This window comes from Ciona robusta, chromosome 5 (assembly GCF_009617815.1).
Source record: "Ciona robusta chromosome 5, ASM961781v2".
Classification (NCBI taxonomy): domain Eukaryota; kingdom Metazoa; phylum Chordata; class Ascidiacea; order Phlebobranchia; family Cionidae; genus Ciona; species Ciona robusta.
Genome location: NC_143239.1, coordinates 6,651,381 through 6,874,471, shown reverse-complemented (window position 1 = coordinate 6,874,471; position 223,091 = coordinate 6,651,381). Strand labels below are relative to the sequence as shown.

Here is a 223,091-nt window from a genome sequence, read left to right as displayed (position 1 = left end):
TACGGTTGCTAGGGAAAAATACGGTTGCTAGGGACAAAATATGGTTGCTAGGGACAAAATATGGTTGCTAGGGACAAAATATGGTTGCTACAAAATACGGTTGCTAGGGACAAATATGCAAAATACGGTTGCTAGGGACAAAATATGGTTGCTAGGGACAAAATATGGTTGCTAGGGAAAAAAATGGTTGCTAGGGACAAAATAGGTTGCTAGGACAAAATATGGTTGCTAGGGACAAAATGGAAAAATACGGTTGCTAGGGACAAAATATGGTTGCTAGGGACAAAATATGGTTGCTAGGAAAAAATACGGTTGCTAGGGACAAAATATGGACAAAATATGGTTGCTAGGGAAAAATATGGTTGCTAGGAAAAAAAAATACGGTTGCTAGGGACAAAATATGGTTGCTAGGGACAAAATATGGTTGCTAGGGACAAAATATGGACAAAATACGGTTGCTAGGGACAAATACGGTTGCTAGGACAAAATATGGTTGCTAGGAAAAATATGGTTGCTAGGGACAAAATATGGACAAAATGGTTGCTAGGACAAAATATGGTTGCTAGGGAAAAAATACGGTTGCTAGGGACAAAATATGGTTGCTAGGGACAAAATATGGTTGCTAGGGAAAAATATGGACAAATATGGTTGCTAGGGACAAAATATGGTTGCTAGGGACAAAATACGGTTGCTAGGGAAAAAAATACGGTTGCTAGGGACAAAAAATACGGTTGCTAGGGAAAAAATATGGTTGCTAGGGACAAAATATGGTTGCTAGGGACAAAATATGGCAAAATACGGTTGCTAGGGACAAAATATGGTTGCTAGGGACAAAATATGATAAAAATACGGTTGCTAGGGAAAAAAAATACGGTTGCTAGGGACAAAATATGGTTGCTAGGGACAAAATATGGTTGCTAGGGGATACGGTTGCTAGGGACAAAATATGGTTGCTAGGGACAAAATATGGACAAATACGGTTGCTAGGGACAAAATATGGTTGCTAGGGAAGGTTGCTAGGGAAAAAATATGGTTGCTAGGGAAAAAATACGGTTGCTAGGACAAAAATGGACAAAAAACGGTTGCTAGGGAAAAATAGGGTTGCTAGCTAGGGACAAAATATGGTTGCTAGGAAAAAAAATACGGTTGCTAGGGACAAATATGGTTGCTAGGGACAAAATATGGAAAAATACGGTTGCTAGGGACAAAATATGGTTGCTAGGGAAAAAATAGGTTGCTAGGGACAAAATAGGTTGCTAGGGACAAAATATGGACAAAATACGGTTGCTAGGGACAAAATATGGTTGCTAGGGAAAAAAAAATGGTTGCTAGGGACAAAATATGGTTGCTAGGAAAAAATATGGTTGCTAGGGACAAAATATGGACAAAATATGGTTGCTAGGGACAAAATATGGTTGCTAGGGAAAAAAAATACGGTTGCTAGGACAAAATATGGTTGCTAGGGACAAAATATGGTTGCTAGGGACAAAATATGGACAAAATACGGTTGCTAGGGACAAAATATGGTTGCTAGGGACAAAATATGGTTGCTAGGAAAAAATACGGTTGCTAGGGACAAAATATGGACAAAATGGTTGCTAGGGACAAAATATGGTTGCTAGGGAAAAAATACGGTTGCTAGGACAAAATATGGTTGCTAGGGACAAAATATGGTTGCTAGGGACAAAAATATGGTTGCTAGGGACAAAAATAGGTTGCTAGGGACAAAATATGGTTGCTATGGAAAAAATACGGTTGCTAGGGACAAAATATGGACAAAATATGGTTGCTAGGGACAAAATATGGTTGCTAGGGAAAAAAATACGGTTGCTAGGGACAAAATATGGTTGCTAGGGACAAAATATGGACAAAATATGGTTGCTAGGGACAAAATATGGTTGCTAGGGAAAAAAATACGGTTGCTAGGGAAAAAAATACGGTTGCTAGGGACAAAAATACGGTTGCTAGGGAAAAAAATACGGTTGCTAGGGACAAAATATGGTTGCTAGGGACAAAAAAATATGTAAAATATGGACAAAAAATACGGTTGCTAGGGACAAAATATGGTTGCTAGGGAAAAAAATCGGTTGCTAGGGACAAAATACGGTTGCTAGGGAAAAAAATCCGGTTGCTAGGGACAAAATATGGTTGCTAGGGAAAAATATGGACAAAATAGGGCAAAAAATATGGACAAAAATACGGTTGCTAGGGACAAAATATGGTTGCTATGGACAAAATACGGTTGCTAGGGACAAAATACGGTTGCTAGGGACAAAATATGGTTGCTAGGGAAAAAATACGGTTGCTAGGGACAAAATATGGACAAAAATGGTTGCTAGGGACAAAAATACGGTTGCTAGGGACAAAATATGGTTGCTAGGGAAAAAAAATGGTTGCTAGGGACAAAATATGGTTGCAGGGAAAAAAATGGTTGCTAGGGACAAAATATGGTTGCTAGGGACAAAATATGGTTGCTAGGGACAAAATAGGACAAAATACGGTTGCTAGGGACAAAATATGGTTGCTAGGGAAAAAAAGGTTGCTAGGGACAAAATATGGTTGCTAGGGACAAAATACGGTTGCTAGGGACAAAATATGGTTGCTAGGGAAAAAAATACGGTTGCTAGGACAAAATATGGACAAAATACGGTTGCTAGGGACAAAATACGGTTGCTAGGGACAAAATATGGTTGCTAGGGACAAAAATACGGTTGCTAGGGACAAAATATGGTTGCTAGGGAAAAAATGGTTGCTAGGGACAAAATATGGTTGCTAGGGAAAAAATGGTTGCTAGGACAAAATACGGTTGCTAGGGACAAAATATGGACAAAATACGGTTGCTAGGACAAAATACGGTTGCTAGGGACAAAATATGGTTGCTAGGGACAAAATCGGTTGCTAGGGACAAAATACGGTTGCTAGGGAAAAAAATGGTTGCTAGGGACAAAATATGGTTGCTAGGGAAAAAAACGGTTGCTAGGACAAAAATGGACAAAAAAACATGGTTGCTAGGAAAAAATAGGTTGCTAGGGACAAAATATGGTTGCTAGGAAAAAAATGGTTGCTAGGAAAAATACGGTTGCTAGGGACAAAAATACGGTTGCTAGGGACAAAATACGGTTGCTAGGGACAAAATATGGTTGCTAGGGAAAAAATACGGTTGCTAGGGACAAAATATGGACAAAATACGGTTGCTAGGGACAAAATATGGTTGCTAGGAAAAAATATTGCTAGGAAAATACGGTTGCTAGGGACAAAATATGGACAAAATATGGTTGCTAGGGACAAAATATGGACAAAATATGGTTGCTAGGGACAAAAATACGGTTGCTAGGGACAAAATATGGTTGCTAGGGACAAAATATGGTTGCTAGGACAAAAATAGGAAAAATACGGTTGCTAGGGACAAAATATGGTTGCTAGGGACAAAATACGGTTGCTAGGGACAAAATATGCAAAATATGGACAAAATACGGTTGCTAGGGACAAAATATGGTTGCTAGGGAAAAAAAATACGGTTGCTAGGGACAAAATATGGTTGCTAGGGACAAAATATGGACAAAATACGGTTGCTAGGGACAAAATATGGTTGCTAGGGAAAAAATGGTTGCTAGGACAAAATATGGTTGCTAGGGACAAAATATGGACAAAATATGGTTGCTAGGGAAAAAAATGGTTGCTAGGGACAAAATATGGTTGCTAGGGACAAAATATGGACAAAATACGGTTGCTAGGGACAAAATATGGTTGCTAGGAAAAATACGGTTGCTAGGGACAAAATATGGTTGCTAGGGACAAAATATGGACGGTTGCTAGGGACAAAATATGGTTGCTAGGGAAAAATACGGTTGCTAGGACAAAATGGACAAAAATGGTTGCTAGGGAAAAAAATAGGTTGCTAGGGACAAAATATGGTTGCTAGGACAAAATATGGACAAAATACGGTTGCTAGGGACAAAATATGGTTGCTAGGAAAAAAAATACGGTTGCTAGGGACAAAAATAGGTTGCTAGGGACAAAATATGGACAAAATACGGTTGCTAGGGACAAAATATGGTTGCTAGGAAAAAAAAATCCGGTTGCTAGGGTCAAAATACGGTTGCTAGGGAAAAAAATCCGGTTGCTAGGGACAAAATATGGTTGCTAGGGACAAATATGGACAAAATACGGTTGCTAGGGACAAAAATGGTTGCTAGGGAAAAAATACGGTTGCTAGGGACAAAATATGGTTGCTAGGGACAAAATATGGTTGCTAGGGACAAAATATGGACAAAATACGGTTGCTAGGGACAAAATATGGTTGCTAGGGACAAAATATGGTTGCTAGGAAAAATACGGTTGCTAGGGACAAAATATGGACAAAATATGGTTGCTAGGGACAAAATATGGTTGCTAGGGAAAAAAATACGGTTGCTAGGGACAAAATATGGTTGCTAGGGACAAAATATGGTTGCTAGGGACAAAATACGGTTGCTAGGGACAAAATATGGTTGCTATGGAAAAAATACGGTTGCTAGGGACAAAATATGGACAAAATATGGTTGCTAAGGACAAAATATGGTTGCTAGGGACAAAATATGGTTGCTAGGGACAAAATATGGACAAAATACGGTTGCTAGGGACAAAATATGGTTGCTATGGAAAAAATATGGTTGCTAGGCTCAAAATACGGTTGCTAGGGACAAAATATGGACAAAATATAGTTGCTAGGGACAAAATATGGACAAAATATGGTTGCTAGGGACAAAAATACGGTTGCTAGGGACAAAATATGGTTGCTAGGGACAAAATATGGTTGCTAGAGACAAAATATGGTTGCCATGGAAAAAATACGGCTGCTAGGGTCAAAATACGGTTGCTAGGGACAAAATACGGTTGCTAGGGACAAAATATGACAAAATATGGACAAAATACGGTTGCTAGGGACAAAATATGGTTGCTAGGGAAAAAAATACGGTTGCTAGGGACAAAATATGGTTGCTAGGGACAAAAAAAATATGGACAAAATACGGTTGCTAGGGACAAAATATGATTGCTAGGGAAAAAAAATCCGGTTGCTAGGGTCAAAATACGGTTGCTAGGGAAACAAATCCGGTTGCTAGGGACAAAATATGGTTGCTAGGGATAAAATATGGACAAAATATGATAAAATATGGACAAAATATGGTTGCTATGGAAAAAATACGGTTGCTAGGGACAAAATATGGTTGCTAGGGACAAAATATGGACAAAATACGGTTGCTAGGGACAAAATATGGACAAAATACGGTTGCTAGGGACAAAATATGGTTGCTAGAGAAAAAAATACGGTTGCTAGGGACAAAATATGGTTGCTAGGGAAAAAATACGGTTGCTAGGGACAAAATATGAACAAAATACGGTTGCTAGGGACAAAAAACAAAATACGGTTGCTAGGGACAAAATATGGTTGCTAGGGAAAAAAATCCGGTTGCTAGGGAAAAAATATGGTTGCTAGGGACAAAATACGGTTGCTAGAGACAAAAAATGGACAAAAAAACATGGTTGCTAGGGAAAAAATAGGGTTGCTAGGGACAAAATATGGTTGCTATGGAAAAAAATCCGGTTGCTAGGGACAAAATATGGTTGCTAGGGACAAAATATGGATAAAATACGGTTGCTAGGGACAAAATATGGTTGCTATGGAAAAAAATACGGTTGCTAGGGAAAAATACGGTTGCTAGGGACAAAATATAGACAAAATACGGTTGCTAGGGACAAAATATGGTTGCTATGGAAAAAATACGGTTGCTAGGGACAAAATATGATTGCTAGGGAAAAAAAATCCGGTTGCTAGGGTCAAAATACGGTTGCTAGGGAAACAAATCCGGTTGCTAGGGACAAAATATGGTTGCTAGGGATAAAATATGGACAAAATATGATAAAATATGGACAAAATATGGTTGCTAGGGACAAAATATGGACAAAATACGGTTGCTAGGGACAAAATATGGTTGCTAGGGAAAAAAATACGGTTGCTAGGGACAAAATATGAACAAAATACGGTTGCTAGGGACAAAATATGGACAAAATACGGTTGCTAGGGACAAAATATGGTTGCTAGGGAAAAAAATCCGGTTGCTAGGGAAAAAATATGGTTGCTAGGGACAAAATACGGTTGCTAGAGACAAAAAATGGACAAAAAAACATGGTTGCTAGGGAAAAAATAGGGTTGCTAGGGACAAAATATTGTTGCTATGGAAAAAAATACGGTTGCTAGGGACAAAATATGGTTGCTAGGGACAAAATATGGATAAAATACGGTTGCTAGGGACAAAATATGGTTGCTAGGGAAAAAAATACGGTTGCTAGGGACAAAATATGGTTGCTAGGGACAAAATACGGTTGCTAGGGACAAAATATGGACAAAATATGGATAAAATACGGTTGCTAGGGACAAAATATGGTTGCTAGGGAAAAAAATACGGTTGCTAGGGACAAAATAGGGTTGCTAGGGACAAAATATGGACAAAATACGGTTGCTAGGGACAAAATATGGTTGCTAGGAAAAAAAATGGTTGCTAGGGTCAAAATACGGTTGCTAGGGAAAAAAATCCGGTTGCTAGGGACAAAATATGGACAAAATATGGTTGCTAGGGACAAAATATGGTTGCTAGGGACAAAATATGGACAAAATATGGTTGCTAGGGACAAAATATGGTTGCTAGGGAAAAAAATACGGTTGCTAGGGACAAAATATGGTTGCTAGGGACAAAATACGTTTGCTAGGGACAAAATATGGTTGCTAGGGACAAAATATGACAAAATATGGACAAAATACGGTTGCTAGGGACAAAATATGGTTGCTAGGGAAAAAAATACGGTTGCTAGGGTCAAAATATGGTTGCTAGGGACAAAATATGGTTGCTAGGGACAAAATATGGACAAAATACGGTTGCTAGGGACAAAATATGACAAAATATGGACAAAATACGGTTGCTAGGGACAAAATATGGTTGCTAGGGAAAAAAATACGGTTGCTAGGGACAAAATAGGGTTGCTAGGGACAAAATATGGTTGCTATGGAAAAAAATACGGTTGTTAGGGACAAAATATGGTTGCTAGGGACAAAATATGGATAAAATACGGTTGCTAGGAACAAAATATGATTGCTAGGGAAAAAAATACGGTTGCTAGGGACAAAATATGGTCAAAATATGATAAAATATGGACAAAATATGGTTGCTAGGGACACAATATGGACAAAATATGGTTGCTAGGGACAAAATATGGTTGCTAGGGAAAAATACGGTTGCTAGGGACAAAATATAGACAAAATACGGTTGCTAGGGACAAAATATGGTTGCTATGGAAAAAATACGGTTGCTAGGGACAAAATATGGTTGCTAGGGACAAAATATGGACAAAATACGGTTGCTAGGGACAAAATATGGTTGCTAGAGAAAAAATTCGGTTGCTAGGGACAAAATATGGTTGCTAGGGACAAAATATGGACAAAATACGGTTGCTAGGGACAAAATATGGTTGCTAGAGAAAAAAATACGGTTGCTAGGGACAAAATATGGTTGCTAGGGAAAAAAATACGGTTGCTAGGGACAAAATATGGTTGCTAGGGACAAAATACGGTTGCTAGGGACAAAATATGGTTGCTAGGAAAAAAAATCCGGTTGCTAGGGTCAAAATACGGTTGCTAGGGAAAAAAATCCGGTTGCTAGGGACAAAATATGGTTGCTAGGGACAAAATATGGACAAAATACGGTTGCTAGGGACAAAATATGGTTGCTATTGAAAAAATACGGTTGCTAGGGACAAAATATGGACAAAATATGGTTGCTAGGGACAAAATATGGTTGCTAGGGAAAAAAATACGGTTGCTAGGGACAAAATAGGTTGCTAGGGACAAAATATGGACAAAATACGGTTGCTAGGGACAAAATATGGTTGCTAGGGAAAAAAATACGGTTGCTAGGGAAAAAATATGGTTGCTAGGGACAAAATACGGTTGCTAGAGACAAAAAATGGACAAAAAAACATGGTTGCTAGGGAAAAAATATGGTTGCTAGGGACAAAATATGGTTGCTAGGGACAAAATATGGTTGCTAGGGACAAAATATGGTTGCTAGGGACAAAATATGGTTGCTAGGGAAAAAAATACGGTTGCTAGGGACAAAATATGGTTGCTAGGGACAAAAATACGGTTGCTAGGGACAAAATATGGTTGCTAGGGACAAAATATGGTTGCTAGGAAAAATATGGTTGCCATGGAAAAAATACGGCTGCTAGGGTCAAAATACGGTTGCTAGGGACAAAATACGGTTGCTAGGGACAAAATATGACAAAATATGGACAAAATACGGTTGCTAGGGACAAAATATGGTTGCTAGGGAAAAAAATACGGTTGCTAGGGACAAAATATGGTTGCTAGGGACAAAATATGGACAAAATACGGTTGCTAGGGACAAAATATGTTGCTAGGGAAAAAAATCCGGTTGCTAGGGTCAAAATACGGTTGCTAGGGAAACAAATCCGGTTGCTAGGGACAAAATATGGTTGCTAGGGATAAAATATGGACAAAATATGATAAAATATGGACAAAATATGGTTGCTATGGAAAAAATACGGTTGCTAGGGACAAAATATGGTTGCTAGGGACAAAATATGGACAAAATACGGTTGCTAGGGACAAAATATGGACAAAATACGGTTGCTAGGGACAAAATATGGTTGCTAGAGAAAAAAATACGGTTGCTAGGGACAAAATATGGTTGCTAGGGAAAAATACGGTTGCTAGGGACAAAATATGGTTGCTAGGGACAAAAAACAAAATACGGTTGCTAGGGACAAAATATGGTTGCTAGGGAAAAAAATCCGGTTGCTAGGGAAAAAATATGGTTGCTAGGGACAAAATACGGTTGCTAGAGACAAAAAATGGACAAAAAAACATGGTTGCTAGGGAAAAAATAGGGTTGCTAGGGACAAAATATGGTTGCTATGGAAAAAAATCCGGTTGCTAGGGACAAAATATGGTTGCTAGGGACAAAATATGGATAAAATACGGTTGCTAGGGACAAAATATGGTTGCTAGGGAAAAAAATACGGTTGCTAGGGAAAAATACGGTTGCTAGGGACAAAATATAGACAAAATACGGTTGCTAGGGACAAAATATGGTTGCTATGGAAAAAATACGGTTGCTAGGGACAAAATATGATTGCTAGGGAAAAAAAATGGTTGCTAGGGACAAAATACGGTTGCTAGGGAAACAAATCCGGTTGCTAGGGACAAAATATGGTTGCTAGGGATAAAATATGGACAAAATATGATAAAATATGGACAAAATATGGTTGCTAGGGACAAAATATGGACAAAATACGGTTGCTAGGGACAAAATATGGTTGCTAGGGAAAAAAATACGGTTGCTAGGGACAAAATATGAACAAAATACGGTTGCTAGGGACAAAATATGGACAAAATACGGTTGCTAGGGACAAAATATGGTTGCTAGGGAAAAAAATCCGGTTGCTAGGGAAAAAATATGGTTGCTAGGGACAAAATACGGTTGCTAGAGACAAAAAATGGACAAAAAAACATGGTTGCTAGGGAAAAAATAGGGTTGCTAGGGAAAAAATAGGGTTGCTAGGGACAAAATATTGTTGCTATGGAAAAAAATACGGTTGCTAGGGACAAAATATGGTTGCTAGGGACAAAATATGGATAAAATACGGTTGCTAGGGACAAAATATGGTTGCTAGGGAAAAAATACGGTTGCTAGGGACAAAATATGGTTGCTAGGGACAAAATACGGTTGCTAGGGACAAAATATGGTTGCTAGGAAAAAATCGGTTGCTAGGGTCAAAATACGGTTGCTAGGGAAAAAAATCCGGTTGCTAGGGACAAAATATGGTTGCTAGGGACAAAATATGGACAAAATACGGTTGCTAGGGACAAAATATGGTTGCTATGGAAAAAATACGGTTGCTAGGGACAAAATATGGACAAAATATGGACAAAATATGGTTGCTAGGGAAAAAAATACGGTTGCTAGGGACAAAATATGGTTGCTAGGGACAAAATATGGACAAAATATGGTTGCTAGGGACAAAATATGGTTGCTAGGTAAAAAAATACGGTTGCTAGGGAAAAAAAATACGGTTGCTAGGGACAAAAATACGGTTGCTAGGGAAAAAATATGGTTGCTAGGGACAAAATATGGTTGCTAGGGACAAAATATGGACAAAATACGGTTGCTAGGGACAAAATACGGTTGCTAGGGAAAAAAATCCGGTTGCTAGGGACAAAATATGGTTGCTAGGGACAAAATACGGTTGCTAGAGACAAAAAATGGACAAAAAACACATGGTTGCTAGGGAAAAAATAGGGTTGCTAGGGACAAAATATGGTTGCTATGGAAAAAAATACGGTTGCTAGGGACAAAATATGGTTGCTAGGGACAAAATATGGATAAAATACGGTTGCTAGGGAAAAAAATACGGTTGCTAGGGACAAAATATGGTTGCTAGGGACAAAATATGGTTGCTAGGGACAAAATATGGACAAAATACGAAAAAAATATGGTTGCTAGGGACAAAATATGGACAAAATACGGTTGCTAGGGACAAAATATGGTTGCTAGGGAATAAAATCCGGTTGCTAGGGAAAAAATCCGGTTGCTAGGGAAAAAATACGGTTGCTAGAGACAAAAAATGGACAAAAAAACACGGTTGCTAGGGAAAAAATAGGGTTGCTAGGGACAAAATATGGTTGCTATGGAAAAAAATACGGTTGCTAGGGACAAAATATGGTTGCTAGGGACAAAATATGGATAAAATACGGTTGCTAGGGACAAAATATGGTTGCTAGGGAAAAAAATACGGTTGCTAGGGACAAAATAGGGTTGCTAGGGACAAAATATGGACAAAATACGGTTGCTAGGGACAAAATATGGTTGCTAGGAAAAAAAAAATCCGGTTGCTAGGGTCAAAATACGGTTGCTAGGGAAAAAAATCCGGTTGCTAGGGACAAAATATGGACAAAATATGGTTGCTAGGGACAAAATATGGTTGCTAGGGAAAAAAATACGGTTGCTAGGGACAAAAATGGTTGCTAGGGACAAAATATGGTTGCTAGGGACAAAATATGGACAAAATACGGTTGCTAGGGACAAAATATGGTTGCTAGGGACAAAATATGGTTGCTATGGAAAAAATACGGTTGCTAGGGACAAAATATGGACAAAATATGGTTGCTAGGGTCAAAATATGGTTGCTAGGGAAAAAAATACGGTTGCTAGGGACAAAATATGGTTGCTAGGGACAAAATATGGTTGCTAGGGACAAAATATGGACAAAATACGGTTGCTAGGGACAAAATACGGTTGCTAGGGACAAAATATGGTTGCTATGGAAAAAATACGGTTGCTAGGGACAAAATATGGACAAAATATGGTTGCTAAGGACAAAATATGGTTGCTAGGGAAAAAAATACGGTTGCTAGGGACAAAATATGGTTGCTAGGGACAAAATATGGTTGCTAGGGACAAAATATGGACAAAATATGGTTGCTAGGGACAAAATATGGTTGCTAGGTAAAAAAATACGGTTGCTAGGGACAAAATATGGACAAAATATGGTTGCTAGGGTCAAAATACGGTTGCTAGGGACAAAATACGGTTGCTAGGGAAAAAAATCCGGTTGCTAGGGACAAAATATGGTTGCTAGGGACAAAATACGGTTGCTAGAGACAAAAAATGGACAAAAAACACATGGTTGCTAGGGAAAAAATAGGGTTGCTAGGGACAAAATATGGTTGCTATGGAAAAAAATACATTTGCTAGGGACAAAATATGGTTGCTAGGGACAAAATATGGATAAAATACGGTTGCTAGGGAAAAAAATACGGTTGCTAGGGACAAAATATGGTTGCTAGGGACAAAATATGGTTGCTAGGGACAAAATATGGACAAAATACGGTTGCTAGGGACAAAATATGGACAAAATACGGTTGCTAGGGACAAAATATGGTTGCTAGGGACAAAATATGGTTGCTAGGGAAAAAATCCGGTTGCTAGGGACAAAATATGGTTGCTAGGGACAAAATATGGTTGCTAGGGACAAAATATGGACAAAATACGGTTGCTAGGGACAAAATATGGTTGCTAGGGACAAAATATGGTTGCTATGGAAAAAATACGGTTGCTAGGGACAAAATATGGACAAAATATGGTTGCTAGGGTCAAAATATGGTTGCTAGGGAAAAAAATACGGTTGCTAGGGACAAAATATGGTTGCTAGGGACAAAATATGGTTGCTAGGGACAAAATATGGACAAAATACGGTTGCTAGGGACAAAATACGGTTGCTAGGGACAAAATATGGTTGCTATGGAAAAAATACGGTTGCTAGGGACAAAATATGGACAAAATATGGTTGCTAAGGACAAAATATGGTTGCTAGGGAAAAAAATACGGTTGCTAGGGACAAAATATGGTTGCTAGGGACAAAATATGGTTGCTAGGGACAAAATATGGACAAAATATGGTTGTTAGGGACAAAATATGGTTGCTAGGTAAAAAAATACGGTTGCTAGGGAAAAAAATACGGTTGCTAGGGACAAAAATACGGTTGCTAGGGAAAAAAATATGGTTGCTAGGGACAAAATATGGTTGCTAGGGACAAAATATGGACAAAATACGGTTGCTAGGGACAAAATATGGTTGCTAGGGACAAAATATGGATAAAATACGGTTGCTAGGGAAAAAAATACGGTTGCTAGGGACAAAATATGGTTGCTAGGGACAAAATATGGTTGCTAGGGACAAAATATGGACAAAATACGGTTGCTAGGGACAAAATATGGTTGCTAGGGACAAAATATGGACAAAATACGGTTGCTAGGGACAAAATATGGTTGCTAGGGAATAAAATCCGGTTGCTAGGGAAAAAATCCGGTTGCTAGGGAAAAAATACGGTTGCTAGAGACAAAAAATGGACAAAAAAACATGGTTGCTAGGGAAAAAATAGGGTTGCTAGGGACAAAATATGGTTGCTATGGAAAAAAATACGGTTGCTAGGGACAAAATATGGTTGCTAGGGACAAAATATGGATAAAATACGGTTGCTAGGGACAAAATATGGTTGCTAGGGAAAAAAATACGGTTGCTAGGGACAAAATAGGGTTGCTAGGGACAAAATATGGACAAAATACGGTTGCTAGGGACAAAATATGGTTGCTAGGAAAAAAAAATCCGGTTGCTAGGGTCAAAATACGGTTGCTAGGGAAAAAAATCCGGTTGCTAGGGACAAAATATGGACAAAATATGGTTGCTAGGGACAAAATATGGTTGCTAGGGAAAAAAATACGGTTGCTAGGGACAAAATATGGTTGCTAGGGACAAAATATGGTTGCTAGGGACAAAATATGGACAAAATACGGTTGCTAGGGACAAAATATGGTTGCTAGGGACAAAATATTGTTGCTATGGAAAAAATACGGTTGCTAGGGACAAAATATGGACAAAATATGGTTGCTAGGGACAAAATATGGTTGCTAGGGAAAAAAATACGGTTTTTACGGACAAAATATGGTTGCTAGGGACAAAATATGGTTGCTAGGGACAAAATACGGTTGCTAGGGACAAAATACGGTTGCTAGGGACAAAATATGGTTGCTATGGAAAAAATACGGTTGCTAGGGACAAAATATGGACAAAATATGGTTGCTAAGGACAAAATATGGTTGCTAGGGAAAAAAATACGGTTGCTAGGGACAAAATATGGTTGCTAGGGACAAAATATGGACAAAATATGGTTGCTAGGGACAAAATATGGTTGCTAGGTAAAAAAATACGGTTGCTAGGGAAAAAAATACGGTTGCTAGGGACAAAAATACGGTTGCTAGGGAAAAAAATACGGTTGCTAGGGACAAAATATGGTTGCTAGGGACAAAAAAAATATGGACAAAATACGGTTGCTAGGGACAAAATATGATTGCTAGGGAAAAAAAATCCGGTTGCTAGGGTCAAAATACGGTTGCTAGGGAAACAAATCCGGTTGCTAGGGACAAAATATGGTTGCTAGGGATAAAATATGGACAAAATAGGGACAAAAATATGGACAAAATACGGTTGCTAGGGACAAAATATGGTTGCAAAATATGGACAAAATACGGTTGCTAGGGACAAAATACGGTTGCTAGGGACAAAATATGGTTGCTATGGAAAAAATACGGTTGCTAGGGACAAAATATGGACAAAATATGGTTGCTAAGGACAAAATATGGTTGCTAGGGACAAAATATGGTTACTAGGGAAAAAAATCCGGTTGCTAGGGACAAAATATACGGTTTCAAGGGAAAAAAATCCCGGTTGCTAAGGACAAAATATGGTTGCTAGGGACAAAATATGGTTGCTAGGGACAAAATATGGTTGCTAGGGACAAAATTAGGACAAAATACGGTTGCTAGGGACAAAATATGGTTGCTAGGGAAAAAAATCCGGTTGCTAGGGACAAAATATGGTTGCTAGGGACAAAATACGGTTGCTAGGGTCAAAATACGGTTGCTAGGGAAAAAATACGGTTGCTGGGGACAAAATATGGACAAAATACGGTTGCTAGGGACAAAATACGGTTGCTGGGGACAAAATATGGTTGCTAGGGACAAAATACGGTTGCTAGGGTCAAAATACGGTTGCTAGGGAAAAAAATCCGGTTGCTAGGGACAAAATATGGTTGCTAGGGAAAAAAATCCGGTTGCTAGGGACAAAATACGGTTGCTAGGGACAAAATATGGACAAAATACGGTTGCTAGGGACAAAATACGGTTGCTGGGGACAAAATATGGTTGCTAGGGACAAAATCGGTTGCTAGGGTCAAAATACGGTTACTAGGGAAAAAAATCCGGTTGCTAGGGACAAAATATGGTTGCTAGGGAAAAAAATCCGGTTGCTAGAGACAAAAATGGACAAAAAACATGGTTGCTATGGAAAAAATAGGGTTGCTAGGGACAAAATATGGTTGCTATGGAAAAAATACGGTTGCTAGTGTCAAAATACGGTTGCTAGGGACAAAATACGGTTGCTAGGGACAAAATACGGTTGCTAGGGACAAAATATGGTTGCTAGGGAAAAAAATACGGTTGCTAGGGACAAAATATGGACAAAATACGGTTGCTAGGGACAAAATATGGTTGCTATGGAAAAAATACGTTTGCTAGGCTCAAAATACGGTTGCTAGGGACAAAATATGGACAAAATATGGTTGCTAGGGACAAAATATGGACAAAATATGGTTGCTAGGGACAAAAATACGGTTGCTAGGGACAAAATATGGTTGCTAGGGACAAAATATGGTTGCTAGAGACAAAATATGGTTGCCATGGATAAAATACGGCTGCTAGGGTCAAAATACGGTTGCTAGGGACAAAATACGGTTGCTAGGGACAAAATATGACAAAATATGGACAAAATACGGTTGCTAGGGACAAAATATGGTTGCTAGGGAAAAAAATACGGTTGCTAGGGACAAAATATGGTTGCTAGGGACAAAATATGGACAAAATACGGTTGCTAGGGACAAAATATGGTTGCCAGGGAAAAAAATTCGGTTGCTAGGGACAAAATATGGTTGCTAGGGACAAAATATGGACAAAATATGGTTGCTAGGGAAAAAAATCCGGTTGCTAGGGACAAAATATGGTTGCTAGGGACAAAATATGGACAAAATACGGTTGCTAGGGACAAAATATGGTTGCTAGGGAAAAATACGGTTGCTAGGGACAAAATATGGTTGCTAGGGACAAAATATGGACAAAATACGGTTGCTAGGGACAAAATATGGTTGCTAGGGAAAAATACGGTTGCTAGGGACAAAATACGGTTGCTGGGGACAAAAAAATATGGTTGCTAGGGAAAATATACGGTTGCTAGGGACAAAATACGGTTGCTAGGGACAAAATATGGCCAAAAAAACATGGTTGCTAGGGAAAAATACGGTTGCTAGGGAAAAATACGGTTGCTAGGGACAAAATACGGTTGCTGGGGACAAAAAAATATGGTTGCTAGGGACAAAATACGGTTGCTAGGGACAAAATATGGCCAAAAAAACATGGTTGCTAGGGAAAAAATACGGTTGCTAGGGACAAAATATGGTTGCTATGGAAAAAATACGGTTGCTAGGTACAAAATATGGTTGCTAGGGAAAAAATACGGTTGCTAGGGACAAAATATGGACAAAATATGGTTGCTAGGGACAAAATATGGACAAAATACGGTTGCTAGGAACAAAATATGACAAAATATGGTTGCTATGGAAAAAATACGGTTGCTAGGGTCCAAATACGGTTGCTAGGGACAAAATACGGTTGCTAGGGACAAAATATGGTCAAAATATAATAAAATATGGACAAAATATGGTTGCTAGGGACAAAATATGGACAAAATACGGTTGCTAGTGACTAAATATGATAAAAAATACGGTTGCTAGGGGAAAAATACGGTTGCTAGGCCAAAATGTGGTTGCTAGGGAGAAAATACGGTTGCTATTTTTTTCAGTTTTGGTATAAACACATGATCATGCCTTTGGGACCCAATCTTGTCCCAATCTAACATTCAAACTAAAGTTTCTAACTTATCAATTTTAACTAAACTACCCAACTTACAAAAATTGAACTAAATCTCCTAACTTACAAACTCAGTAAGACACATTCAACAATTGTCGTTTTATTTTATTGCATGGATTTATTATAACAATGTAACAATGCACAAAACGAACACCAGGATTAAACAAAGTGAAACAACAGTCGTGTGGTGGTTGTGATGTAATAAGTACGATTGTTATCATCTTGTGAATCATCTGTGACATCATCAACTATGACATCATCGATGACATCATCATGCTTAATTAGACCAATGAAGGGGAATTCCCGGCTCCAACATGCACTGCTTGTATTCTAGAACAAAAACAATTCATTACTATGATGTCATAATAACAATCACAATTCATTACTATGATGTCATAATAACAATCACAGTTCATTACTATGATGTCATAATAACAATCACAATTCATTACTATGATGTCATAATGACAATCACAATTCATTACTATGATGTCAAAATGACAATCACAATTCATTACTATGATGTCATAATAACAATCACAATTCATTACTATGATGTCATAATGACAATCACAATTCATTACTATGATGTCATAATAACAATCACAATTCATTACTATGATGTCATAATGACAATCATAACTCATTATGTAGCGGTTGATGTGCTCTAGCCCAGATTTAATGATATAAAGATAGCTAAAAAATGGAATGCAGTTTCGCTGCTTACGCAACATCTACTTTCCCGTCATTCTAATCGTGATAATAAAACAATTACCCAGTTGTGTGTATGCCAGGCGAGGCAATTGCCCAATGCCAATGACGCGTTTTATTGTTTTGCTACACGTGTTTTTCGTTATATAAACCTTTCACTTTCCTGTACTGTGATGCAGTACAGTGCTAGTAATACCCTGCTGTCTCAATTTGTCGTCTAAGCTCAATGTTGTTCTTTCACCGCGTAATAAACTGAGCTGTGACCTACAATGCCTTAAACGCAATTACTTCGTGCAGTCGGATAGCGTGTGCGCTGGGGCAGGACCGGCGTCTCGAGGCTGCGGAGCGTGAACGCAATATCTTCACAATATGAGCCGCCCTCCACAATTACTATGATGTCATAACAATCACAATTCATTACTATGATGTCATAATGACATCACAATTCATTACAATGATGTGTAAATTTATAAATGTTTGTCCAAATTATCAAGTTTAAATTTTTCTCCAACCCAGTAGTCACTAACATGGCATCAAATTTATCAGCTGCTCTGAAAAACAATCACCCACAAAGTTACATACATAGTAACTTGTAAGCGGGCACGAGGTGTATGAAACAGAACACCCGTATTATAACGACTGTCGTTGCCCCGCCATGCGAGGATAAATAAGTTACATACGTGGTAACTTGTAAGGAGACATGAGGTGTATGAAACAGAACACCCGTGTTATAACGACTGTCGTTGCCCCGCCATGCGAGGATAAATAAGTTACATACGTGGTAACTTGTAAGGAGACATGAGGTGTATGAAACAGAACACCCGTGTTATAACGACTGTCGTTGCCCCGCCATGCGAGGATAAATAAGTTACATACGTGGTAACTTGTAAGCAGGCACGAGGTGAATGAAACAGAACACCCGTGTTATAACGACTGTCGTTGCCCCACCATGCGAGAATAAATAAGTAAATATTTCATTTCAACGACATAGAAACCTCACCTTCCCGTTTATGTTCGTTCCCGTGCAGCAAACTCTCCACAAGGAGGGAGTAGAGCACTCCAACAAACCTTTAACGTCACCCAACGAGACATTCAACGAGAATAATTTGCTGGAATCAAAATCTTCCGTGGTGTATGAACTCAACGCTGATCTAGGGGGTTATAATGGTATTATTTAAACAAAAGATAATAAAACCTGGACAAAACATTGACAAAAAATGGACAGAACATAAAAAAAAAGTTGAATACAAATATGAACAAAATGGTCAAAACAAAATACACCTCACAACTTTGTTAATCTTCTCCATCGGGAGCATTAGGTTTGAGGAACAATGTGATGCCAGCTCAGTTATGTGATGTAGCTTCTTTAGGCCAATCAACTTGTTTTGTAACCTAATGACATCATCATCGATGACATCATCAGGTGACATGTATTTCTCTAGTTTTTCCCTCGTAGCAAAACGATGCGAGAGAAAGAACTGCGCAAAGTCTTGCCCAAGTTTTTCGATTCCAATTTCAATCAGGACTTGGATCGGCAACGTTGAGCCAAATTTTGGGGCCGTAATTTTACCCTGGGGGTAATATGGGGTTAGTTGGGTAAAAGGGTGGAGCTGGTGGTAGCTATTTACAATGGGCGAAATTTAGCCATAGGCGCCAAACCTGGGGTGGCAGGGTGGGCAGGCCAACCCCAGAAATTTTTGCATTGCATTAATCAGTAAACATTACAACCAATAAGTTACATTTGTTTCATAGCATTGTGTCTAACTATTCGTGCGCTTAAGTTTGGCGCTTATGGTGGGTTAACATTGGTTACTAAAAGTAGTTAAAAGATAAAATAACCTAAATATAGTCTAATCTTAGAAAATAAAACATTGCCTGTAAAAAATTACGAAATACTGCGTCATATTTCATCATTTAGTTAAACGCTTCGATTGAACATTTTTAGATAAAATCGTGTTTTGCAGTTTTTTGTAAATATTCATTTTGTTAAGAAAAATGAGTAAGTGGTAAACACCTGGTAAGATTGCCGGATAATATTCGCGAGATACGATCGATTGTTTTCATGCAGCCAGAAACAAACTCCTTTTCCATCTTCTAATCCTTTCATTATTAATCCAAGACATTTGATAAGTTCTTGGTAAGTCTGGACGTTCTGAGGGAATAAGATTATGGGAATATTATGATATGAGATGGTATATTACAATTAATTAGAACCCCCAGTTTGACAAGCGATGGTTTATATCCATATACAATTTATTATGTTTACAGTTCATTTATAATATGTATATAAACATTTTATTTCACAATTTATTATACAAAATTTTCGTTACTTCTGCTAGCAGGCATAATGTTAATAACCTTTTAACAGCTAATCTGGTAGAAAATCGTAGTCTATTTTGAACATTTTGTCACATTTTTTATAAAGTCTTGCTAATGGCGGATGAAACGTTAGAAATACAGAATGTTTTTAGATGAACCATTAAAAGTTTATTTACATTATAAAAAGTTACGTAAAAAGTAATTTGAGGTAAAGCTTGGACAAATTTAAAGGTTTGAAAGTCTAAAACACATCGATAATTTTTTTTTGTTGCACATTTTCTGATAATGTCTTGCTAATAGCAGACAAAAGTCAGAAATACAAAGTGTTTTTATACCAGATGAACTGTTGAAAGGTTATTTACATTATGCCTGCTAGCAGAAGTAAAAGTAACAGAATTTTTGTATAGTAAATTGTGAAATAAAATGTTCATATAGATACTATAACTAACCTGTATACATAATAAATTGTATAGATAACAAATACATGGTGTTAAACCGCCACTTCCCAAACACAGGGTCTTGTAACGAACTTGTATACATGAGAAACACGCTTACATGAACACACAAGCTAACACAACCATAGTAACATTAAACTCACTTTCAAAACTTCCCAAACGCACTCGGTGAAATCGAATTCTTGTCTTGGAGCAAATAAGGAAGAAATCAATTCATCGTCGTTGGTTTTATCTGGAAAAAATAAAACAATGACCACTGGGTGGGGGCATTTATTGAAGGTATGTTCGCCTATAGTCATTATAACACAGGTGTTCTGTTTCATACACCTCGTGCCCGCTTACAAGTTACCGCATATGTAACTTTGTTGGTGATTTTTTTATTTATGACTGACAATTAAGACAACCCACTAGTGACCACTGGGTTGGAGCATTTGTAATTAAGAGTCTTGCCCAAGGATACATACGCCAACAACAGAAACATAATCCACAATGCCAGTATCAAACTCGGACCCACTTCACTTACCATCTGTTTTTGCTTCGTTCTTGGTCGGTTTATAAAAAGACTTTAAAACTTTGTCTATTTTATCCACGATTGATATTTCAACGCTTTCCTCCTGTTTGCATGGATTGTAATTTACCACTTTGTGCATTGTGTGATGGGTCTATATATTTTATTTATACTTTCATGGCAGGGCAACAACAGTCGTTATAACCACTGGCGTAAAGTTACGGGGTTGCAGGGTTGCCTGGCAACCCTTTGATTTTCTCCATACTAATAATGTGTAAGGAATTACGTTCGACCAAACGAAGACGCCATTATTACTGCGAACAAACTTCGTTTACGTTCGTTAAATTATGTCAATACCGATGCGTCATTCACGACACAAATGCATTCAACTGGTATTTAAACTCCTGTTTGCTAAATAAATCACGTGTGAATCGCTATTGTGACGTCAGTAATCAACGTGTGAATCGCTATTATGTCGTAATCAATTGCCAGGTTCAAACAACCGCTATTATGATGCAATGAATTCACATGTAAATCCCTACTATTTCGTAATAAATATGCTGCTTGGCTGAGGAAAACATTGTATATAAATATAAAGCAGTGTTGGAAACGTTTTAGGCAGTTTATTTCCGCGATATTTCGTTCTGGAAACCTACTGTTTCCGACGGACGGGTCTTGGTTTGTAAGATAACCACACACTCGTGCGGGCTTGACGAAAGGCGCATGCGACATAGCTACTGTGACGTCACTCGCCAGGCAATCGGATTCGACCGTTTCTCATTACACGGACTCGCCGAACGCGCGTATTTTTAATTTGTCTCATCCCTACGTAATTCTGAATACGTTTACGTTTGTATGAGCTTTTACAAAGCACATATTTAAAGGGTTGCAAACCGAAAACAAAGGGTTGCAAACCGTTTTTTTTTTCGCGCCTACCGGCGCGAGGACTTCCTTTTTTTCTGGTTTTTGCAACCCTAACGTTTAGTAAAACTTTACGCCTATGGTTATAACACGGGTGTTCTGTTTCATACACCACGTGCCAACTTACAAGTTACCACGTATGTAACTTATTTATCCTCGCATAGTGGGCAACGGCAGTCGTTATAACACGGGTGTTCTGTTTCATACACCTCGTGCCAGCTAACAAGTTACCACGTATGTAACTTATTTATCCTAGCATGGCGGGGCAACGAGAGTCGTTATAACACGGGTGTTCTGTTTCATACACCTCGTGCCAGCTTACAAGTTACCACATATGTAACTTATTTATCCTCGCATGGTGGGCAACGGCAGTCGTTATAACACGGGTGTTCTGTTTCATACACCTCGTGCCAGCTTACAAGTTACCACGTATGTAACTTATTTATCCTCGCATGGCGGGGCAACGAGAGTCGTTATAACTCGGGTGTTCTGTTTCATACACCTCGTGTAAGTTACCACAGAGTGATTGTTTTTAAACATGATTGGCAAGTAGGACAACTCACTAGTAGCCACTGGGATGGAAACTAACGTTTGAGTGTCTTGCCCAAGGACACATACGCATATATGCAAAAGAAAGAAGTTAATATTAATATTCGTATTCACCTCATCTGTAATATCGGCCCACACGACTTCCTGCTTCGGACTCAAAGCCTCCATCAAACCTGAAGCAAACAAGTTGAATTTAAATAATAAATATAATAGCAGGGTGGGGAAGGACAAGAGCTTTAGCACATAATATCCAAATATCTTGATCATGTTTTAAACAACTAACAACGGGAGGGAGTTGAGGATACAGTTTTTATAATTCTTTAAATGTTCTACTACTAAATGGGACGAGTAAAGCGAATGAAAAGGTGTCCCATATCACCCCATCCCACTATATTATATTAAACCAGTTAGGATGATTTGTAGTTAAAGAAAAGACTAGTTTCGCAATTCCCAGCAATGCAAGATATAGAATTCATATAAAAAACTGTAGGAAAATGGTTAAATTTGTTAAAAATGTTCAAAACTGAATATAATTGGTGAAAATTGTTAAAGTTTGTGATGCACCCTTGTATACACTTTTGTACTGGTGCACCCCTGGCATATTTTGGGGCATCCTAGGGTACACTGGTTGAAAAGCACTGGATTAAACCACACGCACCCTCATACACAACTTTTAACAAACATCCCACACCTACCTTCCAATATCTTAATATCCTGATGAAGAAAATAAACCAAACTTCGCGGATCACCGGGCACGGGTCGAAGGTTTACTGCCACCGTGTGGATCTTCTGGTGGGGAGTTTCGAGGACGTTAACCACCTGGTATAAAATTTCTATGAGAAAATATACCAATAAAATGTTTCGTTGTACATAATGTTAAAATGGCTCAAAACTTTACTTAACAGATTGTTTTTCTTTAATGTCGTTTACATCAGTTATGAGTTTTAATTTGGTATTTTTATGAGACGTACTATAATTTTTTATTTCTAAGAGAGAGTTTCTTGGCACACGCATAAAGTTAGGTAAGCACTGTCCCTAGGGTAATGTATACTTAACTTTTGACACGAAGTGACGTCACACATTTTAGTATGTTTGACAACTATAAGTGTAACTGTATTTTAACAATGTCAACCCAGAGTCAAAAACTCATTATATAAACATATTTTATTTAATTCACCACTTTGCAACAATTTGCTTATAAAAAGTAGGTCACAAGAAACTTAATAACCTATTCTAGTCAATGGTTTAAAATAGTCATAAAACACGCCAAGAACGATCAACTTCAAACCAACTAACCTCGTCTGCCGATACATCGATTGAAACATGAGACGCATTCTCTTTAATAGCTTTAATTATCCGATCACTTTCGCTGAACAACTCAAACCTTGAAAATGACTCCATCGCCAAACTGCCTTGAACTAATTCCCCCCCAACACCCAACATATGCGGCTGGAACGTCAGACTGGAACAAATCTTTGACAAACTTGTGGTTTTCAGGTTTTGAGCATCGTTATCCCAATTGCTCCTCGGAAAAGGGCCAACACACGAGATGTTTTTCACTTCAAGAGTTTCACTTTTACCATCATCTAAGCACAAGGACACAACCATGAAATAAACTTTCTTTGGGTTATTTTTTCCATCACATACAAGTACCAGGGGCAGAATCTCAGGGCCAATTAGTTTGTTACATATACAATAAGTCAAGTTTGATAAAAACTTCTTTGCTTTCCTGAACGACAGCAACAAACTTGAATGTAAACACTCTTCCTCACACTCAAGGTCAAGAGCTGGCATTTCAATTTCTTCTAAACCAAGAGGTTGCCCAAAACCCGGTGAAAACGGAGTGTTAACGTCCTTATATGGAGCGTGAACGAATGTCTTTATATCCGGAGCAGTTCCAGTGATAAGTTGGTAGATTTCCCTGAAATTTGAAACCAGCTTCGAGTCTATTCTACCAGGACCTGGGGGAATATGTAATGTTAGGTCCAGGGGTCATTCTAACTTTTTAAACATAATGACACCTTATATATTTGCACCCTAGATTTTACCAACTGTTAGGTGTCTATACAAACAAGCAGAACTGAAATATATGACATATGTGTAACATTCAGGGTGTCAGGGGGAGTATAACTTTAAAACTTCATTTGACCTCCTATACAAGTCATCTTCAAACGTCAGTAAGCAAATAAATACCAGAAAAATTATTTTAGAAAATAAGAAATAATATCACATGAAAAAAACTTAAACACTTGTGAAACATGAACATATATAAACCTGTAGAGTTTGAAGTAGCAACATAATCTCCATCATCATTATAACCATGCTTGTTAAACATTGATATGAAAGATTGAAACGACTCCATTTTAAACTGAAATAAATTTAAATTGTCTGAAAGAATAAGTTCAGCAAAAGTTACAAATACGTTAATAAGTATGTTTTTGAAATCAATACCACCATATAAAACCCATGGTACAATAAATTAGTTAGAATAAATGCCATTCGGTAATCCTTGCAGATTTTCAAAGTTAATTTTGGTCACAAACGCACAAGTTTTTTTTCAAATCAGTGAGACCTAGGAACATTTTTAGACCCAAAATTTTACTGACCACCAGCTAAAGAATTATAATGTTATTCAAAGTACAGCTGAAGCTATAGGGGTGGAGTGGAACATTGATCAGGTTATAAGCTGTCATAATTTAAAATAATATATTAGTGGCTCATCTGGTATAAAAACGTCTGCCATATGACAAGACTTCATCTTCCCATCCAGTAATGAAGGCTCGCCGTATGGCAGACGAAACGTTGGAAATACACTACGTTTTTACACCAGATAAGCCACTAAAGCATTATTTATACGATGCCTGGTAGCGGAGGTAACAGAATGTCATAATCCAATTACAGTTTCTACATATTTAGACGTTTAAAAGACAAATTATGCTTGCTAAATAAAGCTATTACACCCTTGTATATTTTTATATGTAGATCATTGAAAACTTTAGCATTCAAAAGTTCAAAACTACATTGTAAGTCGTATCACTATAGTCCTGCGAAACTGTCGATTCATGGAATAAAACTTCAATAAAATACGTCTATCCTTGTGCATGTGACTGAGTACTGAACTATATCAACTGTACTACAAGCAGTCTGTTCCTTTTAAATTGTTATACTTAAAAATAATTATGAAAAAAAAACAAAAAAAACTTTACTTTGTCATATCAGCTGATCAGTTCCCGCCAAAATTTGTAAACAATAATTTTTGATTTCTATTTGAAGAATTTTATTTACACACCCCTGCCGTTTTATTTCAAATATAATATCACATGATCGTTAAAAATACTGCAAATTCGTGGGAAAAAAAACATTTAAAATTGCTAAAACAAAGCTAATATAACATTATAAAAAGTTTCTCGGGATAAACTTATTAGGAATATGGGTAAAATATTGCTATTTTAAAATCATTTATTACCAGCCATAACAGGAACTGATGTTCTTGTTCTTCGGCGTATTCTGTATCCTACGCATAGTTTTAAACGGTAGATACAATACATAACAGAGTGGCAAAGTACTGGCGCAATTAAAATCATTGCAACGGTCACTAAACTCGTACGAATTGGGTTTTGTTTATAATCTATAGCAGGGTAAACCGCAGAGTTGGCGCCCGTAAGGTGCAAAGTTACCAGCGTAGCTGCGTACGTTGCAGAAGTTATAACAGAAATAAAAAATTGTTGAAATTTAACATTAATTCCATTAACACATAAATCAATTAACATTAAAATAAAGTTAAGTATGTGAATATTGATGCTTAGAAAAGATGCATTGTGGTATGTGACGTCATCGAGTATGGGATAGAGTATTGTGACGGTAATAGACACGTTGAACGACGCAATAAAAAGGATTGTTGTCAAATAATGAAACCATTTTAACTTTAAAGAACGGTTTTTCAAATTGTCTGCAAAAACATAAACATTTGTTACAGTTATAGTAGGCTGGGGTAAGATGAGACATGTTTTCATACCTTTGTTTGTCCCTTTTAGTAGTAAACAAAGAATATTTACGGAATTATACTCACGACTCTAAAAGGGTGGTGTTAATTGTTAAACACACGATTAGGAAATATGGGGTGTTGTGTGTTAGCGCTATCCCATCTTGCCCCAGATAAAAACACTAAAAATAGCAAAATTTCAAACCTGTTTCGTTTTCTTTAATCTCCTCTCTAGAATAAAGAGCAATTTTCAAAATACTTGAAATTTTTTCTCTTTCTCTTCTGGTTTGCAAATAACCACATATTGACGTGCACAAAGCAGTGAAGAAATACAGCAGGACAAGGCTTTCGCCCCAGTGTGACAAATATATGAAGAACCAACCGCCGTCTAAGTTATTGCAAAGATCAACGATGAATGCCACACACCAGTAACAGAACACAAGACTTCTGTAGGCGAGGTAACGAGGCGCGGATTTACCCCACTGAAAATTATAAATATAAAAATAAAATTTTGTTTAAAAAAACGAAAAATTCCCCAAACCGGTAAAATGACAGTCGTTAAAAACATGCTTTTATTATTTGAATAAAGGTTTAACTTTTACATTTATATTCATTGTGTTTTATGAACCACCGTAGTGGGCGACCCAACCTAGTCAAATGGGATTCATTTTAGGTTTCCCAGGTTTACGGTTTGACGTCATGCCTGTTATTTGCAAAGCGCAAAGTGCAAAACACGTTTACCAAATACGCAGATTTTGCTTGAAATTTAAACCAGGGTAAACATATTATGAGACGAATTTTTAACAGAGCAGAAACGTAGCCATAAATCTGCTGATTCGGAGTTATTACCTTGTTTTCGCCGTGACGTTTACCCCACTTACACCCAATAAAGACACAAAAGCTGTTGCGGTTGTTAAAATAGCGCGGTCATAAAACTTTATACAGTAGGGTGGGAGGAGGTGGGACATTTTTATTCTATTTTCTCGTCCTATTTGGTGGTAAACAGAAATTTCAAAGAATTATAAAAACCGTATTCTCACGACTCCCATAGACCGTTGTTAATTGTTTAAAACACGATCAGGATATTTAGATATTATGTGCTAAAGCTGTCCCATCTCCCCCACCTTTGAGTGTGCTAAAGATGTCCCATCTTTCCCCACCCTATTATATCTTAGCCATCAGCACAGTTTAATTTATTCTTATTCACGCCAAGATTCACTCAATAAGAGTTCTTAACCTTTTATTACAACTTGGATCTTGCAGATATATCTTGATGCATCGTAACACTAGCGACGACAGTCGTTATAGCACGGGTGTTCCGTTTACCATACACTTTTTATTGGAATTTTTTTGCGAGTTAATAGACATTTCAATTTTTCCGCTAGTACATAAAAGTTTTTTAGTTTAATATACCAGTATTGATTACAAACGACCTGTGCGTGGATTTTCGGGTAAGATTCAAAATTGTGCTCCGAGAATAAGGCCTTTCTTTCGGACCCAGTGCACGAGTATCATAATCATATCCATAAATTACATTATATTACCTTAGAAAGGTAGAAATCCGTCGCCGAAGATTTTGGGTCCAACACAAAATCTCGTATTTTCATTTTAACTGAACCAACTAACACTTAACCTAATATCTTCTAAAATCGGTGAAAATCAGTAAACAAACATATTGTAGCATATTACGCATTAGACGACGTTTCATTATATAGTGTTCCGTATATACCTTATAATTACATATAGTAGGGTGGGGTAAGATGGTACATGTTTCATTCTCTTTTATCGTCCCATTTAATAGTAAATAATAAATATTTAAAGAAGTATGTAACCGTATTCTCACGGCTTAGCGTTGTTAATTGTTAATTGTTAATTGTTATAAACAAGATGAAGAAAATGAAATATTATGTGCTAACGGTATACCCATCTTACCCCACAGTACTATACCTTTGTTTCGTCACACATCAACTTAAAGTACGTCAACACAAAATCGGTCACGCCCACTTTTATAATGAAGTCATATTGCTATTTATCTTACTTATTCTAAACCAAGCACGTTCTAGAAACTGCAACAGACACCTATTATGACATCACAACTAGCCTGACAGAGCGGTTGTGTTTAAATTCCAGAATGCCGCTCGTTTTTGTAGTCTTATGACGTCATAACGAGTTCCGCCTTAGAGGCTTTAACGCTTGAGTAGACACGCGTATTGTTACTGTAAGCGTAAGGCCAATGCAGATCGGCAACTAGGTTTAAATATGACATAACTAACCACCTATGCGCCTAACCACAGTCTAATTATATTCTTGTTGTACCCTATAACACACATTGTCTACGAGTGTTTCCCTAATGAATTAATATACATTTTAAAGATTGTAAAGTAGGGTGGGGAAATATGGGACACACTTTCCTTCTATTTTCTTGTCCCGTTTGTTAGTAAACTAAAAACATTCAAAGAATTATAAAAGCGTATCCTCACGATTCCCATGGGGCGTTGTTTATTACTTAAAACACGATCAGGATATTTGGATATTATGTGCTAAAGGTGTCCCATCTTACCCCACCCTACTATACCGTGCTAACACTTAACCTGGCCAAATTAGTAAAACAAAACACGAAGCATTCTTGGCTGTGACAACCAAATCTAAACAGGAAAGATACGTCAGTTTGAATGATTACCAACACGTATATTGAGTGCTATCAATACGAAACGACCGATTCAAAACAGAAATTCGTATTGTAATTTGGTTACCCGTTAGTGACCACTGGGTTGAAAAATTACTGTTAAGTATCTCGCCCAAGGGCCCATACGCCCACAATGGTAGGCGAATTAAGCCTAAAATGTCTGGTTAAAAACAGGCGCTCTAACCATACCGTCACTGCGCCAAACTTTTCCCATATCTATACTTTATTGGCTTGCGTACCAGGGTAAAACTAGTTCTGCTGCGTAACTTTACGCCTAATGCTTTATAAAGTAGGGCGGGGGAAGACGGTACACCTTTAGCGTAATGTTCAAATATTCTGATTGTGTTTTAAGCGATTAACAACGGTGGGAGTCGTGGGAATACGGTTTTATAATTATTTAAATGTTCGTTGTTTACTACCAAAATAGAATACAAAGGTGTTCCATCTTCCCCCACCCTACTATATGTTACGTAACTGTAATTCGTTGAAATCGTTAAATCCTCGATATAACTTATAGAACCGATATCGCTCTTCAATACTAACTGCAACTGCTGCGACGGACAACGTACCAAATATACAACCGACCCCAACAAAATTACCAATTTCCGCCAAATTATATCTGATAGCGTGTGAACTGCATCGTTGATATGCTTTATCTGCAAAAAAACTATACCATGCGTTTACACAATTACACATAAGCCCACAATGGTCAAGGCTCGACGCTGCTACCATTGTGGGCGTATGTGTCCTTGGGCAAGACACTTAACAGCAATTGCTCCAACCCAGTGGTCACTAATAGGTTGTCTAAATTATCAGCCATACATAAAAAAATGAAAAAATCCAAAAAAATAATTACCCACAAAGTAACATACTTGGTAACTCGTACCTGGCACGAGGTGTTAAACCCGTGTTATAACGACTGTCGTTTTCCGGCTACGTGAGGATAAAGTAAGTTACATAACATTTGTGAGGCAAGCTATGCACACAACAGCAGTCACGCTTATTTTCTTCTAATTAAATATAAATATGTTTTTAACTGTAAGCGTGTTTTACCAACTGTTGTTTTGTCGCTATATCCTGTCTTTTCGTTTAAAATATTTCTAAATCTTCACTACCGTAATCAAAGGGACAAATAAAAGTTACTATTGTACCATTATACCAACAACACAAACCTTTTATCCAATACCAGCAACTGGACCAAGCTGTTTCTTGCCGCAGGTCCACGTTCGACTTTCAACTACTATAGTAATGTAACGTCTCTAACGCACGCTATGCATCACTGTAGGCACACTGTTCGATATAAATACTGTCTGTCACACGACTGTATACGATTAACGTTACACACCAGCAAAACCATAAACTTCGAAACAGTATAGCAACGAAAATAAAATGAAAAGGTTTCCCATTCACTATTATACAAACCGCTAACAATGTAGCAACGCATCTATATCTGAAGTACATTATACTGTCAACTACTTATAGTAACGTCTGTAATGAATAACATCGTCGGCGCGCTACTATCTGCCACACCCAAACGCTTTGTTTGCTTGTATACCATACCAAGCTTAATATATATAAGTTCACTATGTTGTATACCAACCGCTGAACTGTAGCAATCTACATATATAACGTGCACTACAACATCATAGACACATTATTAGCGACAAATGCTCTTTACCGGAGGACTATAGGCTTCCAGCTCTAACCTGTAAAACCACCAACCGCTGTTTGGTGAAATATTCAATCTAAAGAAACAACAACCGCCATTACACAACACTAAACCGACACCGATCTCTACATTTTACAATGCAGATCCTGACACTACGTTTCCGTTCCGATAGTGACGTCACAATCAACCAATTTGAGAATTGCCTTTTTCTCACGTTCAAGATTCCATTGTTTATTTACAGTAAAATATTCGAATATTTGATTAGGACGTAATAAAGAGGTAATTCACGGTAAGGTTCTGGAACTTATTGTTAAGTTAAGTATATACAAGTATTGTTCATTGAGATAAAAAAAAAGTAAATAAAGTTATTGAAATGATGGATTGACTTTTCCAGCTTCAACAGATCTGTATTGTGGCGTCATAATAACATGTTGTGACGTCATATTTGACGTAGTTGGGTTTACTTTATCACCGAGGTAGTTTCTTAACAGGTAGACACACCAAAACAATGTCTGAACAAGGGGAGTAGCAACGAATGTTATTCCAATGCAGATACCAGCGGATAACCCAGGATTCGTTGCCCAGTTAAGGAACGAATATACATGAGATGTGTAGCCAGCGCCGTGCAAAATCGCCGTAAAGATACAATAAATAGCAGAAAGTAACGCCATGTACACAAAGTGTAACAGCCGTGTAGGAATCGCTATTATGATGAAGTCAAGCATCATTATGACGAAATTAATGGCATGACTGTTGTAATCATATACGCTGAATTTAGGATTGAATAGAGTCCAGTACAGGACTGTGACTATAAACGATAAACCCATTGCTACGAGTTGTAGCTGCCATATCAACATATGGAACCAACGAAGAGGCAACACTGTAAAATATGACGGCAAATGTTATAGTGGGGTGGGGGAAGATATGACACCTTTAACACATAATATCCAAATATTCTGATCGTGTTTTAAACAATTAACAACGGTCTATAAGAGTCGTGAGAATATAGTTTTTTAAATCTTTGAATGTTTCTTGTTTACTATTAAATGGGATGAGAAAATGGAGTCAAAAGGTGTCCCATCTTACCCCACCCTACTGTATAATGTAAAACAGCCCTTTACGAAAGTTACATAGGTGGAAACTTGTAAGGTGGCACGAGGTGTATGAAACAGAACACCCATGGTATAACAACTGTCGTTTTCACAAAGGTTTGAAAATATAAAAATAAGTAGTTACAAAACTAAAAGGTCCAGCCAAGGACAGTTGCTTTTAACAGACGAGCAATAACGTAACACGAATCTACTATGACGTAACAAACCTGGTGTTGTAATCGTTTTGTCCTCTCGCGGATCAACAACGCCTGAAACTGTCCTTACACCAGTGTCGGTCGGTTGGATCCATCGTTCTTTTGTCACAATGCCATACACTGTGACAGTAAAGCTACCAACGAGGTACATAAGGATAACCAACACGTCCCAATTGGTGAGGTAAACCCAGTACGTTATGTTAGCCTCCCCGACCAAGGTGGCCACCCACATCGCGACCCAATACAGCATTGCAAACAACTTCCATGCGAATAAGAGCCATGGACATTTGTGCCACTGTAATATATACAGCGTTAGTTTCTATGATGTTATAAAGAATGCGACTGAGTGGATAGATTGTTTGTTTCTATCCTTTGTTTATAAATATATAGGTTTTTGTTTCTATTCTATGCATATGCTATGTGTATTATATGAAACACATGACATAAAGAATAATGACGTATTATAACATGACGTCACGATGAATGACGTAATACATACCTGGGTAGTGTAGAAACGTTCTGGTGGGCAATCCGAAAACCCGAAACGTTTCAGCTGGAACTCGTCTTCACAAACATTTCCCATCTTATGTTAAAGCATTTACTGTGGGGTAAGATGGCACAGTTAGCACATAATACTGTGGGGTAAGATGGATACCGTTAGCACATAATATCTCATATTTTCTGGTCGTGTTTTTAACAGTTAACAACGCTCTTTTTAGAGTCATAAGGGTGCGGATATATATTTCTTTGAATGTTCTTTGTCTACAACCAAATGCGGGACGGCAAAAGAGAACGAAGACGTGGACCATCTTACCCCGGCACAATGTAGTAGGATAGAATAAGATATGACACCTTTTTATTCTATTTTCTTGTCCCATTTAGTAGTAAACAAACATCATTCAATAAATTATAAAACCACATCCCTATTACGACTCCCACTGCACAGGCCGTTGTTAATTGCTTAAAACACGACTTTTGATATTATGTGCTAAAGGTGTCCCGTCTTCCCCACCCTGTTGTCCCGTCTTCCCCACCCTACTATATACTTTGTTAAACTCGCGCAATAACTTTCAACACATTTCTACGAACTTGTTTGTCAAAGATACTAAAACTAAAGCTACGTCGTAGTGTTTACAAACAAACGTTGTTGGTTTTCATGACGAATCATGTTGCAAATGTAAGCAGACTATTAATACTGATATTGCAAACGGGGCGACCAAAGACAGGCGATATTGGTCTGTGTCTGGCTTATAATAAACTAAAATATTATAGTTTGGCTTAATAATAAAATCAGTTATAACACACGCAACAACAGCATAACTTTTCTGTTTGTAAATCTTTACTGCGTATATCAGCACATAACAACGGATCTGATACACCATATCTTTAACAATATCTACCCCTACTATACGTGGAAGTATTATTAAAAATAGACAACGCACAGACGCAACTTTAACAAAAACGTCGCCTAACTTTGCTAAATCAATGCAAAAAGATACGTTGCTATGGACTTAGCTTGGAGAACAACCTCTCGGTCGCCACCTATCGATTTTTTTTGTGGCAAGTGGTCTATTCGTGACAGAAAGCTCACCAATAGAACGTTAACGTTTAAGGTACTATTCCAACTGCTATATCTGTTTTAATACTTCTAAATAAATAAGATCTAAATGATCAAAATGCTAACTCAGGGTGACGCTAAAATTATATTGCATAAAATGTTGTTATAACTATAATTGATATGTCTCGCCATTGATCGCAAATTATTATACACTCTATCCCTTTTCTAAATCAATCTAATCTTACATTTCCCCAATCTACTACTTCTGCATTGCTAAAGCTCAAATAAAACCACAGCCTTAAAATTCGTGCGTGAAATGTAGCTTCATCTTACAGTGCCACGTTATATGCTTTGTTAGTCTACCGTGACAACGAACAACAATACAAGTTTTTAGGACTATTGGCCATTGAAGGGTTTTCTTTAAATTACTGACCAACAAACGAGACACGCTTGAAATATCTCCCAGTGTTCTCAAATTACGCGCTACGCCTATGTAACTACAGTAGGGTAGAGGGTTATTTAAAGCGAACCCGCTGGGCTACGTCAAAAGGGAATGTTATAATATGGGCGAACGGATGTCAGTTATTTATCCTCGCGTGTGGGAAAACCCATAAGTTATAACACGGATGTTCCGCTTCATATACAAGCGTTAAAGTTGCCGCTTATAGCATAAGGTGGGGTAAGATGGGACATCTTTTATTCTATTTTTTCGTCCCATTTTTTAGTAGGCAAAGAACATTCAAAGAATTATAAAGGTAAATTTTTACGACTTTCATAAACCGTTGTTAATTGTCTAAAATACGATCAGAATGTTTAAACATTATGTGCTAAAGGTGTCCCGTCTTTCCCACCCTACTATGTTACAAAAGCGAAAAATCAAAACAAGAAAATTAAACCAGCAGAACAACTACAGTCGTTAAAAAACATGATGCGACTTACTAGAATATCAGTTACCGCGCTTGCAACTTTGTAAACGCATATTCTATATGGCTGACACGCACAAACAAAAGTAGCAGTACCGAGCTTCGAACCCTAAATATTTGGCTGCGCGTCTAACCGCTATGCTACGACGAGGGTGCGTTTTGTACACCAAATACACACGGTGTATTTATACACCTCATGCTCTCTGTCAAGTTATAACATGGGTGTCTTCTTATACACCAGACACACATGGTGTATTCATACACCTCATGCTCACTGTCGAGTTATAACATGGGTGTCTTCTTATACACCAGACACACATGGTGTATTCATACACCTCATGCTCACTGTCCAGTTATAACATGGGTGTTTTCTTATACACCAGACACACATGGTGTATTCATACACCTCATGCTCTCTGTCAAGTTATAACATGGGTGTCTTCTTATACACCAGACACACATGGTGTATTTATACACCTTATGCTCACTGTCAAGTTATAACATGGGTGTCTTCTTATACACCAGACACACATGGTGTATTTATACACCTTATGCTCACTGTCAAGTTATAACATGGGTGTTTTCTTATACACCAGACACACATGGTGTATTCATACACCTCATGCTTACTGTCGAGTTATAACATGGGTGTCTTCTTATACACCAGACACACATGGTGTATTCATACACCTCACGCTCACTGTCGAGTTATAACATGGGAGTCTTCTTATACACCAGACACACATGGTGTATTCATACACCTCATGCTTACTGTCGAGTTATAACATGGGTGTCTTCTTATACACCAGACACACATGGTGTATTCATACACCTCATGCTCACTGTCGAGTTATAACATGGGTGTCTTCTTATACACCAGCATATTATACCGAAGATTTTTTATTTATAAAACTAAAAACAAAAAAAATTGACATCATTATTACATCATTTAGTCATCCAATCATCCAGTGGCATCCTCAGTGATTATGATGTCATACTAGTGATGTCATAACAGATGACAATGTATCAATTATTACAAAACTACAAACACAGTGGTTAGATAAGTGCTGTGAGTGCTTCTACTGATCCTAGTAAAAAAAACTACAAAAAAAAGTAAAAAAAGTTCTAAAAAAAGAAAAAAGTTATGAAAAAACTACAAAATGAACTTTCATGGCCGTTATAAATATTTTGCATGACGATGGACATTATCTTTTACTCTTCAAAATTGGAAGGTTCTGCAAAAGTTGTATGAACTTTTAGTTTATCTGTATATATGTTTTAATTTGGTCTAGATGGTATCCACCAACAAAGTTACAAACGCATGGTAACTCGTAAGCGGGTATGAGGTGTATGAAACAGAACACTCGTGTTATAATGACTGTTGTTACCCCCGCCATGCGAGGATAAATAAGTTACATACGTGCCTACGTGGTAACTCGTAAGCGGGCAAGTTACATTCATCACATAATGAATAAAACAAGTTGAACCGTCTTACTTTCATCAGGATGAAGAGAGTAAGCTTGTGGTCTCTTCTTAACGTACCAAACCAACACAAGTACGATCAATGCCCCTCCAATTACACCACCAGTTACACCAAGGCCGATCTTTAATGCCTCCGAATTATCTGGAAAAACAAAAAAGTATTTATCTACTCGTCTATTGTAGCGAAAAGTGAGGAATTTTTAAATCCAAAATAGAGAATATAACGGCAAGTGAAAGTAATTTAAAACATGCTTAAAATAAAGTGTATCTGCAGCTCTGTAGAGCAGGGTTCAAGGCTTAATGCTGCTACTCATGTAGGAGTGTGTGTTCTTGGGCAAAATACTTAATAGCATACCCTGGTAATGTCTCGCTGTATGGAAAACCTAATGATTGCTCTTTAAAGTTGAAAAAAATAAAAAATTTCCCAATATCTATTTCAGAATTATAATATAACAAGACTATATATAAAAAGATAAAAGATAAACACATAAATAAAAAAATGCCAATATATATCTTCTTACCTTTAGCCTCGCATAATATCCCTGTGTAACCAGACGGACACCTGGAATACAAAGCATTATTTACTCATATTCAAAATACTTGGTTAAACAAGGATCAACCATACAAACGCTTATTTTCTCAACCAGTTGAAATATTTACTTCAAGTTAATTAATTACTTGATGATGCCTTGACCTTGGCGGACAAAAAATAGAGCAAAAAGTTAAAGTTTTTAACAACAAAATATTGTGTTATGCCTGGTAGCAACAATAGCACCAAGCCGTAGTAAATATGTAAAAAGTTAAGTCACAACTAATTTCAACAATCCATCTCGATTCAACTTACACCAACATCAGAATATTTAAAAATTTGAATCAACAATGTTTTAAGAAAAAGTTAAAAAAACATTTTTTTTTATTTATACATACAAACTTAAATATTTAAATAAACTTACAAACAGCCAACGAGGGTCCCGTCTTCTGAACACAATCCTCCGTTAAAGCAAGGGTTAACACCGCACAAACCTAAAGTGGATAAAGTTAAGGTCACTGTTTCAGGCTTAAATAAAGTCTGAAAAATTTCACAAAAAAATATACCTTTTTAAATAAAAAATGTTCAAAAATATATTTACTCACAAAGTTAAATAAGTTGTAACTTATAAGCAGGCACAAGGTTTATGAGACAGAACACACTTTCTTTGCCCTATCACCCAAGGACAAATAAGTTACAAATATGAAAAATTGCCGGTCATACAATAAGTAAGTTACATTCATTCATTGAATTTGGGGATAAATAAGTTACATCAACTCACCACTTGTAGTGAACGTAAGAGTTGCAGGCGCGCTTGAGTGAAGGTTGCCATCGACGTCTAAAGCAACTGCTACAACTGTATATGTATAAGTTGTACTTTTAACCAACCCCCCTACGCTCAAACTTAAATTCCCAGAAACAACTTGTGATTGGGTGAGGTTATTAGAGCCAGCAGCTGATTGGACGGTGTAGTACACGCCCCTTGTTACGGAGTTGAATGAAATCACGGCACTCGTTTCTGTGATGGAAGTTGCTTGGAGACCAAGAACCGCAGGTACTGTGGGGAAAAACACACAATTAGTTCTTACTACAATGTATATTGCAAATATAGTAGGCTGGGGTAAGATAAGACATAGTTTTATTCTGTTTTCTAGTTCCTCGCGACACAATTTAAAAAAAAAATCAAACTAAAGTTAAAAAATAAAACATTATTTTAAACGCCCTCTTCTTTTTTGTGCTGGCCCACCGTATATATATATATACTACATACATTCAATATCTACTAAACAAATAATTACCGGTTGTAGTTTCAATAGAGTCGGAATAATCCGATCTTGCAGCTGCTGCCCCTAGTGCCACGAGGACGCGAACTTGTACGGAACATATTGTGTTTGATGGCAGGTCCGGTATTGTGTGGGTGGTGGAAGTAGTCACCAGGTTCACGCTTGTGGTCGTGCAAGTTACTGGGAAAAGATAGGCTTAAATGAATAAAATTTATTTTTTCTTTTCGGTCTTGATAACGAAGAACAAGAGAGTTGACAAAAGCGAAAAGAGGAGTAGTAACGGTAAAACAACAGTTGTTAAAACACGCTTATTGATAAAAAAGAAAGAAATAATGTTTTGGATAAAAGGCGTGACCGTTACACCCTACGGACAATACAATGTAAAAAAACATTCGATCAAACAACATTAAAGCAACAGTATATATACAACTTAAACATATATAACTATACATATGCATATATGAAACTTACAAATGTATATATGTGTATATAGAATGGTATACACATATATATGCAACTATAAATACAACTTACACTGTATTTCATAATGAATAGCTGAAGTAACTTCATCATATCTCACAGTAATCGTTGAATCAGTGACTTCAGATATCACAAGGTTGGCAGGGGGGTCGGGAAAGTCTGTAACTGTGGAGGGAAAGATATATTAATAAACTTAAATATGGAATGCCAATAATTAGAGTTACAATAAAAACATAACAGTCCATAATATAACACGAATGTCTTCATTTCAAACGTTTTGGTTTAAGCAAAACCTTAGTTTTAATAAAACAACAGTCCATATATATATGATACAAATGTCATTTCAACCTCCAACATCACTCAATATGGTTTAGTTTGAAATCAAAACACTGAAAATAATGACAATTGTGTCAAATATATTAAAATAAATGTACAAATGCAAACAGTGAAGTATTGTAATTGGTCTAAAGTGTATTAACATTTTGTGGTAAAAAGCCAACTCTGGTATAAATTCAAGATTTCAATTAAAAAAAAACTGAAATTTAATTAAAAAAACTAAAACCAAACTAAATTGTCGAATTAAATAATTGTTAAAAATAATGATGTCATAATTATTTACTTGTCATAACGTCGGCATAAACTGCTGAGTCGAGGTTAGTACCAGCCGCTGTTGCTGATGAGTCAGCCATATTTTGCGAGGTGAGTAACGCTTCCGAGTCTGCTCGGACACTACCAGCTCTGTGGGTGAAATTGGGGGTCAATAATAACGATATAAGGGGGTTAAAATTGTGGTGGGTAAGATGGGTTATTGATGGTGACCTATTGTCTTTAAATCAAATACTTCGTCTCTATACTCGCTGTCCAGTTAAGATACTTTCATGTTTATTCTCGGGGCCGGAAACCAAGGGTTTAATACACGAGTGTTGCACACCATACATAGTGGCTTCATACACTTTGTGCCCACTTTCAGTTAAAATAATTGTTTAACTTTATTTCCACTCCGACAACTCGACAGCGAGCATGAGGTGTATGAACCCACGTATAATAGTGTTTAGTTATGAAACATCACACGTACACATAACCATAGACATGAAGTGAATGAAGCCACCATGTATGTTACACACCCAAATACCCATAAAGCGCCACCAACACCTAACTACACACAACTCACGAAAGCCGGATAAACACAAGAACCGATGACGTCAATGTGTTTCCACCATTAGTGAAAACCAGTCCATTATTAAGTGTTGATTCATGTCTTCCCCTGAAAGCCACAGCAGAAGCCGATGCAATGTTTGACATTTCAGTCACGAATGTTTCCGATAAAACACGAAGCGACAATCGGATTTTAAGCGCATCTGTGGAATATGATTTCCATGTTAAATACCTATGTTGGTGCTTGCTATAAGTTAATACCAATGTAACTTTGAAGATAATTATCGTTTTAATTTACAGCTCACAATTATGCTTGACAAACAGTGATCACTGGGTTGGAACTTGATCAAGAACACATATACCCACAATGGTTATCGGAAGTGAGCTTTGAACCCAGTATTTTAAAGTTAGGAGGCTATCACCACAACTACTGTTCCCCCCATAATGTAGAACTGATTTCAAAATCTACCTGTCTTACAATAGTAGCAGCGATGACCCTTGAACCCATATTATTTTTGCTTTAACCCGGTGTTAACCCTAGGTCCTAAAAGACCTCACCCATATAGAATACTTTAACCACAATACCACCACCGTGTAAAATCCAATATCTCCAAATACCTGTCTTTGCCGCAGTAATGGCACTGAACTCGGTTGTGGTGAAAAGTTGGTTCGAACCTTTCAACGCAAGAACTCTCACACTTATATTATACTGGGTGTTTGGACTTAAACCACATATTTTTGTCTTTATTGCTGATGAGTTCACCAAGAAGTTGTTTTGGTTTGAAACTGCTTTTACCTGTAATATATGTACGTATAATATGACAACTTGGACAAGCTATAATGGACCACTACATATAGGTTTATAATAGTAAAGTACTGTGGGAGAAATGGGTAGTGTTAGCACATGATATCTTGAATTTCCTGGCTGTGTTTTAAACAATTAATAATGCTCTTTTAGAGTCGTGAGAATATGGTTATATAATTCTGTAAATACTCTTTGTGGGACGAGAAAATGAAAATGAAAACATGTCCCATCGAGTGACGAAAAAAAAGGGAATGAAATCATGTCCCATCGAGTGACGAAAAAAAAAAGGGAATGAAATCATGTCCCATCCAGTGACGAAAAAAAAGGGAACGAAATCATGTCCCATCGAGTGACGAAAAAAAGGGAACGAAATCATGTCCCATCGAGTGACGAAAAAAAAGAAAATGAAATCATGTCCCATCCAGTGACAAAAAAAAGGGAATGAAATCATGTCCCATCGAGTGACGAAAAAAAGAGAATGAAAACATGTCCCATCCAGTGACGAAAAAAAGGGAATGAAATCATGTCCCATCGAGTGACGAAAAAAAAGAAAATGAAATCATGTCCCATTCTACCCCGGCCTACAATAAGACTCTCCACTCACCTCATACAACCCATATAATGATCCATCATCAATTAAAACAGTAACGCACGATTGTGATTTGCTCAGTACAGTAACCGGGTTCACGAATGGGTTAACTGTGGAAAAAACAATTATATATAAATATGGAATAAAATAATTAAAAAAATAGAATTAAGTGGTATGTATGTGCAAAACAAGGGGAATAATAATTTAAGAAAATAAATAATGGTATATGGACATATTGCTGGCTTTAAAAAATTCCGAATTATATAAAAAAAAAACAATAATAATACTTTCAGTCTGGCAATAACAACCTATGTATTAAGATATAAACATAATAGGGTGGGGGAAGACGGGACATCTTTAGCACATAATATCCAAATATCCTGACAATGTTTTAAACAATTAACAACGGTCTGTGGGAGTCGTGAGGATACGGTTTTATAATTCATTGAATGTTCTTTGTTTACTACCAAATTAGACGAGAAAATAGAATAAAAAGGTGTCTCATCTTATCCCACCCTACTATAAACGATATAACAAGAATGTACATACCAGGGCATACATAGTTGGGATCGCATCTGCAAGTATATCCACCATCTCTGTTCACACAATTCGTATTCACCGGGCAAATGTCGCTTGTTAAGCATTCATTGATATCCTCGCATACCTGGGTCAAAAATGAAGGTAAAATATAAAAAAAAGTTAGGATTAATACTTTGTTCAATACTGTGGCTCAGTGTATGGCGTGCCTGCCTCCAGTACAGAGATTACTGGGTTCAAAGCTCAATGCTGCTAGTTGCTACTATTGTGGGCAAATGTGTTCTTGGACAAGACAACTAACAGCAATTGCTCCAACCCAGTGGTCACTAATGGGTTGTCGAAAGTGTCAGAAAAACAATCAACCACAAAGTTCATACGTGATAACTTGTAAGCTGGCATGTGGTGTATGAAACAGAACACCCGTGTTATAGTGACTGTCGTTGCCCCGCCACGCAAGGATAAATAAGTTACATTCATTCATTCATTTATTATCACAACACAAGCCACTAACCTGCCCATTAAGTTGGTATCCAGGCAAGCAAGCACATGAGAAGCCTGGTTCTTGTTCAATACATTGCATATGTGGGGATGAACAATTGTTTAGTTGTGAGTTCTGGCATTCCCGTATATCATCACATACACCGTTCATAAGGTGGAATCCTGGTCTGCATGTTGGAATTGTTAAATAGATTTAACTAGAATCTGACATTGTAGGCGTGTGTTTTTTTTGCGCAAGACACTTAACAGCAATTGCTCCACCCAGTGGTCACTAATGGGTTGCTAAATTACAGCCATGCAAGAAAATCAACAAAGTTGCATGTGTGGTAACTTGTAAGCGGGCTCGAAGTGTATGAAACAGAACACCCGTGTTATAACGACTGTAGTTGCCCCGCCATGCGAAGATAAATAAGTTACAACCACCCATACGAACAACAACACAACTCACCTACAATCGCAAGCAAACGAAGGCTCAACGTTTCTACAAACTTCAGTTACAACATTACACGTGTGTTGGTTCAACGCGCATTCATCGGTGTCCGTGCATTCTGATTGTTCGTCTACTTCTGCAGCTCTGTATACAATATTGTGTGTTAGATTGATCATACAATAACATTATGTATACAACATGGGTGAAAACTTATAGTGAACTGTTACAGTGGGGTAATGGGTTAACGGAACTCACCCATATAGACTAGAATGTGCATATACAATGTTGGGGTAATGTAATGGGCCAACTCTGGTTTAAATCCCATGACCCCTGCCATGCCTCACTGCAGGAACTTACTCATATAGAAAAGAGGTCACCACCAAGCATTACTTAATAACAACCCCCACCTTGAATATCCAGCATTACACGAACAACCATACGTTCCAAGTTTATTGAAGCAGTCTGTAGCAGTTGATGGACAGGTGAATGCGTTCGTCGTGCATTCATCTATGTCGTCGCATCTGTTGTTGCCTTCGGTGAACCCGGCAGGACAATAACAACTGGAACATAAGATACATCATGAACTAAATAACAACAACACGAGTAAAACAAAAAAGACAATGGAATTAGCAGTGGCTAAACCTAACTCGTGCGCGGGCACGAGGTGTATGAATCAGAAGACCCATGTTATAACGACTGTCATTGTCCCGCCATGCGAGAATAAATAAGTTACATGCGTGGTAACTGGTAAGCAGGCGCGAGGTGTATGAAACAGAACACTCGTGTTATAACGACTGTCATTGTCCCGCCATGCGAGAATAAATAAGGTACAAACGTGGTAACTGGTAAGCAGGCGCGAGGTGTATGGAACAATAAGTTCCATTCATTCATTCAATCACCTGTAGTTTCCAATGGTATTATTACACACAGAGTTAGGCATCACGTTACATGGAGTTCCCTCCATGCATTCATTGATATCAACACAAGTTGTATTGTCCGTTGCATTTAACCGATATCCGTCGTTACATGAGCATTGGAAGTCGTTATATAAAGTCTCACATAAGTGCTGGCATGGGTTGGATTCGCAAAGGTCGATGTTGGTACAGTTCTTCCCATCTCCTATTATGGTGGGAAGGGTTATGTATATAGTTTTGTAAGGTTTTAGAATTTAGTGTATAGACCCGACTGAGGTAGTTTATGGACACTCAATAATATAGATTCTATTCTATAAGGGTGAGGTCTTCAGTGAGGCACACTTGAGACCTGGGATGTAGGTCTATTACCCCAACACCCAGGGTGCTACCATCTAGACCCCACTGAGGCAGTTTATAAACACTCAATAATAGAGATTCTATACTTTCATGTTAAAACTGAGCATATAAGCTCTATAAACTGTGTCTAGATGATAGCGCCCTGGGTGTTGGGGTAATAGACCAGTTGACTTACATTCCAGATCTTACCCTTATACAACAACCCAATAAATTACCTGTTGTTCCTTCAGGACAAGGTCCACAAGTCTCCCCAGTTTCAGGAGCTGGGTTATCCGTGCAGTTAACCCCAGCGTAACACGCAGATAGTAAACATCCGTTCCTGTCCTCTGAACAATCATCACCTGAGTAAGCTTCGTTGCATGAACATCTCACGATCTGCGAGTATTTGGTGTAATGTATTAATGCTGTGTGTGGGGCAACGACAGTCGTTATAACATGGGTGTTCTGTCTCATACACATTGTGCCCGCTTACGAGTTTCCAAGTATATAACTTATTTATCCTTGCATGGCAGGGCAACAACAGTCGTTTTAACACTGGTGTTCTGTCTCATACACCTCGTGTCTGCTTACGAGTTACCACGTATGCAACTTATTTATCCTCGTGTGACAGGGGCAACGACAGTCGTTTTAACACAGGTGTTCTGTTTCATACACCTCGTGCCCACTTACGAGTTACCACGTATATAACTTATTTATCCTCGCATGGCGGGGCAACAACAATTGTTATAACATGGATGTTCTGTTTCATACACCGCGTGCCAATTTACAAGTTACCATGTATGTAACTTCGTGCAAATAGTAATCATACACTTCAAAGCATCACAAAAACTTATTTTTAAAGAAGCTTTACAACCACACATACTAACCTCATAATTTTCCACACCAAGTAAAGTCTCATTATACAAGCACACACCACTGTTGTGGCAAACACATAGCTTTATATTCACTGTCAACAAAGTTTCTCCCCCATTAGAATCAATGGCTTGAATTACAAGAGTTTGGTTGGTGGTTCCTTGGATTCGGTTTGCTTCAGTTGGTGTCCATGATACAACGCCAGAATCTGTGCAGCATGGTTATAAAGCCATATAAATGTAATTGGAGGAAAAATGAGTGAAACGACACAATTTTTCTCATGTGAATAAACCATCCTCGCATGGCGGGGCAACAACAGTTATAACACGGGTGTTCCGTTTCATACACCTCGTGCCTGCTTACGAGTTACCACGAATGTAACTTATTTATTTCGCATGACTGGATAACGACAGTCATTATAACACGGGTGTTCCGTTTCATACACCTCGTGCCCGCTTACAAGTTACCATGTATGTAACTTTGTGGGTGATTGGTTTTCTGAATGACTGATAATTTAGACAACCCATTAACGACCACTGGGTTGCAGTAATTGCCCTTAAGTGTCTTGCCCAAGGACATTGCTTATTTTATGGGTTCCTAAAATTAAATTACCAAATAATATACAATAAAACGACAAACTCGAATTCATTTATCCCGAGCCCCTTCTTACATTATTACTTAACTATATTTTATTGACCGGCTGTATTTAATAAAGATATAGTTAGAAATAAATATCATAACATACTTTCATCCACAGTGATGCCAGCCACAGAATTATTGGGGAAAATATGGAAGGTAACACTGTCACCATCTGGGTCTATAGCGCTAACAATCATCGTGGATGAAGCGTTCAGTTTTGCGAGGAAAGTGTTCCCGTTTTCCACATGAATGCCATCGGATATTGTTGCATTGGGTGGGGTGTTGGCTGTAATAAGTTAGGTGTTAGTTGGTTTGTATTAAGTATTATATAAGTTTTGGGGGAATACATAACAGAAGTTTTTATCTATAACTTTAATAAGAGCCCCTATTTAACAATCGGAATACATTACGCACAGTTCTAAAAAAATGAATCACCCACAAAGTTACATAAGTGGTAACTCGTAAGTGGGCACGAGGTGTATGAAACAGAACACCCGTGTTATAACGAGTAAAGTTTTATCGTTACTTACCGTTTTTTTTATAATGTTGTATACTACTCCAAGAGACAACACTAAGTCATTTATTTATTCAAGTAACCCCTTAACCCTTAGTTCAAAGCCCAAAGTAACCCAATATAATCCCACCCACCATTAGCACTAGCAACAGCTGATGAAGTTGCTGCATCTGATAAAGTAGTTTGACCAATCTCTGTTCTGTTGGTGACCAGCACGTCATACAAACAAGTGGTAGATACAACCCCATTAGTCGTACAGTTGGCCTTCACAGATTCAAAATGACTTTGCCCCGCTTGTTCCTTCACCAGAACCTCCAAAAATGGGGGGTCAGAGGTTGGGGTTGGGTTGTGTAACGCGTATGTGTCGTTGCCACCAGTGTAGTTGAAGATACTTTCACCCTCCATGATTTTCCCTGGGAATTAAATAATTAATAAATCAGTATAATGTTTAATTACTTCAATGAAATGAATTTACACTGAAACATAGTAGTTTATCATTTTGAAAATTAATATACTTTCTTTTTTATATGGGTGAGGTCCTACAGTGAGGCATGCCATGGGACCTGAGATTTAGACCAGAGTTGGCCCATTACCCCAACACCCAGTTCTTACATGAGAGTCCGAATGGATAAAGTTTTTGTTCCGAAAGTGTTCCGTTCAAAATATCCGAGTTCTCGGTTACTTCTATGTCCGATAGTTTAAGAACCGTTCCGTTTCTAAACTCAAAGTCATCGGATTTGTTGCCATTCCATGCGCCTGTGTTAGTATTATAAATACATTTATGCGGGGTAAGATGGACAGTGTTAGCACATAACCACATATTTCATAATTGTGTTTCTATATATAGTAGGGTAAGGTAAGATAGATACCGTAAGCACATATGTGTCCTTTGGCAAGACACTCACCCGGCGCCGTGGCGTAGTGGTTAGCTCGCCTGCCTGTAACCATTAGGTAATGGGTTCAAGGCTCGTCACTGCTACCATTGTGGGCGTATGTGTCTTTGGGCAAGACACTTAACGGCAATTGCTCCAACCCAGTGGCCACTAATGGGTTGTCCAAATTATCAGCCATACATAAAAAAAATGAACAAATCCAAAAAAAAATAATCACCCACAAAGTAACATACATGGTAACTCGTAAGCTGGCACGAGGTGTTAAACCCGTGTGTTAACGACTGTCGTTTTCCGGCCACGCGAGGATAAAGTAAGTTACATTCATTACATTACATACATTCATACTTAACGGCAATTGCTTCAACAAAGTGGTCACTAATGGGTTGTCCAAATTATCAGCCATACATTAAAAATTAAATAAGTCACACACTTGTTAATTCGTAAGCTGACACGGATGTATGAAACAGAACACCTGTGTTAACGACTGTCGTTTTTCCGGCCATGCGAAGGTAAATAAGTTACATTTATTCACGCAACCAACATACTTACCAAGCAAACCCTTTGAAATATTCATCAAGCTGTTGGTGTCTCCAGTAAATTCCATTGATAACATAAAATCTGGGACAAATATCAAATCATTATTAAAAGAAGTATTAAACCCCTTGGTTTCCTACCCCAAGGATAAACATGAAAGTATAAACTAACACATGATATCTGTTGTGGACACGCCTCCGGGCACACACCCCGACAAGGGCGCACTTGCATGCCGTAGCCACGTGATCTGCGCAATGTGCCGCAATCAGCGTGGTTCGCACTTGCATGCCTTAGTCACGTGATTTGCCCTGCGCAATGTGCCGCAGTCAGCGTGATTCATTATTAATTGTGTAGCTGTGTAGTTATTTGTGTCGCTATGTCGCAATTAAGTGCCCTATATATACGTGTGTGCTCGCCTTAGTTTTCATTCGCTATTCGAGCGTTTCATTCGCTATTCCAGCGTTTCACTTTACAATTTGGCGTCTCAATACAAACCCAAGAACACAACAGAGCTATTGGCGACGAGGATGGGATCTTCAACCAACTGACCGAGGAACACGCAGTTTGGTATTGAAGACATTTCAGTTTGCCTAAAGATGGAACAAGTTACGAAGCCGATTCCAGAACGGTTGAAACAACAACAAAGGTGTCATGGTGTACTGCTGCCTTTGAGTTCATCCATCACATGGAATTTGGGCAAGAACGAAGAGGCCGAGAGGCCGGCTAAATATCAACGTGTCAAAATGACGACGCGAGCGAGAGGCAAACTTCTCAAATTATCAACGTGTCAAAATGTCTGACGCGGAGGCCGGGAGGCCAATTATCAAGGTGTCAAAATGACTGACAACCAGCCAGCGCAACTACAGCCAAGTCCAGAAAGAGGCTATTTCTATAATCTTCGCGCTGAAGAAATTTTATCAATACAAGATTGAACATTACCGGTTGGGGATGATGCAGACTTTGACGAGGAGGAAAGTGCACAAGTCACTTACAGTTTGTGCAATTACCAGTCGAAGCGTTACGCAAGTTCAACCCACCGATTCGACATACTGATTCGAGCATTTCGGCTACCCACACACTTGTTTTGGACAATGCTCAGGCTTTTATGCCTGCCGAGTTTCAGCACAGAGGGGGAAGTCTCCCGAGCACAGAGGGGCATCGTTCACTTGACGGGAGCACCACATTTCCCTGCAACAAATGGCGCTGCGGAGAGATTGGTCAATGAAGTCTCCCGAGCACAGAGGGGCATCGTTCACTTGACGGGAGCACCACATTTCCTGCAACAAATGGCGCTGCGGAGAGATTGGTCAATGAAGTCTCCCGAGCACAGAGGGGCATCGTTCACTTGACGGGAGCACCACATTTCCTGCAACAAATGGCGCTGCGGAGAGATTGGTCAATGAAGTCTCCCGAGCACAGAGGGGCATCGTTCACTTGACGGGAGCACCACATTTCCCTGCAACAAATGGCGCTGCGGAGAGATTGGTCAATGAAGTCTCCCAAACCCCCTTGCAGACGCATTATCAAGAGTTTCTCCTTCAATACAGGCGTATTCCCAACGCTAGTGGATTTTCACCGAGTGAACTTCTATACGGCAGACAACTCCGAACAAAAATTGATACTCTGTTGCCTTCACCAGCACACGTGATGCAAGGTAGCCAAACGAAGCCGATTCAAAAGTCCCAAGGATACCACCTCAATTTAAAGTTGGCGATCCAGGTTATGCGTTATACCTGGTCCAAAGAGCGAAAACCGAGGGTCGCTGGGTTCCTGAAACAAGTTTTTCCCCGAGGTCCAATCTGGCGCCGTTACATCGACCAACTACGCGTTCGATACGGCTCCAAGCGATGATTTACAACCGGTGGAAGAAGAGCATTTTCTGCAGGCTCCGTCTCCAGAAGTGCACGTTCCAGACAGTCCGAACACTACAGCGACGAACTACCCACGAGAGATTTTATCTTCGGTTAAGAGGTGTTGTGGACACGCCTCCGGGCACACACCCCGACAAGGGCGCACTTGCATGCCGTAGCCACGTGATCTGCGCAATGTGCCGCAATCAGCGTGGTTCGCACTTGCATGCCTTAGTCACGTGATTTGCCCTGCGCAATGTGCCGCAGTCAGCGTGATTCATTATTAATTGTGTAGCTGTGTAGTTATTTGTGTCGCTATGTCGCAATTAAGTGCCCTATATATACGTGTGTGCTCGCCTTAGTTTTCATTCGCTATTCGAGCGTTTCATTCGCTATTCCAGCGTTTCACTTTACAATTTGGCGTCTCAATACAAACCCAAGAACACAACAGAGCTATTGGGAATACGCCTGTATTGAAGGAGAAACTCTTGATAATGCGTCTGCAAGGGGGTTTGGGAGACTTCATTGACCAATCTCTCCGCAGCGCCATTTGTTGCAGGGAAATGTGGTGCTCCCGTCAAGTGAACGATGCCCCTCTGTGCTCGGGAGACTTCATTGACCAATCAGTGAAAATCCACTAGCGTTGGGAATACGCCTGTATTGAAGGAGAAACTCTTGATAATGCGTCTGCAAGGGGGTTTGGGAGACTTCATTGACCAATCTCTCCGCAGCGCCATTTGTTGCAGGGAAATGTGGTGCTCCCGTCAAGTGAACGATGCCCCTCTGTGCTCGGGAGACTTCATTGACCAATCTCTCCGCAGCGCCATTTGTTGCAGGAAATGTGGTGCTCCCGTCAAGTGAACGATGCCCCTCTGTGCTCGGGAGACTTCATTGACCAATCTCTCCGCAGCGCCATTTGTTGCAGGAAATGTGGTGCTCCCGTCAAGTGAACGATGCCCCTCTGTGCTCGGGAGACTTCATTGACCAATCTCTCCGCAGCGCCATTTGTTGCAGGGAATGTGGTGCTCCCGTCAAGTGAACGATGCCCCTCTGTGCTCGGGAGACTTCATTGACCAATCTCTCCGCAGCGCCATTTGTTGCAGGAAATGTGGTGCTCCCGTCAAGTGAACGATGCCCCTCTGTGCTCGGGAGACTTCATTGACCAATCTCTCCGCAGCGCCATTTGTTGCAGGAAATGTGGTGCTCCCGTCAAGTGAACGATGCCCCTCTGTGCTCGGGAGACTTCATTGACCAATCTCTCCGCAGCGCCATTTGTTGCAGGGAAATGTGGTGCTCCCGTCAAGTGAACGACAGCAATATCAATCCCGATCGTGTTTTAAACAATTAATAACGGTCTATATGGGAGTCGTGGGGATACGGTTTTATAATTCTTTAAATGTTTTTTTGATAACTACCAAATGGGACGAGATAATAGAATGAAAAGGTGTCTCATTTTTCCCCACCCCACCATCAGTGTAAAATAGGACACACCCGTTAAATTAACCATACAATAAACAACCAGCCCAACACATAGTTAACAACATACAGTTATAAAACCTGAAGCATAAAATCAAACAATTAAACAAATATACAGTTGCTGTAAACAATAGTTAAGCTATTGCGTATTTATCACTGTAAAGCGAGGTGACTAGAATATTTATAACCTATTGAAACGTAGTATTTATAACTTATTCATAACCGTAGAACTAAAAGTTGTCTTATTACGCATAGTTAAAAATATCTAACCTGAAGCCGACACAGAAGCTGATGAACCAGATGGGAAAGCAGCTTCAACAGCCCCGCTACTCGTTGAAAGCGATACTTGGTTAACATCCATAGCAGCTGTGTTAATATTCAATGGTTAGTTTGGCTGTTTTGGTATTTTAGGTATCGGTTTTTTCCATTTTGGCTTTGGCTGTTTTGGTAATTGTGTTTTGGCTTTTTCGGTTTTTCTATTTTGGCTTTGGTGTTTTGGTAATTGTATTTTGGCTTTTTAGGCAAAAAAACAAGTGGACAACAATAAAAATGCTTCCTGAAAATGCATAGCAAAAATTTTTGCCCGAAAAGTCAAAATCGAGTACAATATGCCTGACAGCAATATTAATAAAACTTACTTTGTATATATTATGTGCATTGGTATAGAAGGTTATAACATGTGGAATCTACACTGCATATAACAGTAAACATTACAACTAATAAGTTAGATTTGTTTGACAGGATTGTGTGTCTAACTATCCCTGCCTCCCCTGTGTTAATAAATGTATAGTGCTTATAATTTTAAACCATTTTTTATAAATATAATCCATCTCTGACTAATCTGCCTCCCCTGTGTTTTAAATAGTTTGGCACTAAAATAAACAAAATAACAAGCCTGCTTGTAGGACTCCAAAAACCCTATATGAAGGACTTCTATATATTACCATATTTGCCCCATTAAACTTACTTTCTGTAATATTGTTTTGCAGAACTCCATTCACACGAACCAGGATTCCGGTTCCATTCACATGGTTGGGGTCGACATCAAACTGGACCTGGGAGTACAACACATATATATGTTGGAAGTTTTTTATTAGTTTTTAATTAATTCTACATCAAATTGAACAGTTGTTATAACACGGGTGTTCTGTTTTATACACCTCAAACCCGCATACAAGTTTAATGTGTAACTTTGTTGGTGATTATTCTTTTGTTTAAGTTTAAACATATGACTCCTCAATGCTTAGCTAAGCCGATAAACTTACAATTCCTGAGGTATTAAAGGTGAAGTCTCGGATCGCAAACGAGACAAATATAGTTCCCCCTGCTTCTGTGCCGTCTTCTTTCGTTGCTTTCTTGATTCTTCCTTGCACAGATAACACATCAGGTGCGTAAAGATAATGATATTCACCGATGCCATTGAAGGTGTAGGAGTTGCCATCCGTTGTTGTGATGTGCGGGTCGCCCCAGTTCCAAGCTGTTTAAATACAAGGTGTTAGTTTGTGTGGGTTATCATTGCAGTGTGTTGATAAGCAGACATGACCTTTGGTTGGTTTGGTCATTTATATCCTCGTGGGTGGGAACTCGAGTGACTTATCCATGGTTGCCACTCCCATGCTCACAGTCGAGTTGCTGAAGCTATTGTAGTGTGTGGATAAGCAGACATGACTTAGTTATCACTAACAAAACACTCACATGGTCGCCTTCGAACATGTCAGTTGGTTTAGTCATTTATATCCTCATGGGTGGGAACTTGAGTGACTTATCCATGGTTGCCACTCCCATTTACTCCAATAGTTATCACTAACAAAACACTCACATGGCCACCTCTGCACATATCCCTCACAAGTAGCAGTCGGTCGATTCTGTTTATAAAGGCCACAGTAGAAGTTAGATTCACTTTCAATACAGCAATGTCGGCGAGGCTTCAAATCATTATCTGTACAAACATATGTTAAAGCAATGGTTGTATTTTTTAATTCGTACATAATATGAATGTGAACTGTACTAATTTTAAAATATTGAAAATAAACAAATTTTACTAGGTTTGAGACTGCTACCATTGTGGCCGCTTGTGTTCTTGGGAAAGACAATTCATTGCTCCAACCCGGTGATCACTAATGGGTGGTCCAAATTATCAGTCATACAGAAAAACAATCACCCACAAAGTTACATGACATGTAAAAACGGCCGTCGTTTTCCCGCCACGCAAGGATAAAACAAGTTATGCTTGCGGTTACGAATACGTCTATTCATTTATTCACTATACTAACACATGCATTCAACAGACAGAAATATATCTGCTTAAACAGAACACCCCTGATATAAGGACTGTCGTTGGCCGGCCATGCGAGGATAAATAAGTTACATACATGGTAACTTGTAAGCGGGCACGGTATGTATGCAACAGAACACCCGTGTTATAACGACTGCCGTTGCCTTGCGAGAATAAATAAGTTACATTTATTCATATACCCTTTGCATTTAAACCCACCCATTGCAAGTTGATATTGTCGGTCAAGAACAGATTGTTCCCTATACCATATAGAGCTCCACCACCACCACCGTGAAGTTGATCTCTCAACGATAGGTATCTGGTGTCTCTCATATCGGCTACCACGTGGCCCCTCGATGATTGGCCCCCCAAGCCACCAACCCCACCATCTATTGAAGTTTCTCTCCCGGCTGCCATAGCAACAACGAGGACCAGTGCCGACTCTCATCTGGTAGCATCGGAATATTTCGGCTGGAAAGAGAAAGATAGAGATAAAATTCATATTAAACAGATAACAGTCATTTTGTAGTTGCGACACTAAATTCCATATTCTCAATCAGCTTTGGCGCGCACTTTATTTTTAATTTGTTTTTTATCAAATAGAAAGTCGGAAAAAGAGTGTCCCATATCACCCCATGTCCCACTTTACCCCACCCTCAAAACAGAGTCATACCATCTTACCCTCATCGTAATTCCACTCAGTAGTTGTAAAGTTACTTCCATCTGGATAACCCCAATATGACCACCACCAGTACTCAGAATATATTTTTATCCAATGTAGGTATAACTCAATTGAGATGGAGAATCTTCTATCCGACCTTGCTTGTATAGCAGTACATGGGCAAGGCTCTCTCTCAGGTTCCCATGGATCTAGAGAATCCCGAATAAACCAGCTCAAACACGATTTTCTGGCGTTTGAGATCACAGTTTTCGAAGTATCAGGCGTCAGTTGGAAGACGTATTGCCCATTCTTTGTTCCTGGGAGAAAAAAATGGAATATTTTTCTATGTAAGTGCTGAAGTAATGGGGAAATACATTAATTGTAGCACCCTGGGTAATGGGGTAATAAACCTACATCCCAAGTCTCAGGTGCGCCTCACTGAAAACCTCACCCTTATAGAATAGAATCTCTATTATTGAGTGTCTATAAACTGCCTCAGAGGGGTCTAGATGGTAGCACCCTGGTTGTTGGGGTAATAAACCTACATCCCAAGTCTCAGGTGTGCCTCACTGAAGACCTCACCCTTATAGAATAGAATCTCTATTATTGAGTGTCTATAAACTGCCTCAGTGGGGTCTAGATGGTAGCACCCTGGGTGTTGGGGTAATAAACCTACATCCCAAGTCTCAGGTGTGCCTCACTGAAGACCTCACCCTTATAGAATAGAATCTCTATTATTGAGTGTCTATAAACTGCCTCAGTGGGGTCTAGATGGTAGCACCCTGGGTGTTGGGGTAATAAACCTACATCCCAAGTCTCAGGTGTGTCTCACTGAAGACCTCACCCTTATAGAATAGAATCTCTATTATTGAGTGTCTATAAACTGCCTCAGTGGGGTCTAGATGGTAGCACCCTGGTTGTTGGGGTAATAAACCTACATCCCAAGTCTCAGGTGTGTCTCACTGAAAACCTCACCCTTACAGAATAGAATCTCTATTATTGAGTGTCTATAAACTGCCTCAGTGGGGTCTAGATGGTACCACCCTGGGTGTTGGGGTAATAAACCTACATCCCAAGTCTCAGGTGTGTCTCACTGAAGACCTCACCCTTATAGAATAGAATCTCTATTATTGAGTGTCTATAAACTGCCTCAGAGGGGTCTAGATGGTAGCACCCTGGGTGTTGGGGTAATAAACCTACATCCCAAGTCTCAGGTGTGTCTCACTGAAGACCTCACCCTTATAGAATAGAATCTCTATTATTGAGTGTCTATAAACTGCCTCAGTGGGGTCTAGATGGTAGCACCCTGGTTGTTGGGGTAATAAACCTACATCCCAAGTCTCAGGTGTGTCTCACTGAAAACCTCACCCTTACAGAATAGAATCTCTATTATTGAGTGTCTATAAACTGCCTCAGTGGGGTCTAGATGGTACCACCCTGGGTGTTGGGGTAATAAACCTACATCCCAAGTCTCAGGTGTGTCTCACTGAAGACCTCACCCTTATAGAATAGAATCTCTATTATTGAGTGTCTATAAACTGCCTCAGAGGGGTCTAGATGGTAGCACCCTGGGTGTTGGGGTAATAAACCTACATCCCAGGTCTCAGGTGTGCCTCACTGAAGACCTCACCCTTATAGAATATAATCTCTATTATTGGGTGTCTATAAACTGCCTCAGTGGGGTCTAGATGGTAGCACCCTGGGTGTTGGGGTAATAAACTCTCCCCATACGATATGAAAATATTTTTTACCCATAAAAAAAGACAATTTTTTTATCAAAAAACACAAGAAAAAAGTCATATACAACAACCCTACAGAGCAAAAAAACTACTCCAAAAAAAACTAAATTTACCATTCACAGCTTGTGGGCGTTGGTCTGGTTTATATTCCCCTTGTGTTTCAATGTATTCAAGTTCCTCTGCATTGGTATACCCGATCAAAGCCCTGTTCCCACCCCACCATCTCTTCCTTGTGTTCCATAGCATACCATCCTCCATGTAGTTATACAACACGAACGTATCTTCACCATCTGTCGCCACGACAGCTTGAAATGTGTTCGGCTATAAACGGAATTAAAAATTTTGTTAAAAAAACAAAAATTAAAAAATTGGTTTTAAAAAAATGATAATTCAAAAACTTGGCGGCCAATACAGTTTCAAATTGTAACCTAAAGGTTATGGGTTCAAGGCTCGTCGCTGCTACCATTTTGCGCGACGTGCAAGTTACTTAACAGAAATTTCACTAACTCAGTGTATTAGTTTTACCCGACCATCTAGATCTACCATCTAGATCCCACTGAGGTAGTTTATAGACACTCAATAATACAGATTCTATATTATCCCAACACCCAGAGTGCTACCATTAACAACATAGCACCGTACTTACATAATCTCTGTTGTAATATTCCCAATACATGACAACTTTATGCCAGGTAGCTTTCAACACATAAAGCGACTTGAAGTTGTTGTTCCCCGTGTAATCGGCGATCCTTTGATCCACTTTATCAACGAGTGCGCTTGCTGCTGTACCCAATGTTGTGTCCATTTTATTATACACCTGAAAAGATCGGGCCATTTCAACAAGTTCAAACTTGACATATCCCAGTTTGCAGCGTTAATATTATTAAAAAAAACCTTCTTTACTGCTTTTTCTCGCTGATTTATTCTTATTACTTGATGTTTGCTGGGTGTGGAATAGTCCGCTAATAAGTAATAATTGGTAAAAATACGATTCGGAAACATGAGATTTAGTTGAGAATAGTAACCATCTTACCCCACAGTAATATACAACCATCTTACTTGATAATAGACCCTTCCTTCATTCCTTCTGTGTGGATGGAAATCCTCCCAAAATGGGGCGATGAGAGGCACCCTGTACACCCCGAACCCCTCCTGGTATGGCCTCCATAGATATCTCACCCACCAGGATTCGCGACCCAATGTTATGAGCCCGTTGGAGGTTACGAACATAACGTCGAACGATCTTCTTCCAAAGGGAAGTTGAATTGGAATCCTGCGATAAAGACCTCGTGCTCACTGTCAGGATATAACAAAAACCTCATGCTCACTGTCAGGTTATAACAAAAACCTCATGCTTACTGTCAGGATATAACAAAAACCTCATGCTCACTGTCAGGTTATAACAAAAACCTCATGCTCACTGTCAGGTTATAACATGTGTCAATGCATGCCCATATGTAACTTTGTAGGTAAATACTATTTTCTTTTTTCGGGCCTTTTTTCTACTGCTGACAATTACAGAATCCATTAGTTAACACTGGATTGGGCCAGTTGTCTTGCCCAAGAACAAACTCACAATCTGGAGTTATGTATCTGGTATCCCTTGATTTAAACAGCTATAAAACCCTTAGCATGGTGGAGACTTTAAATTCAGCACGTCAGCAGCATTTGGGAAATCCACAAATCACAGTACAGGTTATAGGTTAAACGTAAGACACAAAAGATATAGTAGGATGGGGAAAGATGGGACACCTTTAACATACAATATCCAAATATCATGATCATGTTTTAAACAAACAACTGTCTAAGGAAGTCGTGAGGATACCGTTTAATAATTCTTTGGATGTTCTGTGTTTACTACCAAATGGGACGAGAAATAGAATGAAAAGATGTCCCATCTTCCCCCACCCTACTATATATCTTTTTACTTAAGTGTTCGGTAAGACACTGCGTCAAGCTTTGAACCTGGTATCTTTTAGTTACAATTAAGACACAACAAAATATCTCTTACTCAAGTGCTGGGGAAGACACTCCGTCTCGTATCGGTGTCAACAGAACATCAGTGTCTGGCCCGTAATCCAACAACCTGATCTCGTTGCACTTTACGAACCCATCACCTGTGTATCCTTCATTGCATGTACATGCATGGCTGCCCACAGTGTTCGAACACATAGAGTTAGCAACGCACTTGTCGGTGCCATCCTGGCATTCATCAGCGTCTGTCTCGCATATAGAACCTGGGATGTACGTTGTGGTAGTTATACAAGTTATGTATATACAAGTTATGTATATACAAGTTATGTATATACAAGTTATAGGTTATTATAACTACTATGTAAAAGATGGTAGCACCCTGGGTGTTGGGGTAATAGACCTACATCCCAGGTCTCAGGTGTGCCTCACTGAAGACCTCACCCTCATAGAATAGAATCTCTATTATTGAGTGTCTATAAACTGCCTCAGTTGGCTCTAGATGGTAGCACCCTGGGTGTTGGGGTAATAGACCTACATCCCAGGTCTCAGGTGTGCCTCACTGAAGACCTCACCCTCATAGAATAGAATCTCTATTATTGAGTGTCTATAAACTGCCTCAGTTGGCTCTAGATGGTAGCACCCTGGGTGTTGGGGTAATAGACCTACATCCCAGGTCTCAGGTGTGCCTCACTGAAGACCTCACCCTCATAGAATAGAATCTCTATTATTGAGTGTCTATAAACTGCCTCAGTTGGCTCTAGATGGTAGCACCCTGGGTGTTGGGGTAATAGACCTACATCCCAGGTCTCAGGTGTGCCTCACTGAAGACCTCACCCTTATATAACAGAATCTATATTATTGAGTGTCTATAAACTGCTTTGGTGGGGTCTAGATGGTAGCACCCTGGGTGTAAATGTATCTACAAATAGTAGTAGCGACGATCTTTGCACCCAAAACCTCTGGGTTACAAGCAGATGTGTAAACCATTGCGCCACAGCACCGGCAATTGAGCAATACACCTACATCCCAGGCCTTAAACCTTGCTCAAAAGATACTTTCTACATGGTTACCTTTATAAGCCACAGTGCAGCTGCAGTTAAAGGATCCAGACAAATCATTGCAGGTCCCGAGGTTCTTACATGGCCCTGATATGCATGGGGATGTGTAACTCTGGCATGACTTTCCACTGTAATACTGCGGGCAATCACATTTATAATCGTTGGGGAGAGGGGAACAGCTGCCTCCATTCATACATAGTGTGCTTGTCTCACAGAGGTTGATCACTGCAATGGAAGTAGAAGTTAAAGGAATACTTGGGGTCATTTATATCCTCGTGAGTGGAAACTTAAGTAACTTATTCATGGTTGCCACTCCCATGCCTACAATGGAATTTAAAATACTGTAGTCTATTGAATGCATGTAACTTATTTATCCATGGCGGTGAACGACAGTCATTATAACATGGGTGTTCTGTTCCATACACCTCATGTTGGCTTACTAGTTACCATGTATGTAACTTATTTATCCCGGCATGGTGGGGCAATGACAGTAGTTATAACACGGGTGTTCTGTTCCATACACCTCGTGCCAGCTTACGAGTTACCACGTATGTAACTTATTTATCCCCGCATGGCAGGGCAACCACAGTCGTTATAACACGGGTGTTCTGTTTCATACACCTCGTGCCCGCTTACAAGTTACCACGTATGTAACTTATTTATCCTCGCATAGCAGGGCAACCACAGTCATTATAACACGGGTGTTCTGTTTCATACACCTCGTGCCAGCTTACGAGTTACCATGTATGTAACTTATTCATCCTCGTATGGCGGGGCAACAACAGTAGTTATAACACGGGTGTTTTGTTTCATACACCTTGTGCCAGCTTACGAGTTACCGCGTATGTAACTTATTTATCCTCGCTTGGCGGGGCAACAACAGTAGTTATAACACGGGTGTTCTGTTTCATACACCTCGTGCCCGCTTACGAGTTACCACGTATGTAACTTATTTATCCTCGCTTGGCGGGGCAACAACAGTAGTTATAACACGGGTGTTCTGTTTCATACACCTCGTGCCCGCTTACAAGTTACCACGAATGTAACTTATTTATCCTTGCATGGTGGGCAACGACAGTAGTTATAACCAGGTGTTCTGTTTCATACACCTCGTGCCAGCTTAAGAGTTACCATGTATGTAACTTATTTATCCCCGCATGGCGGGGCAACGACAGTAGTTATAACACGGGTGTTCTGTTTCATACACCTCGTGCCCGCTTACAAGTTACCACGTATGTAACTTATTTATCCTCGCTTGGCGGGGCAACAACAGTAGTTATAACACGGGTGTTCTGTTTCATACACCTCGTGCCCGCTTACAAGTTACCACGTATGTAACTTATTTATCCTCGCATAGCAGGGCAACCACAGTCATTATAACACGGGTGTTCTGTTTCATACACCTCGTGCCAGCTTACGAGTTACCATGTATGTAACTTATTTATCCCCGCATGACAAGGCAACAACAGTTGCATACATGCTAACCACTAAGCTACAGCTCCAAATCTACTATATTCATTGTTTTACGTAAATTATAAATATGACAAACACAATACCTTCACAGATCCCATCTACCAGTGTGTAACCCGACACACATCGGCAAACAAAGGAACCAACGGTGTTCGAACAAACAGAATTCACAGGGCAGTCAATCCCTGGCATACCACATTCATGGATGTCAACACATGCTGTTGAATCGTTCATGTTCTCTGTGTATCCTGGTTTACATTTACAAACAGGGAGAACGCCATTCTCCAAGGCACATACAGAGTTGGTGCAGCTGGTGGTGCAGAAAGACGCTGCGTTGGGGTAAAGTTTTGTATTAAATAAATTAATCATAACACAAGTTTTTATATATGAATTAATTAAAACAGCAAAATGAGATTAATCAAAACATCGAAATATGATTCGTATTAAACCTAGCTTTGTAAAAGACCAACTGGTTTAGAGTTAAAAGCACGAAAGCATGCTGGCGCAGAAAGACGCTGCCTTGTGGTAAAGGTTTAAAGGGGTAACAGTTTTTACATGTCTCTTAGATTGATGCTGTGTGATAGGGGGGTAAGATTAAAAAGGATCAAATAAATTGTTTATAACATAAATTTGTATATGTCTCTTATATAATAGTTATCCATCAGATCAGATTCACTAAAACAATGAAGAGAAGGCAATTATTTTAAAAGAAAGACGTTGTGTGTTGAGGGGGGTGGTTAAAGACGGTGAACCAAAGTTACTTACATGTTTTAACTTCTAAAGTAAATGTTTCCACTATCACCCCACCATCCTTAACAATGACCTCGATTTCATACGATTGATCATTCACAAGCCCTTCTATGATGTAAGAATCGGCATTCATGACCTCAGTATTAATTGCATTGAATGTGATCGTGTAGTTGAAGTAAGATGAATGAAGGTCAATGTGGATGAGTTCGTTACCGCCACTTCCAGTTACTGAGAACATACATAACAATAGCAATGCCATGGTGTAATCATACACCCCATGCTTACTGGCGAGTTAAAACATGGCCGTGTCTTCTTATACACCAGACACACATGGTGTATTCATACACCTCATGCTCACTGTCAAGTTATAACATGGTTGTCTTCTTATACACCAGACACACATGGTGTACACCTCATGGTCACCGTCGAGTTATAATATGGGTGTCTTCTTATACACCAGACACACATGGTGTACACCTCATGCTCACTCTCCAGTTATAACATGGGTGTCTTCTTATACACCAGACACACGATGTATTCATACACCTTATGCTCACTGTCGAGTTATAATATGGGTGTCTTCTTATACACCAGACACACATGGTGTATTCATACACCTCATGCTCACTGTCAAGTTATAACATGTGTGTCTTCTTATACACCAGACACATATTGTGTACACCTCATGCTCACTGTCGAGTTATAACATGGCTGTCTTCTTATACACCAGACACACATGGTGTACACCTCATGGTCACCGTCCAGTTATAATATGGGTGTCTTCTTATACACCAGACACACATGGTGTATACCTCATGCTCACTCTCCAGTTATAACATGTGTGTCTTCCTATACACCAGACACACATGGTGTATTCATACACCTCATGCTCACTGTCAAGTTATAACATGGCCGTGTCTTCTTATACACCAGACACACATGGTGTATTCATACACCTCATGCTCACTGTCAAGTTATAACATGTGTGTCTTCTTATACACCAGACACATATTGTGTACACCTCATGCTCACTGTCGAGTTATAACATGGCTGTCTTCTTATACACCAGACACACATGGTGTACACCTCATGGTCACCGTCCAGTTATAATATGGGTGTCTTCTTATACACCAGACACACATGGTGTATACCTCATGCTCACTCTCCAGTTATAACATGGGTGTCTTCTTATACACCAGACACACGATGTATTCATACACCTTATGCTCACTGTCGAGTTATAATATGGGTGTCTTCTTATACACCAGACACACATGGTGTACACCTCATGCTCACTCTCGAGTTATAACATGGGTGTCTTCTTATACACCAGACACACGATGTATTCATACACCTTATGCTCACTCTCGAGTTATAACATGGGTGTCTTCTTATACACCAGACAAACATGGTGCATAGACCTCATACTACCTCCTATATACATACACCCACCTTGTGGTGTAGGTTTAACAAATGGCGCAGCCGTTGTAGGTTCAGGATCTGGCCCTCCTATAGAAATAACGTTCACTTTGTTACATTGAGGAAAAGTCAATGCTTTGTTATGGTTTGACTCTATCAGTAACTTCAGTGGACATGACTTGAATGAACGTAACTTGTTTATCCTCACATGGCGGGGCAACGACAGTCGTTATAACACGGGTGTTCTGTTTCATACACCTCGTGCCTGCTTACGAGTTACCACGTATGTAACTTATTTATCCTCGCATGGCGGGGCAACGACAGTCGCTATAACACAGGTTTTCTGTTTCATACACCTCGTGCCAACTTACAAGTTACCATGTGTGTAATTACTATTAGGATAACTTAGAAATATTTATATTTCACCTGTTTGTATGTAGGTGATCCTGAATCCTTTCTTATTCACTGAAGCGTCAGAGGCAAAGTAGATTAAGACATTTGAACTGTTTGAGGTCGCTATTTTAGGTTCTGTCACATTTCCAATTATCCAAAACAGCGGCATGAACTGTAAAACATAAGATAGCTACCGCTGTACATATGTGTCTTTGGGCAAGACACTTAACGGTAATTGCTGTAACCCAGTCGTCACTAGTGGGTTGTCCAAATTATCAGCCATAAAGAAATCAATCACCTACAAAGTTACATACACGGTAACTCGTAAGCGGGCACGAGCTGTATGAAACAGAACACCCGTGTTATAACGACTGTCGTTGCCCCGCCATGCAAGAAATAAGTTACATACGTCGTAACTTGTAAGCGAGCACGAGGTGTATGAAACAGAACACCCGTGTTATAACGACTGTCGTTGCCCCGCCAAGCGAGGATAAATAAGTTACATACGTGGTAACTTGTAAGCGAGCACGAGGTGTATGAAACAGAACACCCGTGTTATAACGACTGTCGTTGCCCCGCCATGCGAGGATAAATAAGTTACATACGTGGTAACTTGTAAGCGAGCACGAGGTGTATGAAACAGAACACCCGTGTTATAACGACTGTCGTTGCCCCGCCATGCGAGGATAAATAAGTTACATACGTGGTAACTTGTAAGCGAGCACGAGGTGTATGAAACAGAACACCCGTGTTATAACGACTGTCGTTGCCCCGCCATGCGAGGATAAATAAGTTACATACGTGGTAACTTGTAAGCGAGCACGAGGTGTATGAAACAGAACACCCGTGTTATAACGACTGTCGTTGCCCCGCCATGCGAGGATAAATAAGTTACATACGTGGTAACTTGTAAGCGAGCACGAGGTGTATGAAACAGAACACCCGTGTTATAACGACTGTCGTTGCCCCGCCATGCGAGGATAAATAAGTTACATACGTGGTAACTTGTAAGCGAGCACGAGGTGTATGAAACAGAACAGTTGTGTGTTATAACTCGACAGCAGTATGACAACAACAATCACTTACATAGAACCGTGTATGAGGTTCATAGGCATACAACTGGTCATATGTTTCACTCTCTCCTTCATGTACTGTTAGCTCAATTTTAAAACCAGGATCCGCTGTCAGGTTCCAACAGTAGAAAACATTATCTGGATAATTGTTTGGCCATCCGGGTGTTGTTATCTCTTTTGGGGTTGATGTAAGATCATTGTCAAAGAAATACTTTGTGGTTACTGAAAAATAAGTTAAACAAGTTGGAACCAGAGTCCATGCCATGAACAACCCATTATTCTATAAAAGCAAATTGGCCCCCATTTTGTGTCCAAAATTACACAGCCGATCTAGGAAAAATAGCATATTTTTTTAAACGAACACTTTGAGTGCTAGTGAAGAGTCCTTTCCTACGTTTTGCTAGCCGCTAAACTTAACCACTAACCCATATAACTATAACCCTGACTCCGGCCCCCTTAACTACCAAACTCTAACACTTTCCTACCAGCCTAATCTCAGTAATCTGTAATCTGTAACGTACCGTAGGAGTAGGATTCTTCACTAGTGCCAACACCTAAAAAAACGAACCTGTTTTCACGTTGGCGGTAAAGTTTACAATTGAATCGTTGTTGTTGTCCAAAACTTCAGCAACCACAGTGTACTCGGTGTTTTGAGTTAGATTGGTGACAGTTTCATATAGGTTGCCATTTGCTCTCGAAAAATGCCGGACATCACCCGAACGGGAAACATTTCCCCGTAATGTGTAATTGCTCGAATAAACGCCCCAAATTTGAACGTAGATGACGGCTGTTGCCTGATCGCCATTAGTAGCGAAGAGCCCAAAATTAGCCCCGAAAGAGCCGGTGTTGAAACTGATTACACCATGGCCTGAAACACAAACCAATGTCGAGTTATAACACGGGTGTCTTCTTATACACCAGACACACATGGTGTATTCATACACCTCATGCTTACTGTCGAGTTACAACATGGGTGTCTTTATATACACCAGACAGACATGGTGTATTCATACACCTCACGCTCACTGTCAAGTTATAACATGGGTGTCTTCTTATATACCAGACACACATGATGTATTCATACACCCCATGCTCACTGTCAAGTTATAACATGGGTGTCTTCTTATACACCAGACACACATGATGTATTCATACACCTTATGCTCACTGTTGAGTTATAACATGAATGTCTTCTTATACACCAGACACACATGGTGTATTCATACACCTTATGCTCACTGTCAAGTTATAACATGAGTGTCTTCTTATACACCAGACACGCATGGTGTATTCATACACCTCACGCTCACTGTCAAGTTATAATATGTGTGTGTTCTTATATACCAGACACAAATGATGTATTCATACACCTCATGCTCACTGTGGGGTTATAACATGGATGTCTTCTTATACACCAGACACACATGGTGTATTCATACACCTCATGCTCACTGTGGGGTTACAACATGGGTGTCTTTTTATACACCAGACATCAATAAGTCTATAATTTCCACGAATACGCACCGGAAACGGATTTAGTTTGGAAATGATCAGGAGGTCTTACGGCCGAAATATCTGGAGGGAGGGTAAACAAACATAGAACAGCCAGTACTACCCACAGCGGGCTATGCGGCATGATTCGTCGGGGAGTAAAAAACCCAATGTAATGCTTTGGGCGCGAATTTAAACAAAACACTAAACTGGGAAATAAAAAAATGTCGCTTAGAAATCAGCATTAATTTTACAAATGAAAGTAACTTATTTTCTTCCAACAAAAGGGCAACGACAGTCGTTATAACACAAGTGTTCTGTTTCATACACCTCGTGCCTGCTTACGAGTTACCAAGTATGTAACTTATTTATCCTTGCATGGTGGGCAACGACAGTAATTAACACGGGTGTTCTGTTTCATACACCTTGTGCCCACTTATGAGTTACCAAGTATGTAACTTATTTATCCTCGCATGGCGGGCAACGACGGTTGTTAAAACACAGCTGTTCTGTTTCATACTTTTATTACTGGGTGGCTACAATTGCCACACACATGAGAAATAGCGGCGACAAGCTTCGAACCCAAAACCATGAAGTCGACACAGGCAAGGTATACACACATGTGGCAGTTGATCGTGACTGTTATTTCGTTACGAGAATCGTCCAACTTTATGAGCGTTAGATCAAGGCCAGATTCACCGAATTTAACGCCAAGCACTTATGGGTCATACAATATTACAACTATCATTCGCAAATACAAGGTGTAAATCACACCACTAGTTGTTTAAGATTTTAGTTGTTTAAGATTTTAGTTGTTTAAGATTTTGGTTGTTTAAGAGCAATTGTTCCGCTTTAAGTTTTAAGTTCGCGACCTCTAACGTAAGGCGTGTATTTTAAACTATTTACAATACACAAGATCCAAAAGGGCGTAATAACCGTCAAGTGCTACTAAATAATTCAACAAAAAAACAAGTCGAAAGAACTTCATTCTATTCGATAAAACGGACAACCAAAATCATGTTTCAGTCTTTGTCTGTTGGACAGTGCTATTACTCTGGGTTCGAGGCTCGGCGTTGCCGCTATTTTGTGCGAATGAATTTAAATGCAATCCACCATACATTTTTAACGCACATTTTTGCAGCATTTAATAAACCGACCATACATACTGTTCAAACTTTATAATAGTTTAAACTAGCGCCTCTTCTGCAACAACCAAATATCAGGCATAACATTAATTAACTAATAGCAAACCTTTCGCGACCAAATTTCCAAAACTACATTTCACACAACTTTTGTAAGCGGACAATAAAATACTTCAACTTTTACATTAACAGTCAAAATTACTTGAAACCATTGTAGTAGGCGACCCAACCAAATCAAATGGTGGCCCAGGGGTTGAGAGTAGGCACTGTATAGCTTATTCTGACTGTAACGTGTAATGGCGCCTACAAACCCAAATGAAGACATCATGCTCAGAAATCTAATTATATCGGTGCTACGGTCGTTCCATATGGTTTGTTGTAACCTAAGACCTCTATTGTAAACGGTCCGGGATTTCTTTCTTTTACCTTATTGTAATTCGCGAATTCACACCTTTGTGACGTAACAACTGATTGTGTCGTGACACTCTTCATTGTCATTTCAAGGTAAACTGGAATACTGAAGAACAGAATATTGTCTTTTGTGCAACTGTCGTGCAATAAAATAGACAGCTTTTTGAATGTTTACTCTTTGTCAGTTATTAAATATAGGGTGGGGTAAGATGGATTCCGTTAGTACACAATATCCCGTATTTTCCGATCGTGTTTTAACAATTACCAACGCTCTTGGGACGATTAAATAGGATAAAAACATGAACCATCTTACCCCAAGCATCCTTTAGCCACAAAATATGTGACGCAAATCGTAAAACTTTTCCAAGTACTGAACAGTAAACACGCCCTTTTAATACACATATGAAATGTAGCCCATACAAAAGCGCAAAATATGCAATAAATTTAACTGCTTTTTTGGAACTTTAAATTAAATGATTTGAAAGCGTATATTCATGCTATAAACCGTTGAGTCTGTACCGAGCCACGGCGCTTGAATATCATAGGCAGAAAGTAAAAGATATATAGTAGGGTGGGGGAAGATGGGTCACCTTTTAACTCCATTTTCTCGTCCTGTTTAGTAGTAAACAAAGAACATTAAAAAAAATCATAAAACTTTATCCTCACAACTCCCATAGACCGTTGTTAATTATTTAAAACACGATCAGGATATTTGGATATTCTGTGCTAAAAGTGTCCCATCTTCCCCCACCCTAATATATCGCAAATTGGCTAAAATAATAATTAAATTAATAGTTCAAAATGTAATTAATAGCCCATAATGGGGTAATGGGCCAACTCTGGCTTCAATTTCAGGTCTCATGGCGTCTCTTGCTGGGCGATCTCACACATAGAATATAATGTATAGTAGGATGGGGAAAGATGGGACACCTTTGACACATAATATCCAATTATCCTGATCGTGTTTTAAACAATTAACAACGGTCTATGGGAGTCGCGAGGATACGGTTTTATAATTCGTTGAACGTTTTTTTTACTACCATAATGGGAAGAGAAAATAGAATGAAAAGGTGTCCCATCTTATCCCACCGCTATATAACGTATAAATAAAATGGTAGAGTCAGCATAGCGGGCATTCCTTTCGGAACGAAAGGACAAACATGTTTTGTTTTTTGTCTTTTCAAATTAATCCAGCAAACGAATCCAATGAATGCGACCTTACATTATATGACTTGACAGAAAGCTTATGTGACGAAAGGACGCGTAACAAGAAACCTCTGTTGACCACAATGAAAGAAAATGAGACGATCTATTTGCATATACGCTTGGCGAACAAAAGGCTTGGAAACCCCAGCAGTTAAAATGTATTGTGTAGTTCACAGAAGACAAGCGTTCTATTCCTTTCATACAACACGCTTTGAATTCACAGTAACGCTTGGAGTGAATAAAAAACAGGCTTTTGTGCTTTCTTTGTCGCGATGGAAACGGAAAACAAGTCACTTTATATTCCCTTAAACAAAAAGAACGTTATTCTTCAAATCTCTTATTCCAAGAACCAGCTATGGGCCAAAATGTTTTGACAGGGCAGAAGACAATATCTCTATGTCCTATTGCTTTGGTGAAACCACCGTCTTTTCGACGGTAATATTTTGTGTTTTATTGTAAACCATAAACGTGTTTTATGTTAGTAATTTAAACAATTATATCTATTTTTGGCAGGTCGGAATATAATACTTTTATGCCCTATTGTTTTGGTAAACCTTTATTGTCCTTTCGACGATAATATTTTGTATATTTAACGAACGTGTATTTGGTGCAACTGGTGCATAGTAGGGAAATATGGGACAACTTTTTCATATATTTTCTTGTACAATTTGGTAGAAAACAAAGAACATCCAAAGAATTATAGCATATCCTCACGGCTCCCACAGACCGTTGTTAATTGTTTAAAACACGATGGGGGTATTTGGATGTTATGTGCCAAAGGTGTCCCATCTTTCCCCACAAAACTATATGATATTTTGTTTCTTTTCTGGATTACTGTTATGGCTTAGCACGTGATTTTTTCGATAACTAAACCAATGTGTCTTGCAATTTGTGTTTGTAACTTGTAATTTAGTCAACTATTAATAACCACTGGGTTGGAGAAATGAATGAATGTAACTTACTTTATCCTCGAGTGGCCGGAAAACGACAGCCGTTATAACACGGGTGTTTACACACTTCGTGCCAGCTCACAATTACCATTATGTTACTTTGTGGGAGATTTTTTATGTATGACTGATAACTTGGACAACCCATTAGTGACCACTGGGTTGGAAAATTTGCCAGTAAATGTTTTGATCAAGTCACAGACGCGCACAGTAGCGGAGTCGAGCCTCGTACGCTTATCCTCTGGGCTTGAGACACGCGCGTAATCGTTTTGCCACGCCAGCCACGGCGTCCGCATATTTATCCTCGCATGGCGGGGCAACAACAGTCGATCTAACACGGGTGTTCTGTTTCAAACACAAACTTACATTCGATTCAACAGCCACGCTTTATAACTGACGTTCTTTCCCGCACTTTTTATCCATAGCGTGTTTTAACGACTGTTGTTTGGTGTTGATTCCCTTCTCTTACGTTTATTAAGTATTAAGATTTTTGCTATCGTTGTTAAAGTGATAAATAAATAACAACAATATGTTTTGTAATTAAACATCACAGAAGTCTAGTAATCTTATTATCCCACCTCCCCACTTTATTTCAAGTTATAAGATGTCTATTATATACACAGTGAACCGGATGAAATCATCATTATGACATCATCAATCATCATTGTCATCGGTTCCAGATTCATCCATTGATGACTCGGCTAAATTTTTGCTGACCTCAACAAGTTGAATGGAGGGACAAGCAGGATATGACATCACAATGGTTCGGTGACGAACGCGGGTGTCGGTTAGAAGAAGGTGGGTTAAGTGGGGGAGGGACAAGTGTCGTAACCCTGCGGGTGAAAATTGACAATTTAGGCAAGTGCTCTTCAACCAGTGTACCCTAGGATGCCCCAAAATATGCCAGGGGTGCACCAGTACAAAAGTGTATACAAGGGTGCATCACAAACTTCAACAATTTTCAGCAATAATATTCAGTTTTGAACATTTTTACAAATTTAGCCACTTTCCTACAGTTTTTACATGAATTCCGTATCTTGCATCACTGGGAATTGCGAAACGTCATTAGTTTTACGTTAAAGCAATCAGGGGTGCATGAGATGCAACAACTTTAAGGGTTCACCAACCCATAAAAGGTTGAAGAGCACTGATTTAGACAACCCAATAGTAACCATTAGGTTAAAAGAAATGGCAATAAGTGTCCTAACCAAGAGTCAAAACTCTTGCCCAATGACACTTACATCAACAAAGGGGAAGTGTTAGTTAAATAAATGTGGCAGCACCATGGGTGAGGTCCACACTCTACGCGCTCACCATACGACACTATAAACGCATAAATAATCACACACAAAGTTACATATGCGGTAACTTGTAAGCAGGCACGAGGTGTCTGAAACAGAACACCCGTGTTATAACTACTGTTGTTGTCCGTCCATGCGAGGATAAATAAGTTACATACGTGGTAACTTGTAAGCGAGCACGAGGTGTATGAAACAGAACACCCGTGTTATAACGACTCTCGTTGCCCGCCATGCGAGGATAAATAAGTTACGTATGTGGTAACTTGTAAGCGGGCCTGAGGTGTATGAAACAAAACACCCGTGTTATAACGACTGTTGTTGCCCGTCCATGCGAGGATAAATAAGTTACATACGTGGTAACTTGTAAGCAGGCACGAGGTGTCTGAAACCGAACACCCGTGTTATAACTACTGTTGTTGTCCGTCCATGCGAGGATAAATAAGTTACATACGTGGTAACTTGTAAGCGGGGGGTATATGAAACAGTCACATTACATTTTCAACGTAAGTTTGGCAGCCATGCTTTTACTCAAGTACTTTTACCCACAATCTTCACCACTGTAAGATATAAATAAAAACCTATGTTATGTTACCTGAATCCGAAACTTTTGTATCTCTAAGTATTAGAGTGACAAGGTTTGTGCAACACTGGTTCAATACTTCACTTCTAAGCAAGAGGTTTCCAATCCTGGTGTATTGTAAGCTTAACAGGGATAATGGAAGAGACATTCCTGGAGCTGGCAATAAAAAATAGACATGTTATATATATATATATATACATGTATCCACACACTACAATAGCTTCAGCAACTCGACTGTGGGCATGGGAGTGGCAACCATGGATATGTCACTCAAGTTTCCACCCACGAGGATATAAATGACCAAACCAACCAAAAGTCATGTCTGCTTATCAACAAACTGCAATAGCTTTAGCAGCTAGACTGTGTGCATGGGAGTGGCAACCATGGATAAGTTACTCAAGATCCCATCCCCAAAGATATAAATGACCAAACCAACCATGCCTGCTTATCCACACACTGCAATAGCTTCAGCAACTCGACTGTGGGCATGGGAGTGGCAACCATGGATAAGTCACTCAAGTTCCCACCCACAAGAATATAAATGACCATAGAAGCCAACCTCTTTAAAACACAGGGAAGGCAGGGATAGTTAAACACACAATCTTTTAAACAAATTTAACTTTCCAAATATAATGTTTAATGCTGTGTAGAAATTTCCAAGGCAGGTCCACCCATCGTACCACCCCATATTTGGCGCCCATAAACCCATATATATTACATCATAATCACCTTTCAGCATCTCAATAACTCCTTGTGATGTCACATTAGTTTTGGCAAGAAATAATGAGTTGAGGCGTGGCATTAATGGAGATATGAACATAAGCCCAACATCTGTTATCCTGGTGTTGGTTAGGTCTAACTCCTCAAGGCTGGTGAAACATATAGTTGATTATTATATAGTTGGGTGGGGGAAGATGGGACACTTTTTTATTGTATTTTCTCATCCCATTTGGTAGTAAACAAAGAACAAGAATTATAAACCGTATGCTTACGACTCCCATAGATCGTTGTTATTTTGTTTAAAACGCAATCAGGATATTTAGATATTACATGCTAAAGGTTGCAACCAATTCAAGGTTATTGTTTTGTTGATACTTTGTAAAACTACTCTTCAAAAATTCCACACTCTTTTACGAAGTGCCAGTAATATACAAATAAGCCAAATCATGCGACTAATTTCAAAACCACCAAAAATTTCCCCCAAACTTACTGAGTCATGCTTGATATGTAAGAAAGTGCTGAATCATCAATTCCACGATGATACGACAGCGATAGCGAGGTCAGTGGAGCATGACGGATATATTTTATCGCGTCGTTGGTCAGCGTGAGTCGGAACTGGTGGTCGAGATGTTTCAGTTTCGATAAACCTGGAAGCAATGTTTGTTTATATGAACGTGTGTAACTTATTTATCCTCGCATGGTGGGGCAATGTCAGTCGTTATAGCACGGGTGTTCTGTTTCATACACCTTGTGTCCGCTTACAAATTACCACATGCGGGACTTATTTGTGGGACTGAAATGTCATCCAAAAATTACATACATGATAACTTGTAAGCACTGCAGGCAAGCGGTGTATGAAACAGAACACCCGTGTTATAACAACTGTCGTTGCCCTGCCATGTGAGGATAAATAAGTTACATACGTGGTAACTTGTAAGCGGGCACGAGGTGTATGAAACAGAACACCGTGTTATAACAACTGTCGTTGCCCTGCCATGTGAGGATAAATAAGTTACATACGTGGTAACTTGCAAGCGGGCAGAAGGTGTATGAAACAGAACACCTGTGTAAGCCGTGTTATCATGTAACAGTCGTTATAACACGGGTGTTCTGAAATGTCAAACAGAAAGTTACATACATAAATAATAACTTGTAAGCGGGCACGAAGTGTACGAAACAGTACACCGGTGTAAGCTGTGTTATAATGTAACAGTCGTTATAACACGAGTGTTCTGTTTTATACACCTTAAGCTCGCTTACAAGTTACCACGTATGTAACCTTAAAAGTATATAAACAAGAAACACCCCATATACCATACATACCCACTAACCTGCCAAACACCTAAACACCATGTTACCATCCTCCCTCACCGAACCATCAACATATTTAAGCTGTACGTCTTTCACATTCAAACTTAACAAAGAACCACCGAGTCTGCTTAGATGTTCCAACTCATTTATATCAATAATACAACCTGTGATGCAACAATAACATTATATAAATTACTTTGGGGTAAGATGAAATTGGAAAAAATTGGTGAAACATATAAAACCAAAAATAAAATATTCAAAATGTCTAGCCATTATAACACATAACATAAATAAAAGGGCATTGTTTTAAAAGCACTGTGGCTGTTAAACCTTATAAAAAGTAACTCACAGCGAATATTTTATAATAGGATCGGTTTAAAAGGTTGTCAATAATATAATAAGAGTTAAAAATATACAAATTACTTCCTTTAATGGATACTAAGTAGCAGTGTTCAAACTGATGGATAATGGATTTCAGCTTAAGTATAAATTTAAACAAGGGTTGGGTGTAAAAACCAGAAATAAAATATTCAGATCACCTGCAATGCTTAAACAGTGTAAGTTTGGAGCGTTTGTAACGAGGCCCTCTAGTGTGTGAACTGATGTTTGGTCGAGTAATATCGAACGAAGGGATTTCATTTCGTGCTTCAATGATTTGCATGTTATGCCTAAATAAAGATGGTATTTTAAACTTACAAACTTATAATATCCCTGGCAGTATCGGTATGTATATAATAAATATTATTTGTTAGGAATAAAGCCTGGTACTTTAGCCCAGTCCCTTTAAGTGTCCTGGCCAAAGACACAAACGCCCACAATGGTAGCAGCGACAAGCCTTGAACCCGGTATCCTGTGTTTACAAGCCAACTGTTGCACCTAACCTACCCCAACCCACCTTTCAGGTTTTTCAAACTCAAATAAATCAAACTTTCTTGAGGTTTATGGTGGAAATAATGGGAAACCCCCTCATCTGATATTCGTGTGCCATCCACAGCTAAGTGACGAAGCTCGAGTTCTATAGAAATCATATAAATATATTATATAGAAATCATGTAAAATATTAAATATTAAAAATTCCACATATTTTTCATTTATAATGTGTTTTACAAACAACACCCCCACCTTGGATAATATGCATGAATTGGTTGGTAAGTTGAGAGCACCCAGAAACATCCAAGTATTGAAGCTTATGTTGGTAAGCAAGCATTGAACAACCGGGGTTGGTGAGTAAACTACATGAACGTAGACTCAATACACGCAAACCTGTGTAAAGGAGGGGGGGTTAATGTATCTGTTATGTGCAGGGGGTGTGTAATGTATCTGTTATGTGCAGGGGGGGTAGGTATAATATATAGGCATAAGTAAGTCACTGGAAAAAAGGCAATGAAATATAAAGAAGGGGCACCCGCAATAAAAAGCAAAAAAGGTAAAAGGAGGTTAATGTATAGGTTTCGTGAAGGGTATAATATGTATAACATGTGGGTGGTATATTAAAAAATTTATTTATCGATGATGGGATGCTGGCTCTGCTGAAACACTCACCGTTAAATATCCTGCACGCTTGTAAAAGTTGGTTGGTTGCAAACTTATAATAATCCAAGACCAGCTTAGTAGGTGGGCTGTGATAATGATGTGGTGTTAATTTAATAAAGATAGTTTAACATCTAGCATTATAACACAGGTGTTCGCCTCGTGCTTGCTTACCAGTTACCACGTATCGTGATTCAGAACCTATGTAACCTATTTATCCTCGCATGGCGGGGCAACGACAGTCGTTATAACACAGGTGTTCGCCTCGTGCTTGATTACGGGTCACCACGTATCGTGATTCAGAACCTATGTAACCTATTTATCCTCGCATGGCGGGGCAACGACAGTCGTTATAACACGGGTGTTCTGTTTCATACACCTCGTGCCTGCTTACAAGGTACCACGTATGTAACTTATTTATCCTCGCATGGCGGGGCAACGACAGTCGTTATAACACGGGTGTTCTGTTTCATACACCTCGTGCCGCTTACAAGTTACCACGTATGTAACCTATTTATCCTCGCATGGCGGGGCAACGACAGTCGTTATAACACGGGTGTTTTGTTTCATACACCTCGTGCCCGCTTACAAGTTACCACCTATGTAACTTATTTATCCTCGCATGGCGGGGCAACGACAGTCGTTATAACACGGTGTTCTGTTTCATACACCTCGTGCCCGCTTACAAGTTACCACGTATGTAACTTATTTATCCTCGCATGGTGGGGCAACGACAGTCGTTATAACACGGGTGTTCTGTTTTTCATTCACCTCGTGCTCGATTCGAGTTATCACATAGGTAAATTTGCGGGTAATTGTTTTCTGTATGGCTGACAATTTGGACCAGCTCGCAATGGCATTGAGCCTCAAACCCATATATTTTGGTAAGAATGGCTCTAACCACTGTGTTCCAGGAAATTATTGCACAAAATATATTATTTCTATGCTTACCATGCTCGGAAAAGGGGAATTGTGTTCGGGTTTAATTGTGCTGAGTCAATAAGATGAGTCAGCACTTTTTCGCTCAATGGTTGTGGTAGGACACCTAGTGTTGATAATGAAAATCTTCCTTTCGCTTTAATTCGACGTAAAACGACCTGTGATGTCATAAAAGAGATTCTATAAGAGTGAGGTCTTCACTGAGGCACACCTGAGACCTGGGATGTAGGTCTATTACCCCAACACCCAGGGTGCGGTCACAATTGGGCCATCTTACCTTCAAACTTTTATCCAGAAGATTTTCCACCTCGTTATTCAACTGCTTGGATGGTTGCTCTGCGTTTGCTGCTGTGGAATAATTAGGTTATTTAAATGTGTCTATAAACTGTCTCGTTGAGCTCTAGATGGTAGCACCCTGGGTGTTGGGGTAATAGACCTACATCCCAGGTCTCAGGTGTGTCTCACTGAAGACCTCAGCCTTATAGAACAGTTATATGTATACAAATAAAATAAACACAAAATATATAAATATCTATTAAATTGCATAGCAGTAAACTGTATTATACACAGAAAGAATGTAATTTTCCAGTTTTAAATTATTTTACTGTATAACAGTGAGAGTAATCTATGGCTAACAAGCTGCAAGTTTACACTCAATACAGTATAGTATTAACAACATTAAACACTGAATTGAATAAACAATCAATGTAGTTAGATATATCTTGTGTAACAACAAACCTTGAACGTAATTTTCTCTCAATCTGTTTTCGATGGCTTGCCTTGTATGGTCCCTTCTGTTCCTTGCCTCAATTTCTTGCTCATCTGGGACCAAACATGGGGGTTATGATGGTAAACTATGTTTTGTTAATACTTTGATATATCAGGTTAAATATGCCACCATGTATGGTGTGTAGACATGTTTGCTTGACAGCGAGCATGAAGTATATAACTCGACAGTGAGCATGAGGTGTATAACTCGACGACGAGCACGAGGTGTATAACTCGACAGCGAGCATGAGGTGTATAACTCGACGACGAGCACGAGGTGTATAACTCAACAGCGAGCACGAGGTGTATAACTCGACAGCGAGCATGAGGTGTATAACTTGACGACGAGCACGAGGTGTATAACTCGACAGCGAGCATGAGGTGTATAACTCGACGACGAGCATGAGGTGTATAACTCGACGACGAGCACGAGGTGTATAACTCGACAGCGAGCATGAGGTGTATAACTCGACGACGAGCACGAGGTGTATAACTCGACGGCGAGCATGTGGTGTCATAACTCGACAGCGAGCACGAGGTGTCATAACTCGACAGCGGGCACGAGGTGTCATAACTCGACAGCGAGCACGAGGTGTCATAACTCGACGGTGAGCACTAGGTGTATAACTCGACAGCGAGCACGAGGTGTCATAACTCGACAGCGAGCACGAGGTGTCATAACTCGACAGCGAGCACGAGGTGTATAACTCGACAGCGAGCACGAGGTGTCATAACTCGACAGCGAGCACGGGGTGTATAACTCGACGGTGGGCACGAGGGGAGTATCTTTGAATTAAACAAACCTTGATCCTGATTTTCTTCCACAGCTTCCCTGAAACAAAGCATCCATTAATCACCCTTATGATGTCATAATCCCAACCATACTCACCATTGTTGTGCATTGTCATCTAACAATCCACGTCCTTGACCCCAATTATGACTCATAATCGGTTGGTTTATATTATTTCTATGTGGTTGGAAGCGAGGATGGGCCGGTATATGATGTCTATGTTGTACAGGAGGCATCGGATCTTCCATATCTTCTTCTTCCTCATCTTCAGGAGGTTGCGGGGAGATTTCATTTCTGGAAAATTGACATTTTATTGAATTTAGCAATAAGTTAAGAATAAAGTGCTATGGATAAAGCATTGATAACCTCATTGATTGATTTGGTGAATGCAATATACTTTGGCTCTGCTTTGTATACACACCTAACAGCAGGGTAAAATCTGGCATTAAATTTTTGCATTATTGAAATAATAACAAACATTTCTTTGTGAAAAATATTATTTCTATTTACCTTTCCACGTTTTCTCCGACGTGTCCAAGACGTTGGCCACCGGAGGGCCAATAGTGTGCTGAGTCATGGACTCTAGGTGGCGAGAAAGAGTAACGTTGACCTGGAGGGGAAGTCCCCATGATGTCACGAAGGTTGTGGGCCGAGTTCGTTTCGATCGGTGGTACGATGGGGGATTCCCCTACGTTGATGCTACCAGTGCCTCCAACTGTTAAGAAAAATTAAAAATTAATTACAAGCTTTTAAAAACATTATCATTAAAATTAATTACAAAAGTAGAATAATTATTCATTTCATTAGGGTGAAGTCTCAATGGCCCTGGGATTTTAAATTTTGAATTTAAATTGGATTACAAAACGATTTAAAATTAATACAAGTTGAATTAATTAGACCTCACCAGAACTTTAAATTAAATAAAGAAATTTAACCTTGGTCCACAAATCTCGCAACTAAACTCGTCTTCGGGCAGAATCCGAGCTCTCTGATTGACGAGGGGTCCTTCGGTTCGAACTCCTTCCTCGGAAACGGTTGGAGGAGCGAGAGCTTCTTCCCCTGTGGGATCGTGAGGTTGCTTTTCACGTACATAAGAATGTCATCGATCTTTTGCTCCGAGGAAAACTCGTGACGGAGGTTTCGTGCGTCAGGAAGCCGGATCTATGACATCATATAACAGGGGTTGTGATGTTTTAGTGATTATTATTAAAAATTTTGTAGGATTTTGTGTTTCGTTGATGTTTGGTTGGAATCTATTGTATGGTGATCTAGGAGATTTATTACATTGTTACCCCAACCGAAGGTGCTGGCAACTGATCCCACCATACCTGTATAAGACACGAGTCGTTCTGACCACCAGGAGCAGCAGAGGTTGTTGGCATGGCAACAGAACTTGCATTGTCATCGTACGTTTGCGACTTCCCTTCTTTAGCTCGTCGATCCGATTCGATTTCTTTTAAAATATCTTCGCGCTCCTATAAATAAAAATCAAATACGCAATAAAATTGGGATTATTATAATTAGAATAATATTTTTTTATTAACAATTAAGATAAGAATTAAGCTTTGATAAAAAACAATGATATTTTTGCCATTGCAACAAAAGGTAAATACCCATGTTATGTAACTTAAAGTTTAAATGCTTTCTTTCCAAATAATTGTGGTTTAGCCCAGCCAGAGAAATTTACCTTTTTTCGAAGTTTCTTCTCTCTCTTTACTTCACTTTCAAGTTTCATTCTCTTGTTGTTCATGAACTGAAGCCGAGCGTCGCGACTTTCAGCAAATCTACTGTGTATCTGAATAATAATGAAGTTTCAATTTAACATGGGGGAACAGAATTTAAAACAAGATAAGTGTAAACAACAAGTAGGTCCTGTTTCATACACGTTACTCTGTGAATGAATATTTTCTGTATGGCTAATAATTCGGATTGAAAAAAAATCAATTTAAAATAAGGTTCAAAACGAGACGCTGCCATCAAACAAGACACTTAATAATAATGATTTCAACCCAGTTATCCATTAAAGATTGACAAAATATATAACTTGTGCATTTCCCCTAACACACATACTCAAACAAACATTAATTAAAGGAACACACACTTACCACGGGTGGCTCCTGTTCGGGTTTATTCAAACTTCCATCTTTATTATTGGAAGGCTGTGAAACACCTGGAACTACAGGGCTCACGTTACTTGCTTCAGATTCTAGAGTAATAATACTATTTTAAATAATGCTTTTAATGAATGTAACTTATTTATCTTCGCATGGAGGCAAAGATAGTCGTTGAAATGCCAGTGTTTTGTTTTAAACACCAACACTCTAGGGGTTAAGACCAGAGTTGCCCCATTACCTCAACACCCAGTATTTTTACACAAACCTTCTTTAACTTTCTTAGGAAGCACCAAATGTCCAGATGAAGCAGAAGGCCTTGGTTTCCCTGCAAGAATCCAATCCACAGCTTGTTGAGTGGATAAGTTACCAAAGCTGATGGCATCATGGCAATCTTGGGCGTTGAAACCCATGAGCATGAGATGGGTGAGTAATTCATCCATTGTCTGTGGAAGTAATGTGTTGTTATCAGAGGCGCCGAGCTTTTGAAAACACAGGGGATGCAGGAATAGTTAGAGATGGATGAATGTTTAAAACTATAAGCACTGGTTGAGAAGTATAAGCCCGGTTTTTTTTAATTCACGGAAGGCAGGGGTGGATGAATTATATAGGCATACTTTTTAAACACAGGGGAGGCAGGAACAGTTGGACAAGCATGGTGCTGGTAAAAAATATCCCCCCCCCCCTTGCCGATCTGGTACACATATATATTAAAACAGTCGCTCGCCTCTCGTTGTATATTGTAGCATAACACACAACTATCGTTTGGCGAATTTTACAACAAAAAAAAAAAAAAACTACCGATTTTAATAACAGATTCCTAATGTCTACAATAAGTTATAAATTAAAGTTTTTACCCCTTGGCCTGACATTATATTCTGCTCCGTATTTATTCCAAAAATCAAAACAAAGTTTCGCAAAATTTATTGTTTGCGTTTTAAGGGGAATCACCCCCAGTGTTACCGTAGATTTTAATTTTTTAAAAGCCCGCAGCTTGTAGGGGACTAATATATATATATATTAGCATAGATTCGTCTTCGTTATTTTTCGCAAAAAAGAAATTTATTCTTGGTAAATATAATCATAGTACTCTAATATATTGTAATATTAGCGACCGCAGGCGTATCCAGGGGGAGGGCAATATTGTATAAATGCAGCATCACCCCACATCAAAATTTTGTGCTACTCCACTGCTAACCAGAGTTCGTATATTAACTCTGCTATTAACGATACATACACACAAAAAAACGGAACCTATCCATACTCTACACACCAGTACTACTACATTTACTCTCCCATATTATTTTTTTCCTATATTAAATTTAACTTTTTAAAAAGCTAGCTAATTGTACAACCATATGTTTATAGATCATGTAACAACTATATTGTTAAGTGCGCGTTTATAAAAACAAGTCAAACTACACAAGCACATTGATTAAAGTATGCAAACAATATATTCAAAGCAATGATATACTACTACAAAGTATGAAACTATTAATATTTGTATTAAGTAATGTAAGCAGATAGGAAAAACAATGGTAAAATCCATGGGTAATTGAAATATCGGGTATAAATGTGGGCATGTCGATAAAATTGCATATTATGGCATAGTTAAGCAGTTTCTTTTTTATCTTGTTAAAGTACAAATGATGACGGTTAGAACGTATTTTTTGTTGTTTTTTTTCCATAAAAGGTAAGCTACTTTACAGAAACGCAATAAAACAGAATGCGGCATCGATTATCGAGTGCCATAATAAAGATTGATAGATGTAATGTTGAAACGTCAGCACACAAATAAATGGTCATAATTGACGCGCAAACAAACTACTCACAAAAGCTAAAAAAATATCAATTTTAAATCGAAGCATGAAACAATTACAAAATGAGCTTGCCTTTATTGTTTGGATGTTTTTACAGTGTTCTTATAATTATTACCTTTATGATTGTATACAAGAGCTTAGCGATTTTATGTTATAAATAATACTGTAAACACTGTAGGATTCGAAAACTTTGCATAATAGGACATTAGTTGGAACTTTTATCGTTTAGTTGGTCTCTTGGGAGGTACAGCGCATATTTTACAAGTAAAAGATTGAAAGTTGTCACACAGGGTGAACTTAACAATACAGCACACTTGGCTGTTTAAACACGATGCCACAAAAACAATGTGTTTTGGGTAATATACTCTGACCTACATCCCAGACATTAACATGGGAACCTGACATACATTACTGTAGGACATTTACCTACCCATATAAAGGGAAAAGTTTGTTTACACCTTAAACATTGGACACACAAAGAACATATATATTTATACCAAAAAACATTTATATTTTTTCAAAAATCATTTATTTAAAATAGCATATATCAGGTTTAAGACAAATACACTTTCATAACAGATTGGATTTTTTCCCTGCATAAACCGCACCTTTTAGAAGAGGAGCTACAGCTGGAACAGAAGCAAAGATGGCCACAAGGCATCACCACGGTATCTGCGACATGGTTTCTACACGCTCTACATCTGCGTTCCATCTCTAATGATTCCAACTCCTCAAAGGCGTTGGTGTCTGTAATAAATATGAACAATTAAAATGGCGGGAAATTTGCACAACTTATTAGTGACAAATGGGTTGAGCAATTGTTGTTAAGCGTCTTGCCCAAGAACACATACATCTACAATAGTAGCAGCAAGCCAATAATCTGTTTTTTCTGTTTGGCTAACAATTTAGACAACCCACTAGTGACCACAATTGTTGTTAAGTGTCTTGCTCAAGGACACATATACCCTAGCTAGGACATATTTCTGTTCGTGCTGCTTTCCACTCTATATAGAAGCCGTACAGTGAGGCACACTAAGAGACTTCGGATGTACCTTACTTAAGTAACATTTTATATTACCTCACCTGCATTTTATCTTCAAACTAAACTTATCTATTCCGTTTATCAATGCCTATGTATAGTAGTAAAGCCCTATGGCATGCCAGGACCTGGACTGTAGGCCACAGTTGGTCCATTGCCATTGCAGCACTCGTGTAGTAAACTGTGCCTAGCATTCCTATATTATAAAATCTGTTTTTACCTATTGGCTTTAGATAAACTAAACCATGTTCTATCACAAAATATTCTATAAGGTTGAGGTTCTATGATGTCTAGGGCCATGAGGTTTATAGGTTTTACCTGTATTTGCATTTTTTACTAACTGTACTAAAACTACTCTCTTACTGTAATTATGCAACTGTACCTTTACAACTGTACCTTTACAGTTGTATTTCATTCACTGTACATTGTATCTTTACTGTGTTAATTGTATTTTTGATGACTGTATTGACTGTATTTTTGTACTGCAACTTAAAAGCACGAAACTTAACAAATGAAAAATTATTCACTTAGTAGATCACATATATGATATGATTACCATGATTCCATGATTTGATATGAAAGATTCCTTTTCATGAAATCATCAGGGATTGTAGAACTGGCCAGGATTTAACCATGAGTGAATTGATAACCATTTATTTAATTAACACCATTTGTTAGCAAGTGACAGTGAGAATTATATGAGTAATTAGGTTATATCAGTAAAAAGTGACAGTGACAGTAGTATCAGTAGAAAAGTTTATATCTTAACTTTATTATTGTGCAAAAAAGTTTTTTTTTAACCCAAAACAGGCAAATTCAGGAACAATATGTTTCTTAAGTTTTATTACCATTATTGAATAACTTAATAAAGGGCCAACTCTGGCATAAATCAAAGGTTTCATAACATGTCCTGCCAATTCAGCTACTGAATACAATTAAGTGGATTCTCAAAAACCAAACAAATATTTTTCAAAATGTTTGAAAAACACAAAATTTGTAAAAAATCAAACATTTGAAATTTACCAAATTTTTGTTGCTTCATCGGCTTTTGGTCAGAATCTTGTTCAGCTTTGTCGTTGTTTCGTTTTAAACTTGATTTTGTCTCCACCCCTTCTCCTTGTGAGATCACAATACCGCCTATTGCACCTATATCATCCTGCATGACATCACCATTGATGACATCATCATTTTCATCTAGTTGAAGAATTAGTTCTAACAAACCCTCAGTGGTTGGTGGGTTGCTACCATTGTTACTGATGTGTCTGGGAGAAACAAAACACTGATTTAAATGAAGCATTTTGGTTGGAATAAATGAACTTATTTATCCTCACATGGTGGGCAACGACAGTCGTTATAACGTGGATGTTGTATGCCGTTTACGAGTTACCATGTATGTAACTTCATTCGTTCTACAGTATGGCTAAGTAGGCCCAGGTTTGGTGCCAGTGTTCTTACCCACTATATATGACATATAACCAAACAACTAATTCAACATATGAAACCCAACCCAAGCATATATTGTCATCAAACCACCCATTATCCCACTGTCATACAACGTTATTTTAGGGTTGAATAAAAAATGTGAATTGTTCTGAACGGTAAGTCTGTTTAGCACAACAGGCAGGGCAGAACCTGCATTCAATATATCTTACTTTTCCACAGCTTTCCGAATCAGGTCATGTCCGAACCCCATGCTTGTGACGACCGATACGACTTCATTCTTCATCATCGCATCCACATCCTTTGCGCTCCTTGTCTCCGGGGACCTCTCTACTCCATCTGGTGGTGGTGGTGGGAGATAGTTAGCGAGGACTTCGCCGGCAGTGATTGTGGCCGTCTGTGATATCATAACCCCCCCATTTTTCTTGGGAGACGTCAAATATTCAGATCGAGCGTTTTGGATTTCAGGACGGTTAAGATTTGGGTTGTTCGTGTAAATCTCGTGCACGAAAGAAATCCCTTTGTTTCGAAGGACAAACTCACATCTGGGGAGGAATAAACTTTTATAATAGGATGTTAATGTTTTTGGTTTTCTCTATATAACAACAGATAAAGTTACAGCAGGTTCTTAATCTGCTACTGTTGCTAACATTGTATTTAAACTACTATTCTGGTAGACAAAACATGCAGTTTCTGCTTACAAACAAAATTTGTGCTTGCGAACAAAAACTGTCTTAATATGGTAATGAAAGTAACAAACTGTTTCTTACAAACCTAAAACACCATTTCAATGCTATTGCTAGCAGGCATAATGTTTTGGTAAAAAGCGTAAAATGTATTTCCGCAGCAGTTTGTCTTGGGAAAAATTATCATTTACAAACTAAAAACCTTTACATTAAAACAACATCTCTTTTAGTAAAAAAGGAGAAAAAACTTGAGACTCAACTTACCCCGGAAACCACTTTGCGTGTTCCACCCACGGTTCATCATTGGCGTCCCAGTTCTGTAAACCTCCGTTACAGTACCAGCATTTAGCACGATCACGGTCACCTGGATATTAATGGTCAACTTATAACAATATGAACCATGTATTTGGTGTGTGAAAGCGTGGGAGCATCTTGTATTGGTGTGTGAAAGTGTGGGAGCGTCTTCTTGTATTTGTGTGTGATCTTAAAGGTTTACAGGAGCCTCCCATGTTCCCCGTTTCATTTCCATTTCCCCATTTTATTTCCATTTTTTCTGTTTCATTTCCATTTTCCCATTTTATTTCCATTTTTTCTGTTTCATTTCTATTTCCCCATTTTATTTCCATTTTTCCTGTTTCATTTCTCTTGTATTTGTGTGTGATCGTAAAGGTTTACTGGAGCGTCCCGTTTCCACCCGTTTTATTTCTATTTCATCCCGTTTCATTGCTATTCTATATGATTGATGCTCTATAGCGTGGCACGCTCTGTGTATTGTCTGCTATACCGTGAGACATCATAAGGGTTTGCTGTTAAGCGTCTTGTCCAAGGACACATACTCTTACAATAGTAACAGCATTGAGCCCCGAAAAACATTATCGAAGTATGTTTCCTTTGCATACACCGACAGCAGCACTTACGACTTGGTGCCACCATTGTAAGGGTATGAGTCCTTGGACAGGATACTTAACAGCAAACCCTTATGATGTCTGGACGTATAGCAGACAATACACAGAGCGTGCCACACTATAGAGCATCACTCATATAGAATAGAAATGAACCTTGACGAACCTAAGAAATAGAATCCGGCTTTTGCGATGTGGGTCGCCGAAGCTTTGACTTTCCTGGCCGGCCATCGGCGGTCAAAGGTCGCGACCCTTGCATCTAGCGACCTCATGTGGGGGTTCATGGGAGCTCCTAGCGTAAACATCTTCACAAGGTCCTCCTGCTCCTTTGGAGACGGGTCCGGAGGTTCAGGGATGTCATCCACATCAATTGGATGATCAAGCGGAAGCGGAACATTCTTGCTTTCGCTGTTTGACCCCATCCTGGTGGAAATGAAAACTTTTAATGGAAACGTACACGAGTACACAATGTAGAAATTATTTTTATTTTTAGCTTTTCAGGGTTGCTCTTTTTTTTCGGAACTTTTTTTTATAATTTTTTACTTTTTCACAAATTGTTTACAAAGTCAATTTTAGCCGTATTTGCAATCAGTCTGGCCCCTCGTGGGTGGAAATTGAGTGACTTGTCCATGGTTGCCACTCCCATGCCCACAGTCTAGCTGCTAAAGCTATCGCAGTGTGTTGATAAGTAGGCATGACTTTTGGTTGGTTTGATCATTTAAATCCTTGTGGGTGGGAACATGAGTGATCCATGATTGCCACTCCCATGCATGATTGCCACTTCCATACCCACAGTGTGGATAGGCATACTCTACACACCAACGCAGCATACACACCCGACCACTTACTTGCAGTGAGGAAAATGTCTGAAATGTTCAACATTCACATCGTCCGATGCTCGCCAGTTCCTCAACACACCACTGCACGAGAAACATTGGGTTCGATCCAGGTTTCCAAGGTAAAAGAAACCAGAACGAGCGAGCTCTTTCACGAACTCATCATTGAAGGCAGCGCTCCAGGTCTTGAAAGTTTCCCTGAGTGATAAATAATGATAAGTAAGCATAAGATGTACCTGGATAGGATTAGGTTTTTAGTACTGTTTAGATTTTAGGTTTAGATACCTAATACATAAAACTCAGTGGAGTCAGTGCCTCATTTTTGGGAGCAGAGTCCTCAGCATCCCAGGGACTCTTTGTTGGGAGCAGAGTCCGTAGCATCCCAGGGACTCTTTGTTGGGAGCAGAGTCCGTAGCATCCCAGGGACTCTTTGTTGGGAGCAGAGTCCGCAGCATCCCAGGGACTCTTTGTTGGGAGCAGAGTCCGCAGCATCCCAGGGACTCTTTGTTGGGAGCAGAGTCCGTAGCATCCCAGGGACTCTTTGTTGAAAGCAGAGTCCATAGCATCCCCAGGACTCTTTGTTGGGAGCAGAGTCCGCAGCATCCCAGAGACTCTTTGTTGGGAGCAGAGTCCGCAGCATCCCAGGGACTCTTTGTTGGGAGCAGAGTCCGCAGCATCCCAGGGACTCTTCGTTGGGAGCAGAGTCCGTAGCATCCCAGGGACTCTTTGTTGGGAGCAGAGTCCTCAGCATCCCAGGGACTCTTTGTTGGGAGCAGAGTCCGTAGCATCCCAGGGACTCTTTGTTGGGAGCAGAGTCCGCAGCATCCCAGGGACTCTTTGTTGGGAGCAGAGTCCGCAGCATCCCAGGGACTCTTTGTTGGGAGCAGAGTCCATAGCATCCCAGGGACTCTTTGTTGGGAGCAGAGTCCGCAGCATCCCAGGGACTCTTTGTTGGGAGCAGAGTCCGTAGCATCCCAGGGACTCTTTGTTGGGAGCAGAGTCCATAGCATCCCAGGGACTCTTTCTTGGAAGCAGAGTCCGTAGCATCCAAGGGACTGTTTGTTGGGAGCAGAGTCCGTAGCATCCCAGGCCTCTTTGTTGGGAGCAGAGTCCGTAGCATCCCAGGGACTCTTTGTTGGGAGCAGAGTCCGCAGCATCCCAGGGACTCTTTGTTGGGAGCAGAGTCCGCAGCATCCTAGGGACTCTTTGTTGGGAGCAGAGTCAGCAGCATCCCAGGGACTCTTCGTTGGGAGCAGGGTCCTCAGCATCCCAGGGACTCTTTGTTGGGAGCAGAGTCCATAGCATCCCAGGACTCTTTGTTGGAAGCAGAGTCCGCAGCATCCCAGGGACTCTTTGTTGGGAGAGGAGTCCGCAGCATCCCAGGGACTCTTCGTTGGGAGCAGAGTCCTCAGCATCCCAGGGACTCTTTGTTGGGAGCAGAGTCCATAGCATCCCAGGGACTCTTCGTTGGGAGAGGAGTCCACAGCATCCCAGGGACTCTTTGTTGGGAGCAGAGTCCATAGCATCCCAGGGACTCTTCGTTGGGAGCAGAGTCCGCAGCATCCAGCACGAAATTTAACCATATTTTCCAAAGTATTTTTTATTTTTCCTGTTTTAATTGCAAATACACTGAATTATCAGTTTACCTTTAGTCTAAAATTATTAATAACAAATATTCAATACTCAAATTTGCAATTTCTTCTTTTAATCAGTTTATGATTTCCGCAATTCGACCACAAGAGGCACTGCTGAGCTTCACCCATTTAATTTCGTCGTGCCGGAATGTGAAATATTTTCTTGAAAAACCTTCTTTGTTGCTTCACAATGCTTTATTATCTTTGCCACAATCTAACAAAGCCATTGTGTGTTGTTGACCTTTACTGCTGTATCCGGTGATCCAGGTGTTATTTAAACACTGGTGCAAATCTTGCGGTCTCAATAAAAGGTTCCTAGACTTTGTGGAACCACTGGGTTAAACTTCGTTCAACTATTACACAAACACCCAGAGTGTTGAGGTAGTTTATGTAATAGATGCATTCCACATATAAATGTAGTTTGCTTTATCCAGGCGTAGTCGGAAAACGACAGGGTATAACACCTGGTGCCAGCTTACGAGTTACCATGTATGTTACTTTGTGGGCGATGTAGGTGGGTTTATACACACTAAATAGCAGAGATACATGTTAACAACCTTAACAACAACTACCTTCTATTTTCTTCTTTAAAAAGTTCAATTGACATCAAATATTTCTTGTGCTCGATGTCTACAATGCTAGCGAACTGAAATCCCTGGAAATATGAATTTGTTTTTAAACAATAAATAAATTTGTTATAATATTACTTGTAGTAAGAACAAAGAAATAGCTACTGTTAAATTAAAATATGTAGATTGCTAAACCGATTAATTCAATTTTAAAATCTTCTTATTCAATAAACGCTATTTCTATAATTGAGTGTCTATAAACTGCCTCAGTGGGGTCTAGATGGTAGCACCCTGGGTGTTGGGGTAATAGACCTACATCCCAGGTCTCAGGTGTGTCTCACTGAAGACCTCACCCTCATAGAATGGAATCTCTATTATTGAGTGTCTATAAACTGCCTTAGTGGTGTCTATACACTAAATTCTAAAACCAAGGTAAGTTGAAATAGACCAGGTATATACACCACATAAGAACAAACAGAATTAACAGAACTTTAGTTTTAATCAATTACCGGGTTCTTATTGGAGAAAGGTGGAACATATTTGGCAGTTTGTGGAAGTGGGGGTTTAGGTGTAGCTTTGTTAATATGAGTGTTGCTTAGCATTTGTGCAACATGATCAGGTGTGGCTGCATCTGTAATGTAAAGGCCTTGAAATTATTGTTAGTTAATTTTATTGGAAACAAAATCTTACGCAAACAAAATAAAATTGATTTTTTTATCGCTTTCGTTTCGTTTTGTTAAGGTGGGAATAAAAATTTTATTATTTTACAATCTATGGAAATTGAACATATAAAGACAAAGTTTTAGGTAAACAAAAAGAAATTGTATTTTTTATCACTTTCGTTTTTACGCTGGAAATAAAATTCTTTTTTTTACAATTTATTAAAACAGTATAAAAATCACTAAAGTTGCAATATGTTGCAACCTACATAATACATTTATTGTCACATGAGCAAATACTATGTTTTAATACTTAGAAACTAACGGAAAAAGGGAACAAACCCAGTGTGGCAGGGTGGGCAGGCCACTTATAAACTTTCTGCACTACATTAATCAGTAAACAATTAGGCCAGAGTTGGCCATTACCCCAACACCCAGGAATTTAGGCCAGAGTTGGCCCATTACCCCAACACCCAGGAATTTAGGCCAGAGTTGGCCATTACCCCAACACCTAGGGATTTAGACCATAGTTGGCCATTACCCCAACACCTAGGGATTTAGGCCAGAGTTGGCCATTACCCCAACACCTAGGGATTTAGACCATAGTTGGCCATTACCCCAACACCTAGGGATTTAGACCATAGTTGGCCATTACCCCAACACCTAGGGATTTAGACCATAGTTGGCCATTACCCCAACACCTAGGGATTTAGACCATAGTTGGCCATTACCCCAACACCTAGGGATTTAGACCATAGTTGGCCATTACCCCAACACCTAGGGATTTAGACCATAGTTGGCCATTACCCCAACACCTAGGGATTTAGACCATAGTTGGCCATTACCCCAACACCTAGGGATTTAGACCATAGTTGGCCATTACCCCAACACCTAGGGATTTAGACCATAGTTGGCCATTACCCCAACACCTAGGGATTTAGACCATAGTTGGCCTATTATCCTTTTATAAACAAAATTGTACCTGCTGCCTGTGGTTGATGCATTGCTCTATCGGAGCCTACGTTAACCAATTGTCTTGGTGGAGCTGCAGCCTGAGATAAAAACAGTAGTTTCAATATTGGTTAATTATACATTTTATTTCTATTCAATATATGTTGAGAAATGTTGGGTGAGCAACCTAGAGTTTAAGCCAGAGTTGTTTCTATACCCCAACATTGTATACGCACATTCTATTCTATATGTGTTAGGTCCTACAGTGAGGGCCGCCATGGAACCTGGGATTTAGGCCAGAGTTGGTCCATTACCCCAACAATACGCACATTCTATTCTATATGGGTGAGGTCCACAGTGAGGCATGCCAAGGGACCTGAGATTTAGGCCAGAGTTGACCCATCACCCAACACCCAGGGTGCTGCCCCATGTACCTCACCAGATGTTGAAGCCTGTCGCTTCCCTAGTAGACGACATGGGCTTTAATGGTAATGGATGGGAGATCTTCATGTTAATTACATTTCACACTTTAATTAAAAACTTGAAAAGGCCAAAAATATCAGAGAAAAAAATGACAATATAGAAAAGAAAATTATAAAAAAAGATGACATCACAAAAAGATGGCATCATAAAAAAATGACATCATAATAGATGTGTCACAATGTACAATTATCCCATAATAACAACCTGATTCAACTCGCCGCAGCCATTAGCTGAATGGGACGCTACCATATTCTGTATTGAGCCTTCTTGTGGCATCTGTGATGGGCTCCCACTCCGGGTGAACTTTACTTTTTCATCGCCGTTAATCGACTTTAACCGAATATTTCTATCGTCTGTACCGAGGGCGAGCTCACAGGTGTCGAAATGCCATCGATCAGACGTTGGGTCATCTCCTACCATCCAGTTCTCCACACTTAAGCCGCAACTAGAGGGTGAATACAGCGACGAATGAATATAACTTGTTTATCCTAGCGTGGCGGGGCAACGGCATCGTTATAACACGGGTGTTCTGTTTCATACACCTTATGCCACTTACAAGTTACCACGTATGTAACTTATTTATCCTCGCATAGCGGGGCAACGACAGTAACTGTCAGACAGTCATTTTTTTTATTTTTTACTTTTTTTTTCTTTCTTCTTTTTCTTGTTTATTTTTGTATTTAGTTTGTTTTCTATTTTTTTGTATTATATTTCCAGAAACCATTTCTGCTTTTTACTTTAAACTATTAACTTTATATCTTTTGAAACACAAGGCGTATCGTCTGTTTTTGTGACCAAATTTGGGCGTTCCCGTTTTGTCTGTTTCCCCTCAGGAAATTATGTCATGATTTTTATTTATTATTTCCCGCTTTACGATTTCACCACCGCATAACTTCCTATACAGGAACTAATAACAAATGACACTCATAGGCACCAAACCTGGGGTGGCAAGGTAGGCAGGCCTAACCTGGTATTTTCTGCACTGCGTTGGTTACACAATAATATTTCGTTGTAAAATTGAGTCATCCGCAGCGCAATGTTTGTAACATTGTAATATTGACGTTGTATATTGTTACAACATCAAACATGCCGCACTTATAGATGCTAACTATGGAGAAAACAAAACTTTTATGAGCGCTCATATTAAGATATCCGATTTCTGTAATATGAGATTTTGTTCTTTGTATTGTCACAGGCAGAATTTGTTAAACATAAAGCACAGACAATGGAGAATAAGGAATCTTTTACTTGTGGGGAAATTGCACCATACAGAAGTTTGTTTTGTTCCGCAAAACAACTTTACACCCCCCCCCTGAGGTTAAAACTTAACTAGACCCTCTTCAAGTTTTACTTCCTCATTCCTTAGTGTTGTGTAAGAAGGAGAAAATAAATATTCGAAGCAATATTTCATACAAACCTTTTGATGTTTAACAACAGGGTGGGTCTTGGTTAATACTTTTGCCTTTTTCTTTTATCATAAAAAATTCCTAGAAAGATTTTTTATTTTCCCCTAAAAGATTAATGTCAGATATTTTGTTGCTTTTCTCATGTAAGATTAATGGAACCCGTCATTTATTGGTTCTTTGTGAACTGTTCAGAACAAACATTTCAACATTGACATGCTTGACTTGTGACGTATATGAATTTAAACATAGCGCGTCCAATGGCGTAACGTACTATTTAGTTTAAGAATAATATTTAAAAAACTATTCTCTTTAACCATTTTATTTTAAAATATTACCTCGAACATATATATTTGTACAAAGAGTTACGTGTGTTGTTAAATAGTCACACAAGATTTATAACAAATTGAGTCATCAAGGCAACTTTTGTCCTGAGGGTTAAGTCAACAAAGACACTTGTTATGTTTAGCTGATAAAATATCAATGTTGAAATATATAAATAAAGGAGGAAGTTGTTTTTGAACTTAAGTAGGAACTAAAGAATTCTAGTATGGACCTCGAAATTTACGGTGGCATATGGCAAATTTGCTTATTAAAGAAGTCACCAGGAAAAAGTTTGGGAAGTCTTGGTAGTATATGATGGTACGAATATCAATTTACAATATCCCATCCAATTTTCTGATTTACCACAAAGATTAAAATTTGATGCTATATTAATAACCATTGAAGATTTAAATGGGTCACGAGTCAAAAAATTGCGACATCGTTTAAATACAATATCCCACCTGAAGCACTTGACCCGATCCTTGTAACCAGTGTAATAAAAACCATGTCTTGATAGTAGCATGATATCAATGGGACAGGTGAGAGGAAACAGTTTGTAGGTTGTGATTCTATAGACCTCACGTTCCGTATCACCAGGTAAAATGTAATGACTCCGCTGGCCTGGAGAAAAATAGAAAAAAAGGATATCTCTTGTCTGCTGTGGACTTAAGGAAAAAAGGAATCTTTTTTGCTGCAGACTTGTTTACCAGCTCTGCATTCCAGCTCTGCATTCCAGCTTTGCATTATATGGTTCAGAGATTATGCAAGTTGGCATTCACTGGATTCTTTTGCAGTGTTGCAATTGCAGTTTATAGGGCAAGGTTAAAAACAGTGTTGCAATGGCATTTCACAAACACAAATGTAAATTGAATTGAATTGTAATTAGGTTCATATTAACGAGCAGAAACAAATATTTGAAAATGTGAATAATGTCTTTGCAAAGAAAGCATTCCACACCGCAATTTTAATCATTAAAGCTATTAATATTTAACTTGTAAGCTATGTGAGCCATATTGTGTGAAACGCAACCGTGAAATATTAATTAACAAACACTTTGAACTTTGTAGCCTATATAAGCCAGATTATGACATGACATGTTTTGCAACTCAAGCAGTTGCAACATCACACCATACAAGTAAACAACTTAATGCTGATAAATGATTATGTTGAGTAAGCATGTTGCAATACCAACAATATCGCAACAACTTTCAAATCAACTTGACCTGAACCAGTTTGGAATATATGACTAAACATATATTCAACCTGAATAAAGCATACAGGCTACACCTACCATCAAAATCACTCAACCATAGACACAAAAGGAAAGGAAATTGTAAAATACTGTGACGGTCACGTTTCTCTTATATATTAAAGGCATGGCACAAAATTGAAAGGTTCCAAATAGCACTGTTGTCTAATATATGTGGGTGAGGTCCTATTAGGAGGCATGCCATGGGACCTGGGAAATAGGAGTTGGTTCATTACCCCAACATTGTATAAGCACAATCTATTCTATATGGGTGAGGTCCTACAGTGAGGCACGACATGGGACCTGGGATTTAGACCAGAGTTGGCCCATTACCCCAACATTGTATATGCACAATATTCAACATGGGTGAGGTCTTACGGTTTGGCACGTCATGGAATTAGGGCCACAGTTGTCCTACTACCATGAAAGAACACCATAGGTACAGCTATGTAATTCCGCCAAATAAGTTTCTTAATCAATAAAAGTTCAAATTCAAACTACAATAGGCACCTCACAACAGAACTCAACCGTTTAGCAAAAGGTATTAATTAATAATTATCACAATTATATTCGTACAAAATAATAATTCAATTTTCCAATTCATGCTTCACCGTTATTGAATAAGAAACTGTATTTTTTAAATGTTCCATGGTTTCAATTGTAGGCTACTAAAATTAATCCACAATTCTTTTGTTTTAAACAAAAGGCCTCTTACACCATAAATGAACAACAGTATTGGGTTATATAGCCACAACTCACAACAATGCAATAACTTGGGTTTTACATTTACTTCAAACAAGCACAAAAGGGGGTTCAGGTCACATTTATACAAATAATTAACGTTTCTTCCCAAAACAAATGTTCTGTTTACTGTTACAGGTCAATGAATGCTTATGGCAATTACAGTTTACATGATCCATGGTTTTAAATTACTTTGAACGAAAAAGAGCGGAAATAAATTAAAAAAGGATCTTATTGACTACCATTCCCCTGGCGAGTATCAGGGAAACCACCAGAAAAAAACATAAAACCACTTTACAGTTGGTGAAGGCGCCAATTCAAACCTTTGTTCTCAAACAATAAGTATTGTTTGTATAGCAATAGCAAATGAAAACTCTGAACTCCTAGCAACTAATGGTATCTTAGCAACATAAAGAACATATTTAAAAGCCTTTTCTTTTAACTAACAAACTAAGAATTTAACTCAACAGAAATACCCATTTAATAACTCAACAGAAATACCCATTTAATACACACATATGGTATAACTGGACAGTGAGCATGAGGTGTATGGATACATCATGTGTGTCTGGTGTATAAGAAGTCACCCATGTTATAACTCGACAGTGAGCATGAGGTGTATGAATACATCATGTGTGTCTGGTGTATAAGAAGACACTCATGTTATAACTCGACAGTGAGTATGAGGTGTATGAATACACCATGTGTGTCTGGTGTATAAGAAGACACCCATGTTATAACTCGACAGTGAGCATGAGGTGTATGAATACATCATGTGTGTCTGGTGTATAAGAAGACACTCATGTTATAACTCGCCAAGCATGGGGTATATGAATACACCATGTGTGTCTGGTGTATGAGAAGACACCCATGTTATAACTCGACAGTGAGTATGAGGTGTATGAATACACTATGTGTGTCTGGTGTATAAGAAGACACCCATGTTATAACTCAACAGTGAGCATGAGGTATATGAATACACTATGTGTGTCTGGTGTATAAGAAGACACCCATGTTATAACTCGACAGTGAGCACGAGGTGTATAAATACACCATGTGTGTCTGGTGTATGAGAAGTCACCCATGTTATAACTCGACAGTGAGCATGAGGTGTATCGATACAACATGTGTGTCTGGCGTATTAGAAGACACCCATGTTATAAATAACCATCTAGCTTACAGTAGATACACCTTATATTACCTGGCGGATCTTTTGGTCGATCAAAGATTCTCCCATCCACTTCAATATCATGGTGCAAACCAGGTGAGCTGTGCACTAAAAATTACAAATGTTAGAAATACAACAGAAACCCCCAAGTTAAATGTAAATGGTTCATTATCTCACCTGAGGTTTGCACTCTTGCCGAATTAAGGCTTTTTCCAACAGTATACATAGACATAATAGTGCAGAATAAAAAAAAATGTGTAAAAAAAAAGAAAATAAACAGGGCACAGTGAAATGTTTTTAGACTCGCGATTTTCGTAATTGTTTTCTTTTTTCTTTTATGATAAAATACCAGATCTTTTGTTTTAGTTCAATGTACAAAGTTATTGCATTAGTTGTTCTCCCACACAGTTCCATAGTTTATTTTCCACCTCAAGGCAATTGAGACCAACATAAATTGAAACATCTTCGAGAACTGCCATCTTGAATAAATAACTTGATACAAATTCGTAGAGATTCTTTTTTCTTTTTTTTCTGAGATGTCCAAAAGATTGATAACATTCACCTAAAAAGACATTAATTAATGCGTCAGTAGGCAAAAACAAGTTATATATTATTAGATTACTAAGCCACATATTTTCAGATGAAATAACACACGTTGATGTTAAAAGCATTTCCCCTGTACAGTTAGATCTGGCTGGTACACACTGTGTTAACTACCTTATGCACAATAAACAAAACGTGTAGTCCCATGTATTTGCTATACGCCTGCATCATAGTACACTGTACGCATATACCTACTACCTACACACCAGTGCACATAACATGACTATGCAGGAACTACCATAGTTAGACCATAAGTAGCATACATACGTGGGACCTGGCACATTATAAATAGAATGAGAACGCACGTCTAATAACCGGGAAATTTAGGACACAAATTGTATTCCTTCCCAACGGCTGACGAACATAGTAAACTCACTTACCCCTTTGAACGCACGGTGATGTTACAACTTTCCAATCAAGTAAATACCAATATCGGCACAAAAACTTTAAAACACCAGTTCTGAATGTTTTTTTACTGTTTCTGTAGCAGGAATACAGCAGCACACACTGATGCTGGCTGTTTTTACGACTGTTTGCTTTAAAACGAATTGCCAGCTAGTACAGCGAAACGAGTCGTATCTCTCTTTATAGTCTGACACCGACGTCCGACACGTACTTGCCTTTTTCGGGATTTTTGATTTGCGTAGCGGCACTACTAAAGCAAAGCAAAGAACGACGTTGGTAAATATTGTTAAACAAATTTGATTAGTGTTGTTTATTAGACTAGAGGTTGGTAGCTAGGGGTTATTAGGAGTCAGTGGTTATAGGGGTTAGTGGTCATAAGGTTAGTTGTTTCATTTAGCGGTTCGCAGTTGGGGTGAGGAGGGATTCTTTGCTAGCACTGGATCTTGGGTACCTAATAAAACTACAGGTTGCTCGCGGTTGCAGATAGTTTGGTTATTTCGATAACTCAAAAACCATTCGAGGTATCGGACCAAAAGTTGGTTTGCTAAACTTTGTATGGTCATTTGACATCTATTGGACGTGGCCGCGTAGCGTTGCTGTTCGAAATAACCAAAATATCTGCAACCGTGGCAACCGTTTGCAACCTGTAGTTTTATAAGGGATCCCTGAATCTTGGCTCGGTATTTTATGACTCGCATTTAATTACTTCTAGATACCTGTTTATTAATATATATATATATATATATATCCGAAATCGTTGGACTTTACTTTGTGTGTCACGTATTTCGTAGCATTTGATTCTGTGTTTAATATTAATTTAAATTTATTTTAGCACTTATATTTATTCATGACATTTGTTTTCGCCATCGCAACCGAAGAGTTCAATAAAATTTATGTTTTATTTTAAATTTCGCAAGTATAGTCAAAGTTAGGTACAGACATACAAGATTATACGTCACAGGGGAACCACCATAATACGTCATATTTCAACTCCGTTTACAGTTGTTGTTATTTATATATCGTTTCAACACATGTTTTTTTTCACACGGAAACCGTAGGCTATATCCGGGTTCTATTCTAATATTATGATGTATAACAGTAACATAACGAATTGAAATAAACGTTGCAACACCCGTATGCCGTATACACACAGTCCGTTATTAACCTTTAAAGGTTCGCAAATACATTTTGGAGTTGCTAAGAATAAATTTTAAAAACACAATCAATTCATAAAGATGTTCACAACAGATGAAAAAAACTATAATATACTGTGGGGTAAGATGGGACACCGTTAGCACCTATATCCCATATTTTCTGATCGTGTTTTTAACAATTAACAACGGTCTTTTAAAGTCGTGAGGATAAGGTTATATAATTCTGTAAATATTCTTTGTTTGCTACCTCAAAAGAGACGATATAACAAAATGAACACAGGGACCATCTTACCCCACCCTACTAAACATGTAAAAAGTTTAAACAAGTAATGGGTTGTTTAATATTTGTTGGTCTTTTGTTAGATATTATTTTTGAGGTGCGTGTCGTTCGTTTATTTATATGCACTTATAAATAAACCGAATGAATAAATGTAACTTATTTATCCTCGCATGACAGGGAACGGCCGTCGTTATAACACAGGTGTTCTGTTTCTTTGTTGGAATTTTTTTTTTACAACCTATCAGTGACCACATGTTTTGCGAAATGTTGCAACCGATGTTAAACGTATTTAGTTTGTGACTAATCGACGTTATCCAGGCAACAAACCGCCACAAACGCCACTAAGGTACTTAGTACAGCGCAACACTTTAATTATTCTTAATTACCAAAACGCTGTATGGCGCAACATAGCATTTTAAATGTCACGTAAAAAGGTTTATGAACGCTGTTGCTGCCGGGCGTATTGTAGGTATAGTAGGGTGGGGGAAAACGGGACACCTTTAGCCCATAATATCCAAATATCCTGATCGTATTTTAAACAATTAACAACGGTCTATCAGAGTCGCGAGGATACTGTTATATAATTCTTTGAATGTTCTTTGTTTACCACCAAATGTGACGAGAAAATAGAATGAAAATGGCGTCCTGTCTTTCCCCAACCTACTATATAAAAGAAATCTACTGGCAGATCTTTTGGGGAATTTTTAAGGCTCAACGTTCAGCCTGCCACACGTAGACTTTATCAGGGTATGTCGCTATAAGTGTCTTGGACAAGAACATATACGCCCACAATGATAGCAACGACAAGCCTTGAATCCGTATACGGGCTACAGACAGGACCTTTACCATTGTGTCACGGCGTCGGGTTAATTACGTATGGTTCAATATATACCAGGAGAAAATTGACACTTCACTCTCATTTTGTTTGGGAAACCATATAAACACGGTTGCGCCATCTGAGACAAGGAGAAACCGAAGCAATATTAATAGCCTAGCTCCTTATGGTTATCTTTAATATCAGATAAATGACCATAGTGGTTTTCCCCACAAGATAATTCAGCTGTTTCGACACGTTTGAAATACCGAAAATAATTGGTTTGTGTTGAAACTTCTATACCCTTGTAGTCGAAAGTGGTAAAATAGTAGGGTGGGAAAAGATGGGACACTTTTTCATTCTATATTCTCGTCCCATTTGGTAGTAAACAAAGAACATTCAAAGAATTATTAAACCGTATGCTCACGACTCCCATAGACTGTTGTTAATTGTTTAAAACACAATCAGTATATTTGGATATTATGTGCTAAAGGTGTCCCAACTTCCCCCACCCTACTATAGTAGAGTGGGGTAAGACGGAACATGTTTCCTTCTCGTTTCTTGTTTAGTTTGGTTTTACACAAAGAATATTTACAGAACAATGAGCGTATCCTCACGAGTCTAAAAGAGCGTTGTTAATTGTTAAACTCATAGAGCTTTTTGTTGATAAATAATAATAATAATCAACATTAGATCTATAGTAGGGTTGGGAAGATATGCCACCTTTATCACATAATGTTTAAGTATCCTGATCGTGTTTTAAACAATTAACAACGGTCTATGGGAGTCGTAAGGAAACGGTTTTATAATTCTTTGAATGTTCTTTGTTTAGTACCCAATGAGACGAGAAAATAGAATGAAAGATGTCCCATCTTCCCCACACCTACTATATTTCAACTATGGTTCTCGACAGGTCTTATGACGTGGCGGGAACCTGGAGTCGTGACAGAGTTGACGTAGTACGCCATAAATAATTTGCGTACAATTCCCATTACCTCACAAGCGAAAAGTGTCTTGTTTTGATTTTTTGTGTACCGCGTGTAACCAAATCAGTCTGTTTCCTAGTATAAACGATGGGAAAACAATTTCGAAATTACGTCATAGTTATGCGTCAGATCCTGGGACTAGCCTGAAAGGGGAAGCCCCCTTCCAACTGACAAACATGTTATTATTCGAATTTTTAACGTTTAACGGGGAGTGTTTGCATCGCAATATTAGGAGAACTGGAAATGTAAAACAACGAAAAACAAAAACTGTTATAGTTAATCCATACTAAAGCTATTGCTGTGGGCTTTTAGCAGCCACGCTAATATTTTACACTGTTATACTCGTGTAGTTTTACCCATAGCGTGTTTTAACGACTTTCGTTTTGCTACTAATTACCTTCTCTTCACTGTTCAAATTAATCTGATCTTACTGTGTTCGGAGAGATGTAAATAAAATACGTTGTATTATGCGTTGTGTGGAGAAGCTACAAGCGGGCACGGAGTGTAAGATAAAACATTAGAAGATATAACTTTCTCTATTTAAAACAATATTTTAAATGTGATTTTTTACATTAATTTTTTACCCTTCCTCTATTAATGCCCAAAAAGAACCCAAAAGGCAGAAGTGGTAAATCGAATCTTGCGCAAGTATTTAAATAAAGAAACAGAATAACAACGCTGTGGGGGTTGAAATAATATTAGTATAACGATTGCCACAAGCAACACACGCGTGGGTTACTTACACTCAGTTGTGTGTTTATTTGCGTCACAGTCTATTTAACAATACAAAAGTCATCACCGAATACTGACGCCTACTTTGTTTTATTTGCTGTCGCAACCTATTTAATCGCAATATTTGCATGCAAATGACCACTTGTATTTAAAAAGGATTTTCTCTTCATGTATTTGTACCTTTATAGAGTAGGGTAGGGGAAGATGGACACCTTTTTATTCTATTTTCTCGTCTCATTTGGTAGTAAATCAAACCGTATATCCTCACGACTCCCATAGACCGTTGTTATTTGTTTAAAACACGATCAGGACATTTGGATATTATGTGCTAAAGGTGTCCCATGTTACCCCACCCTACTATATGTATATATGGGTAGATACACCTTTTTTCAATCAAGGCCATATTTAAATATACAGCTTCTACAGGAAGAAAACTTAACACGATGACGTCATTTTGCTCTGTGTATTTACCAGTCAAGACGCATTAACCACAAACCGAAGCGATTCGATTGGTTCGGAACGAAAATGGTCGTTGTGTACCAGGCTGTAATTTAAAAATACACCTACTCTTTTTTTATAAGACGCCCGTCCAGGCAATATACCAATCACTTCAATTCCCATTAACTCCGAAGGCGATTTAATATAAACGGGAATGGTTGCGTACCAGGCTGTATTATAAATATTGGCTTATAGCAGCGTTTTCACAAGAAATAAAAGTCCCATGTTGACGTGCCCGTATATGCAGAACAAAATTTCCCGTCTCGGTTCTTAAACGTGTAAAACCATTCAAATATAAAATTCCAACCGCGAAAAATCCCGCGCATTTTTACCGGTTTAAACGCTTGAAATCATCACTGAGCCATGACCGCGAAACGACGCATTCCGACGCCATGACTAAAGGGGGCTGTACACAGTATCCGGAATTCGTCCGTTTTGTCTGTTTTGTCCGGATTTTGCTGCCGCATGCGGAACTCGGTAATGGGTTTGCATACGACTTCGCGTGCCGGATACCGTGTACAGCCACCATTAGTGGTTCATCGTTATTTACGGCTTAGTGGTTAGCATTCCAACTTAAAAAATGGCACCGCAGACAAAAACGCGCCTTTTCCTGCGAACGCTGAAGTGCGGCCATGGCTCAGTGGTTAGGCGCTGGAATCGTAACCGCAACGATACCTTGGTTTCGAAGCTCTATACTAACACGCCAGACTAGAAATGGAATTTGGCCTGTAGTTTTCCATCCACGCGCTCGATGCGTGATCACGCGTCACCAGGGGAGGCCCCTTTTAAATTTCGGGGACTTCCCCTTTTTCTAGACTGAGGTGAAGCACCTGGCTGACTGGCGATAAACAATGTTAATAGCGTTCACGTCATTCTACTGCTTTACGGGTTCGCGGCTCGATGATGCCACCATTTGGGGTGTATCATATCGCTTAGCGACAAATGCTCCAACCCAGTGCTGGTCACTAATGGGTTGTCCAAATAGTTAGCCATATATAAAAACAATCCACTGCAAAGTTACATACATGGTAACTCGTAAGCGGACACAAGGTGTCTGTAACAGAACACCGTGTTATAACGACTGTTGTTGTCCCGTCATGCGAGGATAAATAAGTTACATACGTGGTAACTTGTAGGCGGGCATGATGTGTATGAAACAGAACACCCGTGTTATGAAGACTGCTGTTGCCCCGCCATAAATAAAGCAAATTCATTTAGTATGCGATCCGCAGCGCCGTCTTGCGGTTAAACAATTCCGAACAACAATTCTTTTTGTACGCCTGAGGTCACATTGATAACTGAAACATTATCCTTGTTTCTTATTGTGGAGTATGTGTTACGTAATACACCCTATTGTTTCCTATTGAATTGTCACGATGCTGTAATTGGTAATGTGATCTACAACGCTTTGGAATCGGCGAAAAGCGACCGATTATGGGCGGAGCCGAGAGTGAGAACATGGGTTTCGAATGTTTTGCGTTTGTTGCAGTTTTGCAGTTCCCTGCAAGGGGGAATCACCTTAAAAAGGATTCGGTTTTATACTGTAGCGATATGACTGGGCTCGAGTTGAAGATTTGGAAAGTTATAATAAACCAAAACGAGGGTATGCACGTCAGCGGTGACGTCACGAGAGCGGATGACGTCAGGGGAAGAGCGGCGAAGATTAAACAGGAAGATATTTTTGACTTTCTGTGTGGACTGTTAGCGGAGTTTGGCATTGAGTCGCTGGAGCTACAAAAGTCAATGAAGACGGAAGAAAATGTCGCGACGAAGAAAGAAGTCCACGTGTTTTTGATTGACGTTGACCCGCAACGTATGAGAATCACGCAAAACTTAGGGAAACTGACGTCAAAATTTTGATAATGATTTTCGTTACGTCACAAACTCGTTTGTTACGTTGTAATTCGTTCTTTGTCAATTGAGTTTCGAAACGGTGGAGTTGCTAATCCATTTTAAAAAGTTTTATGCACGCGATTTTGCAAAGATGTTATTAGTACAATTATATTAATAACTCGTCCGTGTACTTGACCACAAATTGTTTTTAGCATTAAATTGATTGTTTTCGACAGCCGTTTACTAAATAAATGAGTAACATTCAAAGTGTGACTAATTCATGAATAAAAGCGGGGGTATATAAGGATATGGGTTGTCGGGTTGTCGGGTTGGCGGGTTGGTGGGTTGTCGGGTTGTCGGGTTGTCGGGTTGGCGGGTGGATATTACCATTGTGTTCTATATGCATTGCGTTTAATATACACCGTTATATGCAAATTATTTATAGATAACACCTACATTTAGCCAGAAAGTCTTTGTATAGGTTATTGGTCTTGGCATAAGAAGTGGTAACTCGTATGTTAAGCAAAGAACAAGAACGCAGAATGTAGGATAAAGTGCATATGTGTAAAATATAGTAGGTTAGGGGAAGATGAAACACCTTTTCAATATCTTTTCTCGTCCCATTTGGTAGTAAACAAAGAACATTAAAAGAATTTTAAACCGTATCCTCACGACTACCATTGACCGTTGTTAATTGTTTAAAACACGATCAGGATATTCGGATATTGTGCGCTAATTAGCTAAATGTTTCTTTGTTTACTACAAAATGGAACGAGAAAATGGAGTGAGACGGTGTCCCATCTTTCCCCAGCATACTGTACTTAACCTCGCATGGCGGGGTAACTTCAGAAGTTAACAAGGGTGTTTCTGTGACGTGGCACAGTGGTTAGCGGTTCGAGCCTCGACGATGCTACCACTGTGGGAGCATGTGACTTTAGAATTTTAGATAAACCACTCAACGGCAATTGATCCAACCCATTGGTACCTTGTGGAATTCCTTATATAAGTTATAAATGTTGTAACTTGTAAGCGGGCACAAGGTGTATGAAACAGAACACCCGTGTTATAACGACTGCCGTTGCCCGCCATGCGAGGATAAATAAGTTACATACGTGGTAACTTGTAAGCGGGCACGAAGTGTATGAAACAGAACACTCGTATTATTATGACTGTCGTTGCCCCACCATGCGAGGATAAATAAGTTACATAAGTGGTAACCCCTAAGCGGGCACAAGGTGTATGAAACAGAACACCCGTGTTATAACGACTGCCGTTGCCCGCCATGCGAGGATAAATAAGTTACATACGTGGTAACTTGTAAGCGGGCACAAGGTGTATGAAACAGAACACCCGTGTTATAACGACTGCCGTTGCCCGCCATGCGAGGATAAATAAGTTACATACGTGGTAACTTGTAAGCGGGCACGAAGTGTATGAAACAGAACACTCGTATTATTATGACTGTCGTTGCCCGCCATGCGAGGATAAATAAGTTACGTCCGTGGTAACTTGTAAGCGGGCACGAGGTGTATGAAACAGAACACTCGTATTATTATGACTGTCGTTGCCCGCCATGCGAGGATAAATAAGTTACGTCCGTGGTAACTTGTAAGCGGGCACGAGGTGTATGAAACAGAACACTCGTGTTATATAGCGACTGCCGTTGCCCGCCATGCGAGGATAAATAAGTTACATACGTGGTAACTTGTAAGCGGGCACGAGGTGTATGAAACAGAACACTCGTATTATTATGACTGTCGTTGCCCCACCATGCGAGGATAAATAAGTTACATACGTGGTAACTTGTAAGCGGGCACGAGGTGTATGAAACAGAACACCCGTGTTATATAGCGACTGCCGTTGCCCGCCATGCGAGGATAAATAAGTTACATACGTGGTAACTTGTAAGCGGGCACGAGGTGTATGAAACAGAACACTCGTGTTATTATGACTGTCGTTGCCCGCCATGCGAGGATAAATAAGTTACATACCTGGTAACTTGTAAGCGGGCACGAGGTGTATGAAACAGAACACTCGTGTTATATAGCGACTGCCGTTGCCCGCCATGCGAGGATAAATAAGTTACGTCCGTGGTAACTTGTAAGCGGGCACGAGGTGTATGAAACAGAACACCCGTGTTATATAGCGACTGCCGTTGCCCGCCATGCGAGGATAAATAAGTTACATACGTGGTAACTTGTAAGCGGGCACGAAGTGTATAAAACAGAACACTCGTATTATTATGACTGTCGTTGCCCACCATGCGAGGATAAATCAGTTACATACGTGGTAACTTGTAAGCGGGCACGAGGTGTATGAAACAGAACACCCGTGTTATATAGCGACTGCCGTTGCCCGCCATGCGAGGATAAATAAGTTACATACGTGGTAACTTGTAAGCGGCACGAGGTGTATGAAACCGAACACCTGTGTTATAACGACTGTCGTTGCCCACCATGCGAGGATAAATAAGTTGCATACGTGGTAACTTTTAAGTGGCACGAGGTGTATGAAACAGAACACTCGTGTTATAACGACTGTTGCTGATCTATACGGTTCTATATTGATCTTCGACCGAACGAATTTTTCGCGGTTTTACCCAAATTATAAAATATAGTAGTCTTTCACTCGAGACAAGAGTGCCCACATTAAGTTGCAAAGTGAAATTTGTGTCGTAATTGTTGAGTTAAAACTTCCTACACCGCCAGTCAATAAACGGCACGATAGTTTGTACAGTTGCAGTTTAGAATGAAGCATTGGTTGCTTTTCGTTGTTTCTTTTTGTTTGGTTGTGATATGCAAAGGACAAGTTACCTGGCAACAACTTGGTACGAACGAGTATTATATATATACTGGTGTGGGGGTTAACTATTCAGCTGCAGTTAATGCGTGTACTTCTATGGGCGCTACACTTGCTCGCATTAAAACTAAACAAGTTACCGATTTTTTGATAGAGAAGATAAAATTGAATCCAGGTATTCATTATAGTAAAGTCAAGTATACAAAGTTACAAGTGTTTGTTACATGCAGGTGAAGTATGGAAAGCTTTCTACATTGGGTTGAAACGAATCGGTTCAAGTTCAACAGGATTCCAGTGGAATGATGGGACGATGGTGACGTCAGGTTATACGAGTTGGGCTCCTGGTCAACCAGATTATGGTGGTGGGATTGAAATTTGCGTCGAGACGTATTATGCAATCGGTCATTCATGGCATGGTAAATGGAACGATTTAAGTGGTTCATGGAATAGGCGATATATATGTGAACGTAGATTAGGTAAGTAATGTCAGTGTTAACTTTGGTGCATAATAACATAAACCTATTTATCCATCGATTACGATAACCAAGATTATATTGATTAAAACAACAGTCGTTATAAAACAGTCTATGGGTGAATATATGGAAAAGCGTGGCTGTTTATTCCACTGTAGTTCTAACAACGTAAATATAAACAATTACCTAAACTATACGCAAAGCGTTTGTAATTTAAAATAAACTAAATGACGTCATTGCACCCAGACAAAGACACAACGACCCAACAACAAACAACAACATACACACAGAGTACCCACAAAACACCAACAGACACACAGAGTACCCACAAAACACCAACAGACACACAGAGTACCGAAAAAACATTAACAGACACACAGAGTACCGACAAAACACCAACAGACACACAGAGTACCAAAAAAACATTAACAGACACACAGAGTACCGAAAAAACATTAACAGACACACAGAGTACCGACAAAACACCAACAGACACACGGAGTACCGACAAAACACCAACAGACACACAGAGTACCGGCAAAACTTTAACAGACACACAGAGTACCGAAAAAACAACAACAGACACACAGAGGGCCCTCACAACAACAACAAACAACGATTCACTAGAACAGATGAAGACATCGGGCGAATTCTCAACAATCCATGTCGCCATGTCTTCATTAGGAAGTATTGTTGGAACGAGCGTCGTATTTATTATTGGAATCTGGATTTACTGTAAGAAACGAACGTAAGTTGCTAGAATTGAGTTTTAAGATATCGCGACGAACAATTAATTCAACTTTTTTTTTAGAAACCATGACGTCATTGCACCCTCTCCCCCACAACAAGAGCTGTATCTTGAACCGACACGCCACGACATCAACGATGGTTACGTCACATTTGAACCGAAACAATAGGCGAATGTGACGTGTCGAAACACGTGATGCCAACGAATAACGTCACGTATCTGACTTTTTCTGTTTACTTTATAAAAGTTAAACCATATCTATGGTTAAACGAGAAACTTCTCTTCTTTTTAGACCACATGCTACCGATGTCATTTAGCTTTTTTCTCACATCACCCCGACTACCCAACTATCTGTCCTTTATACGAAGTGTTTTTAAATCCCCGGCGCAGTAAAACAAGCTACAGTTTGCGACTTAAAAAGGAGGTCCTTACTATCATAAGAATTGTTAAACTCATACGCCGGGAATATTTGTTCATAAAACAACCAATGATCGCAATGTTTGTCAACTTCATTCATTTAGTTAAAGCAATGATCATGTACTTTTACGCTGCTGTGTGTAAATACCATTGTAAATGGCTAACATTAAAATAAAATACGAACGCTATTTATTCCTGCATTGCAAAGCTGAAACCCAGAGTTATAACACGAGTACACCGATAAGCGTCCCGCACATATAAGGACAAACACGCATAATGGTAGCAGCATTGAGTTTTAAACCCGGTATCCTACAGTTACAGTGCTTGCGCTTTAAACAGTGTGATATATTAGGGTAAACATTGAATATTTACAGAAATATACAACCGTGGCCCGCTACTTTATAACAACGTTGTTAATTGTTAAAAACACGATTGGGAAACATGGGATATTATGTTCTAACGGTATCCCATCTTACCCCACAGCCCAACGTTACTTTACTGCGCCGTCTAAATCGTTTACTACATTAAACAGAATATACATTTTGCACTGTTAAATACAATATATAGCAGGGTGGGGGAAGATGAGACACCCTTTTCATTCTGTTTTCCCCTCCCATTTGGTAGTAAATAAAGAACATTTAAAAAAATATTAAACCGTTCTCTGACGAGTCCCATTAACCGTTGTTAATTGTTTAAAACACGATCAGGATATTCGGACATTATGTGCTGAAAGTGTCCCATCTTCCCCCCACCTTTGAATGTTCTTTTTTACTGCCATATGAGACCAGAAAATAGAATGAAAAGGTGTCCTATCTCCCCCCCACTATATGAACACGTTACAATATCATAAAACACAGACTCACCGAAGGAAGATCCATTAAGGTTTAACAATGCGTATTCATTCTCACTGCCTGTGTCTTTCACTCTAAACTAACCATTGTATAGACCAGAGTTACTACTGTGACAATCATAATCAACGCGCGCGTCTCACGATTTCTGCTGGAAGGCGACAACAATGCGGGGCGTTCTTAACTGATTGACGAAGAGAAACAGCAAAACAATAAACTCTAGATTTAAACAGTTATGCACAATTAAATAACAAACAGTAAGTTTCGATAAACGTGATAACTTGTGTGTAATTGTAGACACCTTGGTGTAAGGTCGGTATGGGCAATTACATACCACCATCCGTAACTATATATATCATATATACCATCGTAACTTTACATATAGTATGGTCGGGGAAGATGGGACACCTTTTATTCTTTTATCGTCCCATTTGGTAGTAAACAAAGAACATTCAAAGAATTATAAAAGCGTATCCTTACGACTCCCATAGACCGTTGTTAATTGTTTAAAACATTGTCGGAATATTTGGACATTATGTGCTAAAGGTGTCCCATCTTACCCCACCATACTGTATCCTATATTCCATTATCCGTAAGTCACATAGTATCGGGCAAAATCTTGCATAGCGGCCGGGCAAGGGCTCGTAAAAGCCCGCCATATGCCTAAGCTGACCTCAAATTGCGGTCTTTTTGAGCACGGTTATAGTGCTGGTCATATAGATCCTTTTTCGTCGAACAGTTATTCTTGTTGTTGTTGTTTATAAAAAAAGATTTACTTTGACCGTTCCAGCTTGTTAACGTTGACATGTCCCTGCCAGTTTCGGTTGCATCAAGCCACTACGGTGTTATCGAGCAGGCTCGGGTAAAAAAGCTACGCTTGGATTCAACAGAATACTCACGTTCGGGTTCAACAGCCACGCTTTTTATCTGATGCTCTTTTCCACACCGTTTACCCATAGCGCGTTTTAGCAATTGTTGTTTGGCTGCGTTGATTCCCTTCTCCTCGTTCTTTAAATAACATGATCTTCGCTTTCGTTTTCGAAGAGATTTTGTGTTATATTAAGGAAAGAAAAATTATGTTATGTTTAGGGTAAGCTTTGGAGGGAGTCTCAGAGTTTGTTCCCGTTTGTAGTTTTACAACTAACAATGTGGCTACAGTAATAATTTCCTCAGTTTTAATTCTTCTGCATTGCTTATATTATAGATGCTACCAATAGTCATATCTGTAATAAAGTTGCGGTTAGAATGAAGAATTGGCTGATTTTCGTTGTTTCTTTCTGTTTGGTTGTGATATGCAAAGGACAAGTTACCTGGCATCAACTTGGTTACGAGTATTATATTTACACTGGTGTTAGGGTTAACTACCAAGCTGCAGTTAGTGCGTGTCATTCAATGAACGCTACACTTGCTCGCATTAAAACTAAACAAGTTCAAGATTTTCTGATGGAGAAGTTAAAATTGTTGAATCAAGGTATTCATTATTATAGTTAAGTATACAAAGTTGCAAGTGTTTGTTACTTGCAGGTGTCATACGGGCAGTTTTCTACATTGGGTTGAAACGAATCGATTCAAGTTCAACAGGATTCCAGTGGAATGATGGAACGATGGTGACGTCAGGTTATACGAAATGGCGTTCTGGTGAACCAAATAATAGGGGTGGGAACGAAAATTGCGTCGAGCTGGTTTATGCAACCATCAGTTCTTTATGGCATGGCAAATGGAACGATGTACCTTGTTCAGCGAATGGGCGATACATATGTGAACGTAGAGTAGGTGAGTAATGCTTGGTTAAAATATGTATGTGAAAACCAGCGTGGGACAAACTTAATTTTATTGGGGGAACTGAATACCTCCTGCAAATTGCAAAATTTTCTCCCGGTAGGGAATTACCCTTCGTTTGAAAACCACTGGACTACCTTTAACAGCATAAACCTATTTATCCATCGATTACGATAACCAAGATTATATTGATTAAACAACAGTCGTTTTAAAACAGGCCATGGGTGAATATATGGAAAAGCGTGGCTGTTTATTCTGCTGCAGTTCTAACAACGTAAATATAAACAATTACCTAAACTATACGCAAAGCGTTTGTAATTTGAAAGAAACTACATGACGTCATTACACCCAGAAAAAGACACAACGACCCAACAACAAACAACAACAGACACACAGAGTACCGACAAAACACCAACAGACACACAGATGGCCTTCACAACAACAACAAACAACGATCCACTAGAACAAATGAGAGCAAAATGTGAATTCTCAACAATCCATGTCGTCATGTTCTCATTAGGAAGTATTGTTGGAACGAGTGTCGTATTTATTATTGGAATCTTGATTTACTGTAAGACACGAAGGTAAGTTGCTTGAATTGGGTTTTAGGATATCGCGACGAACAATTAAATAAACTATTGTTTCAGAAACAATGACGTCATTGCACCCCTACCCCACAACAAGGGCTGCATTTTGAACCGATACGTCACTACTATGACATCACAAATCAACAAAATCAGGTGCAACATGACGTCACTGTACTCCCTCCCCCACAACAAGGGCTGCATTTTGAACCGATACGTCACTACTATAACGTCACAAATCAACAGAATCAGGCACAACATGACGTCACTGCACCCCCTCCCCCCAACAATTAAGGCCTGTATCTTGAACCTATATACGTCACGATAATGAAAATGGTTACGCCATACGTGATTCCAACGAATATCTGACTCGGCGATATTTTGTTTACTTTATAAAAGTTAAACCATATCTATGGTTAAACGAGGAACTTCTCTCCTTTTTAAACCACATGCTACCGATGTCTTTAGCTTTTTCATTTATAGCTCTGCCATAAAACGTATAGCTGCATACTGCGCGTATATACAAGTGATCTGCTGTATATAAACTGGTACCTATATAGATTGGTACGTCATAGCTTCAGAGATATTTATCAAAATATGACCCGAATAAATTATCTACGACCTTATTGAACAAATGTAATTTATTAATCCTAGCGTGTCCGGGTAACGACAGTCGTTTAACGTTGGTTTTAACTTGAGTGTTCTGTTTCATACACCTGGTACCAGCTTACGAGTTACCACGTATGTAACCTATTTATCCTTTCATGGCGGGGCAACGACAGTCGTTATAACACGGGTGTTGTGTTTCATACACCTTGGCCACCTTACAAGTTACCACGTATATGTAACATTGGATGATTGTGTTTCTGTATGACTGACAATTTAGACAACGCATAAGGAACCACCGGCTTGAATAAGCTGCCGCGTTAAAGAGGTCAGCCCAATAGCACATACACCCACAATGGTAGCAACGTCGAACCCCTATCCTCTGGGCAGGAGACATGCGCGGTAACCGTTCCGCCAGATATTATTAAATAGTACAATGTCTAATAAAAGGGTATGGTTTGTATATGGATAAGCCAACGTTAATCCGACCCAATCTATAAGAGTTAAAAATCTACGCTGTACTTTTGACATAAACACGAAATGTCTCCAACGTGTCATAACGTATAGTGTAAATTAAAATATCACATATAGTATGGGATATATTGTTCTAACTTTATCCATATTATCACACACCACTGTATATAACAAATATAGAGTAGGGTGGGAGAGATGGGACACCTTAGCACATAATATTTAAATATTCCGATCGTGTTTTAAACAATTAGCAATGGTCTATGGGAGTGGTGAGGATACAGTTTTATAATTCTTTTTTTTTATTCTTTTCTCGTCCTATTTAGTAGTAAACAATGAACATTCAAAGAATTATAAAACCGTATCCTCACAACTCCCATAAACCGTTGTTAATTGTTTAAAACACGCTCAGGATATTTGGATATTATGTTCTAAAGGTGTCCCATCTTACCCCACCATACTGTTTCCCCCCAAATGTTATGTTCTAAAGGTGTTCCATTTCCCCCCCACAGGACTATATACATACAGCATGGTGGGATAAGACCGTATCCCATATTTCCTGATTCCGGATTCCAATAATAATCCGTTGTCAAATAATAAAGGTATAATACTAATTCGTGATATCATCTAAAAACCGTCATGTATTTTGATTTTGAAAATATTGGTCAATATTTGCTTAAGGATCCCGTCTTCCTCAAATCTACTATATAGGAAGGTGGGGAAAGATGGGACACCTTTAGCACATAATAACAAATATCCTAATTGTGTTTCAAACAATTAACAATGGTCTATGGGAGTCGTAAGGATACGGTTTTATAATACTTTAAATGTTCTTTGTTTACTACCAAATGGGACAAGAAAATAAAATGAAAACGTGTCCTATCTTCCCCCCTACTATATTTGTTTCTCCTAAATGGCATCGCAACTCTTATCCAAATAGAGTAACTGTACCGGCTTTTTACTCAGTCTCGATAAGGATTGGCATGTTGGTTAATCATTGGCTTGGTTGTTCAGAGTGTTGGTCATCGCAGCTTTATAGTTTTAAGTTTTTGAATCTTAGGCATTGCTTATATTATATGGTGTAAAAACATAGCTGTAACAAATTTGCAGTCAGTATACGGCACGACAGTTTGTACAGTTGCGGTTAGAATGAAGAATTGGCTGCTTTTCGTTGTTTCTTTCTGTTTGGTTGTGATATGCAAAGGACAAGTTACCTGGCATCAACTTGGTACGAACGAGTATTATATAGGCACTGGATATGCTAAGAACCAAGCTGCAGTTAGTGCGTGTACTTCAATGAACGCTACACTTGCTCGCATTAAAACTAAACAAGTTCAAGATTTTGTGCTGGAGAAAATAAAATTGTTCAATCAAGGTATTCATTATTATATAGTTAAGTATACAAAGTTACAAGTGTTTGTTACATGCAGCTTCGGGCTATTATTACATTGGGTTGACACGAATCGATGCAAGTTCAACAGGATTCCAGTGGAATGATGGGACGATGGTGACGTCAGGTTATACGAAATGGCGTTCTGGCGAACCAAATAATTGGGGTGGAAATGAAAATTGCGTCGTACTTTACTATACGTTCATTTATAAAGACCGTGACAAATGGAATGATGCGCCTTGTTCCTGGACTGAGCGATACATATGTGAACGTAGAGTAGGTGAGTAATGTCAGTGTTAACTTTTGGTTTATAATAAAGTAATACAGGTTTACCCCAGTGGTTCCACACCTTTTATCCTGTGGACTTTTACAGTCGATATTCTAATCAAATTTCCCCCTCACAATTATAATTCCCTGGTAGGAAATCACCCTTCGTTTGGAAACCACTGGATTACCGTTAACAACATAAACCTATTTATCCATCGATTACGATAACCAAGATTATATTGATTAAAACAACAGCCGTTAAAACAGTCTATGGGTGAATATATGGAAAAGCGTGGCTGTTTATTCTGCTGTAGTTCTAACAACGTAAATATAAACCATTACCTAAACCAGTGCTCTGTATCCGGTGTGCCGCGGGATAACCTGCGCGTTGAGTATGACGTCATAAAAGTCACACCAAGCATTTATAATTTAAAAGAAACGAAATTACGTCATTGCACACAGAAAAAGACACAACGACCCAACAACAAACACCAAGAGACACACAGAGGGCCTCCACAACAACAACAAACAACGATCCACTAGAACAAATGAGAGCAAAATGTGAATTCTCAACAATCCATGTCGTCCTATACTTATTAGGAAGTATTGTTGGAACGAGCGTCGTATTTATTATTGGAATCTGGATTTACTGTAAGAAACGAAGGTAAGTTGCTAGAACTGAGTTTTAGGATATCGCGACCAACAATTAATTAAACTTCTGTTTTAGAAAAAATGACGTCATTGCACCCCCTCCCCCACAACAAGAGCTGCATCTTGAACCGATCCTTCCAGATCATGGCGACGGTTATGACCCAGTGTTCACGAACCCTTCAGATGACGGATATTTGCAGCCATTGCCACGACGCACCAGTGAGGCGTCGCACTCAACGGAAAGGGCGTACGAATCAATTGATGATTCTGAAAACCCAGAACTGCCATAGAGAGGCATTGGAGCAACAGGAAATGGGCAAATGTCATAACCGACGAAACTCTAGCCCAGTAAATCGGGAAATGCCCTTTCCCCCAGAACTGTTTATATGGATTGCTAATGGAATTCTGCAAGGGCACGGTCTTCAGAGAAGCACATCTGGGATTTAGGTTTATTACCCAAACACCCAGGGTGCTACCGTCTAGACAACAATGAGGCAGTTTATGGACACTCAATAATAGAGACTGTATTCTAAAAGAGTGAGGTCTTAAGTGGGGCACACCTGAGACCTGGGATGTAGGTCTATTACTCTAACACCCAGGGTAAAACCGCTACTTACAAATTGACAATTTACTACATTGGGAACAATATTTAGGTCCAGCGCAATAGAACAAGCTACAGTGTGGGTCTTGCGAAAAACCCATATCCCGAGCTTGAATATTTGTTCATAAATAACCAATGATTGCAGTGTTTGTCAATTTATGTTCATTTATAGGTAAAGTAATGATCGAGTACTATGGATACGCCAGCGTTAATCCGACCCAATCTACAAGTGTGAAAATATACGCTGATACAGTTCACATTAACACGAAATGTCTCTACACATACGTGTCATAACTTACAGGGTAAAATAAAACGAATATATAGTAGGGTGGGGGAAGATGGGACATCTTTAGCACATAATATCCAAATATCCTGATCGTGTTTTAAACAATTAACAACGGTCTATATAAGTCGTGAGGATATAGTTTCATAATTATTTGAATATTCATTGTTTACTACTAAATGGGTCGAGAAAATCGAGTTAAAAAGTGTCCCATCTTCCCCCACACCACTGTAATATATAGTATGGAATATTGTATGCTAACTATACATTTGCTAGGGTACAGACCTACATTGTAGCAGCGTGTAAACCTGTATACTCCAACAAGGGTACTTCCTTATAAACTTAGATGAGCTAATTTCCTGCCTTAAAAAAACGTGAGCTTGGTAACTTAAAAAGTGAAAGGTGGTAGCAACAGCGCTATTGTGACGTCGGTGTGTGTAGCTTGTACTGTAGTAAAGATTGCAAAGTAGGCTTCGTAAAGGCAGGACTTATAGATGGGAATCAAATGGAAGATGTTGTATGTATATCTTAGATTGACATATTGTATATGCATGTGTGTCTGGTGTATAAGAAGACACCCATGTTATAACTTGACAGTGAGCATGAGGTGTATGGATACACCATGGGTGTCTGGTGCATAAGAAGACACCCATGTTATAACTGGACTGTGAGCATGAGGTGTATGGATACACCATGGGTGTCTGGTGTATATACGAAGACACATGAGCATGAGGTGTATCTCCAACTAATGCTCACACTGATATATTATATGGATGTCAACAATTTAGATGCAGCTCTGTGTTACAATCGTTTTGTTTAGTTTACCGTGGTTTGTTCATGCACAAGATATATGGTATTCACTTGGCACAAACCAATATTTCATATATGATGGCGAGAAAATTAAAGATTCCCAAGCTGCAGTTAGTGCTTGTACCTCAATGAACGCAACACTTGCTCGCATTAAAACTAAACAAGTTCAAGATTTCCTAGTTGGGAAGATAAATCAAACCAGAGGTAAACAAGGTTCAATGAATTTATTGGGCAATAACAGTCTTTATAACACGGGTGCTTTGTTTCATACACCTCTTGCCCGCTTACGAGTTACTACGTTTGGACGTATGTAACTCATTTATCCTCGCATGGCGGGGCAACGACAGTCGTTACAACACGGGTGTTTTGTTTCATACACCTCGTGCCTGCTTACGAGTTACCGCGTATGCAACTTTGTGGGTGATTGTTGTTTTCTGTATAGTTGATAATTTGGACAGCCCATTAGTGACCACACGGTTGGAGCAATTACTGTTAAGTGACTTGCCCAAGGACACATATGCCACAATGATGGCAGATTTGAGCCTTGAATTCGGTATCCTCTGGTCTACTCTAACCACTATAACATGGCATTAAAAAAGGTCAATCAAACAATGTTTTTTAAAGGTAAATCTTATTTCTCATACTACATTGGTTTAAAGCGGACCGGGCCAGCTGAAACAGATTTCCAATGGAATGATGGGTCAAATATGAACTACACCAACTGGAGAGGGAATGAGCCTAACAAAAAAGAACAAGAATGTGTACAGATTGGTACATTGCATGGCAACCCATATACTGACCTAACATACCAGTGGAATGATTATAAATGCAATAATCCGGGAAGATATATTTGTCAAAGGCCATTTAAGCCCATTAGTTCAAGCATTGAAACAACAACTGATGTCACATACACTTCAACAACACAGGAAGTAAATACACAGACAATGACAAACGCATCTGTGACATCATCAAGCCCAACATATTATTACATCATAGGAATAGTTGTTGTAATAGTAATGCTTATTATTGGGCTTATAATGATGTATTGTTACAAAACTAAAAGGTGAGATAACTTTAAAATGAACGAATGTAACTTGCTTTATCTTTGCGCTGGCGAAACAACGACAGTCTTTATATTACGGGTGTTCTCTTTTATACACCTTGTGTCAATTGTAGTATTTTTCTGTTTTTACCTTACTTTTATATGTCTATATAAACAAGCAGAGCCAAAGTATATTCTATATTGTATTTATCCAATTCTTCAATAATGCTCCCAATGTTTGACGACAATAAGTGTGAGTGTGTGACTGTTTTTAAACAATGTCACTCAAGACTTTAACAAAAATTAAAAACAACACAACACCATTTAGGGCCTTTATACACCCCAATTTAATTAATTTTTTAAAAACAATGTTTTTTCGTAATCAGCAATTGACAGAAAAAGACTGACGTTAACGTAGCTTTTTTATTATTTTTTACCAAAAGAAGGTTTATAATAATAATATATTGGCAATAACACCACAGGATCCAAAACTTTGGTCAAGATAAAAAACAAGGGAATGCAATCGAGCTTCAAAACGACCGTCAGCTTGTTGGTAAATATACAAAGTATGTTTGAAGTTACAACATTAAATTTGGCTTCAATTCCAGATAATGAGATCTACAATATGGACATACAGGGCTGATTGTAAAAAGATTCACAATCTTTGGCATCAACAGAAAGAATGCTTTATTCTCGCGTGGCCGAAAACGATAGGCCTTCAACACGGGTGTCCTGTTTCATACACCTTGTGCCCGCTTACAAGTTACCACATATGTAACCTATTTATCCTCGCATGGCGAGGACCGACAGTCGTTATAACATGGTGTTCTGTTTCATACACCTCGTGCCCTGTTTTCTGACTGTTTTCTGTAAACTGACAATTTGGACAACCCATCAGTGACCACTGGTCAAAGGCATGCGCGTTAACCAACAGTGCCATGGCTGGCAAAGAACATATACTGTTAACCCGCTGTTCACGTCCTTGCATTTAAACTTTGGCGCACAATAAAAATAAACCAACTAGACAAACATGTTATAACAAATCAAATATTTGATAAATATTTGATCATCTATAAAAATTGCTAGTTTTGACCAAAAAAATGATTGTTTTTGTCTGAAAAATGTGTTTGTTTTGTATTACATAAATAAGTTTTTTAAATATTTGTAAAAAATTTAATGAGTGTTAAAAAAATCCCTTTTTTATGAAGTTGTGTTTTTAACAAATAAATAAGCTACATTAAAAACTTTGTTGTTAGTTTAACTAAGGCATGAGTAAGCGTGCAGGTGTGTATACATGTCTTGAAGATGTGGAGTTAGGATGTGGGTGGATTGGGATGTGGGTGGATTGTCCTGTTGTTAAGTTCCTGCTTTGTAGTCAACATACAAAGAAGTGAGGTTGTGTTATACAGTATACCATATGTTGTACTGTATATATGTGTTATTTATTTATGTGTTAAGTGTTATATATATATATATATATATATATGTGTGTCTAATGTCTTTTGTTTGTTGGATAGTTATTTATAGATGTGTTATGTATGTATGTTATACCTGTTATTATACTGTAGAAATCTTATATATTTACGCGTTAAGTGTTATATATATATATATATATGTATGTTGTATGTTTATATGTTATATATATATGTATGTGTTGAGTTATATATATAAATATATGTGTTACTTATATACATATGTGTTATTTGTAGTTAATTTGTCAGAGGATAAATTATAGAAACTCATAAAAGATGAATAAGTATATTGTCTTCTTATTTCTGATGTGGGCGGCCCTAACTGAAGGAAAATGGCATACACAAGACACGCAGGAGTTTTATATTCAAACAAATAGAACATGCACTAACTACCAAGCTGCAGTTAGTGCGTGTACTTCAATGAACGCTACACTTGCTCGCATTAAAACTAAACAAGTTCAAGATTTTAGATCACATATTCTTACAAGTGAATCAAGTAAGTTAATTTTGTAGTAACAGGGCAACTCTAGTGAAAATATCCTTTCGCGATAATTTTATATATAACTTCTGATGCATATTCTTACACTAATACGCATGTTTGAGTCCAAAGATACACATTGTTGAAATGAAGGACTTACGCAGACTGAAAAAAATGACTTTAAAAGCAAAACTATTTTAAAAACTTTTTAAATTAATAAGCACTGGATGGTACTTCAAAAAGGGAGTTTGAACGGAAAAGTTATAATTGTAGATTCAGCTCAATAGGCTTAAAGATTGTCTACACAACAAATATATATTTTGACTTCAATTCGGAAAATTAAAGGTTTACAAAGTGACAACTTAGAGTAACAAAAATATTTTACAAATTCTTACACTGAAACTTCTATACCTTCTTACACCTTAATATACATTGTTGCTGCCTGGAGTATTACACTTGTATTTTAGTTTTTGCGTCAAGAATTTTGCTAACAGGCATTTCCACGTCCTATTCAGTAGAAGGAAAAAATGGTGACACGTTAAACAATAAAAAAAACTCCAAATAGATAATAAGAAAAAAAGGCATTTTCCTTTTTTATTGAATGTCATCCAACCCAGATACTGGAGTCTGAACAGGAAGTCGAACATCTGTTTCCAAAAATTGATACAGGGCCCAATAAACAACATCTTAATGATATATATATATACAATTAAGTCCAACAGACAAACCTGGCAGTGAACTGTAATAACTCAAACTCGACTTCCAACTTGAGTGAAGGTGGAATATTCTATATAAACCACACACTGTGGGGTGAAATAATCAGCAATAACACTGCTGGGAATTGTGTGCAAATTAAATGGAATTCCACTAACACTTGGACTGCTATGAACTGCACAGAAGCGGAAGGATACATTTGTGAAAGACCAGGTATCATAGCAACCATAGGCACCAAACATGGGGTGGCAAGGATGACAGGCGTACCCTAGGATTTTCTGCAATGTATTGTTAAGTTGAAACAAATTTGTTTCATAATATGCATCTAACTATTCCTGCTTCCCCTAAATTTAAAAAGTTTGGCACCCATCATTGCACTTTCTATGAGAGGGAATGCACATATATCATAGTACCTTACTCTGGGGTAAAATGAAACACCCTTAGCAGCTAAATCCCCTAGTATTGAACAATTAACAACTTCTTACAAAAGCCTTAAGAATATAAAAGATCCAAGAATAAAAACTAAATGTTCACCTTTTCGTGTATGAAACAGAATATATCATTAAACTTGTGGTATATTAATAAACTTTACTTTATAAAAACAGCAGAAAGAACAAGTATGGAACAAACAACACAAACACCAGAAGATGAAACAGATTCAGAAACCCCTGAAGTTTCAACTGAAAGTGGATTTTCAACATGGGGGCAACAAACAGAAGGTTTCAATTTAACCAACGCCTCAGGAACACCTACAGTAGAGACAAGCACCAGATCTCAAATAACTTGTAAGTTACAACTCAAAATACTCTTATAGCAAGTAAGTAACACCAAAAATGGTTTTAAAATAGATTTATAGCCAGTAAAAATAAGTAAATTATAAATAACAAAATAAAGAAGAGCACAAAATATTACAACTTTTTGTAGTTTAAATTATTGTCGCTTGGCTCAACCTACCACAACAATTTGCCGCTTTCTTGTTTTTAGTTGCAATGTCATACACAAAGGCATGAAATCTGTATTTTAAAACATGAATACATGCAAAGGCCTACCGCCGCTGTTTTATGCGTGTGGGACTTTATGTAAGTTTATTTGCAGATGTTTCTGCGTTCAATGCTTTCTACACACTACTATGCGTTGGAGGTGCTCTGTCTGTAATCTGCAAAACCTTTTTGCTGCTTCATTTTTTGAAGAAAACATCAAAAATAAGGTTTGTGACATAATCAAACTGAAAACAACAATGGTTAATATAATCAACAACAATTACTCTTATGATACAGAATTGAACAGGTTGAAGTTGAAATGAAAGAAAAACAACCTGAAGTAGCTGAAAATATTGAAGGTATTACATATGTAATAAACAGGGACAAACTGCAAATAGTAAACATAACAGATACCCAATTGGGAAAAAAGGCACAACCTAGGGAAACTTAACCAAAGTTGTAACAGTAAAGTAACACCCTTCAACATAATACAGCTTTGGTAACAATTGGTATTCTAGAATCAAATGACAAAGAAAGAGAAAATGAGGTCACTTACGATGAAGTGCCGGGCCTTCAAGAAGAAAATGAACCAAATATGACATCATTCACTGGGGACAACGGGATGTATTCAAGCATATCTGAGAAAAAACGAAGAGAAATCGTAAGTTTTTTATCTTTTGATAGCGACTTCTCGTGTGGGGAAGGAATGGAGGATCACTACACACTCCCTCCCCCACCTGATGTGTTGGAAGACGACGCTGTGAACGACATAAGCTTGTACGCAAAAGTGGATCGGCAGCGAAAATCAATCAAGATTAAACCAGGGGTGGACGACTAAGGGGAGTGGAAAGCTAGAAAAAAACGAACTCAGCAAAAAAACAACTAAGAGAACCGAAATTTAACAAAAACAAACTCAGCAAAATAATATTGCTATGCGAACAATCTAAGCTTAAAAAATGAAACCAGCGATAAAAACAATTACTAAGAGAAACGGAAGTTAAGAAAATAAACTTTTCCCAAGCGAAAATCTACTAACAAGTAAACAGTCTAAGCGAAGAAATTGAAGTTTCCTTGGGAAAAAAACTACCATATCCATAACTATCACAACCAGTTATCACTGAACTCAGCTGTTATGTGCTAATAATTTGATGCATGTTTTCATTATTATATAATATACAGATCATAAAGATAAAATGTCATATGTAAGAACTCTTTCACACTACTTAGGAAATCCCACTTAATTTAATTTCATTGTTGAATGAATGAATGTAACTTACTTTATCCTCGCGTGGCCGGAAAACGACAGGTGTGCACCTCGCGCCAGCTTGAGTTACCAAGTATGTTACTTTGTGGGTGATTACTTTTTTGGATTTTTTTTATTTTTATGTATGGCTGATAATTTGGACAACCCATTGGTGACCACTGGGTTGGAGCAATTGCCGTTAAGTGTCTTGCCCAAGGACACATACGCCCACAATGGTAGCAGCAACGAGCCTTGAACCCATGAATTAGTTAATTATTGTGCGTGGAACAAACTATGGGCGTAGCATACCAGAACATTGTAAACAAAATGACATGTGCGCCTGACAATACAAAACGCACAATAAACTGACAATACAACAATATTCCAAGGTCTTTACATCAGTTATGTCCTTTGGGTTACAGCAATTACTACTCTTTGCGCAAGAACTTTTGAAAGCTTTAAATTGTCGCAATTTTACTTTAAAATTTTGAATCAATCATAGAGATCACATAGTTGCGCTTTTTGGGGGAGTAGGACTACTTTTCATTTCGTAAAATATTTGATTTTGTTACTCGTTTTCAAAGTTGTAGTAAAGATAAATGAAGAAGAAGTTTTATGACACAAATACTTCATACCATTCAAGTTTAAGCGCTTGGTGTCAAAAATAGATGCAAGAAAAAAATGTTTTTTTTTTGTTTGAACAAAAATAAGTAATATGTACGAATTAGAATTAATCGTTTTCTTAAAACGTATTTTTGCACGTTATGCATAAAATAAATAAATTATATGATTCTGGGTCTCTGGGTGCACCAGCTTAGTTTACTTTTTCTTCAATCTTGAACCTGAGGTAAACTTCGAACCAGTGACCTGTAAATCATTTGGTGCAGTAGATGTTCCTGCAGAAGATTCAAAGTAACGTTTGTATATCTCTGTTTTGTTTAGTTCTTTATGCCAATGTTCGACAGCGACATACGTTAGGGTATATCACACACCTGCGACCTGGGATGTAGGTCTATTACCCTAATGCCCAGGGTGCTGCCATCTAGACCCCACTGAGGCAGTTTATAGTCACTCAATAATAGAGATTATATTCTATAAGGGTGAGGTCTTCAGTGAGGCACACCTGCGACCTGGGATGTAGGTCTATTACCCTAATGCCCAGGGTGCTGCCATCTAGACCCCACTGAGGCAGTTTATAGTCACTCAATAATAGAAATTATATTCTATAAGGGTGAGGTCTTCAGTGAGGCACACCTGAGACCTTGGATGTAGGTCTATTACCCCAACGCCCAGGGTGCTACCATCTAGACCCCACTGAGGCAGTTTATAGTCACTCAATAATAGATATTCTATTCTATAAGGGTGAGGTCTTCAGTGAGGCACACCTGAGACCTGGGATGTAGGTCTATTACCCCAACACACAGAGATACAATTAACACACATTACTTACAAAAAATCCCTGTAATTCAGGTAATAGTCAAAACTGCTTCACTTTTCACGATGCCTACGTCATTGGAAGCTTCGCAAACGTAACTTCCAGCGTCGTATGATGTCACACCATCCACAGTCAACCACGTGGTCAACTGGTGTCTGTCTGGCCCGCCTCTTATCTGGGGTAAAAGTTAAAATTGTGACGTCACATCTTTTGATTTTTTTCTTTGTTTGTTGTTATATATGGCCAAACATTTGGAGACCTGATTAGTGGGCACTGGGTTCAAGCAATTGCTCCTACGTGTTTTTGGTTAAGATTGCCAATGATAAAATTTAATTGCCAATTTCTTTTATCTGTATGTCTGATAATTCAGACAATGAATACATGTAACTTATTTATCCTCGCATGGTGAGAAAATGACAGTCTTGTAAAAGGGGTGTTCTGCTTCATACACCCCATGCCCGCTTTGGAGTAAATACATATGTAGCTTTGTGGGTGATTGTTTTTCTGTATAGCTGATAATTTAGACAACCCATGAGTGACCACTGGGTTGGAGCAATTGCCGTTAAGTGTCCTGTCCAAGGACATATACACCCACAGTTGTGGCCCTTGTAACCCTTGAAATGTCTAGTAAGCCCTTATTTAACCTGTGTTATAATATTGGAGTTGAAACCCGGCAAAGAATCTTCTACGTCATCGCTTGATGACGTCAGCTTTCTCTTCCATCGTACTTCTGGAAGCGGAAACCCGGTGACCTCACATCTGTATGACGCAATCTCTCCAGGAGCAACAATGACGTCATTTGGTGGAAACTTTATTTTGGGAACTGAAAAAAAAAACAATAAAATTTTATATTTTCAATTAAATTAAACGCAAATTTTGACAATATAGTAGGTTGGGGTAAGATGTTATAAATTTTCGTTCGTTTTTATCGCCCCGTTTGGTAGTAACGTCTCCAAAAAGTCGGTTAATGTTTAAAACACGATTATAAAATATGGTATATAAGGCGCTTATACGATATCCACCTTACTCCACAGTACAATATAATTAGAAAAAAAGGTAATAAACCAAAATATTTATTAAGATAACAAAAACCGTGTTCCCGGCCGTTAATGTACGCTTAACTATGCTCCAAAACCACTTTGGTAATATTGGACAACATTTCCCACGCCACAATTGTCTAGTAGGGTTAGTTAAATTGCGCCGAGTTGTTGTTGATCAAAACACACACAGTGCACGCAGGCGGCATGCGGTGGTTATCCTGGCTGTGTATCAAGGCGAGGAATATATTAATCTCGGTGACAAAATAAATAAAGTAAAGCATTCGGTCACGGCCATTTAGTGTCGTAGTCAATCAGAACTAACGACAAATAAGGTATTTTCCAAACGGAGCAAAATGTGCATTTGGGTCGCGCCGTGTTTGGAAGTACTGGTTTCTTGTTTTAAATTTTCTGAGAAAAGCTAGATGACTCATACATAGTAAATTCACTATAGGTAAGATTGTCCATGTTTTCATTCTATTTTATTGCCCCAATTTACTAGTAAATAAAGAACATTCAAAGCAATATAAAACCGTATTCTTACAAATCTAAAAGAGGGTTGTTAATTGTTAAAAACATTACAAGACAATATGGGATATTATGTGCTAACGTCACCCATCTTGCCCCACACTAATATATGCTAATCGTATTTATCTTAATCCACAGTTATAAACATATCAACATAATATAGTAGAGTGTGGGAAATCGGGACACCTTTAGCACATAATATCCAAACATCCTGATCGTGTTTTAAACTATTAACAACGGTCTATGGGAGTCGTGACGATGCGGTTTTGAAATTATTCGAATGTTCTTTGTTTACTACTAAATGTGAAAATAGGTTGAAAAGGTGTTCCAACTTCCCCACCCTAATATATGTTTTAATAAAAACTGTACAAACTCATAAATGGTTTATTAAATTTCGTGGGTCGTTCTTGAATGAAATTCCGGCTTTGATCGCGAAAAAACAGGTGCGCGAAGTTATTTCATTAACCGCTTATTCTCACAACTATCCAACCCAGATGACGTAATATTTAGCGGTTATATAGACATAACATAACTACTTGAGTCAGTTAACCATAATAGGTTTGCAGCAGTAAGACGACGAGCTAAAGTACTCGAAGTTCACTTAACATACTTCACAGCCAAATAGCCCGTTCCTTCACCTCTAATAGGATGTCTCGTACCATATATAGATTGGAGGCGAACTTCGATGTGGGTCATTTATGTTTAAGCGTCACGCCGAAAATAGTCATTTTTGAGTGACATATTTGCAAGTGTGTGGATAAGCAGACATGACTTTTAGTTGGTTTGGTCATTTATATCCTTGTGGGTGGGAACTTGACTGACTTATTTATGGTTTCCACTCCCATATCCACAGTCGAGCTGCTGAGTGTATGAATAAGACCACACGGCTAACGAAATCTCTTACAGGCAACCGGTAAAAAGTCCTAAAATTACTATGTTCAACACCGCTGTTCTATGCCACATATACCGAATCTAGAGACGGGGCAACGGTAAGTAATATGCGGTTGACAACTTTGTAATGAGACTCTTCCGTAAGTCACACCGTAAGTCACAGCTGTTTCTTACAAAAGAATAAAATTACAACCTTATTGAATGAATAGACCGGTTTCTCTAAATTTTAATGCAAGGGTTTTAACAAAAGAAAATTGTGGGCAATTTCCATTTTTATACTTTTTACAGTGGAAGTTGAAAGGTTAAATATGCGTTTATAACCTTTCAGTGATGTGGTAGTAAACTGGGGGGCAATAAGATATTACACGCCCCAGGTGTGCCTTTCACTAACAGAATGCTCTCTATATTGAAATTATTAAAGTTTTAATAACCCAAACACCCAGGGTGCTAACACCAAGACCCGCTTTTTATCGTCACTTATAATAGAGATTCTATTCTATAAGGGTGAGGTGTTTAGTGAGGCACACCTGAGACCTGGGATGTAGGTCTATTACCCCAACACCCGGAGTGCTACCATCTAGATCTAAAGTCTAGACACCACGGAGGCGGTTTATAGACATAAAATAGATTTTATTAGGTGATACCTGCGTCCCATGTGCCAGGTTCGCCTGACTGAAGACCTCTCCCTTATAAATGACAGTCAATAACCTTAACCGTTAACGTTGTTTTAAATAGGAGCCCATACCAGATGTACACCGATCACAGCAGGCAAAGGTCGCAAGCACTTAGTCACACTTGAACAACTTTACTGTCAACACCAACCGCAGCCCCCTTGATGCGTGACTACACATTTGCCCGAAGCCCCTGTACAAACTACACGGTCTCGAATATCATTCACGAACGGAAGACAACGTTAATCGAACGGAACAAAAACGAAAGCAAATAATTCATTCCGTTGTTATATGGAAGAATTAGAGACAACAAGTTCTGACTCACGGTGCAGGAACGCAGCCGTCTTATAAACGTTCACGATAAAAGGGCTATTGAACGTTATGATTGTTTGACCATGATAGTGTCTTGCCGTATGGCAACATGTTACAAAGACTGACTCACGTCGCAGGAACGCAACCGTCTTATAAAGGTTCAAGATAAGAGGATTACAGTCATTTTTTTATATTTTAGATAAAGCTACGATTTAGCTAACTTTTATAAAGTAATATATTATGGTAGGGTAGGGGGAAGACGGGACATCCTTAGCACTTAATATCCAATTATCCTGATTGAGTCGCGAGGATACGGTTTTATAATTTTTTGTTTACTACTAAATGGAACAGAAAAAATAGATTGAAAAGGTGTCCCATCCTCACCCACCCTATTATCTTATATTGCGTTCTATATGCTCGCGGCTTGGGCCAGAGTTGGTCCATTACCACTCCTTCATAAACGTATGTGTTTAAGATTAATAGCTAAAGTGATACATGCGCATATATAAGCAAACAGTTTATCATTAGATTTGTTGCTATTGCAGACCGAGACAAAACACTGGTATTAACTACATAACATAACACACAATAATTTGTCTTAGCTCCTTAAATACAGTAACAAAGATTAGGGCTACTTAATTTAATACAACGAAAAAAAAAATGGCAACAAAACGGTATTAGTTGAACCTTCGGTTAAATACGCAACTGGTAAAACTACTTGAGTAAAAGTGTCAAAGAAAAACGTGGCTGCTAAACCTACAATACAGTATAATTTAATTCATATCGAGTATCAAAATTAAGACAAATGAGAAAGAAGAAAAGCCTTGAAGACCAAACCAGCCAATGTGTGTTGTCAGTTGTAACACGAGCTTTGCCGTTAATCTTCTTCAAGCGTATTAATTATAAAGTAAACCTTGGTCCCACTTTACTTCGCGGTAATTGCTTTCTTAAAAGCGGTAACCGGAGTCTTTTAAGCGGCGAAAAGGTGGTGAAAAAGAAGCCAAAGTGACGGTTTAATAAATGAGTTTAATTACTCAAACGGTGGTAAGATATGCAATGTAAACAATATGCCTTATTACTGCTTGCTGGCCCGTGAAAATTCAAATTAACTGTAGTCTAAATTGTTTAGGTGACGTGTTAATGAACCTTTGTGACGTGTAATGAAATGTGTGACGATGAAATAAGATTGTGATTTAATAATTGTTAACATTTTTAAAAAATGCGCGGGAATTCCTTTGTCTCAAATTTCAAAACTATACGTCACAAAGTTCGTGTCTTTCGTCATAATAGATATAGTTTACAATTCAATGACCCTTTAAACGCAATAAACAGCAACAAGCATATTATTTGCGAAACGTGAAACTAAAAAAACAGTCTGTCTTTTAAAAACAAACCGAAATAAGATAATTTACAACTAATTGTCTTTACGTAAACTTTTCTTCCATTTACGAATTGATTGGTTTTAATTAAATACTTAATTAAAGTTAACATATATATATAACTTTACTATATATATACTGTTTTGTGGGTTTAGCAGCCACGCTTTTATTTGACACTTTTACTTATTCTTGTTTTGCTGCTAACTCCTTTCTCCATGTTGTTTTAATTAAACTGATGCTTACTTTCGTGTTCAAAGATATATAGTAGAGTGGGAGAAGATGGGACACATTTAGCACATAATATCCAAATATCCTGATCGTGTTTTAAATAGTTAACAACGGTCTATGGGAGTCGTGAGGATACGGTTTTATATTTCTTTTAATGCTTTTAGTTAACTACCAAATGGGACGGGAAAATGAAATAAAAAGGTGTCCCATCTTCCCCCACCCAATTATACATCAAAATTATTATGTTATGTATTATGGATACACAAACTATTCATAACAAATTATTTAGATAATGATGTTATAGGTTGTTTTAAAAACCTATCTTACCAGTACGACAAGGTCCAGGGTGAACAATTGTTATCACGTTTGCCCCACGCAACCGGTTGGCGACTTCCCGGAAGTGACATAGGTTCTCAAAAGTTCGATTTCCGGTGGCGCAAACAGCGACATCTTGCGTACAAACACATTCACCTGAAATTCGCACAAAAAGTTATTTTTTTAACTTTGCAGTTAGTCGAAATGAATAACAAAACGGTATATTTTAAACTTGCCCATCTTCCTCCAGAGATGGTGAAAAATATGACGTAGGACATAGTAAAGTTTTTACTTTTATGTAACAATCTTACCAATGTTTAAGTCAGTTGATTCTTGTATCTGCACACAGCGTAAGTCAGTGCCGCATGGTGGCAGTAGACCCCCAGGTGTCAAATTACAAGGCCGCCGCAAACCTGTAGCACATGTGACGCAACAATGGCAATTATCACGAACAACCCCGACAGGACAATGTCGTTTCATTGCGTCAACCGATGGACAATCCTCCCACAGGCATGCGCCACACGGTTCGATACTCAACATGGAGTTTTTTAACTCTGACCTTCTTGATGTACGGATCGGGGTTGTAAAGTTTCGAATCAAACCCAGTGAGTGGCTATTGGCAGAAATTCTTGACAACTTCGCTTGAAATTTTTGTTTACCAATTCTCGATTTTCCAAACTCGCGATCGACGAGATTCAAATTTTCTACTCTGCTTCTTTCTGTGACGTCATAATCCGAATTAGAAGTAGGCACCGCGCCATCCGCGATCGCTGAGTAAGCAACGCAGCAGGTGAGAAAATAAACTCCGATCTTAAACAAGTTTTCTCCCATCACATACACATTCCTCGACGACCAACCAGCTCAAGTCAAAACTAAAATCTCCGCCGCCTTTAAGCGCCTGATTTCCCGCCGGCTTACGCTTTTTTCATCGGTCGGTGCGGGCAAGTTATTCAGCTAAAACACATCTTTCTACTGAAAATAAAGCCACATACTCGTTTTTTAATCAAAATAACCTAGTAATAAACAAACGCATCAACCAAACTCTAACATTTTCATCAAACGACTGCAAAACGCCGACCATTGAAATAAGCAACTCTCGTAGTCACTCGTGCTTGATATATGAGAACTGACGCTACGATCGTGGCCGACGCTGCGCTGTCACATCGCTATGTAATGCATAAGAAGCTTCTTTTATCGTTTTACAACGTTAAGTTCGTCTGTACTTAAACACCACCACCGTGGTTTTGGTGAACTGTACACATCATAGGCAGTTTTACTAATTAAGTATATCGTCCTATATACGTTTCCTTTTAAATGTTATATAGTTGGTCACATATTATAAGCTATGCTTGTTGCTTGACAGTGAGCATGATGTGTATGAATACACTATAGGCACCAAAACAACAACTTATACATTTCGCGTAGAATACAAACATTATACAAAACTCCCTACAGCAACGCATGTGGCTTAGTTTCACCAAATATACTCAGCCGTTCTCTACTCACCTAAACAAACATAATGTCCTAACCCTCCCTTCACAACTGCAGCCCTTGTAATGTCTGCCTTGCATGAAATACACCACGCAAGCCACAACCTCGGCAAGAATCGTGTAATCAACGACACACGCCTCCCACGTCGTTCCTTGGGCAAAAATACGCGGACGTGATCAAGCATGTATTCGACTGTCGTTGCTCCGCCACACGAGGATAAATATGTTACAATCATTCATTTATTAAAACTCTATGATAATTACTCGTCAGGCTAAACTAATTAACATATCCAACTATAAATGAATGAAGTTGACAAACATTGCGATCATTGGTTGTTTTATGAACAAATATTCCCGGCGTATGAGTTTAACAATTCTTATGATAGTAAGGACCTCCTTTTTAAGTCGCACACTGTAGCTTGTTTTACTGCGCCGGGGATTTCGTATAACGCGGAACTGTACAAGTAAAATAAACGGTGAAAGATAAAGTTAATCACTCAACAAATATAACATAGGTCATATATACTGAAGACTTTGTGCATTAATTAAGTGCAGAAGAAAAGGGCAGAGAGTTGAGAAGACGGGGTGATGTGAGAAAAAGCTAAATGACATCGGTAGCATGTGGTCTAAAAAGAAGAGAAGTTTCTCGTTTAACCATAGATATGGTTTAACTTTTATAAAGTAAACAAAATATCGCCGAGTAAGATACGTGACGTTATTCGTTGGCATCACGTGTTTCGAGACGTCACAATTGCCTATTGGTTCGGTTCAAATGTGACGTAACCATCGTTGATGTCGTGACGTATCGGTTCAAGATACTCCCCTTGTTGTGGGGGCGGGGGTGCAATGACGTCATGCTGCGCTTGATTCCGTTGATTTGTGATGTCATAGTAGTGACGTCTCGGTTCAAGGTACAGCTCTTGTTGTGGGGGAGGGGGTGCAGTGATATCATGGTTTCTAAAACAATAGTTTAATTAATTGTTCGTCGCGATATCTTAAAACTCAATTCTAGCAACTTACCTTCGTTTCTTACAGTAAATCCAGATTCCAATAATAAATACGACACTCGTTCCAACGATACTTCCTAATGAGTATATGACAACATGGATTGTTGAGAATTCACATGTCTTCATCGGTTCTAGTGGATCGTTGTTCGTTGTTTTGTCGTATTCTGGGTGCAATGACGTCAGTTTGTGTTGCGAATTCCCGCCAAATAAATACGTATGCGCTGCATAATTCCAATGACTTTATGACTGTTGTTTTAATCAATATAATCTTGGTTATCGCAATCGATGGATAAATAGGTTTATGTTATAATGCACCAAAGTTAACACTGACATTACTCACCTAATCTACGTTCACATATGTATCGCCATTTGACTGAACAAGCGAGATCGTTCCATTTGCCATGCGATGAAAGACCTATTACATAAACCAACACGACGCAATTTTCATTTCCACCCACATAATCTGGTTCACCAGGAGCCCAACTCGTATAACCTGACGTCACCATCGTCCCATCATTCCACTGGAATCCTGTTGAACTTGAACCGATTTGTGTCAACCCAATGTAATAATAGCCCGAAGCTGCAAGTAACAAACACTTGTAACTTTGTATACTTAACTATATAATAATGAATACCTGGATTGAACAATTTTATTTTCTCCAGCACAAAATCTTGAACTTGTTTAGTTTTAATGCGAGCAAGTGTAGCGTTCATTGAAGTACACGCACTAACTGCAGCTTGGTAGTTAGCATACCCAGTGCCTATATAATACTCGTTCGTACCAAGTTGATGCCAGGTAACTTGTCCTTTGCATATCACAACCAAACAAAAAGAAACAACGAAAAGCAGCCAATTCTTCATTCTATAACTGCAACTGTACAAACTATGTGCCGTATATATATTTTCCGCTGTAGGAAGTTTTAACTGAACAACTACGTCACCAATTTCACTTTGCAACTTAATGTGGGCACTCCTGTCTCGGGTAAGAGTATATTGTTTTATAATTAAGTGAAACCAGGGACCATCGTGCCGTGTTATGCGGCATGCCGCTCCAACAATACTTAACCATTGTGTTTGTGGATGATTTATTACAAAGCATTCAACAATGAACATCACAAAACCCGGCGACGTGGCGTAGTGGTTAGCGCGCCTGCCTCTAACCCAGAGGTAATGGGTTGAAGGCTCGTCGCTGCTACCATTGTGGGCGTATGTGTCCTTGAGCAAGACACTTAACGGCAATTGCTCCAACCCAGTGGTCATTAATGGGTTGTCCAAATTATCAGCCATACATAAAAATAAAAAAAAAAATCCAAAAAAAAATAATCACCCACAAAGTAACATACTTGGTAACTCGTAAGCTGGCGCGAGGTGCACACCCGTGTTATAACGACTGTCGTTTTCCGGCCACGCGAGGATAAAGTAAGTTACATTCATTCATTCATTCATTCATTCAAAAGGTGATGTCACAGTTTTGCTTCAAGAAAGTGTGTGACGTAACAAAGTGATTGTTAATACTCGAATATGCAACAATGTTGGTTAAAGGGGAATACCACTGCAAAATCAAAATGTGCATACGCGGCAATGCATGAGATTTCCCATAAGAAAAAGTGTCGCTGAATTTTGACAGTTTCTAAACTACTAGAAAAATCTTTTTTTTTCGGATTTGGCGTAATAAATGCTTTTTCTTTCTAAATATATAAAACAATTAAAACAGACTTTATTATGTTTTATTTTTTCGATTGAATTTAGCCACATACCAGACTAAGCTAACTCAGAGTTTTTCCAAACCTAATTTTTAACACGAAAAACTGACTTTTTATAAATAAAATGATATAGTTGGTACCAGTGAGACATAATGAACGTTTGAATATAAAAAAATGTTTAAAAATTAACTAATGCAAAAAAGGCGCTAAGTCACGGCCTACTACAGATATCTCTAGTAGGCCGTGGCTGAGTCAGCATAATATTAAGCTAAGGTTCAATTGAAAAACTAAAGTCTATATTTTACATTTTTTTTTATATATTTACGAAGAAGAAGCATTTATTATAACTAATCCGAAAAAAAGGATTGAAAAAAAAAAGATTTCGAAAAAAGAAGATTTTTCAAACCTGCAAAAGTAATTAAAGTTTTGACAGCGAACAAACTTGTTATATATTAGCTCAGTTTATTTCATTTATTTACAGAAGATGAGCATAAAATAATTAAACATAAAATTATACAAGCTATGTGACAACACAATGCATATTATGACATCATAATCACCATTGCATTTCATATTAAAATGGAATGCACCAAAATAGGATAGATGCAATCTGCACAAGCGACATGATTCCAGACAATGTTTGGCACACTGATTAAGGTGCATTTAGAATTTGCTGTTTCAGAGTTTGGAAAAAAAGAAAAGATCAAACCTTCGTTGACATGCAACTAAACCACAAGTAAAATAAATTGGTAAATCACCGCTGTAAAACTACATTTCACACAACTTTTTAGCCGTGCAGTAAAAATGCTTTAACTTTTACAACAACAGTCAACGTGGATCACTGTAGAAAGCGACTAAATTATCGAAAGGTGACATAGTTTTGGGCCAAGAGAAGTATTGTTTAAAATATAACGGTGCGCATCAGCCAATTAAAGCTGGTAGTCAATGATTTCTTATATAAAGATTTAAGGAACAGAAATAGTGTAAAAACATATAGTAGGGTGGGGGAAGGATGGGACACCTTTTCATTCTATTTTCTTGTCCTGTTTGGTAGTGAACAAAGAACATTTAAAGAATTATCAAATATTATCCTTACAACTCCCATAGACCGTTGTTAATGTTTTAAAACAGAATATTTAGATATTATGTGCCCCATCTTCCCCCATTATACTATAACTCTACAGTCATAAATGAGTTTCAACCATAAAACAAACTTGAGCCAAACTTTGCCCACTTTTGGATTGGTTGTTATGGTGTAGCTGGCATAGGCACCAAACCTGGGGAGGCAGGGTTTTATTTTACCAAAATTCTTACAAATTTTACATTTTTTTACCGAAATTTGCATAAATGAGTAAACATTGGAATCAAAATTTGTTGAAAAGTTGGTGGGGATCATCATCCCTGCCTCCCCTGTGTTTTAAAAAGTTTGGAGCCTATGGTAGCCTGTATTAGATGCTACCACAATGATAACGGGTGAAATAAACACACAAGTGTGGTCAGCGATCACCATGATATAAATTACAACAGATTTTGCGTTAAAATTAACAAGTATAAATTAAAAATGGCTAAAACCTAAAGTTCAAGAATTAAATTATACGTTATATAAGATGTTTATGACCACACAAGGCACTAGAGAGACACCTTTGATATTTATGTAACAAAAGTGATTATTTAGTGAACAATTGTGACAATCATGACATAACAAAGAAATTGTTACAAGAACAAAGCTAGGAATGACATCACAATAACCAAGTCATGATAAAGTCAGTTTAAAATTAAAACAAAAACCTTCACAGTTTAATGTTTGAAAATTAATCTGAATTCGATTAAATTGGTCCAAAATCTAAAATAAGAAGATCACCATGACCTAGGGTTAAAACAGATGACACAAAGCCATCAAAATGTTGTTTCTATTTTCACTTAACTCCCTCAATGGACTTTGCTCTCTTATTTCGCTTTTGAAGCAGTTTATTATTGGCATGTTCCAATTTTTTCATGGGGGTAACTTGATCATAGTCGACTCTCATCGTAGCTAATGCATTCGCCATTTCATCCTATAAAAATATTATATTCAACACTGAAATCATATTTTTCAATATAGAAATAGTATAAATAACATCGAAATCATATTTATGCTATAGAAATAGTATACATAACATTGAAATAATATTTAATCCTATAGAAATAGTATATTCAACATGAAAATCAATTTAGGCGATGAAAAAGACAGACAGCATGTACAAATCATTTCACTTGACAAACAAATTATATATTTAACATATTTACAAAAGTGGTGGGTTTCACATTTTGTAGAAAAAGTATATTTTTAACAAACTTAATTATGACATCATACCTGAACCTCGGGCCATTGAGCTTCCTCTTCTCTCAACACACGAGCCGAGAACAATGGTGTTTGTGGGACAACACTCACTCCCTGTGATGTCATAATAATTCTTATGCAGTGAATATAGGATTGGGGTTCCAGGTAATTTGGATGCATAGCTGGCAGTTTATAGACACTCAATAATAGAGATTATATTCTATAAGGGTGAGGTCTTCAGTGAGGCACACCTGAGACCTGGGATGTAGGTATATTACCCCAACACCCAGGGTGCTACCATCTAGACCCCACTGAGGCAGTTTATAGTCACTCAATAATAGAGATTATATTCTATAAGGGTGAGGTCTTCAGTAAGGCACACCTGAGACCTGGGATGTAGGTCTATTACCCCTAAACCCAGGGTGCTACCATCTAGACCCCAGCACCCCAACACTCATTATTAAACGAACTGTCTTACCGACACCCAAGGATGAGCCACAAACTCATTAATCGTGATTCGCTTCTGTGGATCGGTGTTTAACAGTTTACGGATGAGAGTCTTGCCTGGATGGAGATACAAGGTTAGTGGTAAGCATATACGCAGATAGGGTGGGATTAGGGGTCACAATACCCCTATTTTTGGAGAAGATACCTATATTATCTAGGTATTTTGAAAAAATGAACCCCATTTTTTGTGGCTGCACCACCGGCAGTTGGTAATGGCATCAAACCTGGGTGGCAAGTTGTTACGAGTAGTTTTCCATCATGAGAGGATAAAAGGATAAATAAGTGACATACGTGGTAACTCGTAAGCGGGCACGAGGTGTTTGAAACAGAACACCCGTGTTATAACGACTGTCATGAAACAGAACAACCCAAAATATCCATTTTACCTTCCTCTGACACTGCACTCCATTCAGGATCAGGAAATGAATATTGTCCGTTTCGGATCCGCTTTTTCATTCCTGGGGAGATGGCTAACCCATGGTGGCTGTAGAAAGGTGGGAAGCCGCACAATCTAGGGTGGGGTCGCTTGTTAAACATTAATATTAACAAAGACTGGGCACATAGGAGCATGAATTTAAATACATTTTAACTTATGGATACCGTTAGCACATAATATCTGTTATATATTACTGTGGGGTAAGATGGATACCTTAATAAGCACATAGTATCTGTTATTTATTACTGTGGGGACATGACCTTGTTATTACAGCATAAGAAGGAATGGACCAACTCTGGTATAAATTTCTGGGTGTTGTTAAAATGGAAAAAATTCCATTTTGCCGTTAGGATTTAGTTTACAAGGTTTATTCGTAATAAAATACTTGGATTTTAGATGTTACTTGAATAAAGCAGGGCAATGGTCTTTAATGTGCCCACTCTGAGCTAAACCCCAGACATATATAGAATAGAATACTTAGATAAAGAATGTATATGTTGAACTATAAGAACAGATGTTCATATTATATTTTATACATAAGACACCATATGTTATGTTACAATTATATTAAATTCCATGGAAGGAAAAGCGTTTTTGTGTCTCATAGGATCTAGACAACACATGTCTGAATTTTAAACAAAAACTTAAAAGCTGAAAGCTAAATGTTGTGTTACGCCCGCATACAAAACATAGCTGTTGCATATTATAAGATTCATGAAACTTTTCTGGTCAATCTGTTATGTATTCCAGTATACTGACAACTTCACTTCATTTTTAGCGCCTTCAGTTGGATGGATACAAGCAATAAAAATATCACATAAACATTATTAGCCCATACTTACACCATGGATAAGTCACTCAAGCCTAACCAGAAAAAATGAAACAAATACATACAAGCAATAAAATTGGAAAAAAATATAATATTACATATACATTAATAGCCCATACTTACAGGATATACATAATGACACCTATAGACCACATATCACAAGATTTATCGTAATGTTCAGGACCAAGCACTTCAGGGGCTGGGGAGGAAATAAAAGTAATTAATGAGATATCTATAAGCTATTTAAATTCTACCAAAAATAAAAGACAATCAGAAATTTAATGCCAAAAACTAGCAATAAAACAAAAACAGCCAGAACTTAGTGCGAAAACCAACAACAAAATAAAAACAACCACAATATTCCTACAATGGTTTGTTTAACTTACCAACATAGTAAGGTGTATAACACGGGGTGTTGAGCGATTTATTACTGGTCGTCAACTTCGCAAAACCAAAGTCCGTAAGTTTAAGAATCCCATCCGCCCCTTTTGAAGAATAAAGTAAATTCTCGGGTTTGACATCTCTATGTGCGATGTTGTTGTCATGGAGATATTTAATCGCGCTTCCAATGTCGCGCATCACTTCTGCTGCTTCTGTGGGGTCATAAAAATGATTGTGATGTCATATTCTTAAATTAGAATATTAAGGTTGTTTAATTCCATCGAACACTATAGACACAATTTTAACATTGTATGTTTGGTGCTCGATACTGATAGGCGTATGTGTCCATGGACAAGACACTTAACGTACATTCTACATTGCTCAAACCCAGTGGTCACTAATGGGTTGTAGTACCCTTGATGTTGGGGTAATAGCCAACTGTTGTCCAAATCCCAGGTCCCATGGCATGCCTTGCTGTAGGACCTCACCCATATAGAATAGAATGTGTATATACAATGTTGGGGTAATGAGCCAACTTTGGCCTAAATCCCAGGTCCCAAGGCATGCCTCACTGTAGGACCTCACCCATATAGAATAGAATGTGTATATACAATGTTGGGGTAATGGGCCAACTTTGGCCTAAATTCCAGGTCCCATGACATACCTCACTGTAGAACCTCACCCATATAGAATAGAATGTGCATATACAATGTGGGGTAACGGGCCAACTCTGGCCTAAATCACAAGTCCCATGGCGTGCCTTGCATTTAATGGTTTATTTTTAACTACTGTTTATTTCATAGGCGTTTTAATATTACTACCAGTCTTGTCCTTTCGCAAACTACTCCAATATTTGTTACCATACCCAGCAACAAGATATATTAAACTATTGATAGCATTTAAGTTTGATTAAACTTTGTTAACATTGATATTAATTCCAACATTCCTGGTATGTCGCATGTCCAGCAAACATTTCAAAACGCATCCAAAAGAAAAAGGTTTGAAAATCACAGGCTAAATATGTGTAGATGTTTAATGGAATAAATAATTAAGTAAAATGTAGCAGATGAAATGTTAATATGCCCTACAAAAGATGTTTATTCACTTATTATCGGGTCACAAACAATGCAATAAGAGGCATTCTTACACTACAGGAAGCTATCAGTGATGTCACAATGCATCGATTATTGTCTAGATTTAAGTGTTGACGTGCGAGAATATTGACTTAAACATGTATTATGATGTCATAAACAAATTTATGTTCAACAAAACAATTACTGTGCATGTTTAAAAGTTGATTAAATAAATAATTAGGGAAGCAATACAAATGCTCTCAAGCCGTACTGTATGTGTGTTAAAGGTTATAAGGACAAGCGTTATGTTATTATAAACCCACATCTTTATAAGTTATGATATAAGAGGTAAGATGACAATTTTAAGAACATCATTGTCATAGTATAATTGTTATGAAGCTTGTTGCCACCGTTGTGGGTGGAGGAAGATGGGACACCTTTAGCACATAATATCCAATAACAACGGTCTATGGGAGTCATGAGGATACGGTTTTATAAAAAGTCTTTGAATTTTTGTTTACTTCCAAATTAGAATGGAAAATAGATTGAAAAGGTGTCCCATCTTCCCCCACCCTACTACAATGTTACTAAAAAATGGTGAACCGACCTCGTACAAAAATTTAATCAAAAAATTTGTCAAAAAATTTTTTTGTTTACTTTAAAAAAAAAAATAATATTTTTTTGGTTTAAAAGACGAGTTCACGACCCCCGAACCCTCCCCCTAGCTGCGCCACCGGGTATGTACATTTAATAAGTTACTGTTTATGGTAATAAACACCGACCTCGTTCGGTGAATGCGGACTCCGCTCGTTCCTGTATTTGGTTGAATAATTCGCCTCCTTGCATCCTATAGAAATAACATTATTTATAAAAAAATTAAAACAACGTTGAACGATAAATATGGAAATAACATTAAACAGCAATTGGGAAATAACAATAAACATAGAAAAAACCATAAACTGTAATTATAAAAAAATTTAAAACAGTAGGCTATAGAAATAACATTTAAACAGTAATTATAGAAATAACATAAACCGTAATTATAAAAATAAGTAAATAGATTAAACTGAAACTTCAGTTTGAAACTCCAGCTGTTTTGTAAATATTGTTTCATTATCTGTCACAACATGTGCCTATGATGTAATGTATGTTTAATAGTGACATCACAAAGCTAATAATCTAATTGTTTAAACATACTTAGCAGGTAGAGATATAGAATGTCACCATTGGTATTCTAGAATTCCCCGTTCAAAACACCAGGAATTGTTTATTACATCACAAACATTCATTGTTCGATTGTTGCATCACTATTTGGTAACAATCGTTACAAAAACACACCGGTTATTTTATTGTTATTCTGATTCATTTAAAAAATGTTTGTTAAGTATTTCTCAATCTTCGTAGGTCCTTTCAGATACACTCAACACCCGTGGCCCCCTACTCCATCAATAAATTAACCTACATTTGTTTTAATACATTTTTTCCTTTAGTGATTTTTACTCTTAGCGTGCTTTTTTAGCAACTGTTAATTTGTTGATAACTCTTTGTTCTTTAAAATAATTTAATTAACCCTACTGTATTCAAGGAAATAAATAAAATTTATGTTATGTGAATGTATGAATATAACTTGTTTAATCCTCGCTTGGCGGGACAATGACATTCGTTATAACACGGGTGTTCTGTTTCATACACCTCGTGCCGTTTACAAGTTACCACGTATGTAACTTATTTATCTTCGCATTGCTGGACAATGACAGTCGTTATAACACCACCACACTGGTGTTCTGTTTTGAACTGGTAGCAGCCACGAGCCTTGAACCCATAACCTTTCGGTTACAGGTAGGCGAGCTAACCATTGTGTTACTGATCCGGATATGCAACCACATCCACAACACAGCGACATGTTTGTGTTGTTGAAATAAAGACTTAGAAAAACATGCAGTCGTATTATTACTTTGTGGGTGGAAAATATTTTGATCCAAACATTTATTTTCACAGTGGTTCATGTAAATACTGGGAAGCAAACAGGATATGATGTAATTGGAATTATGGGAAATAAAACAGGTTTGTCTAACTTTTTGACCAGAAACCCCTTTAAAACTTAACGATTAAAACTAGTACAGTACATGAAGTACTTTGTGTAAAATTGGTGAACTCCCAGCGACCCCTAAGATTCGTTACGAGACCCTCTTGTTTGGGAAGCGCTAGTCTAAATGGTAGCACCCGGATATACCAACATAATACACCCCGAGAAAAAAACAAATGCTAAAACTAAAAAAAAAATCACCCACAAAAGTTACATAGGTGTTAACTATGAAGCATTATTAAACCAGAAGCAACATTTTATAAATTAGATTCCTATTTCGTACAAGTCCACTAAAGTGAGGTCAAATTAAACCAACCAAAGTAAACGTTTATGTTAAGTAGTGCTGTTACTAACCACAGCTACCACCCAATGTATATGGAATGTAAAGTATTTACCATGACTCATCGTTATTTAAATGATGAGTCATAATTCACTTATGATCAAACAGTAGTAGCGTTCTAGATTAATAAATCTGGGGTCACATTGATTGTCAAAATACATTTACACTCATAGTTGTCAAACATAGGGAACCTCATTGATTAATGTGGTGAATGCAATATACTTTGGCGCTGCTTGTTTGTACACCTAACAGCAGGGAAAAATCTGTTTTAGGTGGAAAACTAGAGTTAAAACATATGATGTCATGATGTCACCCATATTCCAACATTTTTTCATGCAGCGTCTGTGTTACGCCGATGCTAACAATTGCATTATGACATAACAAACCAATTTGACTTCTATAATAAAGTTGTTTGGTCATAAAAGTGAATTTAACTACTGAGGTTGTTGCTGCCATGGTAACAATAAAAACGAGAATATTAGAACAAAGAACTGATGCAACAATAAACACTGTTCTAAAACAAACACTTTTCTGATGACATCATACTGCAGCTACAAAGAAAATGTTTATGACAAAATAAATAGGTAGCAAAACTTAATTTTAGAAATAGCACTGATCACCCTGTTTAGGAACGTAGGAGCATGTCACAGTATGTTTACAGCTTCTTATAAACATCAAATATAAATAGAAAGAACGTGTAACGGAGCTTAAAAGCAAATCTATGTTTGTGGTAAAAACACTGTTGTTGTAATTTGTCCAAATTATTAAAGGGTCCGATGCCATTTATGGTGATATATCAGCTTATAACTCAAACTTGTTAACTCAAAAGCTTATTTAGTTATAGCACACAAATTGATACAGTAGGGTGGGGGAAGGTGGGACACCTTTTTATTCTATTTTCTTGTACTAAAACATAAAAGTTTTTTAAAAAAATTGTTATTCCTGTCCCCTCTTTCATTTATAATCGTTTTAAAACATATTATGATGTCAACTATGTACCAAAGATAGGAACCTCTAAGCCCTAGCATTACACATGTGTAGCCCATCTTGTAATTAGATGTTCTGATAAGTGATAACCTTAGTGACCCCACAGATACAGACAAATGCCTCTCTGTTACGTCATAACAATGAGACAATGGCCAAGTGGTGGTTTTCGATTATGAGTCATAAGAAAGATTGTGTAGGAACATGCTGGGTTATTGTCTAATCATTATGACATCACATCCTGCCCACTAACTTAACTCAACCATGAAAAAGTAAACAACAAAAGATTGTTTATGATGTCACAGAGTACCATTGTGAGATAAGAAGGAAAGATTAAAACAGATCGGATAAATTGTGTTTTGTATAAACAAAACTTTGTTTTCGATCTATTTTGTTCTTTGGTTTATTGATTTTTAAGATTATTGGAAAGGGTGGACTTGCTGTAAACAGCATGTGACTCGCTGCAATTTTTTCAATAAATTAAAATTATATAAGGAACCCAAGAAACCCATTAACAAACATATAGTACTGTGGGGCAAGATAGATACTGCTACTGCATTTAAAGCGCATATTTCCTAAACAGGTTTTTTAACAATTAACAATGCTTTTTTAAAGTCGTAAAGATCTGGTTATATAATTCTGTAAATAGTGTTTGTTTATGACCAAATGGGACGATAAAAGAGAACAAAAACATTTCAATTTTACCATTTCCACTAACCAAATATAAACGAACCTACGAACAAATATATGAATGGTAGATCTCCTACCAGACTGTTGTTTATGAGTAATTGTTTTGATATAAAAGTTAAAACGTGACATAGGATGTATGATTGCATGACGAACAAACGACAATCAATTCCTATTTTGATGCTTTATTCATAAAATTGAAAGTGCTTTTAAACCCCCAGGCATACATTTTATAAAACTTAACATAAAGTAACATGAAGACTGAGGAGTGGTGACACAATAAAAAATAAATATTATTTATAAATGTATATACATAACTGTACAGTCTGCAGTTATCAAATTTTATCTTGAGTTATATTCAAAACCAAACATAATATGCAAATATTGTTATTTTTTGCTAACATTTCGGCTTATTTGGTGTAGGCCTTAAAATTCAGTGCGGTTTAAGCGCCATGAATGTTGTTTAATAAATTCACAGTTTGTCATGCAGCACTGCAGAACCTAATCTGTATGGTAAAGAAAAATCTCCCAAGTTACTTTCCTACATCCTTAGCCTATATATAGTAAGACATGGGGAGAGAATTAAAAGCAAACCAACCTTTCCATAATGATAACGAGACATCTTTTTTCTCGAAAGACATTCTCATAGACATCACATATACACACAATGTGTCGACAACCAGATGCTTTCCAATGAAGATCAACTTCTCTTCTTGCTTTGTCGCTGTCCACAAGAACCTATACACAACATGTTGTTGATTTATCCAAACCAGTGCTAAATTATGGCTGTCTATATTGTAAGTCATATTTAAAAAAACAAAAATTAAACAAAAACCAATTACCCACAAAGTTACTGGTAAAACTAGAAAAAAAAAATACAAAATTACCTACAAAGTTATAAACATATAGTTATTTAAGATGTATATATATTAGGTACATTATAGGCTATTAACACATACACACATTAAGCCAAGAGCTCCTTTGTAAAACTAAAATTTAACTTTTTTTATATGCCGTGCTAATTTAAATGACCGCCTACTCTAGGTAATAAAGCCTACACACCAATTTAATTTCTAAATTAATCAGCAAACCTTAATTTGCAGCAATATATGTAAATCAATACAGAAGACAATATAACATTTAATGAATGAAAGAATAACAATACAGCTGCTATAAAATAAATACGTCGTGTACAAAGTTTATGAAGCCCAAGGCCTATGTAGTCACAATGTAATATATCTGAACTAGGTTGATTTGTTTGCCAGGAAGGAAACTGTTTTTTTTTTCATAGAAAGGAAACTATATAATTAACTAAAAAAGACCCCAACTGTTGTGCAAATTATAAGTCATATCAAAGCAAAAATCATACACTAACTTGAAGAGTGTGGTTTGGTTACTCGTAAGTACACAAGGGAAAAAATGGTGCAAAAAATATGCGCCTGACTGCGATGCGTTGTTTCAAGTAGAACTTAAATAGGCTTTCTGGGTGTTGGGGTAATAGGTCAAATTTGGCCTAAATAACAGATCCTACAAAATCAATGACCATACAGTTTCACCAAATCAAAAATCCATCACAAACTTACTTTTAAAGCGCATTTCTGCCCGGTCTTTCTATTTGTGCAGCCAACCACTTTACCATTTATTCCAAGTCCTAGAACATTCTCTGAGTTAACTTTATAATCTTCATCAAGCGAATACTTCTTGACATTTAGAATTCGTTCCACCACCGACATATTAAGGTTTAACCAGCAAACATTACTGTAACACTCTTTACAAAATATTCTATAAAAGCATATCAGGGTAGTGAATTAATGAAGTAACTTATTTATCCTCGCATGGCGGGCAACTGCTTTATACACCTAGTGCCTGTTTACAGGTTACCACGTATGTAACTTATTTATCTTCGCATGGCGAGGCAACTATAGTCGTTATAACACGAATGTTCTGTTTCATACATTACGGAAGCTAAGGTTTGAAGCAAAACAACAAAAAACAACATATAAAAAAAAACAACAGTCTGTAAACTTGCTTTGTCGCTTTTTACAGTAAAAAATATAATAGGTTTAGAACTCTATAAAAACATAAATACATATATTAAACAAATTTACAGAATACACTCATATTATGTGTAAGTGAAACTCAATAACAAGTTTTAGTCATACCTTACAAAACAGTTATAATCAAATAATTCAAAAACAAGATTTAACACAAAAACGAGGTTTTAAAATGTATAGAAAAAGCACAACCCATAAAACTTTAAGAAAAATACTTTTGAACTAAACTGACAACTACGTGACTGTGAAATCCATTTAATTGTTTTTAAACAACGCCAAATAATATAAACTTAAATAGCGCGCATATATTACTTTTACCGTTGTCTAGTGGATTTTTACGTAATATTACATTAGCGGTATTTATATTTTTGAGAATTAACATTCTAAACTTTAAACAGACCTAGTTCTTTTAAATATTAGCCAAATGAAATGCCGCTAAATTCGTTCCTTCTACTCAAGTAACCCAAACAACAACCGGGATATTGCGTCACGAGCTATGACGCAATATGACGCTATCGATTATGACGGTAATAGTTAAAACTTGAGTGGGGAGTTTTGTAAGCGATATTTAAAGATTATTTTAAAACGCTATAAATGACCAAATTGTTGTTAGTACGTGTTATTTTGTGTTCTGTATTTTAAAACACATTTCAAAATAGTTGCTTTTATTGTAAAAACGTTTTAACCAACGCCTCCATACACAACTAAACAGGGAATATACTGGGACAAACGTGGTCACCAACGACATATGTCAACTTGGACATTTATATCCTCGTGGGTGGGAATTTGAGTGACTTATCCATGGTTGCCACTCCCATGCACACAGTCTAGCTGCTAAAGCTATTGCAGTTTGTGGATAAGCAGGCATGACTTTTGGTTGGTTTGGTCATTTATATCCTCATGGGTGGGAACTTGAGTGACATATCCATGGTTGCCACTTCCATGCCCACAGTCGAGTTGCTGAAGCTATTGCAGTGTGTGGATAAGCAGACATGACTTATGGCTGGTTTGGTCATTTATATTCTCTTGGGTGGGAACTTGAGTGACTTATCCATGGTTGCCACTCCCATGCCCACAGTCGAGTTGCTGAAGCTATTGCAGTGTGTGGATAAGCAGGCATGACTTTTGGCTGGTTTGGTCATTTATATTCTCTTGGGTGGGAACTTGAGTGACATATCCATGGTTGCCACTTCCATGCCCACGGTCGAGTTGCTGAAGCTATTATATATATTGTAGTTCACAAATAATCAATCAACAACAGCGTTCATTTGGAGGTAGATATTTTAAACCAAGTTTATTAAAAATATCTTCTTCCGTTTCAGCAGCATAACTTTCCTTCTGTGAAAAACAAAAATACTATTTCTGAATCTTTTTCATACTATCTTAGTGTAATATTAAACATAATCAAATACATAAAGGCAATGGCTGTCACCTATGAAATGAGTAATTTATTTATCACCAACAAAGTAATATTGGATAACTCGTAAGCTGGCACGAGGTGTATGAACACCCGTGTTATAACAACTGTCGTTTTCTCGCCATGTGAGGATAAATAAGTTACATTCATTCATTCTCGCATGGCAGGGCAAAGACAGTCATTCTAACCGTTACCACGTACATAACTTTAAAGGTGATTAACTTTTCTTTTTGGCTGACAATTTGAACAACCCATTAGTAACCACTGGGTTGGAGCAATTGCCATTAAGTGTCTTACCCAGCGGCATGCACCCAGAGTCAAAGGGAAATAAAAGATACAATCCCATAATACATTATAAAAAAAACAACACCACATAACAAACCATATCTAAATCATACATCCCATGACTTGTGAGAACAATCTTTTTTTCCGATCTCGCATATCTTCTAATTTCCCGCTCAAAATGCTTGAAAAACACAATTGTGATGTCATATTCTATATGGGTAATGAGGAGGCATGTCAGGGGACCTTGAATGTTGTGGTGAGCACGCCTGCCTGTAACCCAGAGATAATGGGTTCAAGGCTCGACGCTGCTACCGTTGTGGGCGAATGTGTCCTTGGGCAAGACACTTAACGGCAATTGCTCCAACCCAGTGGTCACTAATGGGTTGTCTAAATTATCAGCCATACATAAAAAAAATCCAAAAGTAATCACCCACAAAGTAACATACATAAATACAAACTGTGATGTCATAAACACAAACCTGATGGGCATGACCTTCCCACCCATTGAGGCTGGAACTTAAAAATACTGAAACATTTTTCAAAGTGGTCCATCGTATTCTTCGAATCTGAAGGGGTTGTGACTTTTTTGATCGATCCTTTTTTCTCGGTGTAAACGAAATGCTCCTAGATCAAAGTTTGGACACTATTATCACTATATTCCCTGCATTGACTAAATAAGTGGACTGTATTCAACACAAAGGTAATGGGTTCAAGGTTTGACGCTGTCACCATTGTGGGCATATGTGTTTTTTTCGCAAGACAGTTAACGCCAATTGCTTCAACCCAGTGGTCACTAATAAGTTGTCCAAATTGTCAGTCATAGATAAAAATCCAAGAAATTCCTTCCAAAAATAATCACCCACAAAGTAACAAACATGGTAACTCGTAAGCTGGTACAAGGTGTATGAAACAATACAATACATTCGTTTACTAATAGGTTGTCTAAGTTGTCAGCCATACCGAAAAACAAGGAATATTCACCCACAAAATAACATGTTCAAACTAATTAGCTTATAATTATATCACTTATAGTTTAAATATAACAGCTACCTTCAGCTGGTCCAATATTAAACCAAGCAACCCTTCCTCCTTTCCTTCAATTGGGTGGGAGATCATTAGATCCAGGTCATGACCTTTAGTTTTACCCCGTCTGAACCCACCTACCACAGTCACTGTTGTGTCTATAGATAAATAAGTTGTAAAGTTTTGATTGACCAAATAGTTGTTAGTGTTTGTTATGTTTGTCTATGAATAAGGTATTAATGATAACCTAACTTGCCAGTGAGCATGATATATAATCACCTTTTCTAAGTGCAACACATGTATCTCGTACAAGCTTAGCAATATGATTGGCTTCCTCCAGTAGCAATGGTTCATTCAGATCCTCATAATATTTGAAGCCTGAGATACAACAATTTTAAATCTGCATGGCTTGCAATATAACCTCAAACAAGTCACTCCATTTGCCTAATTTTATGGCAATGTTGGGTTCATGTGGTAACTCGTAAGCGGGCACAAGGTGTATGAAACAGAACACCCGTGTTATAACGACTGTCGTTGCCCCGCCATGCGAGGATAAATAAGTTACATACGTGGCAACTTGTAAGCGGGCACGAGGTGTATGAAACAGAACACCCGTGTTATAACGACTGTCGTTGCCCCGCCATGCGAGGATAAATAAGTTACTTACGTGGCAACTTGTAAGTGAGAACCGGTGTTATAATAAACCCCATATAAACCCACCGACAGCTTGATCTTTGTTCAAATGAACATTCTCCTTCCTCACATCTTCCAAGGTCCTCATCTTCAGATCATAAAACCACTTCCTTCCTGTGTTCGGGCCCACACCAAAGATTCCGCAGAATATTTTCATACTTTTATAAAACTCACTGTTGGCAACTCCCTCCGCTTCATCAGAGAATCCTTCCTCTAAGATTTCCTGAAAATTTTAAAAACATTATAAATATTGTTTATGGTTAGCGTGACTACCTTTAACCAAGCGGTTGCAGGTTTAAGGCTTGACGTTGCCACCATTGTGAGCGTTTGTGTCCTTCGGCAAAGCTCCCCAGCATGCTTTGCTGAAGGATCTCACCCATATAGAATGGTAAGCCACCAATTAGTTACAAACAACATTCATACCCAAGCTACCAACCTTAATGACTTTCTTACAATGCCCGATTTTGCTTGAGTTCGTTGAATCCACATAAGGTATATTCGCCAGCTGTTCCACATGAGTGACTTTGTAATGTAACGCCTTCAATGAAGCGGAACCACGTCGAAAAGAAAGAGCTCTTGCTTCTGCGTTTGAATCACCTCGGTAAAGTGCATTTTCCTCTAATATTTCTAATGCATCCTGGAACAATGAGTGTAATGTTATAGAAAATATGCTGGCTATATTTTAATATATAATCTTGTGAAGATACAATTAGTTTCCATAAATGTATCTATGTATGTAACTTATTTATTCTTGCATGGCAGGGTGACGACAGACTTTATAACACAAGTGTTGTGTTTTAAACACCTCGTGCTCGCTTACGAATTACCATGAATGTAACTTTATGGGTGATTGTTTTTCTATATGGCTAACAATTTAGACAACCCATTAGTGACTTCTGGGTTGAACAACAGCAGAATTTAAATTAAATTACCGTGAACTGTTGATTATAATGAACAAGAGGAGTTGTTCGCTGACAAGCGTACATTGTCATCCTTGTCTTCTCATTCAGCCTGGGTTTCTTGGAAGGGGAAACCCCTTCTTCGATACTTTTCTTAATGAAACATAGAAATCTTAATTAGGAGCTTGTGTCTCAACTGTTTTAATTACATAAAAGCTTTCAACTTGGACACACATACAGCCAATTTTGTTAAATGCAGGGATAGCTGGACTTATATGTCTATATAACGAATCTAAAAATTGGTTGTAATGTTTACTGATTAATGCAATAAAGAAAATTCAAAAGTTGGCCTTGCATGGAAGGTTTGGGAATTTCTGTTGTGTCCGATTCACGGGCTGTCATGTCTCATGTGCGAATTAGAAATTTTACAATAAAAGTTAAGCAACCAGGTAAACTAGAACATAGTTTGATTGATATTATGACATCACAATAAACCTTGAACTGTAGTTTATGATGTTTTTCCATCGGCAGGAGGGACTTCTCCTTCATACAAGCAACGAACCATGAGACATCAACAAACTGCTTTGTGACATCATCATTTACCATTGTGACATCATCAGTTATCAGTTTGTTCTTTCTTAAATATTCTACAATTTCTTCTCTATTGCTTTCTTGTGATATAACAATGGATGCTTCTCTGTTTGTATATAAGGGTAAAAAGACTCGACAGTGAGCATGAGGTGTATGAATACACCATGTGTGTCTGGTGTAGAAGAAGACATCCATGTTATAACTCGACAGTGAGCATGAGGTGTATAAATACACAATGTGTGTCTGGTGTATAAGAAGACACCCATGTTATAACTCGACAGTGAGCATGAGGTGTATGAATACACCATGTGTGTCTGGTGTAGAAGAAGACATCCATGTTATAACTTGACAGTGAGCATGAGGTTAACACCATGTTTATTTAACTAATTAGATTCTTACCGAACGTCAGTAGTAACTTTGAAAAATCCGCTTTTGTTTGCAATTTTCGTCAAATGATCTTTTCTTGCCTTGTTCATGCGCCGGGATACAAAATAAATCGTTTCCATTCCAATTTCCCAGCAAAACGCCAACAAACTTCCTGTAAATTAAGAATTAGAAATGCAAACTTTAAAAAACGGTGTTGCATTATAATAAGTAAGAATGAAATAAAACGCCATTATCAAAAGCCATAAAACAAAATGTTTTAAACAGTCTATCACTGTTAGTGTTTTTATAATAGCTGTATCTAGTTATTACGACCATGCGTCAACAAATTATATTTTGTGAAACACTTTCCGCAAATTGCGCTCGGGAATTTCCCTACGGCGATAGTTACATAACGTGTGTGATTAACTAAACATTAAAAAGTTTCGTGACATTCCAAAACACGTTGCTGCCCAAAATGTCGATTCTGCTTGAAAAGGACGTTGGTATGACAGAGTATATTGGAAAACATAAAGGGTTTACAGGAATTCTAAAGATGCGTTACCAGGATTTCATGGTAAATGAGATCGATCTGCAGGGAAAGGTTGTTCATTTGACCAATTTTGATACGGAAGTCGTAAGGGAACATGAGCCTATTGAAGAGGTATAATAAGACAAAATTTACATTTTATAAGTGACCTAATTTAACCCCTTAGTTTGAAAGAGTAATAATTATGAAGTAACACTCTTAAAAACTTATTTTATGTTGTTAAAACCGTTTTTTTAACTTCGTTTTCTTTATGTTTTCAAGACATTGTTAAAAACTTCTTTTTGAAATGCTATTTAAATATTTACAAGCTATTTTTAAAATATTTAAATTTGCTTTTACAGTACCAAAGATTTATTTTAAAGATTACTATTATATAAACCTTAATGAATAATGTTAAAAAGTTTCCATTTAAAATAACTAATATTGCACCATCCAAGTATAACTGGTGGACTTTAAAATTGTTGACTTTATAGAAAGCAGTGTTGCACATTCCAAATGATGTTCTTTCGGCAGAAGATATTGATGGGTTGAAGAATCTGGACGGCAACACTGAAAAAGCTGCATTTTTTGTCATAAAAACGGTAAAAAAATAAACATGTCAAAAATGTTATGTAATAAATAAACTGTTAATTTTAGGGACAAGGTGTATGAAACAGAACACCCATGTTGTAACGACTGTCATTGCCCTGCAATGTGAGGATAAATAAGTTACATACGTGGTAACTTGTAAGCGAGCACAAGGTGTATGAAACAGAACACCCGTGTTATAACGACTGTCGTTGCACCGCCACACAGGGAAATTATGACTCATCAATACCTAGGTTGGCATGAGCAAGTCACAACGGACGGAAATACACAAAACAGTGAGTCAGTTCTTTCCGAAGCTTGAAACAAAAACTGTGAAAAATGAAACAACAGATGAACAAGAAATCAAAGTTATGAAGTTTTCCTCAGGTTTGTTGAGTCTGGGATTTACCTCATGCTCACCATCGAGTTATAACATGGGTGTCTTCTAATACACCAGACACACATCGTGTATTTATACACCTCATGCTCACTGTCAAGTTATAACATGGGTGTCTTCTTATACCCCAGACACACATGGTGTATTCATACACATCATGCTAACAATCGAGTTATAACATGGGTGTCTTCTAATACACCAGACACACATCGTGTATTCATACACCTCATGCTCACTGTCAAGTTATAACATGGGTGTCTTCTTATACCCCAGACACACATGGTGTATTCATACACCTCATGCTCACAATCCAGTTATAACATGGGTGTCTTCTAATACACCAGACACACATGGTGTATTCATAACCTCATGCTCACAATCGAGTTATAACATGGGTGTCTTCTTATACACCAGACACACATGGTGTATTCATACACCTCATGCTCGCTGTAAAGTTATAACATGGGTGTCTTCTTATACACCAGACACACATGGTGTATTCATACACCTCATGCTCACTGTCGAGTTATAACATGGGTGTCTTCTTATACCCCAGACACACATGGTGTATTCATATACCTCATGCTCACTGTTGAGTTATATCATGTGTGTCTTCTTATGCACCAGACACACATGGTGTATTCATACACACCGTAAAGATTTTTTATCTTCACACAGATTCAAACAAACGCAAGAGGAGCAACAAAGACCGAGGTTTCCCGTATTGCAAGTTCGTCCTCTACAAAGAGAACATCGCCACAATGGACGCTGTGAACTTAATTCTCAAGAAGTTAAACCTTAGACACGCGAGGTGTTTTCAATATGCTGGAAACAAAGATAAGAGAGGGGTAACAGTGCAGGTCAGGACCATGTATTCTGGATATTCAGTTGCTTAAATGAGATGGAGGTAATAGGTCAATTGTGGCCTAAGCCTTGGGGCCCATGGCGTGCCACGTTGCCGGACCTCACCCACATAGAATAAAAATACTTAAACGAGACTGACATAAAACTAAAAAATCTGGTGCTACGAAAACCTAACAGACTTTAATAAAGTATCTTTTAATATTGGTTGGATTTGAATTTTGTCTGTTTTTTTTTAAACACCAGATTTATTTAGTGACTTAATGAGATTGACACAAAACTAGTAGATTCGTGACTTTAATGGAAATGGGTGAAAGATCTTCCCTTGACAGATCGGCGAAGGCAAATGCTCCCATAGAGTGTTCACGTATGCTTGACAATATAAACATACAGGGTCAAAATACTTCACCTAAATAGAAACTTTGCCTTGCAGGAAGTAACGACATCAATCAGCCCTGAGCGTCTCGTACCTGTCAATCAAATTCTCAGCAATATTAGAGTTGGGAATCTTGTTTCGTGTAAAACAGCGAAGCGACTTGGAGATTTGAATGGGAATCAGTTCTCCATTGTGATCAGGTTCGTATTTTGTCCATGGTTGCCACTACCGTGCCCACAGTCGAGTTGCTGAAGCTATTGCAGTGTGTGGATAAGCAGACATGACTTTTGGTTGGTTTGGTCATTTATATCTATCATTTTTATACTAAATTTTAATACAAACTTTCCACCAGAAACACTCTTGATATTGAAGAAAACGATTTAAAAGCGGCGATCAAATCTTTCTCACAAACTGGGTTTATAAACTACTTTGGAATGCAGAGGTTTGGGACCAATAATGTCCCAACGTATGAGATTGGAAAATCCATAATTTCAAGCAGATGGGAAGAAACGGTTGATTTAATCTTGTCATCTTGTTTTAAAGGTAAATGTCTACTTTTACAAAGGGGGGAATGAATTTTACAAGAGGGGAATAAATTTTACAAAGTGGGGAATGAATTTTATAATAGAGGGAATGAATTTTACAAAGGGGGAATGAATTTTACAAAGAGGGAATAAATTTTACAAAGAAGGGAATGAGTTTTACCAGGGAGGGAATGAATTTTACAAAGTGGGGAATAAATTTTACAAAGTGGAGAAGGAGTTTTACAAAGGGGGAATGAATTTTATAAACGGGGAACTCTGTTATAAAATATTTTTATGCAGATTTAAGTCTCCTAATGTATATTATGCTTGTTTATGTGCAGACATGTCCAGAAACCTACAAAGGGGAAACTCTATTTTGAAACATGTTTTTACAGGTTTAAAAATTTCACGCTGCTACCCTGTGGGCTTTTGTGTTACAACCTAATTGACCGCTGGGTTAAAGCAATGTCTGCTAAGTGTCTTGCCCCAAGAGCACACTGTCCTATCAGTAACAGTTAATATCTTAAGTATCCTACCAAAGGCACACGCCCACAATGGTAGCAGCATTGAGCCTTGAACCCCGTATCCACTGATCGACACAGCCATACACTCTAACCCAGTGGTTCTTAAACTTTTTTATACTTTACCCTTTTAACAAAGATGCTTGTCAGATTTACCCCCAATATTTAATATGGGGCTCGTTTATTAAAAAGCAAAAACAACTAATTACATCGGTTATATGAGTTGTTTAATGTCTGGTAAAGTACTACAATTGGCACAGTTTTTCTGTCTCATCAACTGATGTGGATTTTGATTGGTAGCTTATTTACCTTCTAAATACAAGGAATTTACCCCAGTTTAAGAAACGCTGCTCTAACCACTATACCACAGCACCAACACAGGATAATACCAACCAACCTTATTTAGATTGCAGCGAAGAGACGATAAACTTGATTAGAAATTGGAGAGAAGAAGGCAACGCTAAGAAGGCGTTCGATAAACTTAACAGAAGATCTTCATTCGAAGGATATCTGTTGCTTGGAATATCCCACTTTGGTAGGTATTGCTTTGGTTCATTGAAATACAGTAGTTATGTATGGCTGATAATTTGGACAACCCATTCTCCACTGGGTTGGAGCAATTGCTGTCAAGTGTCTTGCCCAAAGACATACGCCCACAATGGTAGCAACATTGAGCCTTGAACCCATTACCTCTGGGTTACAGGCAGGCGTGCTAACCACTATGCCACGGCGCCGGACAGTTAAATTATAACTCAACATTTATAAATGTAGCAATACAGGTATTAGTTTATATGCCTCCCTCTAGAGGTTGCAGGTTCAAGGCTCGTTGCCATCATTGTAAGGGCGAATGAATATGAACATTCAATCATTTATTCTTCTGTTTATGGTATCATAATAGGTCCCAAACAGCTCGTCCAATCACTGGCACGCATTCCTCGGAACACTAGAATGCTCTATCTCCATAGTTACCAGAGTTTTGTTTGGAACAGAATCGTGAGTCGTCGGTTTCTCACATTTGGGGATTCCCCTGTGGTCGGTGACCTCGTGTTGGCTGGAAACGAAAAAGAAGAAAAGTTCGTTTTTTTGTTATTTATTTTCTACCAGATGAGCCTTTATTTACGTTAAATGGTTATTTATATTATGCCTGGTAGCAGGAGTAACACAAAAAATAAACTTTATAACATTGAAAAAAAGAAGGCAGACAATTCATTGGGAGCATTACGTTTTTATACCAGATGAGCCGTTAATTGATTATTTACACTATGCTTGGGAGCAGGAGTAATAGTTATATATTCTATTATTCTTACATTGATTCTTTTAGATCTATTGGACCAGATGCAAAGAAACAAAAAGTAGAAACAGAAGAGGTAAACACCTTGTTAATATAACTAGTATGTTGGTCAAATCTATTCTATATGGGTGAGGTCCTGCAGCGAGGCATGCCATGGTACCTGAGATTTAGGCCAGAGTTGGCTTATTACCCCAACATTGTATATGCACATTCTATTCTATATGGGTGAGGTCCTACAGTGAGGCATGCCATGGGACCTGAGATTTAGGCCAGAGTTGGCTTATTACACCAACATTGTATATGCACATTCTATTCTATATGTGTGAGGTCCTGCAGTGAGGCATGCCATGGGACCTGGGATTTTAGGCCAGAGTTGGCCCATTACCCCAACATTGTATATGCACATACTATTCTATATGGATGAGGTCCCACAGCGAGGCATGCCATGGTACCTGAGATTTAGGCCAGAGTTGGCTTATTACCCCAACATTGTATATGCACATTCTATTCTATATGAGTGAGATCCTACAGTGAGGCATGCCATGGGACCTGGGATTTAGGCCAGAGTTGGCCCATTACCCCAACACCCAGGGTGCTGCAACAGCCTATAAGTGACCACTGGGTTAGAGCAATATCCACAAAAACACAACCAAGCAGAAGTTGGTCAAATTCAACATAACTTAATTACCTTTGTAAAAACAAGTTAAAGTTTTTGTTTTGTTGAAAAAATATCTTACAAGTATCGTTCAAACATAACTTAACATAAACTTATATGAACACGTGTCTTTCTTTTATTTCTAGTCAGAACGTGATGAATACGGACTTCCTGATGTTGTTGTTGTTACTGAAGAAAATATCGATAATTACTCCATTCATGATGTCATAATGCCATTACCAGGTCACAAAGTAACTTATCCAACCAACAGCGCACTCCAGTGGTATAAAGATGAGTTCAAAGCAGCGGGAATCGAAGAATCTATGTTCGACCATAAAGTGAAGTAGGTTCAAGATGTAACTTATTTATTACTTGCGGGGCAAGTCGTTATAACACAGGTGTTCTGTTTCATACACCTCGTTCCCGCTTACAAGTTACCACATGTAACGTTTTATCCTTGCATCGAGGGGCAACAACAGTCGTTATAACACGGGTGTTCTGTTTCATACACTCCGTTGCCTAATTACAAGTAATGGCATATGTAACTTTTTGAGTGATTATTTTTCTGTATGGCTGACAATTTATACAACCTACTAGTGACCACTGGGTTGGAGCAATTGCGGTTTAGTATCTTGCTCAAGAACACATATGCCCACAGCCCACAATGGTGGCAGCTTTGAGCCCTGAACCCATACCTACCTAAAAGTTGTTTCATATTTACAGAGAATATTATTTGCCGGGCGCTTATCGAAAAATAATCAACAAACCAAACGACGTAGAATGGGATATTGTGAAATACAATGATTACCAGAAACCTTTACTGGCATCGGATAAAGATATTTTACAAGGAGGGGAGAGGCCCTCTGGTGAGAAAGGTAAGGTTTAACTGGTACTGTGGCATTGTGGTTAGCGCACTGCTTCTAACTCAGAGGTAATGGGTTCAAGGCTTGTCAGTGTTACCGTTGTGGGTGTATGTGTTTTGGGGCAAGACACGACAGTGATTGAACACAGGTGTTTTGTTTCATACACCTCATGTGTGTGCAACTTTGTGGGTGATTTTTTGGGCTGATCCTTAGGAGCAACTGTTGTTAAGTGTCTTATCCAAGGACAAATATGCCTACAATAGCAGCAGCATCAAGTCTGTCATTCTCTTGCAACTAATTAGGTAAAGGAAATTAATATTTAATTGAAGGAAAAGTTTTCATTAGAGTATTAATACACAATACATGATTTTTCCCCCCTAAATTTATAACTATGATGAATAAATTATAACTATTACCTTTAATTGTTGTCATCTATTCCTATTATTACATTACAGACGGGAAATTCACAGCCTTAAGAATTTCGTTTTCACTTTCTTCATCTTGTTATGCGACGGTTGCCATGCGTGAGGTCATGAAGCGTGACATGTCATCGGCCAATCAGACGCTGCTAGGAGATAAACATAAAATGGAATGTTCGAATGCTGCGCCAACCAGTGTGAATGTTGCGCCAACCAGTGTGAATGTTGCACCAACCATTGTGAATGTTGCGCCAACCAGTGTAAATGTTGCGCCAACCAGTGTGAATGTTGCGCCAACCAGTGTGAATGTTGCGCCAACCAGTGTGAACATACTGGCAAATACAAACGAATGACAAAAGTTATATCATCTTTAACGGGGGTGCTTTCAAAATCTGCCAACGCATTAAAACTTGTCGCTTAAATAAAAGATACATCGTGCTCACTCTGCTTTTCTTCTTCTGTGGCAAAAGAGCCAAAACAAATTTGACCGACAATTAGTGCGTATGCTTTTCTTGAAGATTAAGTACAGCTTTCGTACAGCAAAACTGCGAATGGCTCATTAAGAAATATATTTGCTTTTGTTTTTAAATTCTGACAAATCAAACAGAATATATAAGTTGTAAATATACACAGCTAGTTGAAGTTCCACTGCTGACACTTTCCATTGGGGGTTTATTTAACGACTGTCATTTTCCTGCTCATTCTCTCTTGTTTTAGTTAATCTGATCTTTATGGTTTCTTTTGAAAAGATAAATAACATGTTTCCACTTCTGGATTTATTTGATCTTCGCTATCAGATTTGAAGAGATGAATATAATTTATATTGTGATGTTATATAAGCATAATGATGTCATAGTAGCATTATATTCAACTGTCATTGAGTGGTTTATTACATCACAGAAATGAATCTAAGTACAAGACAGTTAAGAGAAGAATATATTACTTAAAATAGCCAAATAATACAAAAGTCTAAAGGTGGCTGTACACAGTATTCGGAATTTGTCCGTTTTGTCTGTTTTCTCTGGATTTCTTTGCCGCCTGCGGAACTCGGTAATGGGTTTGCATACGACTTCGCATGCCGGATACTGTGTTCAGCCACCTTGATATGATAGAAGCGCGAACATATAAGCTGTAGGATATAAATACGAAACATACAAAAGTTCTCATTTATACTTCATGCAACTAGAAGCAGGATAGGCAAACATGAATGGCTGTATCAGAATGCATAAAGTTGCTACCATACTATAACCGGGGATATTTATTTATGGCCGCCCAAAAATCATGAATGTATAGAAAGTGTGGTTGGCCAAGTGCAATACATTGTACCGTGACAGTACGGAAGATCGAGTATAACCAGTGGCGCAGCCAGGAGGGGGGTTTCGGGGGTCGTGATCCCCCCTTTTAAACCCCCCAAAAAAATTTTTTTTAAATTAAAAAAAAAAGTTTTGAAACATTTTTTGATTAATCCCCCCCCCTTATATTTTTCTGGCTGCGCCACTGAGTACGACAGTATTACACGCACACGCGAAATATGAACAGCGGCTTGCTCGCTTTTAACGCAGTTTCTCCCATTGTGGTAATATGTTGTTACCACCCAAAAAAATTTGTCCGGTAAAAACTATGCCTATAGAACTGTTCAAACTTGATTTAAAACATTTCTTAATGGAATGCATTAAACCTGATGTGCAGCGCAATAAAACAGGGTTCTTACTTATTTCATGTCTATTTTTAACAAAAGTATCCAAGTTTTTCAAAAAAAGTGTTTCAGACCCCATACTTTTTCTAAATGTTATTGATGCAGTTCATGCCTTTTTTTCACAAAAAGTATCCAAATTCCCTGCATACGCGTTGCTTCAAAGCATCTACTGAGGCTGATTTTTCACCTTAAACTTAAAGAGAGAAAGAGTAAAAAAAAGAGAAAAAGGGGCTTCCAATTCTGGTACAGATATGTGGAGAGGATAAAATAGATTGAATGTTTTTACTGAAGATATATTTCTTGGTGTATTTCCATCAGCATAGTATAGTGAGTGTTGGGTATATCTAAGATTTAGACCATAGGCACCAAACTTTTCAAATTGTAGGGGAGGCAGGAATAGTTAGACACCTGATTTTTATGGAACAAATTCGGTTTCAGATTAACTCAGTGCAGAAAATCGCAGGGGAAGCCCGCCAACCCTGCCACCCCAGGTTTGGTGCCTATGCCTAGTTTTTTCAACACAAAGACCATTCAGGCTTCACCTGTTGTGTCTATTCACTACATAACCAATATTATGTATGTAACTTTGAATATGCTTCATACTAGCCATACACAACAACAGCAGATTAATATTGATAAATATTTTAAAAGGTAAAGTTTCAATGGTTTGTTTCCCACCACTAGGTGACACCAGAGGGTTGTCACCTCAACTTCGGCAAACACCCTTCCATGATAATCGCTTCCGGCCAATCCCCATATTTATTCTTCTCCTTTTCATTTTTATTAATCTAGAAAATAAACAGTTATGTCTATCACATTAATACAGCAGATGTGACTAAAACTTACATAAAAAATGAATGTTTCATACACCTTGTGCCCGCTTACAAGTTACCACGTATGTAACTTATTTATCCTTGCATGGTGGGCAACGACAGTCGTTATAACACGGGTGTTCTGTTTCACACACCTCATGCTCGCTTACAAGTTACCACGTATGTAACTTATTTATCCTCACATGGCGAGGCAACGACAGTCGATATAACATGGGTGTTCTGTTTCATACACCTTGTGCCCGCTTACAAGTTACCACGTATGTAACTTATTTATCCTTGCATGGTGGGCAACGACAGTCGTTATAACACGGGTGTTCTGTTTCACACACCTCATGCTCGCTTACAAGTTACCACGTATGTAACTTATTTATTCTCGCATGGCGAGGCAACGACAGTCGATATAACATGGGTGTTCTGTTTCATACACCTTGTGCCCGCTTACAAGTTACCACGTATGCAACTTATTTATCCTCGCATGGTGTGGCAACGACAGTCGTTATAACACGGGTGTTCTGTTTCATACACCTCGTGCCCGCTTACGAGTTACCATGTATGCAACTTATTTATCCACGCATGGCGTGGCAACGACAGTCGATATAACATGGGTGTTCTGTTTCATACACCTCGTGTCCGCTTACGAGTTACCATGTATGTAACTTATTTATCCTCACATGGCAGGGCAACGACAGTCGTTATAACACCACCACACTGGTGTTCTGTTTCATAAACCTCGTGCCCGCTTACGAGTTACCATGTATGTAACTTATTTATCCTCACATGGCAGGGCACGACAGTCGTTATAACACTGGTGTTCTGTTTCATAAACCTCGTGCCCGCTTACAAGTTACCATGTATGAAAGTTATTTATCCTCGCATGGCGGGGCAACGACAATCGTTATACTGATGATACCGTTGACATATAATCTAGGTACATACAACAGGGTAACTGGTAATAACGCACGAATTAATAATTTACTAATAACTTGAGCATATAGCATGATGCATAGATAGGTTCCTATATACCCATAACCATATACAAGTTAAATACAACCTACTTGTTCAAATTCTGATGGATGTTTAATGCTCTGCCCGCCAACGAATATCCAATTATCTCGAAATCCTAAATCTTTGGCTTTAGAACTCCCAAGTGCTTCCAGATTGTTTTTTGCTTCATCATCAAGCCTTGGGTAACAACAAAAATGTTTTTAAACGTGAAACACTGGGTACCCAATACACAATAAATGTGTAAAATTAGTAGGTTTAAAAGATTAAGATTTTTCAATAAATGTAACTTTTATTCTCAATGGTGGGGCAATGACAGTCATTATGACAAGGGTGTTCTGTTTCATACACCTCGTGCCTGCTTAGGAATTTACACCCAACACCCTGTACTTTAAACATGGGGTGGAATTTACACCCAACACCCTGTACTTTAAACATGGGGTGGAATTTACACCCAACACCCTGTACTTTAAACATGGGGTGAAATTTACACCCAACACCCTGTACTTTAAACATGGAGTGGAATTTACACCCAACACCCTGTACTTTAAACATGGGGTGAAATTTACACCCACAACACCCTGTACTTTAAACATGGGGTGGAATTTACACCCAACACCCTGTACTTTAAACATGGGGTGAAATTTACACCCAACACCATGTACTTTAAACATGGGGTGGAATTTACACCCAACACCCTGTACTTTAAACATGGGGTGAAATTTACACCCAACACCCTGTACTTTAAACATGGGGTGAAATTTACACCCAACACCCTGTACTTTAAACATGGGGTGGAATTTACACCAAACACCCTGTACTTTAAACATGGGGTGGAATTTACATCCAACACTTTACCACATATTACGTACTTTACCACATATTAGGTAAGATATGATAATGGTATATAAACATACATCATACATACATATATAATGGTATATACAAACTTACTTGAAAGCTGCATCATCATAAGTAGTCACCAATATTATATGTTCCGGTTTCAGCTCTTTGAGAAATGCTTTCAATTCTGTGCTGTCTATGATGTAATACAATGCCATTGTTATAACATAAACCACATTATGATGTCATACGGAGCATTATGCTTTAACTATACAGGTGAAACAATTGCTGCTTCATTTGCATACAATCAATGTTATAAGGGTATTGTGACATTTTAAACAAATAACAAGTTTAAAAATACAAATTTCAATGTATTAATGTAAATACTGAAATATGGTAGAGTGCCTGGTGAAGAGCATTTAAACAAAACACACATACACACAGTGAATGCTAGGATAATAGGGTTTGCTATGCCACTGATGGTGATGTCTGCATAGCATGGCAGTTCCTGATGGATCTCGTGCATGCAAGACGGTTATTTTTCGTATGCGCGCCTGCTACCATCAAAAATCAGCGTACATTTTCAAGTTATGTTACGAAATCCTACTTAATTTAATACATATTTTTTCATTGTTTAATTAATTGGAGCCCGTGAAAGAAATTATGGCGTGTATTATCAAAAGTTAGTAAAAAAATCGCTTGTGCACCGGCTATACTCTGCAGACTTAATGGTGACATATAACAGTGGAAAAAAAAGCTTGTAGAAATGTAAAGTAGTAACGAACAATGAATTAACTACCTTTCCCATAAAGATCAAATACAATTTGTTTAACACTTTCACCGGTTATCCCGTTAACAACAGCGATGTTCATTCCACGATCTACATTGTTTAGAGGATTCTTCATAATTCTATAAGTAAGATCATGTGTTACAATGCAAGATATATATATATATATAGTTAGGGATGCACATTACATAATAATTAGGTATTCTAGGATATCCTAGAATACTTTATTTCGAATCTAGAATTCCGAATCTTTTTTTTTTTATCTTTTTTTTAGAATTCCGAATCTTTTTTATATTTATAGGAAAAAATAATTTTACCCACATAAGTCAGATACAAAAGGATTCGAATCTCATGGATTCGAGATTCTGTAATGTGCATCCCTATAAAGTAAATAATACAAATAAGCATTAAATAATACTCAAAAAAATTAGATTAATTTATTTTTAACAAAAAAGTGATAGTGGCAATATGGACAAAATGTGCTTAGAATACAATAATAGTGGAGCATACACCGGATACACATCAAGCAAAATACATAAAAAAATTAGATACATTTATTTTGAAGACAATATTAGATTGGCAGAATATTATTATTATTATTATGAAGAGGCAAATTTACATAATAATCTGTATTAGCATATTACAAATGGTAAGATCCCTAGAATATACATATATTAATATAATAGAGTGGGGTGGGGTAAGATGGGACACCTTTAGCACATAATATCTAAATATCCTGATTGTGTTTTAAACAATTACTAACGGTCAATCGGAGTCGTGGGCATATAGTTTTATAATTTCTTGAATGTTCTTTGTTTAATACTAAATGGGGCGAGGAAAATAGAGTTATTAGGTGTCCCATCTTCCCCACCCTACTGTATATTATAAATATATGCATATATAAAAGTAATGAAACAAAGTTACCATAAAATTGTAATGCAACAAAGTTACCATAAAATTGTATTGAAACAATGTTACCATAAAATTGTGCAATATTCAAACAGCCATGAAACGCAACATGAACAACAACAGTGTCAACAGATTGAACGATATAACAACAACAACGTTTAAATATAAATCAGCCGTTCTAAGAAATATTTTAGCAGGAACATATTCTATTATTCATTGCAGTCATACAAATGCAAGTGTGGGGCATGCTGCTCATGAATAAATGATGTCAATAACATAACTCTGGTAATATCAATACTTATATTATCATAAAAGCCTATATTGAATGCCAAAGCACATATATATAGTACTTTTGGGTAAGATGGGGTACCTTTAGCACATAATATTCAAATATCCTGATTGTTTTAAACAATTAACAACAGTATATATAAGTTCTGGGGATACGGTTTTATAATTCTTTGAATGTTCTTTGTTTACTACAAAATGGGACGAGAAAAAGGGAATGAAAAGGTGTTCCATCTTACCCCACTATATCAAATACTTATACTCTACCTTAAATGACCAAACCCACAACAATAGCATAAGTTATAGTGTATATAGTTTGTTAGTGTATATAATTACCCATTACAGCCATTGCAATTATAAAAGGCACAAATAGCCTATACAGCAGTATTACTGGCAACTAATTAATTAAAGTAATTATTATTTAAATTCAATGGCAATATTACTGGTAACTAACTGATTAAAATAATTATATAAATTCAATGGCAGTGTGTTTACTTTGTTTAAAGCGAAAGTAATATGATATAAATTTGCACAATATATAGTCTATCCATACAACAATGTTGGGTTTAACAGCCACACTTTTTAACGACACTTTTCAATAGATTTAAACCATAGCGTGTTTTAACCTTATCTTTTCTAGCTGCGCTAATGTACACGGTATACTCACATAGTCCCGTTAAAGCAAACACTTGGTCCGATGACGTTCGCGGCACCCGTGATAATCTTGAAACTGAACTGGTCTTGTGTACACGTGGTAGACATCGCGCAAGGGTTCTTATTAATCTTTATAACACCTGTGATAACATAACGTTAATTTATTTCTTCGAATACTATGAGATCATGGAATTATTTATAACAAAGAAGAAAAGGAAATTAGAGCAAAGCCATTATATCACACATAGTTAAGAAACGAAGTGGTTTATTATAACAGTAACAGACACATAGTAACCACGGATAACTATACTACGAGTCTGCTAGATTTACATACAATGGATTTTAAGTAATTTGACCACAATATTCCCACCCACAAGGATATGAATGCAAAATGTGCATTGTAAGGCTTTAGTGCCATTATAAGTATGTGAAAATCACACAAAGATCGTTCATATACCAACCACTATTCGTATACCAACCACTATTCGTATACCAACCACTATTCGTATATCAATCATGTTTAATATGTTTTAAATGCCAATGAACTATGACATGCGTCACTGGAGACCTAACCCTTATAGAATATATATTATTGAGTGTCTATAAACTGCCTCAGTGGGGTCTAGATGGTAGTACCCTGGCTGTTGGGGTAATATACCTACATCCCAGGTCTCAGGTGTGCCTTACTGGAGACCTAACCCTTATAGAATAGAATATATATTATTGAGTGTCTATAAACTGCCTCAGTGGGGTCTAGATGGTAGTACCCTGGCTGTTGGGGTAATATACCTACATCCCAGGTCTCAGGTGTGCCTCATTGAAGACCTCACCCTTATAGAATAGAATGTCTATCACCAGAATAGACACCAATATTTCAAAGTCAGGCCATTATTACAAAACAGATCAATATAACATAACTACTGATAAGATCTTACTTGGTTGCATAAGTCCTTGTTTATTGTCCCATTCTTCCTCTGCAGATTTGATGACGTTTTTATCAACTAGAGCATCGGGGTCGTCAATCTTTATCTTGGCTACGGTGGCTTTTCCTGGAAGCAAAATTATTATTTAATTTTCTCTTTCATATAAATGACTTAAATGTAAATATGTTTTTAACTGTAAGCCTGTTTTAACAACTGTTGTTTTTTCGCTATATCTTGTCTTTTTGTTTAAAATATTTCTAAATCTTCGCTACCGTAGTTGAAGAGACAAATGAAGTTATTATATTATTATTACAGTAGGGGAGTTAAAACTGATTATTAAATCAAAATATTTATTCTTGTTTTGAAGGTATGTATGCAACTTATTTATCTTCACATGCCGGGGTAACAACAGTCGTTATAACACGGGTGTTCTGTTTCATACACCTCGTGCCCACTTACAAGTTACCACGTATGTAACTTATTTATCCTCGCATGACGGGGCAACAACAGTCGTTATAACACGGGTGTTCTGTTTCATACACCTCGTGCCCGCTTACGAGTTACCACGTATGTAACTTATTGATCCTCGCATGGCGGGGCAATGACAGTCCTTATAATGCTGTAATTCTGCCTACTCACAATATAGTTTTATTTAACCGCTTACAGGTTACTAGTACATAATTTTGTTAGTGATTGTTTTTAGGAAATTCTTTTTCTAGATGGCTAACAATTGAGGTTTTGGGCAAAAAATTAAACTGTAATAGCTGTTTAATGTCTTGCCCAAAACCACACCCCAAATGGAAGCAGTGAGCCTCGAACCCGATACCCTCTGTTTACAAGCAATCACATGACAACATACCCGCAGAATCGGCCGTGTTTTGAACCACCTGTGGCGATGATTTGACCGACAACCGACCAAATAGTTCGGCGTAAAGTTGGAAAGTGTACCATGATAGAAACAACAGAATACCAACGAGGAAAAAACGCAGAATACCTTTGAGGAATAAAAAGTTATCCTTTGTTAATAATACTTCAGGGTTTAACTGTAAGTGTGTTTTAACCATTGATATTGATAAGCAATAGATAGTGAAATAAGATAAGATAGTGAAAAATGACCCCCCCCCACCTTATTTGCCAACCACTAACCCCTAACCACTATAACCACTAACCCCCTAACCACCAACCTCTAACACTTTCCACCAGAGACCAGACTATTCTGCTGTGTACCGAAGGATCCTTTACTAGTGCCAACATTTACTAACGCAATACCGGTGCATGAATGTAACTTACTTTATCCTCGCGTGGCCGGAAAACGACAGTCGTTATCACACGGGTTTAACACCTCGTGCCAGCTTACGAGTTGCCATGTATGTTACTTTGTGGGTGATTATTATTATTTTTTGGGGGGATTTTTTTATGTATGGCTGATAATTTGGACAACCCATTAGTGACCACTGGGTTGAAGCAATTGTCGTTAAGTGTCTTGCCCAAGAACACATACGCCCACAATGGTAGCAGTGACGAGCCTTGAACCTATTACCTATGGTTATACAGGCAGGCGCGATAACCACTACGCCAGGGCGCCGGACAATATTTATTTTTATTTAGATTTATTAGCATATTTATTTAGAGCGTATAAGTTTATATTATAAATATATTTTGTAAAAGACACACACGTACCTGTATTTCTGCACGCCATTTTGTCTTGAAAACTTTTTAAAGTTCGAATTATTTTAATCTACAAACGCTCTCGAATCGCCGAAGTATTTCGTTACATTTAAACAATAGCGATTGATCGACAATAATCCCCGCTGTGACGAAACACCAACTACTATGACGTAGGGTGTGTTCATTCAAATGGAACATAAACTATTGAACCGTAAAGAGTTATTAACAAGCATGGAAACGCGAAATATTTGGTATTTTCATATTTTAAAAAAGAAATAAAGCCAATTACTCGCCAAATTGAAACTAATCGGTCTAGATATTGTAATTTAAACTTTTTCTATGCATTCGAAGCCTAAAAACGAGTCTTCTTTCGCATAACTAGATTTTTAGTTACCCGTTAAATATTGGTAATCGTTTTGGATAAATACAAGTATAATTAGTACTTTTCCTATTTATAAATTCCTACCATTGTAAACATTTTAAACATGAGGGGTTCTTATGATCTAAAAGTAGCTGACCAACCCCAAATATAGCGAACAATTCAACAATTATAAAGTCAACTGACTTAAAATCAGTCTCTGTGCCCATTCATTAAAGCTAAACTCTCTTTCTCTTGTATTCCGAAACTGCGGAAAATAAATTCCGATTTTTTTACAAATGTACAAAATACGTGGTGCATTTACGGAATAAAGATTCCGACATTTTTACACATGTTGTGTCATGTATGTATTGTGTTGTATTTGCTTTTATGAATGACTGTTTAAGATGAAATAGGTTTATTCACTGCAGTGTTCGATAAATGGACCTATTTATGTGGTATTGGGGCATAACAAATGGCCCAGTTGGTAGTAAAATAGCTATTCTACGTCATTTTTTCACGGTAGGCTTTTTAATATAACGTTTCACAGAATTCATACGTTTTACAGAATTTTTGCTTGAAGGTAACTAATTTATTTAATTAAAATGCCGAAAAAGAAGACTGGAGCACGAAAAAAAGCTGAAAAACAAAGCGAAAGGCAACGACAGATTCGTACAATGCGTGAAAACATAAACTTGGCAAGTCGGCCGTGTAACTTCTCAATGGAATGTGAAAAATGCGGTGTACGGCAAAAGAACCGCGCGTTTTGCTACATGTGTTCTGCTGTACAAAAGCTACCAGTATGCGCCCAATGCGGGAAACAAAAATGCATGAAGAGTTCAGACTGTATAGTAAAACATCCGGGCCAGCACACTACAGGCATGCAGATGGTAGGAGCTATATGTGATATATGTGAGGCCTGGGTTTGCCATGGTAGAAAATGCTTAAGCGTTCATACATGTGAATGCCCACTGCTTGATGCTGTATGTTATGAATGTAAGAGAGATGTATGGGACCATGGGGGAAGGATTTTCAAATGTTCGTTCTGTAATGTGTTTCTATGTGAGGACGATCAGTTTGAACATCAAGCATCTTGCCAAGTTTTGGAGTCTGATAGTTACAAGTGTGCGTCATGTAACAGACATGGCCAATACTCTTGCATGCAATGTAAAATCTGCTTCTGTGAGGACCATGTTAGACGTAAAGGATTCACTTATAAGAAAAATGAACCAATTCCGTGCCCAAAGTGCAGTTATAAAACAGTTGAGACGAAGGATCTTAGTGTTTCTACTCGAAAATATGAATACGGTCGTCAAAATGAATTTGCTGACGAGCCTGAACGAGGATATTCCGATGCCTATCTTAAAGTAACTGGACAGTTTAATGAAATGAATTTCTATGAAAATGATGATGACAGTGAAGACTAAGCTATATAAGTCCAACATGGGACAGTTTGTTTGGGGGATATTTTTTCAACAGCTTTGTGTGTATTTAACTTAAAACTAGCAAAATCAGGCAGATTTTCGGTAACAACCTAAATTTTTTTCAACTACATTTCAGCTTTTATTAGACTTATACTGTTTAAATACTTTTCTAAATGCTTTGTAGCTGTTTTTTACAAAGTATAAGACACAGTATCAATACGTACTATGTGTAGTACTGTATCACAAAACATATATGTTAATATTGTTGTATTGCTTTAACTAGTAGCCTATAAATTGTCAAATCTATTGTTTGGTAAAACTATGTATGTGTAATGGTTGTAACTGTATGTACGGTAAAAAAACTTTTCTTCTATAAATAATACGCATTATTAAAGTTTCTATAAATAATACGCATTATTTTAATAAATGTTTGAAAACGTTTGACATAATTCTGCAATTAAAAAAACAACTTTTTGTTGATGAATCAATGTATTTCCAGGTATAGTGGTTTAAACCAAGATGAATGGAGACAGTTTGCAAGAATGTGTTTTGAAACAAATTGGGAAATATGAGGCAGTTGATTCCAATGTGCTTGCTGCTGCTTTGGAGGTTGATCATCAAGCCATTGTTGGTGCAATAAAGAGCATTCAGTGCTTTGGTGATGTCATAAAGGTTGAACCAAGGAATAATAAGAAGTGGTGTGTTACTGATGAAGGGAAACTCGTAAGTATGGAGATAGCTGTGTTATAACTGGACAGTGAACATGAGGTGTATGGATATACCATGTGTGTCTGGTGTATAAGAAGACACCCATGTTATAACTTGACAGTGAGCATGAGGTGTATGGATACACCATGTGTGTCTGGTGTATAAGAAGACACCCATGTTATAACTTGACAGTGAGCACGAGGTGTATGAATACACCATGTGTGTCTGGTGTATAAGAAGACACCCATGTTATAACCCGACAGTGAGCATGAGGTGTATGAATACACTATGTGTGTCTAGTGTATAAGAAGACACCTATGTTATAACTCGACAGTGAGCATGAGGTGTATGGATACACCATGTGTGTCTGGTGTATAAGAAGACACCCATGTTATAACTCGACAGTGAGCATGAGGTGTATGAATACACCATGTGTGTCTGGTGTATAAGAAGACACCCATGTTATAACTAGACAGTGAACATGAGGTGTATGAATACACCATGTGTGTCTGGTGTATAAGAAGACACCCATGTTATAACTTAACAGTGAGCATAAGGTGTATAAATACACCATGTGTGTCTGGTGTATAGGAAGACACCCATGTTATAACTTGACAGTGAGCATGAGGTGTAAAATGTTGCCAAAACAAGGAACTGTTCTAAATCTAAATCTCACTGCTTGCATTTACAGGTTATTAAAAACGGGAGTTATGAATACAACATCTACCAAGCAGTTCCTGCTGAAGGAATCCTGCAATCGGAGTTGCTTCAAAAAGTTTCCAACGCAAAGATTGGTTTCAGCAAAGCGATGTCAAACAAAATGATCAAAGTTGACAAGAAATGTGAGGGAGGGGCGAGGGTGTTCAGGAATCAGGAAGAATTAAAAGATGAAACTTGGAGTAATTTAGTCGCGCTACAGAACGGTAATGTGGGGCAAGTTGGGGAGAAGGTTCTTGCGGAGTTAAAGAAAAGGAAGTTGGCTCAAGAAGTTGTGAATAAAAGTTTTTATGTTGAGAAAGGCGATGCTTTCACTTTGAAACTAGAGAAACCGGAGACGGATCTCACTGCGCAGATGATACAAGATGGATCATGGAAGACTAAGACATTCAAGGAATATAATTATAATGCTCTTGGCGCTCCTCCAGCTGCAGGGCATCTTCATCCATTAATGAAAGTAAGATCAGCGTATCGCCAAATCTTCCTCGAGATGGGTTTCACTGAAATGCCGACAAATAGTTTCGTGGAAAGCTCGTTCTGGAACTTTGACGCTTTGTTTCAACCCCAACAGCATCCTGCTAGAGACGCGCATGATACTTTCTTTATAAATGATCCAGCAATATCCACAAAGTTCCCACAAGAATATTTGGAGCGAGTCAAGATGGTTCATTCAAAAGGAGGGTTTGGATCCCAGGTAAATACAATTACTTTTTTCTTTTATACCCTGTAATGTAATGTAACTATATGACGAAAATTACAATTTGTTAAATTTAACAAAATTTCATATAAAAAGGATGAATACTATAATAAACATAACTTAGTGAGGTAATATGCCAACCCTGGCCTAAATTCTAGGTTTTATGTTGGACCTCACCCATACATATGTACATATACAATGTTGGGGTAATTGGCCAACTCTGGCCTAAATTCCCATGGTGTGCCTTGCCATTCAACCTGAGATTTTTATTGCTTAAAATAGAAAGGTATTTGGGGTTTCTTATGTATTGTAGTTTAAAACATCTCATTAACACAGGGTTACAGATACGACTGGAAAATTGACGAAGCTCAGAAGAATGTTCTACGCACGCACACAACCGCCGTGAGTGCGCGCATGTTGTACAACCTTGCGCAACAGAAGGAATTCAAACCAGTCAAATATTTTTCCATCGACCGAGTTTTCCGGAACGAGACGCTCGACGCGACTCACCTCGCTGAGTTCCAGCAAGTGGAGGGAGTCGTCGCCGATCGAAGCGTGACACTCGGGGACCTCATGGGCGTCCTGCATGAATTTTTTCGGAAACTAGGCGTCCACCAGCTGCGTTTCAAGCCTGCTTATAACCCGTACACTGAGCCTTCTATGGAGGTGTTCGGGTACCATTCCGGGCTTAAAAAATGGGTCGAGATTGGGAATTCTGGGGTTTTTAGGCCAGAGATGTTGAGACCAATGGGTTTACCTGAAGATGTGAATGTTATTGCATGGGGTTTATCATTAGAGAGGCCGACTATGATTAAACTTGGTATAGATAATATTAGAGACCTAGTAGGGCATAAAGTGGATTTACAAATGGTATACGACAGCCCGATTTGTCAAATGGATTTCTAAACATTTATTTACTGCTAATAATTGTTTCAATATTTAGTATCACATGAGTTATTTTCAATGGTCATACGTTCAAATAGAAAAATCTATCATGTATTTATGCGTTGGGTGTTGTTAATAAAACGTACAGTACCAGCTCCAAAAAGAATTTTCTTTTTTTACAAGTTTTCTATTTCAGCCACGTTTTAAAAGTAAACCTGCAGTGACAGGGTAGATTTTCTGCTCTGTATTAATAAGTAAACATTATAACCAGTCAGTTAAGATTTGTTGAAAATATTGGTCAGTCTACTCACCAAACACAAGCAGCTTACCCTATATAACTGTTACTACCAGTCATATGAAACTAGTTCTGTAAATCAGCACTTTTGGTATCCCATGAATTTGTGCCATTTAAGTGACATTTACTCGGTTAAAAATAACCTGCATATAATGTTGGTAGACAAAATGCCAGAAGAGCTGTTTTACAAACAAATAGCCTCTTAAATGTTATTTATCTTTAAGAAAACTCCTCCAAACCTCTCAGTTCCAGATGACCCCCAACATACAGGTTCAATCTCTCTTCAATCCAGGTCCTCCTCATCACTAAAATACGAATCTTTTTTGTATTTCTTTCTTGAACTAATTACAACATCGGACCGCGAAGCTTTCATGCTCTGCAAAATAAAACTTGAATAAAATACTAATCCTAAAAGTTAAAAAGTTATGGTCAGATAGCATGGTATCTAAGGGGACCTGAGATGTAGACAACGGTTGCCACAAAACAAACTTCAATAAAATCTTATTTTTAAAAGTATATAGATTTTATTTTCATGTATCTATATGCACAAGTTGGCCAATTACACTAACGCTGCAGTATCATATTCTACCTTCTATCTATATTAATATATATAATAGGGTGGGGAAAGATGGGACAGCCTGCCATTCTGTTTTCTCGTCCGATTTGGTAATAAATAAAGAACATTCAAAGAATTATAAAACCGTATTCTCGCGACTTCTATAGACTGTTGTTAATTGTTTAAAACACGAACAGAAAATTTAGATATTTTATATATGGTAAAGTGTCCCGTCTTCTCCAGTCCTACTATATATAAATATTGCATGAAGAATTGATTAATTTTTTGCTTAGTCGTACATAAATAGCATGTCACCGGCATCGTGGCAAAGTGGTTGGCGCGCTTGCTTGTAACCCAGGGATTTTATGTGAGGATACATCAAGCTGCATACATGTGGCTTACCTCTTCAGCAATGACACAACTCAAGCTCTCTAATGAAGGATCTTCACCAGATCCATCAGAATCTTCGGGTTCAATTACTGGTTTCGCTTGTTTTGTTCTGAACATACATGGTGTTTGAATTATAACTGAACTTCAACAACTATGGTGGGTCCCGCAGTGTGACATGACCACGTTGCATGGGACATTGAGGGAAGCGTTGGTAATTATACCAGTGTTGGCCCATTACTCCAACACCCAGGGTACTGCAAGTCCAATAATTAATGACAATTAGTTTTGGCCCAAGGCCACATACTTGTATCAGTATCGAGCTTTGAACCCGGTATCCTTCAGTTACAATGCAAGCACCTAACCACTGAGCTGCAGCACTGGACAACAGATATCTATTGCAGTATTAAATAGAACAACAGTATTCAATATCTCATCGCATAGCCAACCTTTTCATGTTATGGAATGTAACTTGTGGTTTTCTGCTTCTCTTTTTCTTTGGAGGAGGTTCTCGGTCTCCAAACTTGTTCTTTGGACAATTGTAACTAAGGTGATCAAAATCCTGGGGAATTAACCGTATGGTAACATTGTACTGTGGCGAAAAATGGGACACCTTTGGCACAAAATATTCAAATATCATGTGTTTTAAACAATTAACAACGCCTATAGGAGTCGTGAGGGTACGGTTTATAATTCTTTAAATGTTTTTTTACTACCAAATGGCATAGAAAATAGAATAAAAACATGTCCCGTCTTCCCCCATCCTACTCTATACTGTTTACAGCTTTGTGATATTAAACTGCTATTACAGTAATGTTAAACAACAATAAACTTTTAACAGCTTATCAGGTCTAAAAAAATCAAAACTCAAAACGTAGTGTATCAAAACGTAGCGTATAAAAATCAAAACGTAGTGTATAAAAAATCAAACGTAGTGTATAAAAAATCAAAACGTAGTGTATAAAAAATCAAAACGTAGTGTATAAAAAATCAAAACGCAGTGTATAAAAATCAAAACGTAGTGTATAAAAAATCAAACGTAGTGTATAAAAAATCAAAACGTAGTGTATAAAAAATCAAAACGTAGTGTATAAAAAATCAAAACGTAGTGTATAAAAAATCAAAACGTAAAAAATCAAAAAAAAAAATCAAAACGTAGTGTATATAAAAAAAAGATTATATACATTACGCTTGCTAGCAGATGTAACATAACAATAAACTTTATTAGTACCATTAAAAAGGTAATTTATACTTTGTACAAATAAATGAGAATTCTAACCAAGAAACAAGACAAGTTGTAAGAAGCCAATTCTGGGTTAAGTCTTTGGTCTTCTGGATTGTATGACCTCACCCATATAGAGTAGAAGCCAACCCCCCTTTAATAAAGTGGTTGTATTAATATAAACAACCCACCCCACACTCGTAGCATCGTGATTTATCCTTGTATTCCTTTCTTTTGATAAATTCCTTTGTTCGACCGTTGTCTTTCGCGATGCTGCATTTTAGTTTTCTTCCAAGAAGCTGGAATAATAAATGTTTAGATATGTAAATAAATGAATAGAAACTTGTTTGTAGTTATCAAAATACCAGGATAATTGGTTAAACAATAATAAGTGAAATAATAAAGTTTTTGTTATGTGTTGTGTCCTTGTGTGGACAAGCAGATATGTGTGGATTTTTGTTATAAACATTGGTGGGAACTTGAGTGATTTATCTATTGTTGCCACTCCCATGCCCGCAGTCGACCAGCATTGCAAAACCACCTGCTTCCCATCCATAATATGCACAGCTTTCATTGCATCTTCTTTCTTTAAATACAACACAAACGCAAGGCCAGTGCTCTCACGGTTTTCCTTGTTTTTTGTCACAGTAACTCTGCATAGAAAAAATGCAATTACAAAAGACAGTTAAAAGTAGATAAATAAAGATTGAATTTGTAACAGCCACTTATACAGTCATTTTGCTACTAAATTGCATATTTTAACTACTTTTCTATGTCAATAGTTAATAATATTTATGCATTTAAACACAACAGGCAAATTGTAATGTAAATTTAGGACAGTGCATTAATAGTTAATAGGTCAACTTTGACCTACATTCCAGGTCCCATCGTACCCCAAAATAGACAGTACGGCCTCACCCTCATAGAATAGAATAATAACTTGACCTATAAAAGTAAAACGAACTCTTACTTGACCACTTTTCCCATTTTCCCAAAAATCTGGAAAATATTCATAAAATTATAACATTATGCGAAAAATATGGCAATATGATATTTTACCTTATGTAGGTCGTTGTTGGTTAAAGAAAATGGTAAGTTCGAAACATACACGGTGCTTTTAGATGGTGCAAGTCCCCCGCTCATGTTTAATTTGTGAAACAACAACATATGTTGTTTACATGTTATATAAGATGTCTATTGCAAACTTTGTCGGAAAGATTACGTGTGTTGTCGAAAACGCTTTTATCATTTTTTGTTTTCAAACTTTTAACGTTATTACAGACGCAAATAATATATTTTTAAAGTAAAATTATAGAACATTTTGCATATTTGTTTTAAATATAAAAATCTGTTGCTAGAAAATGCTATTTTTCATGCTGAAAACCCGCTTTTACCGAAACGACCGTTTCTCAGCGGAACTTAGCATTTCAGAAGCTGTCGCGTAGTGAATTGTGACGTATTACACTTAGTTTGTGACGAAACTGGGAAGCTATTGTAGTGTGTGACAACAAAATCAGTTAAAAATATCATATTATTGTTTTGTACCGACGCTTAGCGTACAGGGTTTTTGGTCTGTCTATATAGAAGTCGATAGCTTTAGTTTGTTCTGGAATTTCGTTGTAAGAATCGATGATTGTGATGTCAGGGGCCGATGACGCGTGCACTTTGTTCGTTGGGAATTTACATGATAAAGTAACAGAAGCGATATTGTATGAATTATTCCTACAAGCTGGACCCATCAAAAAAGTTCATATCCCAGTCGACCATAAGAACGGAAGAAATCGTCCGTATGGTTTCGTTACGTTTAAACACGAGGTTTCGGTTCCTTACTCGATAAAACTAATGGACGGAATACAAGTGTTTGAATATTCCTTGAAAGTTGATAAAAGGAAAGCTTCAGGGGGGTCTGGGAACGACACAAACGGTGATTTAAGGCCAGGGCATTCAAGTCCTAGGAACAACTTAAATAGGGAAGCTTATAACGGGGCTGGGCATAGCGGTAACATGACACACCAGCCCCCCATTATGAACCTTAACCCAAGAATGTTAGCCCAGTATAATCCTCTCATGATGGACCAAGGGTTTAGAGACGCTAACCGACGGGAATCTTTTGAAACGCACACAAGGCACGACAGGGGGCGATGGGAACACGACCATTACCAAGGTTATGCCACACCAAGGGAACCTCATTTAAGAAGGATGGAAGATCGGACTTCAGGAAGATTTTCCCCATATGAGCAAAATGATGTCCGTCACGTAACTCTTCGTAGCGAGCACAGGAGAGACAGCTATGAGCGACGACATGGCCAATATAAAAGGCGACGATAGTATTTCTACAATTCGCTTTCAAAGTTTTACACTTTTAGTCGTTTTTAATTTGATTTTTAAACTTTTTTAGATGCTTTTACGTTAAATAGCAGTTTCTGTTAACCAGGCAACTTTAAGGATGATTTTTTACACGTTTTATTTTTTGTAATATTTTCACAATAACTAGGTTAATTATGTTTATAATTTGATTCATAAAATTTGTAAACTGCTGTTGTGTAAATATAGACAGATAGTTGTACTTATGTTCTTCAAAAACCTCATTTTTAATTAAGATTAAGCTCAATATTGCATTATAATGTTGAGTTTATACCTATTACCAGACAGGGTGCAAAAAGGCGGCAGTTTCATGTCACCATATGTTGTAATGAATTTTTAATAAACCTAAAACTTAAGAGCAGGCTGGTAATGCTTTGAATATCAGGTGGGCAACACTGCAAAAATTTAAAAGGCAACACTCAAAAAGAGTTGCAAACAACTGGATGCACAGGTTTCATTGTACCTGCTGTTTTCCACATAATTTGCATAAATCGAATTAATTTAAGAAACAACTAAAGAAAGGGTTTAGGGCATTATTCAACAATCTGTTTCTTTTTAGAATCATAGGTGGCTGTTAATCTTGTTTTGCTGCTAATTTTGCTGCACTAAAGTATTCAAAATGGTAAGTACATATTTAAAAAAACAATGTTGGTATATATTAGCACGCCTGCCTCTAGCCCAGATGCTGCTACGAGTGCTACCATTGTTGGCGTATGTCTCCTTAGACAAGACACAAGTTATAACGACTCATTTCCCTGCCATGTGTGCATAGTTAAGTTTCATTCAAAATAATGTTAATTTATTTTCACAGGTTTCGGTCATTAATACTGTAGATACGCTTCATGAAGATATGATTGTAAGTTATTTATTAATAAACAGTAACTACTTTCAGGTGGCATGCCTATACTCCGTTTTACCAATATCAATCCACTATTTCTTATTTTCTTATATTTAATAAAATGTGAAGTTTAAGTAATACCCCTCTTTTCATAACTTGTCGCTTAAAACGTCCCCTTTGGCACCAACTACTACTACCTTGGATAACTTGACACGTAACCCCAACACCTCCACTTAGCACGACGCACAGATGGATTACTACGGGTTGCAACTCGCTACTTGTTCATCAGATCGAACAATCAGGATATTTGAAGTTAAAAACGGAACGCAACGATTGTTGTCGACACTACAAGGGTTCGTTTATGATTGTGTGTTGTTTATGTGTGTTTAAGGATATTAATCGACAGTGAGCATGAAGTGTATGAATACACCATGTGTGTCTGGTGTATAAGAAGACACCCATGTTATAACTTAACAGTAAGCATGAGGTGTATGAATACACTATGTGTGTCTGGTGTATAAGAAGACACCCATGTTATAACTTAACAGTAAGCATGAGGTGTATGAATACACTATGTGTGTCTGGTGTATAAGAAGACACCCATGTTATAACTGGACAGTGAGCATGAGGTGTATGAATACACCATGTGTGTTTGGTGTATAAGAAGACAACCATGTTATAACTCGACAGCGAGGATGAGTTACAAATATAACACTTATACCCCACTAGACACGATGGGCCAGTGTGGCAAATAGCATGGGCTCATCCAAAATACGACAAGATGCTCGCGTCGTGTTCATACGATCGCAAAGTTATCATATGGAAAGAACAAGATGGACAATGGATCAAACTACATGAATACAACGACCATGACTCTTCTGGTGAGTCATGAACAAATATTTAAACTGTTGAGAGTTGCAACTGGTGTACCCAATGGATTTCCTAGTGTTACATTGCCTGTTTTTTTATTTACGCTAACACTGGTGTAAAGTTTTATAAGACAATGGTTTTAGACGAAAAAGTCCCTAGTCTGTTTTTTGGACTTTCATTTTGTTGCTTATTACCGTCTCTTTGCTGTTTTCCTGATTTGATCTTTGATATTCTATTGACCAGATACGATGGTTAATAACACCCACAAAGTGTAATAGATGGTGTTTAACAACTGTCGTTTTGTTGCTATCTCTGCACTGCTTTTTTCTGGTTATCTTCAAGTGTTGTATATTCAATAAATTTAATATATAGTAGGGCGGGGGAAGATGGGACACCTTTAACACATAATATCTAAACATCGTGATTAGAGACCGACCGATATCACTTTTTTCCACCGATACCGATATTTTTAGCTTTTACCGATACCGATACCGATATTTTACCGATATTTGTCACTATAGCGAAACATATGAAATGATCAGTTTTAATCAAAAGTAATGCCTGTATTCAAGATATTGCAAGTTATAGAGAAAAATTGGTTGGTCTACATGTTTTTAGGAAACATGCATGTTCTTAGGAAGGTGTTGCTTTTGTACGAAACTAGGACGCACATGAACGCTAAACTACAACGCACGTGGACGTTAAACTATGACACATGTGGACGTTAAACTACGACGCACGTAAAGGTCAAACTACGACGCACGTAAAGGTCAAAACTACGACGCACGTAAAGGTCAAACTCCAACGCACGTAAAGGTCAAACTACGACGCACGTAAAGGTCAAACTACGACGCACGTAAAGGTCAAACTACGACGCACGTAAAGGTCAAACTACGACGCACGTAAAGGTCAAACTACGACGCACGTAAAGGTCAAACTACGATGCACGTAAAGGTCAAACTCCGACGCACGTAAAGGTCAAACTACCACGCATAAATACGGCGCACGTAAAGGTCAAACTATGACGCACGTGGACGTTAAACTAGCACGCACGTGAAGGCTAAAGTACGAGGCACGTGGACGTTAAACTACGAACACACGTAAAGGTCAAGTAGGACGCACGTCGCTTCGCACGAACTATTAATATATCGGTGAAATATCGGCGCTTTTTTACCGATACCGATTATCGGTGGAACGTAAATATCGGCCGATAATATCGGTGAACCGATATATCGGTCGACCTCTAATCGTGATCATTTCATACGGTTTTATATAGTTGTGAGAATAGGATTTTAAAATTCTGTAAATGTTCTTTGTTTACTACCAAATGAGACGAGAAAATAGAGTGAAAAGGTGTCCCATCTTCCCCACCCTACTATAATTCAACTTTAACACCCCCACCCACCATAGTAAACTCTGTATGCTGGGCTCCTCATGAACTTGGTTTGATGCTCGCTTGTGGTTCATCTGATGGCAGCGTATCCGTGCTTAAACATCACGGAGATAACCAATGGGAGGCCACTAAGATTAACAACGCACACACTGTGAGTTAATGGGAATGCTTTATTATTGTAAAGTTAAAGTGCAAAAACTGGGGTGGCAGGGTGGGCAGGTCTAGCCTGGAATTTCCACACTGTATTAATCTATGGAAACTACATTTTTGGCAGAAGTATAAAAACCATAATGTACCTGTGCCTGTGTTATCTACAATACGACAAGCTTTATTTTAAACTTTGCGATTTCCTGAAATTTCTACACTGAATTAATCTGTATAACAATAAACTATACTTTTTTAGCTGAAATAAAAAAACAAGCATTGTTGCACCGATGTTTCATCTGCATTACGGCAAGCCTTTGTCCTAAACTCAGTGATTTCCTTAATAATCCTCCATTTTTGTTCCCGCAGGGCGGCTGCAACGCAGTTAGTTGGGCCCCAGCTGTGGTCCCAGGTTCACTTATTGAGCCTCCATCACAAAACCAACAAAACAACTTTGTGAAGAAGTTTGTTTCAGCGGGCTGCGATAATTTAGTCAAAGTTTGGTGGTAAGCATCAACTAAGTATATCAATAGTGGTATACCTGTAGCAAAGTTTATAAGTCTGCAATAAGCTAACTCTGGATTAAATCCCAAGTCTCATGGCTTTACGGTAAAACCCCAGACAAAAACACAGTTTTGCTAATGCAATGTTGGTACAAATATACAATAGTGTGGGTGTATATTGCTTAATTTAAAGGATTGTTTTTTATGTTTTTCGTTAAAGTAACATAGATGACATTATATTCTATATGGGTGAAGTCCTACAGTGAGACACGCCATGGGACCTAGGATTTAGACCAGAGTTGGTCCATTACCCCAACATTGTTTATGCACATTCTATTCTATATGGGTGAGGTCCTACAGTGAGACATGCCATGGGACCTGGGATTTAGGCCAGAGTTGGCCCATTACCCCAACATTGTTTATGCACATTCTATTCTATATGGGTGAGGTCCTACAGTGAGACATGCCATGGGACCTGGGATTTAGGCCAGAGTTGGCCCATTACCCCAACATTGTTTATGCACATTCTATTCTATATGGGTGAGGTCCTACAGTGAGACACGCCATGGGACCTGGGATTTAGGCCAGAGTTGGCCCATTACCCCAACATTGTATATGCACATTCTATTCTATATGGGTGAGGTCCTACAGTGAGACACGCCATGGGACCTGGGATTTAGGCCAGAGTTGGCCCATTACCCTAACATTGTATATGCACATTCTATTCTATATGGGTGAGGTCCTACAGTGAGACACGCCATGGGACCTGGGATTTAGGCCAGAGTTGGCCCATTACCCCAACATTGTATATGCACATTCTATTCTATATGGGTGAAGTCCTACAGTGAGACACGTCATGGGACCTGGGATTTAGACCAGAGTTGTCCCATTACCCCAACATTGTTTATGCACATTCTATATTATATGGGTGAGGTCCTACAGTGTGACACGCGTAATGTCCTATCCTTTATCATAACATCGTAATGTTCATTACAAAGTGAGAAAGATGGTCGTTGGGAAGAAGAACAGAAACTACAAGCACACACAGATTGGGTGAGGGACTGCGCTTGGGCGCCATCTATTGGATTGCCACAAAGCAAGATAGCAAGCTGTTCTCAGGTGAGGGGATTTTAAATCTTTTTATTTTAAGTAAATAGACCTGTCATTGCCCTTTGTTAACTGTGAGACATCATCTGGGACCAGGGTGTCATACCGCTTATAGCTTTTTTATTTTTTTTCGGCGCCGTGGCTCAATGGTTTAGGCGCTTGCATTGAAACGAAAGTGTCTGTGGTTCGATGCTTGATGGTGATACTAATATATTAAGTATGTTGCAAATGGCGACAGTTGGGGTTATTAAAAAATATCTTTATTTTAATAGCTAATGTTATTTCTATTGTTACAGGATCGTCGCGTTATTATTTGGACGTGCGACGAAGCCACTGGAGGACAGTGGAGCTCAAAAACCCTGAATGAGTTCGACGATGTTGTTTGGCACGTTAGCTGGTCACTTACAGGAGATATTTTGGCTGTTTCTGGTGGTAATAATAAAGTAAGTTTTTTTTTATTTTTGGTCCTATAAAAGCACGCCTCCTGCGAGGTCAGCGCTGTTTGCATGTATTAGCTCCAGAATTACCACAGTTATTCAAGTAAACCATGCGATCAAATGGACCATAACTGAATTATTGAGCAATTTTCGCTGTACGAGAGCTTGTACTTAAGACTTGCATGGCTGCGTCTGTATTGTTTTGGGTTAATTTTTATATTATTCTATTTTTTATGGGTGAGGTCGTACGTACAGGCCATAGTGTTCATGCCATGGGAGTTTGGCCGACACCCATGGTGCTACAACCTATTAGTGACTTCATAGTATGATCTTCTTGCTGTTTATTTTAATCTGATCTGATTTTTAAATCTTTTTTTGTCGTTATGATTTCATTAAACAATTAAAAACATATGTTTAATAAATTATCCAAAAAAATGTGTTTTTGTCTTTTGGCTTCTAAACAAATCATACGATTTTTAAATTGTTTAATCAGTAACCGATGAGTTAAAAACATAAATTTTTTTTAGGTAAGTTTGTGGAAGGAAAAGCTTGATGGTGATTGGTCAATTGTGAGTGACATCAAAAAAGGTCAACAGGGGTCAACGGAATAAAATATGATTTCTATTGTGGATGAAAATATCCGGGGACAAAATAGTTTGCCAAATATATTTATGTTAATCGCTATCAGTGCATTCCTTACTGTGTAAGAATCATAGAAATCGTATTTCTGCTGCTTACTTATTAAATAGAAACCTTCTATGTTAACTATACTTACTGGTTTGTCATCCAAAGTATCTTAAAAATTTGAAATATTCGTTGGGCAAAATTTACTTTTTCATTTTAAGAATTTACAAATTTCATCAGTTTTATTTTTTTGATATTGTGAGGCCAATCGCCTCTGCTCTGTCCATGAAAATAAACAAAAAAAAACTCCCGACCCACACTGAAAAACTTAAAGTTGTAATAACTTAGACATTCAGAAATCATTTTTTTAAAGATTTTTTTTTATTGGGTGTTTTCACACTGTCCCTGCTCTCCCCCTAGATGCCCCTCATCGATATCTAGTAGTGTATCAGAATAGGATGAGAGTGTGTTATACGATGAACAGATATTACGAGTTTAAGTCAATATTTCGAAGCGTCGTCTTACCTCGTGTAATGGTATGGGTTGTGTAGAAAATAAATTGAACGGAACTGAATCTTGTGTGATTACATTGGTGAAAGAGTTTCCGTTTCTAGATCTGTGTTTATGGATAAAGACCGAGAGATACTTTAATTGTAAGTAAAACATTGATACCATTGTTGGCAAATGTTAGCTTAAGAAACAAGATTACTCCAACCCAGTGTCTTGACGCTGCTACCATTAAAATTGTATTTGCATGTGAGTGTACGTACTGTGTGGTTACTGGCGTCGTAGAAAAAGAAAAAAATACAAAAAAGTTTGCAAATGTTTTAAAATGCCTGTTCCGATTTTACGCACAATTACAATAGTTGTTTTTTAAGTTAAATCAAATTAGCGTGGCCGGAATAAATGCCTTGGTACTAAGACAAAGTGTGATAACAAATAAAATGTCCAAAACTTAGGTCCAAGTAACATACATGTTAACTCGTAAGCGGGCACGAAGTAATAAACCCATGTTATAACGACTGTCGTTTTCCGGCTAGCGAGGATAAAGTAAGTTTACTAAGTTACATTCATTTATTCTAAGTAACGAACCAATAACACATAAGCAACATAATATGTACGTTAAACTGTCCAATCAGATATAGCAAAATATATCGCGTATACTCCCCTTTTCTAAGACGATGGTAAGAAAACGAACTTACTCTGATCAAGTTGTATTGCAAATTGTTTGTGGCACGATTAACATATATTGCATATTTATGTCATTAAAAACTTACACAGTTACTTAGCATAGATTGTATAGAATTAAAAGTGTAACGAGCATAATAATTATAATAATACAATAACAATCATACCAAATAAATAATATAGATTGTATTCCTAACTCTCTAAGTATATTAAGATTGCAAAAGTATTTTTAACACAATACACCAACAATTACTAATATTGCTAGATTAGGCTAAGATGGTAGAACATGTCACAACTATTTTTGACACCATTTCTATTCTATTCTATTCTATGTGGGTGAGGTCCCGCGGCGTGGCACGCCATGGGTCCTAGGATTTAGGCCATGGCACACCATTTAAAAGTTACGCTAAAATATTGCTTGCTAAAATATTTCACACAAAAACAAAAAGCATGCTGTAACACTGAAACCTATGGCACCAAAAACCTTATTTTTTAAAGATTACGTTATATTGAGGTTTAAGTACTATCTAGACACAGATTACAAATACACTTATATGGGGTCATGAGGAAACGGTTTTATATTTCTTTGAATTTTCTTTGTTTACTACCAAATGGGACGAGAAAATAGAATGAAAGGTGTCCCATCTTCCCCCACACTACTACAGACTACTGATGCGAAACTAGTCAATAGTCGTAGATTACATTAGACCAGGGGTTCCCAAACTTATAAAATCGCGGGCCAACATGTGAAATCATATTTATGCGGTGGGCTGTCAGGCAAAGTCAGTAGTCATAGATCACGTCAGGCAAACATACTTATACATGGATTTGATGTTTCGGCCAACAACCGTTCGACAAAACTGCGTCCTGCTCTGTCAACTTTTGATTGACAGCTTCGCTGGAGCGTAACGCTCTTTGTGCAATAGTTATCCCTATTTGGACGGAGTCATTGAGGTCATGACCCCGAAGTAACCCATGTGTGAACCCGGCAGCGAACCCATCACCTGACCCCGATACATTGGATATGGGGTGGGTGAGCCATCCCCATTTGGGGGCCGGGGTTAGGGGATAGTGGGTGAAAGTAGGAGAAGGGGTCTGGGAAAAATATAAGAAGAATGAATGAACGGAAAAATGTTAACCCATAAAATAAATGGGTTAAATATGGGTGAAAATTAATGGGAATAACCAGAAACTGTCAATACAATTGTTAGTGAAAGTGCGGTGGGGGTTGGGGGAATATAGAGGTAAAATATTGAGAAAGAAAGACTAAATGAGCACGAAAACAAGTAATTTTAATATTTCGAACTTATGCTAATCTTAAATAGGGTGTAAATATAGAAGGTGGGTCAACTAAACCCCAGGTCCCATGGCGTGCCTCACTGTAGGACCTTACCCATATAGAATAGAATGTGTATATACAATGTTGGGGTAATGGGCCAACTTTGGCCTAAATCCCAGGTCCCATGGCGTGCCTCACTGTAGGACCTTACCCATATAGAATAGAATGTGCATATACAATGTTGGGGTAATGGGCCAACTCTGGTCTAAATCCCAGGTCCCATGGCGTGCTTCACTGTAGGATCTCACCCATATAGAATAGAAATCTTGTGAACAAATCAAGCAACTTACATTAGCAGCACAAAAGACACCAAACCTTCCCATAGTTACATTGATACAACGTATTCGATCCAACAATGGCCGACACATTCCAACAAGTTTCGTTAAACTGGAATTCAGGTCGCTCTCTGTGTAAAGTTTGTTGGGAAATAAATGAATGACAATTTTGTTTTAATTCTCCATTCTATATAATAAAAATGTGAATAAAACTTTTTTGGTATAACATTTCTCTAACACGGTGTATCTTGTGCATGGAGATTGGATAATTTTATAAAAAAAATTAAAACAACCTAAACCAACCAAAGTCAAGACGAGGTGTATTTTGTAATAAAAAGGAATCTAAACAGAACCACTAAAAAATAAAGAAATTTAGATGTTATCTAAAAAATTAAAACATCTAAAACCCACCAAAGTCAACACTGGGTGCTTGTTGTAACGTCACAGCTTCATATATTGCCTTAAGTTCATCCACGTTAGGAGTTATATATTTGATAACATCCGTATATTCCCCACAAGCCATGTATCCTTGTGCTGCTTTTAGTTCACCAGTGGGTTCCAGCAACAATGGGATATTGTGTCTGGATAATGGGGATTATGACATCATTAAATGTGTAAACTGAATTGACAATACTAAAGTAAAATAATAATTTCATTTCTGCTTATCCACACGCTGCAATAGAACCTCACCCATATATAATAGAATGTGCATATACAATGTTGGGGTAATGGGCCATCTATGTTCTAAATCCCAGACCCCATGGCATGCCTCACTGTAGGACCTCACCCATATAGAATAGAATGTGCGCATACAATGTTGGGGTAATGGGCCAACTCTGGTCTATGACGTGCCACACTGTAGGAACCACCATATAGAATAGAATGTGCATATACAATGTTGGGGTAATGGGCCAACTCTGGCCTATGACGTGCCACACTGTAGGAACCACCATATAGAATAGAATGTGCATATACAATGTTGGGGTAATGGGCCAACTCTGGCCTATGAGGTGCCACACTGTAGGAACCACCATATAGAATAGAATGTGCATATACAATGTTGGGGTAATGGGCCAACTCTGGCCTATGACGTGCCACACTGTAGGAACCACCATATAGAATAGAATGTGCATATACAATGTTGGGGTAATGGGCCAACTCTGGCCTATGACGTGCCACACTGTAGGACCTCACACATATAGAATAGAATGTGCGTATACAATGTTGGGGTAATGGGCCAACTCTGGTCTATGACGTGCCACACTGTAGGAACCACCATATATAAGACATACTTACTTATTGCAGACTCCACACACAAAGTTGATTGCATCATGATCAATATTTGCATCAAGACAAACCATGGGAGCGACTATGATGGAATCAACATGTTGTTCGACCATCTCGGTGTTGATTCTGTTGATGGGGAGGTTTTAACACACAACTATACTAAGGCATGTTGCACATGGTGTATTCATACAACTCATGCTCACTGTATGGATATCAATGGTAAACCAGTTGTCAAGCCATTTTCCTCTGGACCAGAGGTTACATATTCAAAGCTCAACACGGCTACAATTGTGGAGGCAATTAACGGCAATTGTTCCAACCCAGTGGTCACTACTGGGTCGTGTAAATTGTCAGTCGTATAATAAAAACAATCACCCACAAAGTTGGATTAGCAACACATTACATTGGTGCGACTACCATATCAACTTACTGTCGATGGATATCCGAATCCTCCACCGCAAGATCTAACTCCCCGTTATAATTAAAGATGGCGTTATATGCACCAGTCCTGTGGTCAGGTAGAATGGAAATTCCACTTGTGTCCTGTTGAGGGATTGCGTAACATGCTTTTAACTGGTTTGGGTAATATAAAAATATCTCATTCCTAAAGGGTTAATGGCTTTAAAAAAATTTTCCTGTACAAGTCCATTACTACAAAGTGGGGAAGAAAATAACAGATGTAAATATGTTACAACAAATGTAGGTTATTTTATTGATGGAGCGTGTTTCTAAAAGGGGCCACGAACCATGAAAGGTTAAGAAACACCTAGAAATACTTGCAATTAAATGCCTTTGAAATATTTTCTCAACTATTGTGTTTTACACACTATGATATTTAAACGCTTGTGTTTGTTTTATTTTTAAATGACATATTTAAATGTTTGTTGCCCTTAAAAATGTTGGAGCAACCATAAAACTAATTCTGATGACTCACCATTCCCTTAAGATGACTCATCAACAATTGTGCAACGTAATCGGAGCCAAGCGCGGATATCAATAAGGGATTGTTGTTCAACCTCCATAAAGTTTCTGGTGGGTAGAAACGGGGTTAGTTACATACGTGGTAACTGGTAAGTAGGCATGAGGTGTATGAAACAGAACACCCGTGTTATAACAACTGTCGTTGCCCTGCTACGCAAGGATAAATAAGTTACATATGTGGTAACTTGTAAGCAGGCACGAGGTGTGGGAAACGGAACACCCGTGTTATAACAACTGTCGTTGCCCTGCTACGCAAGGATAAATAAGTTACATACGTGGTAACTTGTAAGCGGGCACGAGGTGTGTGAAACAGAACACCTATGTTATAATTATTGATTTAACAACTGTTGATTTGTCCCTATATCCTGTTTTTTTTTGTTTAAAATATTCTTAAATCTTCGTTACCATAATCAAAGAGACAAACAAAGTAATTATTATAAACCTGTAAAATAAAAGAACACATACACTGAACAATATTAGTATCGCCGCTAAGCATCGAACCGGGTACCCTTCGGTTACAATGCAAACGCTTAAACCACCGAGCCACGGCGCCGGACCAAACAATTCATTATTACATCACAACCAATAATATTACTTAATTGTGGCGACTAAAACTTAGCCGGTCACATTCGGTATTGCGTAATTACTGACCCGAGTTATTTGCCCATCGCCATTGCGTAATTACAGACACTTCCTTCTTCTGTTACTGTGCTCTCTTAATTGCCTTTTTCTTACTGTTGTCGTTTTCGCACACAAAAGCGTGAAATCTAACCATTCTATTGTTACACACACGAACCTGCGATGTTCCTACCCACTCCACCAAACGATTGCTGAACAACAGCTGGGTTGGAAGGCCCTCCATGGACCAGGGGTTGAGTTGCTTTGGACACAAAGTCAACATTGCATCCTCCAATTACTACCTAGAAGAAAAAGGGTTTCGAATAGTTATGCGCTATTTATATATAGTAGGGTGGGAGAAGATGGGACACCTTTAGCACACAATATCCAAATGTCTATAATTCTTTGAATTTTCTTTCTTTACTACCAAATGGGACAAGAAAATGGAATGAAACAGTGTCCCATCTTCCCCCACTCTATTAGATATACAATGTAAGGTGGGGTTCATAAATGTTTAAAGCAATGTATGCTTATCAAGGTCAACTTTAATTGAATGAGAAACTGACATTTAAGTGAAATATATATCTTCTGGTGCGAGGTGTATGAACACCAATGTTATAACGACTGTTGTTTTCTGGCCACGCAAGGATAAAGTAAGTTACATTTATTCATTACAATGATTCTTTCGTTATACAATTGATTGGTCTTTATTTTTGTCTTTTTGTCCGTTTCACTTACAGGCTGATTAGTTTGTATTTTCTTTCTAGTTTTTGTTGTAGAAGCAGTTGTTGTTTTTGTTTTTGTTGTTTTCAGTTCTCTAGCAATCTGAGCTCCAATCTTTGCATTATTTAGCATAAGCTGGATGTCTGAAACAAAATAGACGATAAAAAATATATTAATAGAAAAATAACTAATTTTTTATTATATTTATCTTCGAAAAAAAAAGCGAAAAATCTGTTACTTGAACATGGAAGAAAAATGACTGAAATTTGTTCAGTTCATTTTTAAAATCTGACTCTATAGTTAACTGCTTGCTTGTAACTAAAAGACACTGGGTTCAAAACCTAATGCTTCTATCAATGTGAACTTTTGTGACTTTGGGAGGACACTTACTTGATTTTAGGGATTCCCCCTTTGTGATATCATTCACCCTCTTTAGGATAAACGGAGTAACATCTTTACCCTGTATACCCTGCAAGCTGTGGAGGTAATGATATTTTATTACATACTACCATGGTGGGCAAATGTGTCTTTGGGACACTTAGAGGCAATTACTCCAACCCTGTGGTCTCTAATGGATTGTCCTGTGTCAGAAAAGTTTCAGAAAAACAATCAACTACAACGGCACGAGGTGTATGAAACAGAACACCTGTCTTATAACGACTGTCGTTGACCGCCATGCGAGGATAAATAAGTTATATACGTGGTAACTTTTAAATGGGCATGAGGTGTATAAAACAGAACACTCATGTTATAACGATTGTTGTTGCCCCCCATGCGAAATTTAACAAGTTACATCCATTCACAAGAACAACTTATATACCAATCTGCTTTACCAGAGAAAGAAAAATTGCATTTATGGAAAACGTCTTTATATTTAGATTCTTTCACCTGGCTTCCTGCTGGGCAAGTTTTATTGAGTTTTCTATTTTGGTCCCAGATGCTTCAAATTCCTTTGGAATGGGAGCAGCAATGAGCATTCCGCTTCCTAACTTTAACTTCTGATGACTTTGGATAAGCTCTGCTGCCTCAGTGATGCCAGACACACAATAAGGAGATTTGAATCCACTTTTCCGAGTGAAAAACGCTGGAAAATCTTTAGTGTTGCCGAAAGTTGCAACTGTCACACCTTCTGTCTCCTGGAACAATAGATTAAATAATTATTTGGAAACACTGATTTTGATTTTTATTCACCATTTACAATAAAGGTTCCTTCACTGCTTATAGTCTACTTACTTTAAACAGCACACCATATTTAAAATTAATATATATGTTTACACACTTTATACAACATAAGCTGAAACCGTACATTGGTTATAAAATGTTTAAAGTTTCCAACTGTTTGAGAAACACTTCAGTATTTCAATGTCAAACAATTTCACAAAGTAACTCGAGAAAGTGACAAACTAATTTGGATCATTGAATGAACTTTTTCTTATGGGAAATCTCATGCATTGTCGGTTAGGATTATTGTTGACAACTTCCCTGTTTGAAAAAACACTTGGTAGAAAAAGTCACAAAAAAAGAAAGTGATAATACAAAGTTAAAGGACAATATTTCATGGAAAATCATGTGTATTGTCGCTCGCCCATTTTTTTTATTTTAGAACTAAGACACAAAACAATTAAGAACGTTTACTCACCAAATATTCCAAAGTTCTTCCAATATCAAGTATAGACTTCACTCCAGCGCTAACAACAGTTATCGGGGTTCGTCCGAGCTCTCGTAGATCAGCGCTGATGTCCATGCTCTCTTGCCCCAACAAGTGGACACCACCAATTCCCCCGGTTGCGAAAATGTCAATCCCGAATCTGAAAATATTAAATTTAAAAAAAAATACATATTTTTGTACTTTCAAAGAAATTTTTGTTCTTGAAGAAAAATGTAACTAATCTATCCGTACAATAAAGAGTTATAACACAGACACAGTCTAACGGATGTTTTCTTCTATTTTATCTTTTTCAATTGCAAGTTACCAGATAATTTGTGGGTGATTGTTTCTCTGTATGGCTGACAATTTAGACAACCCATTAGTGACCACTGGGTTGAAGCAATTGCTGTTAAGTGTCTTGCCCAAGGACACATACGCCCACAATGGTAGCAGCGGCAGCATCTAGCTTTGAACCCGTTACCCCCTGGTTACAATGCGAGTGCACTAACCACTGAGACAATGGCTTTACGTTGTAACGTTTTTATTTAATATAACACTACAAAATCTAACACATCACATTCCTTCCCATACCACCACAAACTTACTTATGAGCAAGCAGCATGGTTGCCGACACAGTAGTTCCACCGGTTAGTTGTTTTGAGCAACCAACAGCTAAATCACGTCTGGACAACTTAACAGGGGAAGGGTGGGTGGCCAATCTTTTTAACATATCTTCTCCCATGCCTGTAATAATATGCTATAAGTTAAATAAATAACATTCAAATAACACAGATTAATATCAAAGAATTTGTAAAATGACAGTCGTTTGTAAATTGACATACCCGCTTACAAGTTACCATGTATGTAACTTTGTGGGTGATTGTTTTCTGTATGGCTGAAAATTTAGACAAACCATTAGTGACCACTGGGTTGGTCTTGCCCAAGGACACAAACGCCCACAATATCACCACACATAATCAATCACAAAGTATCATACATGGTAACTTGTAAGCTGACACGAGGTGTATTAACACCTGTGTTATATCAACCGTCGTTTTTTGGGCAGGTGAGGAAAAAGTAAGTTACATTCACATTCATACCAACAACCAACAACCCACCAATATAAATCACCCCATCTACCATCCCTATTGTGGCTGGTGTTGCACCGTGCTTGTGTACAATCTTCTCCACAGATAAAGCCATTCTAAAATATAATAAGTTAAAAGTCTTGGCACTAGTAAAGAATCCTCCGGTACATAGCAGATTAGGCTGGTGGAAAGTGTTACAAGTTAGTAGTTAGGGGTCAATGGTTATAGATAGGGGTTAGCAGTTAGGGGTTACTTTAGGGGTCAAATAATGTGGGGGTAAATTCCTAACTAGCACTCTTAACATTACCTTTAATATTGTATACGAATATATAAAACAACCTATGATAATTTGTAATGACTGTACAATAATATTACTTACTGTAAATTATCAGGGTATGGCATTCCGTGTGTTATAATTGTACTTTCAAGCGCCAACACTGGTTTATTTTGTAGAAGCGCTTCTTTCACTGCATTCTGTACTTTAATAACATCGCTATTACAACTAAAACACCGCACGCGGGCCAACGGATATTTAATCTTTCTAGTTAAATGCAAAAAACGAAACATCTCGGCTTTTAAAGTTACGAAGTGATTTTCTCATTACTATACCACGTGTGTTTGTTTTTACATGTGCGCCACTTGAACGTTAGTGTTGACCAAATTTAGTGATGCCAGTTTATTATTAACATATCAGGAAACTGTCTCTAAATTTGTAAGTTTGAACACACACAGTAACAAAAAACGTAAGTGTTGTTTTCTTTGTACACTTGTGTTTTTTCCCATGTATTTTAGTCATGACGTGTTTAAGGAACTGTCGTTTTTCTTTTATATCCTTCTCTTCAATGTTTTAATTTATTTGATCTTCTTAAACTTGATTGAAAACATAAAGATATATCATATTAAAATAATGAGTTAAAGACATTATTTTAAAATGCCTAAACATTGAACAATTTCAGAATTTTACACAATTGAGGTAAAATTGAATACAAATATTAAAAAGAATCTCGAATATCAGAGTCTTAAAAATTTAGAGTAAAATTAGAATTCTGGAAGATTTGCCAGTTCTGGAATAATCGAGCAATAAGCTTGAATTCCTTCTAGAAAGATCTTCTCGTTAAGAAACTCATTGTGGTCGTGCAGTAGAATGGGTGTGTTCCTCATTGGACTAAACCCGATTGCTTGGTAGCCTTCCTGTTTGTATGTGGTGTATGGTTATTGTAGGGGTGGGGGTGTATGGTTATTGTAGGGGTGGGGGTGTATGGTTATTGTAGGGGTGGGGGGTGTATGGTTATTGTAGGGGTGGGGGTGTATGGTTATTGTAGGGGTGGGGGGTGTATGGGTGTCTTTGTATACACTAAACACACATGGTGTATTCATATATCTCCTGCTTACTGTCGAGTTATAACATGGGTGTTTTCTTATACACCAGACACACATGGTGTACTTCTACACCCCATGCTCACTGTCGAGTTATAACATGGATGTCTTCCTATACACCAGGCACACATGGTGTATTTATACACCTCATGCTCACTGTCGAGTTATAACATGGGTGTCTTCTTATACAACAGACACACATATGGTGTATTCATACACCTCATGCTCACTGTCAGGATATAACATGGGTGTTCCTTATACACCAGACACACATGGTGTATTCATACACCTCATGCTCACTGTCGAGTTATAACATGGGTGTCTTCTTATACACCAGACACACATGGTGTATTCATACACCTCATGCTCACTGTCGAGTTATAACATGGGTGTCTTCTTATACACCAGACACACATGGTGTATTCATACACCTCATGCTCACTGTCGAGTTATAACATGGGTGTCTTCTTATACACCGGACACATATGGTGTATTTATAAACCTCATGCTCGCTGTCAACTTACCTGTCTTAGCATCCGACTATCCGTAGCTGCAGGAAATATTTCAACACTAATCTCCATTCCCCTGTAATAATCATTATCACTATAAACAATGAATGTAACTTATTTATCCTTGCATGGCAGGGCAACAGTCATTATAACACGGGTGTTCTGTTTCATACACCTCGTGCCCACTTATGAGTTACCACATATGTAACCTATTTATCCTCGCATGGCGGGAAAACGACAGTCATTATAACACGGGTGTTCTGTTTCAAACACCTCGTGCCTGCTTCCAAGTTACCACGTATGTAACTTATTTATCCTCGCATGGCAGGGAAACGACAGTTGTTATAACACAGGTGTTCTGTTTCATATACTTCATGCCAGCTTACGAATTATGATCATTGGAGCAATTGCTAAGTGTCTTGCCCAAGGACACATACGTCAACAATGGTAGCAGAATTGAGCTTTGAACCCAGTATTCGCCCTTACTAAACATACACATCATAAACTAAGCCAGATAAATGAATAAACTCACAATTTTTTCACAGCTGTGGTAAACGCCACCCACCATGGATTGGTATCATCCGTGCACGTGGTGGCTCCTCTCTTTACTTTCTGTGTGAAGGTTACAACAGAATGTTATCCATGCATTACATATTTGATTAGTCTTGTAATATACGCGTCATGCTCACTGTGAAATTACATAATGTCTTAAAAAATACATGGTTTAAATGAAAGAAACTTATTTTTTCTCTTTGGTTACAATTCATTATTTATGCTCACTGTCAATAGTATACGTGGTTGGAATAATAAGTATGAGTCAGTTAGGTGGGTTGGGGAGATTATTTTGGGGACTGAGTTTAGAAGGTTCGGGCTACTGAAAAATCCTCCGGTATGTTACAGATTAGGCTGGTGGAAAGTGTTAAAGGTTGGTAGTTAAGGGTTATAGAAAAATTAAGAAAAACTAGTTTTTACGCCTCTGAAAAAATGACTGTAGTTGCCCTAAAGTTACAGTTATTTATTCGTACCACCACCAGCGAGCCTTGAACCCATAATCTTCACGATACAAAGATACACTAGTTCACATTAGGGACAATGGTCTAACTTCGGCCAAAATCCGAGGTCCGTGACGAGTCATAAAATATTCCAATAACTTACATGAATGAATTCATAAGTGACACCTTCACCAGCTGCTTTGCACCAATCTTTTAACTGCTGTTCAAACGCCTGTAATGTAAAAATAAATAGAACCTGAATGTATGAATAAATGAATGTAACTTAACTTTATCCTCCCGTGGCCGAAAAAGGAAAGCCGTTACAACACGGGTGTTCATACACCTCGTGCCAGCTTACGAGTTACCATGTATGTAACTTATTTATCCTCGCATGGCCAGATAACGACAGTCGTCATAACACTGGTGTTCATACAGCTCGGGCCATATTATGAGTTACCATATATGTTACTTTGTGAGTGATTATTTTTTTTGGGGGGGGGGATTTTTCATTTTTTATATACAGCTAATAATTTGAACAACCCATTAGTGACAAATAGGTTGGAGCAATTGCCGTTAAGTGTCTTTCCCAAGGACACATACACCCACAATTGTATTTTTTTAGATATATGCATATAAGACATACCTCAAAATCAACAGTGAGCGCAACTCTTAAGTCAAACGTTGCAGCTAACTCTGCTGGTACGATGTTGTACGCTAGTCCACCCTGTAATAAGAGGTGTTTGTTAACTTGAGTGATTTATCCATGGTTGCCGCTTCGATGCCCACAGTCGAGTTGCTGAAGCTATTGCAGCGTGTGGATAAACAGACATGACTTTTGATTAGTTTGGTCATTTATATCCTCATGGGTGGGAACTTGAGTGATTTATCCATGGTTGCCGCTTCGATGCCCACAGTCGAGTTGCTGAAGCTATTGCAGCGTGTGGATAAACAGACATGACTTTTGATTAGTTTGGTCATTTATATCCTCATGGGTGGGAACTTGAGTGATTTATCCATGGTTGCCGCTTCGATGCCCACAGTCGAGTTGCTGAAGCTATTGCAGTGTGTCATATATATTTATTTAGGCAGAAATTCAAAAAAATATTAAATTGAATCTACTATGGCATCACAATTACCTCTAGTTGCGTCAGATTGACAGTTGTGACATCACCGAGCATAATGCACGACTCAGCGTTTTTCAACTTAAGTTTTTCTTTCTCTCGGAAATCCAGAAGAAAGTTTATCATTCGTCGCTATAGAAATAACATTTCTTTTAGTTGTGTCCGATTAAAACGAAAAAATATTATAAACAAATAAACATCAGCTCCGGATCAAAAAATAAAACAAATCAATAAAACTTAAAAACCAAGTTCGAACAGGAAAAACAATTTTAACATCACAACAATAAATAAACACAACAGGAACAAACTTAATAAAAAAGAACAGTAATATGACGAATGAACAATACAAAAACAATGGTAAAAAAACAAAAAACAGAGATAAAGAGTCAAGTGTAAACAGCTACAATAATTTTAACAAGAACAACAAAAACAATTCAGACAAGAACAAACAGAAACAACAACAAAAAAACAAGCAAAACTCACAATTTTTTCTCCTGCGTTGTTTTCAATGAATTGAGACCCATGCCCGGGATTCCCCTTACACTTTACTCTGATCCCTGTTTCATAGAAATCATATAAATTACATAACCGTTCAGAAGAACATACAAGATACCGAAAAAAATCAATCACCCAAAAAGTTCCATATGTGGAAACTCGTAAGTGGGCACGAAGTGTATCAAACAAAACACCTGTGTTATAAGGACTGTTGTTGCTCCATCATGCGAGGATAAATAAGTTACATACGTGGTCACTCATCAGAAAACCTGTGACCATTAGGCGCATTTCTAGGCAAATAACAATCATTTTTACTCACACCAGGGGGAGCGTTCCCCATAAAACACAGAATATTTATTCCCAGTATGAGCTAACCCTTCATCCAATGCCAACCCAAGGTTAATTGATTTGAAATCTTCAGTTTTCATGAATTCTGCCATTCCCTTCTTCCCTCCTATCTCTTCATCTGTGTGGGAGAGAGAAAAGGAAAAAATGGATAAAAGAGAAAGAAAATAAAGAGAAATATTGATGAGTGAGAAAAATTAAGGAAAAAAATATAAGAGAACACCGTGATGAGGTGTATGAAACAGAACACCCGTGTTATCACGACTGTTGCTGCCCTGCTCCAACTTAGTGGTCACTAATGGGATGCTTGATAACAACTCACCCATACCTACCCACCTGGTAGGAACGATATATACACATCCCTCTCAAGTTGAACTCCTTGCTTCTTAAGCTCACGTATTGCTTCTAAATACTGAACCCCCACACACTTCATGTCTTGTGTTCCCCTGCCATAAATATTCCCGTTGTCGTCCTTGATCGCAGCAAAAGCATCGTGTTTCCAATGTTCCTGTAAAAGGTATTGGCTTGATAATGCATTACTATGATGATATCACTTAAATATCTTGTGTTTTGAAAAGAGAAGTATATGCAAGTTATGGTTATGGCATACTAGACCTATTACTGCGAGGTAAGATGGATACCGCTAATAATATCCCGTATTTTCTAATCGTGTTTTTAACAATTAACAACGGTCTTATAGAGTCGTGAAGATACAGTTATATAATTCTGTAAATATTCTTTGTTCATCATTTACTACCAAATGGATCTTGTTTCCATGTTAGTTCAAGTATTGTTATACTGGGTGCTAAACCTGCAAAGCACCTAGAATAGAACCCATACGCCCTGATCGAGTTTTAAACAATTGAAATCACTGTTTTTTAGAGTAATCAGGATAAACAATTCTCTGAATAATAAATATTCTTTGTTCACCACCAATTGAGATCATAAGAAAATAAAACATGAACCAACCTTAACCTACTACACCTATATGACATCACACACATGATTGTTACCTCATACACAGGAACAACATCAGTATGTGAGTTGAGCAAAATGGAAGGAAGTTTGGGATTCTTACCCGGCCATTTCATTAAAACAACGGCAAATTTTGGTTCCAAGGGCTGAGAAAGAAAAGGAAACGTCTTACAACTTAATAAAGTGAATGAATGTAACTTTTTTATCCTTACATAGCAGGGCAACAGTTATAACACAGGTGCTCTGTTTCATACACCTCATGCCCGCTTAGGAGTTACCACGTATATAACTTATTTATCCTCACATGGCGGAGCAACGACAGTCGTTATAACACGGGTGTTCTGTTTCATACACCTCGTGCCCGCTTACAAGTTACCACGTATGTAACTTTGTGGATTGTTTCAAATAAAGGTTATTTTAGGTACTTGATGTTTTTTATCCTATTTCCTTTTTTTTTAATTCTAGAAGTATATTCAGTACCTTTTATCCCATCATAATATACCCTCTATGACATCACAACCACCCACCTGCACAAGTTTAACCTCCAAACCCAAATCTTTCCCATACTCAACCAGGAATGCAATCGCTTTTTCTAAAAAAAAAAGAGTAATTATTTGGAAAATACTAGATCAAGGATTTTGGTAATTGAAAAACTAAGTTTTTGTTCAAGTAATACAGGTTCAAGGCTTAATGCTACTACCATTGTTGGTGTATGTGTCCTTTGGCAAAACACATAATGGCAATTGCTCCAACCCAGTGGTTACTAATGGGTTGTCTAAATTGTCAGCCATAAATAAAGAAAAACAATCACCCACAAAGTAACATACATGGTAACTCGTAAGCTGGCATGAGTTGATAAAATCGTGTGATAACGACTGTCGTTTTGTGACCACGAGTGCATAAAGCAAGTAACATTCATGCAGTGGCTGTGGATCGTTCATTAGTGAATATTAGGTTATGCCCAAATTGTCAACTATACATAAGAATGTTGTTTGTCCCACCGGGCAGAATGTTCCCTTATCAATTAAAATGAAATAGTTTTAAGGATATCTATGTTACCATAATCTGGTTCCGGATGAACGGTTTTAATCCGGAGATATTCTCGGAACTTGGTGACAGATAATGCCTCCATTATGACATCACAGTTAACCTAACAACCTGAAACTAGAATTTCATTGTGATGTAATAACTCATAATACAAAGCTATTATTTTCAATGAAGCATTACAATATTGAAACATTGCTAAAATAACTAGCAATTATGTATTGAAAGATTGCTTTAAGAATTTTTGTGCAGTTGAAGTATGATTTTTAGAAAAAGTGATTTTTTACCAAAAAAAAGGTGATAGTGAAGAATCCCCCAATGTTTCATCCTCAAACTAATAACACTGGCCCCAACACTTAATGTATTGTAGATTTTAGTAAGTTTATCAATAAATAACACTAGCTCTAACCCCTAATGTAGTGTCTTTAAAAGTCACTGACGGATTCTTCACTGGTACCGATAAACTATGTACATAAAAATATAACAATAAAAATGAAGAGACGATAATTAAAGGCAAAAAAACAGCTTTGTCAAAACACGCTAGTTGTCACAAGAACCAATTCAGTAAAGAATGAAAAAAAACACAACAGTGAAGAGATTAGTTCCAATTCTATATGGGTGAGGCTCTTGTTGGAGGGCATAGGATTTACCCCAACATAGTATATGCACATTTTATTCTATATGGGTGGGGTCCCACAGTGTGGCATGCTATGAGTCTTGAGATTTAGGCCAGAGTTGGCCAATTATGGCAACTGTTACACTGTTACACAGAATACTGTTACACAGAATTATTAATTATGACATCATAATCAAACGTTTCCAAGAGCAGTTATGACATCACAATACACTTGAATTCCTTCTAGGAAGATCTTCTCGTTAAGAAACTCATTGTGGTCGTGCAGTAGAATGGGTGTGTTCCTCATTGGACTAAACCCGATTGCTTGGTAGCCTTTCTGTTTGTATGTGGTGTATGGTTATTGTAGGGGTGGGGGTGTATGGTTATTGTAGGGGTGGGGGTGTATGGTTATTGTAGGGGTTGGGGTGTATGGTTATTGTAGGGGTGGGGGTGTATATGGGTTATGTAGGGGTTGGTGGTATTTATAGACAGTGAGAATGAGGAACATATTTGGAATTCTTTCACTCTGAGGCTTGTCGTTGCTATCATTGTAAGCTTTTTTGTCCTTGGGCAAGACACTTAACGCCAATTGCTCCAACCCAATGGTCACTAATGGGTTGTCTAAATTTTCAGCCATACAGAAAACAATCGCCCACAAAGTTACATACGTGGTAACTTGTAAGCGGGCTTGAGGTGTATGAAACAAAACACCATGCAAGGATAAATAAGTTACATTTATTCATTGTCTGAATTATCAGACATATATCCAACCAGGAATTCAAGTTAGTTGTTTCATTCAATTGATATTCAGAACACCAGATAAACAGGTACGTGTTGTATTTATACACCTCATGCTTGCTGTCAATCTAGACTTCCTACCTTCCTTAGGAACCTGCTATCAGTAGCGCCAGAAAAGATTTCAGATTTCAGCTTTACACCCCTAGAAAATATACAAAAAATATTGCGCAACACTGGAATATTTCCATTGGCAACACTGACTTACGATTTTGAAACAGCCAATGAAAACGCTTCCCACCAAGGGTTATTTTCTTTTGAGGTCACTGATTGGTCGGTATTTTTCTAGAATTTATTTAAATTTACACAAATTCACAAAATGCTTCTCAACCTTTTTACAGTGACCCAAATATTAAATATAAATTAATAAAAATCTCTGGGGACCAATTTCCAAAACTACATTTTACACAACTATTTGTTGTAAGCATGCAATAAATTTAACTTTACAATAACAGTCAAAGGCTTTGTAACCACTATAGTAGGCGACCCAACCAAAGCAAATGGTGACCCAGGGGTTAAGAATTAAAACTAAAACAAGATTTTCAGTCCAAAAACAAAAACCTAATATTCACAAACAGCATTTAAATAATAGAATATAAGATTGTTAATAATAAGGATCTGGTGTTACAAAAATGGAACAGACAAAAATTTTTCATTTCACCAGATCCTTGCTGTATTTCTTTACACAAGAATCGTCCAACTATGAGCACCAGATCAGGGTCAGATTCGCGGAATTTATTTCTAGCTACTGTTAATAACACAGATAAATATAAAGATAGTAATATTATAAAAAATAACCTGAATATATTCGATTGTGACATCACTGCCGGCTTCTTTACACCATGTTTGAAGGTTTGTTTCAAATTTCTGAAGTGATTGTGATGTAACAATAATGATTGTTTTATAGACAGAACCATTGTTATGTATGAAATAATAAATTAATAAATTGCAGGCAATGTAATATTATAAACAACCATGTTATAACGCTATACCATGCGAGGACAAATAAGTTACATTCATTCATTTAACTTAACTAACTCATTCAAACAACAGAACCGCGTTCATTTATTTATTAGAAGAAAATTAAAATAAATATAAAAGACAACAGTTATAAACAACGTCCGATAAATAAAAAGTTTATGTTCAAACTCTTGAAGTAAATCGTGTATTTAGTAATAATATAGAAAACCTGTAAATCAACACTTGGAGGGACTCTTACGTCAAATGTTGCCGAAAGTTCAGCTGGAACGATGTTCATTGCAATCCCACCCTAAGGCATAATGTTTGTTAGTAATGTAGCATATTTCTCTATGGGTGGGAACTTTAGTGAATGAATGTAACTTATTTATCCTCGCATGATGGAGCAATGACAGTCATTATAACACGGGTGTTCTGTTTCATACACCTCGTGCCCGCTTACAAGTTGCCACGTATGTAACTTATTTATCCTCACATGGCGGAGCAACGACAGTCATTATAACACAGGTGTTCTGTTTCATACACCTCGTGCCCACTTATGAGTTACCACATATGTAACCTATCTATCCTCACATGGCGGAGCAACGACAGTCATTATAACACAGGTGTTCTGTTTCATACACCTCGTTCCCGCTTACGAGTTACCGCGTATGTAACTTATTTATCCTCGCATGTCGGGCAACAACAGTCTTTATAACACGGGTGTTCTGTTTCACACACCTCGTGCCCGCTTACGAGTTACCACGTATGTAACTTATTTATCCTCGCATGTCGGGCAACGACAGTCTTTATAACACGGGTGTTCTGTTTCATACACCTCGTGCCCGCTTACAAGTTGCCACGTATGGAACTTATTTATCCTCGCATGTCGGGCAACGACAGTCATTATAACACAGGTGTTCTGTTTCATACACCTCGTGCCAGCTTACGAGATACCGCGTTTGTTACTTTGTGTGTGAACTTGAGTGACTTATCATGTAACAAACTGAAGAATGTTTACATCTTCATTTATTGTCGCTTGAATATATTTACCTGAAGCTGTGTGAGGTTAACAGTTGTGACATCACCAAGTTGCATGCATGAGTGATTTTCATCGAGCTGGGACTTTTGTTCCGACCGAAATTGAAGGAATTTTGTGATCATGAAATTCTGGCGAAAAACTAAGCGTTAAAAGTTGTGGTGTTAAAGCTACTAATAATTTAAAGTTAACAATTAAAAACAACTTAAGTTAAGTCTGGTTAAGCTTATATTAAAAAGTTGGGTTTAATAAAAATGTCGTAAAATAAAATATAAAACTTATATCATAAGGTCACAGTCAGTAACCAATATTTTTTATCCGCCAATTTAAGGCCATAGATATATTAAAAGCTAACAATTGAAAACAACCTAAAAAAAATCAGCAATACAGCTTTAAGCCTGGTTAGACATATATTAAAAAGTTTGATATTTTTAATAAAAAGACTGTAAATAATTTTTTACCAATTTTTCAGCCGCTGTGTTTTCTATGAATCTGGATCCATGCCCGGGATTCCCCTTACACACTACTCGCAACCCTACCAACATAAAAATATTATATTATTCTTTGTGATGTAAAAAAAGGATTCAAAATACATCGTTTTTTGGGGGTTTAAATTATGTCTGCTTATCCACACACTGCAATAGCTTCAGCAACTCGACTGTGGGCATGGAAGTGGCAACCATGGACAACTAAACACACAACAACTTACACCAGGGGGATCTTTCACCACAATAAGCACGATAACAATCATCATCACAAGCCAATCCTTCATCTAACGCAACTCCAACGTTTAATGATTTGAATTCCTCAGTTTTCAGCAACAAACACATCCCGTTACCACCCCCTATTTCCTCATCTAATAATGAAACCCACCATTATAAATTGACCGATTAACATATCAATATATCATACCATAACTTTTTATTTATTAATTCAAAAAGATGGCGAAAACTTTATTATATAAAAAACAAAGAGAAAGGGATCAAGATTAAAAAAAATCCAGCATTATGTATATAAACTGTGACTATACCACAACTTTTTATTATCAGATTACCAGAAACATGCAGAAACCAAACATAAAATAATCGAACCTGGTACAAATGATAGATGAACATCCCTCTCAAGTTGAACCCCTTGCTTCTTAAGCTCACGTATTGCTTCTAAATACTGAACCCCAACACACTTCATGTCTTGTGTTCCCCTGCCATAAATATTCCCGTTGTCGTCCTTGATCGCAGCAAAAGCATCGTGTTTCCAATGTTCCTGTAAAAGGTATTGGCTTGATAATATATTACTGTCAATACTGTGTTATAACATCAGTGTCTTCTTATACACCAGACACATATGATGTATTCATACACCTCGTGCTCGCTGTCGAGTTATAACATGAGTGTCTTCTTATACACCAGACACACATGGTGAATTTATACACCTCACGCTCACTGTCGAGTTATAACATGGGTGTCTTCTTATACACCAGACACACATGGTGTATTCAAACTTTATGCTTATAGCGTTATATCTACTGCCATGAATATGAACAAAGATAGAAACCTGATAAACAGGAACAACATCCGTGTGTGAATTCAACAAAACTGAAGGTAAATCAGAATTCTTTCCTTTCCAAGTTAAAATCACAACCGTGTGGTTTTCATCATAGATCTGGAAAAAATAGAAATTATGTTATAACGACTGTCGTTTTCCAGCCACATGAGGTTAAATAAGTTACATACGTTGTAACTTATAAGCAAGCATGAGGTGTGTGCAACAGAACACTCGTATTATAATAACAACGGTCGTTTTCCGGTTATATGAGGATAAAGTAAGTTACATTCATTCAAATTTGGCACAGTGTAGTTATAGTATTTGGCTCCGGCCCACAAGACATGAATTATTTACTGCTATGAGACAGAAGTTAAAATATGAATTCAAGGTTTGCAAAAAGTAGAGAGCTACAAGTTTGCATTACCTTAATGTGCTGGTTTTTCAGGCCAAGCTCGTTTCCATAGTTGTCCAAAAACGCAATTGCACTTTCTATATAAAAAATTCAGAAAATAAATGAACGAATGTAACTTATGAATGACCGCTTATGAGTGAATGTATGTAATTTTGTGATTGAATTTGTTTTGCAATTGTAATGCATGGCTAACAACCAATAAGTTGCCACTGGGTTGAAGCAATTGTCGTTAAATGTCTTACACAAGGTCACATACGCCCACAATGGTAGCGGCGTCGAGCCTCGTACTTGTAACCTCTATGTTAAAGACAGTTGCGCTTATTACTTTGCCACGGCGTCGGCCTTAAATTGAGTGTTTATACTTACTGTAATCTGGATTTGGGTGAACGGTTTTTATCCTTATGTATTCCCTAAACTTTTGAACAGCTAAAATATCAGCAGGCATCGTTTTATTTTGCAGCATATGAGTTTGCAGATTTGTTTTTTTTGCAACTGTTTTACGAGGGGTAACACCTTCTAGAAATAAATGCAGCAGCAAAATGTGTATATGTTTGGGGAGCCGTTGTTACTTTATCACCCAAGTAGCAAATATCTTTCACCAGACACTTGGTGTATTCATACACCTCATGCTTACTGTGGGGTTATAACATGCATGTCTTCCTATACACCAGACACACATGATGCATTCAATACACCCCATGCTCACTGTCGAGTTACAACATGCATGTCTTCCTATACACCAGACACACATGATGCATTCAATACACCCCATGCTCACTGTCGAGTTATAACATGGGTGTCTTCTTATACACCAGACACACATGGTGTATTCATACACCTCATGCTCACTGTCGAGTTATAACATGGGTGTCTTCTTATACACCAGACACACATGGTGTATTCATGCACCTTATGCTCACTGTCGGGTTATAACATGGGTGTCTTCTTATACACCAGACACACATGGTGTATTCATGCACCTTATGCTCACTGTCGGGTTATAACATGGGTGTCTTCTTATACACCAGACACACATGGTGTATTCATGCACCTTATGCTCACTGTCGAGTTATAACATGGGTGTCTTCTTATACACCAGACACACATGGCGTATTCATACACCTCATGCTCACTGTCGAGTTATAACATGGGTGTCTTCTTATACACCAGACACACATGGTGTATTCATGCACCTTATGCTCACTGTCGGGTTATAACATGTGTGTCTTCTTATACACCAGACACACATGGTGTATTCATACACCCCATGCTCACAGTCAAGTTATAACATAGGTGTCTTCTCATACACCAGGCACACATAGTTTATTCACGCACTTTGTGCTCACTGTTTAGTTATAACATGGGTGTCTTCTTATACACCAAATACACATGGTGTATTAAATACACCTCATGCTCGCTGTCAAGTTATAACATGGATGTTTTCTTATACACCAGACACACATGGTGTATTCATACACCCCATGCTCACTGTCGAGTTGTAACATTGGTGTCTTCTTATTAATCTTATATATCAGACACACGTGGTATACTCACTACTAAACCTAATTACCTTGCTATTACTGCTCTACCCATACTGGAAATGACAAACGATACACAGATGTATTTTGCAAGATATATGGGTAATTTATTGAATTTACGACACATTACATGCAACAACATAATGTGAACTTTGCACCAAAAGCTGGGTAACTAATTAACGGTAAATATGACTGCATTTATGTTGTTTAATATTGGTGGTTTGCAACGTGAAGAGAACCTGCATCAGCTGCTGATGTTTCCATGCTGGCCTCGTATTTTCCCATGGCTGCGAGAGAGTTCATCTGAAAGGTGTAAGGGTGGTGGGTTAAGTACAAACAAATGAATGTAACTTAATTATACACCTCGTGCCCGCTTAAGAGCTACCACAAATGTAACTCAATTATCCACGCATGGCGGGGTAACGACAGTCGTTATAACACAGGTGTTCTGTTTCATACACCTCTTGCCTGCTTACGAGTTACCATATATGTAACTTATTTAACCCCCTATGGGGGGACAACAACAGTCGTTATAACACCGGTGTTTTAAGTAACCAGTATGTAGCTTTGTGTTGTTCAAGTGTCATTCGCAAGAACATACACGCCCACAACAGTGGCAGCATTAAGTCTTGAACCTGGTATCCTTTGGTTTAATCAATCAAAAGTTACACGAGTTCGGAAACCACTGCTGTATATTATTTTACTAATACCAGAATAAACATACTTTAGCTCGGTGCATAAGAGCGTCCTGGGCAGCGGCAACATTCTCTGGCTTGCCTTTCCATGCCTTCAATACAGATGCTTGCAAAGCCCTTCCATAAGAGAAAGACAGGGCCCATGGTTTGAGAGCCTTCACTTGGTTAATAGCATTCAAATGGGCGGTGGCAGATGTCTCAGATTGCCCACCAGATAAGAAGGTAACTCCTGGGATGGAATATTATTGTAAGCACTAATGTTTTAGGAGGTTACAGGTTTAAAATTTAGTGGGGTCCATGTGGTAGCACCCTGGCATTCAACACTATAAATTAACCCATATAGAATAGAATGCCAGGTGTATACACTATATTGGGGTAATGGACCAACTCTGGCCTAAACCCCAAGTCCCATGGCATGCCTCACTGTAGGACCTCACCCATATAGAATAGAATGTGCATATACAATGTTGGGGTAATGGGCCATCTCTGGCCTAAACCCCAAGTACCATGGCATGCCTCACTGTAGGACCTCACCCATATACACCAATAGTAATAGTATTGGTACATAATGTACTAACCTGGCATGGCTGGTGGTACGGTACGTCGCAGAGCTGTGACAGTTGCAACTGCCACCTCCTCTGGTGTGTATTGAACTGTGCAGTCGTGACCGGCTGTCACCATATTTGGCTTAAGCAGTGTTCCCTCCAAGTAGACATGGTGATCATTCAATGCTTTGTAGCATGCAGCGAGAACCTGTGGTTGGGAAACACTGGATTAGTTTCTAAATGTGTCCATTACCCCAACACTATAACGATATAAGAGTAAGGTCTCTTCAGTGTTGCACACATGAGAGCTAGGGTACAGGTATATTACTTTTAAATAGATTTAGTGCATAGTAATAGTTATATGTTTCTGTTATTGACACAATATTACAGACTGTGTTGGTGTAATGGCCAACTGTGGCCTAAACCGATGAGGAGCTCACCCATATAGAAACTAGTTGTTTGCCTACACATAAGTATCCCATTACATGTTGTATAACATAGTCTACGTGACTTATGGCAGACACACAAACACCCTTATGACATCATACACTGATATAACAGGAACAGACAAGCTAATGATATTAACAATCTGCTGTAAAAAGCAGAACTAACAAGTAACAATACTTAATCTGCTTAATGAAAAACATAATTAGTCTTACTATAATATATTTTATATTTAGAAATTTAGAATATTTATTACACTTTAGGGACAAAGTTTTATACAAAAATGCGTTTTATTTAATAGTTCATACACTTAATGACTAACAATATTCGAATATTGAAAACAATTTATGGTAGATAGGCTATAAATCGTAGTTGTTGAGTTGATAATATATCTGTATTTAATACAATAATATATCTAAATAAATTCTAGTAACCTTTAAAGTTAGGTTAAATTTCTAGTTCCACAAGTTTCACACAACAGGATGTTGAGTTTAGTTTCAACCCAATGTTTAAGCATTGCTATGTAACTATTGGTTTAAATTTTAGAGGCGTGTCACTAAACCAACCAATCAGAGCATTGCACATAACAGGGAGAAAATACCAGACAAAAATGTGAAACGTCAGCATTTTAGTTTTGGTACAGAACTCAAAATATAGCATTGAAATTTTTAGGAAATATTTTTGTAAAACATGGAACAGTTTTGGAAGAATGTTCTGCATAGCAAATTTGCTTTACATAAACATGTGAAAATAACTGAAGATAAGGAAGTACAAGCACTGCATAGATCCATAACCATGTATACATCAACACAAAAGTGAGTAAACTTAGATGCTTATGGTTAAAATATATGTTATATAATGTTTATAAACCGGTACTAAATACAATCACCGAACAAACATGGTATAATATCTGTTATATTTTCATTGACTTTTAATATAATTTACCAACAAACGTTTTTACCTTCTCAGTGACCTCCTGGCATCTCTCTAGTGTGTGGTTTCCATCGGGAAGAATCTCCGGCTCAACAATTGGGACGATTCCATTCTGTTAAAGAAACTGGTTAGTTATTTTTGATATCAAGGGTTTTAAACACAACATGGTATCAGCGCCTACCAACAGCAAAGCCTACTAAAAGGTAATTAACATTATATAGGTTTAATGGTTTATACAGAACCAACAATTGCCCACTAAACAAATAGAGCATTCATCAAAGTATCTACATTATAAGTTTAATGAGCCATAAACAGCTAAACATCCGCCTACTAACAGCAAAGCTTATGTTAAGGTAGTTCACCTAATAGGTTAGATAATACACAACTACACAGTAACAAACACCTAAATAAACAGCAGAGCCTACTAACAGCAAAGCCTACTAAACAGTTGTTACCATTATATATTATCAATGATCTAGACCAGTGCTCTTCAACCAGTGTACCCTAGGATGCCCCAAAATATGCCAGGAGTGCACCAGTACAAAAGTGTATACAAGGGTGCATCACAAACTTCAACAATTTTCAGTAATAATACTCAGTTTTGAACATTTTTACCATATTTTGCCATTTTTCTACAGTTTTTTTTATATGAATTCCGTATCTTGCATCACTGGGAATTGCGAAACGTCATTAGTTTTACGTTAAAGCAATCAGGGGTGCATGAGTTTGTCGCAACAACTTTAGGGGTTCACCAACCCATAAAAGGTTGAAGAGCACTGATCTAGACACAAGTACACGCACCTGTTGGCAGATAGAAGCATATCGTGCGAGCACGTTTGCATTCTCATCGATGGCAAGCTGTGAAGGAGTGCTGTCAGTTATCTTGAGCACGCATCTCCACTTAGCAAAGTCACACCCATCAGCTTTGTATTGGGCGCAACGATCACCCAATCCATCGAGGCCTAAGGGGTAAAGGGGGGTTATAGATATGAGTTATATTCCATTCTATATGGGTTATATGGGTTAATTTTAAGTGTTAATTGTATATGGGTGTTAACTTTAACTGTTATATTATATATAAGTGTGAATTGTAAGTGTTATACTCTATATGGGCGTTAATTATAAGTGGTATATTGTATATGGGCAGCGTGTGGGTGTTGCGCGCCGGGAAAACTGCCGTAAAAATATAAATGCAAACCGGTATCGGCCGGATTTTTATTTTTTACATGCCTGTATAAGGGTGTTAATTTTAACCGTTATATTATATATAGGTGTGAATTGTAAGTGTTATATTCGATATGGGTGTAACAGGTAGGTGTTATGTTCTATATGGGTGTTATTGTAAAGTGCTATGTTCTATAATGGTGTGGTTCTGGGCAATGTCTCACCTTGAGTTGTTGTCTCATCTTTTGTTCCAAGAAGCTTCACAACTCCCTTGTCAACCTGTGTGAAGGTTTAACATTAAAATGGTAAATTTAAGATGGTACAAAGAACTTGAATTTTGGTTGTTGTTTTAGGTAGCACTTGGTGTATTCTGTTATGATGCAACGAGAATCGTCCAACAATATGAGTGGTAGATCAAGGCCAGATTCACACAATACATTACAAAGTATATTCAGCAGGAGTATTGGACCTTTTTTTGTTAATACAAGCAATAAATAACCCACTTATTCGCACCAGACAACCATTTTTGCGATCGCGTAAAGAAATGTTTCAAAACAGAGTTCGCCCACCTTGTGAATTCATGTATACCCTGATCAGAGTTATGGAATAATTTCTTTACCTTAATACCGATGGCAATGCCTTTTTCTACCATGAGATCTTTGAGAAGTTTGCCGTTATCATCCTTCTGGTACAAAGTTTCATGAAACAAGATGATTCCTCCAAGATATTCCGCTGTTTGAAATAAATTGTTAAAATAAGGAGCACTTGCGGGTCATATTGGGGAAAGATAGTTTTCTTTTATTGTTTTATTCTAAACCGTTAATAAATTGTTCAACTAAAAGTCATGTCTCCCTATCCACACACTGCATTAGCTGCAGCAACTCGACTGTGGGCATGGGAGTGGCAACCATGGATAAGTCACTCAAGTTCCAACCCACGAGAATATAAATGACCAAACTAACCAAAAGTCATGTCTGCTTATCCACACACTGCAATAGTTTCAGCAACTCGACTGTAGACATGGGAGTGGCAACCATGGATAAGTCACTCAAGTTCCCACCCACGAGAATATAAATGACCAAACCAACCAAAAGTCATGTCTGCTTATCCACACACTGCAATAGCTTCAGCAACTCGACTGTGGGCATGGGAGTGGCAACCATGGATAAGTCACTCAAGTTCCCACCCACAGGATATAAATGACCAAACCAACCAAAAGTCATGTCTGCTTATCCACACACTGCAATAGCTTCAGCAACTCGACTGTGGGCATGGGAGTGGCAACCATGGATAAGTCACTCAAGTTCCCACCCACGAGGATATAACTGACCAAACCAACAAAAAATACAACAATACTTACAAATATCCGCGTTGGTAGACATCAACAATTGTCTGTACTGACGTCGGTTTTCTTCAATGTTTTCCACCTTGATCATGTCCAAGCGCTTTCCCATTGTTCCTAATGCAACAATGGTTGGTTAAATGATGTTAAAATGCTAAGTGATGTTGTCTATGTGTTATAAAGGGCAATAATAAACAGGGGGCACCTAGAATGGCAAAATTAAAAACTTTTTTAAAAAGTAAAAAAAAATAATTACATTTTTTTGTTTTACAAAATATAGTTGTGTAACCTGGTTCTTTGTTTTAAAATTCAATATTTCCCAATATACAAAGCTTGGTCAACCATTTTGTGAAAAAGTGGGTTTCTAAAAAAAGTTCGCCTGGTACCCTTTAATAAACTACTGAAGTTTAAACTAATGAAATAGTTTATGGTTTAAGCTGTGCAGCGTTAAGTAGTCATTGTCATTCAGTATGTAATGCAGTGGGCAGTGGCGGACATCCTGGGGATGCGTGGAGGGCAGTCGCACCCCGAAAAACGACATTATTATAAAAATGATAAATTTGCAAGGTATTAAAATGGTTAAGTTGCCATACAAGTTGGTTTTGCTCCCAAATAATTTGGATTTGCCCGCCACTGACAGTAATCGCATCAATTAATAACAACTCACATAATCACACTACTAACTTTCATGCACAACACACAATAAAACATTTAATAAACAACAACAAACAGCAAAGAGATTAAGAAGACTCGATCATCCATTGCATAAGTGTATTGATTGGAAACAAACTTAATTCGATTTTTTCCAATATCTTGATTGTATTGATCTTATAGTAAAAGAAATTCTCTGCTTGATTAATTTCTTGACTCACCATTGAACAAATACAACCATAGGCACCAAACTTTGAACAGCAGGGGGGGTTGGCCAATTCTGGCCTATTTGTCAAGTCTTATGATGTGTCACACTGTAGGCCTTCACCAACGTAGAACAGATAAGTGGGCTTAGACTCACAATCATGTGCAAAAACTTCACTTTATTGTCTGTTTTAGTCACTGATTTATGCAGTGAAATTCCCGGGGGAAACCTGCCCCCCTGCCTCCCCAGGTTTGGTGCCTATAGTTCCACCTACCAGTGCTCTCATCCGCTGCAAGGATTCCATGCCCGGATTTAATTATTCTTGAACATACATCTCGAAGTTGTGCTTTTTCTTGGTCAGTCAAACTGGTGGCCATGATTGTTTAAGTGCAGACACTTGGGACTAACTAACTAACAAATTACCTTCGCAAAAACAGTCGGATTTTTAAGTTAAAACAATTAGGGCCCAAAACCATAAGGGGAAAGTTAGGAGTGCCTGGGTGTCAGGTTTCCAAACTTTTAAAACAAAGATGACATCATATGTTTTAACTTTTAACACCCAAGTTTTAAATCTAAAAACAAGCAGAGCCAAAGTATATTGCATTCACCACATTAATCAATGAGGTTTCCTATGTTTGACAAATATGAGTGTAACTGTATTTTAACAATGTCATCCCAGCTTTTACCCTGCTGTTAGGTATTTATACAAACATGAAGAAGTATATTGCATTCACCTATAATTTTAATTTTATTTTAACAATGTCAACCCAAAGGCACAGATATTTCCAAAAACTCAAAAACCCAAAGCCCAAAATGCTAATATAAACTGGGTAACTAGTCCTATAATCCCTGTGCTAATATTTAAGGTTATTGAAATTGCTGACTTGTGCTTGGTTAATAAGTTGGCAAAGTCCAAAGGTTAAGGTCACATAGACATACAACCCTAAACCCTCTTTATATATTTATCCAGTGTTGTATTGGTTTAAAGTATACCGGCTGCCGTAAAATATAATGAAGCTATTGTTCTAACATCCCCCTAATTGAACAAACTTAATTGTTTCCGTTTTACCGATTAAATTACAGGTATCTGGTTATGGTATAACATTTGTATTAACATCTTTGTGTTAATTAGGTATTAGTTGTTGTGGGTTGGATTCTTTATATTAAACAATCACTTCAAATACAACAATTAAACATGCTATAAAAGCAAGCAGTAAGCACTAACAGTTATTGTTATTAAATCTAGCTTAAAAATCCTGTCAAAACTAAAACTAATTACAAATTCTTGTTTTTAAAATCCAGTTGAAACTAAAACTAACTAAAAATTAGGGATTTTAAAGTCCTGTTTAACCTAACTTAAATAACTTTAAATTATATATAAACTGGTGCCTAATAAATTAATAAATGACCCTTCAAAAAATCGAAACCATTGTCCACATGGACGACTTCCTGGGCAAGCATACAACGTATACTGACATGAGGGCACAATCACTGGTAAACCAGAGCAAACAAACTGCCTTTTTCTAACTTTGCCTCGAGCAAAATCAACATTTACTTTGAAAGCTTGCGCAAGAATACAGTGTCGGCACAAAACTTAAGCTGCATTCCATCATATACTGTACATGTAAAACACATCATACTCCACAATCTATTCTCTTACTGTAATAATTCAAACACTCATGCTCACACTGCATTACTGAAGGCATGACTTGCACTAAGCTTTAAATAATACATTTCTGCATGGCTGGGTTTCAAAATTGAAAGCTATATTTAAACTGGAGCTAGGACCTGTGATCTAAGTATTGTGGGGACTTTATATTACGGGGTATAACATGGGTGAAATGCTACATATAAAGTGAAGGTGAACACAGGTCTCATGCTTTGAAGTTGAAAATAGCTAAAACTAGCAATCAAGCTTATTTTAAATAAACTGCAAATGAAGCTGCAAAACTTTTAGTGAATCTGCGTTAAGATTGAAAAGCGGAACTAAAACACAGCATGAAATATCGCAATATTTCAAAGCAAACTGAAAATTGAACATAAACCTGATGATTCATCTGCTGCTAGAATCCCACGTCCACCTTTGACAATGTTTTGGGCAATATCTGACAATTCCTTCTTTTGCACATCGCTTAGCTCGGTTAGGTTCGACATTTTTAATTACAGCGTGTTGTCTTTGTTAACTAAAAGAGTTCCTGAAAAAGATGAAGTTGGTTATCTAACGGACAATTATAAAACCAGATGTACTTGTAGCAGCTTAACTTTGCTAGGTTTGCATTTGGCTCAGAATGTACCAAGGAATTCACAAAAAAGGGAATCAGCTTAATTTTAAAACATTTTTTTGGGTAAGGTACAAAACCAGAAGTGCAGAGCAGTAAACATATTTATTTCATGCCTTGTGGTGGGCACCAAACCACCTTAATAGAATTACAGGACTCTAATTCAACTAACACAAAAGTTTTGCCAACACACAAGTTTTCCTAACACGTAATTTTCAAGTCAATACAAAAATGGAAACATTGGAAATGTTGAACTAGAAACACTTATACATGAATTTCATGTGGAATAAATTATACAAAATAGTTTTTACTGAAATATAACGCCAGGTTTAAAGCATGAACTGTCTCTTTTTAACCAACCACTAAGCCTAGTGCGAGGAAATTTCACTGAGATTTGAATTATTCGAAACAGATTGAAATATTGTTCCAGCAAGAGTCATTATAAAATCTGTGACCCGTATCCAAATGTCATCTTTATAGCGGTCCAGTAATAATTCCTCCAGCCCATCCTGGTGGCTTCCACTTGCTCCTGGGGAACTCCAAGCTGTTCTAATTTTACTTCCGTTCCATCAGGTTTTTGAGTAAAAGTGAGCGTCGCGTTGGAGAAATGTGCGTTGGGCCATGACTTGAACCGCCACCTCATAGAGATCTTTTTGTCTTGAATGATTTCCGTGAAATCTCCGGTTACATTTCCGTCAAAAAGCGAAAATCTTCCACCAGTTGAAGCATCTTCTTCTACAGGACTCCTGGACCAAGCCCGCACCCGATCTTTTAACGTCAGTGTTTTAAACAACTCCTGAACGTCGGTCATAAACTTTTCGGTCATCATCAACTTTTTAGTGCTGATTTTAGTTCCAGCAGTTTTCGGTTCAACTGGCTTACTCTGAACCTGGTTTACCAAATTCAAATCATTTAAATCCAGCTCCACATTCTTTGCCTTTCCAACACCCTGTGTTTGGTTTGTTGGTAATTGTAACGACTTTGCGAAATCGTGGCGCAAACAATCAATATACTCTTGCAGGCGCTGCCGGATTAAATAAGTTCCTCGTTTCCGCATAAGATCTTTAAGCTCCCGACATTCTCTTTGATCTTTCCCGAACTTCACATCCACGTCGACATCGCAAACATCGTTTTCTTCGCTTAAGTTTGGAATCTCAAGTTCCCCTTTGTATATGATGTCACTTCCTGTCATTGAGCCTTTCCATTTCGCCTTCACGTTAAACTCATAGAAACAAATCAGTTTCTTCTTCCGATTACTGACCGAAGCCTCCCCAGTACACTCATGCACTTCATGGACAACACAAGAGCCCATCCCCTCTTGTTCGACTTTCAAATTCAGCAGCAAATCTTTCACTTTTTTTCTCGACCATTCCGTAGCGTCTCTTTCCCTCCAGTGCCAGTTATTAACATTATGAGCATCCGACCTTTCTTCCACAATCCACCTCGGGTCTCCCTCTCCCCATTTTGCCATATTTAAAGTTAAATTGCCTAAGTGTGCTAGGTAAAAGTAAATGTTTAGAAACAAGAACAAAATAAAAAAGGATTTCTGAGTAAAATAAAACTTTGCAAATTTTTAATAAACATGTTAAAAGTGTAACGTATTCTTTGTTGTAACGTATATTCGTTGTTGTAAGGTATTCTTTGTTGTGTCTGTGTGCGCTTTGAGTTGCATCTAGCGGACATCCGGTTCTGCATAGTCTGGAATCTAAATAACCTTAGTTTTCTCGGTCATTATATTTTGGACACGCTAGCGAGCGGTCCGTTGTAAACCGCAGCCTAGAATACCGACATAATAAAAGCTCTGATTGTGACAAGTTTGTTACAAAAGTAATAAATACCAGGTTTCTAAGTATACTACACACTACACAGGAAAAGTACAGGTTAAGAAACAAAAAACCAACCAACAAAACGATTTTGGGTAAAATGTAACTTCCCAATATTTACAATAAATTGCCTAAGTGTGCTACACTGTAAAAAACTGGGTTACCAAAATAAATTGAATTAGCTGATAATGAGCCAACTGTTCTAAAGCGGTTTGGGCACTAGGGAAGAATTCGGTGCTAGTGAAGAATCTTCTCCCCCCCACCTTATTTGCTAAGCACTTACCCCTAACCCCTAGGTTAGGGGGTTAGGTGTTGATGGTTAGGGGGTTAGTGGTTATAGGGGTTAGTAGTTAGTGGTTATAGGGGTAAGGGGTTCGTGGTTAGCAAATAAGGTGGGGGGAGAAGATTCTTCACTAGCACCGAATTCTTCGGTACATAGCAGAATAGGCTGGTGAAAAGTGTTACAGGTTGGTGGTTAGGGGTTGATGGTTAGAAGTGGTTATAGGGGTTAGTGGTTAGCAAATAAGGTGGGGGAAGGATTCTTCACTAGCACCGCGAATTGGTTAATCAGGAAACAGTATTACCAATTAACTATGTACGCATTTTTTCGTAACCATTTACCTGCGCATTTTTCTAAATCAAAATTGCGCGGATTTAGCAACTCCTGATTCTTAATCCGTTCAAACGCGATTGCTATTAATAACGTTGGTTAATTCTTGTCTAACAACATTTTTTACAAACTTATAATCTCCTTTCTTCAACAAATAAAGTTCTGCTTCGTTTTCCTAAAACTTTAGAAACTTTTTGTTTACGTTGATCTAATGATCTTTAAACATTTAAACGCACACGAGTCTATAAAACTAACAATAAACACACACAGTGCTTATATATATATAAGTCGTACGACCTCCATAGACACCCAGCTACACAAACGACCTTCGATTAGTTTAACACGTCTTAAGTTGTCAACACGAAACAGCTGCAAACCATCACGCCACAAAACGTCCTCTACTCACCTATGTGGAAAATACTGGCCGAAATTTCGGGAACGATCTTAAGATGGCGCTGTTTTAAAAAATTTTAACCCAAAGTTACGACAGAAATAAATTTTATGAGTTTTTTTTACAAAAACGAAGAAATTTGAGACTTGTCTATTAAATAAGGCCTATTATGACGAAATTAAACAGTGTGAAATTGTATGCAAATTTAAATTCAACTTTCAAATTCCATATTATATATGTCTAAACTGTTTTTACAAAAAAATACCCTCATAAACATAATTAGCATAATAATACCATTTACTTTATTTTTTCTTTAAATACAAAAGCGAAGTTCAAAATGGTATACAGAATCGAAATTACGGAAGTAGCAGCAAAACGACGGTTGTTAAAACACGCCATGGTAAAAGAAAGAAAAGCAAAAGTACCGCACTATATAAAAGTCATGTCCCAAAGATTTTTTATAAATAGAAGTCTAAAAATATACTTTACCAAATTTTGAATTGTTTGTGTAAGTTTTGTGAACGAGGTGCTTCTACCAAACAAAGAAATGGGGATTACCCGCAAAAACATAGCGGGAAATCACCCGGTTCGTATGCTTATATACTAACATAGCAGTTGTACGTGCTATATAAGTACAAGCAAATAGCTTTCGATAGGTATTAGCTGAGTAAAAGTAGGCCTGCATGATTTTAGGTACAAGGGTACAGGAGTTGCTATGTATGTAAATAAGTTATATAGTTTTTAAAGCTATTTTAAAAGCAGGCCTTATTCAGTATGTACTTCGTTACTTTTGTAGTATGTTGTTGACTATTTAGAACACGCTAGCTGATTGCTAAGTTAAAGCATCGTGGGCTTATGGTTCATGTAGTATATATTACCATGTTGCTAAAAGTGGTTTAACATATATCGTTGTTGTAGAACCCACGCTTTTATCTGACACTTTTACTCAATAAGTTTTTACTTGTGGTATCGTGTTTTAAAGGCTGTAGTTTTGAAGCTGTTTTTCTTTCCGTTGATTTAATAACCTGATCTTCGTTACTGTATATATTATAAGTGATATATAATGTGTGGGGAAGACGGGACACCTTTAGCACATAATATTCAAATATCCTGATCGTGTTTTAAACAATTAACAACGGTCTATGGTAGTCGTGGCGATTAGGATTTATAATTCTTTGAATGTTCTTTGTTTGCTAACGAATAAGACAAAAATAAAAAAGGTGTCCCATCTTTCCCCACACTAATATAAATAAAAGGTTGTATTATCTTTTTTTGAACAGTTAAATAAAATTGTAATTATGCCTTTGCTAGGTTTTTAGTTTTAGTTCACAGTACCGATTATTACAATGGACGCAGAAGTCACAAACTTAAAAATCCTCCCATCAGAAATAAGAGGCGTCCGATCTTCGTTATGTTGGCGGGCAGATCTTGTGGATATTTCGACTGCATTGTTTAAAGGAATCCCAGAAAACTTTTTAACGTCCGTTGTTCGAAACGGTGGAGTTTCCTCCGCGATCTGTTTCGCTGTATACCGTGTTTATCCGGATGCTTTATTACGTAACTTCCATTCGGCCGGAGATTCTGGGATGAAATTTACCATCGATAAAGGAGGTCGCCTTCTTGATGACGTCAAAGCTGGGAGGGCTGATGACGTCATTGGGACATTCTTAAAAAACTTGCCGACCTCCCTCGCGGATGAATATTACAATCTCTATGAAAATGGAAAACAGCTTCGATTTCGTTTATCTCCACAGAACAGGTCGGGACTTTGGTTTTACCTTGAATAAAAAAGTCGTTAGAATATATTAATATAGTTTACTCGGTTGAATGTAACCTTTAACCTCACATGGCAGGGAAACTAGAGTCGTTATAACACGGGTGTTCGGTTTCATACACCTCGTGCCAGCTTACAAGTTACCACGTATGTAACTTATTTATCCTAGCATGGCGGGGCAACGAGAGTCGTTATAACACAGGTGTTCTGTTTCATACACCTCGTGTTCGCTTACAAGTTACCACGTATATAATTTATTTATCCTCGCATGGCGGGGCAATGACAGTCGTTATAACACAGGTGTTCTGCACTTTAAGAATAAACAAGTTACATTTCGTTCCGTCTTGTTTCAGTGACAATTTGGAATCTACACATCACAGCAAACCAACAACACCTAACGAAATGCACTCAGAGTCATCTAAAAGGTGGGGTTAAAAAGTGCTCCGAAAGTTGTTAAAAAGTGCCCCTGATAAAACAACAAACTATGTATGACTACCACAAATAGTATCAGGTGGGGTAAGACGGGACACCTTCAGCACATAGTATCTACACTATTAACAGGGGCCTATAAGAGTCGTGGCGTTACGGGTTTGTAATTCTTTGATGTTCTTTGTTTACTACCACATGAAAAAAGAAAATAGATTAAAAAGGTGTCCCATCTTCCCCACTTTACTATATTTATCGTTATCAAGGTTTTTTAATTGTTTTGGATTTTGCAGTACCACGGCGGATACAACAACTGCAACTAAACCGAAAGCGACCGAAAACCAAACGTCGACAAAAGAATCGACAAACCTTCAAACAACAGGTTAATCATTGAATATAATGAGATTGACGCATAATTATCATTGTGTGACCGGGAAACGACAGTCGTTATAACACGGGTGTTCTGTTTCATACACCTCGTGCCTATTTACCAGTTACCACGTATGTAACTTATTTATCCTCGCATGGTGGGGCAACGACAGTCGTTATAACACGGGTGTTCTGTTTCATACACCTCGTCCCTATTTACCAGTTACCACGTATGTAACTGTTTTTGCATTTTTTTCCCCTGACGCAAATTTATATAACTACAGACACACAGACTGCCGTATCAACACCTTTCATGTTCGACTTGCTAAGCCTTGCGGAAGGTAAGCCAATATATATATGTGTGTGCTATTTAGCAGTAAAGTATAAGGTGTATGAATACACCATGTGTGTCTGGTGTATAAGAAGACGTCCATGTTATAGCTCGACAGTGAGCATATAAGAAGACACCCATGTTATAACTCGATAGTGAGCATATAAGAAGACACCCAGCATGTTATAACTCGACAGTGAGCATATAAGAAGACACCCATGTTATAACTCGACAGTGAACATGAGACGTATGAATACACCATGTGTGCCTGGTGTATAAGAAGACACCCATGTTATAACTCGACAGCGAGCATGAGGTGTATGAATACACCATGTGTGTCTGGTGTATAAGAAGACACCCATGTTATAACTTGACAGTGAGCATGAAGTGTATGAATACACAATGTGTATCTGGTGTATAAGAAAACACACATGTTATAACTTGACAGTGAGCATGAGGTGTATAACCACACCATGTGTGTCTGGTGTATAAGAAGACACACATGTTATAACTCGACAGTGAGCATGAGGTGTATGAATACACAATGTGTATCTGGTGTATAAGAAGACACCCATGTTATAACTCGACAGCGAGCATGAGGTGTATGAATACACCATGTGTGTCTGGTGTATAAGAAGACACCCATGTTATAACTTGACAGTGAGCATGAAGTGTATGAATACACAATGTGTATCTGGTGTATAAGAAAACACACATGTTATAACTTGACAGTGAGCATGAGGTGTATAACCACACCATGTGTGTCTGGTGTATAAGAAGACACCCATGTTATAACTTGACAGTGAGCATGAAGTGTATGAATACACAATGTGTATCTGGTGTATAAGAAAACACACATGTTATAACTTGACAGTGAGCATGAGGTGTATGAATACACCATGTCTGTCTGGTGTATAAGAAGACACACATGTTATAATTTGACAGTGAGCATGAGGTGTATGAATACACCATGTGTGCCTGGTGTATAAGAAGACACCCATGTAATAACTCGACAGTGAGCATGAGGTGTATGAATACACAATGTGTATCTGGTGTATAAGAAACACTCATGTTATAAGCTTTTAAGTGTATTGTTCACTATATGTATATACATGCAAGCTAGTTACATTGTTTTGCATTGCAGACGACGCCCACACGCTTTGGGAGTTGAAAGAATACAAACAAGCATTACCATTATTCGAAAAATGCATGGACAGTGTTGCAGGGAATGGACGAACAACGTTTCTTTTAAAGTTTGCATTCACTCTACGTCATTGTGGCCGGCTCGATGATAGTATGAGGTAGGAAAACAAACCACCCACGAAGTAACATACGTGGTAACTTGTAAGCTGGCACGGGGGGTATGAAACAGAACGCCCATGTTATAACGACTGTCGTTATCCCGCCTCGCGAAGGTAAATAAATTACATACGTTTATTTATATTCAGGTATTTCTCTGATGCGATACGACTGCTGAAAGATACGGCAGCTTCTGGTGACGAATTCAGCTCCAACTTTGCCGAAAGTATCAGAGAGATCGGCGAAAGGTAAATGAAGTCTATCTGCATGGTAACAATGAATGGATGCTTTTGATTTGTGTCTTTCTCGAGTGAAGAGGCAGTGACAGTTGTTATATATAACACGGTTGATCTGTTTCATACATCTCATGCTTGCTTACAAGTTACCAGTTATGTAATTTATTTATATCCTCGCATGGTGGGGCAACGACAGTCGTTATAACACGGATGTTCTGTTTCATACACCTCGTGTCCGATTACGAGTTCATACTTGTGGGACTTATTTATCCTCGCATGGAGGGGCAGTGACAGTCGTTATAACACGTCTGTTTTGTTTCAAATATTAGTATGTTGGGTTAAATCGGTTTATATTTCCATTCTCTTTTCTCGTCCCATTTGGTGGTAAACAAAGATTATTTACCGAATCATACAAACCGTCCATCCTCATTACCCCAAGAGCGCTGAAATTGTTAAGAACACATTTCTAGGAAACATGAGATATTATGTTATATATATATTTAGCTTATCGAACAGTATTGTATATTAAATCTATCATTCTTAAAGATACGCGCAGAGTTCCGCATTCTCCAGCGGCTTGGATCTACAATTGCTCAGCTGACATCTTTGAGCGATGCAGGAACGCGGACTCAGGCGCAACGGGGATTCTTAACTGCATGACTGGACTACAGAACATGGATATCCCACGTTTTAACGAACAACTTACGCAGTTTACTCGGCAGTCACTTATAAGGTACGAGTGCTGTGGTAGTATATAGTGCATACACGCAGGCCTTCACATAGGTAGTGGCTCGACGCTGCTACTATTGTGGGCGTATGTGTCCTTGGGCAAGACACTTAACCGCAATTTTCCCAACACAGTGGTCACTAATGGGTTGTATAAGCTGTCAGTCATACATAAAAATGATCACCCACAAAGTTACATACGTTGTAACTCGTAAGCTGACACGAGGTGTATGAAACAGAACACTCGTATTATAACGACGGTAGTTGCCCCAGCACCATGCGATGATAAATAAGTTACATACGTGGTAACTCGTAAGCGGGCACGAGGTGTATGAAACAGAACACCCGTGTTATAATGACTGTCGTTATCCCGCCATGTGAGGTTAAACAAGTAACATTCATTTATTTATTCATTCAAGGTTAACAGAAATGATCGAGCGAATATACAGAACAAGAAAATGCGAGACGTGGAAGTTAGGGACAGCGTATTCAAGGTTGGGGGACGATTACAGCAACGGGTATTTATATGACGACAAAATCCGGAGCCTCAAGAAGTGTTTAGAAGTTATGGAGGAAGGCTACGGCGCTGGGGCTCAGGACCACGCTGTGTATGGAATCAGCAGCCATAACCTTGCCGTGGAGTTTCTAAGAATGGAGAAGTTCGAAGAAGCTGAGGTTATGTTTTCTAAAGCATTGGAACGGCAGAAATCGGCAAAGGATTGGAGCTCTGACAGGAAAAAGGACAAATGTGTTAACAATACGATAAGACTACTTGCAAGCACACAACGGAGGCAACCGATATGAATGAATGTTATTGATCTACTTACAGTAGGGTGGGGGAAGATGAGACATATGTTCATTCTATTTTCTATTCTATTTTTCTATTCTATTTTCTCTTCCAATTTGGTAGTAAGCAAAAAAACATTCAAAAAATTATGAAACTGTATATTCACAACTCCCATGCACCGTTGTTAATTGTTTAAAACACGATCAGGATATTTGGATATTATGTGCTAAAGGTGTCCCATCTTCCCCCACCCCACTATATGTTCTATTTCTAAACCGTACTACGGTTACTGTACAGATACCAAGTATGAATGTAACTTACTTTATCCTCGCGTGGCCGGAAAACGACCGTCGTTCGTTTACCATGTATATGTAACTTTGTGAGTGTTTCATTTGCTTTTAGGTGATATTTTGCGCCGGCTTTTTTTCTGCTGTAAAATGTGTTTTGCGCAAGGATATCATACGCTTTTAAAATATTGTTGCTTTACTGAATGATTCCAACAGCTATTATCAAAACTTACGATATCTGTAATACGACGTTTCGTCTTGATTTATGTTTAAAAACAAATACGTCAGAACATTTCTTTCACACTTACAATGTACGGTCGTTGGGCGTTCATTTTCTATTTTTATACCGTAATAGGACGTTATTTTTGATTCATTTTTTATGCTGTAAATTAAAACATGTTAAGACAGTCTTATTATAAAGCTTAGTTGCCGTCATTGTTTTCTATTCGTCTCTTATATATCGTTGTCATTTATTTTTTAATTTTACTGATGTACGAGAAAATAGAATGAGAAGGTGTCCCATCTTTCCCACCCTACTAATGACATCATTAGTCTTTGCAAAAGAAACAAACATACATTGACTTCTGTATTAGAGAATATGGTCTTGTTATTGCAATCGGTGGAACAAATAAAACAATATTCCATATAGTTATGTGTATGTACACGCCAATACAATTGTGATGACCGTTAAAAATGAATTAAATAGAATTAACGTTGATGTATGCTATAGCAAGCCATTTTCCCAAGGTTTAGTCGCGAATCATTGTGAATTTAGTTTATTGCCTCACAATGTTAAACTGACGTCACAGCCAGTGTGCAATTTAATCCTTGAAGCTGATTGGTTAGATTGGTCACGTGACAGGCGCTTCGCACCAGCTGATTGCGCCCTCCTTGATTGCTTCGCGCATAAAACGGCTCTTCTTCATGGCGAGTTACCAGTTTAGATGAAGTTGGTTCCACACCAGGTTACAAGTTGGAAGGTTTTAGGAAGATTTCTTGCAAGACTTGAGTTAAGTATATTATTCGATTACATTTATAGTATTATATTATGGCATAGTATATTTACTATAACATATCGCTTCATTATACAGCAATCTTACTACATTACTTTATATATTTTATATCTAATTTTATGCTACAAGTTTTTTGCCTTTCGTTTTGAATGTAAATCCCGCGACGTTCTTTTTATTTTATTATTCAGTCTCGATGATTCTTTTTTTGACGTTACGCGCGACGTCACATAATATCTCGGTTCAAAATCGCCGCGTTCTATTACGTCACAATCCCACGTAGTGGTTTAAAATTCGTTCGCCGCGCTCGTGTTATTGTTACGTCATTAGTTTCGTTACGGCACCGCTGAACAACACGTGACTGGTCTACCCTTTCGTTTGGCGACGTTTTTTCCATGGGGCCCCATGCGCGTTTTGCGTTGACACGAGGCACATTACTTGTATATTCTAATTATATTTGCACTATGAGCGCGAAGGAAGAAGATCAAAGAATTGGTAAAGTATAAATCACAATTGACATTATTACGTACATAAGCTCTTTTCTAGAAACATCAACTATGTGACGTCACGAAGTGGTGATGACGCAACAGAAGAACCCACTTCGTAAGTTCATTGTTTTGTCACAAACTTATTTTGTTTTAAATATAATTTTAAAGTTGGACTTTGCAGAACATGGTATGTGACGTCACAGAGGATCAAGCGGGCCATGGCGCGAATGAAGAATAAAAGTAAATATGACGTTATAATATATAATCTGATTTAACAATTACACTTAGCAGAAGAATCCGCGAATACAGCTGCCGAAGAAAACGCATTTAAAAGGTATTGTATATCTGTGTTTATATTTAGTAATAAACGACAACTTTTAAATTAATTTATATGTGGAATAAACTTGAAGAATCAGTGAATTTTCAGTCTGTTACGTAAAACTACTACGTATAACTGTGACGTAACTATCCTACATTGCAGCCAAAGAACAAAGACGCCGATAAGGATACACGGTTTGAAGTTTGAGGTTTGAAGGGTATGCTGTGTGTTGTATGTGTGTCTTGTCTGCGTTGCTCTCCTTTATTCTGCTGGACCTAATGTTGCCAGCTATTTTTAGTCAGTCACTACTATAGTGCATTTTGCATGTCTATGAAATATATGCAATAAAACTATGTCGAACATCTTGCTGGATCCGATTTTGTTGTTGTACACTCTATTGTGTACTTCGTCTGCAAAGGTCGAAGCCTTTAGCGGTTCTGTATTGTCCTAATCGCTTGGTGAGAACGCTATGTTGGTACACAAATACTCGAGTAATATTAACACGCAGTATAATATGCGCATAAAGTTGATAGAAATCCATTTAATATACTGTAACATAAACTTTCCACTTGACATACTTTATATTAAAACGTCATGTAACGCGATTGGGACGATGGCCACGTCACAATTGCGCTACGACGTCGATACGGTGGGTCAGAGCATTGTCATGACCCTGCGTCCGGTGCGGTTACGTCAGTTTTGATTGAGTTACTTAACGGTTAGGGTGTTGCGTCGATGTCGCCGCCAGTGATGCTACGCTCGGTCTTGGGTCACTGTCAATGCGGTTCGTAACAACCTGACGCAGTTTTGTAACGTAACGGTCGATGCGGTGCGTTACACCCAGACGTTATTATATTGTGTGAAGATTCGACGAGAGTATCGCGGTACCAACATGGCGACTTACCTTTTGATTGGGACATGCGGAGCTGTTGTTGGCTTCGACTCCTTGCGGTCGGACATTCAATATGGTGTACTCTGCAGATGATTATCCTTCGGGATTTGAACCATATTTTA

At 38.0% G+C, this 223,091-nt stretch overlaps 29 protein-coding genes across 40 annotated transcripts in view; 12 read left to right on the top strand and 17 right to left on the bottom strand.

Moving 5' to 3' along the window:
* Positions 1-18,971, top strand: part of LOC149736129 (uncharacterized) — a 49,443-nt gene extending 30,472 nt beyond the window's left edge. The window contains exon 4 of the mRNA XM_089879306.1: positions 18,953-18,971. The gene's annotated coding sequence lies outside the window, so the exon portion shown is untranslated. The remainder of the gene's footprint in view (positions 1-18,952) is intronic.
* On the bottom strand, positions 16,680-25,163 carry LOC149736128 (protein zwilch homolog). 2 transcript variants are annotated; one of them, XM_089879286.1, is made up of 10 exons: positions 24,329-25,163; positions 23,351-24,015; positions 22,750-22,873; positions 22,169-22,227; positions 20,600-20,690; positions 20,220-20,308; positions 19,317-19,454; positions 18,584-18,873; positions 18,303-18,453; positions 16,680-16,921 (listed from the first exon to the last, which is right to left on the bottom strand). In XM_089879286.1, the coding sequence occupies exons 1-10, from the start codon at positions 24,414-24,416 to the stop codon at positions 16,751-16,753; spliced, it is 1,866 nt and encodes a 621-aa protein (XP_089735412.1). In that variant the 5' UTR covers positions 24,417-25,163; the 3' UTR covers positions 16,680-16,750. The 2 variants fall into 2 exon arrangements, with proteins under 2 accessions (XP_089735412.1, XP_089735413.1); XM_089879287.1 differs by lacking the exon at positions 16,680-16,921 and having other exon boundaries at positions 18,582-18,873.
* Positions 25,164-25,307: 144 nt separating this feature from the next.
* LOC149736127 (uncharacterized) lies at positions 25,308-28,138 on the bottom strand. Its single transcript, XM_089879331.1, has 3 exons — positions 27,581-28,138; positions 26,242-26,518; positions 25,308-26,003 (listed from the first exon to the last, which is right to left on the bottom strand). Exons 1-3 carry the CDS (start codon positions 27,641-27,643, stop codon positions 25,510-25,512), a joined length of 834 nt encoding a protein of 277 aa, XP_089735457.1. The 5' UTR covers positions 27,644-28,138; the 3' UTR covers positions 25,308-25,509.
* A 2,468-nt stretch (positions 28,139-30,606) lies between these two features.
* LOC149736126 (protein rolling stone-like) lies at positions 30,607-34,581 on the bottom strand. Its single transcript, XM_089879328.1, has 3 exons — positions 32,197-34,581; positions 31,710-31,992; positions 30,607-31,271 (listed from the first exon to the last, which is right to left on the bottom strand). The coding sequence occupies exons 1-3, from the start codon at positions 32,278-32,280 to the stop codon at positions 30,757-30,759; spliced, it is 882 nt and encodes a 293-aa protein (XP_089735454.1). The 5' UTR covers positions 32,281-34,581; the 3' UTR covers positions 30,607-30,756.
* Positions 34,582-35,062: 481 nt separating this feature from the next.
* On the bottom strand, positions 35,063-64,523 carry LOC149736125 (uncharacterized). The gene is made up of 40 exons (XM_089879265.1): positions 64,332-64,523; positions 63,376-63,675; positions 62,821-63,029; positions 61,768-61,906; positions 61,375-61,431; positions 59,938-60,150; positions 59,259-59,501; positions 57,715-57,927; positions 56,682-56,907; positions 55,730-55,943; positions 55,317-55,487; positions 54,784-54,991; positions 52,952-53,248; positions 52,490-52,741; positions 51,815-51,934; positions 51,261-51,472; positions 50,963-51,050; positions 50,266-50,361; positions 46,685-46,753; positions 45,855-45,998; positions 45,377-45,655; positions 44,835-45,014; positions 44,104-44,297; positions 43,453-43,612; positions 42,866-43,085; positions 42,374-42,526; positions 41,985-42,110; positions 41,550-41,703; positions 41,051-41,165; positions 40,517-40,611; positions 39,726-39,903; positions 39,124-39,310; positions 38,572-38,690; positions 38,007-38,117; positions 37,488-37,652; positions 36,971-37,246; positions 36,614-36,683; positions 36,182-36,222; positions 35,674-35,802; positions 35,063-35,413 (listed from the first exon to the last, which is right to left on the bottom strand). The coding sequence occupies exons 1-40, from the start codon at positions 64,441-64,443 to the stop codon at positions 35,391-35,393; spliced, it is 6,558 nt and encodes a 2,185-aa protein (XP_089735391.1). The 5' UTR covers positions 64,444-64,523; the 3' UTR covers positions 35,063-35,390.
* A 1,699-nt stretch (positions 64,524-66,222) lies between these two features.
* On the bottom strand, positions 66,223-80,621 carry LOC149736124 (uncharacterized). Of its 6 annotated transcripts, none has more exons than XM_089879276.1 (21): positions 78,912-79,041; positions 78,323-78,500; positions 78,049-78,149; positions 77,631-77,738; positions 77,272-77,418; positions 76,879-77,104; positions 76,454-76,658; positions 76,043-76,237; positions 75,957-75,985; positions 75,124-75,207; positions 74,663-74,733; positions 74,398-74,543; positions 73,459-73,535; positions 73,039-73,179; positions 72,812-72,931; positions 72,456-72,584; positions 71,937-72,080; positions 71,096-71,252; positions 70,615-70,754; positions 69,898-70,041; positions 66,223-67,361 (listed from the first exon to the last, which is right to left on the bottom strand). In XM_089879276.1, the coding sequence occupies exons 1-21, from the start codon at positions 78,924-78,926 to the stop codon at positions 67,348-67,350; spliced, it is 2,571 nt and encodes an 856-aa protein (XP_089735402.1). In that variant the 5' UTR covers positions 78,927-79,041; the 3' UTR covers positions 66,223-67,347. The 6 variants fall into 6 exon arrangements, with proteins under 6 accessions (XP_089735402.1, XP_089735399.1, XP_089735396.1 ...); XM_089879273.1 differs by lacking the exons at positions 66,223-67,361; positions 78,912-79,041 and adding exons at positions 68,569-68,837; positions 80,483-80,621; XM_089879270.1 differs by lacking the exon at positions 66,223-67,361 and adding an exon at positions 68,569-68,837.
* On the bottom strand, positions 79,440-95,140 carry LOC149736123 (baculoviral IAP repeat-containing protein 7-like). Of its 2 annotated transcripts, XM_089879279.1 has the most exons (15): positions 94,942-95,140; positions 94,136-94,520; positions 93,992-94,066; positions 91,262-91,421; positions 89,278-89,518; positions 88,622-88,691; positions 87,490-87,611; positions 86,984-87,066; positions 84,790-84,975; positions 84,108-84,364; positions 83,304-83,403; positions 82,566-82,898; positions 81,937-82,175; positions 81,470-81,529; positions 80,483-80,621 (listed from the first exon to the last, which is right to left on the bottom strand). In XM_089879279.1, exons 2-14 carry the CDS (start codon positions 94,188-94,190, stop codon positions 81,504-81,506), a joined length of 1,947 nt encoding a protein of 648 aa, XP_089735405.1. In that variant the 5' UTR covers positions 94,191-94,520; positions 94,942-95,140; the 3' UTR covers positions 80,483-80,621; positions 81,470-81,503. The 2 variants fall into 2 exon arrangements, with proteins under 2 accessions (XP_089735404.1, XP_089735405.1); XM_089879278.1 differs by lacking the exon at positions 81,470-81,529 and having other exon boundaries at positions 79,440-80,621.
* Positions 95,141-103,793: 8,653 nt separating this feature from the next.
* LOC149736122 (uncharacterized) lies at positions 103,794-105,888 on the top strand. Its single transcript, XM_089879320.1, has 4 exons — positions 103,794-104,237; positions 104,293-104,538; positions 104,782-105,283; positions 105,347-105,888. The coding sequence occupies exons 1-4, from the start codon at positions 104,012-104,014 to the stop codon at positions 105,450-105,452; spliced, it is 1,080 nt and encodes a 359-aa protein (XP_089735446.1). The 5' UTR covers positions 103,794-104,011; the 3' UTR covers positions 105,453-105,888.
* Positions 105,889-107,749: 1,861 nt separating this feature from the next.
* Positions 107,750-109,546, top strand: LOC149736121 (uncharacterized). Its single transcript, XM_089879340.1, has 4 exons — positions 107,750-108,019; positions 108,073-108,321; positions 108,680-108,911; positions 108,975-109,546. Exons 1-4 carry the CDS (start codon positions 107,794-107,796, stop codon positions 109,237-109,239), a joined length of 972 nt encoding a protein of 323 aa, XP_089735466.1. The 5' UTR covers positions 107,750-107,793; the 3' UTR covers positions 109,240-109,546.
* A 1,335-nt stretch (positions 109,547-110,881) lies between these two features.
* LOC149736120 (uncharacterized) lies at positions 110,882-113,685 on the top strand. The gene is made up of 4 exons (XM_089879330.1): positions 110,882-111,363; positions 111,419-111,658; positions 112,108-112,309; positions 112,373-113,685. The coding sequence occupies exons 1-4, from the start codon at positions 111,138-111,140 to the stop codon at positions 112,584-112,586; spliced, it is 882 nt and encodes a 293-aa protein (XP_089735456.1). The 5' UTR covers positions 110,882-111,137; the 3' UTR covers positions 112,587-113,685.
* Positions 113,686-113,878: 193 nt separating this feature from the next.
* Positions 113,879-116,061, top strand: LOC149736119 (C-type lectin lectoxin-Phi1-like). 2 transcript variants are annotated; one of them, XM_089879334.1, is made up of 4 exons: positions 113,879-114,203; positions 114,615-115,053; positions 115,515-115,585; positions 115,641-116,061. In XM_089879334.1, exons 1-4 carry the CDS (start codon positions 113,969-113,971, stop codon positions 115,673-115,675), a joined length of 780 nt encoding a protein of 259 aa, XP_089735460.1. In that variant the 5' UTR covers positions 113,879-113,968; the 3' UTR covers positions 115,676-116,061. The 2 variants fall into 2 exon arrangements, with proteins under 2 accessions (XP_089735460.1, XP_089735461.1); XM_089879335.1 differs by having other exon boundaries at positions 113,880-114,194.
* A 719-nt stretch (positions 116,062-116,780) lies between these two features.
* On the top strand, positions 116,781-120,815 carry LOC149736118 (uncharacterized). The gene is made up of 6 exons (XM_089879319.1): positions 116,781-117,000; positions 117,697-117,909; positions 118,302-118,481; positions 118,792-118,903; positions 118,974-119,035; positions 119,195-120,815. Exons 1-6 carry the CDS (start codon positions 116,781-116,783, stop codon positions 119,512-119,514), a joined length of 1,107 nt encoding a protein of 368 aa, XP_089735445.1. The 3' UTR covers positions 119,515-120,815.
* On the bottom strand, positions 120,377-127,695 carry LOC149736117 (insulin-like growth factor-binding protein 7). Of its 3 annotated transcripts, none has more exons than XM_089879323.1 (5): positions 127,027-127,695; positions 126,728-126,871; positions 121,999-122,177; positions 121,370-121,529; positions 120,377-120,918 (listed from the first exon to the last, which is right to left on the bottom strand). In XM_089879323.1, exons 1-4 carry the CDS (start codon positions 127,544-127,546, stop codon positions 121,386-121,388), a joined length of 987 nt encoding a protein of 328 aa, XP_089735449.1. In that variant the 5' UTR covers positions 127,547-127,695; the 3' UTR covers positions 120,377-120,918; positions 121,370-121,385. The 3 variants fall into 3 exon arrangements, with proteins under 3 accessions (XP_089735449.1, XP_089735450.1, XP_089735448.1); XM_089879324.1 differs by having other exon boundaries at positions 120,377-120,786; XM_089879322.1 differs by having other exon boundaries at positions 120,377-120,815; positions 127,027-127,694.
* On the bottom strand, positions 127,557-129,866 carry LOC149736116 (uncharacterized). The gene is made up of 3 exons (XM_089879339.1): positions 129,553-129,866; positions 129,226-129,376; positions 127,557-129,162 (listed from the first exon to the last, which is right to left on the bottom strand). The coding sequence occupies exons 1-3, from the start codon at positions 129,716-129,718 to the stop codon at positions 128,961-128,963; spliced, it is 519 nt and encodes a 172-aa protein (XP_089735465.1). The 5' UTR covers positions 129,719-129,866; the 3' UTR covers positions 127,557-128,960.
* A 1,491-nt stretch (positions 129,867-131,357) lies between these two features.
* LOC149736115 (MAP kinase-activated protein kinase 2-like) lies at positions 131,358-142,364 on the bottom strand. Its single transcript, XM_089879321.1, has 9 exons — positions 142,142-142,364; positions 141,157-141,296; positions 137,244-137,308; positions 135,394-135,600; positions 135,131-135,206; positions 134,129-134,253; positions 133,714-133,799; positions 133,269-133,349; positions 131,358-132,969 (listed from the first exon to the last, which is right to left on the bottom strand). The coding sequence occupies exons 1-9, from the start codon at positions 142,289-142,291 to the stop codon at positions 132,832-132,834; spliced, it is 1,068 nt and encodes a 355-aa protein (XP_089735447.1). The 5' UTR covers positions 142,292-142,364; the 3' UTR covers positions 131,358-132,831.
* An 851-nt stretch (positions 142,365-143,215) lies between these two features.
* Positions 143,216-148,205, bottom strand: LOC149736114 (DNA-directed DNA/RNA polymerase mu-like). Its single transcript, XM_089878610.1, has 10 exons — positions 147,920-148,205; positions 147,425-147,626; positions 146,963-147,082; positions 146,467-146,667; positions 146,058-146,253; positions 145,617-145,715; positions 145,365-145,495; positions 144,790-144,938; positions 144,412-144,580; positions 143,216-143,950 (listed from the first exon to the last, which is right to left on the bottom strand). The coding sequence occupies exons 1-10, from the start codon at positions 148,024-148,026 to the stop codon at positions 143,864-143,866; spliced, it is 1,461 nt and encodes a 486-aa protein (XP_089734736.1). The 5' UTR covers positions 148,027-148,205; the 3' UTR covers positions 143,216-143,863.
* Positions 148,206-148,265: 60 nt separating this feature from the next.
* Positions 148,266-155,349, top strand: LOC149736113 (pseudouridylate synthase 7 homolog). The gene is made up of 12 exons (XM_089879284.1): positions 148,266-148,547; positions 148,907-149,014; positions 149,255-149,387; positions 150,076-150,257; positions 150,692-150,834; positions 150,987-151,177; positions 152,086-152,214; positions 152,578-152,752; positions 153,001-153,046; positions 153,772-153,968; positions 154,349-154,500; positions 154,944-155,349. Exons 1-12 carry the CDS (start codon positions 148,362-148,364, stop codon positions 155,258-155,260), a joined length of 1,959 nt encoding a protein of 652 aa, XP_089735410.1. The 5' UTR covers positions 148,266-148,361; the 3' UTR covers positions 155,261-155,349.
* Positions 155,350-155,768: 419 nt separating this feature from the next.
* LOC149736112 (protein FAM3D-like) lies at positions 155,769-164,690 on the bottom strand. The gene is made up of 8 exons (XM_089879333.1): positions 164,520-164,690; positions 163,699-163,833; positions 162,852-162,965; positions 161,930-162,056; positions 160,081-160,190; positions 159,393-159,477; positions 158,492-158,618; positions 155,769-157,391 (listed from the first exon to the last, which is right to left on the bottom strand). Exons 1-8 carry the CDS (start codon positions 164,536-164,538, stop codon positions 157,305-157,307), a joined length of 804 nt encoding a protein of 267 aa, XP_089735459.1. The 5' UTR covers positions 164,539-164,690; the 3' UTR covers positions 155,769-157,304.
* A 425-nt stretch (positions 164,691-165,115) lies between these two features.
* LOC149736111 (zinc finger protein 330-like) lies at positions 165,116-166,788 on the top strand. Its single transcript, XM_089879332.1, has one exon. The coding sequence runs from the start codon at positions 165,471-165,473 to the stop codon at positions 166,290-166,292; it is 822 nt and encodes a 273-aa protein (XP_089735458.1). The 5' UTR covers positions 165,116-165,470; the 3' UTR covers positions 166,293-166,788.
* Positions 166,789-166,808: 20 nt separating this feature from the next.
* On the top strand, positions 166,809-169,462 carry LOC149736110 (phenylalanine--tRNA ligase alpha subunit-like). Its single transcript, XM_089879311.1, has 3 exons — positions 166,809-167,012; positions 167,689-168,408; positions 168,748-169,462. The coding sequence occupies exons 1-3, from the start codon at positions 166,809-166,811 to the stop codon at positions 169,315-169,317; spliced, it is 1,494 nt and encodes a 497-aa protein (XP_089735437.1). The 3' UTR covers positions 169,318-169,462.
* On the bottom strand, positions 168,701-172,973 carry LOC149736109 (zinc finger CCHC-type and RNA-binding motif-containing protein 1-like). Its single transcript, XM_089879338.1, has 8 exons — positions 172,816-172,973; positions 172,727-172,755; positions 172,298-172,409; positions 171,948-172,055; positions 170,984-171,096; positions 170,550-170,646; positions 169,831-169,967; positions 168,701-169,168 (listed from the first exon to the last, which is right to left on the bottom strand). Exons 1-7 carry the CDS (start codon positions 172,921-172,923, stop codon positions 169,875-169,877), a joined length of 660 nt encoding a protein of 219 aa, XP_089735464.1. The 5' UTR covers positions 172,924-172,973; the 3' UTR covers positions 168,701-169,168; positions 169,831-169,874.
* A 207-nt stretch (positions 172,974-173,180) lies between these two features.
* Positions 173,181-174,476, top strand: LOC149736108 (uncharacterized). Its single transcript, XM_089879336.1, has one exon. The coding sequence runs from the start codon at positions 173,386-173,388 to the stop codon at positions 174,082-174,084; it is 699 nt and encodes a 232-aa protein (XP_089735462.1). The 5' UTR covers positions 173,181-173,385; the 3' UTR covers positions 174,085-174,476.
* Positions 174,477-174,604: 128 nt separating this feature from the next.
* Positions 174,605-180,610, top strand: LOC149736107 (protein SEC13 homolog). The gene is made up of 9 exons (XM_089879327.1): positions 174,605-174,742; positions 174,932-174,976; positions 175,196-175,311; positions 175,688-175,839; positions 177,239-177,372; positions 177,735-177,871; positions 178,867-178,987; positions 179,272-179,418; positions 179,940-180,610. Exons 1-9 carry the CDS (start codon positions 174,740-174,742, stop codon positions 180,021-180,023), a joined length of 939 nt encoding a protein of 312 aa, XP_089735453.1. The 5' UTR covers positions 174,605-174,739; the 3' UTR covers positions 180,024-180,610.
* A 624-nt stretch (positions 180,611-181,234) lies between these two features.
* Positions 181,235-189,752, bottom strand: LOC149736106 (uncharacterized). Its single transcript, XM_089879280.1, has 14 exons — positions 189,563-189,752; positions 189,214-189,299; positions 188,701-188,839; positions 188,087-188,255; positions 187,336-187,583; positions 186,838-186,923; positions 186,463-186,590; positions 185,903-186,026; positions 185,060-185,154; positions 184,556-184,668; positions 184,135-184,251; positions 183,250-183,419; positions 182,854-182,969; positions 181,235-182,319 (listed from the first exon to the last, which is right to left on the bottom strand). Exons 1-14 carry the CDS (start codon positions 189,748-189,750, stop codon positions 182,041-182,043), a joined length of 2,058 nt encoding a protein of 685 aa, XP_089735406.1. The 5' UTR covers positions 189,751-189,752; the 3' UTR covers positions 181,235-182,040.
* Positions 189,753-190,000: 248 nt separating this feature from the next.
* LOC149736105 (aminoacylase-1-like) lies at positions 190,001-196,198 on the bottom strand. Its single transcript, XM_089879318.1, has 12 exons — positions 196,057-196,198; positions 195,525-195,589; positions 195,036-195,143; positions 194,359-194,530; positions 193,997-194,143; positions 193,666-193,739; positions 193,198-193,314; positions 192,705-192,785; positions 192,225-192,293; positions 191,602-191,681; positions 191,085-191,145; positions 190,001-190,374 (listed from the first exon to the last, which is right to left on the bottom strand). Exons 1-12 carry the CDS (start codon positions 196,127-196,129, stop codon positions 190,222-190,224), a joined length of 1,200 nt encoding a protein of 399 aa, XP_089735444.1. The 5' UTR covers positions 196,130-196,198; the 3' UTR covers positions 190,001-190,221.
* On the bottom strand, positions 196,057-202,027 carry LOC149736104 (aminoacylase-1-like). Its single transcript, XM_089879317.1, has 12 exons — positions 201,772-202,027; positions 201,418-201,482; positions 201,003-201,110; positions 200,540-200,711; positions 200,158-200,304; positions 199,910-199,983; positions 199,463-199,579; positions 198,642-198,722; positions 198,251-198,319; positions 197,661-197,737; positions 197,537-197,597; positions 196,057-196,994 (listed from the first exon to the last, which is right to left on the bottom strand). The coding sequence occupies exons 1-12, from the start codon at positions 201,866-201,868 to the stop codon at positions 196,851-196,853; spliced, it is 1,212 nt and encodes a 403-aa protein (XP_089735443.1). The 5' UTR covers positions 201,869-202,027; the 3' UTR covers positions 196,057-196,850.
* A 999-nt stretch (positions 202,028-203,026) lies between these two features.
* LOC149736103 (fructose-bisphosphate aldolase C-like) lies at positions 203,027-211,119 on the bottom strand. Of its 2 annotated transcripts, none has more exons than XM_089878871.1 (9): positions 210,968-211,119; positions 208,085-208,183; positions 207,344-207,456; positions 206,949-207,003; positions 206,362-206,522; positions 205,589-205,672; positions 204,217-204,391; positions 203,668-203,867; positions 203,027-203,246 (listed from the first exon to the last, which is right to left on the bottom strand). In XM_089878871.1, the coding sequence occupies exons 1-9, from the start codon at positions 211,074-211,076 to the stop codon at positions 203,151-203,153; spliced, it is 1,092 nt and encodes a 363-aa protein (XP_089734997.1). In that variant the 5' UTR covers positions 211,077-211,119; the 3' UTR covers positions 203,027-203,150. The 2 variants fall into 2 exon arrangements, with proteins under 2 accessions (XP_089734997.1, XP_089734998.1); XM_089878872.1 differs by lacking the exon at positions 210,968-211,119 and adding an exon at positions 209,197-209,372.
* LOC149736102 (activator of 90 kDa heat shock protein ATPase homolog 1-like) lies at positions 211,115-212,735 on the bottom strand. Its single transcript, XM_089878873.1, has one exon. The coding sequence runs from the start codon at positions 212,670-212,672 to the stop codon at positions 211,641-211,643; it is 1,032 nt and encodes a 343-aa protein (XP_089734999.1). The 5' UTR covers positions 212,673-212,735; the 3' UTR covers positions 211,115-211,640.
* A 2,567-nt stretch (positions 212,736-215,302) lies between these two features.
* On the top strand, positions 215,303-220,908 carry LOC149736101 (uncharacterized). Its single transcript, XM_089878874.1, has 8 exons — positions 215,303-215,784; positions 216,153-216,224; positions 216,519-216,607; positions 216,879-216,935; positions 218,070-218,226; positions 218,374-218,472; positions 219,007-219,193; positions 219,606-220,908. Exons 1-7 carry the CDS (start codon positions 215,372-215,374, stop codon positions 219,059-219,061), a joined length of 942 nt encoding a protein of 313 aa, XP_089735000.1. The 5' UTR covers positions 215,303-215,371; the 3' UTR covers positions 219,062-219,193; positions 219,606-220,908.
* Positions 220,909-223,091: the final 2,183 nt, after the last annotated feature.

What these genes read in the sequence shown, in the direction of transcription:
- LOC149736117 (XM_089879323.1), bottom strand. Translation starts at nt 127,546, where the DNA reads ATGGGAGAAAACTTGTTTAAGATCGGAGTTTATTTTCTCACCTGCTGC. An exon ending in CCCTGGACCTTGTCGTACTG is followed by an intron (nt 122,178 to 126,727) that starts GTAAGATAGGTT and finishes TTTTTTTTTCAG; the next exon opens with TTCCCAAAATAAAGTTTCCA. An exon ending in ACTCCAATATTATAACACAG is followed by an intron (nt 121,530 to 121,998) that starts GTTAAATAAGGG and finishes CTTTTACCCCAG; the next exon opens with ATAAGAGGCGGGCCAGACAG.
- LOC149736104 (XM_089879317.1), bottom strand. Translation starts at nt 201,868, where the DNA reads ATGCTGCAAAATAAAACGATGCCTGCTGATATTTTAGCTGTTCAAAAG. An exon ending in TTAACCTCACACAGCTTCAG is followed by an intron (nt 198,723 to 199,462) that starts GTAAATATATTC and finishes ATTATGCCTTAG; the next exon opens with GGTGGGATTGCAATGAACAT. An exon ending in CTCCAAGTGTTGATTTACAG is followed by an intron (nt 198,320 to 198,641) that starts GTTTTCTATATT and finishes CAATCACTTCAG; the next exon opens with AAATTTGAAACAAACCTTCA.
- LOC149736106 (XM_089879280.1), bottom strand. Translation starts at nt 189,750, where the DNA reads ATGTTTCGTTTTTTGCATTTAACTAGAAAGATTAAATATCCGTTGGCC. An exon ending in AAATACAAACTAATCAGCCT is followed by an intron (nt 186,027 to 186,462) that starts GTAAGTGAAACG and finishes TTTTTCTTCTAG; the next exon opens with GTAGTAATTGGAGGATGCAA. An exon ending in AGTGGGTAGGAACATCGCAG is followed by an intron (nt 185,155 to 185,902) that starts GTTCGTGTGTGT and finishes TCTACCCACCAG; the next exon opens with AAACTTTATGGAGGTTGAAC.
- LOC149736118 (XM_089879319.1), top strand. Translation starts at nt 116,781, where the DNA reads ATGAATAAGTATATTGTCTTCTTATTTCTGATGTGGGCGGCCCTAACT. An exon ending in ATACATTTGTGAAAGACCAG is followed by an intron (nt 117,910 to 118,301) that starts GTATCATAGCAA and finishes TTATAAAAACAG; the next exon opens with CAGAAAGAACAAGTATGGAA. An exon ending in CACCAGATCTCAAATAACTT is followed by an intron (nt 118,482 to 118,791) that starts GTAAGTTACAAC and finishes GTTTATTTGCAG; the next exon opens with ATGTTTCTGCGTTCAATGCT.
- LOC149736124 (XM_089879270.1), bottom strand. An exon ending in TTCTGGATAAAAGTTTGAAG is followed by an intron (nt 74,544 to 74,662) that starts GTAAGATGGCCC and finishes ATGACATCACAG; the next exon opens with GTCGTTTTACGTCGAATTAA. An exon ending in GAGTTTGAAAAACCTGAAAG is followed by an intron (nt 72,585 to 72,811) that starts GTGGGTTGGGGT and finishes ATCTTTATTTAG; the next exon opens with GCATAACATGCAAATCATTG.
- LOC149736120 (XM_089879330.1), top strand. Translation starts at nt 111,138, where the DNA reads ATGAAGAATTGGCTGCTTTTCGTTGTTTCTTTCTGTTTGGTTGTGATA. An exon ending in CATATGTGAACGTAGAGTAG is followed by an intron (nt 111,659 to 112,107) that starts GTGAGTAATGTC and finishes CATTGCACACAG; the next exon opens with AAAAAGACACAACGACCCAA. An exon ending in ATTTACTGTAAGAAACGAAG is followed by an intron (nt 112,310 to 112,372) that starts GTAAGTTGCTAG and finishes CTTCTGTTTTAG; the next exon opens with AAAAAATGACGTCATTGCAC.
- LOC149736115 (XM_089879321.1), bottom strand. Translation starts at nt 142,291, where the DNA reads ATGTCGGTGGTGGAACGAATTCTAAATGTCAAGAAGTATTCGCTTGAT. An exon ending in GGCAGAAATGCGCTTTAAAA is followed by an intron (nt 141,297 to 142,141) that starts GTAAGTTTGTGA and finishes TGTTGTGTATAG; the next exon opens with GTTCTTGTGGACAGCGACAA. An exon ending in TGGCTCATCCTTGGGTGTCG is followed by an intron (nt 133,350 to 133,713) that starts GTAAGACAGTTC and finishes ATGACATCACAG; the next exon opens with GGAGTGAGTGTTGTCCCACA.
- LOC149736110 (XM_089879311.1), top strand. Translation starts at nt 166,809, where the DNA reads ATGAATGGAGACAGTTTGCAAGAATGTGTTTTGAAACAAATTGGGAAA. An exon ending in TTACTGATGAAGGGAAACTC is followed by an intron (nt 167,013 to 167,688) that starts GTAAGTATGGAG and finishes TTGCATTTACAG; the next exon opens with GTTATTAAAAACGGGAGTTA. An exon ending in AAGGAGGGTTTGGATCCCAG is followed by an intron (nt 168,409 to 168,747) that starts GTAAATACAATT and finishes TCATTAACACAG; the next exon opens with GGTTACAGATACGACTGGAA.
- LOC149736109 (XM_089879338.1), bottom strand. Translation starts at nt 172,923, where the DNA reads ATGTTGTTGTTTCACAAATTAAACATGAGCGGGGGACTTGCACCATCT. An exon ending in AAAATGGGAAAAGTGGTCAA is followed by an intron (nt 172,410 to 172,726) that starts GTAAGAGTTCGT and finishes TTTTCTATGCAG; the next exon opens with AGTTACTGTGACAAAAAACA. An exon ending in CACGATGCTACGAGTGTGGG is followed by an intron (nt 171,097 to 171,947) that starts GTGGGTTGTTTA and finishes TTAATTCCCCAG; the next exon opens with GATTTTGATCACCTTAGTTA.
- LOC149736121 (XM_089879340.1), top strand. Translation starts at nt 107,794, where the DNA reads ATGAAGAATTGGCTGATTTTCGTTGTTTCTTTCTGTTTGGTTGTGATA. An exon ending in CATATGTGAACGTAGAGTAG is followed by an intron (nt 108,322 to 108,679) that starts GTGAGTAATGCT and finishes CATTACACCCAG; the next exon opens with AAAAAGACACAACGACCCAA. An exon ending in ATTTACTGTAAGACACGAAG is followed by an intron (nt 108,912 to 108,974) that starts GTAAGTTGCTTG and finishes CTATTGTTTCAG; the next exon opens with AAACAATGACGTCATTGCAC.
- LOC149736101 (XM_089878874.1), top strand. Translation starts at nt 215,372, where the DNA reads ATGGACGCAGAAGTCACAAACTTAAAAATCCTCCCATCAGAAATAAGA. An exon ending in CGTTTATCTCCACAGAACAG is followed by an intron (nt 215,785 to 216,152) that starts GTCGGGACTTTG and finishes GTCTTGTTTCAG; the next exon opens with TGACAATTTGGAATCTACAC. An exon ending in CTTGCTAAGCCTTGCGGAAG is followed by an intron (nt 216,936 to 218,069) that starts GTAAGCCAATAT and finishes TTTGCATTGCAG; the next exon opens with ACGACGCCCACACGCTTTGG.
- LOC149736116 (XM_089879339.1), bottom strand. Translation starts at nt 129,718, where the DNA reads ATGGTGACGTCAGGTTATACGAGTTGGGCTCCTGGTGAACCAGATTAT. An exon ending in CATATGTGAACGTAGATTAG is followed by an intron (nt 129,377 to 129,552) that starts GTGAGTAATGTC and finishes CATTGCACCCAG; the next exon opens with AATACGACAAAACAACGAAC. An exon ending in ATTTACTGTAAGAAACGAAG is followed by an intron (nt 129,163 to 129,225) that starts GTAAGTTGCTAG and finishes CTATTGTTTTAG; the next exon opens with AAACCATGATATCACTGCAC.
- LOC149736113 (XM_089879284.1), top strand. Translation starts at nt 148,362, where the DNA reads ATGTCGATTCTGCTTGAAAAGGACGTTGGTATGACAGAGTATATTGGA. An exon ending in AGTTATGAAGTTTTCCTCAG is followed by an intron (nt 149,388 to 150,075) that starts GTTTGTTGAGTC and finishes ATCTTCACACAG; the next exon opens with ATTCAAACAAACGCAAGAGG. An exon ending in AAAAAGTAGAAACAGAAGAG is followed by an intron (nt 153,047 to 153,771) that starts GTAAACACCTTG and finishes TTTTATTTCTAG; the next exon opens with TCAGAACGTGATGAATACGG.
- LOC149736126 (XM_089879328.1), bottom strand. Translation starts at nt 32,280, where the DNA reads ATGGGAAATGTTTGTGAAGACGAGTTCCAGCTGAAACGTTTCGGGTTT. An exon ending in AACGTTTCTACACTACCCAG is followed by an intron (nt 31,993 to 32,196) that starts GTATGTATTACG and finishes TATATATTACAG; the next exon opens with TGGCACAAATGTCCATGGCT. An exon ending in CAAAACGATTACAACACCAG is followed by an intron (nt 31,272 to 31,709) that starts GTTTGTTACGTC and finishes CATATTTTACAG; the next exon opens with TGTTGCCTCTTCGTTGGTTC.
- LOC149736102 (XM_089878873.1), bottom strand. Translation starts at nt 212,672, where the DNA reads ATGGCAAAATGGGGAGAGGGAGACCCGAGGTGGATTGTGGAAGAAAGG.
- LOC149736125 (XM_089879265.1), bottom strand. Translation starts at nt 64,443, where the DNA reads ATGCCGCATAGCCCGCTGTGGGTAGTACTGGCTGTTCTATGTTTGTTT. An exon ending in CCTTTAATACCTCAGGAATT is followed by an intron (nt 51,051 to 51,260) that starts GTAAGTTTATCG and finishes TTGTACTCCCAG; the next exon opens with GTCCAGTTTGATGTCGACCC. An exon ending in GATATTATGCGAGGCTAAAG is followed by an intron (nt 35,803 to 36,181) that starts GTAAGAAGATAT and finishes TTGTTTTTCCAG; the next exon opens with ATAATTCGGAGGCATTAAAG.
- LOC149736105 (XM_089879318.1), bottom strand. Translation starts at nt 196,129, where the DNA reads ATGGAGGCATTATCTGTCACCAAGTTCCGAGAATATCTCCGGATTAAA. An exon ending in TCATCCGGAACCAGATTATG is followed by an intron (nt 195,590 to 196,056) that starts GTAACATAGATA and finishes TTTTTTTTTTAG; the next exon opens with AAAAAGCGATTGCATTCCTG. An exon ending in CGCTCACTGTTGATTTTGAG is followed by an intron (nt 192,294 to 192,704) that starts GTATGTCTTATA and finishes TTTACATTACAG; the next exon opens with GCGTTTGAACAGCAGTTAAA.
- LOC149736123 (XM_089879278.1), bottom strand. Translation starts at nt 94,190, where the DNA reads ATGTCTATGTATACTGTTGGAAAAAGCCTTAATTCGGCAAGAGTGCAA. An exon ending in GCTGCGGCGAGTTGAATCAG is followed by an intron (nt 88,692 to 89,277) that starts GTTGTTATTATG and finishes TTTTTATCTCAG; the next exon opens with GCTGCAGCTCCACCAAGACA. An exon ending in AGACATTTTCCTCACTGCAA is followed by an intron (nt 84,365 to 84,789) that starts GTAAGTGGTCGG and finishes CATTTCCACCAG; the next exon opens with GATGGGGTCAAACAGCGAAA.
- LOC149736108 (XM_089879336.1), top strand. Translation starts at nt 173,386, where the DNA reads ATGATTGTGATGTCAGGGGCCGATGACGCGTGCACTTTGTTCGTTGGG.
- LOC149736111 (XM_089879332.1), top strand. Translation starts at nt 165,471, where the DNA reads ATGCCGAAAAAGAAGACTGGAGCACGAAAAAAAGCTGAAAAACAAAGC.
- LOC149736114 (XM_089878610.1), bottom strand. Translation starts at nt 148,026, where the DNA reads ATGGAAACGATTTATTTTGTATCCCGGCGCATGAACAAGGCAAGAAAA. An exon ending in AAAGTTACTACTGACGTTCG is followed by an intron (nt 147,627 to 147,919) that starts GTAAGAATCTAA and finishes ATATACAAACAG; the next exon opens with AGAAGCATCCATTGTTATAT. An exon ending in ATTATAATCAACAGTTCACG is followed by an intron (nt 146,668 to 146,962) that starts GTAATTTAATTT and finishes TCATTGTTCCAG; the next exon opens with GATGCATTAGAAATATTAGA.
- LOC149736107 (XM_089879327.1), top strand. An exon ending in CGCTTCATGAAGATATGATT is followed by an intron (nt 174,977 to 175,195) that starts GTAAGTTATTTA and finishes ACCTCCACTTAG; the next exon opens with CACGACGCACAGATGGATTA. An exon ending in AGATAGCAAGCTGTTCTCAG is followed by an intron (nt 178,988 to 179,271) that starts GTGAGGGGATTT and finishes CTATTGTTACAG; the next exon opens with GATCGTCGCGTTATTATTTG.
- LOC149736103 (XM_089878871.1), bottom strand. Translation starts at nt 211,076, where the DNA reads ATGTCGAACCTAACCGAGCTAAGCGATGTGCAAAAGAAGGAATTGTCA. An exon ending in AGATGAGACAACAACTCAAG is followed by an intron (nt 206,523 to 206,948) that starts GTGAGACATTGC and finishes TTTACCCCTTAG; the next exon opens with GCCTCGATGGATTGGGTGAT. An exon ending in GCCAGGAGGTCACTGAGAAG is followed by an intron (nt 204,392 to 205,588) that starts GTAAAAACGTTT and finishes TCCCAACCACAG; the next exon opens with GTTCTCGCTGCATGCTACAA.
- LOC149736119 (XM_089879334.1), top strand. Translation starts at nt 113,969, where the DNA reads ATGCAGCTCTGTGTTACAATCGTTTTGTTTAGTTTACCGTGGTTTGTT. An exon ending in TCAAACCAGAGGTAAACAAG is followed by an intron (nt 114,204 to 114,614) that starts GTTCAATGAATT and finishes TGTTTTTTAAAG; the next exon opens with GTAAATCTTATTTCTCATAC. An exon ending in TATTGTTACAAAACTAAAAG is followed by an intron (nt 115,054 to 115,514) that starts GTGAGATAACTT and finishes ATAACACCACAG; the next exon opens with GATCCAAAACTTTGGTCAAG.
- LOC149736122 (XM_089879320.1), top strand. Translation starts at nt 104,012, where the DNA reads ATGAAGCATTGGTTGCTTTTCGTTGTTTCTTTTTGTTTGGTTGTGATA. An exon ending in GAAGATAAAATTGAATCCAG is followed by an intron (nt 104,238 to 104,292) that starts GTATTCATTATA and finishes TGTTACATGCAG; the next exon opens with GTGAAGTATGGAAAGCTTTC. An exon ending in TATATGTGAACGTAGATTAG is followed by an intron (nt 104,539 to 104,781) that starts GTAAGTAATGTC and finishes CATTGCACCCAG; the next exon opens with ACAAAGACACAACGACCCAA.
- LOC149736112 (XM_089879333.1), bottom strand. An exon ending in ATTTGATCTTTATGGGAAAG is followed by an intron (nt 159,478 to 160,080) that starts GTAGTTAATTCA and finishes ATTACATCATAG; the next exon opens with ACAGCACAGAATTGAAAGCA. An exon ending in TATGATGATGCAGCTTTCAA is followed by an intron (nt 158,619 to 159,392) that starts GTAAGTTTGTAT and finishes TTGTTACCCAAG; the next exon opens with GCTTGATGATGAAGCAAAAA.
- LOC149736128 (XM_089879286.1), bottom strand. Translation starts at nt 24,416, where the DNA reads ATGGAGTCGTTTCAATCTTTCATATCAATGTTTAACAAGCATGGTTAT. An exon ending in GGGCCGATATTACAGATGAG is followed by an intron (nt 20,691 to 22,168) that starts GTGAATACGAAT and finishes CCATGCAAACAG; the next exon opens with GAGGAAAGCGTTGAAATATC. An exon ending in GAACGAAGCAAAAACAGATG is followed by an intron (nt 20,309 to 20,599) that starts GTAAGTGAAGTG and finishes TATTTTTTCCAG; the next exon opens with ATAAAACCAACGACGATGAA.
- LOC149736127 (XM_089879331.1), bottom strand. Translation starts at nt 27,643, where the DNA reads ATGAAAATACGAGATTTTGTGTTGGACCCAAAATCTTCGGCGACGGAT. An exon ending in CGGATTTCTACCTTTCTAAG is followed by an intron (nt 26,519 to 27,580) that starts GTAATATAATGT and finishes TATAATTTTCAG; the next exon opens with TGGGGTAAATCCGCGCCTCG. An exon ending in GATTAAAGAAAACGAAACAG is followed by an intron (nt 26,004 to 26,241) that starts GTTTGAAATTTT and finishes ATGTTTTTGCAG; the next exon opens with ACAATTTGAAAAACCGTTCT.